Raw genomic sequence first — 288,358 nt, 5'->3', positions numbered from 1 at the left:
CGCAATTATGTGACTCTGCAGTCCACAGATGTCGCTATTTAGACAAGCTCTAGCCTTTTTTCTTCTTGCAACTGGTCCTTATGTGTGGGGTTATGTAAATCCATTATTCTAGGGCAGGTGAAATATTTAATTAACCGTCCTATCACAATGTGATTAAAAGGGTGGATGTTCGTTTTTTGAATTTCTACTAGCCCTTATCAGCATGAAAAATTATTGTGAAAAAACCTGTTATTTGGCTTTCAAGCATAAATAATGCTGGTGGTTGAAAAGAAAACACTGAACTGTTGCACATAATTTGGAGAAAATGAATTAATTGTGAGGATATGTAGATGCCAGCATGAAGAACTGAACCAACCCAAAAAAATAACAAAAGCTTTTTAAAGTAATAATAGTAGGTGGGGCGAGCTGAAAACTTTTCAGAAAGATTTGGTCAACGCACAAAGAACCAGTGGCAACGATGTTTTTTACGATCCAAATACGGTCCTAACTGAACTGAGGGCAAAAGCAATCGGCATCAAGATGGAAATAGATGTTTTAGATGAAGAATGAAAATGTAGTCTGTCAATTGGGGTGTGTCAGCTGCTCCATCCAAGTACGAAGAATACTCGCTTCATTCTACACATTCACAATATGGATGAAGTACCTCTCACATTTGACCTAATTACTTAAAGTGTTAGCCAGGAAGCAAAGAGTAGAAGGTGTGGATGACGAGTGATGAAGCTTTTTACCAAAACAGGCCATATGCGAATAGCCGCTTCAAATACAGGTTGCCAGAAAACTCTAAAGTCACAACATGCCGAAGCGTCAACCATCAATGATGGATTTAGAATAGCTGGGAGGACGCATGATGAGAAAAACAGTGTCCACACAAGTGACACAAAAAATAAGAGTTACGCAATGACTCGTATTTAGAAACTGTTAAATTTGAACTGAATAGGTAGTCTGCAACCAATAGATGACCTGGCAAGGGTCTAAAAAGAAGATCCATAGATAAGGTAAGCACAGGACAGTGTGGGACAACCAAATGAAATAATTTTGATTGATGTGAATCAAGAAATTTCAACTAATTAGTTGAGGACCGAAAGTATTACACAAATTTGACAATGGCTAGTGGATCCCTTTTATTTACTCACTTTTCTCCACCTTCTGCTGAAATAGGACAACACAATTCCCCATATTACTGACATTTGTGTCCAGTGCAAGTAAAAGGACATATTTAGAGTAGGCAAATATTAGGGCAGTCATTGGACCGGTTTTTTATATTAGTAACTTGGCTTTGTTCAAGTCCAGATAAACTGTTTTCTTGCAAGTTGACCGAGTCGCTTAGAAAACCTCAGTAGCTTGTGGAAAACCCACAAAATTATCGACTAAAAAGGAATGCCACATATTACTTTTGTGACGAGGTATGGGCCAGTCCTGACTGCTTAGATTTTTTGACCTATGCGTTTCAACCTACTTGTGTCCTGAGTAGTCATCTTGCTTTTACTGAGTCGCAACTACAGCCCATTATTATCCAGCCCATTATAAATAGTCAGGTAACATGTTGGTCATGTTGATCGCTGGTTAGCTCAAAAAATGTCTTCTCAACTACCTTCATCACTTTTTTTTGTGATGATAAATGGTAACTCTTAGTTTGAGCTTTGTATATTTAACAAGGTAGTGCTTCTGCCTTGAGCCAATCTTGTGCCCTTGGTGTCGCTCAGACCTTTTTAATCAGTATCAATTAGAGTTGCCCCGATTTCAATATCGGAATCGGTATCGGTGCCGATATAGGTATTAAGTATCTGAATCGGTATCGGCCGATCTTTTCTTAAAAAATCGGACACTTCAGATACTTTTTACATATCAACTATTTAGCAGAAACCTGTATTTAAGCCTGCTACTTTAATAACAAATCATCAGCTGCAAGTTCCTTGCTTTTATCTAATGATTTCCGAGCCTGTCACACAATATATTTAATGTCTATTATTAGCCTAATAAACATCCACACAGCTGCGTAATATTTTGGCTTTAGTCAGGACGTAATCACCAAGTGCGGTATTTCCCAATTACAGCGATATGATTTGTTGCAGCCAATCACAAACAAGAGAACCATAACGAGCAACAAGAATGCGGTGTAATGTTTCTATTTACTAGCATTGCGAAAGTAATTTGAGCAGTTGATGCATAAAGTTATCCATCTCTCTCTTGATCCTGACGATATGATGTATCGTTTGTATTGCATAAAATAACCTCAGTGGCTTATCGGTGTTTAGCCTGCCCTCCAACATCAGTAGCGTGCGAGTCCTTCAGTACGACTGGCTACATCGATAGCGATAGAAGATAAAGACGTCTCACTGAGATAATTGAATCACTAACGGTAATTAAAAGACGCATTTATTTGCTTTAGACTTGTACAGGCGCAGCAGTTCGTTCAGCAGTAGAGACTTCATTATCACAGAGAAAACTGTACCACTAACTGTAATTACCATTAATAATAACATATTTCAAGAAACATGGACTGTTTTGTTATTAGATGCATGGTATGTCAGTATGTGAATATATATACATGTATATCTTTTTTCATAAATACAAACAAATAAATACATTAATATTTATATTTTCTTTGCAATATATTTATACTTGCATAAAAAAATGAACTATCTATGCAACACAAAAGAATCTGAATCGGTATCTGAATCGGATTATTTTTCATTAAGAATCGGTATATCGAATCGGTATCTGAATCGGCTGGTGAAATTAGAATCGGGGCATCTCTAGTATCAATGCCTATACCTTTGATGGCCAGTCCTTTCAATATTAAGTTAATTATAACTTGCTTTCCTTTTTACCCTACTGGTTGTGTGTAAACACTTTATTAAAATTGTAAAGATTTTTCAACAGTACCTGCTCCCTCAAACACGAGAAATAAAGTCAGTTTAGCTAGCTATCAGTGCAGGCACTAACTTTGTGGCTAATATTTAAATTACTGTATAGGAACTAACTATATCATTTTATTTTTGCATCCCAATCTGCACTCCTAGAAGAAATCACTTTACAGAGCCCAAACAACAGTGGAAATGTAATTTGCTCGCACAAACAAGAAGTCGCCCAATTCTTTGCAAAAGTAAGTTTTTATCGGAATCTGCTGCTTGTTGTTCGAGTCACTAATGTACTATTACACGAGATGCTAAAATAGAATTATTCCCTATACTATATTCATGACACAAACATCCTCAGTGAATATACAAGGGCCTATCACCAAATAAGATGAACTGGCATTTAAAATAAGTTCTATAAGTAGAAGCTTACAATTGTTTTTTCTTATTTTGCAACATATCTCCATGCAATCATTGCAATGACACATACTTTGCGGTCGAGGTACCAGCATTTGAATACCTTCATTTTAAAAATCTTCAAATTGATTTTTTAATCATGTCATCACTATCAAAGTGAGTTGCTTTACGAAACCCTAAAAGGGTTGCTTGCAACAAAATTCACATTATTATTTGGTATCAAAAGGTTGACTATGTTTTACTCTGCTGTGTTTTAGGTACAAAATATGTGGAAGTACGTGTTGTGACTCTAGAGTCATCACTGCCAAAACAAATAAAAAACAAGTGACGTAGTAACTGGCCTATATCAGTGTCCAATCATCGGCAGCATTTTTTACCTCCAAAAGTTATGAAGTTTAGGTCAGCTTGGGCTCTTAGTTCTAGTAGCACCAGTAGTACAGCAGTCAAGAAGCTATTGTTATGTCAATGCTTTCAGCTCTTGACAAATTTTACCTATTATACTCTTCACATTTATACTGAGATTACACGAATAATACTACTACACAATGGTCTTCCTTATAAAGCAATTATAGTGACATAATAGAAATAAGGCGCAAAAGGTTAGTTATTATTCAATATTATCTGTATTTTCTTTTTACTTTATACTACTAGTACTTCTTACATTGCTTGGTCATCTCATTTTAGTGACAATATTAATAGCCATCATGTTTGATCTACATGTACTTGTATGTACCAATAGGCATGCATGCACTCTATGACATATTATGTTATCATGCCTTTTTTATACAGCTTTCGCTATTATCATATTTTAGCAGTTTTATCATTTGTATACAGGTTTCACAATCGGTCAACTAGACCTTGCAGTCTCAGATAAAGTTAATAAAGTACCCATGACCACTGACCAGTGCACCTTGCCTTGTGTTTGACTTAACGGTGAAAACATCATAAGCCTTACACTACAGTGAAACCTTGCTGATCAACAGTGCAAAGAAACAGAAAGCAGAGCTGACAGTACAGTACCAGGTATCAGTCTCGCCACATCATACAACAGTAGCAGGTAGCAGTCCTCTTCAACCAAAGCATCATTAGTGTATTAAATTACGCTCAGTTACATTTATATAGTATAGAAGCAACATTGGTGTATTAACTCATCATTACACCCAGTCATCACACTAACATAGAAGCACTTGTACAACCACTTGCAAGCAACAAGCAAGCAACGATTAGCATTATAGATAGCAAATAGAGCTCTGTGGTATATAGCATACACGCGCAACTATATGACAGGAAGAATTTAACTAACCACATAACAACAACTACTGTGCATTGCATCACATAACTTTTGTGTTTTTGTCTTAGCTTATTTGTTATCCATAGGTTTTATTGTATAGATACATACTTGCTAGACAAATCTTTAGTACAGTACAACTAAGAATTTTATGGTTTTCATACATTATAGTAACTTAGCTTCTTGGAATGCAGAACCAGTACTAATTTTTCTGTAAAACTGAGAGCTGAAGTTGACCAAATTAATTCCTCACATTTTTGCTGCCGCATTTTATATCATGAAAAGTGATGGGACATTGATTTACAAGGCTTAAATATGTCGGGTACGGGTGGTCATTCAGACACCGATATCCAGTCAGACAGTCGTGATTCACATGAGTCACAGTCGCATGATCAATCAGATATATCAAACACACATAGCGCAGGTGGCGACATGCCGGCTGCAGAGTTAAATGCTGACTCAGGCGCAATTACAGAGCGCAGTGCTGATGTTAGCGCGAGTGCAAATTCTAATGCTGAAATGACTGATTCGAGCATTCGCAAGTCCAAACGAGAAAAAGCTCTCTCTCTAAAAGCAAGAAAAAACAGATGTTTGAGTTTACAAACAGAACTTTTTCATCAAGTTAATATACAGCTTGAGAGCAATGAAAATTTTTTGAGTAGCTTTGACGCTGATGCTAATGATGTGCATGATGGTTTTCTTGCCAATCTAAACGATACTGTTGATAAAATCACTGACATGTATAATGAGTTAAATTCTTTGTTAGACAATAAAGTTAGTAGCCATATTAAAACCTTGTTTGAACAATTCATGTCAGATGTCAGTCTCACAAAGGAGCGCATTGCCCAGCACAAGACAGAGGAAGAAGAAGAGAAAAGACTGTTACTTGAAGCTGAGCAAACTATAGAGGAATCAAAGAGAAAGCTAGAGGCAGAGATGAAACGATATGAAGAAAGGATGGCACAGAGACGTAACCGTCTTACGGGAAGTCAGCTGTCTACAACTACGCCTGTCGTGCCAGCAACATATCCAGTAATGTCACAGACTGTCGAAACATCGACTAGTCAACCTAGACACACTGAAAGACTAGTCTTGAACCTTACCTGTTCCTTTGGCAATACCCAATGATAACAACGCTACTAGCATAGAATTCAAGTCAATCATTGACAAATCACATGCTCCTACTAAAGGTATAGATGTAGTTCAGAAGTTAGCTGACTGCTTTGCTAATTCTATCAGCAGTCCAAAATTGCCACCTCCAGAAATAACAACATTTTCTGGAAATTCTCTTGAGTTCCATGATTGGGAGTTGTCCTTCAATTCAATGTTCGAAGAAAAGGGACTCGCAGAAACAGAGAAATTGCAGTACTTGAAGCGCTATGTTTCAGGGGCTGCAAAGGAATGCATTAGTGGATACTTCTTGTTGAGGTCTGACAACGCTTATCTTGACGCCAAAGCTCAGTTGAAGGAAAGGTATGGCAATGACTACGAAGTTGCTAGAGCCTTTAGAAGGAAACTTGAACAGTGGCCAAAGATTCGTTCAAAAGACAATCTTGCATTGCGTTGTTTTACAGACTTTTTAGGTCAGTGTGCAAGTGCTGGTGAGTCTATTCCAGAGTTACTGATACTCAATGACAGCCAAGAGAATGAAAAGATGAGTCAAAAGTTACCGGATTGGATGAGGCGTAGCTGGGGAAGAACCGTAGTAGAACACAAAAGGAAGGAAAAAGAGTACCCCAAGTTTCAGCACTTCGTTAAGTTCGTCAGAAACGAGGCTAAAATAATGTCAGAGCCAATTCTTCAGTATAATGCACCACCAGTTAAATCGGTGGCTAAGGAGCCAAAGAAGGCAGTTCATCATAGCTATCAGGCTACTGTCAAAGAAACTAGGTTCAACTGCATTCACTGTAATATGCATAATCACAAAACGTCAGAGTGTGGTCGCCTTCTTGCTATCCGCCATGAAGAGAGGGTGCAGTTTGTGAAAGACAGACGCCTATGCTTTTCATGTCTTCATCCTGATCATCAAAGTAAAGACTGTAAGAACAAAAGTCAATGCCAGTCTTGCAAGAAACCTCATCCAATAATTCTCCATCGAGAAAAGACACTTCCCAAAGTAGACAAACTAAGAAACAAGCTCAAGATTCTAGCTCTTCTCAAGAGGCCATTGACAAAACTGGCAACAAGGAGGTAAAAGGAGTTAATAGTCATGCTGTCACCAAAGGAATAAATGGTATGCTTAGCATGGTGGTACTGGTGTTTGTATCGGCACCACACTCACAAAAAGAGGAGCTTGTTTATGCATTGTTGGACACACAGTCCGATGCATGTTTTGTATCAAAGGAAATAGCTGAAGCTCTTAATCTGGTAGGAAAAAAAGAGACTATAACTATGGGAACATTGCATGGTAAGACAGTTAGGCATGTGCCAAAGCACCAAGGCTTGCGCCTCCGGGCCTATAGCTCTGATTCTCAGATAAGAATTGATGCCTACCAACAAGAAGAGATACCATATAACAAGCTTCAGATTCCTACTCAAAACCATGCTAATAAGCTTCAGCACTTATCAGAAGTAACCAACCAGTTCTCCCCAGCTCTCAATATTCCAGTAAGCTTGCTCTTGGGTCTCAATTGCTCTGAGGCACTAGCTCCTTTGAAGTACATAATAGGAGAGCCTGGCGAGCCTTTTGCTGTGCGTACGTTGTTTGGATGGACATTGTGCGGAGGGAAAGAAAATAGTATGTTACCTGTTCAAAATGTCCACAACGTCAAGGTAAATCCAAGTCCTATGTCAGGGCATTCAGTATTTAGTGATACTCAGGGTGGTCAAGCGGTGTCACAAGACGATTTAAAATTCATTGATATCATGAAGACTGGAACTGTCCAAAGAGAGGATGGGTATCTTCAATGCCTCTTCCATTTAAAGAACGGCCAGTGTTACCTAATAACAAAGGTATGGCTCTGAAACGCTTAGAATTTCTGAAGAGAAAGTTTAGAGGAGATCAAGCTTACAAAAACAAATATTCAACAATGGTTGATGACCTAATCAGAACCGGTCAAGCAGAACCGGTTGATATGGCACATGTTACTACTCTTGGTGAAGTGTGGTATATGCCGCATTTTGGAGTAGTTCACCCACAAAAAGGCAAGCTTAGATTAGTGTTCGATGCAAGTGCCAAATATCAGAACACATCGATCAATGATCATTTGTTATCTGGCCCTGACCAGATAAATAGTCTACTGGGTGTTCTCTGCAGATTTAGGAGAGAATCAGTGGCAGTAAGTTGTGACATAGCAAATATGTTTTACAACTTTTATGTAGATAAAATTGACAGATTTTTTACGATTCTTGTGGGTTGACAATGAGATGAACATAGTCGAGTATCGTATGGCGGTACATCTATTTGGGGCTACATCTTCCCCGGGAGTGGCTTCCTTTGGGTTGAGGACTATTACTCAGAAACACATGAATGATATGCCAGCTGCAGCCAAATTTGAGCTACAAGACTTTTATGTCAATGATGACATTACTAGCATGGCTTCAGAACAAGAAGCCCTTGAGCTTATACAGAACACTACCAAAATTTGTGCAAACGCAAACACGGTTGCACAAATTTACCAGCAACAGCAGAGCAGTCTTGGCACAACTTCCAGAGACTGAAATAAACAAAGACCTACAAGGCATAGCCTTGTTCTGTGATCTGCTGCCAACAGAACGCACACTCGGAATGGAGTGGTGCACAGAAACGGATTCAATCCAATTTATTAACAACTTGAAAGAAAGGCCAGCCACTCGAGGAGGAATCCTATCTATGACCTCTCAAATATAGGACCCACTTGGACTACTTGCTCCATTTGTTTTGCAAGGAAAAATCCTAATGCAGAAAGCTTGCCAAGAGCTAGGAGCTTGGGATGACAAGGTAAGCATAGAGCTAGAGTCGAATTGGAATCGCTGGATCAGCCAACTACAATATCTGAGTGGCATACAGATACCAAGATGCATAAAGCCTACAGGGTTTGGAGCAATAAACAGAACTGAAATTCACCACTTCAGTGATGCTAGTTTAGAAGGATTTGGAGCTTGCTCCTACCTTCGTATTGTTAATGACAACAACCAGGTTCACGTTTCCCTGTTGCTAGGAAAAGCACGGGTAGCACCTTTGAAAGCTATGACAATTCCCTGCCTTGAGTTACACGGTGCTGTGGAAGCAGCAAGACTTGGTCACACTCTTAAAAAAGAGCTCCACCTCACAGTTGATGCACATTTCTATTGGACAGACTCCAAGATCGTCTTAGGATATTTATCCAATAGTAAGACGAGATTCCACATGTTTGTGGCAAATAGAATACAAGAAATACTGAACCAAACCGAAGTATCTCAATGGTATCATATACCAGGTAAGCTTAACCCAGCTGACCTGGCGTCTAGAGGGCTGCCAATCAAAGAACTGCCACATTCAGTATGGCTAACAGGTCCCCTCTTCTTGAAAGAGGTAAACATCAGCAGCTACTTAACCAGGAGTAATCCTTCTGTAGCAATAAATGACCCAGAAGTGAAAAAGGAAAAGACAGTTATGAAAGTAAGCACTGATAGAGATTTCCTAACTACACTCACCAACAAGTCAAGTAGCTGGTATCGCTTAGTGCGATCTATTGCTAATGCAAAGAAGATGTTGCGTGAGAGGTCTTGGAAAAGGCCGGTTCTCACTTGTGAGGATCTAGAGACAGCAGAAAAGCTGCTTATTAGAGCTGACCAAAATCAGCACTACAATTCTGAAGTCAAACTGCTAACAGAAGACAGACCAGTTCATAAGCAAAGCAAGATTCGAAAGTTGACTCCATGTCTGGATGATCATGGAATGATGAGAATGAAAGGATGCGCTCAGGGGTCACCACTGTTGACCTTTGATGAGAGGAATCCAATAATTCTAGATAGAAGCTGTCACTTAGCAAAGCTAATTGTAAGACACTTCCATGAGAAAACTCACCATCAGGGTAGAAGCTACACCCTAGGAGCAGTCAGACAAGCAGGCTTCTGGGTGACGGGAGCTTCAAATCTTGTGAAAAGCATGTTGAATAGCTGTGTAAAGTGCAGAAAGATAAGAAGACAAGTAGAAGAACAACAGATGGGTCTCTTGCCTCATCAGAGGACTGAGCCATCTCCTCCCTTTACCAATGTAGGAATGGACGCTTTTGGGCCATTCATTGTACGAGAGAGACGTTCCGACATATAACGTTGGGGAATAGTTTTCACATGCATGTACACTAGGGCCATACACACAGAAGTATTAGCTGACCTTAGTACTGATAGCTTCTTACAGGCTCTGAGATGCTTTCAAGCAGTCAGAGGACCTGTAAAAACACTCTTTAGTGATGCGGGCACAAATTTTATAGGAGGAAAGAACCAGCTGGAAAATGAACTCCTTCCCATGAGAGACTCCGAACTGAAGCAGTATCTGACAGCTAAAAAATAGAGTTTCACACTAACACTCCTGGCACTAGCCACCAAGGAGGTGTATGGGAGAGGCAGATACGGTCCATAAGAGCCATACTAAATGGCATGGCTGGTAAATATGCCCAAAGACTGGACACCAACACTCTGAGAACTTCTCTATATGAGGTAATGGCGACGGTAAAGAGCAGACCGTTGTCTACTGACAATCTATCAAAGCCTGATGAAGTGGTTCTTACCCCAAACCACTTGCTTACTGCTAAGTCCTTTCAACTACCTCCTCCTCCTGGAGATTTCGATCAAGAGGAAATATACGGCAGGCAAATGTACAGGAAATCACAACAAGTTGCTGAAGAGTTCTGGGAACTTTGGAAAACCCAGTACTTAACCAAAATCATTCAGCGCTCAAGGTGGGAGCGCAAACGAACAAGTGTCAAGGTGGAAGACGTAGTAATCGTGGTGGAGGAAAATGTCCCCAGAAATTCATGGCGAGTAGGTAGAGTTATAGAAGTCAAGCTAGGGGCTGACGACCTAGTTAGGAAAGTTGGCATCAAACTAGCTAACTCCAACCTCGACAATCTAGGTAAACCTTTGGCTTCGAGTGTTGTTTTGTATCGACCTGTGCAAAAGGTCGTCGTAATAATGAAAGATTAGGTGGACGAACATTTTATACTTATGTTATAGAAATATTATTACTCTGCAGTTTTCCTTTATGCTTCTTAACCTAGTAGCATACTGTTAGTGCATTTTTAGTAGCATATTGCATATTACATAACCAACATGTTTTTTGTGACACGACACAATATACATTTTGCCACGCCTTTACCTTTTATATTTTATCTCAAATAAATCATATACTCTTCTAACCACACATATTTCTTAGTAGTAGCTCTGCATGTCTTGCCGAGTGCGATGTGCTGCCACCTGCGAGTGTAAATTAAAATTTAGGTGGGAGTGTTGTGACTCTAGAGTCATCACTGCCAAAACAAATAAAAAACAAGTGACGTAGTAACTGGCCTATATCAGTGTCCAATCACCGGCAGCATTTCTTACCTCCAAGAGTTATGAAATTTATGTCAGCTTGGGCTCTTAGTTCTAGTAGCACCAGTAGTACAGCAGTCAAGAAGCTATTGTTATGTCAATGCTTTCAGCTCTTGACAAATTTTACCTATTATACTCTTCACATTTATATTGAGATTACACGAATAATACTACTACACAATGGTCTTCCTTATAAAGCAATTATAGTGACACAATAGAAATAAGGCGCAAAAGGTTAGTTATTATTCAATATTATCTGTATTTTCTTTTTACTTTATACTACTAGTATTTCTTACACTGCTTGGTCATCTCATTTTAGTGACAATATTAATAGCCATCATGTTTGATCTACATGTACTTGTATGTACCAAAAGGTATGCATGCACTCTATGACAGATTATGTTATCATGCCTTTTTTATACAGCTTTCGCTATTATCATATTTTAGCAGTTTTATCATTTGTATACAGGCTTCACAATCGGTCAACTAGACCTTGCAGTCTCAGATAAAGTTAATAAAGTACCCATGACCACTGACCAGTGCACCTTGCCTTGTGTTTGATTTGATGGTGAAAACATCATAAGCCTTACACTACAGTACGATTCCAAGCTCTTAAAAGCTAAAAAACAAGAGTAAATCGCGGCCATCACGAAAATGCCGCAGCTTGAGGAGAGAGATATATAGAGCAAACAGCAAGTGAACATAGCAATTTCTGTAGCAACAACAGAATGACCTACAAAAGAAGTTTAGCCTCATGCTTGCAGCTAGCAGAGGTGTTGCATCTGCTGCACCGTTTGCCGCAAAGTTTGAAGAGTTTGTTAGACACAAAGAGAAATGAAGTCATTATCTACAACAATGCACTCAACTTTTTAATATGTATAGGGTGACTGATGATGGACAAAAGTGTGCCTGTCTGTTGCCATGGAAAAGGAAAGAGACATAAGACTCGCTTGTCAACCTCTTCGGATCTGAGGAGATTGCATCAAAATCGTTTCGTGAGTCAACTGGTAAGTAGAATGCCGTTTTGTTGATACAACAAATGAGCTGAAAGGCATGAGTTTTATCAGAACAAGATGAAGTCTGGTTAGTCCCATATCGACTGGGCTGCTAAACTCTGGATTGGCAATGCACAGTGGCTTTAAATGCAAGAATAATCGTTGCGGCATAAGTCATGCTGATGAAGAAATCAAAAACAATTGATTATCAAGGACACGATGCATGCTGATTCATGTCGACAGTGTTCATCAAATCCTGAACACTCACTTGATAATGTCATTGAAAAATTCATCAGCATTTATCAGAGCCATAGAAACTGACAACATACCAAAGTAAGAGACAAGCTAATTTTCCTCCAGATTCAGTGAATAAAATATCAGAGGCAATATCAACAAAAGTGGCATGGAAATTAACTGCCTGCACATGATGGGCATCAGTTGGTGAACCTGTCTATGTCATGTCAAACACAAGAGAAGAAATTGCCCTTGCAAAGCTATTGATCTGCAGAAAATGCAATAAGATAGGGCAGAATCAAGGTGTTTGCCTAAAGCAAAATGCTCCACAATTAATTAGGGTCATGGACGATTTTGTATTGAGCCTATTTGGTGATGATGAAGACACAACAGTTGAATAATCATGCTGTGCATCGTGTTTAAGACAGTTACTTCGAAAGAGCATAAGAAAAAGTTGGGATAAAACCAATCGTGAATGGACATGAATCGACGTTTCGATGCGACACAGGGACAACTTGCTCTATGATAGGTTTGTCGGAGTACGAGAGTTCAGGTGCACCACCACTAACACTAGTCAACATGAATTTTAGAGCATATGGCGAGGGCAGGCTACAGGTCAGAGATCAGTGTACTATCCGTGTTTGAGTCAATGATATGAGAAGACAAAATCTTAAGCTTTTCATTGTTGGCACTCTTCAGCACACAAACCTATATGAGCTAGATTGGAGTGACAAATTTGGACTGTCACAAAAGGGCTCGACAACATTTGGCCAATACCCAGATCACATGCATATCATTGCTACCAGTAAGATGCCTGACAGGGTCACCAGCTGCCTCATCAATACGTGTCATGTTTGTCGGGTTAATTTCTATGCCTCACTCTAATATGTCATTAGCTGAATGGGACTGTTTTAAATGACTTATTTGGTGATTGATACTGTTAATCTATGTCGTAGTGTTGAGACCAGCATAGCCACCAGCTCTATCTTCTAGTGGGCTACGCACTTAGCATTTGGTGGCTTCACATAGACAAGATTTCTCAGTTTATAAGAATTAAGTTGTGTTTTGCCTTTACTTAGTTTTGCCTGAGACAACAGATAGACACTCAATTTCAACATAAAATGATTCAATTTATGACAGATCATTAAGTCTATTATCTGTCAGCAGTAGATGTGATGTGTTTTCATAAAATACCTGTTCCATTTTTACTACATTCTATTTAGTTTCATTAGCTAATCTCCTCCACAGCAATTTATGATGGTCACAGATGGCATTCTATTAACGTGAGTAAATGTGAATTACGTAAGGACTTGGTCAAATCTCATTTTTCCTAACTTTGTTTTCTCCGATCTCCAGTTCCAGACTGTACCAACTGACAAGCTCAGAGACCATACCGGAGCCTGTGATGAATAAGTATTTAACCCAATCCCGACACTGTAGAACGATAACTGTTTCCAAAGATAGATTTGACCCAACCATGAACAGTTGTTGAATTTGTATGAACAAAAATATAATTCAAATCTCATTCCAAGCCCCAACTAATACCTGGAATTACAGCATACATCTATGCTACATTGATGATTACTATCACTCTTCCTTAACCAGTAATCATTGTCAACTTGCTGGGTACCAATAATTTCCGATATACCAACTGTCAAGTTACTAATCACACTATCTTTCCAGGATCATCGCAACAAATCATTCCAATATCTCGAAGTTGTTTGAATGAATGCCATAATAACCTCATCCTAGTCACAAATGCTTGTTGCTGATTTGACAAAAGCTACGTCTAAGGCAGTGACCCATTAGCTTCCAGCAAAAAGAAAGTAACTGTCTCTTAGTCACATTATCGTTAACAACGTTATCTCTTGACCACAGCAGCTTACCACAAGCATCCTGCATCACTCTGAAACGTAAGACCCAAGTGCCACCGTCTTTCGGGCTTGTTTGTCATTAGCTGTATCAAGCCCAACGATCAACAACAGGCTTCACAGTCACATTTACCTAGCCAGTAGCAATATTTTCAATATAAATGTCAGTTCTTGGTTCGACTATGCCATCTCATGAAAACACCTTGCCAATAATAAGGTCGAGATGATCCTGAGAGCTACATTGAAACCAAAACCCATTCTTGTCATCACATAGGTCCTACCCTTGCTGCATGGCCTGAAACGTCTGGAGCTCTCGGTCAATACATAACTGCAAATAGGCTGCCTCCAAATTCACCATGGCACACAAATCACTCCACGCTATTTCCGTTGTGTTCCGGCAAATTGCGACATTTGCTCAAGAGTTTCAATTGATACACTTATTCAATCCTTTGCCATAATCCATCAGATGTCTGATTTTCTTTGCTTATTCTGCTGAATGCATCCTTGCTTATTCTGCCATCGAGGGTATCACTCATTCACGTGACCATGCAACCTGATTTGAATACTTTCCAAGCCACCCTTTTTGGATTGTCATAGCCTGTTTTGAGCACATCATAGATGCTAAACTGAACGCAATAAGGAGTCAAGTGATCAATATTGCTCTTTATTTCTCCATTTTCATTTTATTATCCACTTTGTGTCATCAAATGACACCAGAAAATCTACGTCATCTACCTCAACAGGCGTTTGTTGCATATTTTCTACAGCAACCACTGCAGGGTAATAATATTTTCACAAAGCTTGGGAATTCCTTTGACATTCAGCAAATAAACACAAACCTGTTATTTTATGACAGTAAAACTGCCAAGCGGTTCATTTGAAACTCAACAGCACAACCTCACTTTCTTCCTGCAACAGCGATATCCGAATTAACCCTTAATATTAATGACTTAGTAGACAAATGATTATCAGCTACACATATGTAGCACTTCCTCATTGTGATTCTCTAATGGGCAGTCACGAACGTTATACCTTGTTCCCTGATAGTTGAAGCATTGCTTCACAGCTTTGCTAGCACGCTTGACGCCTGCACAAACAAATCTAACAAATAAACTATCATCACATGAAGCTTGAATTGCTTGAGCCTTACTCACAAGTTCTACTAGCGCAAGTTCCAGAATGTTCACTTTTGACTAGCTGCATTTACACATCCCTGGACAGACCGGAAAAACCGCACATTTCATAAGCAGATCAGCAGTGGTCCATCTCAGTAAAACGATGTATTAGAACTGCACTGCATCATCGCAGTAATTTTGCAGTGCATTACGACTTTTTAATGTGCATTAGGCATTTACTGTTATTGCACTCATACTGCAACTTGCTCACTCCATTATACTGCACATTTACTTCCGATATGCATTACCTGAAACAGTGATTAATGCACACTGTGAATGTGCATTCCTCAAAACTTGAAAGCTGCATGTGCACTGCAACTACGCATTATTATGGAATTGAAACTGTGGATCAACTGACACTCTGGCTTTCCAAGTGTCATTGTACAAAATTGTCAGATGCTATGTTTAGCAAGCCAATGAACTTGTGCACTACTACATTATTTTGAAATAGAAACTCAGGCATTATCCCCATTTCAATGAAATTGGGATTTTTATATTGTATTCTCAACAACATATATTCAAACCATAGCAGATTCTTATTTCAACCATATACAAAAATGTTGATTGTTATTAGTTTGTTCGCCCACTTTCAGTCCAAGTTTGAGCAGCTTGTGTGGTGGTTGCGTGAAAGTCAACTCGATACTTGATTCTGTGATGAGTTTTCATAAAAACGTGCTGCGGACGTATGTGCAGTAAAATGCAAAAGTTCCTAGTCCATCTAGCATTGCAAAATATGTACGGGCAACACTCCTGCCAACTGCACTCACTGCCAACTGCAATGCATTGCACATCTGGGCATATGTTCGTACTTATCAATACACATTTATGATCTTTTCGCAATGGTCATAATGTTGTTTTTAACACTCTTGAGATAAGTCACAAACTCTAGCTTTTCGATCCCAGTGAAATAATTATAACTTCTAATAATGTCCAAGAGCCTGATATTAGTTTTATTGATATTTTTGACAAAATATACTGGGACACAGAAAGCACTAACGAGTTATAGTGGTCACTTCGATAATTTCCTATTTAAATAAAATGTACTTTTATACAGCAATGAATTATGATTAATCATAGCATATCTATTCAGATTCTGACAAACACAAAACATCAATAGAATTTAACAGCATGCAACAGAAAAGGGATTGTCTCGCTTAAACTCAAAAAAACTAACATTTTACTGGTTTAAAAGTACTTGAAGATATATAAAAATCCGATTTAAATATTGGACCTTTTAAAGATTACCATAATATTCACTAAGTTCGTTCGGGGAGGTATCTGTCCTAGAATGCCGTTTTATTACTGAAGGATTACTTGACAGTATTTGTAAGAGCCTTAAATAAGTAAGAACAAAACCTAAAAGAAAATTACGTATTCAACTACATGTAGGAGACCCATAATGATCAGGTTAAAAAATTATAACACTTTACATACGTATTCCTCCAAAACTAAGTAAAAATCGTGCAGATCAGCCATAAGGGCGAACGAATACACATTTATAAAACAAAGCACAAGCAACTTACTGTCGTCACAAGCAACAACGAATAATTTTAGATGGTGACAAACAGAACCCAATTTAATATAGTTGAGTCCAACGTCTTATACGACTAGTTAGGGTTAGCTGCTACTCTTTTATATTCGTGAAAATAATGAGTGCATTTAACACGACTTAATTTTTTGCGCTATCGAAGAACACGTGAACGCCTATGTTCCTGCAAAGTGCGTGGTGATGAACGTCACAGTTGAACAAAGACTTATGATAATAGAGGAGCTCAGGCTGTACATTTTGTTTAGCGCTCGCGTTTCAGCTCCGATCACCGTTTCACCCAATACCCTAAAATTACATAACAATCTTTATAACATAACACCCCAACATACCTGCCAACTCTCACGCATTAGGCATAAGACCCAGGCAATCACCCCAAAGAAAAGATGAAAACGCGTGAGATTTTGCCCCAATTTCCACAATTTTATGTATATGTACTATCATTGATACATCAATTGCCCCAAAACCAAATCTCACGCATTGCCCCACTCTTGGGTTGGCAGGCCTGCACCCCAATCAATACGTATTTTACGAATCTACTGCACGTAAGCGCAAGTCACATACAGATTCCAACACATTGCTCAAAATACTTAATATAATTGAGTATGAGTTACCACTGATGTTACTAAAACTGCTTACCAGTGAAAAAGGGTTTGTGCCACTGCTATAAGCCCAGCTATACTACATTGTAGTAAAGCTGGGTCATAGCACTGGATAGAAGGGAATGGTTTGTGCATCTAGAGCCAGCTGAGCTTGACCAGAGCACGCTTTCAACAAACAAGATATTTAAACATTCGGATCATTGTTATGCTATCCACAATCAAGGATGAGTTATAGTCTCATCCGACCTTTATGATGATTAAATGCTAATTCAGAGCAACTATTAACTAAAGAACAATCTACACAATGATTCAACAATCACTATCACATTGAAATAGCACACTATCACCCAAGAATTATCAGCAACTATTATGTTTTGGTACGCATTTGAAGTGTACACGATGTGCAGATGGTTACGATTGCATTTATTGACAGAAGAAGCAGATAATAGTAATGGCGTTTAAGCCTCGCACATACATTGATATCTATCACGTGACTTCCGTTAAAAGATAGCATAGTCGTTAAACATTAAGAGCAGCATAACTCTATGGACACAACATCCCTCCAAGACTTTAGATAGTAAAATACATTACAAAACCAAAAGTAATCAGTTAGTTGAGTACACATAATAAAACAAGACAACTACTTACTAGCATAGTCAAAAGTTAATGTTAAGAAAATACATAAAAGCACCAAGTAAAAGAAAATATAAAAACAACACAAGTACCCCAGCAGTTTGTGTCTAATACATTTGAAAATCATCAAACTTTGAAGGTAGCTTATGAGCCCGAAAACTACACCTACGACTGGAAAGGCCATCCTCTATAACAACACTAGACTTAGATTGCTCATTTGGCACCTGTGTTACACTCTCATCTACTTGTAGGCTATTGTCAAAAGAACTCGGAGATGCAGACTGCTTTGCAAAAGATACGTTTCTCCGAACCAAAGAACCATCCGACCTCGCACAAACCATATCAGAGCCCTGAAGTCCAACAACTGTATGCTCTTCTCATCTATAATTAGTGTCTAGCTTGCCCTTGCTCTTTTGTCTCATAACCACCTTATCTCCTCCTCTAAACTCAGTCACTCTAGTGCTCCTATCGACATAGATTTTCATTTTCTTCTTGTATTGACCATCACAATCCCTAGCCTCACTTTCTATACTACAAACAACATCGCTGTACATAGGTAACTGTGTTTTCATTTCTTTTCCAAACATCAAAGAAAAAGGTGTTATTCCTGTTGCTGAATGAGGCGTCGACTTGTAAGCCATAGCAAATTCCTGCACAGCTCTTTCAAGATCTCTGCCCTCTTCCTTCGCAACTTTGAGAATCTTAAAAAAAACCAGTTCATACCTTCAACTTCTCTATTGGCTTGGGGCCACATAGGTGTGGTGGATACCCATCGCACCCCACAATGCTTCAAGTACCCTTGAAATTCGCCTGAAACAAACTGAGGACCATTATCTGAGCGAAGCAACTCCGGATACCCATACAGTGGAAACACGTTCTCTAAAAAAAAGGGCAATTTTCTCCGCCTTGGTATTCTTTAAAAAGAACATTCAAAGATTCTACTAAAATAATCGACCAGAACAGAACGACTATCCGGCAAAGGACCCAGTAAATCAATGGCACAAAACTTTCAGGGACCATTGGGCATTTGGGTGGAAGTGATTGGTACAGGAGGACCATCATTACTAACTAACTGACATGAAACGCACTGTCTACAGAACAAGTCGGCCTCCTTATCAACACCGGGCCACCAGCCTTTCGGATGCAATCGCCGTTTTGTCTTCAAAATCCCTTGGTGCCCTTCATGAGCCAAAGAAATAACTCTGTGTCACAATGACACTGGAACAAAAATACAGTCGCCACGGAAAATTACGCCTTCACAACTACTCAGCTCATTGCGAACAGCCTTTATTGCAGAAGAAAACTGCTGCCAATTACCAGTTTGAAGTGCTGAATTAATTGTCTTAGATTCCTCACAAGTCAAAGCCGCCTCACACATCTCCTTCCAAGACAGAGCACAAGGCATAGCAATCTCTACAACTGCCCTGATGTATGAATCATCAGTGACAGCCCAGAGACATCCCTTGATACACTCAAACGAGACATGGCATCAGCAATAATCTCAGAGCCTCGCCGGTAGACAAGATTGAAATCACATGCCTGAAGCCTAAGACTCCATCTTTGTAACTGGGAGGTTGGCCTGGAACTTGGGTTATTAAAAATTGTTACTAAAGGTTTATGACCAGTAACCAACTGGAAACCGTTCCCTAACAAGTACATTTTAAAATGCTCACAAGCCCAAATTAAGGCAAGCGCCTCACGCTCAATCTGAGAATAACGTGATTCAACATCTGTCAAACGTCGATGACCGTATGCCACAACGCGAGAAACTCCCTGTTGAAATTGGCATAACACCCCACCAAGACCAGTAGGACTTGCATCTGCGACCACAGTGGTGGGGGTATTTCTTTCATAGTATGCCAAAGTTTCACACGAAGTCATCAAATATTTTATAACTACAAAGGCATCCTGGTGTACCTGCAACCCTTCAAAACGAAACCAGTTCTTGGTCAGTGACCACAAAGGTGAAGCAACAACAGGAAGATTGGGAACATATCGACCAATGAATTGCACAAGTCCTAAAAAACCTTTGAATTCAGCTACATTTTGAGGAGGTTTAGCTGACAAAATTGAATTAATCTTACCTGGGTCAGGTGAGACACCATCACTCAAAATAACATGACCTAAAAACTTGATCTGAGAAACACCAAATGCACATTTAGCAGGGTTCAAATTAAGACCAAACTCGGATAAGCGACTCATTACTTTCAACAATCTGACTTTGTGCTCAGCACTATTTTGACCAAAAACGACAATGTTGTCGGCTAAATTTAAAACTCCCTCAAGCCCATTCAAAACTGTCTGAATGGTGTACTGAAAGATCTCAGGAGCAGCAAATACTCCTATTCCTAACCGCTTCATTCTAAACAGACCGACATGTGTGACAAAAGTAGTAATGTTCCAAGATGTACGATGCAATTCACACTGGAAAAAACCTTGTTTCAAATCCAACTTTGAAAACACTTTGGACCCATTGAGCTCAACTAGCATTTCCTGCATTGTTGGCACAGGATAGCGTTCCCTAACAATTGCTGTGTTGGCTTGTCTAATATCAACACACAGACGAACCTTGTCCCTTTTTTAGGCACAACAACCAAAGGACTTACCCAAGTAGAACCTATACCCTGAACCTGCTCAATGACATCCTCTTCAAGTAATTTTTGTAAAGCCTTTTCAACTTTGGCCCGATAACCGAAAGGTAGACGTCTGATTGGCTGAGAAACTGGTTCACACTCTGGATTAATGTGTAATTTAACCTATACATTTTTTAATTTACCCACCCCAGAAAAACACCTAGGGTACTTGTCTTTCACAACACTTTCCAAACTGCCTTCAGTACTCAAGCTACTAATATTGGTCACACAAAATAGCCCTAGTCTACTTGCAGTGGCAGCACTCAACAAATTGCATGGAATACCATCAAAGACATAAAATGTAGCATTAACAGTCTTACTATCTACTGAGATATTTAAATTGAATTGTCCTAAGATACGCAAGAGTTCACATTGTCCATAAGCAAATAATTTCTTAGTAGTCGATTGTAATACAACACTATTGCGCAAAGTGTCATAGGTCTGTCTATCAAGTACATTATCTACAGCACCCGAATCTACAAGAAATGTTGCTGAAATACCAGCCATTGATGCAGTACACGTAGGTGTACCCTTACTAAGTATAAACTCATGCCCTATCGTAAACTCATGACTAAAATTGTCTACAGCTAAAGGCGAATCAGTCATAGTCGTAGTGCCATCAGGTGTAGCAGCGTTATTGTCAGCAATAACGTTCACCATCGTAGATTTCTTGTTCTTCGCTTTACGACAGAACCTCGAGCCTGCAAAATGTCCCTCCTTCTTGCATTGGTTACAAATTTTACCCCGTGCAGGACAGGAAGTGTCACTAGCTACATGGCCAGGCTTTGAACAACGAAAGCATGTAACGGTCTTTGAAGTCTTTTGTCCTTTTCTAGTGTTACTAGTCGAAAAAGTGTTATAGTTAGATGTTGCACCTCCTTTATGAGCAACACGAGCGACGACATTAGGAACAGTGGCAGCTATAGCTTGAGAATCGCCATTTAGTAACTGAACTGTACCAGCAACTTCCATAGCTCCAGCTAATGCCGTGATTCTAGTATCCTCAATGTGTTTTTTCAATAAACTTAAATGATTAACTCCAGAGATAAATTGCTTCAGCAAATTTTCATCAAGTCTATCTCCAAAGTTACAGTATCTAGCTCCCTTTCTGACTCAAATCTGGAAACCTGTAAATAACTCACCACTCTGACGTGTAATTGAACGAAACCGCATACACTCCAGCCTCATGTTTCTAGGCTCACCAAAGTGTGATTGTAAGCTAATCTTTAAATCATCATAATCAACAAATTGTGGCACTGCAGGCAAAACCAAGTCTCTCAAAGTCTGATACTGACCAGCACTAAGTCACATTAATAAGATAGGTACCTTCTTTGCATTTTTGGTGCTAGACAGCAAAGTAGCATTCCAATCTTTCCAAAAATGAGCCAACCTCGGTGCCATCATTAAACGTGGGAATAGGTAATTCAGCCATCACAGTCAATAAAAACGAGTTAAATAACCAGAAAATGAATCAAAGGTAAGCTAAATCATTCTTGTCGCCAATATTATGTTTTGGTACACATTTGAAGTGTACACGATGTGCAGATGGTTACGATTGCATTTATTGACAGAAGAAACAAATAATAGTAATGGCGTTTAAGCCTCCCACATATATTGATATCGACCACGTGACTTCCGTTAAAAGATAGCATAGTCATTAAACATTAAGAGCGGCATAACTCTATGGACACAACAGCAACTATTCAGCCAGATGATTGCACAACTGCATCAAAATTCAAGCAAACACTTTCAACAGAGAAAAAAGTGAGCACAGCGTCATACAAAAAAATATGTGCACTCTTTAAAATATAACTGTTATTTATGATTTTAATATCCAGTGTTGTAAAATGAATTTATGAATCATTGGTTTTTATTTTAATGATTCTATAGGCCTAATTATATCTAATGAAGTAGCGTTGTTTACCAAATTTTGAAAATGCAGTTTGGTACCCTCTCCTGCACGGGTGTAAAAAATGACTTTATCCACTCACAGTAAAAGAGGTTTTGCTTTCTTTCAATCATAGTAAAAAGACTAACCTGACTTGATTGAGGTCAAATAACTCTCTAGCCATTATGATCTGTTAACTTTTGCTTACAGTTGGCTAACCAAGAGACTTAACTATCATGCTGAAGACCATGCTCACACTGAAGACTTTATTTAGTGTCAGAACTGAGATAACAAGAGGGAACTGGCTTGTTGGGACTGGTGGTTGAACACATAGGATTATTAGAATATGGTTATTTGACAAAAAAAGAACTGGGAGAAGAAAGAGTACAAGAAAGCAAAGGGAGAAAGCAGATGAAGAATGTTGAAAACAATAGAGACTTGGAGTAGGTACTCCAGAGTGGACTTGAAATGAATACTCAAGAGTAGGCACATTTACTGTTTGGCAGAACCCTTTGCACAAAATTGATATTTTCAAAGAGTTTTTGAGAGGAAAAGATTGCAGGTGTTAGGGGTTCTACCATCTGGGGGGTTCTATATCTGCAACAACTTCTCAGCTATTACACATTGAAATGGTCAAGTACATCTACCAGTTGTGTATTTCAGAATTCCATATATCATACAATGTTTAGGATATGCCTGACAGTGAAAGATAGAAACGTTCCTCTGATGAATTTTCTATTGCTGCAGAAAACAGAAGCTTTAGCTTAAAGGATCGCTTCTAGATTAAAATTTCTAGCTCTTTTAAAAGCTATAGGGTAAGATGTCCTGTATAATGCAGGAGATATTTGAGAGTAGCCATATCGGTAGGTGCTGTCATCTTCTTTAAAGCTTCTACTCCAGCTCCCTTGGCTATTCCCTGGTTAGAAAGTTGATGTTCCAGGTATTCCACCGTTTCTTGTGCAATTGTGTATTTCTCCAGTCTACATCGTAGTCCTCTGTCTTGAAGTCTGTAGAATTCTACAAAGGTTCCTCAGGTGATCTTCAGCTATGTCTCTGCTTACTAGAATGTCATCAAGATAAACAGCAACTCTTGGAAGATCCTGAGTTAGTTGTTCCATGATTTGTTGAAAGTATCCTGGGGCAGAGCTAATCTCGAATAGTAATCTCTTCTGTAGTAGAACTCCTCTGTGCGTGTTGAGAGCTAATCTCCTTTGACTTTCAGATGTCAGAGTAATCTGATTATACGCATCAGCCAAGTCAAGTTTAGTAAAACCATGTCCTCCTCCCAGTTTTCTCATCAGATTTTCTGGTAGTAAAATAGGTTGTCTGTGTGTCTCCAACTGACGATTCACTGTTACAGAATAGTCTCCACATACTCAAAGTTTTCCTTTGGTTTGTCCAGGCAGTAGTGCTTTTCTAATTGGTACCACTGGTGTCCCATAAAAGTTGAATTGAACTGGTTCCCATATTCCTCTTGCAAATTGAACTGGTTCCCATATTCCTCTTGCAAATCCAGCATCATAGGCGTGAGCTAGATCCTCTTGAATGGCAAAAGGTACTGGTCTGGTTTTGCAGAATATGGGTTGTGCATCTTCTTTGAAGCGTATATCCAATTAAAAATCCTTCAGGCATCCCAATTTTTCTTTAAAAAATCAGGAAACTCCGAAGTAAGTCTTTCACATGTTGCTCGTAGATTTCCATCGGATTTGATTTGCTTAATATCCTGCGATTGACATTGGTTGATTAATCCATCAACTTAGGCTCCAAGTTATCGAACACCATTTCTTTCTATAAGGTTGAGATTTGGTATTTTGCATACGACAAAATGTAATTGCTTCTCATGTTGATGTGAATCTAGCTTTGTTTTGACGAGACAGACTCCTAGTATGTTGATCTTGTTTTTTGTTGCGAACTCATGATGAACTTCTGAAGTTTTGAGTGTAGGGTTCCCCATTTTCCTCCATTTGTCTAGGGATATAAAGTTGTCTCTCGCTTCAGTATCCACTTCCAAGGTCATTGTATAACCTTATAAATCAAGGTTGACATGTAGCTGTGGATTAGTGTTGACGCTTTTGACAGCCTTCACTAAGTTCAGAGGCTTAGCACTGTTCTACTTTTTACGGAAGACGACTCCTAGATGTCTTGTAAGTTTACAGTAATTGCAGGTAGATTTCTTATATCTGTATTCGGTAGATTTGTGGTTGGATTTTCCACACCAGTAGCATTTTTGTTGATCTGCAGATGTTGACGGTTTTGAAGTTGTCGTCTTCCTGTTTACTACCTTGACAAGATTTGCTGCACCATAGAGTGTTTCCTTCGCCATTTTTGCTGCTTCCTCCATTTCCATAGCAATTTTGATAGCTCTGGCAAAAGTAAGGTCTTTATCTTTCAATTTGAATAGTGCTTTAAAGGTTGACTTGCAACAAAATTCACATTACAGTTATTTGGTATCAAAAGATTCCGAATGTCTTACTCTGCTGTGTTGTAGGTGCAAAATATGTGGAAATGTGATTACAAGCTCTTAAAAATTCAAAAACGAACAGCCAATCACCGCCATCACAAAACCGCCGTAGATTAGAATCTCTTTCCAAAATGGCTCAAACGGGGCGTAGTTGTACAAAATGGCTTCTGCTTACACTTTCACACAACCTCATTCGTCAAAATATTTTCACAAATATACTTCACGCATTCAATAAAACCATGTTTATTGTTCTTACGCATCTATTTTATCGTCATTGTATTGCTGTCACTTTTAGCACTGATATCTTACAACTTACCACAACAATTTTTTCAATTTTTTAACCTTAGCTTGAAGGAGTACATATCATTGTCTAATAATTATGACGAACCTGTTGGCCACCTGTGATAATTGAAAAATGCTGCAGAAATTATTTGCGAAGTATTAGGTCACATGATCAGATTACGACTAGATGATTAAACCAAGTTGAAACAAAACTGTAAAGTAGCGAGCATCTATATTTGATATGGGGTCTTCGGTAAAGCCCGAAGTGTTTGTCATAAACTAGTGCTACGAGAAGTTTTATATTGAGCCTTTTATTGGCCTTTAAATTCACGTGAGAACATCACGTGACAAAACAATAACCAAATGTAATGACAATGTCATAAAAATAAACTGATTCTAATCTACGGGGGCTTTTCGTTTTTGAGCTTTTAAAAGCTTGTAATCACATTTCCACATATTTTGCATCTACAAGACAGCAAAGTAAGACATGGTGTATCTTTTGATACCAAATAACTGTGATGTGAATTTTGTTGCAAGTCAACCTTTAAGTATTGCTTCATTCCCGACTGAGCAGACGAATCTTGTATGTAAAGCTTCATCTTGTGCATCGGTAATACTTACAAAGTCACAAGTTGTAGCACCATGTTTTATTCTTGCTGCTAACTCTTGAATTGTCTCTCCTGGATTTCTTTTCATATTGCTCCAGTAACAATATCTTTCTCTATCGATGAAAGTTCTAGGGTTATATTGAGTCATCATGTAGTCCTCAATATTTTCCATTGTCAGTTTGTTGACTTCTTTTTTGGGAGTTTATTGATCGGACCAATCAGTTATTTGCTTGTAAATAACTTTTGATTGATTGGTTAGAAATATCTGTGGAACTTGTCTTCGGTAATAGAATTGGCTCCTATAACTGTCCTAAAGCGTAGTAAATAGTCTGTCCACTGCTTTGTATTTGGGTCAAAAGCAGTAAAATTAGGAGTAGTTCCTCCTGCTTTTATTTCGGTTTTGTGCGTTAAAAGATCGATCAGCCATCTATTTTCTTCTTTCTGCCGCTCTAGCTGCTCTTCCTGCTCTCCCTGCTGCGGTCTCTGCTGTTCCATCTGCTCATTCTGCTGTTCCAATTGTTCTCTTTGAAGAGCCATATGTTGAATCAGCAGTTGAATCAATTGATCAGTTTGAGTGAACATTGTAGGGAAAATCTAGAGTAGAGTTTAAGTGTAGAATGTCCAGCTGAAGAGTTTCCTTGTCACCAATTATATGTTGTGTTCTCACTGTAATGTTCTTTATTCCAGTACTGAGGTTACAATGAATTGGTAAAAGACATCCCAAGTATATATGTATACAGAGCTGTTGTCGCAAAAGTATTACCCTTGACTTATACATTAAGCAAGTAAATTTAATATGTAATTATTCCATAAATCACCAGCTATGTATTAATAATACTATAATGACATAGTAAATTTCATTTGCAATGTAATGCATTGATTGTCCATTGTAATCTCCTAACAGCAGGCTTTGATGTGAGTTGAGTATTATACTAGGACAGAAAATGCTTTAGCCAAAAAGCAAAAGGTTGTTTGTTTCAGACAATGAAGAAGAGGTACTGCTTTTGGAGAGGCAGATAATGTCCAGTCGGTTTGCAGGTTCTTACTTTCCATGGACTGTGGAATGCAATCTTGGAAAGAGAATTGATGGCCAAGGTTAATCGGAGTTGGAAGTATCTCATAGTAGTGCTTTGAGCAAAATCTAAGACTAGTAGCTCCTAAAACTCTTGAAAGTAGTACCAACTTTGAGGTTGGTGAATTGCACAACAACCTCAAAAGCATAGATTACATTACGCCAAGACTTGTGATTTTTGTGATAAGATATGGCTATAAAAGCTACAGCAAATCCTTTAGAGGGAAAAAATCTCTGACTATAATAGCAGTGAGTCTCCTTTATGACAAGGCAGAGAAAATTTTAACGAGCATAAAGCTATGAGAAAGAAAATCTCTGTTACAAACTTCCTTATTAATCTACATTGTAAAAGCAAACCAAATAGTAGGAGACATTTGGTTTGTCACGTGTGTGATCAATTTGGGCATTATAAGGTTTTATGTTCTCAAATGGAAGGGGGTGTGTGACACCAGAATGACCATGACATTTATATCTTTTAGGAAAATCTCGAAAAACTGATAGTACATGAATGACTGTGGACAGCAGAAAAATTCACTCACAGCAGAATAAAAAGGTTTTGCGTAGTATTGTGACAAACGTCAGTTAAAATCGTATTTGGAATAAAAGAGCTTTGGTAAAATATTCAACGTGAATTATAGCTGCGCGATTTGTCGATGTTAATACCATGTCGACTTGGCCATGTAATGCTAAGCTTATATCGATATAAAGCATAATGTTTTTGGCCAATTTGTTTATGTCGTTAATAAACCATCACATGTAATTAGATAATAAATATTGACTACAGTTTATGCACGATTTATTGCTTGTGGTGTCAATTAGATGCACAGCCAGAAGTGCTATTGCCACTACCCATTAATCTTCGCAGCAAAAAACCATCGGACGTGTGGAAGTTTTTCATTGAGGTTGAAGAGAGCGATGGAACTGGGGCAATGTGTAAAGACTGTGGCGCTTTAGTGAAGAGCAAGAACAATACGGCCAGCCTCATAAATCATTTTCAGAAAAAACATCTTAAGCTCTAAAGCTAAAACAACAAAAAGCATCATCTCACAGAGCTACTATTAGTTTTGCTAAACCTAGTGCTCCTAGTACTAGTGATGGCAATACTATTAGCTCTAGCAAAGGTGGCCAGGAAACCACTCTCTATTTTTCTCACTATTCATATCTAAGAGACAAGATGAAATTAACGATGCAGTAGTTGAGTGGCTAGCTAGAGATGGTGCACCTGTGTATACAGCAAGGAGAATTTTAAAGGTTGACTTGCAACAAAATTCACATTACAGTTATTTGGTATCAAAAGATTCACCATGTCTTACTCTGTTGTGTTGTAGGTGCCAAATATGTGGAAAGGTGATTACAAGCTCTTAAAAGCTCAAAAACAAACAGTTAATCGCCGCCATCACGAAAACGCCATAGGCTGGAATCAATTTATTTCTCTGATGTACTCAAGCAATTTGGTTATTGTTTTGACAAGTGACTTTATCACGTGAATTGAAAGGCTAATAAAAGGCTCAATATAAAACTTTTCGTAGCACTAGTTTACTACAAACACTTCGGGTTTCACCGAAAACCCCGTATCAAATTTAGATGCTCGCTACTATACAGTTTTGTTTCGGCTTGGTTTAATCGCGTAGTCGTAATCTGATTATGTGACCCATACTTCTTGCCAAATGGGGCAAACAATTTCTGCAGCATTTTTCGACTATCCAAGGTGACCAAAAGACTTGTCATGTTTATCAGAGGATGATATGCACTTCTTCAAGCTAAGGTTGAAAAATTAAACAAATTTTTACGGTAGGTTTTGAGATATCAGTTCTTAAAATGACAGGATTACAATGATGATGTAATAAATGTGTAAGGATAATAGACATGATTTTATTGAATGAGAGAAGTAAATTTGTGAAAATATTTCGACGAATTAGGTTGCATGAAAGTGTAAACAGACATTTACACTTTCATGCAACCTCATCAACCTTGTTCAGCTATGTCCCATTTGAGCCGTTTTGGAAAGGGATTCTAATCTACGGTGTTTTTGTGATGGCTGCGTTTAACTGTTCGTTTTTGAGCTTTTAAGAGCTTGTAATCACACTTCCACATATTTTGCACCTACAACATAGGAGAGTAAGACATGGTGAATCTTTTGATACCAAATAACTGTAATGTGAATTTCGTTGCAAGTCAACTTTTAAAAGATTTATGGCAGTGATAAAAAAGCGTTACGCTATTCCTCACAGGCAAACCCTGTAATAAAAAATGTTGACACTATATAACCCAGGTGCCCAAATGGAGGCCCACAGGCCTGATCAGGCCCTCCAGCTGTTTTGATCAAGCCCCCGCAGCTGTTGTAATTTTTTTTAATGTTTTGCAAGTTTTAAAGAGTTTGTTTGGCAATGCATTATTGTTAATGTATCAGTAGTAATTATTACCGTACTTTTCAGACTATTAACCGAACCTCTACATAGGCCGCATCTGCTTTATTTTTAAAAAAGGGTAATAAAACAATACATAGGCCGCACCTTTTTTATATGCCGCAGAACTCATGACGGTGCTTTTAACACGGCAGCAAATGTGCAGGAACAGTGCTGTTAGGCACTGTTTCATATTAACCGACGCTTTTTAATCCAGTGCCTAACGGAACAGTTCCGCAGTAGGCATTGTTTCGTTTTTATTTCACCGCTAGAGGCGCACTAACCGCAAATTCCGGTTTAATGCGCCTTAGCGGTGAAAGAAAAAACTGCAGAACAGCCGCAGCCTCTAAATCAGCCGCTTGGCTCAAAACATCGAGAAAAAGTAGCGGCTAACAGTCCAAAAGGTATGGTTATCTGAAATCACCCGACCAGCATTATCAACAATACTAGAGTTTAGTTTTGCGTTAGCGTGGGGAATTTCTCTGCATAAGTTGTTTGATTGTATGACTAATGACTTAAAATAATAATTTGTAAGCAATCATGGCTCAGAGATTGGTAGACAGAGAAAAGATTGGTAGACAGAAAAAACTGACGTTTTATTCTAAAATGGACTACACAATTCTTTTTCATGAAGTAAAAGGGAAACCTATGTGTTTGATATGCAATAATTCAGTTGCTATAAACAAGGTAGCAAATGTAAAAAAGGCATTACACTAAAAACCATCTTGACTATGACGGAAGATTTCCTCCAGGTACAGCTAGGAGGCAGGAACAGCTTGATAGATTAACAAGGCAGGCTAATGGACCGCCTAATGGCTATGATGAGGAGAGCTACAAGCTTGCAACAAAAAGCAGCTACTGCTGGTTATGAGGTTTGTTATAAAATTTCCAAAGCAATGGTTCCATATAGTCACGGCGAACTGTTCAAAGAATGCATGGTTTCAGCCGTTTAGCGCTCTACCCTGAAAAGCTAGATATTCAGCAAGCTGTTCAGTCAGTACCACTATCAAGGAATACGTGTGCCTGGCGGATAGAAGCTATTGCCAATCACTCGACTGAAGGTGTCATATATAAAATGAACAGGTGTAAATCATTTGCAGTTGCAGTAGATGAAAATACTGACATAAACGATGTTGCTCAGCTGAGTGTGTTTATTCGGTATTATCTCAACAACAAGTTTAGTGAGGACCTTGCAGCAGTTTTCCACTGACAGAACGTACGACTGGAGAAAATATATATCTGGCATTCAAGGCTTACATGGACTCCCATAAAGTGTCAATGCATAAGAAAAGTTCTGTAGCAACAGATGGCGCCCCAGCTATGGTGGGTGTATATTCTGGTTTTGTTAATCGACTGAAAAATAACAATCCTCAGATGATTGCATTTCATTGTATTATACACGAAAGCATTTTCTGTGCGCAACTGAAAGATGAATATGGAAATATTATGCTGGACATAATGAAACTACATGTAATAAACTTTCTCAGATCAAAATCATCTCTACGACACCGCCAGCTTAGAAAATTTCTACAGGAGTCTGATTCTCAGTATGATGAATTGTTAGTACACAACAATGTCAGGTTAGTACCATACTGCTATTTTCGAATTATACTTGACATACTTATTTTCATTACATTAGGATGAGGTAAAAAAGCACAGCAAAGTTGTAAATATTGTCAATTATTTTTAATATACAATGTACTTTAATGTGCTTTTGCAGATGGCTGAGTAAGGGTAGAGCTTTGCAAAGAGTATGGACTGTAAGACAGCATATTGAGCAGTTTCTTAGTGAGATTGGCGGAGATGCAGCAGAACGGTTTGTAGAGATTCTCAGATCGGAGCATTCACTGAGAGACATGGCTTTTCTGACAGACATTCTGGCTCATCTGGATGACCTAAATTTGAAATTGCAGGGTGAAGGTCGTAATGTGGTAGAATTCTGGCAGGCAGTAACATCTTTCAAAGACAAACTCCACTGCTTTTATGAGGATATAAACAGTGATATGAACCAATCATCAGAGAATTTGTGAATGGTCGTGATGATCTCGTGGACCTTACAGCAGCACGCGCTTTTCTCATTGATGTTTCTTCAGAGATGGAGCGTCGCTTTGCTGCTTTCGATAGTATCAATGGCATTATTGAGCTGGTTGCGTGCCCATTTTAGGCACATCAGCTTTGGAAAGCCCAAGTTAATAACTTTCCTTATGTTCAGACAGGTGAGGCAGAATTAGAGCTGTGTGTTGTAAAGGCAGATATACAGGCTAAAGCTCAATTTGCTGAGCAAACTATTGTAGGGTTCTGAACGCAACCTGCTGTACAGAAAAGGTATCCTTTCATTGGTGTTTCATTAACATTACAGATACTTCTTCTGCACAGTAGATTTTGTTGAGAATAAACCTACATGTGTTATTATGTTACACCTTGTTACTTTCATGTTTATGTTCATGTATATATGTTTACTTACCCATTACTTAAAATACACATACATTTACGTATATACAGCTGTATTCATGCCTGGCCCTCCTGATAAGGCCTGGTTACCTGTTTGGACCTCCAGCAAAAGTATTTGGGCACCCCTGCTATATAACAAAACTATGCAATCTGTGAAAGCTGAAGTTTTTCGTGATGTGGTTTCAAACAAAGCTCCGTATAGACTGACAATGATTGTTGGACATCTGCTGCTGGCGCGCCTGATTCCTACATTGGGGTAACTTTTGACTACTGACTTTTGTTGACTGGAAACTGTAAGCTAAGACATTGCAGTGCATGTACCTACCAGGCAGGAGGGCTCAAAAGAGGGCTCTTAAAGAGGGCTCAAATTCAATTGGAGCTGCTGCAGAAGTGTCTGAAGAGTGATTGCGAAACAAGGTAATTTTATAGCAGGTGTGTTGCCAGTCAACTCTCATAGCAAAAAATCTGTCGCGTGTTGGGTATGAACATAAACAAAGATATATTGTTCTATTCTAAATTAGTCTACTAACATGTATCTCACATATGACCACTTATTTATTCCTTTTGGCTGGTAGTAAGCATCATTTTTAGTTTTTAGATGCAATTCAACATTTTCAATGATAGACCGTGCTATTGAGCAAAAGGAGGCTATTAACATAGTTTTGCAGGATGATGGTGAAACAGAGTCATTAGCCAACAACTGGCAAGTTGAGGATGTCTTAGCAGCATTACTAAAAGCCTTGAAACCAGTTGCACCACTAACTGATGCTCTGTCAGGTAATTTACTAGTAGTAATGAGAGACGGTCACATGTAACATAGTAAAAAGGTTGTGTAGTTTTAGTAGATCTATGCATAAATTTAATTTCTTAACACTGCTATCAAAGTCTTATAATAATCAATCTATATATATACATTTCTCAAAGTATGTTTGTATGTATGCATTCCAGCTATAGCTATTAAAACTTTGGAATAAAGAATCCATACCAACGCAGATTTGATCTCCAACCCTGCCGATGATCAGTCTGACACCCTACCCAATAGGCCACAGAGAATGAGTTGATAGTGTGCTGATATAAGGAGCTATATTGGAGCACATACTCAACGGCTTTGCATACCACACAGGGTGGTTGCGTAAGTAAGTATTGTCATTAGTTAGTTTACTTAAAGTTTCCATTGGCAATCTGCCAGGCTAATAGCAAGTGGCAGAAAACTCTTATTACTTCTCATTGTTTACAAGCTGATTTTTATTACCAGGGCAACGCCGGGTACAACAGTTGGTGATGTTAAACCTGGTTCCAATATACGTCGCAAAGTGTCGGTGAAATGGAAACTTATGCGCAAGGTACCGCCGAGGACAGCCGGTAGTTACTGGCGGCAACACAAGAGTTTAGCGCTGTTCAAATTTTGTGAAGAGCAGCAGGCAAAACCTTTCCAAAATGCACTGTATAGGTGAAGGTCAGCATTATCAAAACGGCATGGCCAGCGAACATTTTTACGCCATTATAAGCGATGCAGCTCTATGTGAACATAAGCTGCCAAGCCTAGCGTTGCAGGCGTTTTGTTGCACAATATTACCGCCGAAGTCTCGCAATCGATATGGAACCAGGCTTTATATTTGCAACACAATTAACATTCTATTGACAGGAAATACCTGCGTGACAGTGTCAAACATATTGCCCACACATGACTCGATGTCGTAGTGCTTGAAAAAAGATTATGCTGATTCGGCCTTGATCAACGAGATGAGAGACAGTATCCTAACTTACACGGGTCTAAATTTGACCCTTACAGTCAGATTCACGAGTCCGTAGATTATTGTCAAGAAAGAAATTTTACATTTTATTATTTTGTAGTTATATGAAATAATATATTTGACTATTTAATCTTTGTAATGATAATATTATTAGTATAAAATGTATTGTTTTTGCGTCTTCTTTGAGTTAAATGCTACAATGGTTCTATGTCTAATGGTTAGCCTCTGGACTTTGAGTTGAATTTCTCCTAAGCCAAATTTTGACTGCAGACAAAGTGGCATTTCTGCCTCACAAAAATCAGACATTTAATATAAAGAAAAAACTGAGCCAACAATCAATCACTGGAAATGGGCACGACTATTATTTTCTTGGAAATTTATTTTGACAGTAGCGGCTGTTGCCAATAACGAGCCCAAGTATTAATGTTCACAACAAGTAGGCGAGGCCTACTATGGCTGTCTGTATGTAATTATCATATAATCAACAATAACACTGCAGTGGTTTGTTTATACGTATCTGTGAACTCTATTTTCTTCCAAAACTCAAAAATGACGATTATTCTGTCAATACTCACTAGCCCAAGCAAAAATAACCATACGCTTGTATACTTAGCCCTATCAGTTATGGTCTTTCTAGGTTCAATGAGACCGTGTCTACTAGGCGTGTAGTGATGGCTCCTTCTGTGGCAGGAAGGGAGACTTAATAAACTCTCTTCTCTCAGGGCTTTATAGTTTTTTGGCTTTCCACCTCTTTGGGTAAATTGTGTCTGCTGTGTATTTCTATCTAGATGAGTGATCTTCTGCAGGCTGTTTGCTGCAAGCTTCTTTGGATTATATTAGTCGCTCTCTCTGTCTTGGCTCCCCTTTCTCTGCTTCTATCTTTGCTCTCTGACTCGCTGCCAGTTGCTGTCTCTGACTCACTGACAGTTTCCGTCGGCTTCGCTGGCTGCCAGCTTCTCGCTGCTTGGCTCGCTGCGAGCTTCTTGCTTCCTTGCTTGCTGCCAGCTTCTTCTTATATTATACTCATTCTCGGATCATTGCCAAGTGTCATTGAATTTCCACAACATTTTTGTAATGTCTATTTCTAGTGTTGTTGATGTCAGCCAGCATTCCTTTCTGACATCTTACCATCTGATATATGACGTCTTGACATTTGACACATTGTGGGATTCCATGATGATGCGATGCGCTCGTGAATTAAATAAAAAATGTGATTGCGTCAAATTTTGGTTGATTTTAACAGAAATTATTGATTTTTTCTATAAGTTAATATGTTGCTTTAGGCGATCTCATTGTCAAGATGTTTGAAGATTAAAATCTACCAAAATTGACCGGAAAAAAACGCTCAGATAAAAAATATCTGCCCAGACTTTCCCAAATGATGTAGGCCTATATAGTGAAACAATCTGTCTCTATCGCTTGTATTCACATCGGCTATTGCGATAAAAGTCTAGTCCTACGCGGCTCTATTGCCATATATTTTATGTTGTATTTGCTCATGATTGCTAGGATAAGATTTTAAATCCAGCTACAGATAAATTATTATAAATGTCTCAAACGCCTCAAATAAAGGAAATTAAAAATTTGTCATATTAGTTTCTTCTAAATGCTGTGTAAACATTTGAGTACCGACTACGATTCTACCAGTCTATGGTGATTAGGTCGTCGAGTTAACTTATTTCATCGCAGCCTTTGTATCAGCGAAGTTCTCAGTTGCTACCCACACCAGAAACTAGTTACTAGATAAAATAAGCAAGCCACAACTTTGAAAAGAATATGTTCGAATATGATTTATGGCGAAACCAACTGCATTCCTAAAAAAGTCATGTATAGTCAACGTTATGTAGTCATTATTAGTATCAATTTGTAGATTAAAGTTTACTGGTAACATTTAATGTTTATTCAAGCACTAAACAATGAATGCAAGACATCAATTTCTTTGAAATCAACCAACCCACCAATTCTGGCAAAGGGTTAATAAAGCCATTCTTGCACCTGGTTTGCAGTTTGCGGATGTAGACTCACGTGTTTTCACTTAGTAGTGTGGAGCATAAAATCTTATGACCTCTTATTATTTGGCTCGTTAGAATTGAGTCCCGAGCCATGCAAAAGTACATGTCAATACAGCTATGATTACGCTTCATAAATCTATCTATCAGACAAGATTTTAACACAGGTGGCAACGGGGCTATGATGTATTCAATATGTTCTGCAAATTATTTTTTGCATTATCTTCATCAATATAATTTATTATATAATTTTTACAAGCCAAAAAATTTTTATCTCGGCATAAAGTTTTCATTAAATGCATCCATCCAAGTCATGGCCATTCACATACATGTAGTTTCAGCTCATATAATAATACAAATTAATCTACTGCAGTAAACTCAAACAAAACATATCATGGTTTGTGCAGCACACATTCATGTCTCTCCCATTTATGGATTTTCTAGACTAATACAGTTGCTCCTCTGGTGGACCACATAAACATCCTGCAATAAATAAAACAAATGTAATAAATCTATGTCATTCATAGATATGTCATTCTAACGCTTATCTACTAGAAGCTTTCAATTTGGGGTTAGATAGATTGTGAGTGTAATTTTAAAAATGAATAAATGTTTAGCAATAGCATCAGTACACCAATTTGAAGCCAGCAATTCGAAGCTTTGTTTCTGGGAGCTAAAGATGAGCCTTGATCAATCCATTTTCCTCACTTTCTACAAGTGAGAAGTGAACATAAATTCTAATCATGAATCTAATTTACTAGCTAAAACTACCTAAGAAAATTGGAAGCAAATGTTATAGCTAGGTGAAACGATAAAAAAGTTATGAAATGATGATTGGTGATAGCAAAAAGTTATAATTTAATAATTAGTAAATGTATTCATGAGTACTAAAATTATTACTTTTGGTATATTTAACACTTGCTCATCAGTCTAAGCTATTATATTGCTAGATGCTATAGATTAATTAAGAAGCTGTCAATTTAACAATCAACATCATTTATTTTGTAACAAGAACTCACTGTGCATCAGTATCACACATGCGTGCACATTAAGGTACATTCTAGTCTCAAACAGGGAAATATAATATAAATGTAAACACAACAGTATATATATAGGAGACTCAAAGTTAAAGATTAATTGACCTCTATTCTCCTATGTTCCTTTGCTGCATAACGCTTTTTACGCCTGTCAACTCTAACCATGAGCTGTCTGCCCCAAACTTTAACCACCTGATGCTCAGAAAACTCTGAGTCCCCTTCCCAGGAGCTGGAAGCATTGTCACAGTTCTGTTGTTTGTCAATAAAATGTGTTGGTCCTGTTATTCAGTGAATTAACAATGTCAATTAGTTCAGTAAATAGCTATGCGGCGATTAAGTAATTGAGTAAAACCCTAATTGAGTAAAACTCTGAGATCACAGACAACGCGTTTTACTAGCAATAACATTTATTACGACCTATATAAGAATTTCATGCTGATGATTGGCTAAAGAAGACATCTTATAATTACCGTTCATGGCTCTTTTTACATGTATCACTATACACGTCATGAATGAAACACCCGCTCGAATCTGAGCGCTTTAAAAGATGACCTTATTCAAACACCTATATCTCTGGACAGGGTTAGTCTACGAAAAAAAAGACAAAAAAAACATCAAACTTTAGCTGATGTTTTAGTTGACCTTTTATTGGCCTTATTTTCATTTGATCGACTTTTTTGACGCAATCGCATCAATTTTTGATGCTATCGCATCAATATCCATAATTTGTACAAAATTGGCCATAACTTAAGAACCATCAATAGCTAATAAATTGGCCATAACTTAAGAACCATCAATAGCTAATAAATTGGCCATAACTTAAGAACCATCAATAGCTAATTTGTAATGATGAATCTTGCAATAATCCTCATCGCGCAGTTCTGATTATCTATCTTACAAAAGGCAAGAGAGATATTCATATTTTATGCTATGCATTCTACAGTCATCACACTAATTCTTCTTATTTCTCAAAACATCTAAATTTATGCATAATTATATTGCGACTTCACAAACTCATATTATCTATAATAAATTATGTTATAAAATATATTTATAGTATATATATATAAGGTCCTGTAAACACTCGATTTGTTTAGGCCTATGACTGGTTGATGGTTCGATATATATATATATATATATATATATTTATATATATATATATAAATATATATATATATAATATATATATATATATATATATATTTATATATATATACCGGTATATATGACCGTATGATAATCAATTATGATTATCTTTGATATACTTGTGATATACTTGAATTCATTTGGCTGAGTGGATTTGTTTGTGCATAACCCTTGCTGTTTTCTGGATGCCTCTTCTATCTTTGCGAGGTCAATGTTTCACATTTTCAACTGCTCTGTGCTGAAGTTTAAATGATCTCTAAACTGTCCGCTTTGTAAGAGTACGCAGAGTGCCGGTAAACCATTCCCTAGAGGTGTTGTTATAAGCCCTTTGAGCATATTGCACAGTGTCTGCCCACTCTGCTTTGCTTTCACTAGGCATGATTTTATGATTTGTATTGTACGCTCAGCTAGCCCATTTGATCGACTGGTGTATGGGCTCACTGTGATCTGTTTTACATCTATCGACTCTAAGTATGACCTAAACTAAAAACTGCCGAAATACGATGCATTGTCACTTATGCATGATTCTGGTCGACCAAAGTCCAAAAATTGCTTTTCTAGTATGCCAATGACTTCCTTGGCAGAACGTTGTTTTAGTTCAAAACAGCTGGGCCATTTTGAATATCGATCGATAATCAACAGGTAATCCCCCCCATCCAGGTGGAATATGTCCATACTCGGTGTTTGCATTGGGTATTGTGGTACATCATAAGGCTCGCGTATTTTTTTGTCCTTTGCTCTCATGTTCTCTTGACAGGCGATACAACCTTCCACCATATCTGAAATCTGTCCCTGAAACCCAGGCCAATAAACTGCATGTTTTGCTCTTTCCTGGCACTTTGAAATTCTTAGACGGCTATTATGTATATCCCCTAGAATTTCCTTTCTCATCGATAATGGAACTACAATTTGACTATTTCTCAAAATCAGCTCCTCATGCGTTGAGAGCTCATTCTTTGCATTCCAGTAGGCCCTTTACAGTGGCTCTATGCATCCTCATTTGCTCTTTGGCCATCCCCCTACTATATAGGATTTTAGCACATTCATGCTGTGATCATCACTTGTGGCCTGTTTGAATTTTTCTCTGAATGACGGCTTTGCCAGGATGCCAGTTACTACCGCAAACACCTGGTCATGATCAATTGCGACAAATTCATCATGTGACTCACATAAATCAATTAGGTAAGCTCTTGACAGTGTATCAGCAATATCTAGCTGTGCTCCATGTTGGTGAACCAAATTAAAGTCATATAACTGCATCCTTAACCTCAAGCGCAGTAGTCTAGGGGTAAGCTCTCCCAAATTCTTTTTTACTATTGTTAACAGTGGCAAGTGGTCGGTCTCTACAGTCATTGATTGACCATAGATGTACTAGTGGAATCTAGTGAGATCGTACTGTACAGCCGGAAACTCTTTCTCAATTTGCGTGTATGCCTTCTGTGTATCTGTCAGAGTGCAACTAGAATACTCTATGGGTCGGCCCTTTTGCATAATAACTGCACTTTCTTACTACTATCCACACTTATTGTCACTTGGAGGGAGGGGTCATAAGGTCACTTGGAGGGAGGGGTCATAAGGTCACTTGGAGGGAGGGGTCATAAGGTCACTTGGAGGGAGGGGTCATTAGGTCACTTGGAGGGAGGGGTCATAAGGTCACTTGGAGGGAGGGGTCATAAGGTCACTTGGAGGGAGGGGTCATAAGGTCACTTGGAGGGAGGGGTCATAAGGTCACTTGGAGGGAGGGGTCATAAGGTCACTTGGAGGGAGGGGTCATAAGCTTTAAGCGCTGATTTTGAAACAAGTGTGCGTTTTAGTGTGGCTAGCGCGTAGCGTTGCAACTCTGCCCAGACCCAAGGGTTGCCTTTCCTTGTCAAATCTCGTAATTGTGTGGCTACCCCTGATATTTTCGGACAAATTTAGCAAGATATGTAGCCATGCCTAGCAATCGTCTTACATCGTCAGCACACTGTGGTTCAGGCATTTCATTTATTGCCTTAATTTTTGCTGGGTCCGGTTTGATTTGCTCGTTACCAATAATATGCCCTAAGTACTTGATCTCTTTTTGCTCCAACTTGCATTTGTTGAAGTTCAACGTTAGACCGGCTGTTCTGCATCGCTCCAAAACCTCCCTAAGCCTTTTGTCATGGGTTTGCTTATCTGGTGCATGAACTAGAATGTCATCAACATAGGTCTTGACATGCCTCCATACCGCTATATAGCTCTGCAATGGTTCTATGAAATACTTCAGCAGCACTACTTATCCCATTTGGGAGTCTCAAAAACCTGTAGCGGCCAAATGGTGTAGCAAATGTGGTCAGGTAACTACTCTTTTCCTCTAACTCAAGTTGAAGGAACCCTGACCTAGCATCTAACGTGGAAAATACTGTCGCATTGGAAATATCTGCAAATATTTCTGTGGCAGTCGGAAGAGGATAATGCTCCCTTTTTATACACCTGTTCAATTCTGTTGGATTTAGACAAACCCTCAGAGACCCATCCGGTTTGAGCACGTTGACAACAGGGTGAACCCAATCAGTCGAGGTCGTCGCCTTTGCTATGGTACCCGAGGTTTCCATTTCTTTTAGAGTAGCTTGTAGTTTATCTCTGAGTCTAAATGGCACACGTCTAATGCTTTGTTTCACTGGATTAGCATTATCTTTTAGCCTGAGAACATGCTTAGTACATATCTTGCCCAGACCTTTGAAAACATCTGAATATTGTGAAGCCACAGTAACAGATCCTACTAGATTGACCAACCCATAGACACACAACTAGGAAGCCCAAGTAAAACTGTACTGCCAGTATCAGTGACAGAAAAATCATGTACAGAAAACCTATTGCTTTTCTCAAGTAAAAAAGATGCATTGCTTAACACATACAGATTATGTCCACTATACGACATCAGTTTGAAGGCATGCTTCCTTAGAGTCGGTTTATCAGTAAGATTCTCATAGACTGAGGAAGGCACCATGTTACAGGTAGCACCGGTATCTACTTTGATAGTGAGCAGCTTATCATTGCGCTTTGCTTTGATAAACCACTCTTTTCTAGAACTAGCGTTTCCAACAGGGTAGCATACCGCTTCATCAGTGTCATCATCAGAAATGATTACAGCATCAGCAGTCTCATCAGTGAGCTCATGAGTTACATTAAAACTTAATTGTTTCCGCCTACCTTTAGTCTGCAAGACTAAAGGTAATTTAATGCTTAATTTCAAATTTAATGCTTAGTTCAATTTAATGATTACTTAATTTAATATTTTCATTATTAATGCAGTTATTTTACAAATTAATTTGTTAATTGAATGCATAGTTTAGTGTAAGTTGGCTGTGTCCTAGCTCTCACATTGTTTTACATTTACTTAGCTGCCACGCTCCATGTAGCTCTCAATAATGTATGTCTAGGGGTGTAAATTTAGACAGGACATAGTGCAGATCTTTTCAATGTCTTCCATGTCAAAGCAAGATTCTGTATCACCGGACTTCTGGTTCGAGAGATGGTTTTTTGCGTATGACAGCGCATTGGTTGCTCATTCTGCGTCTGATATGCAGATACTTTTAGACAACTTTGCCAAGGCTGCATCTCTGTTTAGCTTGAAAATTAATTTCACTAAGACGGAGTTTATGTACAGACCAACTTCCTTCTTTGCCCTCCTGAAGCCAAAGACATTTTCATCAACCAAGAACCACTGATTAAAGCCACACATCTCTCTTAACATGAAAGCACTGTATCTTATACATCTGGGATCAATAAAGAAGCTCCAAGCAGCAAGTTTCAGCACAGACTGAAAGAACCTGTCTGGAAGAATCCCTGACTGAGATGTGCCAGTCAGTGTGAAGAGTATCAAGCCATAGTTCAGTCAACTCTCGTATATGACACAGAGACCAGGACAGTTTATCAATCTGAAGTAAAGAAACTACATGCTGTGATGATGAGACACTTGTAGGACATCATGATCATCAAGTGGCATGACAAGATCACAAACGTAGGAATTTTACAACAGGCAGGCCTATTATCAATGGCTGACATTCTTATTGAAATATGTCTGAGATGGTTGGACCGTGCACAGAATGGAACAAGACCGACTTCCACATCAACTATTATACTCACAACTATGTGATGGTAAGCATAATCAAGGAAGTCTCTGATATATAAAGATGTAGCTAAGAAGATTTTAGAACGATAGTAAATCAATACCAACTCAAGGTGGATGACTGCTTGTAATTGAGATGATTGGAGATCTGCTATAATATGTAAGCCACAACCATAGACAGTATTAGTCTATAAGACCGCAAGGGAGAGAATTTAATTGGATCAATGGACATTGGTTAGGGATTATTAGATAAAAGAATGGAGTTGTTAGTGTGAGGATAAAAATTAAAGGACCTGTGCACCACTTTTAGGCTTGGCAATGGTGTTGACGAAGAGAGTCCTATAGATGGGTAATTTGGGAATTATATTGGTTACATGCCTGTTGCACTTTAAGAAGATTACAACTTCATGATTAGTTAAATGGTCCCATTATTCTTTTAATAAAATTTCAGACGACAATCTTTTGAGTTAGATTTGAATAAAAATATTTCTTGTGTCAATTTATTTTAAATATTAAAAAGTCTCTGAATCAACGGTAACTAATCAAATAGTAGTTTGAATTTTACATCAATAAAATTCCATTTATAAGTTTTCATTGCTCGAACCTATCCATGTCATATGAACTTATCCATGTCATATGAACTTATCCATGTCATACGAACCTATCCATGTCATACGAACCTATCCATGTCATACGAACCTATCCATGTCATACGAACCTATCCATGTCATACGAACCTATCCATGTCATACGAACCTATCCATGTCATACGAACCTATCCATGTCATACGAACCTATCCATGTCATACGAACCTATCCATGTCATACGAACCTATCCATGTCATACGAACCTATCCATGTCATACGAACCTATCCATGTCATACGAACCTATCCATGTCATACGAACCTATCCATGTCATACGAACCTATCCATGTCATACGAACCTATCCATGTCATACGAACCTATCCATGTCATACGAACCTATCCATGTCATACGAACCTATCCATGTCATACGAACCTATCCATGTCATACGAACCTATCCATGTCATACGAACCTATCCATGTCATACGAACCTATCCATGTCATACGAACCTATCCATGTCATACGAACCTATCCATGTCATACGAACCTATCCATGTCATACGAACCTATCCATGTCATACGAACCTATCCATGTCATACGAACCTATCCATGTCATACGAACCTATCCATGTCATACGAACCTATCCATGTCATACGAACCTATCCATGTCATACGAACCTATCCATGTCATACGAACCTATCCATGTCATACGAACTTATCCATGTCATACGAACTTATCCATGTCATACGAACCTATCCATGTCATATGAACTTTTAAACCATGTTTTTGCAAACCAAAAGATGATCCAAAACAGTGTGCAGTTCGAATTTTTATTAAATGTTTTAGTCAAAAGCCTTTATCTAAATTTATTAAAAAGTAGCAAATACTATTTTTAAGTGTATATTCTAACAACTAATCAATTCAAAACGGCTTATCATGTAGATCTGCTAAAATGTTGTGTTAAAACTCCTACACCATCATGAGAAATATTCTCATGATGGTTTAGGAGGATCACACATCAACTCTGTAAAGTTATACATCTCATGGTGGTATACAGACAGACCACTGAGATTTTGGAACATAGCTGACAGCATCCAGCAAATTGTTATTCTTACTAGTGCCCTAAAAGTCTATTGTACCATGAGAGATCCTCAGGTGTAATAAGTACTCGTAAAGTTATTCCAACGTGTTGCAAGGTGATTGAGTGGCGCAGATGTTAGTGTGACTGGCTGATAATCAAATGTCCGAGCTTGAATCTGTGTTGCAATCTTTTTTCTCAACATCCAACTGTGGACACGACTCCTATTATAGTAAAAATTGTGATGGTGGGCTATGGCACGTCTAATTCACAGTTGCTAGCTGTTTCAGTTTCAGAATACAGAAGTTAGTTGCGTCTATTCAAATGGTTATTATGGGTGAGGTATTCACGATAAACATTATTTTCTAGTTTTTCTCTGAATAATGCCAGGAGGAACCATAGTTACAGAGTCAAAAGCAGATCAGTGCATGTTATGGCCTGAGATGACTACTAACAAGAAAAATTTGTATCAAATGGCTACATTTGCGCATCAGCAGTAGACGGAATCCATGGTACTTCATGTAATAACTGAGCATCTTAATTATAAGGTTGGAATGCATGGTACTTCATGTAATAACTGAGCATCTTAATTATAAGGTTGGCGTAGCCTTCAGGATTTTCTAAACTCATACCATCTAGTTACTGATCTTTACACTACTACCCAGCAATGTTGATGGCTAATTAGAGGAGAGATATGGTAATGACTTTTACAGCAATCTTCACAGATTTCCACCGGAAAAAAATAGCAGACTGCGTGCTGTATAATTGCAATGGGATGACACAAGGAATCCCACAAATGGGTTTTCCGATCACCACTATTATTCCAAGGCTGTCTCCGGGCTCAGAATTATGTGCTAATTATTAAACTATCCAAGAGAAAACTAGCAGATCATGGATGGGTTAATAGGTTAATTGTTATGGCTACACAGGTTAGCTTACAGATTACTACGTTTGACTGGTTTTCTGCTCAGCTGAGCTGATGCATGTTTTGGATTGAATATGGGAGGGCTACTAGCATTGAGCTACTAGCTACTGGCCAGCGCTTTAGTATAATTCCAGAAGAATAACACGCTGGTTTAGGACAAACAAAGGCATCTTGAAGCCAGCATCTTTTAAATCAGGGATAGTAAACTTTGTAACAAAGAACCAATTCATCTTAAACAGTCCATAGTTGTGCAAGGTGATTTAGCAGAAGTTCCACCTTCCGATTCATCCACTCTAATAAAAGCTGTTGATGATAGCTTAACCCCTCCACCCTACCCAAACAACACATTTCAAAGGACTGCACGGAACTAAGGCATTCTGCCAGCAAGATGTGGTTGGTTCCAATTGATCTACCAGCTCTCACATACAATCTAATATAAATGTCTATTTTTGACAGTTTTATACCTTTGTAATGACAGTGTAGCTTTTCTACTCCAGTGCACCCTTGGGGTACGATGACCCTGTTTTACGACTTTTTTGTCTGACGATATAGAACATGATATTTTTCCGGTCTAGCCATATGAAATAGTTTCGCCATGCGATATCGACAAAAACCTTTCTCAAACTTCAAATTTGTCAGTCGGTGTGCTGAGTATGTCAGAATAACGAAGATTCCTTGTCCACAATTTGCCGAAATCTCTTCCACAACGTGTGAAAGAGATACGATGCATGCTCTCTCTCAGTTCAGCATTATTCGCTATTAGTGATAGTAAAAATGAAACCAAAAATAAAAAAAGTTATAAATTTTAGCTGTTGACAAAATTGAAGTTTAGTAATTTACATACTAAAATGTAGCTTCAAGTGTATGTTTATTAAACTAACTTCATTTAAGTTAAAGCCAAACTTTATGTTATACATGTACACCTGCGTCGAAGGTAAGAGGGCCTACAGTATGTACTGCACACAGTACATTGTAATGTTACATTGTAATGTTACATTTTATTGTTGATCTTGCCACTAAATAATTTACATGCACTAAAGTTATTGCAGCTAACTATAATTAGGGCTAACATATTATTTTGTTACTAATTTTTAATATATACTATACATATCTAAAATTTTGATGAGTTTACCAGGGGTTGTTTGCATTAGATAATTACTATAGATTTTTATATCCTCTCTTTGACATTTTCGCATCACGATGCCAAACACTAAAATGAGTTAAAATTGTATGGTGAGGGTCCTCTGTGTAGTGATATCTTATAGATGAGTGAAAATAAAAGATGTAGCATTGATGTTGCTGTACCACAAGAACACTTTGAAGCCATTCTCGTTACTTGGAGGTAATAATCGATTACGCAAAATATTTTGTTTGGTAGGTTCTTGCTTGCCATTGGTATATGTATCAATTGACAGTACAATGATTACAGTGCGCTTCTAAAAATGTCCAAGGCTGAGCTTTTGATCAACAATCCGGAAATCTTTAGTGAAATGCATTGAAACGTTTATCGTGAGCTATGTCTATTGGTCATTTACAGACGCGGTGTGACCCAGATTGCAGCATGCCATAGAAGCCTGAGTTTTTATCTTGAAGGCTCGGCAAGCGAGCCATCAGATAGATTACACCCTACGTGGTTTGTCCCATGTGAAAGAACAATAGTGTGCATCACAGGTCATTAGTTTATAGAGCAGATTTTTGTGGTTGACATACAGCTAAAAATTCTTTTTTAATGGGAAATTTTATTCATCTACAAAAGCAACATGTTTCAAGTTATTTGGGCAATACTATATTTGTACCTCTAACTGGCGTTCAAAATCTACTTTGGCCAAAAAAATACTTTCACCAATATAATTTTGGAATAGTAATTCAGCAACTCAGCGGAGCATACTCAAGCAACATGCAACTTTTCATTTCCTTCAAGATTGATAGGCAGCGTTAACTATTTCTAAGTTCAAGTCAGTCTGTGACCCGAGTAAAAGATTCGCGCATGGCACTAAAACAATTGAATAGCTTATCGAAGGTTCACTCGTCACTATAACTTCATTATTCCTTTTTTAAAATACTTAGTTACCACTTGAAATATTTTTCACTGTCAAACTAGGCACAAGATGTTCAAAATTTTAATCGCTTTAAAAGTCCAATAATCAACACGAAATGTTAATATAGGTCATAATAAATGTTATCGCTTAAAACACGTTGTCTGTGATTTAGAAGATTCTCGTCATTAGGACATATACTGATTTAATGCGCTTTATTTGCGAACTACAGAATTCAAGTTCGAGCGAAAGTGACTCAGAGTTTTCTGAGCATCAGCTGGTAAAAGATTGGAGCAGACAGCCTATGGTTAAAGCTGACAGGTGTCAGCAGTGTTATGCTGCAGAGGAAGATAGAAAAATGGAAACAAATCTATCTTCAACATTGAGTCTCCTATATATATATAACTAACTGCATTACCCGCCTACGGAAACAGATTCACACGCAGCATAAGGTTTATTGAGAGTTGTCTTTCATACTGTAAAACAACTCCAAGTATGCAGTCTACTGAAATTGTTGCCTTGATCAGAGTATGCATACACATATACATGTCAATAATGTTGGGGAGAACAATGGAAATGTGCAATGTGTTTTACAGCTAGATGCATGTAAAATCTAGTGAATATTCTAGATTCATGCGTTTAGATTCATGCATCCGTTCATACTTGCTTGTTCATACTTCTATATTTGCAGTTGACGATCGCGCACTTTTGCCGCTGAGCCCCTGACTCGGCCGACCAGTCTTTACCCGCCGAGCAGTTGGCCATCGCGCTCTTGCACTCGCTTCGCTATCAATCGCCTCGCACTCGCAATCAATCGCTTTGCAATCAATCGGCTCGCACTTGCCTTGCAATCAATCGCCTCACAATCAATTGCCTCACAATCAATCGCCTCGCAACCAATCGCCTCGCACTGACAATCAATCACCTTGCAATCAATCACCTATCTCTCGATGACTTTGTAATCAATTGCCTCGCACTCGCCAACTCGTTCATCTAGAGCGCCGCGCCTGGAGACTTCCTCTGCATCCTCAGGTGAGGCCACGGCACCAAACCCGAACCGCTAGCTGCATTACCCGTCCACGGGAACAGATTCACGTTCAGCAAGAGGTTTATTGATAGTTGTCTTTCATACTGTAAAACAACTCCAAATATGCAGTCTACTGAAATTTTTTGCCCTTATCAAACTATGCATACACATATGCAGTCATACATGCCAATAATGTTGGGGAGAACAATAGAAATATGCAATATGTTTTACAGCTAGTTTACAATGCATCAGTCTCAAACCACTCAAATCGGAGTTGCCCTATTTGTGTACAGAAAACTGATAATGAAATTGACATTGCTAGGCAAACTGAAGTTCTTCAAACTGGCAGTATTGAAAAATTTTGCATCTTTTAAGAAATTCTACAAAATATTTTGCTATCGCCAAAATTTATTGAATGGAGACTTCTACATGTTTAAAACACTAATCATGGCTCACCAGTTCTTCGTCTATAGCCTGTGTTTTGACATGGTATATACAAACAGTAATGCGGTTGTGTCGATAGAATTTATATGTATAACAACACAGACAGTAGCATTAGCACCTTACAATAATAAAACGTAACGCTTACATGATAGCCTTTTTAAGAGATACAATAATAATAAGAGAAAACGAATGCATGAAAATATATATATATATACATGTACATGTACATGTATATGTATATTAATACTAAAAAATATGTTAGAAAATGCTGCATGTGGATAATATGTAGGTATAGCAGAACATAGCATGACATAACAATAACATAATGTTAATTCAATGCAAGCATGGCATAACAATAACATAATTTTAGTTCAACGCAACACTTGCGGGTAGACAACATTTTTGTTTTTCTGTCGGGTGTATGAACAAACAGTTTTTGGCTTGTGCCTACTTTTGAGCAGGCGACGTACAGCTGTTCATTGCTAAAGCAGGATGACAGTAAATTGATACCAGCTGCTCTTTTTCTTCTCACCATCGCCTATCGCAACCCTCGGAGTACCCGTGCAAGTTCTGTAGTAGTAAGTTACAGTAGGCCTACAGTAACTCGTAGCTGGAAAAAAATTAATAACTTAGCTGCTGAAGGAAATGAATGTGCTTACTATCACTAACAGTGGCAAATCCAACGTTTATAAGCTTTTCACTGAAGTAGGCTCATTTATGCGTTTTCTATGGTCGACCGCCGTAGACGCATTTTTGCGTAACTTTTTTAGTAACTGAACTTTGTTATTCGTTGATAACATAACCAATGATCTTTAAACTTTCATGGTAGTGACAGCGTTGTCCTAAGATTTCTCTATAAAATTAGCCTAAAGTTTAATTTTTTAATCTTTGTTTGGGAATTTCCAACTTAAAAACAAAGATTTTTTGTGTGAGTTCTGTGAACGTCTCTGAGTTAGAAAACAAATAACTACTCATGTTGATGATATTATAGCCGATTCAGGTTTTTTGTGATTACACAGATAATTAAAATAGCAATAGCAGTACTTAATAAGATGCACTTACCTTTTTAATGTAGAAATTTAATAGGTGAGAACAGCATTTTTTCCAGTAGCCACAAGAAACAAACGTTCAGGTGACCTTCTCGGTACACGTTGGCAGTAAATATTAATTACATGTAAGTTACTACTCATTAATTTATTTTATTTAATGATTAGTACATATGTATAGCTGTATAGGCACCTTTGTATAAGCACTGTATAGGCACTCAGGGCGGTGCTTTTTAACACGGCAAAAACTTTGCTGTTGAAAATGAAACAGTGCCCTTGGGCACTCTATAGAGGCGCACTAACCGGAGATGCGCCCTAATGGTGAAAAAAAGCCACAGAATAGCCGCACCCCTGTATAAGCCGCTTGGCTCAAATCATCAGAAAAAAGTAGCAGCTAATAGTCCGAAAGTATGATATTTACTACTCATATTAATTCAGTTGGCTCCGTGCGACCGAAATCTGTACGATGAAAAAAAAAAGACCGCTCTACAAGGTGAACCAGCACACACACACACACGCGGGCGCACGCACACACGCGCACGCACACACGCATGCGCGCACGCGCTTGCGCGCGCACACACACACGCACCATGCCACGCCACACAGATTGCCATTCATATAGCAGATAAACTAGAGGTAATAATTTTACTACACATGAATACATTTACTAATTAATAGAGTTATAACTTTTTATTCTCACGAATCGTCGTTTCATAACTTTTTTATCTTTTCACCTAGCTATAATATTTGCTTCAATTTTTCTTTGGCAGTTTTAGCTAATAAATTAGATTTATGATTAGGATTTATGTTCACTTCTCACTCGTAGAAAGTGAAGAAAACCGATTGATCAAGGCTCATCTTAACTTTCAGAAACAAAGCTTCGATTTGTTGGCTTGGCGAGCTTATGCTTTGTTAAACATTATTTTATTCATTTTGTAATTTTGCACTCTCAATCTATCTCACAATTTGAAAGCTTTCAGTAGATACATGTACATGTTAGAATGACATATCAATTAATGGTATATATTTATTACATTTGTTTTATTGATTACAGGATGTTTATGTGGTGCCACCAGCGGAGCAGTTGTGTCAGTGTGTAAACTGCCATACACAGGAAGGAGAGACATGAATGTGTGCTGTATAAACCATGGTACGTTTTGTTGGAGTATACTGCAGTAGAGTAATTTGTCCTATTATATGAGCCGAAAATACATGTATGTGAGTGGCCACGACTTGGTTGGATGTTTTTTATACCCTTTTGCTAATATGAACACTTTTTGACTTATAAAAATGATATAATAAAATAATAATAATGTTGAAGATAATGCAAAACATGATTTGCAGAGCTTATTGAATACATTACAGCCCCGTTGCCGCCTGTGCTGAGATCATGCCTGGTAGATGGATTTATGAAGTGTAATCAGAGCTGTGTTGACAGGTAGTTTTGCATAGCTCGACACAATTCCCACCGACCAAATATTATGAGCTACTCAAAAAAATTTGTGCTCCACTCTTTTAAGTGAAAACAGTCGATTTCAAGACACAAACCACAAATCAGGTGCAAGAATGGCTTTATCAAACTTTGCCAGAATCAGTGAGTTAACTGACTTCAAAGAAATTGATGTTTTTTCCGTTCACTATTTTGGTCAACTCAAAAAACCAATTGTTTTGTACTCGAATCAACTACTCAAATGCGACCAGTAAAAATTCTTTCTACAAATTGGTACTAATAATGACTAGACAACGTTGACTATACATGACATTTTTAGGGATGCAGTTGGTTTCGCCATATATTGGAACATATTCTTTTCAAATATGCGGCTTGCTTATTTATCTAGTAACTAGTTTCCGGTGTGGGTAGAAATTGAGAACTTTGCTGATACAAAAGCCGCAATGAAATAAGTTAACTCGACGACCTAACTACCATAGACTGGCAGAATCGTAGTCGGTACTCAAATGTTTACACAACATTTAGAGGAAACCAATATGGCAAATTTTAATTATTCTTATTTGAGGCATTTGAGACATTTATAATAATGTATCTGTAGCTAGATTAAAAATTTTATTCTAGCAATCATGAGCAAATACAAATAGAATATATGCCAAAACAGCCGCGTAGGACTACACTTTTATCGCAATAGCCGATGTGATTACGAGAGATAGAGACAGACTGTCTCACTATATACATCATTTGTGCAAGTCTGGGCATGTTTTTTTGGCCTGAGCGTTTTTACCGCCGTCAAACTTTTTCAATTTTAATTTTCAAATATCTTGACAAAGAGATCACCTAAAACGACACCACATATGATAAAAAAAATCGATACTTTCTGTTAAAATCAACTAAAATTTGATGCAATTACATCTTTAAGTAACACTCAGGCATGAATTTTAATCAGACTTGACACAGAACAGTGGCAATATCAATCAATCAATCGGAGACACGTTTATGGTTATGCATTGTGCACTAAACTGAAAATGGCAACGTTACCCAGCTTATAATCTATGGGCAGAAATCGGTCCAAGTGTACCAACCAGCAACCTGTCATGCTTGTGGTATAACTAACTGCATGCTCAACTGTGATCAATCACTTGGGACTATATCATGTGAGATGTTACTAATATTGTGGTTAGCACCAGGTTTGATGTTTGGGCTTCTCCGAGAAGTCTGTGTAACAGTTATTGACATGAAATTATGTAATAAAACAGTGATAGTGATTTTTAGTGTAAATCTATTGTGAGCAACTCAGCCAAGCAGCCATATGGACAGAGAGCAAGACTGCTGACGTAATACAAACATACAATGAACTCTCCGGAGAGCACAGACAGACAACTCCTGACATATTTCAATATATACTTCATCTTAACGAAACAGCAGGATTCAGCAGTTAGAGAAATAATTTATTAAGTTATTAATATTCTTAAAATAAAATTGTAACGTAATATTTTGTAGGGTCAAATGAGTGCAACAGTAAAAGCAATGTTCATCTTTCTCTCTCATCTTCTGCTGATGCAGATCTTGCTTTTTTTAACATTCCCTAAAAAGAAATAAATGTTCATGAAGAATTTACACTGCATAGTTTTCAGGAAGTTTCAAGGAGTTATGCTCCCTATGTGTTGACAGTGGCAAAATCTTTACAATGGCCAGTTCCTTAGATTGGGCTTGGCAACATTGCATTGCATCAATAGCAACTACAGTTGACAGTAAACACTGACTGCCTTCCTGCCACTTGTACATTTAATAAAAACCTACACTACCTCAACAACTAATAGATGTTATAGGAACGAGCATAGTGAAAGTACCAGGAACAACCATCTCACCCTAAATTTAGCAAGTAACATTGAAATCATTTCATGCCAACTCAGTTCGCTAGTAATCCTTAAATATATTTGGTGACTGGTAGCCCCAGTGAAAAAAGCAAGCGTGCTGTAATTAAATTAAACCTTAGTATTAAAAACCTAAGGCTGTTGTTACTTGATGACATGGGAAGTAGTTTAAACTAAACAGCAAGCTTTTCCCATTTACCACAACGCAAAAGAATCTACCTGCTATGAGTGCAGATTGTCTGTTGTTGAATGTCCTTGATTTATTTATTGCCCTTCTTCCCTGCTGCCCCTCCTTGAGCGCGCGGGGGAGTTACAGGCCGCCCGGAGTTGATTCCTCCGTACTGGTATTTTGCTTTCTTTTCTGAAGGTTTCAATATCTGCACAGAAATCATTCAAACCATATAAATATCAAATGAATTCAACTCGACCTAAATTCTGCACACAAGTTTAAAATAAATAGAACTAAAGGCAGCTACCAGAGTCAAGCTATGGCTTCCTCAACCCTTGTCCTTCTCACAATAAAAAGCTTATGTACAGTTCTTCATGTCACAGTAATGGGCATCCTTAGTGAAACACCAGTACACGTACCACACAGGTTTGTCACAGTAATGGGCATCCTTAGTGAAACACCAGTACACGTACCACACAGGTTTGTCACAGTAATGGGCATCCTCAGTGAAACACCAGTACACGTACCAAACAGGTTTGATGTATGATCGTATTCTACCTCACCTTATGATCAAAAATTGAGAATCAATGAAGCCAACTTCCATACTGTCTGAGTGAGTGACATGTCTTAGACTACAAGCTCTTTTGTACCCACAAAAGACTGTGAACTAAGGCTAAGCTCAACCGCAGTCATCGCCAAAAGTTAACCCTCCCTTGTCCCATAGACATCATCACCCCAAGTTTTAGCAATAAAATAAACTCTACTGGTCCTGTTTATTGCAATATTAGTGATCAATTTAGAGTATTGCAACTGCTATATATAACAATAAAATTCCACTAATCAGTATTATAGAACTTCAAGTGACTCTAGATGCTGATGATATTGTTTTTGTGCCAGAAAACTATTTTAAAAGATTATAGAATTTTCCACGGAACAACTTGATATCCAGATATCACATAGCAGACAGTAGAGATGAATGAGCCAAAACATAAATGATGTAACAAAACGATCGAAGTGTTAATAATTTTGGCAATGACTGTTTGAGCTGCCCGTGGTAATATATATACACATACACGTGCAGTGCGCCCTCAGGTTACGATTACCCTGTTATACCATTTTTCGCCTTACGAAGTGGAACATGATAATTCTATTTTGCCATATGAATTCAACAAAAATTTCATTCCATATTCAAATTTGGCTGTTGGTATGCTTATTACGTTGAAATAACAAAGATGCTGATATGCTGTTCGCCAAAAACCTTCTCACAACGCCTGAAAGAGATTCGATGACCAATTTTTCTCAGTTGGCATTCCGTGGGCGAAAAGTGATATGTAATAATTTCCCTTCAAAACCAATAGCAAAGTCGAGTTGCGATCCCTTCAAACAGAGGGTCAGGGATCAGACAACTTCTCTTAATCTGCTAATAAAAATCCATTTCATTACGAGAACGGCATCAATAAGGCTTTTTTGTCGAATGAGGTTGAAAAGGTTTTAATGAGGTTTGCTACAAGTTATAGTGAAAGGTAGCAGAAAACCGTGTGATAAAATTTTAGCGATGAAAAAGTTGGAAGTTCAGTAAAATAGTTAAACATAAATATGTGTATTGGAACTTAGCTTGAAGTGTGTGTTTAGTAAGCTAAATTCAAAGTTTATGTCATACGTCTGTCTCGAAGGCACTCCCTACGGTATGTACTGCACATAGTACATTGTAACGTTACACTTTATTGTCGCATCATAACCACTAAATACAATACAATTACTGTAGGTAACTATAGTTACTAGGGTTAACATTCTATTTTGTTACTAATTTTTAATATGTGTACAGTACTTATACAAAACTTTGGTGATTTTTACAAGAGGATGTTTGCATTATAAAGTTACCATGGGTTTCTATGCCCTCTGTGCGATATTTTCGCTACTTGATGCCACCCCTGGAACGGATTAAAATCATAAGGCGAGGCGTAGTGTATATGTATATTTACTAGGTGAATGCCTGGCGTTGCTCAGGTAATAAAAGTGTAGTCTTTGCACAGTAAATTTATGTTTTATAGAAAATATAACAACAGTTACCATTCTCACTTTCAAACTCCATATCATGAGAAAAATGTTTTTTGAAGGTCAAATAAATTAAGCGAAAAAATAAAACAAATGTAAAGGTGTTTAAAAGTAAATGTATTACTGTAGTGACCTACAGTAACTTTAATGTATTTAGTGGTTATGATCTGCAGGAAAATGTAGCATTATAATGTACTATGTGCAGTACATACCGTGAGGAGTTCTCACCTTCAAGACACACATATAACATAACCATTGAATTTAACTTAAAAATTAATTCAGCTTACTGAACACGAAATTAAAGCTAGGTTTTAGTATGTATTTTACTAAACTAAATTCAATTTTGTCATAGACTAAAACTTTATGACTTATCTGCCTCCAAATTCATTTCTATTATAACATACAACGAATAACGCTGAGATAGCTAAAATAACTGAGATGGCGAGCGATGCTTTTTCAGGCGTCGTGGGAAGGATTTCAGCGAATAGCATATAAACATTTTTTTCCTAAGCAGACTGTAAATTTTAATTTTGAGAGAACCTTTTGCTGATAACGCATGGCGAAAAACAAATTTATCCTAATATGGCGATGCGAAGCATTGCGTTTCATAAAGTAAAGCAAAATAATTTTATAACAGGGGCATCGTAACCCGTGGACGCACTTTATTAATTATTAATTTAGCGTGTGCATTTGTAAAAAGCTTATACAGCATATGGTTAGAGTGATGGGAATGGTAAGAACGGAGTAGCCTTGTGGTTAGGTGCGCTTGTCTACAAACCTGCAGGTACAAGGTTTGCGAGTTGAAATCCAGTAGGAAGTGTATTTTTCATTCTTAGATTCTAATCTATTCAGCTGGGAAGACAAATGATGACAGACTTTGAGATTTATAGATATAAAATATATATAACGCAAGGGAAGACAAACCTGAAATGAGCACATGAGTGTTTCATCTACGCTCATCATTCCACCAGCATTATCAAATTCTCCACAATAGTTGGGGGCTGAGAACAGGGTCACTAATTGCCTTTTTGCAAAAAATTCGTATCCGTCCTCAACAACCTAGAAAAACAACAACACTTCAAGTATTTTTATTCCCCAACTTTGTACCTACTCCATAATTGCTTTCTGATTCTATAAAAAGACTGAGTTATTAATACACGTATAGGAGTGATGTGAGATCACTTGAGGGCCTGCCAAAAGTGTTACGCAAAGCTGATAGGCCATGACCAATTAGACATTCTTCTATACTAAATAGCAAAAAAGGGAACTTTTAGAATACTGTAAAACCTCTAATTGAACGCCATGGCGCTCTATTTCTTAACCCTCCTTCTATAATAGTGGTGGTCAAATAGTAGCAGCGTTAGAATAGAGATGGCATCCAATTACAGGTTTTATGTTAAGCTATGCGAAGGTAACAGGACACTGGAGAGTATATTTAGAACAATCATATCCAATCCTAGTAATAAACATGTACGCACTATATGGTCAATGAAAGTGATATTTTTATGCCTTTTTTAAGTAAAGTCGAGTCTGCAGAATTCAAACCCGAAGGGACCAAGTCAAATAGCTTGAATTAACCAGAGCTTGAATTAGAAGAGCCGTGCTATACCTTGTAGTCTACATTACCTTAATCAATCATGCAATGTTGATCGTCTGTTACGCCCTGTGAGTTCTCAATGCATCCTGTACTTGTACATGTAGAACTGAATACTGTATTTTTTAATCCAAGTGTTAATGATTTACTCGATAGAAAAATTACCCGGGTACCACAGATAAAGTATGTATGTATTTTATTGATCATATATGTTTAATCCAATGTACGTACATGTACAAAATATTTACAGACACAGACTTATTAAACAGGAAAGTTGGTGAATTGTGTTATCAGAGTATGTTTCTGAACTTTACAATGTACACTATTTTCAATGTAGAATTTCTGCTGATATTGCTCATCAAGTCTAGCAGGGTCTTGGCTGGCAGAATCTTTTACTATCTTTTAGTTTAAATTAGCCAGACTATTTACAATGGTAAGTGATATAAAGAGTCAGAGACCAGACTATTTACAATGGTAAGTGATATTAAGAGTCAGAGACCAGACTATTTACAACGGTAAGAGATATAAAGAGTCAGAGACCAGACTATTTACAACGGTAAGTGATATAGAGAGTCAGAGAAGAGACTATTTACAATGGTAAGTGATATAGAGTCAGAGACCAGACTATTTACAATGGTAAGTGATATACAGAGTTAGAGACCAGACTATTTACAACGGTAAGTGATATAGAGAGTCAGAGAAGAGACTATTTACAATGGTAAGTGATATAAACTCAGAAACCAGACTATTTACAATAGTAAGTGATATAGAGAGTCAGAAACCAGACTATTTACAATGGTAAGTGATATACAGAGTTAGAAACCAGACTATTTACAATGGTAAGTGATATACAGAGTTAGAAACCAGACTATTTACAATGGTAAGTGATATACAGAGTTAGAGACCAGACTATTTACAACGGTAAGTGATATAGAGAGTCAGAGAAGAGACTATTTACAATGGTAAGTGATATACAGAGTTAGAAACCAGACTATTTACAATAGTAAGTGATATAGAGAGTCAGAAACCAGACTATTTACAATGGTAAGTGATATACAGAGTTAGAAACCAGACTATTTACAATGGTAAGTGATATACAGAGTTAGAAACCAGATTATTTACAATGGTAAGTGATATACAGAGTTAGAGACCAGACTATTTACAATGGTAAGCGATATACAGAGTTAGAGACCAGACTATTTACAATGGTAAGTGATATAAAGAGTCAGAGACCAGACTATTTACAACGGTAAGTGATATAGAGAGTCAGAGAAGAGACTATTTACAATGGTAAGTGATATAAACTCAGAAACCAGACTATTTACAATGGTAAGTGATAGAGAGTCAGAAACCAGACTATTTACAATGGTAAGTGATATACAGAGTTAGAAACCAGACTATTTACAATGGTAAGCGATATACAGAGTTAGAGACCAGACTATTTACAATGGTAAGTGATATAAAGAGTCAGAAACCAGACTATTTACAATGGTAAGTGATAGAGAGTCAGAAACCAGACTATTTACAATGGTAAGTGATATACAGAGTTAGAAACCAGACTATTTACAATGGTAAGTGATATACAGAGTTAGAGACCAGACTATTTACAATGGTAAATGATATAAAGAGTCAGAGACCAAACAATTGTTTGAATTGAGCAGAAATTCGAATTATTCAGACTCCACAGTACTTGCGTTACTTGGAGGTGGGTCTAAATGATATTATGTGGCGCCACTAAATGATTATTATTATAGATTGCATGTGATAGCTCCTTTCTATGAGGCACCAAATACAACATTGTTTTAAAGACTGCAATCGATTGCTACACTTTTATGTTTATAATGCTTATGATAGACATCAGTGTTGAAAATAGGCACCCTTTTAAATCTGTGACCTTTAACAAATTGTAGGGATGAGGGTAGAGATGATTAGCATACAATTACCATACTTTTCAGACTATTAACCACACTCTTATATAAGCCGCATCCGCTTTATTTAAAGGTTGACTCGCAACAAAATTCACATTACAGTAATTTGGTATGAAAAGATTCACCATGTCTTACTCTGCTGTGTTGTAGGTGCAAAATATGTGGGAATCTGATTACAAGCTCTTAATAGCTCAAAATCTACTAAAGCTTTGTGGAAGTTTATCTTTAAGCATAGACTAAGAACCAAACTCACAAAGAGGAAGAGTCGCTTTACTGACTCCCATAATGCTTAGATGTGTTATTGTAACTCCTGGTTAACAGCGATTGTAGGAGATATCACAAACCCTAATTTGTTTAAAAGTGCACATGAAAATCTTAACAAAGGAACATCGATTCAGGAGTGAAAAAACATAATTTGCCAGCCCCAAGCTTTCAATGGCTCCTCTAAACGAAGACCTTGATAGTCAAGATAAGCACCTAGCGATAGAGTCACACGATCAACTATCTGGGTTGATTTTCTTTGTTGCCATGACAATTCAAGTAAGAATGTTTTCTCCTAATGATTCTAAGGACTGCTGTTACTCAAGTTGATAGTGAGAGCACGACTCTCTACAGACACGACAGAGCAGTCTGATCAAAAGTTAAAGTTTATCTCCACTTTGATCTTTACGAGCTATAGAATGGAGTTTACGAAAATGTCAAATAGATAAGATTATGTAATAATGCGTAAGCTCACACTGACTGATTAATAGATTTTTATATAAATAATTGTTGGAAATTGAAATAATTGTTGCAAATTTTGAGCTGATTGCAACCTTGAATAAATTGGCCTAAGAGAGCTGTAGCTCTAAAACCTTTGTCAACCATCAACTCTATGTAATCCCAGCCAATATCACAGCAGATAAAATAAGTTTTGAGCACAAATTATACCTGATGAGCTCGGCAGATGAGGTCAAGGTCATGCCTATTCAAAAACTTGCTGACCACATCTGCACCAAAGGTGAACGACACGCCTCGGTCATTCTCTCCCCAGCCTTGAGTATCTTTGTCAGGGTCAGACCACAACAGGTCACATAACAAACCTGCGAAGCATTCAGCGGAGACTAAATAGTGAAAAGTGATAAGAAGTTATCATCTCATGAGCCCCTTGCTCCCATTGGCATATACCATACCAGTGGGCTAAAGGTAAAAAAGTTCTGTAATTGTGTGAAATTTCATGACTCCACCAGATGGAGCTATGTGTAAAAGTCAAACTTACCGGTATCAGGTACATCTGTTGGCCTCATTATTCGTCTGATTTGCTCCATTGATTGGAGATCTGGAGATAGACCTGACAAGATACAAATATATGATTATTGACTAAAAGATGGAGAAGTATTTAGTAATAATAACTAAGGGTCAGAGGGTCACCAAGGGCTCTCCCTCATACAGATTTCCGTCCATAGCAGCCTTCTCCACTAGATAAACTAAACCCGTACTTCTTGTCTGCAGAACTTCATATACACATATTCCATCAAATTCCCTTAATGAACTGTCTAGTTTCCCAACGTTTTACCTTCTATCGCAATTATCTAAAGAGCCAAAAATTTTGAAGTCGCAATGTAGGTCTCACAATCTCACAAATGTAAAATAAGTTGGTACAAAACGCTCTAAGTAGGTACAAAACCCTGTCAGCACATCGCACTCAATGATTGAACATTGTTATAATTCTGTAGAATGAAATTATTTAGATTCAAAGTTGAATGAAAAAAAAATTAATTCATCAGGGCTACCGGAGAAAATGGGACTAACTTCACAAAATGAATATTTAGCAAGAGATGACTTAACACCTGGATTTACTAGAGAATGACTCATAAGGGATTCGCTACTCACCTCCGTGGCAGCAAAAAATTTTCTCATCAACAATCGCTGCAATTGGAAGACAGTTGAAGCAGTCTGTGAAGGTTTTCCAAAGCTTTATATTGAAGCGCCGTTTACCTATAACAGAATGTACATGACTGTTGAGTGGACACAGATGTACATAACTGTTGAGTGGACACAGATGTACATGACTGTGGAGTGGACACAGATTTACATGACTGTTGAGTGGACACAGATGTACATGACTGTTGAGTGGACACAGATGTACATGACTGTTGAGTGGACACAGATGTACATGACTGTTGAGTGGACACAGATGTACATGACTGTTGAGTGGACACAGATGTACATGACTGTTGAGTGGACACAGATGTACATGACTGTTGAGTGGACACAGATGTACATGACTGTTGAGTGGACACAGATGTACATGACTGTTGAGTGGACACAGATGTACATGACTGTTGAGTGGACACAGATGTACATGACTGTTGAGTGGACACAGATGCATATAACGATGAGATTAGACAAAAAGAAATTGCTACAACAACCTAACTGACAGTAGATATATAATCATCATTGTTGGAATGAGTACTAGGGCCTGCCGATCCAGACCTAACTAACAAAGCTCCGACAGAGCCACTAATGAGGATGTCTTACAAGGGAAACAGTTATAAATTTTAAGCAGAGCCTGTGAAGGACACAGGGCTATTTATAGCAAATGTTAAGATGTGTGGGTGGATACATACGCCTTGGCTTGTTTTCTTTAGTAACAACATGGCTTCATTATTTTAATAATTCATTTGGCTATAGGAAATTCCACCCTTTGAGTGTGATTACGAATGTAAGTAGCATTTGGTAGTCAACAAAACAGCCTTGCCAACTAGACAGCACTAAACTACTCATACGAGGTGGCTTGCCAATAATTCATTTGTCTGGCATGAGCCAAGTGGTTGTTTGCTACAAGAAAAATTTCTTATCACATGGCAGTTTCAGTGGTTTGTACTATTTTGCACGTAGCTTAGCCCCCAAATGAGCCATATAATAAAAAGAAGGGCTCTCCATTTGATATCATAGAAAGAGCAGGTCATATACAGAGCTGACGGATAAAAGCGCTACACTGACAGAACAAAAGATGGCGTAAAGGGTAGTCAATTCAACAATATAAAAGATAGCGCAGAGCCACACCGCAAACATTAGGGTTGGATTAAAAAGCCTTTATTAAAACTTCTACTTGAACAACCTGCATAATATTTTGAAAATATGAAAAAATACTGGCCATGACAACATGAGATTGGAGAAAATAACCACAAATGTCAGCGATAATAACCACAAATCTATTGTCAACAGGCTGTCAACAGCCTGGAATCATTCGTATTTAAAGCATAAATATATATCAGAACCATAAAAATGGTGAAGTTAACTCATTGCAGTTCACAACTTCATATATCACAGTCAATCATATACTTACATTTGCCCTGACATAGGACTCAAAAAATTGAAAAAAATACTTGACTGAACATCTCAAGAAATTCCAACTAATTGCTTTCAGTGTTTTTGAAGCATCAGTTTGTAGGTAAAAGTGAGACAGCTAAAGGGTAAAACTAAAGAGAACATGGAAAATAAGCTGAGTTAATTTAGATTTGAGCAGGTCTATGTTGATGTGTATTTTCGGAGTATCTCTATTACCTATACCCAACCTACATCACACCTACACACCACCTACACCACACTTACACATCAGCAAAGCTACACTTTTTCTAAGGTAAAGTGACGATAAAATCTTTTTTATGGATCCCCTCAAAAATAGTTTATTTTTCTTTCCATATCTCTTTACATCTTTCTATAATTTATTTTTCATATTGCCAAGTGAAATTATCTGAAGTATTTGTGACCGAGTTATATGTTTTTGGACAGTGGTATAAATTAAAAGAATTTCAGTATATTCTTATGAAAGAATTTGATCTACCATTTTCAAATCAAATCATTTTGGACATCTGCAGCAGACCAAGGAATAAATTAAAATCGTAAGTAGAATTTGACTGCATATGCTAAACATTTGTATGCCGTGAGTTGGTCGGATGTAAAGGCTCAAGTAATTAATTAATAGTACATAATCTGACCGCATATGGAGAGATGCAGCTATGATAGTAATTCGTTCAATCAGACGTAAATTATGTTCATGCAATGCTGCCTGTTAATTTCCATCTAAAACTTTCTATTATATAGCAGAAAATGATGAGTAAAACAGAAACAAGTTGGTGGCTAGTAAGACAAGGACAAACCAGCCACCATCTAACCAGAGGAGTCCACACAGAAAAACCCGGCAGCTTACATAACCTAACAAACACAAAGACCCCAAACACACACAAACATTGCTGACTGTTGATACAGCAGTATCTTGTATTAACCGTGTACCGCTAAAGTGCAATATGATAGTGATTCATGACCAGTAGCTAATTGCTTGAGCCAATAATAGACGCCTTACAGTTCATTGGCCAATCACACAACAGCAATAAACCGTGCTTATCAAGCTCAAATATTTACTTGCACTCACAACTTAGAATAAGCAGTCTAGCACTACACACAGCATGGTGTAGAGGTCTCTGTTAAATACTAACTACGCACGCCTGACAACACGCAGATGTGACTACCTGCTGTTGTTACGCACACAGACACTACACAAAGGCCACAATATCCTCGCTAGATTTTCCATTTCGTAACTGAAGCATCGTATCGACGATCTGTTACAGATTAACAATTTGTGATGGAATAGTGCAGCTATTTGCGATCTCTCATGTCACTAAAGGAAAGCTACTACAAGCTAATGAGAAAATAATTTTATTACATGGAATAAATCAAACAAAATTAACTTCAGATTTCAATAGATGTAAGTTGAACATGAATTATTTAAAATACTTCATTCGCAGTTCCAATTGACACCTTTGTAATTACCACATCTAGGTAAGCGGACTCTTGAGCACACCTAAGAAACCATTTTTTAAAACGCTGTTGTTTTTGGAAAGCAAAGTTTAAATAATCATCTGGCATTGAAAATGAATAAAATGGAATCGGGCTATGCTTGTTGGGTATTACCTTTTTTGGGCAAATATAAATGAGTCACCATGACATTGTTAGCGCATGTCAACAATAGCGCAATCTAAGCAGTTGCATCGTATGTACTATGTTGAATTGCTCTGGTACTTTTACCTTTTTTGGTCTTGGACTATACCAATTGCAAAAGCTGCTAAAATCGCGCTCGCTAATACTTTGTTTAGCCAATTAAAAGCGTTTCGTCGACAATTCGATGTGCACGCATAGCTCTTGACAATTCTGTAAATTTCGGCTGAATAATTCTGTGTTTTTCGTTCATTTCGTGATGTCGGTCAGAGCCGACAAAAATATTGGCATGTGTGGCCGTACCTTTAGCCTTAGCCTTGCTGAAGATGGTGACACAAATGTGAAATCATGACTAATATTTTGTGAATGAAGTCGATGCAGGTTGTCCTTGTCTACTACCACGACAACCATGATAATCTATGTGTTAGTGAACATGCATTGACTGATAAAACTTGACATTTAAGCAGGTTTTGTAGCTACATTCTCTATAAGTAGTGTCTAGACAGCTTGTATTTGGTAAACTTGTTCATATGGTTAAATGTTTAAATTTTGAACATTTCATTGAATTGCTATACCAAAATACAATTTATTTCAGTCTAATATTTTTGTAAAATAAGTTATTTTTGTTTTTAAGAAGATACATAGGTATGGCTAATTCCCCGGTCTTTACTTTTAATCAAATCGCATCTTAAACCTGGGCTGATAGGTAATAAAACAGCTCCCTCAATCTTTCCAAATACATAAAGGAAACACACGCAACTTTACTTACATTCATCATAGAAGCCATAGATTCTGTTTATACTAGCACACTCGTGGTTGCCTCTGAGCAGGAAGAAGTTCTCTGGGTATTTGATTTTGTAGGCTAATAGAAGGCAAATGGTTTCTAGTGATTGCTTGCCTCTGTCGACGTAGTCCCCGAGGAAGAGATAGTTTGCCTCGGGAGGAAAACCTCCGTACTCGAAAAGACGTAGGAGGTCAGTGTATTGACCATGGATATCACCTGGAGTGAGAAAAACCCTTTTAATTGCAGAAAATCTCATAGTAAGTATTAAAAAAGTTAAAAAACCTAAAATAATGATATAATATGAAGCACCAATAGCATGCTCAATGATACTGGTTCATACCCAACTTTATGCAATTTAAACTGATAAATCTTTTGTACCCTAGGACACTTATATTTCGCTAGTATTTAGTTTCGTGAGTAGCATGCAGAGTAAAATTTCGCTGCAACTTAATGTCGCATCTCTGATGAGTGCGAAAATATAGTGATGTTAAAATAAATGCAGTGGAACAAACATAATTAGATTCCTCAGGTTCGGTTCACTGGTAAGAAAAATTGTTTGAATTTGGAGCTAGTTTGTAATTGTGAACCGCAAGTAGAATTGTGTGGCCGAGATCGATAATGCAATTTGATAGCTTGCTGCCATTTGTTTCTTGGACTATCAATGAACAAAGCTATTTAATTCCGCATTTTTGCTCGTTCGTTATGATAGTTTAGCTCATGCAATTTTCGCGAGAGGATGACTCCGCAAAAAACGCGAAAGTTAGATGAGGCGAATACATAAATGTCCTAGGGTAACAAACTTCAAAAGCTGAAAAAATAATACCAACTCAATACCAATATGTTACCTGAACGGAAATGACAAACACCAATGATGATAAATACTATGACACCACTGTAAAGAGAGCTACGTGTAAATCCATTCAACTTATGGATCTTTTCAACTTATGGATCCATCCAACTTATGGATGACTTATGGATCCATCCAACTTATGGATCTATCCAACTTATGAATAACACGAGAGTAGATGAACGGCAAAAATCACGAAAAATATTGCAACTCTCATCAAGTTTTCTGCTACGACAAAATTAGTGCAGAAGTTAAACTTTTATGCCAAAACCTGGATTACTAAAAAGGATGAGATGACTTCATCTATATGCAAAACAGAGTGTAATAACATTCTGGCATCGATCTATTTATTGGCAGCGAAGGAGCAGTTACTAATTGATAAACAATATAGGCTATAAATACTAACAAAAAGCGAACAAATAAAAAAATGCCATTCTCAAAAAGTGGAAGTCAAGTAAGCAATACTCAAAAACTTGAGTATTAAGCAAAATTAAAAATACCATTTATGATTTGAAATTAAAAATGAGCATAGTAATAATTTCTTTGATTTGCAAATGTTGAAAGTTGTCTGATCTAACTGATCAGCTAAAAACTTTCAGATTGAACAATAGTTAATAAGCTATAAAATCAATTAATTTGGAATGTACATAAGACATTGTATAAACAAGTGAGAGTGTATACAAATATACACAGAAATATAATGACTTCATGTAAGCGTGTCCATATATGGCATATGATTGGCATATAATAGCACTGATTAAAATTTAACAGTACAAAACTACTTCTTACAACATTATAAATTTGAACTACGTTTTTAAGCTTCTGTTCAACTATACGTACCGCATATTTTTAAAGGAGCTTCTAGTTCTAGCAAAATTGGCTGACTTAAGAATATTTCACGTGACTTCATGCACAATCCCCTCACTTCCTGTTCTGTCATCTGTACGGTTTTTCCTGGACGACATCCTCGAACTAAAATTACACATACAGCAAAAATATATTTTAGCAATAGTAGTGAGAAAAGTCTTCGAATGATAGCATGAAAAGATCACGTTAGATTTTAGCATGTTCATATAAACAACCTATACAAATAACTGATATTGCAATATATTTTTTAAGTACGACTACATCCAATTAATCTGAAACATTTATTACAATCGCACATTTTCCAATAAGACATTAGAATATGGAAACGGGTATAGTTCTTGCTCTAGACTAAACAATACCCAAATGAGTATGCTAGAACGTATCATAAAACAGTTATATTCCAAAAGCTTCTAAAACTATTGCAACAATTAATCTTAATAGATCATTAAAGACTTATTCTCGAAAACAAACAAAATCTATTTGTGCATAGCCATTCATGCCATATAACATTGATAAAAATTAGAGAACTGATAAATAATGGAAAGTGGCTTGTTATCCTCATATTTCAAAACTACGCTGTTATGATAAATACTTATAAAATCTCTTGTACTACTAAGCGTTCTGGCTAACCACCAACATGTTAAGGCATTAGGTACCTTCTAATAGACGAGCTATTAAACTATCAACATTTAGTTCCGAGTCAGCCATCTTGTTCGCCAAACTGACGTAATGAACGATCTTGACCTTATCCCTAGCAACAACGCTACGCGACTCAACGATATCGGACTAAACTTGCGATCGAGAATCTACAACTCTCAGTGCAGACCTGCGATGAATGCATGCGCGAACCACCACTATGCGGCTTCGTACAAATCCCGTACAAATGTCCAATAATGCGACAGTTTGCAATGCTCAACAATTCGCACAAAACACCATTTCGTGCATGGCGACGATGTTTAAAAAGCAAGTAACAGTGCTGACTATGTCATGGCAAAAAGCTGTGATAGCTAACTAATAGAAGACAGCATAAGCTAATAAGGCTAAGGTGGGCTGTGGCTATTTTTTTCAAAAGGTCTAACTGCACATATATAGACTTTGCCAGCAGCTACATTGTAGGTTGACTGAAAGTTTGATAGTAAAATGAGTAAACAGTGTAGAGAGAACATGCCTCAATGACTAGCGAACCTCTAATGATCAAAGACCTTAGGCTACAAATTGTTGTCCAAAGATAATAATAGGCAGACAAATGGCTTTTGTCAAAAACAAAGTTGATGAAGAAATCTTTAGATAACTTGAGTTTTGCTATACATAGCTTATGCTTACCAAAGGTATCATTCCAAAACTGAAATTAAAATGAAGCTCTGTAAGACAAGGCTCTGTAAGGTGGACCATAATTCAAGCAATTCTATAGTCTGATATAAAGCAGTAGGTCTGTATGAAAGACCCAATAATTCCCAGTTAGTATAGTAAAGAGGACACAGCTGAAATTACCCACTTGTCCAACTGCCTATCAAAAAAAGGCTTCACAATACTAACCCTAACAGATGGTTAATATTGTGAATACTCTTATGTACCAGAGTGAATATTGGTATACCGTTATGCACCAGGGTGGATATTTATATACCCTTATGTACCAGGGTGGATATTTATATACCCTTATGTACCAGGGTGGATATTTATATACCCTTATGTACCAGGGTGGATATTTATATACCCTTATGTACCAGGGTGGATATTTATATACCCTTATGTACCAGAGTGAATATTTATATACCCTTATGTACCAGGGTGAATATCATGTAAAATAGTGAATATTTATATACCCTTATGTACCAGGGTGAATACATGTATTTATATACCCTTATGTACCAAGGTGAATATTTATATACCCTTATGTACCAGAGTGAATATTTATATACCCTTATGTACCAGGGTGAATATCATGTAAAAGAGTGAATATTTATATACCCTTATGTACCAGGGTGAATACATGTATTTATATACCCTTATGTACCAGAGTGAATATTGTATTAGAATATGTCATACTTTTTAATTTTGTCTTGTCCATTGTCCCATTTTATAGCTACTGTATTAATGCGCAGGAGATATTTAATCTTTTAATTATATGTGTGCACGAATATAGCTCTGTAGCCTTCGGATTAGTCATACAATTAGAGATAAAGCTGAAGCTTTGGTGTTTGTTGTACAGCACCCAGTTAGTCTTGACCAAGGTGTTGACTGAACAAGTTTTGCCGAATTTATATCTGTATTAATACGTTTAGGCCGGAAGGATTCCGCTTCCCTCACTATTTGTAAGTTTTTATGTTCTCTTATCTATCATGTATTAGTTCATGTCTTGTGTATTATATGTAGTTAATTTATTGTTGATCATTGTTTTACATGGGTACATTTTTTATGTTTCACATTTCTTATAAGTTCATTTACTGTTTAGGTCACGAACTTCTTCTGTTCAATAATAAATGTACGTAATCAAAGAACGGAAGTAACTGTTGACATACCCACAGGATCATATTCCGGCACAGTGACAAATAGTTGAAGCTGAAAGTGAAGGTTGAGGAGTTACGTCGATGCGGGTGCTTGCCGCTAAGTATTATATGTCTGCTTACCACCGCTAAACTCAGGTATGGAAGCTACACTTAAAAAGCTCAAGGAATCACGGAAATCTCTCAAGTCTAAGATCACTCGACAAATAAATTCTCTCAAACAAGCTATCTCTGATCACTCTAGCTCTGAAGCAGATCATCTTCACAAGTCGTTAGTAGATCTCTACCATAATCAGTTCACTAATGTACACTACGATTACGTAGAGGCCCTCGAGGATGCTTCTGACTGTAATTTTGAGCTTGAAGCATATCAGAAAGTAAATGGTATGACTTGTGTAGAGTATTTTCAGTCTGTAAATGTAGAGGTTACCACTGTGTGTAAACTGTATCGTGATTTTTGTGCCGCCAAAGAACACGCTGAGTTACAGTCTTTAATTAGTCTTCCGTTACGTTTGGCTGACCAGGCTACAGATGAACTGAAACAATTTTTAAGTGATGATAGCAGTTCTCTATCTAGTGGAGATGTCATAGCCAAAGGTCAAAAGTGCGTCAGTAAACTTACTTCTAAGCATGAGCAGTGTAGAGTTAAATTAGGATCTAATTATGATAAAACTGATATATTAGATATTCTAACCAATTCTATATTAGAGTTGTCTCATCAAGTGTCTAAAGTAACTGGGTTTACAAAAGGTAAGCAAGCACAAGATGGTGATGGTGCCTCTCGATCAGTTTTTGTAGGAACTAACGCTCATAATCAAACACCCATTGCTCATCCATCGCATACTTCCTCTACTCCTGATCTCACTGAACAGCATGGCAGCACTACTGTCTCAGGGCAGATAAACAATTTTCAGACACAGGGTACTCTGACTAGTTCTGATTTACATCCTAACACGCATTCTGAACATGTTAGTAATTCATCTATGGCTAGCTCACGCTATAAAGGACCTGACCCCCCAAAGTTTTCAGGTGCTAGGCGTGAGTGGCCAGAGTTTGAAGTTGTATGGTTAAATTATGCATCCATGTATTATGATAACGATTTAGAACGTTCACATGCTTTGAAGGACGCCTTGTCTGGTGCCCCTGTGTATCATGTCCGACCCATCTACTCGTGTGACCCCGGCGCTTACGATGACATCTGGTCTCGTCTTGTTGAAATTTATGATGATGTTAGTCTGAGTGTTCAGTCGGTGTTTAATGACCTCCGTCGGTTGAAGCCAGTAAAGACTGGCGATTCAAATGGGCTAGTTCGTTTGGTCAACGATGTCGAGATGGGATTTAGTCAGTTGAAACAGATTGGTAATCTGGAGTGTGTCACGATGATTCAGGTTGATGAGGTTTGCGAGTGTTTACCCCCTAACATTCGTGAGTCGTGGGAGGAAAGATTTCATTCTTTGTCCAATTCTGAAAAACTGCATCCATTTCAGGCATTTATGGACTTTCTAAAGGTAAAGCGGAGTATTAGTTTTCGTAGGGCTGAAAACCTTCAAGTATACCTGACATGTCATATGATAGTGGCCAGCAGTTTTCCAAACCGAAAACTGCTGCTAGGACGTTCAATACTACTACTAAACCTGTACCAAACCGTGTGAATGTTGATTGTGTTATTCACTTCTCTGAGGGTAATTTATGTGAGCATAGCACACAAAACTGTTCAGAATTTATCACGCTTTCCATTCAGGATAAGCTTGAAGCATTGAAAAAGTGTAAAGCATGCTTCAGATGTTTCAGTACGCTTCACCATAGGAAATTTTGTTCTGAAAAGACCGCTTGTAAACACTGTAAAGCTAACAATCATCATCACTTGTTATGTAATCAGCGCCAGTCTAACACTACTACTATCAATGCTGTGTCAAACAGCAGTACTGGCTCAAATTGTGTGCTTCCCATAGCAAAAATTAAAACTGTAAATAATACATATGTTAACGTATTCTTTGATGGTGGCTCTGATGCTACCTACATAACACATGAAGCAGCTCATTGCCTTGGGGCTAAGAAAAGCCGCAGTGTAATTCTTGATATTGTAAGTATCGGCAACAAAGACAGTCAATGTGAATCTTTTATCTACGAGTTCCCTCTTTACTCCTCTGCTGGTGATGCCAAGCCAATATTAGCTTATAGCATGGATCAGACAACTGGTCCAGTCTCACCATTAGATCTCAACGTTGTGCAGCAGTTGTTCCCTAGTGATGAGATTCAGTCGTTGCAGCGAGGCAGTGTAGTTGATGTGTTGATTGGGACAGACTATCATGGTTATTTCCCTAAGATCGAAGTTTCCAAGTGTGGAGAGCACTTGAGCATCATAGAAGGTGTTTTTGGGCGGTGCTTGGTTGGGAGCCATCCCAGTTTGTCAGACAGTGACCTTCCTGATAATAATACCTCGGCTCTAGCAACCCTGAAGAGTACTGAGAAAACTCTGAAGAATGACGTAATCCAAGAGGCGGCTCTTGATAACATCAATTGCCTGCGTACCACCAAAATGGCTATGTCCTCCAATGAAGTTGAACCAGAGCCTGCGCCACAAAGTCCAGTTACTCAGGAAAAAAAAGTAACAGCATGCAAGGTGATGGGTGTCGTGAAGTGGTTTAATGTTCGGAACGGGTATGGGTTCATCAATCGAGGTGATACAAAAGAAGATGTGTTTGTTCATCAGACGGCCATAGTTAAGAACAATCCTAAGAAATACCTTCGTTCAGTTGGAGATGGAGAAACTGTAGAGTTTGATGTAATGGAAGGTGAAAAAGGCAGTGAAGCTGCCAATGTGACCGGTCCTGATGGAGAGCCAGTCCAGGGTAGCAAATATGCTGCAGATAGAAGGAAAGGATATCGTGGTTACTATCGTGGAAGAGGCCGGGGACGACGAGCCTATAGAAGATCTGAGCATGAGGGCACGGAGACCGGAGAAGGAGATGTTGAGCAAGATGGGGAACCAGTAGACGGGGAAGCCAAAAGACCACTCAGGCGCAGGAGATTTTACAGAAGATACAGAAATCGTCCCGTATACAATGAGGGAGAAAGCACAGAGTATGATGCATCACAAGAGCACTCGGGTGGATGGGAAGGTCCACGTGTACAGGGGTTCTCCAGACATTGTAGTGACCCACAGTGTTGAAAATCTAGGACTTTTGGTAGATGTAAATGATGTGTAGTTTTAGGTATGTTTGTATTCTAGACTGTATATTTCCTTTATATGTTGTAATAGTCCTTTCTTTTATATTGTAAACTAGGAGGATATCTCTGTGGTTGATCCCCTGAGCAAGGTGTCGCCACTGTTCAGTTTCAATCTTATCATCTTCCCCCAGCCATCATTATCTCATCTCATGTCACTTCACTAACAACAATAGTTCAACCAAATCTTTTAAGGGGACTATGTACAGTCTTGATCTTGTTTGTTTTAAATCTCCTTCGCATCAAGTCCACCCTATCGGTGTATTAGAATATGTCATACTTTTTAATTTTGTCTTGTCCATTGTCCTATTTTATAGCTACTGTATTAATGCGCAGGAGATATTTAATCTTTTAATTATATGTGTGCACGAATATAGCTCTGTAGCCTTCAGATTAGTCATACAATTAGAGATAAAACTGAAGCTTTGGTGTTTGTTGTACAGCACCCAGTAAGTCTTGACCAAGGTGTCGACTGAACAAGTTTTGCCGAATTTATATCTGTATTAATACGTTTATGCCGGAAGGATTCCGCTTCCCTCACTATTTGTAAGTTTTTATGTTCTCTTATCTATCATGTATTAGTTCATGTCTTGTGTATTATATGTAGTTAATTTATTGTTGATCATTGAAAACCTGGCTACCTCCATGCTGCACAAGCAAAGAGCAAACGAATCCTTATGTCACATCATTTATCAAAAATATTTAACGCAATACATTTTTATTTGCGCAAACTATTCTATAATCAATAAACATTTCAGAACTAACTGATGCTATTGTTTTACACATTGATCTTGGTCTAAAGCTTACAGAGCTACACACCTTTTCACGAGTAAGGAAAGTAGGAATTATCTACACATGTCGATGCCTCCTCGGAAACGCTGTTCTACCTACCAACCGTGTAGCAGCCAGTTATATTACGAGCCACAATAGAGTGTGAGTTTACAAGTAATATGCAAAGTTTCAGTAACACAACCAACTTTTATCTACTTACATATAGTTGATCTTGAGGAGCTCATACTTTTCAATGATACAAATATTTTAGAATAATTTAACATCAAATGTTTAACATCTCCACATAAATGGGGGTTTTATATCATTGGTGCTATTAACTCTCTTTAATATATCGTATGCTGCATACATTTTATCAGATCTGCTGCCGACAGCCTTTATATTAGAGGCGTATGGTGAATCCTAAGAGTGAATGTTGAACGCAGCTCTAAAAACTGACGCTGATGTCTAAAAAACATCTTTGTTATTTTTGTCTCATGGTCTAATCTGCTTTTAATGACCTTGTGTAAATAGGTTAATATCTATTTATATATCTTTGCCCTAACTCCGATTTTGAATTTCTGGGAATTAGCTTTAAAATGTGAGCATTTTACTAGCCCAGTTTTATGTGAGAAAACTCTAGTGAACCTGGTAAAACTAAAAAAATTCACATTCATTCCCTTCCTGTTTGTAGACTGCACACAGTTACATCAACTATGTATATGTCGCTTACAGCTCACCACTAACAATGTTCTTGTTTGAAAAAAACATTGAATGCTTTTAAAGTTGTGTTTAGTTCAGTAAAATCAGAATAATATATACCTAATAATAATATATTTAATATTGAGCTATAAGAAAGCTTTAACAAAATAGCCATTTTATTAAATTATGTTGGCTTTTTAGTTCTTTAAATGTAATACAGCAATACCAATGCCATGAATCTATATTTGACATAATGAGGTCTTGTAACTGTACCAAAACCCTGTAGGAATTGTGAATTCAATACCCACCTATGAAAATGTTTTACCAACCATTCCGTAATAAGATAATACCAGATAAAATATCTGAAAAATGATTCCGGAACAGAATCGTTAGGTTTACAAAAGTCCTGCTTTAGTAACCGTGTGGCTAGTCCACTGTGACTAGTTCACAATGGACTGCAAGTAATTTCAACAAACATGCAGAGCGATACATCTTTGCATATGTAAGTTTTGGTGCATACTAGCTTACCGCTCTATAAATATAGAATATCATCAACTCTGAAGTCATTGATAGTCATCCGCTATGTCATACTTCCAGACTCATACCGATGATATAATCAATAAAACATAAAAATAGACTTTGTTAAAATAACTAAATAAATGAATCTATGCTTAAAAACTTAGAAGAAAAAAGACAGAATGTGGCTATGCATGATCTACATGTACTAGAGTGATGACGATTAGCTAATATAAGGCTACGTCGCTGAAGAAGTTAGTATTTGCTCGTCCATGTGGACACATTCGTGTTGACTGTCGCTGTCTGTCGTAGACTCATCCATGCTGTCCGTATTCGCTGACTCACCAGATATGTCCTGGCACGCCTGCTCTGACTCATCGAGGCTATTGTCTATCAGATTGTGAGTATTATCTGATGAGTCACTGACTGTCTCTTTCTCACACGTTCTGCAGTCTTCCAGAATATTCTTCATGAGGGCTATGAGATTGTCTAAACCAGTTAGATATCCATCCTCATGGTTGCCCCTTTCCCATGGCTGGTCATGTGTAATTGTTACACCAGCTGGCAATGGAGTCGTCTTACCGAAATCGATCATCCAAACACCTGCTTTATCACCTCCATGAACAAAGAGCAGCGAACTTCCGATAACCTACCAACAGCAAATTATAACTTAAAACCATTTATGCAAGCGATACCATTCGATGCTGCTACAAATTACACAAAGATGTAAAACTAGAATAATACTCACTAAAAACAAAGATGAAGAATTACCTGCCCTTCCATTTCAGGCACTTTTAAAAAAACCACGTGTATGTTTACAGATGAACTTGATAAAATATTTTCACTGAAGTTCAGTTTTTATATCGACTAAATGCTATATATATTATACTACTTTATATCTAAATTATATCACTACAAGCCATGGTTCACTTTGATAAAAATTTTAAAAATGAAATCATAAAACTAGTAATTAAAAAAGGAAAAATACATGACTTCGAAAGAAGTGTCATACTTAAATTTTAAAAGCAATGTTTCACTGTTTTTAGTCTATAAATTCATTTTTTCAGTGATGAATGTTCATTCATAATTGAAGCTAAGAGAGTGATAGTTCTTTTGTGAGCTAAAATACTAATTTGAACAGGTCAGTATTATACCGCATATGCACTAATAACTTCAGCCGCTTACCTCATGAGATCGAAAAAACTTGGATTCACACAAGGTGTTCCTGAACTCCTCGAGCCTGGTTAGATACTGCTCGAGAATGACGGGGTCATTGTTGAGGAAACCAGACATGATGGTCTTTATCGTGAGTTTATCTTTACTCGTCTTGAAGTTTATGCATGACTGGCCATCAGTGCACTGGAATCACAGCGAATGCATAGAGAACATGGTTACAGACATCTAAAGGGTTAATAGAAATGTTCAACTGGAATACCTTACATTTCAGTCGCTAATTATTTTCGTGCTAAGCCCCCGTTTTGCTTTTGTGGAAAACTACCAGAAATACTAAGGCAGCCATCGCAATAATTATTTTTATGTAGAGGTTCAAAGTTTCCTAAAACACCCAAATTCCTCTGACAATATCTATCTATGCCTATTATTATTAAATAAAATAATTGCCATATGTTTTTTGTTTAAATTATGTTTTAATGGAACATTATAAAAAGCACTTACTTTTGGAGATGATATTGATGCCAAGCAAAGTTATTAAAATAGACATCGGTGTGGGTAAGCAATGGCAATAACAATGTTATGATTTCAACGATTGTTTGTTATAGCAAAAACCAACATGTTTGTTTTCCTTTCTTTAAGCAGGTATGCTCACTTTTACATAATTTGAAGTTATCTGCACACTGCAGTCTTTAAAATGATTAATCTTTGTTTGTTTAGCTGACTCTTTCGAGTTTGGCAATAAAATATGTAACAACGGCTTAAGTCTTTTGATATAATCTCTTTAGTGATGTACAAAGCCAGGTTGTTTTTATATTGAGCAATAAACAGCAAGCCCTATGACATGGGTAGACAATCAGTATATATTATTGACATGGGTAGACAATCAGTAGGTATTATTGACATGGGTAGACAATCAGTAGGTATTATTGACATGGGTAGACAATCAGTAGGTATTATTGACATGGGTAGACAATCAGTAGATATTATTGACATGGGTAAACAATCAGTATATATTATTGACATGGGTAAACAATCAGTAGATATTATTGACATGGGTAGACAATTAGTAGATATTATTGACATGGGTAGACAATCAGTATATATTTTTGACATGGGTAGACAATCAGTATATATTATTGACATGGGTAGACAATCAGTAGGTATTATTGACATGGGTAGACAATCAGTAGATATTATTGACATGGGTAGACAATCAGTAGATATTATTGACATGGGTAGACAATCAGTAGATATTATTGACATGGGTAAACAATCAGTAGATATTATTGACATGGGTAGACAATTAGTAGATATTATTGACATGGGTAAACAATCAGTAGATATTATTGACATGGGTAGACAATCAGTATATATTATTGACATGGGTAAACAATCAGTAGATATTATTGACATGGGTAGACAATTAGTAGATATTATTGACATGGGTAGACAATTAGTAGATATTATTGACATGGGTAGACAATCAGTATATATTGTTGACATGGGTAGACAATCAGTATATATTATTGACATGGGTAGACAATCAGTATATATTATTGACATGGGTAGACAATCAGTAGGTATTATTGACATGGGTAGACAATCAGTAGATATTATTGACATGGGTAGACAATCAGTATATATTATTGACATGGGTAAACAATCAGTAGATATTATTGACATGGGTAGACAATTAGTAGATATTATTGACATGGGTAGACAATCAGTATATATTTTTGACATGGGTAGACAATCAGTAGATATTATTGACATGGGTAAACAATCAGTAGATATTATTGACATGGGTAAACAATCAGTAGATATTATTGACATGGGTAAACAATCAGTAGATATTATTGACATGGGTAAACAATCAGTATATATTATTGACATGGGTAGACAATCAGTATATATTATTGACATGGGTAAACAATCAGTAGATATTATTGACATGGGTTGACAATCAGTATATATTATTGACATGGGTAAACAATCAGTAGATATTATTGACATGGGTTGACAATCAGTAGATATTATTGACATGGGTAGACAATCAGTATATATTATTGACATGGGTAGACAATCAGTATATATTATTGACATGGGTAGACAATCAGTAGATATTGTTGACATGGGTAGACAATCAGTAGATATTATTGACAAGGGTAGACAATCAGTAGATATTTATACATGAACATAATCATGTTGATGACTCTAGCTAGTAGCTCTCTATGGTTCCCTATGTTTCTGCGTCGAAGAAATATGTTTGTGTCATCCGCAAGATGAAAAAAATGGAAAAATAGAACAAGACGGAAAAATGGCAAAAAAATCCGCAAGTCATGCTAGTATTGTTATTCGAGAATTTTAACCAAATGATTAATGGTTGCGGAAAATGGAAACGGCACTAGTGGATGATGCGCAAGAAAATGCCATGCAAGCTATTCAGTTTTAAACATTTTTCATACCAGTCGTTCTAATTTCGATTTGAGCAGTTCCAAATGCCCCGCTATGACCTCTGGTGTAAAAATAATACATTTTTTAACAAAGCACCAGTGTTAATCCGCATCATCTAAATGTCCATTGAAACACTTATTGCACGGTAACTCAACGTGCGCACAACTCCAAATCTGTGTCAAGGAATCATGGTGATTGTTTAATTATTCTATATAATCTAATGTCGTACCTTGATGCCTTCAATACGAAAGCCAAGGGTCGAGCTTGAACTAATCTTTTCCCTCCACTGCATATAACGAGGCTTACTGACAGCTTGCAGCAGGTGTTCTTCTTTAGTAGGTTCCGCCGGGTCGATCTTCATCATCTTTTCATACATATCCTACAATTATTTCATGACGTTTGTATTAGACAGCTTTAACAATACAAAATGGTTGTTTATTAGCACAGTCTAAAACTTCTGACCAAATTTGTCAAATTATAGCTCAATGGTACTATTCAAAAACCTTTGAAAGAACCTATGATAACCTATTTTCAATTTGGTCTTTCAATCCGGCCATGCTAACCGTGGCATACCGCTACATGTTACCAGACAAGATGTTCTCACAGGTTGAGTAGGCTATATGGAAATAAAAAAATTAAAAATGTCAACAAATCTTTTCTTAGCTATATGACTAGGCTATAAAAGTTTTAAGGAACCAACTCAATAGATGCGCTCTAAATATTATACATTACAATGGTTGGCAAACATCTATTGCAAGTCGTCTTCTCTCTAAAATATGGGAACTACACGAGAGAAGGCAATAGATGCCAGGTGAATCGAATATAAGTTGGCTACTTAGCAAGTGGAGTTTGGTGATGCACAGTAGTCTCCTGGTGTAAGGAAACTTGCTTTGTAACAACAAATCAATACAACGTACAGTAGACCCTCATTAAAACAGACTAATAGGGTGGTGGGTGGTCTGGTTTAGCCGATTTCTTGGTGTGCCTATATATAGGTTTATGTGTAAAAGAAAAATCACATTAATAAGGTCTATTTACATTGCACTATATACTGTATACTATACTGTAGAAAAATGCTTAGCCTATTAAAAAAGATTTCTATGCAGAAGAAATTTCAAACAAATAGCAACAAAGGTTAGACAACTCCCGTCACTACAAATTATTTGTGAAAATTTCTGTTCATGCAAAGTATTACAACCATTTCATTTTACTGAATCTTAAATAAGTTACTTTGGCAAACTTACGTTGTGACTTTTTACCATATTTACAAATCATATAAAATTATATTTTACCATCATGAAAATTAAATAGCCCACCAATAATATGATTGAAAAATGTATTTAACTTTTGCAAGTGATTTACATAAATGGCTCCAATAGGCAAGTCTTACTTATACTTGATAATTTTCTAAATTTTTACTAAAAACATTATAAACCAATTATTAATCGTCTGAATGTACATGTAACCGCACTTTAATAGCAGCTGCTATGCTCCAAATCGTCATCTTTTCTGATATCCATCTAAAGGGGTTCAAACTAATTAGAGTCGACTGTACTTGCTATTACATGTACCTTGCCTATGTATGAGTGAAGTGAGTAGGGGAATGAGCATGACAACTACATACTACAACTACACAGGACAAGTGATCAATGTGGAAGATATAATCACATCTCACTTACGCAGTGTAACTTTTATGTAAGCGTGAGTTTACATGGAATAGACATAGGCTATGTCATGTAAATGTTATAATGGCGTCAGTAACTTCATAACTAGTGTCAAATAGTAAGTCAAGGCTTGTAAACAGCCATAGCGGGAGCCTTCTTGGAAGCGAGACAAAACTTACAAGGCTAAAAAAGTTTACCCTTATCAAAAGCCTATTTTTAGAAGCATGATATTTCGTTATGTACTGAGACTTTCAAATATTCATGTAGCATTAACTCAAGACTTGCTGTCTGGTAACCTTTAAGCTTTTCTGGAAAAAAAAAGATTGCTCGAGGATAATAAGATGAAGAATATAGCTGGAAAAAAAGTGGGTGAATGCGATGGACAAAGACCGCTAGAAAGGAATGAAAAAAAACTGATAAGATGGTGCGAGCACCTGCTATACTTGTCACTTTTACCTAAATGTCAGCAAGCTGGAAGCTGATAATGGCCGAGATTCCTTGTCTAATACTACTACAAACCAGATGTCACATTGGCCAAGTCATTGGCAAAACCCTTGATTTAGATAACAATGTGAAGTTCCTTCAAACAAGCAAGCTGATGATATAGGGCATCGTTGTTTGGCTGTACATCTCGACGATGAGTTAATACCGACAGTATTCGTTCTATTCAGTATTCATGCTGACAATTTCTCTCTCGACGTTTTATAAGAAATAGTTGATGTTCAATATTATCTGTCGTCAGTATCACGAGACAGTCGAGTTACTCTTTCAGTTTTATTAGTCAAAAAAAACCTTTCACAATAACAGGCTAATCGTTTTCAGCGACTACTTTTGTGCTCAAAAGTTTGGTTGTCACCAGCAAATCAAAAATTAGCCAATCCAAAGCAAACGAACACCCCACATAGGGTGTGCTAACCCCATTAGTAACTGCATTGAGACAAGCAGACAAAGATAGAAACAATGATTTATAGATATAACTGTCACATGATGTAGAGAGGGGGTTTGATGACATGCCTGTAATAGGCTTGTCATCTATTATTATCCATCATGTCCTACTATTCAGCAACGCTTGTCAACAGCCAATGATCATAGAGTAACTTAATTGTTTTAGCAAAAGTAACTTTGACCCCACAGGAGTGAGTGTCAGCGTTTTTTTCATCTCAAAGGTTGTTAACTAGCCGGTCACTCAATCTGGATGAATTTCATCTTCGCACTACCTCTGAACGACATTCTTCTTGAACATCGAAAAGTAAGTTGATACCAACTCACATCAATACTTGTGTCGACTTTTGTTACGTCACTTTCTTTTTTCCCACAAAAGCATTGTCAGTTACTAGCAGTCTTTTTCGTAATCATTTTACGATCTTTACTGAATGCGTTTTATTTCTAAGTAGTTTTCTATCCTCACTCCTGTTAATTTTACCTTCCCAACATTCCAACTGACAACTATATACAACGTGGTCGGACAACTTCCTACTTGGGATGGAATGAGTCAATTTAACAGCTCCCATGATAGCGCCGTACTCCCATTGGTTGGCTGAGGTGAAGAATACAATGATTAGTGTAATTCTAACATCTCAATCAATATTATTGAAGCGAGCTTGTTGTACCGGTCATGGTCGATACAATCATTAGACTCGGTGGCATAACCTTGCACCGCGCTGATGCATTGGCTTCACAATCTCACTGCTACTACCTAGTAGTTGAGCATTGCTTGGCACAGAGTAGAGTAAGCTGCATCCTTTTGGTGAGTAGCAAGAGAAGTGTCTGTGATGCAAGTGTTTAGATCTTCTAGTTGGCCTCTTTATGAAACAACTACATGATTTCTGTTTGGGTTACCACCAGTGATAACTCATTTATTGAACTACTGAAGGCTATTTTGATGGAGTAGCTCTCTAGACAGAGTAGCTCACTGGGTGCATAAGCTCTCTGGGTAGAGTAGCTCTCTTTCGAGAAAGAGTATCTCTCTAGGTACAGTAGCTCTATCGAGGTAAAGTAGCTCTCTGGATAGAGTAGCTCACTGGGTGCATTAGCTCTTTAGGTAGAGTAGCTCTATGGGTAGAGTAGCTCTATCGAGGCAGAGTAGCTCTCTGAGTAAAGTAGCTCTCTGGGTAGAGTAGCTCTCTGGGTAAAATAGCTTTCTAGGTACAGTAGCTCTAGGTAAAAAAGCTTTCTGGGAAAGTAGTTCTTTGGGTGGAGTAGCTCTCTCAAGCTGGAGTAGCTCTTTAGGTAGAGTCGCTCTCTGTGTAAAGTAGCTCTCTGGGTAGAGTAGCTCTCTAGGTACAGTGGCTCTCTGAGTAAAGTAGTCCTTTAGGCGAAACTTAAGAAAATTCATCGCAATGCTTAACAAAGACATAGCAGAAATTTTAATAAAATCTTTATGTTTTGTACTTGTCTAGTAGAAGCAAGTGAGTGTCACTTCTTGCTCCTGGTGAGGAAGAAGCCAAGTGCTCAAGAGAGCCATACAGAACTTTCAAAACTGAATGGCTTGAGTATATGGAGAAAAAACGAACCAAAGCTGGCTGCCATTGCTATGGCAACGGAAATTATAACAGATCTCCTAAATATAGTGACATCTCTCTCGATCTCTCATGGAAAGAGACGAGCTTTTGCGGCTCGAACAACTCACAAATCGCCAACACCCCAGAGACAGATGAACAGCGTCTGCTCAGCAGTAACTTTTCTTCAATAGAAACGCAAGCAGATGACAGAGACAGCGGCTACGTTAACAGCAACCAAAACTCTGGGGGCTCACCAATAAATGTCAAGGATGCCGATGACTTGCTACCTCAGCAAACCAGGTCAGAGTTGAAAAATCAAGTCAGCAATTAGTTCAGAAACGCTGATGGTTAGTTTGGTTGTAACAACTACTAGTTTAACTAGCAGTTGTTACACTCTTACTAACTTACTAGTTCTACTACTAACAACAAATTTAGTTGTAACAACTACTAGAGCCAATTATTGTGCTTGATAAGACCCTCTAACAAAATTAGTAACTATAGGAAATTCGATTCTTAAACTTCGGCTGTACAAATCTTATTGCTGCAGTGATTTAATGTTTGGTAGACTATATGTCAAAACACCTAAGAAACAATCGATCGGTAGATCATTACATTATTCAGGACAAAACTGCCAGATGAACCGAAGACAGTTACTATTCGGCAATCTCACACTTATGTCGATTGTGCGGGGAGAAGACAGTATTACATCGGAGAGAAGTGTTTCGCTGTCCTTGTACTGTTTTTAACCTTTGGTATACTCCTAGGAGGTCTTGGCAGCACGTGTCTACTTCCAGTAAGTACATTATTCTAATTTTAAAGACAAACTTTAAACTTTATTGCTAACATCGAAAGCAGGTGTTATAAAAATAAAATCAATTTAAATCTCTTGATAACATATAAACTGTTTAGTACGTAATTTAATTAAATTGCTAGCTTATGATGTTAGAAGCAATGGCCTGCCAATATATCTGAATCATAACATTTCTAATAATCTGCACGTGACATCTGCTAGTGATCTTTCTTGTGGTCTTCAGTTTGTCTGATGGAACTCAAGCGAGTTTATTGAAATGCTTCAGTTGTTGAAGATGAACTTGGACAACATTTTGGTAGATTTTATCAGAAAGTATCAGTATTTTTCTATCATTCGCAATTTTTGAGCTGATCATTTGATCAATCATTTGATGTTTGAGCTGATCTGACTGCCACGATGTTTTAATATTAAAATCGACAAAATCTGATCAGGGTTCAAATGCACATGTGGCACACAGATGGTGCATTGCACGAGTATTTTAATTCCAAACAGCGACACTAAATCATGACAGAATGAGAGCGACACAACTGTTTCCATGATGGCATTGCAGTTTTATATGGGGTGTGTGACACCCCTTATAAAACTGACCCATATGACGCACCACCATATAGAATGTGTCTATATGGTGGTGTGTCTATATGAGGGTGTGTCTATATGAGGGTGTGTCTATATGGGGGTGTGTCTATTTGGAGGTGTGTCTATATAAGGGTGTGTCTATATGGGGATGTGTCTATATGGCGGTGTGTCTATATGGGGGGGGGGTGTCTATATGGGAGTGTGTCTATATGGGGATGTGTCTATATGGAGGTGTGTCTATATGGGGGGGGGTGTCTATATGGAGATGTGTCTATATGAGGGTGTGTATATATGGGGGGGTGTCTATATGGGGGTGCGCCGCTACGCTATCGAAACATGGAAACAATAAATATCATGGACAGCAACTGTTTTAATAAGAACCATCAGCGGCTCAGAAAGATTTTCAATTTCCAAATCTCAGAACTATAGTTGTTTGGAATGGATGAGTAATAACAATTCAAATGTTTGGTACCCTCGCCTCACTAGATCAATCAGTTGCTTTTAGAAAACAGTAGCAGTACCTCAAACATTGTTGTTTTTTAAAAGATGCATAAATTATTGAATTAAATTATCAAAGGATTCATAGAAGACTTTTATTGAAGGGAGATGGTACAACTCCCGGTAACAGTTTTCGTCAAACATACACTATGTTTCCATTGTGCGGAAGATGCTGATTTGGAGTTGTGCACACTTCGAGATACCCTGGGATAAGTGTGTCAATGGGCATTGGCATGTTGTGGGTTAATGCAATCGCTTTGTTAAAAAAGATAGGGATTTCTATGCTACAGGTCATCGCGTCACACCCCTGTCTCGCTTAGCAGCAAATTTTCTTTCTGAAGAGTAGAAAATGTCTCAAACGGAATAGCTTGAGAGACATTTTCTTAGATATTCAAAAGCGATGTTTTTAACTTTCACAAACATGAAACATTAATAAGAATGTGCGAGTAATAAAACTCGCCTGCGTTGCTTGGTTGGCAGTTTCCATCTTGCAAATGATGTGAACTTGCGGTTTGATCGCGTCATGGAAACATAGTGATAGTGTTTGCTAGCCCGCAGTTTGTATCTGATCTTCACAAAAGTGTGGCATATTTACTAAATCTTTGTATAAACATTTCAGACTTTGTTTTTGCGTCACTTTATAATGTTTAATTATGATTTCATATAAAAACTAGGGTAAACCAGAAAATCTAAGCAAGAAAGTGATTGAATGTGAAATAGTGCCTGTAACATAATATAAACCAATATATATATATATAAATCAATATATATAAATCAATATATATAAATCAATATATATAAATCAATATATATATATATATATATTAATTTTCTACTTGGTAATCAGTGTGGTAATATAAGCTCATAAAATTAAACCACTATAATAAACCAAAAACTCAACTCCAGTTTTAATAAACGTGTTTCTGCGAATTACTTTTGATATAGAGAATAGAACACAACTCTCACGGGAATGCATTGAGGGCTGCTAACAACTCGCTACTTTAACATTTTAATTTGTTGTAAAATGAAATTCAGCACAATAGAATTACTGTCATAATATAACATTTAACCTGATTACGAAATCCTTAATGTTTTTTTTCTGTTAAAATTATTTTCCTGTGTTGTTCATAGCGATTCCGAGACAATTCGGAGTAGAAACTTTGTGTTCGATACTCAAAGACTGTCAAGAGGAATACTTGGAGCTGTTTAACCGGTTTAATTTATTTTTTAGCTGAGTAATGCCAAGACAATGCAATTTTGCGAAAATGTCGGGGGTATGACGATAGCCCTGATCGTCGTGAGCACTGGAGGACTACTCGTTCTAATAGTGATCATCTCCTGCATACTAATACGAGAGTGCAGCAACAGAGAGCTGCATGGGGGAAAGTGCCATATCAATTGTCATATATTTGAAGATCTCGTTGTATAGACTGGGCTACACCGTTCTTGCTAATTTGATATTTATAGAACTTTAGAAAAGTAGTACTGCACAGATTTATGGTAACACTGGTGCTAACATAAAGCAGTGATAAATCTCATCAGAGGGTACATACAAGTATCCAAGAATCAATATTTTCAAGCTGAGCTGTGCGAGCGAGCCAACATTATCCACGTGTCGATCAATACTTGTGCTAACAGAAAAGACAAATAAACTATGCAGAGTTGACAAAGATCCATTGATGGAACAGTTTGTCAAGATGAGTTATTATCGAAATGCTTTTTATTATTGCCCCATCTATGTATGCGTACAACACCTTTTGTTATCCACTGCAATAGCGTATCAATGCAAGCACTTGAAACGTTGATGTTTTCGTGATCAAGTTGTACAAAGATGCCCACAAATGATTATTTAATAAAGAACATAGATAATACACCTGTTACTAGCTTTCATCAGTGACGTACTTATAGTCAGACCTGTTCATTTCAAATAAAAAACAGCCGAGCCAGAAAAGTGCATTAATTAATGGAAAGTAATTTGTGCTTGATTATTTACTGACCTTTAGTGTTTTACAAATGACACGACTATCTTCTCGGCTAATTATTTCGCATCGAAATAAAACAAAAGCCTCATCAAGTTTTTAACTTTTCATTTATTTTTCTGATATAAGTATATATATACCTGTCAAAAATTGAGAGACGGATTTTACAAATTGCTTAGGAACAAATGGTCACTCAATTTGTGAATATATGAATTCTGAAAGTTTCTCGTGAAAACATCTTGATTTTTAAGTTTGAAATTCGTTTTAGTTATAGTTTTAGATATCACATAACGTGATCGTGACAAAACATCTACAAATATTTAGAGTTTTCATTGATTACTGAGGCCAAAAGGAGGCAACTACGAATACAAAATTAAAGGGTGCTCATGCATATCTGTGTAATGAATCTTTACTATAAGTCACGAATATAAGGCCCGAAGTCATGATTGGAAGTTGAGAAAAGATTTCATCATTTAGGATTTGAACTGATTCATATATATTTTTAAAGCAACCGACTAGTTAAACCCAGTTTACACTGACCCAGATTAAACCCAGTTTACACTGACCCAGATGTAAACCCAGTTTACACTGACCCAGATGTAAACCCAGTCTACACTGACCCAGATGTAAACACAGCCAGCCAATGTCATGTTACAGAGTGGCTTAAATGAATGGTAAGAATAAAGACGAAGTGGTAAGTTTTTTGGCATACGATTGGTTGCTTCATCAGCACGCCACTTCCAAGGTAGGCAACTTCAATTGTGCGACAATCTTTAATTTTCGTAAATCACGTAAGTGCATAAATATTAAAATCTATTGCTGCCTTTACTATAGTTTGTATAAGTCTATAAAGCTATGTGAATTAAACTGTATTCATAATTTTAGAGCAGCTAAAGGAAGAAATTGCATATCATATGCAATTGTATCAAACATTGATGAAATTGCATATCATATGCAATTGTATCAAACATTGATGAGGTCAATATACGAAACTACTAGAGACGCTGCGTAAGGCCCTATATTTTGCTGATCTGATTGCGGTAACTAGCGTACGAAACATGATAGCAAATTGAAGTGCTGAAATTTTTTTTGACCTGTTGTAAATTCTTTAAAGGATTCCCTTGCTTACTAACTCAGTCATTTTAATATTAAAATCTAATTTATAAATCATACAAAAAATGACAAGTCCGGAGTGGACAGCCACTTCAACAATATTATCTTGTTAGAAATGAATTGCAAAACAGATGTTGAGGTAAACACTTTTTCATATATCTGTAAATTATGAGAAAATATTTCACAGCTTTTGATTGTAACTGATGCCTACGCTGAACATATTTTTGGAGTTGTGCCATCGGCCAAGAGTAGAAAATAAATCTGTGGGCTCTCATTGAAACAACGAATTAGCCAGGCACAATATTACAGTAAGCTACTCACAAGGCATAAACATTATTTAATGAAGTTTAGCATCAGTTTGCAGTTTTAATTAACAAGGTTTTACAAAAACAACTTTTTTAAAAACATGACGGCTTACTCAAAATAGGAAAAATCTGAATATGCAATCACTTGCAACCTTGAAAAAACTAAGCTTATTTATTGGTTGAAACTGAAAAAATCTCATTCATCGCACAAAGAACGAGGAAGAACTGTGATTATTTCAAGAACTCACAATACTGCAAGAGTTGTCTTACCTTACGTGGCGTGGGACACCGTTCCGCCTTTATCAATTCCTCCTCTAGGTAGGTTCTCACACCAATCTTGCAATCCATTACTGAGGGTGAGGTGAAACCATGCAGCAAGTTTTCCAATTCGACAAATTCTAAACACTCACGTCAAGGAAAGATAACTCAATTTGTCATTTGTAGCAACAAAAGATAACTCCCAAACAGCTGTGTCAGTCTTTGCTGCAACCTCTCAAGGTGCTTGTGGACCCAACACCTTGACTAGCTGCCATGTTCCTGCGCATGTGAACATCATATCATCATAACTTACTTATGTACAATTAAGCTTTCATTTTATTTCATTTAATCAATAAAGTAGCGATATTTATTTTTTGCTCAATGTTATATTTTTAATAATTGCTGAAATAAAACACACACAAACTGACGGTTTTTTTTCTTAATTTGAAGATAAACTTTCACAAAGTTATAGTAAATTTTATCAGAAAGTATCGGTGTTTTTCTATTATTTGTGATTGTTTTTGATGTTTGAGGTGATCTGATTGCCAGGATGTTTCAAGATTGAAATCGATAAAATTTGATTGGGAGTTAAAACGCTCAGACCAAACGAAAATGCGATTATTCATCTATAGCTGCAAAGAGACCGGCGGAATAGAGACGCGTAACGTAGCAACTTCCACTCGATAGCCGATATCAACTATAGCAGCGATAACGACTAGTGATGTCATTTCGTACGCATTTTTCTTCCTAGCATTTCAACCGCGATGAAGTTGAGTTGATTTTTGTCTTGATACATCCTAGCAGTCAAATTACCTCAAACATAAAAAACAATCGCAAATAATAAGAAAATACCCATGCTCTCTGATAAAATCTACTCAAGTTTTGTGTAGGTGCATCTGTTTCCCAGATGAAGAGATTTATCGAATTATGACAGGTGTTGTCAACCGCGCGTAAAGTGAACTTTTGGCACCAATAGAGATGACGTAGGAGTCAATGCATGAGTCGTGCTTCCTATTATAAAGAATAGTTACTAGTAACTATTAGTTGCTAGTAACTATTAGTTGCCAGTAACTATTGTCACACAAACAAATCTACTCCTGTTCTTACCAGCTAACGCAAAGAATAATCACACCAACACCTGCTAGCCGTTCACTGACACTGTGATGAGAGTACTTGCTGGTATGTATGAGAAATTAGGGAGGGTAATGCCCTTGCAGCGGTAGTAATGGCCATTTCAGTCTGACCAAATTGACTGGCGTTATCAGATCTCAGATGACTAACTGACAATGATTGTAAACTCTAACCAAAGGAAACCAAACCGAGTTGAAAAATATGTGATGATTAACAGGCATGACATAGACTATTTTTACAGAAGTGATTAAAATTTCCTTAAAGTTATATAAGATGTTGGTACATTTTTAAATTATACAATTTTCTCTTCCTTCAACTCAAAAATAAACATGATGTAGGATGATATTTTTACAAAAGCGATTAAACATCCTTTAAAATTATGTTGGTTGTTGGCAAATTTTCAAACACTTGAATTCTCTCTTCATCAAACTAAAATATACATATGATATAGGTTATTTTTACAGAAGTGATTAAACATTCTTCAAAATTATGTTGGTTGTTGGCAAATTTCAAAATAGTAGAATATCTCCCACTCTATACTCTGGCAACCTGCGAGATGTACATGTAACTTGTGTTTATATAAAGGAATAGTAACCATCAGATTATGAAGTGCCATAACTGTCAAACGAAACAGCATTTCTATATAAAAAATAATTCTTCCTCTATTTGAAGAGCTTACACTTTCCTCGGAATATTTGTTGTTTTCATGACGCGCAAGATCTGGATTTGGAGTTGTGTGCACGTCGCGTTACCAGGTAATAAGTGTTCCAATGGACATTCACATGATGCGGATCAATGCCGGCGCTTTGTTAAAAAAGGTAAGAAATTCTACGTCATAAGTTAATGATTAATGATGCAGTTTTGTCATGCTTGGCAGCATTCGGAACTGTTCAAATTGGAACAAAAATGATTAAAATGTGAAAATGTTTAAAATGGAATAGCTTGCTCGGCATTCTCTTGCACATCATCCGCAAATGCCATTTCCAACATTTGCAAGCATAAACCATTTGATATAGATTTGGGAATAGCAAAACTCACTTGACTTGGAATTTTTCACTGTTTCCCTTTTGCAGATTAGGACAATCTCGCAACATCATCGACATCGTGGAAACAGTGATTGTTGTTTTGATGACGAGCCTGTTATTAGTGAAAATGAAATCTGGTGATAAGACCATCAATCACGTACTTGATTGCATTACGTTGAAAAGGAAACTAGTACTAGTTTATTAATAGGCTACTTAGGAAAAGGCTTACCACATTTTTTCCAGTTCTATAAATACCAAACTGCTAAGTCATAGATTTCAACCTGCAAGATTAAAAGCTTTAACAAGTGAGTCGAGAATGCTATTAGCGACAAGGATGGTGTATAAACAAACGCATTAGTGGACAAGGATACTGCGGCTGTTTTTTGTCGTGATGTTGTAACGCTTTGGCACAAATCTGTTCAACGGGTCGTGTAGGATCTTATCAAATGCTGTATACTCCAATGGAGAGAACTTTTTGAGCACCAGAGAGTCTTCTGAGCTCTGCTCGAAGCTGTCTAAAACATAAAATTAAAGTATAAAAGTATTTTCATGGTAGCAGCCATGGTATAGAAGTTATATAGATATAACAATAGGTCAATATAACTACTACGCATACTACATATATATACATATATATATACATACTGTAATGTATATAACCACTATACATACTACATATATACATTATATATAACCAATTTACATACTAAATGTATACATATATACATTTATGTATATATGTATACATTATACGTATACATATATATATAATATACAGTATATATATACGGTATATACACGGTATATATACAGTATATACATACACACATATCATATGCCATAGTATTAGTTATTGCTGTATTGATTATAATCGATGAATTGTGCTATGAAATAAAAGGTCAGTAGTTCAACCCTCACTATGGAATGTCAGGAAGATAATAATGCCTGGTAAAATATTTATATATTAGTTTATTTTTTATTCGAGATTCTGTTAACCTGGAAGGCGAGGTAGTTCTTTATCAACAATCCAGTATGTACATCATTGCTTCGATCCTCACTATGGGATGCCATTAAGGGAATCCCATCTCAAATCGCCCCTGCGCCCCAGGATACACTGATAATGTTGCCAGCATGGTCGGGGGCCAACACCTCACCCCGAAAATTTTTTTTGTAAGTCAGGTTATTCAGGCCTTCAGATACAAAGAACCTCAGAGGCATGGGGTGTATAAACTTTGTGAAGAAAATAGAGTTTAAATAAAGATGTTTCAATAACTCTTTCATAGGCTGACTAAAGTTTTATAAGAAACTAGTAAACAGCAAACCAACAAGGTTAAACCAATGCAATCTAGTTTCAAGGACATATTCGCTATATATGTACTGCATAATGTATTTATATGTTTAATGATGTTGATGTAATATGGAAGGAACACATACATGTAGTGTACCAAATCTGGCAGCTCACAATAGATAAACACAAGTGATAACATTAGAAGACGCGTGTTGACTATGTAAAAAATGTGGAACTAAATTTAGTATAGACTGAGTCGCTACGCAGGTTCATGTGCTAAAGTATCAATGTTTAGAAAAATTATATCCTGTAAATGTATTGCAAAAACATGCACTTTTATGATTTCTTGACAATTCTTTCTCGTGAATACTTTAGACAAAATCACTGTTTCTCAGAAATAGCTGAGCTGTATAAGCCCCGATTAAGTTATGAAATTGAAGCTAAGTTTAAAGATCCATGTCAAAGTCAACGAGAAATATAAAAGAACTATGCGCTAACACCATCGCACAGGTCATAGGTTCATGTGCCACAACTTGTGTCAAATACATAGGCGTGAAGAGTGTGTATATATATAAGCAGTAAGCACGAGTTAAACCTGTACACTCGACTGTATACAATTTCAAATACAAGAAATCTACCTCATTGTTCAGACGCATGAACCTTGCCAACAACGACTCACGGTTGATTAATTTACAAAGAAGGTCCGGCAAATCCAGTGTAAATTTTGCAACAAACTGCTGGTGTGTCGGTACCGGGACAAAGGTGAGGAAAGTTGTGAAGAAGAACGTGCATCAATTGCATTGCATCAATATTTAAATAATAATGATGAAATTTATTTTTTACTAAAGATGCGAGTAAAGCTTTGAAAGCATTGAGCCAACCAGTTTGCCAAATATTGAGAAAAATCGTGGCGAAATTGGTAGCTGAGAAAGCTCTCTTAATAGTTTCAAAACAGTTTAACAGACTAAATTGACTAGCATATAGAACGAGTCATTCATTAGGATCTTGCCAATTATCTTTTTTACTTAGTTAATGTTGTACCTCAGTGTTTTTTTAATTTATTAATACATTATGAAATTTACAAAAAAATGCATTTCAAAAGTCTTCTCAAACTTTAAAAAAAACAGTTAATGGTAATTTTATTTCTTTACAATTCATAACAATCAGTATTATTGTTCCTCCTAGTGCACATTTAAATAGAGAATATTATTTTATCATCGTTAAACCAAAACGCTGACCTAGATACCTCAGCTGCCTAATAATAATAATGTGTACAGTGATACGGGAGATTTATCAAGTACTACAGGCACCGTTATAGCTCTGCTTTTTACCTTTATCACTCATATGTGAATTTCACAATACTTACTATAATGAGAGCCGTATATGCCGGTTTGTGCCATGCTTAAAGCGTCAGAAAAAAATGCATCACGCAAAAATTGAACTTGGGTATCTGAGTTTTGCAGCCAAGCGCATTACTGACTGCATCACTATACCACCATTGCCGTATCATGGAACACTTGTACACATAATGATTACACATGATGATCTCTCACAGTGCGCGGGACTGACAGCATACTAGCAGGAGACATAAAAAAAATTGTACTGAAACAAGAGAAGACAACTGTTCATGATCGATAAGTTTGTAGGTGTTTCAATGTACTTCCCTACATGGGCACGCTGACACACCAGTTATGTAATTTGTACTTTTGTGATATTTTCCTAAGTATACAACTAGCAGAATTGGCATACATATGTAAAACATATTTCTGCATCATTGTGACTATCTACATTATGTTTCAATATTTTAAGAAAACGTTATAGCCAAAAATGCAGTTTTTGTTGCAATAAGCCCCCACCCTCTCCTAAATGAAAACTTCCTTTTACTGACGACTGCAGGAAGTTCTTGTATAAGATCGTTTCAGGCCGATGCATGATGGTAGATCACGTGTTACGCGCATCTACTAGTCTACCACTAAACAATCATGAATATGCAAGCCTGTGTCACTCTTGTATAATTAATTACCCTCTAGACCTGGAGCTGGTATTTTACAATTTGGCCATGTTTAAAATCGACTCCGGCCTAACAAAACGTACTATTAACATGGCTCCTGCGAAATTGCAAGCTAAAGCAGGCATCTATCGGTCCGTCAAGGAGTTCTCTCGTCATTTCTGCGATAATCTTTCGGCGAATACGGCGTAAGCATCAAAAACTTAACACTTTCGCTGCCGTGAGCCGATGTATTGACAAGCGCGTAATAGAAGTACAGATCGCAAGCCAATGAATCGGCTAATCAATACAGTTTCACTTTCCTTTTCATTACGAAGCCTACACATTAGCTCAAACAATTTTCATTACGAAGGCTACACATTAGCTAGACCAATCAAATTTTGTCTCCAACAAAACAACCTTGTTGCCAATCATGTGCAACCAATCAGAAATCTTTTTCGTAGGCAATTCCATTTCTACTTATTTTTCAAAACGGGAAATCCAGATCGCTATCGTCATGGCAATAAGAAATTCACTGCATTCGTTCAATGCAAAGGAAGCGTCAGAGATTTTGCGAGAATGGGATTCAATAAAGACTTAGTACTTATCTTGTAGAGATTTTTGTTCTAAATAAAATGAAATTTACAGTAAAACAATATCTGCATTGATTCTTGAGATATTGCATAAATACTAGCGGTATATCGAATTTCCGAAAATCCGTGTGAATTAATTTTGTCAGAATAGCGATTATAGTGCAGTAGCAAAAAAGTTGAAGGGATAAAAAAGTTGCGATTGACTTCGAGACAAAATCGAAAATATCCCCAGACACTATGTGAATCAATAGAGTGATGTATGACCACTGCTTTCTGTTTTCCGAATGTTTTGTGGATGTATTTAAAAAAGTCATTTCAAATGGTAAAAATGCTCAACTACATGTAGTTACTTGTCCATTATTATTATCGTTATTATTATTTATACAATTTATTTTAAGTTTCACACAATAATTCAATGAATGAACTGTGCGATAGATGGGATGTGAAGAGATAGTTGGGGTGCAACCAATGAGGACCAACCATACATACCAACTCATTCTACTGACTAGGCAAAATCAGTGAGTAACAGAGAATCAGATATGATACTAGACATGTGTAATAGCTAATCAACTGATGGAGTACTCATCTCACGGGTATTAGCCTGCTTTAGCCACCTTCTCTCATATCCTAGCCTCAGCACCAACCATATTTGACTTAGATATGAGTTTTATTGATCATATGCCTCAGCTTTTTCAAGAGGCAACAAAAGTGACTATTTCGTCGATTAAATTTTTACTACTCCAAAATCATACCGTTGTCATAGTAATCACTGACATACATAGAAAACCTTTATCCAATGTGTAACCTTAACTGAAAACGCTTCCCCTAACATCGTTTCACATAACAGAGGAAGAAATTTTAGACGCTATATGTGTTGTCAATTATTTTTCTTTGACTAACTGTTGCCCTTTTTTATGATATATTTTGGAAAACATTTCTGCTTAAAATGAATTTATTGCCGACATAGTATTCAAGAAATACCTGAGTGGGGGCTAGTAGGAAGTAACTAGATTGAGGGTGAGTACACACAGCTACCAAAGTACCATACGATTTATTTTCTTGTAGTGTTGTAGACTGGGTGAGAATGCCACCAGAATGCGTTGCAGATTTTACACCATGAATTTGATTCATTTTCAGATACAATTTTGTATAAGAAAGTATTGCATTTGGGACAATGCCTGAGTGCTTTAGCATGTGACAAAAATATAAGGAGATATTTTGTACATAACTAAGTGATGAGTGATGAATTATAACAGGTGATGAGCAAAACTCTAACATATTCATAACCTGAAAACTACCGAAAAGTTACCTAAAGCTGTTTTCAAGCTACCTACAAGGTACCTACAAGCTATCTACTGTTTACTGACAAGGTACCTACATTTTATCTATCAATTACCCACGCTGTACTTACAAACTCCCCACAAACTACATACACACTGTGACAGTACAGACTATAATGATACGGTACGCTTGCTAATGTACGACATTCCCAAGTTTTCAAGCTATTTGCCGGTTCTATAAAGTTATTGTTTTCATCAAGGGTAGTTGGGATTTATGCTTGAAGGTTCAAGAATGAAAACGTCTGGCAAGATATTTAATGATGAAAAACAGATTAACGCCATCAACGGCAATGGAAATCTTGGAATAAATAGGATATGCATACCTTGATGACCTGCCAATTGCACCCATTTTTTCTTTCTGTAGCTTTCCATGAACGGCATAATTCCCTTGAGCGCCTGCCATCTTTTCTAAAACAGCAAAAACTACAGCGTGAAAGCTGTATCGGCGTCTCACAAGCAGTGAGAACAGAGGCAGAGTCAGGGTAGATGGGACTATCACACTAGTATGCAAATGAGATGAAAAAAGCCAAAATCAGGAATCACAGCATCTCAGCCTTTTAATGATGAACTTAAAAAAATTTTAGTAGATTTTATCTGAAAGTATCGGTAGTCTTCTATCGTTTGCGTTTGTTTTTGATGTTTGAAGTGATCTGACTACCAAAATGCTTCAAGATTAAAATAAAGAAACTTGACGCTAAAATCAAGTGAAAGTGCGATTATGGCGTCTATAGCCGCAAAGAGACAGACAAAATGGAGACGCTCGACAACGCAATGCTATAGATATTTACTATAGCAACTAGTAATAAGTAGTCGCTGTGCTAAGAAATATGTCCTTCCTCATGTATTTGTGTTCTGAGCATTTTAACTGCAATCAAGTTTTGATGATTTTAATCTTGAAAAAGCCTGGTAATTATATTACCTCAAACAAAAAAACAATCGCAAGTACCGATACTTTTTGATAAAATCTACTAAAACTTTGTTCCAGTTCATCTTTAAAGCTATTCTCATAGAAGTCATTATCCCTCTGAAGATGTAGATGTAGTCCCTGGCCTGCTTTGTATAAACATTAATTTATTGCGCTAAAACTGAAGTTAGTTACAAGTAATCTGCCATAGGCAAGTCTCTCCTGTCAAGGACCTTCATCAAATTGCTAGGATTAGACAATTCATGAATTTTCTTGGTAGTGTTCTGATGTTTATCTGTCATGGCTGCCTGTTGAAAACCGGATGTCGGTTCTGACAATCTGTGGTGAGCTAGCTCCACAGATCAGCCACTAGGAGGTCTTGAGTGTAAACTACCTGCTTCGATGGCTTCTTGAGCCTGCTTTTATGAAACTGACGTACTCTCAAAAATAACTAAAGTGTGGAACACAATTTTACCTAATTGTTAGTCTACATGTATTCTTGTTGTTTCCAGATATCGATTTACAATTTCATCAACTCTTCACCATTACCATTTATATTTTTAAAGTTTGAGCAGTAATTATTCATCTGAGTGTTTTTATTACTAAATTAAATATTTAATGTAGAAACCTAATATGCATGGCCGAGCGAGCAATAAAGCCTGGTTCCCATATCGATTGCGATACTCCGGCGGTACCTTGCGCAGCAAAACGCTTGCGATGCTAGGCTCGGCGGCATCTGTTCACATAAAAGCTGCATCATTAAACTTAATTGCGTAATCAAATAAAATGTTCGCTGGCCATGCCGTTTCCATAATGGTGACCTCCACATGTACAGTGCATTTCGGGAAGGTTTTGCCTGCGACCTTTGCGAAATTTGAACAGCGCTAAACTATTGTGTTGCCGTCGGTGACTACCGGCGGTTCTCGACGTGTAGGTTCCCATTTCACCGCTAATAGCTTGCGGTGCTGTCGCCGGTGCTTTGCGACATATTTGGGAACCAGGCTTAAGTACATATGTTATGATAACAATAAAGCGAATAGCTGGCTAACTGCATCTGCAAGTTATATATAATCATAAAGGTATCCATAAAGGTATCCATGAAGGTATGGCACCCTTCCAAGTGTGTCGATTAATGGATCTGTTTTTTAAGCTCACTACTGCAACTAAAGGCTGCGCATATTTGTTGATCAAAGTTTCAAGGATGGTTGACAAGCTTGGCTGATCAGTGAAAGAACGGTAGAGTCTCTTTCTTTGCCATAACAATGCACTTTTAATGCTAGCCTGTTGCAAATCTTTTTGACCCTTAAGGTTAATCAGCAAGACCCCCATCCTAGCAGAGATTAAAGTTAAACAAATATTAATTGGAACCTAAAGCTAAAAGTAGTGACAACTCAAAATGTGATTCTTTTAAGCGAGCAGGTGATGTACTTGATTTACTGTCCTAGATTAACATAGATGTGGTCTCGTCTGCGAGTGGCCAATAGGAACACTCGATATTCATTTAGCTCGCTGATAGAAATATGTCCCTGAAAACAAACACTAGTAGGGATAATCTAAGAAGTCAACATAACATGTCACTGATAAGTTAGGTAAATCTATATGCATCACAAAGCTGTTTGGTAGAAGAAAATGTTTAAATGACAAAACAACTTGATAGTGAGTGCTTGCTCTTGACTTGACCTCGACTGATATAACATATTTTTAGTTGTTCAGCAGCTTGTGTGATGTGGGGAAGCAACCAATTTCCAAGAAACTACAGAACCCCTCATGTGCCAGTTATATGTAGATTGTAACAGCAACAATGCTGCAGGCCAGAAAATGTACTGTTTGAGTATACAAACTACTGAGATGAGTAGAGATACAAATAGTTATTGGTCGGAGAAAGGGTTGCAATTGGGGCTGCTACAAGCGTTGCAATTGGATATGTTACAAGCGTTGCAGTTGGAGCTATTACAAGCGTTGCAATTGGAGATGTTACAAGCGTTGCAATCGGGGCTGCTACGAGCGTTGCGATTGGAGCTGTTACAAGCGTTGCAACTGGAGATGTTATAAGCGTTACAAGATTGTATACAGTCGAGTGTGTAGGTTCAACTCGTGCTCACTGCTTATACATGCGCACGATTCACGCCTATGTATTTGACACAAGTTGTGGCACATTTACCTATGACCTGTGCGATAGTGTTAACGCAAAGTTCTTTTATATTTCTCATTGACTTAAACGTGGATATTTAAACTTAGCTTAAATTTCATAACTTAATCGGGGCTTATACAGCTCAGCTATTTCTGAGAAACAGTGATTTTGTCTAAAGTATTTAAGAGAAATAATTTTCAAGAAATCATAAAAGTGCATGTTTTTGCAATACATTTATGTGATATAATTTTTCTAAACATTGATACTTTAGTACATGAACCTGCGTAGCGACTCACTCAGTCTATACTAAATTTAGTTCCACATTTTTTACATAGTCAACACGTGTCTTCTAATGTTATCACTTGTGTTTATCTATTGTGAACTGCCAGATTTGGTACACTATGTGTTCCTTCCATATTACATCAACATCATTAAACATATAAATACATTATGAAGTACATATATAGCGAATATGTCCTTGAAACTCGATTGCATTGGTTTAACTTCGTTGGTTGGCTGTTTACTAGTCTCTTATAAAGTTTTATTCAGCTTATGAAAGAGTTATTGAAACATTGTTATTAAATTTCTATTTTTTCACTAAGTTTATACACCCCACGCCTCTGAGTTTTTTTGTATTTGTATATTGTGGCTGCTACAAGCGTTGCAATTGGAGCTGCTACAAGTGTTGCAATTGGGGCTGCTACAAGTGTTGCAATTGGGGCTGCTACAAGTGTTGCAATTGGGGCTGCTACAAGCGTTGCAATTGGGCTGCTACAAGCATTGCAATTGGGGATGCTACATGCATTCCAAAGACTGTAAATCTATATTGAAGATGAGAAATGGAATAAGTGTGGAGGTTAGAAATAGGTAACAATTCCCATTGACCATGTTTTCATGACGCGGTTACTCCACAAGTCTGAGCCATTCAAGAGATGGAAACGCCACAAATCTTTAAGTCAAGTGAGTTTTATTAGGCCTACTCACAAATGTTTCATGCTTGCGAAAGATGGAAGGGCACTTGCGAATGATGCGCAAGAGAATAGCGTTCAAGCTAGTCCATTTGAAACACTTTACACACTTCAGGCATTCTTATTTCCATGTGTGAAGTTGATCCTTGAATTGTAATAAAATTGATCCTTATCTATTGTAACAAAGCGTCCAGACTGATCCGCAATATGCGAATGTCTCTTGAATTGCTTATCGCGGCGGCCACAAACGAGCCGACAACTCCAAATCCGCATCAGCAGAATGGAAATGTAGTGATCGAGTCTACATACGACTATCTCATGCTCCATAGCTCAGTGTATGTTTAAGAACAGAAAAACTACCTTTTCTGCATATAATTATTTTTAAGGCGTAAGCTAAATTCTATGATACACGAATAAACAATTAAAGCTAGCATTTTAATGAGATCACATGACCAATAAAAAGTCATCATTCATTTCTAGTCATAAAATAAAAATAAGAATAATTTTACATAATATTAGTTTGCGGAGGCTTTGGAGAGGAGGTAGGATGGGACATGACTTGCATGATCAGATAATTCAACCCTGCGTTAGCTTACACCCACCATATTTCCAATTGAACTATCAGTCAAGTAGGCACTTTGCAAGCTGTTTATGCCAGCACCTGTCAGTGCATGTCAGTACATGTCAGCGTACCAATTAGATAAATGAGCAATTGTCTTTTAAATCTATATGTTTCAGTGTTATTTGCTGATTTGGGATCAGGGTATTTGAACAAAAAAGTCCGGTGAGAATCAGATAATAGTCATATGTATTCAACCGTTGACCTTAACTACCTGTTCTAGCGAGTATGGTAACCACAATGTCCAAATGATTGTTACGTTCAAAATCTAAAGATCGATATTTTAAATAATTTTGTTTCGAAGAGTAGGAAGTAAAAATTAGGGCTTCACACCTCACCGCAATTGATTAGCGGTAATCTAGCTTGGCATCGATGCCTATTACCTGGCCCTAAGGCTACTCAGAAGCTACTCAAGCTATGAAACTAGAAGCTAATCGTTCTGTGATTGAGTTTTAATGGTGATGGGAAATCGATGAAGATATTGGCCCCAGAGCCGTAACCAAACAAGTACGCTATCAGCTTTTGAATAGCACATGCTATGCATGTTCGTATCTTTGTATAACAGATACTATGGTATAACTTATGCCAAAGAACTGCTCACCAACAATGACCACATCAATCAGAACGACTATGGAATTAGGCAAAGCTCAGATGGTCACCGAGACTAGTTGCTACCAACTGAACGATGTGTCAAGCATGAAGAACTATGTATGGTGCAATTTGGACAATGTTTATGAGGCTTTTATGATACGATTTGGCTAATAACCCAGCAAGAGATAAGGTCACTCAGAATTATCCAAAACCTTTGCTATAGTAATGGTCTTGGACCGTTTACCAAACAAACTAATACTTTTACATGAAATAAAATTTAATTTTCTAAAAGATACTCGGTTATGCAACTTCTCTGATGGTACTATCCTTCCCATGAGATTTATCTTGGTGGCGAAAAACAGCGGCGACCAAGTGATCTAGCACACCTTAACTGGAAACAACAGGATGGGGTTCAATTCTTAAAAAAACCCAAAGGTGGTGACAGGAACGACATCCAACCTTAAATCGCACTCTACAACTGGGCATGTCTCCAGCTCCAGTCACGGAGGTTCCCTCGCCACTGGACTCAGACATGTCCAGCCAAGATCACAGAACTATCGTTTGTTCAACAATGCTCTAAAAAGTCCACACAACGTCTGCTTGCAGCAAGATAAGCAGACATCGTAGTCGATATTCGAGGGATTGCTTATACCCAGTAGCACCTCACTAGCTGAACGTAGTCAGTCGACCCCTTCAATTTTTGAACACTCGAGCGTGTTTCTCCTCCATTGCAGACTTCTAATTTACAGAATCCTGTACCACCCTATAACTCTATTATAAAGAGTTGTGTGCACCTGAAATTCTTTGCACGACACGACGTACATTTTTCCTATAAAAAACATAAATTACAAAAAAATTACGCCAAGAAAGACGGTTTAGCCGTAATACGAAGCTAATCAGTTTTACTCAGAGTGATATCGTAATCAGACTTTTTGTTGGCAACCTATTCCAAGAGCCAGGCAGTATGCGTGTCATAGTTAGAGTGGGAGAAAATGGTGTTAAAGTGGAACAAAAAGCTGGTCTTTAGACTTACATGTACTATCTAGTTCCTTGCGTTATGTTATTTGTAAAAAGGTTGCATGAAAACTATTTTAATTGTCTCAGTGCTTCAACGCCAATAGCTGAACCAACCAGATACTGCTGACAGCTTCGATATGGCAAGCGCTAGTCTTGATGAATGACGGTTGTTACCAATCATGATTTTTGCAACATTCTTCTCAAGCAATGACGGGTGTGTGCCAATTTTCCTCACAAACGTATTAAACACGATATTTTGCAATAGAACTGTTTTCATCGCCTAACGCAAAGGTAGACAATGAAAATTTCAACAATTCTTAGAGTTTTATGATGTTCGTGTTTTATCAAATTTAAAATAAATTTAAAAAACAGTTACCTTGTGTTGTTTTACAAGCAAAATATTTAAATAACAGAGTAATTGTACTAAAAAACCCAGTTGAAATTCGGAAAATTATGACAGATGTAACAAAAACTTGGAACTGTTTTTAAAGAAGCTTAATAGTGTTACATTAATTGCGATCGATAACAAATATGGGTCAAATAGGCTTGACTTTTGGCTTACGGATAGAAAACTAGAACAAGCCTTGTCCACGTGATGACTTGAAGGACACCATCAATGAGTCATCAAATGATGGCAGTGTGAATAAATAGCTGCCATAATCTAGCCTTATCAGACACCTTGATAACATACGTGTCGACTCTACCAGAATCACTCACCTTGCCACGAGCACATGATTTGTGTTCGCTCTCGTAGTTGTTGTTATTGCACTGCTCATCAACGTGTACAGTTCCATCCATTCGGAGAAGTTTCTTAAAATAGTCACTCTCAGAAGACAATCCATCGATTATGAGTCCGGGATGACTCAGTTGCTGGCTCAACTGTCGGTTTGATGAAACCTTCCGCTTTTTGCTGGATGTACAGTCCACCGTAGGCGACATCGGATTCAAAGCCGAACTGAGCATGTTCAATCGGATTCGTTAAAGTTGCTGTCGACGGTGACAAAAACGCTAGTTTGGTCAGTAGTAAAACACGATGATAGATCAGTCCAGTCACTCGCTAGTTGCATAACTTTAGACCCTTCCCTCTACTTGGGTGATTCGCAATGCAATGTGAAACTACTTGTGGCCACTAAATATATGAGTATCGGTATGTTGCGCAATAGGGATGACAACTATACGCATTGGTTGCCTTCTAAGCTGAAGCGTCGTGATTGGTTGGTCACGGCCAAGCGCTCAGGAACGAAAGCCTTTGCCATCTTCCACATATTCCACCTCGGCTCGCGTATAACCACCAACTTAATGGATGTTTACTGCAAGTTTAAATGGCTTTTTGTAACGAGAAATTTTCCGTCTGACATCATTGCATATTTCTTTATTTACATATGAACTTTTAAGATGACCAACATCATAACTTGCGTGAATTAAACCACTTGGCTGCGATAAACACATTCTCTTCACCCTACTTTTGCACGCAGCCACTGATAGCTCTTTATTCCCGATAATGGTTAAAAAATAAATATGAATCAGTGTACACATTTCGCGATAAATTCCACAGCTGAATCCTTTTAACGTTGAGGCTAATCTCTCAAGACGGCTTTGCAATATTATTCTAAGAGCATTACAATGACAGAATGCAACCAGAACATAGTTTTTCGTAGCGGCCCAAAAATAGTCAAGAAAGTGCACTTTCGCTGATGAACGTTCTTTTTGTTGGATGTTCAAACAATAGTAGTACTAAATGTAGTTGTAAATACAAAACATTATTGTTTCTTATAAACAAATAGGTACCTAAATGTAAAATACATTCTTTAAAAAATCAGTTTTATGAAAATATTAAGTGCTGGTAAAAAGAAATTTAATGCTTTGGGTCATCATCACTGTTTGACCTTGAGTCAACCTTGATGCCCCTAAACAAATGTTAACATTTCTCCTGACTCCATAATGTTCATGCAGCAAAATGAGTAAAGAGAAAGAGGAATAAAGCTCTGAATGTATGTAACTGTTTTTAAATTAAAGTTAGTCTTTGCATTACCAGCAAGTCATCACCAATGTAAATGTTATGCTGATGGCTTCATTTTAGTTTTCGTTAAGTAACTTTTTTACTATGAATTTTTTTAATAAAGTAAAGATAACCTACATATGTGGAAATATGCAAGGCCTTACATAACACATGTAATTTAAATTACACAGCTGTTCTGATGAATGCAAGCGAAGGTGAAACAACTCCAGAATACACTACCAAAGCAACGCGCTATAATAAGCTATTAAAAGTCAGGTTTTGCTAGTTAGGATAATCTTTTTAGTTTTAATGATCAGACACGATGGTGTACTCCCCTGAATGCAGTAGAATATTTACTAAATTCTCATTTGCGAAAAAAACTTTTCATAGAAATATTGCTCCACATAACTAAAGACGCTTCTGGAAACCGTTGAGATCCGAAACATTTAAAAACACGCTGCTGGTCGTCAAATCTGATGGGCAGCTTGGTTTGAAAATGGGCCATTGGCTGACAACCAGCAACTTCCTTCTTCCTTAGTCAGTCAATACCAAGGGTCAACAAACATAACATTAATAGTTTTTACCATACTTTTCAGACTATAAACTGCACCCCTATATAAGCCGCATCTGCTTTATTTAAAAAAAAAGATAATAAAACAATACATAGGCTGCAGAACTCAGGACGGTGCTTTTTAACACGGCAGCAACTTTGCTGTTTAAAACGGAACAGTGCCTAACAGCACTGTTTTGTATTAACCGATGCTTTTTAACCTAGTGTCTAACGAAACAGTACCGTTAGGCATTGTTTCGTATTTTCTTTCACCGCTAGAGGCGCACTAACCGGAGATTCTGGTTAATGCGCCCTAGCGGTGAAAGAAAAAGCCACAGAATAGCCGCACCCTTATATAAGCCGCATGGCGCAAACCATCAGAAAAAAGTAGTGGCTAATAGTCCGAAAAGTACGGTATTCATTATTTCACTGTCATTTCTATTTATTAGGCAGCAATGTAATTCTAACATGTATCTTTTACAGGTTCAACCGTTATAATTTACAATTTATATAAATATTTTGACCGTGTTATGCAGGAGCTTGGAACGAATTACGGCTGTTAAGGATAGAATATGTTCCTACTTACCAAATTTTCTGCATACGAAACGGCATATAAACAAATTAATTTCATGAATAATATGTAAGTTTTTTGAATGGTAAAAAGAAATATAATATAGACCAGACTGGAACAGCAGAAAGGGATGTATACACAAACATCGAGTAAGTGTTTCCTCAGAATTATTTTACATATCTGTTTGAGTAGGCAGAGCGATATGAAAAAACTAAGTTCTATTTTCGATGATTTTTCAGCAAAATTTTTGCCAAACCGAAGAAACCAAGCTGTTTTTTTGGAGAATCTATAAATCAGATGTGATACTAATTCATACGCTCTACACGAAGTCACCAAGTTGCTGATTCTTAACTATGAATAGGACTATATTACCAGGACCAAAACTACTGCATTTCTGTTAAAATTGTGTTGCGTTTTGGAATTCACTCGCCTCACTTCTACCCTAATGAACACCTCAATAGGAATTCGAAACCACCCTTAGCTTATTAGATGCCCAGGATACCCAGGAGATCTCGGAGAACCCCTCGACATGTAAGATAACTTAGCCTGTCAACCACTTAAATAGGCTGCCATAAGAGCTAGCAATATCTTAGCCAATGAAACCCTCAGGTAGCGCCCCATAGACTTGTAGAATACCTTAGTCTATGAACCTCCTACATAAGTTACTCCCTAGACTGAGTTATCTCAGTCTTAGACTTCAAATCATTTATATAGTCTGCCTGTGTACTTGTGCCATACCTTAGCTTAGGAATGTCAATGCCTTTAAACCACTGGTGATTTAACTTTCGTGAATGTACTGAACATGACCAGTTTCAGACGGCGCTTTCGCTGAACCTGTTTTTATTGAAAACGGGTTCCGTTTTCAATATGTGAAAATATTTTTTGTCACATAGGTATATGTTATACTGGTACACAAAATGGACTGTCTATTAACATTACTGTGTTCAAAAAGAAAGCCAACACAATACATGAACTCACAACAAATTATATATCTTTTCATAAAGACATGACCTTAAAAATCCTTTGCAAGCCTTTGAGGGACCTCTACCACACCTATGAGACTGTCTCACCGTACCCCAGGGTTCGACCAAACTCAGGTTAATAACCTCTACTCTAAAACAAGTTAACCTTGGCTTGTTTTAGACATTCCCCCTTGGATATCTCACAAAGTGTACACTCATCAAGTGTACACTCACAAAGTCTACACTCACAAAGTCTACACTCACAAAGTCTACACTCACAAAGTGTACTCTCACAAAGTGCGATCTCATTGAGTATACTCTCACAAAGTGTACTTTTACAAAATGAACTTTCACAATGTGTACTTTCACAAAGTGTACTCTCACGAAAATCTACCATGAGTTGTTGTCACTCAAGACAAGGAAAATGTTTTTACCACAAATGTTACACAACCTGTGCCTATATTTTCACTTTTCCCCATTTTTTCACTAAGTAATCTCAAGAACTTAAATTAGGACATCTGATGGCTACCGCAGGTTTTGTTATATTACAGTCCCCCTTTCTTGCCTCTGATTAGATGTCTAAAATAGCACAAGTCTAAAAATATGGCCACCAACGCCGCTATCAACAAACACTAATCCGAGTAACGCATCAGTTGAGTTCAGTCAGGGAAAATGTAGAACTAGAGTAATATGAGGAATTACCGTAAAACCTCTATTTAAATGCCACATTTGTTTGAAATCCAGGTCTGTTTGACCACCACCATAGGAGAAGAGTTGAAAAATAGAGCGCCACCTTTAATTGAACACCACCTCTATTTGATCACTACTTTGACATTCTTTGATCTTTATGAACCCATAATAGAAAGTAGCCAGTAGAAAAGTGTCTACAAAATTGTACTAATGACTTGGTTATATCAGTAGCAGTTAACTCTTTTGTGGTTGCCGTTCGTATCAAACACTTTTTTTTAACTCCAAAGCTTGCGGTTTTTTTAAACCAACACCATAGAAATAATTAGAAACTGTATCAGGCTAATAGTAGTTCCTTGTTTAACGCGGGCTTGCAAGATATTTCAACGTATGCGAATAAGGTTTATAATTACAATAGAATCTGTACTACTATTTTTTGACTATAACTAGCCTGCATGAGGCTAAAAATTAATCATTATTTTCGCGAAAAGTTTCTCAAATAGCAACGCCTAAAAATTGTGCCTTGCTAAAAAACTGTTTGGATACTAATATTGACTACTTCAGTGCAAAAAAAGAGTTTAGGTCAGCAAACACGGTGGAAAGTATTAAACAGCTAGAAGATGATGAAATGGTTCCATCCAAAAGCAATAATCAGAACGCAACCTGATAAGCAAATATTGCAAATATTTTTATTTCAAAAATGTTAATTTTTGTTTCTGCATGTATCATAATTATGGTTTGTTTATGTCACTTGTTCTCGAATATATATATATTTGTATCATTTGATAGATTATTATTATTATATAACTTATAAACTTGCAGGTTGATAGCATATTTGATAGCATCACTGCAGTTATATAAACTCGGCTCACAATGGATCGACGCTCATAACTCCTCTTTATTGCACACAAGAAGGCAATTTTGGCTGCAACTGTAGCAAACATATTAATAAATGCAATGAGTTTTATGCAACATAGTTTAATATAACTACAAAATAAAAATTCCCTCAAATTTAGAACGAAATAAATAAAAAATTGAAAGCTGCCAAAAATTGCAACGTAGGCTATAAGCTAATCGTAGGTTAATTGCAAGCAATAACTATCAACTGGTAGAGATATTTTTCAGCTTCCCAATGCATATTTATTTAGAGATCTACAACAAGTTGGAAGCAAGTTAAAGCATATTTATTGCACCCAAAAGGGGTAATGTCGATCCGCTTGAGGGAGAGTGCAAAATATAGGCAACATTAGCTTCGCCCGCCCGCACAAGAGTTAAATTTAGCTTCCCAAAATTCTGACGAGCTATTTGGAAAATACAACACCACCCTCTATTTGAACGTCACCTCTAATAAAGTGCTACTATGGGAGAAAGATTGAGAAATAGAGCACAATGGCGTTTAAATAGAGGTTTTACGGTTTATGTCATGTCATCTTCATACCTCACAGACATAACAAACACTCCATGGAAGATAATCGAATGGAAGATAATGATAATATATTACTATTTGATATAATGATGTATGCATGTCCTTGATAGTGGCGCAAGCGTGTGTCGCCTTAAATACTATTTTAAATTTTAACTGTGTTGACATTAGTCCACGATTTCTAATGTCCCAATAGCTCATCGACATATGCAATCTACTTCATTCTTTAAAAATACGTCGCTTTTATCGAAATTGTGTAAAACAGGTGATTTAGACACATTATCCCATTAAGTGCGATGGCATCCGAAAAACTGCCCCTTGTTAAATTGCCCTTGACAATTGCTCCTGTAGAATAACTGCCCTGCTAAACCGGCCCTTCTTAAATAATAAATACTTCTTTTTCTGTTCAAAGTGTAATATTAATTAAGAACAAAAGGAAAAGTTATAATCTTATTTCTTAACAGACCCTACATCGGTATATGTCACAGGAAGATCCCCCATCATGGAGTTCAAAGAAAATGAACACGGTAAAATGAAGCTCTTCGTGAAGGTTATGTTTGAGAAACAAAAAAAAACTGGTTAATAATGTTACATTGTACGAATTTAAAAATTTATGAATGGCAAATGTAAAACCTCCGCCTGATATAATTCGAAGAAATGTTTTTCTGCCTGCTCCTATGCACGAGTAAACCCAGAGTCATAGTTTTCCTTTGCTTTTCCATACTTTCGGTTGATGTAGGATTATGAAATTTTAAGTGCTCAGTGTGATACACATTTTCTGTATATTTTGCAAACTTTATGTTGATTGGACTATGAGTTCTCGAGATATTATCAAAATACCGCCGACACTTTTAAGCGACCAACAGAACATTAGTTCTTTTCGTATTTTGGTACTTCTGCTTTATGTAGGACTACAAAATCTCTGTCCACTTTGTGCGGTTTTACTTTTTTAGCAGAATTCTGGAGTTTCGAGTTGATTGAACTACTAGCTCTTGAAATATTGCTGAAACACTGAGGGCACTTCTAACCAACCAAGAAATAAAAAATGGCTTCCGCCAGAACATACGTTCTCAAGGACATACTAGTAGGAATTCTTAGTAGTGAAAACCAGAACAGACAAAACTAAAAGCTTATCAGCAACAAGAGCTTCACACTAAAATTATTTGATTTTCTATTCACAAAATTAGAGACTCTACCAGGCTCGGTCCACATCGACTTTTATTTTTCTTTAGTTACATCTAAAACATCCCTTCTTTGAATGAGTATGAAAAAGGGTCTATTTACTGTATTTGATTTCTATTTTTTCATTATATTCAACAAACTTGGAGCTTCAATATGATACTCAGTGTAAAAGGAATTGTACTTTCCTAAGTGATTTCAAAGTCAACTGAAAGTTGTCATCATGGTCTAGGATGAGGGTACCTGCTTGTTTGTATGTACATGACTAGACTTAAAAGTGTTAGTTTGTGAAGATGAAGTTGTTGGCCATGCAAATGGTCACAACCATTCAACGGATTGTGCTTGCGAATTCTATTATTTCAGAGTGGGGGTAGTGGCAAGTTCTTTGTTACACAAACCTATAATCTTTATAAATTAACTCCCTTTTACCACATTCAATGGCGAATAACTCCATGATGGGTAACCTTGGCTTCTCCGAATACCAACGTAGTGACGATTGGTAAATAAAATCTTATAACTTTTCTTTTTGTTCTAAATTATTATTGCACATTGAGCAGAAAAAGGAAAAAATTTAATCTTATTATTTAAGAGAAGGGCAACTTTACTGAGGGCAGATGTCCGCACGGTACAATTGTCTGTGTACAATTTTATTGGAGCAGTTGTCTGGATACCACAATACTGAATTGGGTAATATGGTCCAAATAAATCGACATCTGTTTTTACATGAATTAAATAAAAAGCTATTTTTGACAACAAAGTAGATTGCAGCAGTAGATGAGCTATTGAGACATAAAACATCGTGAACTCATATCAACGCAATTCAAATGTTTGATGCTTTATGTAGTAGTTGGCTTGTCCTTGCTACGGAAATTAGCTCAATGGTATTTAAGGGGACACAGTTGTATCACTTCATGATTGTTCATGATGCCCACATGCCCATATACCGATGTAGTGACGACTATTGGTGAATACAAGGCTTTATAACTTTTTTGTTCTAAATTACTATTGTGCTTCGAACATAAAAAAATTTTTTTAATTTATTATTTAGGAGAGGGAGGGTTTTATCGGAGCGATTGTCATACAAGTGCATTTGTCCTACAGAAGCAATTGTCCAGGGAACAATTTTCCAGGGAGCGATTGTCCGGGTGCAGTTGTCCAGGGAAGTTGTCGTAAAACGCTTACTATATGTCATCCCGCTTGTTGCCCCCAATTTAATATCTACAACTGCCGGATGCTAAGAAAATAATTGACAAATGCCCATTAACTAGACACTAACTGGGGTAAATGCCCTATAGAAAAAATAGAACTTACATCTCCCATGCGCTATAGACACTAAATGATTAACTTATCTGTCACAAGGACACAGTAAATTATGGATAACATTTTATGATAATTAATTTGTTTTGCCCTATCATAACATCTTGTTGAAAACATTTTGGGTAAGCTTATTTGAAAATATTATTGTGAAGGCACAAAAATGTTTACCTTGCACGCAATCAGTGCGCTTACTACTTGTGTATGACTGTAACAGGCCGGTGCTAATCAATTGTCTACTGTAGTGTCTGCTTCTACAGACAAAATAGAGCTATGAGTACACTAGCCGATGAACTGTTGTTAACTTTAGCCACTGACAATTTGATTTGTAAATAAACTTGACCAATCAATATTGCCGATTGAAATGACACACACAAATACATTTGTCATTCTTATTAGCTATCACCGCACATTAGATCGTTGCTGTGTGAAAAACTGTAACTACCACTCACAACTAAACGATCGCTTGCCAATTAAACAAGTTCAAAAAGCAGTTCGGCAAAATTTTAAAACATTTTTAGTTGCTCAAGAACTAAATGTTTTTGGTGAAATCTGTCTAGCTGTTGGCAAACATACACAGTACATCTGCTTATTTTTACTCTGCCTTTGCTAAATTTTTATTTTATGTCAATTATAGGATTCAAGAACTTTTATGGTTTGCATCTGTGACAATTACAGGTTTTCAACTCGTTTCAACTTACGGGATATGAACAAATTGCATAGAACCTGTGACAATTATTTTGAAAATACGCTAGTCCCTTTAACAATTTTCGCTCTAAAATCCGTCTTCTTAACAGAGAAAGTTTTTTTTTTAACCCTATTGTGATCTGATTGACTGTTAGCCTTTTTAATGATTGTTGTATGGCATAGTTAGAAAAACACAGCCAGTCACCTGCATTCTTCAGGTGACTGGCTGTATATACACCGCCAGTGACCTGAAGATTGCAGAAGCGCTAACAGACCTGCCAAGTGACCCCAAAGATAAACATCAACTTGGAAAAAGATAAGTAACTTTAATTTATTCCAACGCTCTAGTTATTTTAAACATTCCCCATTTTTTACAGCGTAAAGTAGCCTACTTATTCATTATACATGTATACAAATAGATATAAATATATATAAATAGACATCAATATATATATAAATAAATATAAATATATATATATAAATAGATATAAATAAATATAAGTATGCATATAAATAAATATTTATATGCATAAATATATATATATATATATATACTCCTATATATTACTATACATAGGACACTCTCGCGACCTTTAAAAACCATAAAGATAACAAATTGAACACTTTTAGTAATGCAAACAATTTCTTATTCAAAAATATGAAACTCTTGTTGCTATCAAGAACAATGGGTTATGAATAACACAGTCCCAAGAAAAGAGGTAATACAGTGAAGGGTTATCTCCACTCTCTGACACACGGCTCAATTCTACGCAATACTAATACTCGGCGTTTGCCTAAAGACTTTACTTTCTGACAATATTGCAATGTTACACATCTCCCTTCCGGCATAAACATCAGGCCTTATGCATCAGGCCTTTCCTAATTGATGACACACGCTGGCAAGTGTGACAGTCACTAGATTCTCACAAATAAGGAAATATAAAAATATTGCTTAACAGCTGAGCGATTTGGTTGTTATTACAAGGCAGCAGGCATGTAGTCATCCTATTTGATATCAACACCGAACTGCTAGTAAAACCATAATAAAATTTTTAGTCAACTAGGGTCTCTCTTCCTCTGCTTTGAATAGTTTGGATAACAAATACTGTTATGATAGAATCACCATGTATTGGACACTGGTTGTTTTGTTTTATAAAAACGCATACGTGTATATCTACAATTTCCCCATTCATTTTCATCATCGCAACCCCATGACTGACAAAGGTAATATCACACCACTTGTTTAAAATGAAATAAAAAAGGCTCGAAGCAATAAAACAGACTTATTCAAAATATATGAAAACAGTATGTTATTCGAGGGTCATTCTACGAAACGCTTTCAGCTGAAAAAAAACCCTTTATGATCCTTAAATGAGCTTTAAAGAGTGATTGACTGATTATTTATAATAATCATTGATTATTGGTCAGTCTAAATCTTCGGTTCGCCTGTGTTCATTTTTCAGATGATTATTGTGAAACTAAAATCAACCGTAAAAATGTGTCGTTTCACTTTGTCTTTAAAGTTCCACTTTAAAGACAAAGTGAAACTTTGTCTTTATCATTATCATTTAAAATTATCATTGCTTTAAAGGTTGACTTGCAACAAAATTCACATTACCGTTATTTGGTATCATAAGATTCACCATGTCTTACTCTGTTGTGTTGTAGGTGCAAAATATGTGATTACAAGCTCTTAAAAGCTAAAAAATGAACAGTTAATCGCAGCCACACGAGACCGCCGTAGTTTGGATTCGCGTTCCAAAATGTCTCAAATGGGACGTAGTTGTTACAGGATGGTTTCTGTTTACACTTTCATGCAACCTTATTCGTCAAAATATTTTCACAAATATACTTCACGCATTCAATAAAACCATGTCTATTGTTCTTACGCGTCTGTTTTATCGTCACTGTAATGCTGTCACTTTTAGCACTGATATCTTATAACTTACCGTAAAAAATCGTTAAACTTTTTAACCTTAGCTCGAAGGAGTACATATCATTGTCTGATAATCATGACGAGCCTGTTGGTTACCTGTGATAATCAAAAAGTGCTGCAAAAATTATTTGCGAAGTTTTGGGTCACGTGATCAAATAACGACTTGACGATTGAATAATGCCGAAACAAAACTGTAAAGTAGCGAGCATCTATATTTGATACGGGGTCTTCGGTAAAACCCGAAGTGTTTGTCATAAACTAGTGCTACGATAAGTTTTATATTGAGCTTTTATTGACCTTTCAATTCACGTGAGAACATGACAAGACGATAACCAAACTGTAATGACTACGTCAGATAAATAAACAGTTTCCAATCTACGGCGGCTTTTCGTTTTTGAGCTTTTAGGAGCTTGTAATCACATTTCCACGTATTTGGCACCTACAACACAACAGAGTAAGACATGGTGAATCTTTTGCTACCAAATAACTGTAATGTGAATTTTGTTGCAAGTCAACCTTTAACCTTTTTCCAGCCTATTATCTGTCATCTGAAGAAAACAGGGTTTCTTATGGTTGAGTGAAATGCACAGATCGTTTTAAAATTGATGCCGTTACGATTTTTATTTTTGATATATAGAAGAGATGAAAATGGGATTCACCTAGGAAAGTTGTGTAACAAGAATTTTCACTCCTCTTTCCGAAAGACTTGGATAACCAGTCTTCATAATTGATTCTTGCGAGCTGAGCACCCTTAATCAGGAGATCGTGATGCAGATATTGACATAACGCGCAAGACATTTTCTTGCTAAAAATGAACTTGGGCAACATTTTTAGTAAGTTTTATCATATGCATCAGTATTTTTTCATCATTTGCGATTGCTTTTGATGATTTAAGTGATCTGATTGTCAGGATGTTTCTAGAATAAAATCCATAAAACTTGACCACGTTTACAAAACTCGGATCAAGTGAAAATACGATTATGATGTCTATAGTAGTAAAGAGACCAATAGAATAGAGACGCATAACACTGCAACTTGAACAAAATAGTTGATATCAACTATTGCAACACTAACAACTAGTCACATGATTTTGCTTGCACTTTTTTCCGAGAATATTAATAGTAATCAGGCTTTATCGATTTTAATCGTAAAACAACTTGATAATCAGATCACATTAAAAACAATCGCAAATGATAGCAAAATAACCGCTATTTTCTGTTGAAACCTACAAAATATTTCTGTAAGTTCATCTTCAAAAACAAACGCCCATATTTGATAGCCATAGACCTATTAACTATACTTAAGTATAGCTTAAGTATAGTTAATATGTCTATGTTGCTAGCACATTAATTTTTCCAAAGTTTTCACACCTATCATTGGTAAACTAAAAGGTTATGGATCTAGTTGAATGGCATGTCTATAGGTATTATGATATACTATTCCATATATTTGTCTCGTTTCTCTATGTATATTTATTTAACTTTGGATGTGATTTTTGTAATTTGTTGAACAATATCCTATTATGTAGATCCTCACACACTGTCTAGCCTAAGAGAGATAACTCTCTAGTCTTAAGCAATTCTGTAAAAACAGATTTAGATTGCATTCGTATCACAGACAATACTTGAAATTTATTGAACAACCAGAAAAAAATAAAATGGTTCCATACGCAAACGACACCCAGAATGCAACCTGATGAGAAAATGTTGCGAATATTTCTGTTGAGAAAATGTTGCGAATATTTCTGTTTCAAAAATATCAATTTTTGTTTCTGTATGTATGTATTATAATTATGATTTGTTAATGTCACTTGATTTCGAATATATATTTATACCATTTTATAGATTATTATATAATTTATAAACTTGCAAGTTTATAACATATTATTTGATAGCACCATTGTGGTTATACAAACCTGGCTTACAATGGATCGACGGTCATAACTTCTCTTCTATTGCATACACGAAGGCAGTTTTGGATGCAAACTGTAGCTAAAACTTCCTTTTTTACATTAATTTGCATTTACCTTTACCCTTGCATACACCTGCTCGTTCACGGACTAGCTGTAGGTATCCCGGACCCAACTAAAGAAATATTTAAGGTTACAGAATATATAAGGTGTTGGGTAGTAGAGCGCTGCCATATAAAACAGCTTTGACCAACGGGGTTCATAGTCCTGACCCCTACTGAATACTTCCTAATCAGTTCTTAATATTTGTTATTTTGTCGCAAAAGGTCTTCGCGAGCATGAATAGGGTGTTATATGTCTATCTAATAGCCTAGTTTGATGCTCTTCATCACATTTCTTAGTGTTCTTCAGATAAAACTGTCAAACCCTTTTTTTGTTAAACCATGTCTACGTAACACACATACAAGCAGCCATAGCAAGCATGATGTGCAAGTATGCAGAAAATTACTTCTTTTTACAATTTCAGATTAAATCAAACAGGAAATAGCTTGACACTTCATCAACCTTGATACAAATACACTCATCTGTGACAAACTTACGCTTTTCTGGAAATATTTGGACCGACAGTGCCAAGGACCCGACGGATCATGACCAGGCTTACATATGTGAAAACCTAATATAAAGATTTCCAACAAAAACATGTCAAAGATTCCGGCTTTTCTAAATATGATAAATTGCGATTAAATCCGATTAAATCTAGTTCTCTTGTGTCCCACATTATTACCTGCCGACCATCAAGAGCTAATATATATATCTCTTTCTTCTCTACAGACGAGTAACTATTACTACCTGCCGACCATCAGGAGCTAATATATATATCTCTTTCTTCTCTACAGACGAGTAACTATTACTACCTGCCGACCATCAGGAGCTATCTCTTTCTTCTCTACAGACGAGTAACTATTACTACCTGCCGACCATCAAGAGCTAATATATATATCTCTTTCTTCTCTACAGACGAGTAACTATTATTACCTGCCGACCATCAGGAGCTATCTCTTTCTTCTCTACAGACGAGTAACTATTATTACCTGCCGACCATCAGGAGCTATCTCTTTCTTCTCTACAGACGAGTAACTATTTAAAGATATTCCAATATTTCAACTGAAAACTTGGAAACTAAGAAATAGTTTACAATTCAATATTTATAACAAACAGTATATGGTCGATTGAATAATGAAGAAAGGCCCTGCAATAAGTGTATAAATAACATCACCAGTACAATAAACAGCAGCTGCTCTCGAATGCTAAAGATGGCTGAGTGTAATACCTGTGGATTCTTGAACTGCAACAAGTAAGTCGGGCTGTTGGGGGTGTGCAGAGCCGAGTCTAGGCTTATGGAATCAGCCTGATGGGAATAGGAAGCGAAGAGTGAACTGACAGCGTTCTCTCCGATAGGGGCAGAGTTGGACTGTATACTCTCCTTCAGCCTGAAACATTTGAATCTCAACACTAAATTGCAAGGGAGACTTCTTTCATGCCTATGCTGACGAAAAAACCACCATTACATCATCCAAAATGATGGAGAGCTTTTCGTCATGATGGTGGATTGCCGGTCTGATGGTGTATTGCGTTTTGCTCTAAAGTGATGTAAGAAACAGTGAAGGATTTCAACAGTATCCTATAATATGTGTAAATAACACTGTGATGACGTTACTAAGCAGTCTCTCTACAAACATTCCTTCAAAAAGAAAGCTACGCTATACAAAAAACAAAGATTCCTTGCTCTGCAAGAAGTCTCGCACTTTTTTGTTGATGTAAACTTTTCAATCAACTCAGATGCAGACTTGGTAATGATTGGTTGACCTACAACCCAGGTTACAACCAACTTAGCTCATGAGCGTTCAGTGGTGGCTAGAATTAACAACTTGCAATAATTTCGGGAAAACCTTTTCTTATATTAAAAATTATGTACATTATTTTTGTGTTTCTATGAGACGATAATAGAAGATTTCTGGATACCAGCAAAAGGAAAAGAGCGAAAAAGGAAATGATAGATCACTAGAAATATTATGGGTGTGAAGAAGGGTTCTTTGACCAAGGAGGCTTTTGTATTGCATAATGATCGAAATTGGTACATGTGAAACATTTGAATTTTAATTGCACATACCCTTACTATTTTAAGAAAATTAACAAGGTTTTTTACCTTAATTGGTGTAAACTACAACTGATGGGCACGTTGGATAGAGTGAATTTACAGCAGTAGGGCGATGCATCAGCAAGAGCCATGGTCCAAGATCGTTATAAATATTTTAATGTTTTAGGACTACAATAACGGAACACATGCCTTATAAGGAATGCGTTTGACGTCTGCTAAAAGTTTTCTATTAGATATGTCTGCGAGTCATTGACAGAGTAATGACCTTGTTAAAAGGTCGCTCACATCGAATTTTAACTGGTTTTATCAAAAAATCTAGATATTTTTTATCATTTGAGATTTGGCTTGTTGCTTCATGTGATCTGACTGCCAGGATGCTTTAGGATTAAAATCGGAAAAACTTGATTAGGTTAAAGTGCTAAGAAGAAAAAGGTGTCTCCGAATTGACAACTGTAGTCGTGTTTCCAGTTTGTCTTTCTTGTTTTGACATAGGCTGTTGCCTTCAAGTTGCACTGTTACCCGTCTCCATTGATATATATTTTATTTTGTATTTGCTCATGATTGTTAGAATAAACTTCAAATATAGCTTCAGATACATTTCCATAGATGTTTCAAATAATTTAAAGAAAGGTTGCTTAGAAATTTTCTGATTTTTCCCTATAAATTCATTGTACATTTATCACTTATAAATGTTATAAAAGACTATAATTGAGGTCATTTTTGGCGAAGTCTGGGCCGGTTTTTGCTGAGGATGAAGAAACATGCCGAATATAACTCCAAATTGATGGATATGCAAAGAATTAAATAGTATTTTTTAAACACAGTTGCTCGTACCCTCTTAAAGTATGAATAAAAAACCAAAAGGCTCTGTAAGATGCATTGAAGAATTATTTTCATGTAAGCAGAATCACCCATCTTTGATAAAACCAAAGTGATCCAAGGTACAACAATATTAATGTGATGAAGCATGACACAAATATTAAAAATGTTTATATCATTAATGTAAGATTCTCTACCACGAAGCAGGCAGAGTCCTAAAGCAAGTTCTAGGAACTCAACGTCAATAGTTACAACATAGTGCAATGCTTTGACAGTGTACCATTGCAAAATTACATTCCGGTCTGTATGTCCACTTTGGCTACCAGGCCTATAATTGTCAGTTTCCACAAAAGTTCCGTTTACCAAAACATTTCCATAAACATGAGATACATAAATTTGCCGAGTGCCTTTTAGAGGTGTTACTATTTGAGGTACCTATTGCCTCTGATGAGCTAGTGAAATAACATACTTACGTACGTACTTACATATGTAGGCTACATGCATACCGTATATGTACATATGTATGTACATATGTACATGCATAACGTATATGCATCCGATGCAAAGTGGTCGGTGAGCAATCTCAAGATAAAACAGATGTGGCGGTGATACCACTAACTTCCAACTATACTGTGTGGAAGATGCGGAGTTGGAATTGTGTGCCCATGTTGAGTTACGGCGTGATAAGTGTTTCAATGGACAATCACCTGGTGCGGATTTACGCCGGCACTTCGTTTAAAAAGATTATGAACTCTACTCCACAGGTCTTAGCAACGGACTCCTACCTCGCTTAGCATCGTGCTTTCAAAATAGGAACGACTAAAGTGTAGAAAAAGTTGAAAATGGAATAGCTGTCATGTCTTTTTCTGGTGCATCATTCGCAAGCATGAAACATTTGATAAGAATTTGCGAGTAACAAAACTCACTTGACTTGCGGATTTTTGCAGTTTTCATCTTGCGGATGATGCAAGCTTGTGGATTAACTGCGTCATGGAAACAGTGTTCAAGGTGCGAGTGAGTTCATCGCTTTATGCCCTCTGTGACAGTTGTGAAAATTGACGTGTATGTTTACGCATAAATTTGGAGTTATCATATGCTGCTTTCAATGACAAGCACTAAACATGATAATATGTGTTGAATTATAAGAAGATCCCAAATGCATTTAATGGAAACATTTTAGTATTTAGTGAGCAAGTTTTTATAGAACACGTGGTCAGTTATCGTAGCCAATAAAATCGAAATATCGGCGAAACCTCAGCATCAGTTTTTCAATAATCCATCATTTTTTTACGTCATCAAGTCGTTTGCACATGCGCTCGTTCACGAAAAAGCCGCCATATTTGTAGAAAACAATCGTTTTTCTTTTATTTAACAGTACTTTTCGGTGTTGTTTTGATACTATAACAAAAAAATTGCAAAGCAAAGCATCGTTTTCAAAAATTTATTGCAAAAGTTTTGTGTTTTTAACGATAAAATTGTCTATAAAGATGGCCGACAACGATAAAACGACGTCATGAAAAAATGAAGGATAAGCTGAAGAGGTACAAATGTACCTACTATCAATGAAATTTATTTATAACTCAGTATCATATACTGTCTATATATAGATAGTTGCAAGAACTACTACAAACCTTTTACAATTGTGAGCAGAGGACATAAGACATTCAACTGTCATACACATACTACATATGCAAATATCCTACGAGTAGACAGTTCGATAGCGTTCTTTTTTAAACCGAGAGCATTTTTGTGATATGAAATCTTTTTGAAGTAGCCTTCCTTCCAACTGGTGAAGATGGCTCAGATTTACATCTAAACCTCTTCTTATGAGAGTCCAAAACACAGTAGAAAACTCCAGATAAAGAACTACTTCATTCCAAGGTCTGCCGTCTATGTTAAAATGACTGCCGATTAACTATTCCTATAAGAATGAATTAGCTAAATTCTTCCACCGCCCAATTTCCTTTTCTGTCACTTTTTAAATTAAAACGACAATTTTACTCAAAACAAACCACACTGCCCACCTGACCCTAAAATTATCTTACTTTTCCAAAGTCATAAAGCTTATGGATACTGTTATGGAACCAAGTAACTCCGCCACTGACATGGTAAATCCTTCAATCGCAGTTTACCACTACTGGCGGTTGACATGTTGTAATCATCTCAGCGATACAACTATGATTGCATCGCTTTGGGTCAGAGTTACTTCATCGGTTTCTAAACCAATTAACAAAATGCAGAGAAATTTGATTCTGTTTCAATTCACTTTTTTACCAAGTTCATGGTTGCTATTTAATCAGCAAGGAGATTGAAATCTGACCAAAAATGTTGTCTTTTTGAGCTACTTCCGCTAGTAATACAAACACCCTTTGTGCCAAAATACCACAAAACCTCAAAAAAATATTACAAAATAAATTGAAAATCGTACTTTCAAGTTGGATATATATACAGTCAGAGAGACCTGTTGAAACCATAAAGGAACAAACGCAGATTTAAACTGTAATAAAAACAGTCTGTAGATAAACTTGCTTCGTACCAAACGCTTTCACAGTAGAATCTTTACCTGTACATAGTAAGTGAAGAAATGTTAAAAAAATATTTTTCTGTCCTAAATAACTTTCTCCAACTTACCCGATGTCAATTTTCAATCCAGCAAGCTGCTTTTCACTCAACCTTTCTCTTAGAGACCTTCTCTTGGTTGGCTTAGGTGAACTAGTTGTACTAGTACCCGCCTCACTCTGTGACCTACTAGGATTCGGTGATGGGCTTCGTCGAGACGCCGAACCAACAGGTGCATTCGGCACGCTGAAACAGCACAAGCAACGCATTCTCTGTAAACCCTGTTTCTCTTCTTTATAACAGATGCAGTAATTACCTTAGCACCTATTTATGCACATGCAACAAGTGTCGTCGAGTGTCGCGTGTATGCTAGTCAGTCATGTATTTTCTCACAAGCTACTAATGCAAGGTTACTCGCAAACAGGGAATAAATCCATCAGTCTTGGATGATTTATGGGATGAGCTTTGGTTGATCTCTACAGGCCAATAAATAACAGAAAACCAGACTGACAAATTTGGTCTTTGAAGCGTTCCTTGTATAGATTTAACTCTTCTAAATTCTTATAAACTTAATTCTCTACTAATAAATAGTCAGTTAAGGCGTGCTTGTAGTTGAAATCTGGGCTCGTTTATTTTTTGGTCAAGAAAGGGTAACTCCAGTAAAATAGATGAATAATAGATGCGCCACTTCTTATAACACAAATTCTCAACTAATCACCGCAGTTGGTTAATTCACGCCTTTAGTTGAAATCTGGACTCGTTTATTTTTTGATCAAGAAAGGATAACTCCAGTAAGATAGATGCTTAAGAGACTACCATATTATGAACAATATTTCTTGCTAGTTGATAAGTTACAGCTACAATGATAATTGAGAATGCTTCACACAAAAAATTTCTAGTTTGTTTGACAAAGTCACTAGGAAGAGCACGATGTTTGATTTTTAATAAACAAACTTGTTTGAGGACAATTTGGAAATGTTGTGGCTAAGCAAAGACGCCGTTAGGACATAAGGTTAACAAATGACCAATATAAATGCTAGCGCATCCATCAATAACTTGGGAGAGTGAAAGTTCATTACAAAAAAATAGCTCAACCATTTAACAAAACGGAACTAGAATAAACATTATGTATCCTTGTATGTAGGAAAAACTAGAAATACAAGATATCAAAAACAATATTGCTGTGCAAGCAATGACAACTCCAAAGATCTGTCAACGCATGGTGCTTTTACTTTATTATTGCCTCGTTGCAACTGTAATTTTTACTATAATAAGAGCCGTGTTGGTTTGTCTGTCTGAAGCCACGCTTAGAGGTGAGCAAAAAGAATGCATCACACAGGAACCAAACTCAGATATTCACCATACCCGCCACACTTGCTACCAAATGCACTACTCAACCTTCTTGGTGCATTGAGGAACAATTGTGCAGATAACTATTATACATGATGATCTACTAGTTAGTAGTAACTACTGTAGTTACTAGCAACTACTGTAGTTGCTAGTAACTACTGTAGTTAGTAGTAACTACAGTAGTTAGTAGTAACTACTGTAGATAGTAGTAACTACTGTAGTTACTAGCAACTACAGAAGTTACTAGCAACTACAGTAGTTAGTAGTAACTACAGCAGTTACTAGTAACTACTGTAGTTACTAGCAACTACTGTAGTTACTAGCAACTACTGTAGTTACTAGCAACTACAGTAGTTAGTAGTAACTACAGCAGTTACTAGTAACTACTGTAGTTACTAGTAACAACTGTAGTTACTAGTAACTATAGCGTACTAGTTATCATAAAAGTATTGACCTGTTAACAAAAATATTCAGCATGTTTAACCCTTTGAACCCTGGCCGTACATGTCAATGTGTGTCGGCAACTCTTGGCAATGTGTCCAACGATCCTATGTTTTTAAACTTTTATTAAATATATCTAAATTTGCTCATAATACAGTAATATTTGGTAAAACACTAGTAAAAAACCGGCAACTCAAAGCAAATGTCATCAAACAGAAAAAAACAGTATCCCACCATTATTTGGGGTAAAACCATAAAAATTCCTACATATTTAAAAACTCGTAAAAATATTTACAGTAGCATCATACCCATCGAGCACATGTTCATCATCATTTCACGACTCAAAATAAACTGGATAATAATAGTTAGTATCATAAAATTCTTCGTTTGCATCACAATCATCCATGACCTACCAACGAATGAGCCATATCGATTTTTTTGCGATATTATTACAATAAAACTTATTATTATAACGATGGAAGTAGATAAAGATATTTGAAAACTGTTACAAATGGAAGTGAAATTTTTAGTCTAATGCCCTATGCAAGAATTAATTTGATTGGTTTACGCTGTTACTTAGAAATAGCTTTTGCAAACAGAGTCATGTGAATGCCGGTATTCTGGCAGCTAGGGTTTCCGACACACTTATACAATGCCGAAATACCGGCCATTAGGGTTCAAAGGGTTAATACAAGCGACTGTCTGTATCTAGCTATAGTATCTACAGTTATTTGTTATATTATGATACGTTATAGCTTCTATCGGTCTGCTTGGTTGACTTTAAATTGTTTGGTTGACTTTAAATGGGTTTAATTTGTATTTGCTTGCTTGTTATTATTAACAATTTTTGTTGTAAAGAGCACTTTATGCAAATTTTATAGTGGCTGTTGAAAAACGAAATGTTCAATTATTCTTAAACGTATTTAGGAGCATCTTACATCATCAATTATCGGGGACGCAAAAACAAACACAAAAAAAGCAAATCGCACAAGTCCAGCATTTTACAGGTTGATTGAGCTAAAAGCGTAATGACAATAGAAATGTCTAGAAACTGTTTGAGGAAAGGCGACCCCAAAAGTGCAAGTAAAAGCCTTATATAGATCGGCCCATATGTCTTCTTAAATATGCATTATCTTTTAAGTAAAAACAACGATACATGTCCGCGAACATGGCAAATCATTAGATTTTAAAGTTTCGTTATAAATTGTACATTGTACTGTACATTGTAATGCAAATTGGACATAATAAATTGCACTCTAGCTTTGAAGAAAATTCTGTGTTTTGCTTGGTTTTCAAATTAGCATAAACTGGAACCCTGTATAAGTTGCGCCGCAGAGAATTTACCTCTCATAGGAAAAACCAGTTTCAAACAAAGACCGTTACGTTCACAATTTCAAATTGTTTGCTTTTACAAAAAATATTTTTGGGCTATAAAAAAAGAGATACAAAACTGGTTTTAAACCTTCTCATGAATGAAAAAATATCCTGTAAATTATTTGGAAGTTATTGCAGGTAGGTTTGACAAGTCCTCATAAGTCTGATAAACGAGTAGTTTGATGGGACTATCATAGCAAATCCTCTAAAATTAATAAATTCACCTTTTCCATTACAAAAGCATCCACTCAACACTCGCTCATGCAAAATGGATGGTAATTTATAGACATACAAATCATTCTGTGTGCAGTATAAAAACTCATCTACTGCACCATATTAGAGAGTGTGTGAACAAAGAAACAAATAGGTCATTTTCTTTAAAAAGAAATCAGAGCTAAAGCTTCACGCTCACAGCAGGCTGACAGAAGACAATGAAACTAAGAACTTTGAATATTTAAATGTAATTCATATAAAACCGCAGTAGAGGTCATGCTACCAAAAGTAGACAACTCTAGCCCGCAATAAAAATATAGTTTAATTTCATTTTTTTACCATCGGTTACTTCAGGTTAGTTTGTCTGCTCCAAAGAAGCCACGGCAAAAGATTGAAAAAACTTCTGGCAGAATATTTAAGTCTATAAGGTTTCAGTTTGAGGACTGATAGAGAGTTTAAATAAATGATAAGGTAATCACTCATTTGCTGCAGTTAATCGTAACCCAACTAGTGAAAATTGAAAAAATGAAAACTGAAGACTCATAGGCAATAAATGATACGGTAATCACTCATTTGCTGCAGTTAATCATAACCCAACTAGTGAAAATTGAAAAAATGAAAACTGAAGACTCATAGGCAATAAATGATACGGTAATCACTCATTTGCTGCAGTTAATCATAACCCAACTAGTGAAAATTGAAAAAATGAAAACTGAAGACTCATAGGCAATAAATGATAAGGTAATCACTCATTTGCTGCAGTTAATCATAACCCAACTAGTGAAAATTGAAAAAATGAAAACTGAAGACTCATAGGCAATAAATGATAAGGTAATCACTCATTTGCTGCAGTTAATCATAACCCGACTAGTGAAAACTGAAAAAAATGAAAACTGAAGACTCATAGGCAATAAATGATACGGTAATCACTCATTTGCTGCAGTTAATCGTAACCCGACTAGTGAAAATTGAAAAAATAAAAACTGAAGACTCATAGGCAATAAATGATACGGTAATCACTCATTTGCTGCAGTTAATCGTAACCCAACTAGTGAAAATTGAAAAAATAAAAACTGAAGACTCATAGGCAATAAATGATACGGTAATCACTCATTTGCTGCAGTTAATCATAACCTGACTAGTGAAAATTGAAAAAATAAAAACTGAAGACTCATAGGCAATAAATGATACGGTAATCACTCATTTGCTGCAGTTAATCGTAACCCAACTTGTGAAAATTGAAAAAATAAAAACTGACGGACTCATAGGCAATACAATCACTTTTGATTAATCTAAAGCATTTTCCTTTTTTCTTAGGTTGATAAGACATTTTTCCAGTCAGTGAATTTAAGAGATTTGATCCAAGCACATTTACTTTACAAAACGTAACGGGAATCCAGCGAACCACTACAACTGATATCATAAAGATGCTTGCAGAGGTAGCTTGCTGGTCTAGAGTGCTACAACTGGTATATGTGTATAGCGTAAATACAAGGTAAATACAAGGTAAATACAAGGTAAATATAAGGTATATATATATATATGATATATATGATATATATATATATCATATATATATATATATATATATATGATATATATATATAAATATATGATACATATAAACAATATTTCCGTTTTTTCTTATTTTTATTTATGCTTTTTTTACTTTTAAATGGACTTTTTTCCCCGCAATGTACTGAAGCCGGGAAAAATGAACCAGGAAGTAATGAGAGATTACTGTACATGTAGATAAACTTTAGTTTTATAGTCATTCCACATTTCTTTTCAGCGAGCCATTTGGCCAGTAATAACTGATTTGATGAAAATTATATCCAATAGAATCTACTACCGCAAACTGCCTTACCATCCTTTTGAATAATTGCTAACATTTAACCATGCAAACAACAAAGAGTTTTAGTAATAATAGGTGTAAATGTATGCTATAGGCTTACTTTGCCTTAGCTTTTGGTGCTTGAGAGAGAGGACAGGCGGCAGCAAAGGGGCTGTCAGGTAAGTTGTCATGGTAGTCATAATGAGCAAAATGGATCTGGGAAAAGTAGCCATCGAGACTGGAAAGAGATTCTAAAGAAGGACGACTCCTCATCAATTCTCTATCTTGAATTGAACTAACTGCATCACTGAGCCGTCTTGTTTCGCATACAAACGGCGGTCGAGTGACGAAAGGATGATCATTTGTCTGACAGCGTACTAATCCTGGCGGCAAAAAGTTATTCGAGACACAACTTTCCATCTCATTCAATATCACATCCGTACTCTGAGGCATTTCATTACCAGCACCTTCCACTGTCTCAGTGAAGTCGTTAGCTATTCCCGCTGCCGTGTCATTTAACCAGTCCTCGCGCTCCGCGTCGTCTCGCCAATTTAAATTTGACCTATTTAGAAAATCGGCTGAATGGAAGGAGGCTTGAGAGTTGTCTGGATTGTTTTCATATTTTCCATTTTCAAAGCTGACTCGTGCCTCATTTATTTGGTATACTGGCCAGAGTTTCACTGTTGGAGTTGTGCTCTCAATTGTTTTTAATACGCTCGACTCATCCCCATACATAGAGTGAGATATAAGTTGTTGGTCTTCAGGTATGATGGGAGTGGTGGCTTCATCCCCGAAATAAGATGTTGGGTTGGTGGTGCATTTTCGAGGCGTTTTTCTAAGGCTTTCGTTCTGTTCATCCGCGTCGATCCTTCCTCCTCCATAGTCACTGTAGGCGGGACTGACATTACCCGATGATTGCATGTTATCAGAGCCGTTACCACTATCACACCTGACAAATAATCAAAGTATTTTACCAACAAAGTAACCTTAAGCCAAGTTCTCGATAACCACATAAATGACATGTCAATTAATGGTCTCACGCATGCTTCCAGGTTTATCCTTTTCTAGTCAAGTATGTCAAACAGGGCGGACACAAACCACCTGCCAGCGATGGTAATAAATCATACTACATTGTTCACCAAACTATGATAGAATATTATGTTGCTCACCAAACAATGATAGAATAAGTAAGATAGAGTTGTCTGCCCTTGTACCTCAAGTATGAACAAAAGGTAAAAAAGTTCATAAATTTGTATTTATTAACAGGTGATGACAATGGTTTGTGATTTATTTTTAACTCCTCCATTAATTTTTCTTGAATGCACTAAAAAGTGTAATGTGAAACAGCCAAACATTTCGCTCCACCACTACTAGGCATCACTGAGACAAATCATGACCCAGTGGATCAGCCTTTATATTTAAATTACTGATACGAAACTGAACCCAAAGAATTAAAATAAGACTTTTTTGTATTTTCAAATTGATGACAAGTCTTTACTATAATAACAGCCGTGACTTTCCGAAGCAACGGTGAGAGCGTTAGGAAAAAAGACTGCCCCGCACAAGAATCGAACACTCATATTCAGATTCCCAACCAAACACACTACTGAATGTGTAACTCAACTACCTTGCCACATCTATGAATAATTGTGCACATAGTTATTACACATGATGATATCTCACGGCGCACATGACTGCTAGTGTACTAGTCATACATACTTATAAGTACGTGATACAATCTGCTAACACCATATCGTGAAGCAGCGTACTTTATAGAGAGTTGCTAAATTTCAGGTCATTTGAAGGTGATGTTGCGGTTTCTTGTAACTAGTGCTTATAGGGTTGAAATGGAGCCTTACCAACTGTCTCTAATTGCTTTATAATCATCTAAACCCTACAAAAAGTATAATGAGAAACTGAATTGCTTGGAATCTGGTTGTATCTATTAACTTTAGATAATTTACTGTCATGTTAGCCTTTTACGTCATCTAACAGAAACAATCCAGCTAATGGCGATAAAATAGATCTCACTAAATCTTACATAAAAACATGGCTAACTGTAAAAAGTGCTCAAATTCTTTAAGAGAACTCCCTCATAGCATGTGTAGTTTTGAGTGAAAGAATTATTGTTATGAAATCAAAAAGTGTCAAAATATATTTTCGCAAAACTCAATAATATAATTACCTAAAAACTCAATTGATTTAATCCTAACGTAACAATTAGACAAAGTTGATAGCTACCAATAATACTCGTTGCCAAGTTTAGCTAGCTAATACAAGCAAATGATTGATTGCTTTGCCATTATATGACAAGCTATGGTTGACAGTTTACCTCTGCCCGACAGAAGTACATTCCTAAAAAGCACTACCTACACAAACCAGCAACTTATAAACTGTCAATATGCACCTAACTCACAACAAGATGAACACTTAAATATGTTATGTGTTATTCTTTTATTTATGGTTGTTATTATTATAGCAATACACACACTCAATTACGGAATAAACAATATTTTAAGACTCGTCTTCTCATGTAAATCACAAAAAGCCACACCGTACCAGCGTTATTAAAAGGAAATCTATGCAAATGATAGCTGATCAGGTGTCAATTGATGTCATAGTATTAGCTATAGCAAACCTTGCCTACAACATTGTCATTCTCTCAGCTCAGAGACTAAATTAGCTGACAATTGCATGCGGATTAGATTTCAGTGTCAACTGAAAGGTGGGTATGACATGACAGAAGATGTAATCAGAGGGAGGAGTGGGATAGCATGACGTCATGAGTAATTGACAAGGAGGAAGGAGCCAGCTATGTATTTCATGATGAGATTACAGGAGGAAGCAAAAACTGGGCAAGATTCACCTGATGTTCGAAAAACTTTTCGATATTTGGTATTCACCTTTTATTATGTCTGAAGAACGAATCACTTAACGACGGGCTTATTTTATGACTGGGAGTCACGACGACACGTTAAAAATTGTGAAAATTGGCAATAGTCGCTTAATGAACCTAAATAGAATTAGAAAGAAAACATATTTCTTAAAACTATTAAAGTAACCACGAATGTATAAATATTACATAAGTAGGCTAGCCATTCCATCGATTCTATGTATGTACGGTACCAGGTATTAGGGTAATATCTGCTGCAGTTGAAGTATTATAAAAATGACTCATGGTACATAGAAATGTTAAATAAATAAAAAAATACCCAAAAAGTAAACATTAAAAAAAATACCAAAAATGTAAACATAAAAAATATGTGAAAATACGCGGTATCTATTTCAATATACTCTACGGTAGCCTAACATTTGTTGACACGATCATACACACGCGAAAGCTAAATCAAAAAGAAAAAGTTAAAATATAATTTATTTGTTAAAATTTAGTACCTATTATTAAAAAAGGAATAAAAATAGAGAAAGGTGAATTAGTACAGTACGGATTAGCCTATCTGTATGGAATAGAGGCTCAAAAGGGGAGGTACATTTAACGACACAATTGCTTGACAACGGCATCTTCAGAACGTAACCGCCGTTAAGTGAAGACTACCTGTATTTCTGACTAAACAATCAATGTTATTATCTTGTGTCTAACACAATACTGAAAACCTTGGTGTTTCATTTTACTCCGAACCATCTAGCCCAGGACACCACGCTATTGGACAAGAATTTTCTATGAAGATTGCAGTACAACAAAAAGTAGATTTTCAAAAGTTGAACTATAGTACATTTTGAGATCGGCGTAAGTGTTTAGAACCATCACAATGTGGCGCACATGCCACCTTCCAGTACCAGAGAATAAAAATTTTTAGATCCAATGTCCTGATAGACTAGTGCCTAAAGCATTAGCACAAAACATCGACCTCCGTCGCCAGTTTTAGACGTGTCCAAGCGGTCGCTGTGACTCAAAAGCCATGCTATTGTAAGCAAGCAGTTCAGAATTCAACTCTTTGTCGGTAGTAGACTACATATTTGTTTTAAGGATACTAACTAAATCTGCTTGCCAATATCGTACGTGCACATGCTGAAGAGCAGGGTAAGCAAATCATGAGGGCAGCAATGGCAGCGATGAGTTTAAAACTATAAATAGTTTTAAACTCTTCAAGCAGTCAGGCTTGGAGCTAACAATAATACATTTCGGTAAACTAAAACAGATAAGACCAGCCTAGCTAAATTTGGCATTATCAATTACTGTTGTGATTAACTGGTCAATTTTTTTCCCAACCAGATGAGTCATCTCCAAGAGACCCGATCTGAGGCATCAAAGTCGACAGCGCTCTTATACTTTGGAGTATACTCTTATATTTGGAGTTGCGCACACATTGAGTTACCGTAAGATAAGTGTTTCAACATGTCGCGGATTGACTCAAACGCCTTAATAAAAATGATAAGGAGTTCTATATAAAAACAATGCACTCCTGTAAAAAGAAACGACTTAAGTACGGAAAATGTTTAAAATGGAACAGCTCGCGCAGCAATTTATTGCGCATCATTCGCAAGTGTCGTTTTTATCTTGTGCAAACATGAAACATTCAGTAAAAATTATCGACCAACGAAACTCGCTAAACTCACAGGTTTTGGCCACTTCCATCTTGCGATCGACGCAGACTTGCAGATTAATAGTGTCATAGAAACATAGCGTATGCTAACAACACCATGCAGAACGGAGGTAAAATCAAACAATATAAAGTTAGGAGCTTCCAGTATATTCTAAAAGTCAGCTAGTACAGGAAAGCAACCAATTTTCACTCACCGTGATTCAGGAGAGTTAGGCTGACCTATGGTCAGTCATACTCTACAGAACATGAGAATATGTCTTATCTCAAGATGCATGTTTGTTGGAGTTCTGCCAAGAACTTTAAGACCGTCATGTCGCAAAAAGTTTAGCAAATATTGTCAAACGTTAAAAGAAGCAGCAGACCCTAGCTAGCTTTTGTGCCAGCATCGCATACCGATTAGGTTAATCCTCTACTGCCAGCGTGCGTAGTTTCGACGAATAGCTACTACGGATTCAGATCGTAGTTCCTATGAATGGCGAGCATTTAGTTCTGCTACTCGACTTAACAAAGCTTTTGCACTTTCGCTATGTTTGAGCCAACAATAGCAATTAGAGATGAAGAAAAGGGAAACGAGAATCTTTTCAGTTAGCGAAACAAGTAGACATGACTAGGGAGCAGCCAGTCGACTTTCTTGAAGAATAGCTTGGTGATAATGAACTAGAGGTATCATGCAATAGCCTTCACCATGTGTTAAATAATTGATAGCTACGGCTATTATATTATATAAATACTGGCTATGGTTAAGGAAATTTCACCTCAACTTGAGCAACTCCCTGGAAATGGTCTACTCATCTGATGGGAGCAGCTACTTAGCCCAGGAATACTAATCTGTTTTCATGGCTGTCGTAAAGAATTATTTTTCAATTTGACTTACAGGAGTTTGAGTTACAGCAAATAATAAATAAGTATTTTAACTAAAAATATACAATATTGCTGTTTATGGCCCGATACATAATCGATAATCTGATGTTACCAATTCTCTGGAGATAAGCATAGGAGTTCCGCGATTCAGTCTGGACCGATGTACAGCAATCAAGGTGAACCAGTTGTACTTAACCATTTTTTATTTTCCATGTTTTCCAGAACATTCTTTTTTTATAAATAGTGGCTTATGAGTGAGGAAGGTGAAGAGCAGTGCAGTCATGGTGCCTGTCATACTTGGCAAATCTCCCGTATCTCTGTACACATTATCATTATTATTAGGCAGCAGTAGTCTAGGTCAGCAGTTTGGTTTGATGATGATGATAGGTTCTCGACTCCAATGCCAATGAAGTAGTCACACAGGGTGAATATTAAAAATAAAACGATAATCCAACCATAATCCACTCCGCTACAAGCTTACTAGGAAAGGTAGTTTTTTGTATGATGTTCAATTTGAATTATCAATTAAAATACTAAATTAAAATAAAAAATGACAAAATGAATTTAGAAATTAGAGTGGTTCATTCTTGTTCCATCATCAATTGCTACTAACTAGTCTTAGATCATTTAGCAAAGCTTAAAACGAGTAAATCAATTTGAGGTTACAAGATTGAAATGGATTTTTCAGCGTTAATATGGATTAAAATTTCAAATTATGTATCCAGATAAATACATGGCACCAAGAAACTTGGAATTTTGCTGCAAAGAATTAATTGAAGCCGGTATGTAGTCCGGTGATGATGCAATAACAAAGCGATTGTCTCCTGGAAAAATCCAATTTCCTGAAATCCATTATCAAAAACTCCCCTTATGAGGAAACATAACAGTAAAATTCCTGATGATCAGGCTAAAATGAGACCAGGGAAGTTTCCAATATCTGAGACTCGAGGAAAGATAGAACAGATTATATGATTCAACAGTCTGTAACAGAATCACAAACAGCAATAACACCCAGAGCTGCTATCAATTCTTGACTAATGGTTGATGAGAGCTCTACAGTGGACCTTGACAAATGATATTAATTCATTCTGGTTTTGGGATCGTAAGACAGGGACGCCGTAACCCGAGGGGGGGTCCACTGTATGACTAATTTTTAATAGCTTTTTAGCTAGGGGCAGAGTATTTCAATTGTACTATGACTACTTTATAATTTCAAATTTTTATGACAAATATTAGCATAGTGCGAAAGCTAGAGCTGTGAGGGCTAAATGAGTACTTGCTAAAAACATGTTTGTTATTCTACAGATTATCTCAGCCAATTAAACAATCAATAAAAAAATCAGAGAACTCACTCCACTCCTTCTTACACTCAGACTAGTCATAGATGTATCTGTAGAATAGATGTACTTATATTCAGACTAGTCATAGATGTATATATAGAATAGATGCACTTATACTCAGACTAGTCATAGATGTATATGTAGAATAGATGTATTTACACCCAGACTAGTCATAGATGTATATGTAGAATAGATGTATTTTTACTGTAGCCTTTTGTGGTAGACTAAAGTTCTGTTAAACTTGGTTTGTCCCGTCCCCTGCTAAGGAATTATACCAGAAAGTTATTTTCTACTTAACCTCCTTTCAATCAAAATAGAATAACTAAACTTTTTGGCTTAAAGAAATCTCTTTCTCCTTGAGAAGTCCCAAAGCGCACCACCCGAGCTGAGAAGGATGGAGAAGAGATGGCTATATGTATATACATAGTAGAGCAGAGATAAGCAGACAACTCCTAATCCTACAGTTACACCATTCTTGGGTTACTTAGAGAGAACTACAACACCGGAGTACAGTGCGTGTGAAAATTGATGAAAGATGTAGGTCTTCGGAGTTTCAATCAGGTAAGTCTACAAGTTTAGGTCTACGATGTGATTGTGAACTTTTTGAGATCTGCTAAAAGACTAGAGAAGGACAAAGCATCAAAAGAGAGTACATCACTGAGAACAATTCTCAACAACAAGTCTGATTAAAGCTGTCTTCATGTAGCTCTTACTATTATGGGTGCTGATTTTAGGTTAACAATCGATGATTTCATTTTCAGACTGCGGCATCATGAGTACATCAAAGCATCCCAAGAATTTTGTTTTAAAATAGCCTTTAAATAGCCTTGTAGCAACAGCTGCGATGCTATAGTTGGCACTCAAAACTGCCAAGCGACTGGTCAGGGATCAAATCCTGCCGGAGGATGTTCGAAAAAGCATCCGGTTGCAAATTGCTTCTGTGATACGAGAGACAACCTTCTCAAAACACTGGTTTAATCCAGGCAGCTAGAGAAGACCATGACACAAGGAAGCTGCCTAAAACAGAATACCAACTTAGAGGATGCTTTCAAAGATAGTAAAGAGAGTGCGACTCACCTGTTACGACTTGTAGGAAGCTGGAGGGTGCTGCCGGACTCCAGGACTTGTTTTTGAGAGCATTGAATATCCTGAACAGCGAATGAGGGTGAAGAAATGGAATTGTGACATGTAGAACAGGTTATTGGCAGTTCACATACCAGCGTTGAATTCTTTTCTACGCTTACATCGGGCTTGTCAGCTACAAACCAGCAGACTTCCAGGGGTAATTGTTTTGAATATTGGCATAATTTCAAAACAGGGCCAGTCAAAAGTATCATCGCAAATCAATAAGCCACAGAATACGAATAGGTCAGTAGGTATTGTAGTGACTGTTGTGAAAATGAAGCTTTGACACGAGCGAGCGATAATATCTAAGCAATAGATTATTTGATTTTATCTTAAATTCATTTCACTAGCCAATGCTGTTAAACGCAAATCAAGTCATGAGGAAGAACAATGTCACACGTAATAATAGTGTTCAAAAGACATTCTTATGGCATAAGAATATTCTAGATCTGCACCAGAGTTTGACCAGACAAACATCCAGCCCGTCCTATATCTACATTTTGTATGTAGGATGGGCTGGATGTTTGTCTGGTGCACTCAGTGGTTTTTGTTTGTAGGATGTAGCTATGAAGTGGGTGGCTGGGTATACTGAATAGTCTGTTGGAGTCCTTTACCGAAGAATACAGGATACGCAACATTGGAATTCTAGAAATTTTGCGAAGATTATTAGAGGGCAGATGACTTTAGTTTAATCCAAAGTTGATTTCTGATAGAACAAATTAATGGTCTTCCAGCTTGCTTGGGAACAACACAGATGGAGTTTAATGAAAAATTTGGAATATTATTGTTGTCAATGCAGTCCATTTGGCTTACTAAAACCATTGTTTTGGGGAATGGATCGTCACTACTGCTTGTTTTATTATATAAAAAGCTTTTGTGATTTGATTTGTGATTTATTTTCATCAACAAAATTAGTTGAGCAAAAGAAAAACGCTGGAGGAGTGGTGAAGCCCATAATACGCAATAGCATAGCTAGTCGTGGCGTTGGGCTTGCTTTTACAGATAGCCCGAAGGGGTAGCCAGATGGCAACCGAGGCAATGATTTCAATGTCAAAAGCTTGGGCTGAAAACAGTGGCCGACGTAGCCGAAACGTAAAGATTTGCCATCGAACAGTTTTGGTCATGCTCAATGTGGTTCGACTACGCATAACCAGAGCGCATGTTTTGTTGGACAACATCGTATTAGAAAAAGCTATATTCGGTTTATTTCCTCATCATTGTAATAAGCATACCTACATATGGTTTGCTTAAAAGCTGGGTGACCGTAGAAGTCATAGAAATGAAACTGCACGACGATAGAACAAGAATTAAGTACTGCAAAAGTTTTAATTGTTTAGAGTTACGAACTTTAGTTGCCTTGACTGAGATTTCTGGCCGAGATTTGTAGATCACAGACTAACATTCACCAGGATAACCAAGCTTACAGTCAATATAATTACTGTAAAACCTCTTTAAACCCATCTCTATTTGACTGCCACTATGGAAGGGTTGAAAAATAGAGCGCCTATACAATATATAATAATATAGTCTTTAATATAGTATTTAACTTGATATGCATGGCTTCTCAGGTAATCTGGAAAACTGCAAGTGTCTCAAGATATAGCATGCTTATCATTCTTTACATGAAAAGACAACTCTCACAAGATACTAACTAGGGCTTCACCTTTGATAATAGGCACGGTGTTCATACCCCTGTCATAGTCAAGTTGACAAGCAATGTTAGCAGAAACACTGCTCTCATCCTTTGAGCCAACTTCACAGTGAGACATAACTAATGAAGGCACGTCGAGAGCGTAACTCCTCCTTAACAGTCGTCTCCTCTCCGAATGCTCATCGGTTCTTACTCTGTTTAACTGGGCGAGTCTACAATTATGTTTTACGTTAGTTAATTTGGCCAACAAGCGAACAGTCAAAAAGTATTCAATCATCATAACTGCTCAGATGAACTGCTGGAAAAGGTCAAAAGGTCAATGCAGAAATATGAATTCAACCTATTTAGTTTAAACTAATGGTAGATATTATTTTTAACACTTATTCACATGCTGGTCTGTCACTAAAGGAGATGACATCATATCTATATTTAATCGTTACATCTCTTGACAAAATATGCCTGAGGGCTTAGACAGAATAGAACGAACAAAGCTAAGGTCCGACTCAGATTTGTTGTTAGCTTTGGTTTTTGACCAGCTTAACCTATATGCTGTAATTGTTATTTGTCGTGGTTGTACGCATGAAGCAATCCTCAGAGCAAGAGCAGTTTGTGAAACTGCCTCAGTGCTATGACCTAGCAAACCAAATGAGATAATAAAACTGGTAGAATTAGCCAAGTTAGTCAGAGAAATGATACAATCTATATAAATACATCTCAAAGTTTGTATGTCTGTCTGTCCTTCAGTATGTCCGGCTATAGCTATTAAAATTTTGGAAATAATATCTTGCAGGATTTGAACCCACGAAGATTGCAACTGCAATCCAATTGACTAACCACGATTCTATGAAGGCTCTTATGATACATTGCTCTTACTATATAACGTATGTACACTCTTTTCCCAATTTCACACCCTAAATGACGTATAAATTATAACTCTATGAACTCTATGAAACACAATGCTTTTTTGTGAACTTCAAATGCTAGTTTTCCGTCAGGTTCAATCGCTAAATCAGTAAAGGTCAAAACCTTTCATTGTATCATCTCGAGTAAGAATGGCCTCCAAACTCTCTCTCCGTTAGGTCAGACAAAGACAGCCCGGTATCTCATTTTTACATTTGGACCAGTATTAAGAGGTACCAGTATTGTCGTATTTAAAGTTTTGATGGATCGCTTCTGCTCGAACAGTAACCTTTTTTACGTGTGCACACACACACACACACTTCTATGCAAAAATTGTTATTTTTAATTCAACATATTCAAGATTTTTATTTTGTTTTCTCAGTTCGTATTAATTGTATCATTACCAAATCATATTTTATTGTAATCGCCGCAAAACAAATTTAATTTAGCTATAACTTGCTAATTATTTCACATTTACATTTAAACACTTTTATAGCTGTTTTATTTTGTTTCTTAATTTGTTTGACCTGCACAAAAACTTTTCCTCATGATATGAAGTTTGAAAGTTACAGTTGTTTGACAAAGTTTGAAAACCTTTACAGCTGTTTTATTTTTTCTCTTAATTCATTGAAACTGCAGAAAACACTTTTTTAAAGACATGAAGTTTGAAAGTTAGAACGATAAATGTTGTTATATGTTAAATGAAAATAAATTTTCTGTGCAAAGACTTTTATTTTTGAGCAACGCTGGGCATTCACCTTGTCTCGAATAATATTGAAAATTGCCAGCTTGTTTTACAAAAAAAGGTAAAAAGCAAAAGATCATTTTATAAAAAATGGATGCAGCTTAACACAAATTCCTCACTACATTTTCTAGTCGTTGAGCGATTGTAAGCCAATAGAACAAAATTCCAAACTCCATTATTTGATCAGATATATGACCAATGATTGTTTGCATATATGCCTAGCTAAATGCACTGAGAAGACATACACTATGTTTCCATGATGCGCAGTGCTTCGGAGTTGCGCTATCTCCGAATCATGGAAACGGCGTCTTCGCACTGAAATCACTGCGCACTGATCAGTGCGAAGCCAGTGCAAATTCGAAGCAAAGAAACAGCGACTGCGCAGTGGCTGCGCATAGCTCTCATGCCGTGGATACGGATTCTTCGAAGGCCATAAACTAGTACAAAGGTTGTCCCGCTAATCTTGTTTTTTTTTATTCTTCCGATCTTCTTTCACTTAAATTTAATTATGGTCTGCATTCACGAGGATGATGAGGTGATTACTTTCCTGGACTTTGTTATCGATGCCAACACATTTCGAAAAATAGGTGGCAAGTCCTAAATTAACGTATAAATAATATATTACTTAAAAATACTTATTAAAAATATATTACTTTGTAAAAAGTGTGTTAAGGTTTGTAAAACCTTGTGAATGTGTATTGTAAATAAAAGTATAATGACGACAGAATCATAAAAAGACCGTTTATGACGTTCGGTATCCGTGATCGATTCTATTTCTCCATCAGGCGATTCGATTTATACAATTTCTCTTCTCTGGCTAATTTGCGGTATTTGCTGAAAACCACTGCGCAGCATGGAAACGTACAATCCCCTCGACTTCGGAGGGGGGCTGCTTCGCAGTACTGCGCACCATGGAAACATAGTGATAGTGTGGATATCTGTTGCAGTTGGCAAATGCATCGACCAATGAGGATCATTGTCAGTTGTCTGAAGGTCATGACCTCCTGGCTAAATTTTCCATTATGGATATTAAATCATTTCTCACAACATTTATTCTTTTTTCAAGAATTTGTACTGCTATATTTTTGTTTAATGAAAAAGAACACTGCACATGGATGATAAAGATTTGTCAAGTAAAAAAAATTTAGGATTGCAAAAAAAATCGAACTCTCGAAGAAAGCTTCGGGTTTCAAAAAATCTAATCGACTATAGAATTGTATGAAAGAATGTCAATGGAGCTCCGATAAACTCCAGTCCCCCTTACCTATATTTTGCAAGTGAGAATATCTTTTTTATGCATAAATAGTTATTTTTGTAAAACCTTGTCAACCAGCTTAACCCATTCACTGCAAACTTAGCTATCGGTCTACTGCCAGCCATTTTACTGAAAATTGTTGATTTTGCTTCATGATATGTACATGCATACAATTTTTTTCAACTTCAACCTCTATCTAGAACATTTTTGATATATATTTAAATTTGCCAACATGTTAACAAATCGTGCTATGCAAAACATCCAATGTATCTATACTTTGTGCATTTCTAAAGCAATGTGAAGCTACAATCGCTACAAAGCGAAAGCGATCCACTACACTGTTCCTTACTCTTACAAAACTATTACTTTCACCACCATCAGAGTCAGTGCTACTACTTTAATTATCTGTGTAATCACGAAGACCTGAATCTGAATCGGCTATAATGTCATCAACACAAGGAATTACAGTCAAACATGGATAACTCGAACTTCACGGGACTGAGCAAAAGTGTTCGAATTATCAGAGCGTTCAAGTTATCAGAGCACTGTCACAAGTCCATGTATTTACTTATTTATTAGTAGATACATGTACATATGCAAACTATAATATAAATCAAAAGCACAAATGGCTTGTTTCAAATTAAATGCTTCTAATGTAAAGTTTAAAACGTTTTTATCAAAAAGTATAGAGATTTTTCTATCACTTGAGATTGGTTTGTTGTTTGAGGTGATGTTATTGCCAGGACGTTTTTTTAGATTGACATTGGCAAAACTTGGTCGTTGTTGAAATGCTCAAAAGAAAAGACATCTTTTTTTTTGAGCGTTTTACCCACGATAAATTTTGCTGATTTTTCTTGAAGCTTATGCAACTTGAAGAAAAAGTTACCAAAGAAAAATCCCTTACTTTACCTGGGATTCGTTAAGAGCAACACTCCGAGGCAGTTCAATTAAAAGTTTTACGAGGTTTAACGGTACATTGTATATCACTCACGCTTTTTGAATGGATACTTATTGAATGTACACACGTATTCTGTGTTTAGGTCAAACGATGAATAGTTTTTTTAGCTAAGACAACGTATACGTTTAATAAAAACAATTTCTAAGACGTTTTAAACATTCAACATTCCGACGTTGATTCAACACGGAATCAACGTCGGAAAACTATTCGTCACGGGCTAGCCGGGTCACGCACTCAAGGATTTTCGCCACGCACATATAAAACAGAAACAACATGCTGTTTTTGTTTTGTATGTGCGTGGCGAAAATCCTTGCGCGCGTGACCCGGCAAGCCCGTACTATTAATCGTATAGCAGTATAAATCAAATTTGACCAAACCTTTAGAAAAGTCGTTGACAAAATTATTTTGCCGATGGTGGTAATAACAACGCTTATGAATTACGAAAAGATGAGGTTTACCTCTATGGCTTTGAATAAAGTGATTTTCTAAAGCGATAACAACCGTTTCGGTAGCCGTTGGGCAAAAAAAAACAGTTCGAATTAACAGTGTTGAGTTCGAGTTATCTATAGCAATTTATCATTACGTGGGAACGGACCAAAGAAACCGTTCGAATTAACCATGTGTTCGAGCTATCCGTGGACGAGTTATCCATGTTTGACTGTATATGTTTTCTAACTCGGGAAGTACTTACCAAAGCCATAATAACACTAAATAGTTCAAATGTCAGAAAGAAAAAATGTTCTTTTTTAAGTTGGAAATTCCCAAACCAAAATTTAAAATTGCTTCGTGATTTTAGACTAATTTTATAGAAAAATCTTCAGACAACACTGTCAATACCATAAAAGTTCTAAGGATTGTTGGCTATGTTGTAAACAAATAATAGAATTAAGTTACTACGCTATTGCTGGAAAACCCGCAAAAATGTGCCTGCGGCAGGCGACCATAGATTACGCATAAATGCGCATACGGCAGTGAAAGGGTTAAATTTGAATTCAGTATGAATAAAATGGAACAGGGATTATATTAGTTGGAATCTATTCTTTTAACCAATCACAGATGCATCAGTTCCTGCTCTACCAAACGTGAACCGGAATGCTTACTTAAACACGATAAGCTGGCAGTGCATTGATTAGCGCATGATACATTCCATCGGTGTGTTTAGCCAACCCTTAAAGAGTCACATAGTCTTTTTACTCAAAAGAAAACAATTACAGTTATGACACAAATATCTTTAATATTTCTTGGAAGCCAGTTGTTTGCCTCAGGTCAATAAAAAGACATTTAAATATAAGGGTGGCATGACCTCATCTTAGCCCAAAAACCTGGATTGCAATGGCAAAAAATTACAAAAGATAAAGATATCTTTAGTATAAAAACAGTTTTTAAAAACTTTTTATTGCGCTTCTAAAAGACTGCAGAATCAATAAATGAAATTCAGCTACACATCCAAAGAGTTGCTGGTCATTACAGTCTAGATTTTTGGCTAATAAAAAATCACGCCACCACCAGCAGTCAGCACAATGGAACGCTCTGCCTGATGAACTGCGTAGGGTTGTGAGTATGCCCACTTTTAGACGTGCCCTCAAGCTGTACCTGTTGAGCGGTGAATAAATAGTTTCTGGCTGCTTGCTGTTAACTTGTGGCCCAGCGCCTTGACTAGCAATGCTACTGCGCAGTTTGGGCCTCATCATTATTTATTTTTCTTTTTTTTCTGTTTTCATACTTTTTGATGAAATAAAACAAACAAACAAACAAACCATACTTCTTTTTACACCTACAGTAAAATATATATATTTTTCATGTCTATGTAGAAACAGATTTATTCATAGCTGCCATGTTGTGAATAGAAAAAACGTTCGTCAAATCGTTCGTCAAACCGGTGTTACCCTTGAGACACCTAAACTCATCAGTATATGAACTTGAGCTTATTGTCCGACCAAACCAATCCACTTAGCAACTAATCACAAAAATAGGGTTCACCGTTCAACTGCGGAATTTGAACTATTGTTTACAATCCTATCCTAGCTGGTAGCTCACAAACGATACGTAACCAGTGCTGTGGTCATTCAGAGTCAATACAACACATAAATATTTGCGAACAACTCTAGAATACCCACACATACTAGTAAAACTATACATTCCTTGTTTGCAAAGAGAACCTGAAACTCAGTGTCAAGTACGGCTTGGCTATCGACATGCAAAGGTGGATTTTGAGATGTCTCGTGCAAATATTCCTAAAAATAAAGAGCAGGATTCACGTGTTGGAGATTCACGTGTTTTTGGCTCACGTCTTAGCAGCTCTCGTGCTTTCTGAAGTGCTTATTAATGTATGATTTGTTGACTTTGTGAGCACGCATTGATTAGCATAATTCCACGAGGACAACAAAACGTTAATGATTAGCACGGACTTAACTTGAATATTAAACAAGCAAAGATACTCCTCAGCAGACACACTCATACAATATCACTAATAGACATCTACTTGCTGCGGGAAACTACTTGTGTAGGTAGCCAGGTATGAACAAGAGAAGACTACTCCATTGAGAGCCCCAAAAGTTGAGATAATTTTCTATGGACTGCTTCGCAACTTTGTTACCAGCTGGCTATAATGAGCGGGTGTCCCAGGTATACTAGCCTATTTTGCAAGACTAACATAATGGGTGAACTGTGCACCTGTTCAGGTTCATGACAACGGCAAACAATTGAGTCGCCCGTATTAAATACCAATTTACATGAGCCACACAAAAAACTCCTCAAAGACGAACTTGCACAGAATTTTAGCAAATTTTATCAGAAAGTATCGGTATTTTTCTATCATTTGCAATTGTTTTTGATGTTTGAGGTGGTCTGACTGCCAGGATGTTTCAAGATTGAACTCCAAAAAACTTGATCGCAGTTCAAAGGTTCTGATCAAGCTAAAGTGCAATTATGACGTTTATCGTTGCAAAGGGATCGTCAGAATAGAGACCTGTAACACTACAACTTGAACGCAACAGCCGATATCAACTATAGCAACGATAACTAGTGACGTCTTTTGGCACGAATTTCTTTTTGAGCGTTTTAACTGTGATCAATTTTTGAAAAAACTGGCAGTCAGATCACCTCAAACATCAAAAGCAATCACAAATGATAGAAAAATACCTACGCTTTTTGATAAAATATACTAAAATTTTGTGTGAGTTCATTTTTAATGTTTGGTGATTCAACATGAAAGACTCAGCTTAACAAAATGGTGTAAACAGATTGTTTCATCCGCACATGTCCCAATATGACCTTAACCATAACTGTCACGTACAACCTTTATCGTATTTACTAGGTAAATCAGACACGCTGAATCCGATTTTGTACTCAAAATAAAGATTAGTTCACTAACTTTCAGAGTAATGAAGGCTTTTTTACAGCGTTTTAATATCGGTCTCGAAAACAACACAATCGGCACAACAAGCTCCGCCCATAAATACGTGACGTAACCTAGCTTTTTAGGAACAGAAGTTACGTAGGGATGTTTAGACCGATTTAGAATAATAGAGATGGGTGTTTTAAAATCCATGAATATCTAAATTCAGCCTTAAAAATAACCTCAGTCTTTTCTGAAAGGTAGATGAGCTATTTAACATTGTATATTTAAAAAAGCGCGATAACAACGCTAGCTTGTGATAAAACCGTGCTTTTTGAGCTCATTTTTCTCAGCATTCAGCCTATTTAAACATCATGTAACAGGCTACGAGCAATTTTAAATAGTTTATATCTTTCATAAAAGACAGATTATTTTACAGGCTGGATTTAAATAATAATGGGTTTTAAGACACCCGTCTCTATTATTCTAAATCGGACTAAACATTCCTAACTTCCGTTTCTGAAAAAGCTAGGTTTCGTCACATATTTATGGGCGGAGCTTGTAATGCCGATTGTGCTGTTTTCGAAACGGATATTGACGCTTTAAAAAGCCTACATGACTTTGAAGCTAGGTGGAACAATCTTTATTTTGAGTACAAAATCGGAATCAGCGTGGCTGATTTACCTAAAAAATACGATAAAAATTGTACGTGACAGTTATGGTTTGAGGATGTCACTGCGTGCAAAAAGGGGAAGAAAAGTCTAAAGATATTTATATCAAATATTTTCGTAGAGTGTGGGCTACATGATTACCTTAGTAACGAGGTTTTCAAAGAGTGATTATTAAAAGCTGGATACTCCTGGCACCAACCCCTTTTATTTCAGTATGGTTGAAGAATCCTGGTCTATTGTGTTTACTAGAAATGCTGATAAACGTGTAAAGCGGCTATTATGGCTTTCAATTACTGTCAATACATTGAAATGAGTTATCCGAGTTTGACTGTATATGTTTTATAATAATTTTATATTTTTATTTAATATTTTTAATATAAAATGTTTTTAATAATGTGGCCATTGCCACTTTTAGTTAACTAAAAACATGGAAACAGTCAGAATTTAAATTTTGGTTGTGCTTATATGAGGTATTGCATAAGTAGCTGCAAAATGTAAAAAAGTACAATTGTCCATCTGGAAGGCGGCAGAGGATAAATCCAAATGTAGTTTCGACCAATTTTATTGAATGAAGATATCACAAATTACTGAAAATTATACAATGCGGTTCTCATAGTAGAGTTGATATTTGCTACTGTACTATACTATAGACTGTATGGCTGTACAACCCGCCTTAGACAATTCTGAGATTACAATAGCAAACGTGACACTTGTTCCCTTGGGTGAAATGCGATACTTTATTAATATGCTACCTAGCCTGCAAAAAGACTGAGATTCAAACACCGACACGCGTTTATTATGACAGCCTGAACATTCCGCCCGTGCATTATTACGACGATAATTAGGTGAGATATCACAGCAGTATTAGAGTAGTAGCGAACTACCTACATATGATATAAAACAGATCTACATTTACACAAGGATGTAATTAAGCTATTATAAACTATGTAATGCAAATCAATAGTACGGATTTAATTGAGCCAGAAAAGATGCAGAAAATCTGACTATGCGAAAATTGCTAAACAATCTCAAAGACTTTCCTCGGTTCTAATCTAAACAGTTTATATGAAGGCCTAATGGACGAGCATGCAATGGAAGGTTCCAGAAGGCATGGCTAAACACAGATTGAGCCTTTTACTCTCGGCTAAAAGCTTTCTAGCGTAAGCAGATTGTTTGGTAGGCGATTGATCGGAAGGAACAACCATTGCCTACGCTGGAATCGGTTTATTCACATCGTTTTTATACTTTGAAGAATATTTTGTGGAGAGTTGCATTTTTTCTTCGAAATAATAACTGCAGCTGCGCTTCGCACGGCTAGAAATGGTGCAGCCATTGAAGATTGTACCTAGTTGCAAGAATATTCGAGTTGTTGCCACTTATTTTCCATTTCAGCAACCGATTTTTGAAGTATTTTTATCTTAAGATTCGCCTGACATAATCGTTTTGCAGTTTTGTCTTAAATAGAAATTTTGAGCGACTCTATTAAATTTTGAAAGCTTACGAGTGGTCATGGTAAATGTTGTGCCTTTAATACAAACATGATATTGCAAATGACAGACATATCAAATCTGTTAAGTTTACCAGTTCAAATCTTTGAAGGTTACTACTTTCTGATCGGATGCATTATTGGATGAAAGAGTTGTCATCGAATGCATTCTTTCAAGAATAAATATCGTAGAAGCGGCTCTAGGAGGAAGTCAATGGCCTATCGACGCCAGTAAGACACCAGTTAATTTAGATTTAAAAATAAATTTGCACCCATTTCCTCAATCTTGAATCCAAACAAATTGAATTCAGACATGAATTATTAGCTCAAGTGGAGTTGGCATAAATCTGTAATAAATTTAATTATAATAAGTATTGCATAATTGCAGTTTAGTAGCTATAAATGAAGTCAGAATTGAATTCAGAAAACTTTAAAAAGAATATGATAAATAAATCTCTTAAAGTGATTTCTCACAACAGTTGAATATTTGGTTTATTATCTGTTCTTTAAACTTGCGGATTTGACATATTCATGAATTTATAAATTTAAAGAATTTATAAACTTATTATTAAATTAAATTTATAATTTAATGAATAAATTTATTAAATTTAAATAAATTATTAATTAATTTTTTTCTGATCGATAAGCACCATTAGCAGATCATTATTGAAGACTTTAAATGTAGAAAAATGCTATAAAAAGGGATAATTTTGAAGACAATACATATCCAAGTGTATTTTCATCTTATCTAGAAATCCGTAGATAAGATTTCGTTTCCAAACACTTCAGAATAAAACAGATTTATGCTTTATCAACCCTCAGCGAACACTATGATTCCATTGTGTGGATGATGCTGATTTGGAATTGTGCGCACTTTGAGTTATCACGCTACAAGTGTTTTTCTGTGAACAATGGCGTGTTGCAGATTAACTCTGGCACGTTGCTAAGAAAGATAAGGAATTATACGCCAGAGGTCATAGCCAGAGGTCATAGCCAGAGGTCATAGCCAGAGGTCATAGCGGCATACCCTGTCTCACTTAGCAGCACGCTTTCAATGTAGAAACAACCAAAGTATAAAAAATGTTTAAAATAGAATAGGTTGAGTGGCACTTTTTGCGCGTCACTTGCAAGTGCCATTTTCATCCTTCGCAAATATAAAATATACGATAAAAATTTGCGAGTAAATCGCATGATTTGTGGGTTTTTGCAGTTTCTATCTTGCAAATGACGCCAACTCGTGAATTAATCACCTATGGAAACATGATATAGGCTATAGTATAGTTACTTTTGCTTTTCTTTGGTGCGTTTACTAAGCAGACTCTGATAGGCTGTATGCATCATGTTAGATATGAATTAAACCTTTATATAATATATAGCATTATCTTGGAAGCATTCATAGACTTTGCAAGGAAAGTGTAGGCCATAATAGACGAGTAGACAGACCAAATGACCATTAGTTATACTTAGGAAGGAGGGCTTAGTCACAACTTATTCATGGTAAAACCTAATCCTAGCTGATCTCCTTTAGCTGTAAGTTTATTGGCCAGACAAATGCAGGTAATCACTCATAACATGCTATCAAACTATGTGCAGTAATCATTTGGTCAGGTTTTTAATCATCGTGTCTGTCTCTGTTTACAGACCAACCAACCTCATGGAGACTCCTAAATAAACATTTACTGTAACCGTGATTCCATGATTTGAATGAGTTCGGAGTTGCTTCCACTCTGAATCATAGAAACGGTAAAACCTGAACATTTCACGACGCTAAATTTTTCACTTCGGTAAATTTGTGAAAAGTCCTTCACTGTGAGAAAGGGAGTTTACTTCAACACGTTTTGTTTTGCGGGATAAATCGCAAGTCTTGCAAAGATCAAATGTAAATAGGGCGACTTCAAATAGTTGAAATGATAGGGTACGAATTCGACGGCAGTGAACAACCACGAACCCATTTGAAACATTTAAACACAGTGATTAAAGATGCACCCAATTCCGTTTACCAGTAGTTCATGACCGGGGTTCGACCGAACCCTAGGGGTATGGTGAGCCAGTCTGAGGGGTTCGGTAGAGGCCTCTCAAAGGCGACAGCAGAAGTCACGCTTATTTGCGGGGTCATGTCTTTATGAAAATATGCATAATTTGTTGTAAGTTCACGCACTGTATTGGTTTTGTTTTTTGAAAAGTGATGCTATAATGTAGTTCATTTTGTGCACCAGTAAAACATATCCGTCTTGAATGTGACTAACATCTAATTCTATGTTTCAATAAGGAAGGGTTCAGTGAAAGCACATACGACACTGGTAGGGTTCAGCATGTTTAACAAGGTTAAGAACCACTGCCCTACACTAATATAAAAAATATCTACATGTATCATCTAATTATCTAATGCATAGGCCTATCCATAAATTTGGGGTTATATTCTACATGCATATTTTCAACTGCGCGCGACTGATATGCTAATTAGTAGATTGGCGACTCGTGAACGAGGCCAATTAAAAAATTTTTAAAGATTTGTTCTAAGATGTGTTCAGTAATCATACATAGCCTAAAAACATTGAAATATTTATAAAAAATCTCAGACTTGAAATATTGATAATAATCGTCGATTCATTGTTTAAAAAACAATGAATTGAAGCGTGTATCAGCGAGAAACCTTTCGACTCATTTACCGTCATATACCTTGATCAAGACAACAACTACTGTGATTCCTCTAAAAGTGAGAGGGGCACATCCCCCATTCTCCATACAAGAAGGGAATCCAAAGCGTCGTCACACAACTCTGTAGCCCGACTCTCTGTTTGTTAGAAGTGGCTGGCCTCTTGCTAGCTTACATAAACTAGCAAGCACCTGCTGTCACTTTTCATTATCTTCTTTCCTTAACACTGAAATTTTATCTCAACCTTATGGACTAAGTTTTCAAAACAATCAGTTGTTTTTGACAGAGTTCAATTTTAACATTCATTGGGCGCCGAAGAAGTTCAGGAAATCTTGAGAGAATCAGTTAAAATGTAGGAAAAGAAGAGGAAATCATTGTAAAGTGAATAATTTCCTCAGAATTGTAAAAAAGCAACAGGTAGTTATTAGGACATTACAATGTACTACACAAACAATTAAGCATGTATTTTAATTGTAAACTTGCTATATTTTGCTATAGAGCTTTTTGACATGCTTTTTTGAAATTAATGCTTTTTTGCTATTAAAGCCAAATTGCTATTAAGTCTCTGATTATATAATTGGGATATATTTTTATCATTCCAGAGTGCACTCAGCTCAGCATACTACATGTTATAACTAGAAGTATCTAAGAGAACACAACAGTAGTTGATTACCATGAACTATGATAGCAGTGAGAGGTGGTTCCTAACCTTATTATAAACCTTATTATAACCTTAAATTTTTTGAAGTAAACTCACTTTCGCATCACGGTTTCAACGTTTATGTTATACGCCTGCCTCAGCGGTAAAAAACTGTAATTACGGTAAAAACGGTAATTACTAAGGTAATTATAGGTACTAAGGTTAACACATTATTTTGTTACCAATTTGTAATATGTATAGTACATATATAAAATTTTGATTTTTACTAGGGGGTGTTTGTATTAGATATCTACTATGGTTGTCTATAGACAACCATAGTAGATATCTAATACAAACACCCCCTAGTAAAAATGGGGTAAAGTATGGTTGTCTATAGACAACCTATAGACATATAGGTTGACCTATTATAGACCTATAGTCTATAGATACACCTCTATACGAAATTTTTGCCTTACGATGCCAACACTGGAACGAACTGAAATCGTATAGCGAAGGTCCACACTGAATGCCTTTTTTCCTTGTGACATAACGTAGCATCGTCTCTACTCATCCTTTATTTACAATCAAAATGAAGTAATCGGGTTTTGGTCATGAGAGATAAAAAAATAACATCGCTGCTTTAAAGATAAACTTGCACAAAATTTTAATATATTTATTCAGAAAGCATAAGTACTTTTCTATCATTCTTTTCATATCATTGTTCTTGGTGCCAGGATGTTTGAAGATTAAAATCAACAATCCATCGTTTTTTGACGTCATCACGCCGTTTGCACATGCGCTCATTCACGAAAAAAGCCGCCATATTTGTAGAAAACGATCATTTTCTTTTATTTAACAATAATTTTTGGTGTTGTTTTGATACTTTAATAAAAAGTTGCAAACAAAAGCATCGTTTTCAAACATTCATTGCAAAAGCTTCGTGTTTTTAACGATAAAATTGTCTATAAAGATGGCCGACAACGATAAAATGACGCCACAAAAAAGCGAAGGATACTTGTCATGGTTAAAACGCTTAGAAGAACAATCTGAGACCCGACGGTTAGAATAGTAATACCGTTGTATTACAACGAATAACTTGCATGAATCATCCATGATTTCTTATCCTACCTGTCTATCGGTTTTTTTATTATCAGCCTTAAAGATTGGTATCCTGAGCGCTACAGCATTTTTCCTGATCTATTATCATGTATTTTGCATAATTGAGGCATGTTGGCAATGAGTTGTAAGGCACTTTAGCCTTCGTTAAACTAGGAATTCTGGGTATATTGTTGAAATGAACATTAGCTTGAAACCGTTGCTCAAAGGGGACTTTGATTAACTACCAATTAAATTAACCTGCAGAATGTGATACAGTGATAGACTCAGTATAAAAAGCGCTTGAAGAACTGTGCTATGTCCACTGGGACTATCGTCAAACAAATGACTAGTAGCTAGTACAGTCGTTCTTAGGCTGAGTTCCATGAACACTAGGGGTTCAGTAGGTCAGTTTGAGGAGTCCAGTAGAGGTTGTCCAAAGACAACAGCGCGTTCATGTCCTTATAGAAAAGATATAACAAATTACATGTAATTTGTTGGAGGTTCATGCATGGTATCGCATTGGTATGTTTTTGAACAAATCATTAATGTATTGGTTTTGTTTTTGGGAACAATCGATGTGATGTCAATGTACAGTTCATTTTATATACCAGCAAAACATACCGGAATTGAATGTGAAAAAAATCCTATTTTATTATTAAATACTATTTATTTTATTGTTATGAACTACTGATTTAGTAGCTCCATCAGATAAAAACAAGAAAAGAAAACATGTGAAACGTGTAGACCGATGCTTTTGGATAAATCGTGCGTTATCGCAGAACCACGCAAGACAAAGCTCTTGTGGAGTGTGTGCAGGATTTACTTGCATCATCTTGTGATTTTATAGCTTTTTGGTTCACATCGATCACACCCACACAAGCGCGCATAGCAAGGCGCAGCACCTCGGCACCATACATACAACATTGGTCTGAACTAGGTATACATCCTTTTAGAAGAGTTGTGCTCTCATTATTGTAGCGAACAAAATAAATTCATATCTGTGCACCAGACATTCAGAGAATGGGATACTTCCTTCTCTCATCCTAGTTAGCATAATTGCATAAACAGACTTACACATCTGAATAACTCCCACAGACAACTATTCCCTCGTAATAGCAAGATGTTAACACAGTTCACATACTATGTCTATGCATAGCATCTACCTAAAACTTCTAAGGAGAGAGTATTGAAACTACTAGCAACTAGCTGGTCAATAGAAAGATACGCCACAGCCTTTTAGTCATTGAATCATATGATAAATTATCAACCTAGTTTAGTACAAGCTCAAAAATACATGATACAATTTGATAACATATAATTAGTATGACTGACCTTATTGCGATGAGATTAATATACACAATACTAACACTTTTGACCTGGATGCAGAGAAGTTGGTACATTACACGCCCCTAGAACGTAAATAATTCGTTCAAGGATTGTTTACGTTATAGGGAATTTATGTTATACGAACAGTATAATATAAGTAAATTGCCTAATCCGTTCCAAGATCTTTCCAAACTCACCTCTTTGGGCCTACGAAAAGGAAAAACTTGACTAAACCGTTTTAATTTGTGGGCTGTGCTGCAGCATTACTAGCTTGCATCAACAACTTTTTTCCTTTTTATGATCAATCTCACTGGTTGCCATAGACCATAAATGCGGTAAATCTATAATAAGTTGATGGGGAATGCACCTCTTCGACGTTCATTTACAATGATTTGTTTATCTATCTAAACAGCAATGTGTACTCTTTAAAGTAAAACTAATAATAAATATTTTATACGCCTACAAGCAAAACAACAAAATATTTTACAAAAGAGTGGTACTACCTGTTCGTCGTCTATCTGTGTTCAGGGGTCATGGTTAAGACAGAAGAGAACTTTCGATAATACTATAACTCATGACATTCGGATTGGTGGACCAATCGATCGCCGTTGTATTTATGAACATCGAGCAGCGACCTATTCTAATATGTTTTGTCGATACATCTGACAATCTTGGGCGTCGAACTAGATTGTTGCGGAAATTGTATTCGTATATAATATGTAGGTATAATGCTATACGCACGCCGTTTTTTCTTTCGTTTCGCAAGTGCCGCGAGACAAATTAATGATCAAATTGAATTTGAAAACTTGCCCGACTTGGCACTTTACATTATATGAAATTTTTATGTAGTAGGAAGCAAAGACTTCACATATATATATATTTTACGTAATCTGGAATTTACCTTATAGCAGTTATACGTTATAGGAGAGTGTACTGTATTGTAACGCTAGCACCACTGACATAGATGCAACGAAGGTGATATAGTAATAATAACTCACTGAGCTGAATGCAATCATGCTGTTCGAAATATAAGTCACAAGAAGAACAATTCCTATTGTTTGACAAGGGTGCGCTTACTAAAGAACTAATGACAAAACAGTAACATGATAGGCATCAGTTCACAGGTGGGCCGGGCCAACAGCCTCTTTGAACAGAAAGTATCGACTCTTCACTAAAATGAACCTTGAATTGAGGTTACTGTAGAACTTATTAGATATGTGTCAGGCATATGTTACGTTGTGTGACTATGGAGTATGAGATGGTTCCAGCTAATTACATGCCTGAGTGACATTAGCCTTCAGGTCATTCAAGCAGAATGCAGGTTATCCTTCTTAAAGATCAACTTCAACACTACTTGAATAGTTTTCTTTCGAAACTGAGGCAAGGGCTTCTCCGTCTTGCCTCTTAAACGAGACAGGATTCAGTTTTCGTATGGTCCAACATGCGGAAGCGCCAGTTCTGTAAGTGCTGGCTTACAAGTTACAACCTTGCGCAGTTAACCGTACAACACTTTATCGTAAAATAAAGGTCTTTCAAGTTAGTAGAAGGTAGTAAACGCATACGCTAAGCAGGGTAAACAGAGGACCATTTCTAACTCCATCCTCATCTGTCATGATACGCATGTTTTGCAATGAAAAAACTTTCTTGTCTATACGACATGTCTTTTTACCCTAATGTTCACAAGCACCTCCAGCAGTTTCAGATTGGCGTAAAGAATGAACGGCAATCCGTTTCAAACAAAGATCAAACGAGAATGAGAAGGGAGAAGTTAAAAGCTATCCAAAGGCTTTTCGCTAGAGTTTACATACTTTTTAAACAGTCGTATCCTGCCAGCAAATACTTTGCATTTGCTCCAACGAGGTTTCTCTAAGATTTCAGCAGTCAGTGAAAAGTAGTGTAACCTAAATTCAAAATCTATATTAAGCATAATAAATCTCACTTTGTTATTCTATGTAGGGTTGAATATCTGTTAATGTGCGTAAAAGCTATACATTTCCACATTTTCTATCCAAACTTGACACGCATGTGCTCCGTGCCTTCTACAAGGTCGCCAAAAATATTTGGTTTCAAAGGCTGGTTCCTGAGAGCCAGTCTCTAAACGACCACCTGCGAGCTATCTGATTGAAAATGAAAGAGTGGGTGATACTGGTCTAAATACTAGTATAAACTGACCCTTCAGCTGGAGTACCATGCAGCATCAGCCATTCTTACTAACCTCTAAAAGGCCACAGATTTGCTTTCACTTTTATCCTAAACGTAGCGCAAGGAGAACATTTCAATGCAGACAACTACAGTTAATGAGAAAAGCCAAGGCTACTCGAAGTAGCTAGTGGCGCTAGTTTTATTGCAGGAAGTCTATTTGACACCATATTTTATCATGTACCTGCCCGGCACGCATTGTTTACACTGTGATTAATGTAACATAATGTAGTAAAGCTGCCATAAAGCTCTACAATTGATAGAGAACAATGAAGTCTAACTCTATTACAACTGCAGCTCTGTATGATACTGTTAGGCTCCACACAATGAACGCAAACACAATCATCCTTTATTGCCAAATGATAAAGCAGGTCATCTTTTCAAAGCAGCAGTTGATCACTGACATTCTACCGATAAAGGATCCAAACAACAGTAAAAAGGTATGGCATTGTCATGATAAGAATTTTGGATATAAATGAACAGACACCATACTTGGAGACCGGAAGCTTTAGCTAGGTTTCTAAGTAACTTCATTGGTTTAACAAAAACTGAGCAAAACAATTTTATAATAGAAATGTCCCTATTATTTTGCTCAGCTTATAGGCTATTTTAATACACAAAGTCAGAAGTTCAAATCCCGTTGAAGGCAATCTTTTTTCCTAACATCAAGCGTGGCTTATGACAGATAAACACGGCTCTTATAGTAATGATTAGCATAAAAGACTGGCTACACATGACATTCAAACCGATATGTTTGACGCCGGAAGCTTTGGTTTGGAAAAGACTCTGAAATAAGCGAACTGTAAAATTTGGCAACCGAGCAGTTATGCTCAACTGTGAGCTTGCATTTGATTAGTCATCATATTATTTGAAATATTTTATTCATTTCCCCACAATTGGTCAGTTCAATCAAAATTCAGACAGCAACAAATGGAATGGCACAACTATAAGACAGGTAACATTTTAAATAATGTCAATTTTTAGCTTGGTTGAGATAGTTACAATTCTGAAGATTCAATTTGTTTGCTGCGTGGTAAAGCCCTTAAAGCGACAGAACCGCAGGCTACTACGATGAAATGTGAACCTCCACGCCAGATACCGCCGAGTACCACTGGTAGTTGCCGGCGTTCAACGCAAGAGTTTAGCGCTGTTCAAATTTCGCAAAAAAGCCACATGCAAAACCTTCCCGAAATGCACTGTACAGGTGAAGGTCACCATTATTGAAACGGCATGGCGAGCGAACATTTTATGCGATTATTAGCGATTCAGCTTTATATGTTACACAAGCGTTTTTCTGCGTGAGTTACCGCCAGGATCTCGCAATCGATTTGGGAACCAGGCTTTAGCGGGCAAGTTTCCTACTTGAGTAATTGTGTACTCTTTTATGCTGGGCTAGTCTGAGACGGTCAGGAATAGGACAGTTTGGGAAACGATAACTCAGCAAATAGCTAAAAATTAAAACTATCAAAGAAGGCCAGAAGCAAAATCATAAACTAAATGCATTCAGAGAACAAAATGAAGTCCAAACGTTCACCAAACGCTTTCCTTTGTTCCTTTTTGTAGCAAAGGAAAGCAATTGGCAATCAGTACGTTTCGATGACATAGTAATCGAAATGTTAGTTAATCTAAATGTTTGGTCATCAGCAAGATATAAATGGTGAAAATCTGTAAGACAAGCGAGTTTTATTACTCACAAATTTCTATCGAGCGTTTCATACTTGCAAAAGACAGAAACCGCTCTTGTGAATATTGTGGAAGAAAATGCTGTGCAAGCTATTTCATTTCAAACATTTTCCACGCTTCAGTCATTCCTATTCAAAAGAGTGCTGCTAAGTGAGACAGGAGTGACTATGACCTCTTACGTAGACTTTCTGAACTTTTTTAACAAAGAGCCCGCGTTAATCCGCAACATCCGAATGTCCATTGAAACACTTCTCGCACGGTAACTCAATGTGTACACAACTCCAAATCTGCATCTTCCACACAGTTGAAACACAGTGAACAAGAGGCCCTACCAGTTTAGCTAAGACTAAAACTTGAGAATGGCTCAACAAGTGTGCATACTTTGCTAGAGATAATCGCTAAGTAGTTTTCATAACATGGATTGAGCCGTTTGTGCAGCAAGCTAAACCTAAGAAATTGAGGCTGGTTGCTCTCGCTCCATGATTGCAAACTCTAGTTGAGGCAGCTCTATAGCTGACACAGTCTGATGACGTAAGCCTAATCCTAAGTCACATTAGGAATCAAACTATAGTCAGATATCTTAGGGCTTTCTCTTTATCACATAATACCGATCTTTGGCAGGAGAGGTATCCAAGAGCTCATCTCTTCCTTAATGCAGAGGATTATTTGTGAGCAGCAGCTATAAATCAATTCAAGCGCTAGATCTAGGGAAATCGTTCAACTCGAGCACACAGATGATGCAATAACTTCCTAACGCCGACTTGATTGAATGATAATCTCTGAATTTAGTGTATCAAGCTCTAAATCAACTGTGATAGTATAATGAAACATAAAAAAGAGGAAAGTCGGAAAGACGACATCTAAACGGTACTTACTATATGGCTGCTGCCTGTTGAATAACCAACGGCAGTCGCTGGCTGTCTCGACGCTGGCTGTCTCGACGACGGTATAATACTTGAAGCAATGACCCTACTACGACTGAAAAGCAGTGCGCTCATAACAAAGGAATTCCCAGCACTCACTAGTAGTAGCTTGCTCGTCTACTAATCGTAATACAAAGCAAGCTCCGCCCCTATCATGTTCTAAGTGCTGCACCCCTAGGATAGTCGTTCGCTGCGCTGACAGACGGCTGTGGTGCGTAACGTTGCACCTAAAGAGCCCGTGATGCTGCGGAACCAGCAGAGTGCACATGTGGTCATGTAATGGTCTATGTTATGTGCCATTGTAATCGCTGTAATTAGTCATGGCTTAACAATTCGCTATTTACTCAGTATGAAATCACAAGAGATACTGGCAAGCAGATAGGTGTCCAACCACAAAGATATTTAACTCTAGGGCTAGGTAATGACAAGAGTGAAATCAGTTCTTCCTGTTTAGCGTATCTAGTTAAATGGTATCACTACCTAATTAAATGGTATCACGTGCCACATTGAAGTAATGACCATGATATGCTATTAGTAGAGAATGCTAGTTGAGGGACTCTGCATGTTGTCAGGGAAAGCTGAAAATGGGAGAACGATCGAAAATCTATCTTAATTTATTAAAAATATATTTGAGTTTTTAAAACTGAAATGACCCACAAATTATTTATTTTGCCAAAGCAGGTCCAGACAAGACAGGCACAAACATGTATTATTTGTCTCAATGCTTGATTTTCTAACAGCCATTCCCACACCAACAAAAGTCTTCATGAGTCTTGACTCATGAAGACTATTAATTCAATTTGACTCATAAATTGACTATTTATTCAATTTTAATGGCTAACTGTTGCTTTTTTCCCTTTTTTTTGTTTTACTATTGTTGTATGGCCTAATTTGAAAAACATTTCTATTTGTGAAATGAAATTATTGCCAATAAAGTACTATATATATATATGAGTCAATTGAACCTTTTCAGAGAAGGAGCTACATTTCACTGCATGAGGAGCTAAAGCATCCAAGTAGCGATCAATCGATGGCTGAGATATGAGCTGCAATTATTAAAATGAAATTAGTTTAAATACTTATTTCACAACAAATATAGCACTTTATTAATTGAAATAGAAGCAAAGTTTTATTAACTATAAATGACTAAATTAGACCAACTATAATTGAAGCCACAATTAATTGCAACTGCTCAGTGATTGGCTGAAGCTCACAGTTATCGTTTGCTATCCTGTGATCACCTGACGACTACGGTAGAATGGCGACACACATGCGAAACAATCCGTCTTTTAGGTTTTGATATTCATCATTATATGAAAATGTGTCACCCAGTCATTTAAAAAAAACAAAATATTTTATGAACGCTTTAAATCACGTTCACAAAATATAGTCAAACCTCTACGAATAAATATAATTTGTTCTTAGACCCACTTTAAATAATAAAACTATCTAATGTTGGGGCAAATATTCTCATAATAATACAACGTAATGTGTTAATTTGTTTTAGAACCTGAACAGTACACTTCCTCACGAATAACTACTACAGATGATCACTCATAGCGGTAAAACAAATTACTGCAAGTTTCGACCAAAACATATAAATATATGCCCTAGTTTTCTATCAGATGTTGAAAAACTTGTGAGCGAAGATGCTTGCAAGTCGAGGTTCGATTGCATAAAAACTTGGAATTTTTCTTAAGGGACGCGAATTTAAAGATATTCTGACATTTGAACTGAGAATGTGGGAATGAAAACAGAGTTTATCAGTCAACGTTCAATTATTATGCGCTAGTTAAATACTGTACTCGTTTCTCTTAAAACTAGTTCCTATGTATACTATATCTAGTTCAGACTTGTTGTATACTGGCACTCTATACCAGCTCTATTTTATATATGTCTAGTTCACTTCATGGTAACTTTATTTTATGTAATATATTTTGTATTTTGAGAGGTCAAGAATGCTTACAAGTCTGGGCAGAAACATTATCTGTAGAACAATGGACGAAAACCCCATAGCCAGGGAAATCTCACATGAGGTTGACAGTGTAGGAACTTCCTCATGGTGCCATTGAACAAAATATTGTTGTTTTCCAAATGATTTCATCTTATTTGTAACCAACCATTCGTGTCATTATTGGCCAATTGACAGCAAATCGTAGATATACTTCCTCGGTAACTACTACATGTACTTGGTAATTGAATAGGAATTCATATGTTTAAGCTTTCAAATTAGATTTGATGTGAAACACACAATTATGCAATTCGAAAATCAACATATCTTGCGCAAGGATAGGAATCAGCTTTTCATCATTCATCATTCTAGTTTTCTTGGAATAACGTGACTGAGACAAGGGTAAACCTTCGCAAGCTCAGATTTAAACCGTTTGTCTACCATTTGCCTTGGCCATATGTAAGTGCCCAGTCCTTGGATGCAAGGAATCGACTGGTTGTTCCTAGCTCGCAAGGAATCAGGGTTAAGAGATGATGCATGAAAAAGTCTAAGGTGTTATACTTGAAGTCAGTGTTCCACCTTGAGAAACCAGGTGGTAGGTCTCACCAACACATTCTTGTTATCAAGCTTACAGCTGTCTCATAACACACTACTCCCTCATTTAACCAAGAACATTTAGTTTCTGACTTAACCCCTTACTACAATTATATCTATTAACAAACAATCATGAATAAAAATGGTTCTATTTGGTTATTATTATTACTGTTACCTCCCACATGGTTGAAATCCTACAAAGAACAAAAAGGCCCGACTGCGGACGATTTTCAAAGAATTGTACAAATGAACACGAAAGGCCTAAAATGTTAGACGGTTCTAAAATGTTAGACCCGTGAAAAATTACAGAATTACAGACAATAAGCACTGTTCTATTACGTAAATATTAATAAATATGCTGGTTTCATCATTATTATTGTTAGATAGTGCCTGGGGTTAGACAGAGTGCATGGTAGCGCTAGTAGTGAGGCGCCCCAACTGTGGCACCTATGTAACAATCACTAGTGTTAAATGCTACGAATTTTTAAGCTTCGAAGTTGTGGTTTTGATCGTAAGAATGAGGAGGACAAGTTTACATGATAGGCAGGAGTGGTCGCACCACTCTCAATTATTCGTAGCTGATGAGATTACGGCTACGAAGTAATTGTCGTACAACTCTGCGCTTTCTATATTAGTCTGTTGCGCTTTTATCTACAACGGGGTGCATAATTTACATTGCAGCTGGCATTCCTAAAATGCGTCTAAGGTCAAACGCCAATGTCAAAGCGTGTAAGAATTTTTTCTTTAAATGTCGGAGTTAATATTTTTTATTTTGAAGACAATATTTTTAAAACACGTGCATTAAAACAGAGATGCTGTAAGGACATCACTAATGAAAACTATGAAAATCCAACCTTCGGTTGCAAAGATTTGTGTAATAATACGAATAGCCATGTCTACATGATACGCAGTACTTCGTTGTTGCTACGATGTTTTCAAAAATACCCACCCCCCTTGAAACGGAGGTTTGAATCACTTCAAAGATTTAAATATGCGACCTTTTGAACCATTTACATGCTACGAAGATGAAAAATACGACACAACTTTGTAGCGTGTAACACTAGTGCATGATACATCACTAAAGATACTACTAGGTCCATGTGACAATGCCAAAGTTAATACGAGTGGAAAAAACCCTGCAAGATTCAGGTCGCCTAATTGAACAACACTGTGACGTTGAAGGGAAGAGCGCTCGAACAACTATATACCATTGTGAAATATACATCATGAGGAAATTATGCTGTAAATCACGCAACATCCATTGTGAGAAACTAACAGCATAAAGATCGCACAGATCAAATCTAGACTGACTGCTAGGCGACTTTAGGAAGGCCTACGTGAAGGCTGAAATACGCTAGAGACATATTCAGCGAACCAACGGACGTTAGCATTGCAGTTGATAGTCGCGTTCAATGCGAGAGTATTTACACTTATTAGGCGAGCGTGATAATGATTCCTTCTCCTTTTGTTGCGAATGTCTAGTATGATCGCCTGTGAGTGCGTTTTAGAATAAAACCAAAACATACCAAAAGAAAGTCGCCTGCGTCACGGAAGGTGGTGATGATACCTTTCACAACTCCCGTAGTGGTCGTATAGCTTGAATTGTAATAAAGCTTTAAACGCTAGCAAATAATAAATTATATTCCGAATAGGCCTATAAATTGCTTGAGAAATATATCACTATTAAAAAAGAATAGTAACAGAATCTGCAATTTATATTGGTGTCATAACAAAAACCGATTTGTGTGTCAAGGACAAAAGGATACTCTTTCGTCTGTCTACTATCTCCTAGTGTGCTTGGCAGAGCATTCATTGCTAGTACTAGTATTTCTCAATGCCTTTCGTTTTACCTCCAGCCTACTCGAAACTTAACAACCTTAGCCTTATGTAGCGGTGCCAGCCAAAACATTGCCGAACACAAACTGAAATTCTTGTTTTGTTCACACAGTTTAAGCACTTTTCCTTCACCAAGGCTATGTTATTCCTTACATCAAGTACAAGTTCCACAAAGTTTGGTCTGGCTCTCCTCAAAGGCATTTTATTTGGCCTTTCAAGCATTAAAACGATAAACTTTAGGCTCACTCACTTTTGAGCATCTCGGTTTGGTGCTTCTCATTTGGGAAAGAAAAGGTAATTTTACATCTTATTTTCAGAATTATTCAGTTTATTGATAATCTGTCAAAGCAATGATATACAGCCCCACAGGGGTGCTGTATATCATTGGTCAAAGAGACCAGCTGCTAGGTGGTATTAGACCAAATATAGTACCAGTCGTTGTTTCAGCCATGATAATCGATCCAGTATAACACCGGCACACCTGCCAACTTTCACGCATTGGGCGTGAGACTCACGCAATCACCCCAAAGAAAAAATGAAAATGCGTGAGAAATGCGTGAGATTTTTGCCCCAATTTCCACAGTTTTATATATACTATCATTGATGCATCAATTGCCCCAAAACCAAATCTCAAGCATTACCCCACTCTTTGGTTGGCAGGCCTAAACACCGGTGTAACTTCCAACGACATAGAACACCAAATAAAAAACATATAGTAGTTGTACTTTCTTCCACATATTGATTCACATTTCCACTAAGGTATGTATGAGAGATAAGTCGTAATTGACTTACATGCGACTCCTAATGACTCCTCCTCTCATAAACTACTAGCGACAAGTAGCTATTTTATCCCGGTAACTAGGAGAGATTAGCGATATAATCCCATTGAAGTGCGTGGTGAGGAGCGAATGCACGTTCTAGTCGTACAGCTAATGGCCTGGAATACTTGTCGCGCTAGTTGTTTCACAGCTGGTCAATTGGACAACCGTAAAAAAAAGCCATCGGCATAATTATCACTGCACAAAAACAGTTTAAATAGTGCATGATACAAGCATACGAACATAACTTTGTAGTGTTTTCCTTTTAATATTAAAAGGCTGGTGTTATTTATCTAATGGGATATATATTTAATATTTATTTTATTTATTTAATCAATAACTAAAATATCAGCGTTGTTGACTGCAAAGATAGTTTTCCTTCAGTAGCTTACATAGATAACTTGATGCTTTATTATTTACATTTGATATCTAACATATATTTACTCTTAACTTCATCTAATGTTAACTTTGGCATATCAAGTGTGTAACAGACTTCTAACAGCTAAATTCTTAAAAATATGACAAGCGAGTCCAGACGCTGATTGCAAGTTCCCTGCCTGAGTGAATATGTTTAACATTTGATGGGAAGGGAGTTGTCTTATCTCAACAGCCAATGAGAATTTCATTGAAACTGTATAGGTTTAGGGAAAGCAACTCTAGTTTGTCTAATAAAAGAGGAGGGCCGAGTAGTAGTGTCACAGAACATTAGGCTGTCAGGCTGACTTTGACCTACCTGCTTGCATCATTAAGTTGGTACATAGGCTAAGCTTGCCTACTAGCTACTAGACCTGGCCTCAATTTATAGTCGCTTATAAAATTCCATCAGGATAGCCCTTGTATCATGTAGTAGCTTTGGCAGCGGTGGTGGAAAACAGTGTCAATGTCAAAAGTATTTTCCCGGAGACAAAAACAAAATCAGCGTTTGGCAGTTGTTTATATGCGATTAATTATTGTTGTTAACAAGGAAGCAAATAATGGGATTTTTTATGTCAGCAATTTAAAATATGATAGTTTTATAAAAAATTATTGCCTCTTGATATTTGAAGTTTGCGCATTTAAACTTGTCCACGTAATTGCCCATCTCCTTAAAGCGGGACATCCTGACTATGGGTACTCATACCCAGTAGAGGTACTTTAGGATTTGGGGTACATTTACGAGTTACGAGCTGTTGTTCGCGGGCTGGCAAGAATCAATTGTGACTACAAAAAAGTACATTTGTCTTCGCAAAACATCTGGGTTAAGATTTTTTTCTTAAACCATAACTGTCACGAACAACTTTTATTGAGTTTACTAGGTAAATCAGACACGCTGATTCCGATTTTGTACTCAAAATAAAGATTGGTCCACTAACCTTCAAAGTCATTTAGGCTTTTTTAAAGCGTTTCAATATCCGTTTCGAAAACAACACAATCGGCATTACAAGCTCTGCCCATAAATATGTGACGAAACCTAGCTTTTTCAGAAACGGAAGTTAGGAATGTTTAGTCCGATCTAGAATAATAGAAATGGGTGTCTTAAAACCCATTTTTATCTAAATCCAGCCTGTAAAATAATTCCAGTTTTTTTATGAAAGGTATATAAACTATTTAAAATTGCTCTTAGCTTGTTACATGACGTTTAAATGGGCTGAACGCCAAGAAAAATGAGCTCAAAAAGTGCGGTTTTATCACAAGCTAGCTTTGCTATCGCGCTTTTTTAAACATGCAATGCTAAATAGCTTATCTACCTTTCAGAAAAGACATATTATTTTTAAGGCTGAATTTAGATATTAATGGATTTTAAAACACCCATCTCTATTATTCTAAATCAGTCTAAACATCCCTACGTGACTTCTGTTCCTAAAAAGCTAGGTTACGTCACGTATTTATGGGCGGAGCTTGTTATGCCGATCGTGTTGTTTTCGAGACCGATATTAAAACGCTTTAAAAAAGCCTTCATTACTCTGAAAGTTAGTAGACTAATCTTTATTTTGAGTACAAAATCGGAATCAGCGTGTCTGATTTACCCAGTAAAAACGATTAAAGTTGTTCGTGACAGTTATGGTTTAACTAGTCGCAACTTATCACTAAGTGAAAATAACTAAAACGCTGACACACTGGTCTAAATTTTTTGACCGTACATTGCCCGTAATGCAAATTATAAATTAATAACAGCTTTGTGCTGTAGTACTATTTGACACATCTTTTATCGCTTTCCGATGATTGCAAGAATGACCTTTTAATAACATATTTTCATATATTCTGTATGTCTCTTTTTCGTTATGTTTTGCTTTTTGTTTTATTCATATCAAGGTGGTACAAGATTGCTCTTGTCATCATAGCGAGTTAAGCAATAAAAAGGGATGGGGAAATACTGTTTTAAGGTTAAATTTTGTCTGCTGCATATTGCATCTTATTGTATTCTCTTTGACCATTATACATATATTTCATGTCTTTGATTTTAACTTTCTGCTACTCTTTCTTCTCATTAGTTTTTTAGGCTTAGTTTACTTTTATTTCAATTTTCAAGGTCAAAATGTAAAAAAACTATGTTTGAGGTTTTTGCGCATACAGACTCGTTTTAGCTAATTTATAACAGTTCGCGTATGTATAACTTTCTATTAATGTTAGTAGTTATCAACAAAACTATGATTTCATGTGTCAAAAGATTAACAAGAAGACAGAAATCAGGAATTCTTGAGTGAGTTGAGCAAAAGTATAATAACAGGTGGTAATCTAATATCTATACATTATAATATCTAATATATAATAAAATCTAATAGTATTGTGGAGAAGTTGGATAGTGATTAACATACTGTAAAACCTCTAACTGATCGCCACTATAGGTAAAAGTTCGAAAAATTGAATGTGACCGCCACTTCAAAATTCTTTGATCCTCACAAAACTATAATAGCAAGTGATCGGTAGAAAAGTGTCTACAAAATTGTATTGATAATAACTTGACATCAATAGCATTTAATTCTTTCGTTGTTCCTGTTTGTTCGTATCGAATTCCTTTTTCCGACTCCAAGGTTTTTTGTTTTGTTCAAAGAAAGTTTGAAAGCATCACCATAAAAATAATTAATAACTGTATCAGGATGATAGTAGTTTTCTGTTTAATGAGGTCTCGCTACTTCGACAAATCTGAAACATCTGAAACGGTTTACATTTAAGACGGTATACTAATGACTAGCTTTAGGATAAAAGTTGTGCTTAGTCTCACGTGGCTAGAAGTTTATCACGATTTGTGCAAAATCCAACGCGTAAAAGTTTTGCTCAGCATAAAAAAAATTGTTTGAACACTAATATCGACTAGTTCATCAGTGCACAGAAAAAGTTGAGGTCAGAAGACATAGTAGAAGGTATTTAATAGCCAAAAGAAGATAACCAAACAAAAGCATCAATCAGAACGCAAATAGATGCAAATATTTTTGTGTCAAAAAGTCAATTCTTGTTTTTGTAATTATTATAAGCATATGTCAATTGTTTATGAATATTTACTTGTAGAATTAAATAGATTGTTTATTATAAAACTGATAAATTTGCAAATTTATAACATATTATTTGATAGTATTGAAGCAGTTATTTTTATTTGGCTTACAATGGATTGACCCTCATAACTCTTCTTCTATTGCACATAAAGAGCCACTTATGGCTGCAAACTGTAGCACACATATCAGCGAGTTTAATTATAACAGTGTTTATGTAACATTGTTGAATATAGTTATAACAAAATATGCCTTCAAGTTTAGAATGAAATAAAAATTTGAAAGCTTCTACAAATTGCAAAGCAAGGTGCAGGTTATTATATCATGTTAAACTTAGATCTTTGGTTAATTGCAAGCAATAAATATTAACTGGTAGAGATATTTATTGGCTTCTCAATGCATATTTATTTAGAAATATACGACAAGTTGAAGGGAAGTTGGCAGATTGCTTGTATTTAAAAGAACTAACGTTACTCTGCCCAAAAGAGAGTGCATTCGCTACGTTCGCAAAAGGGTTAAACTTATTTTCTTAAAATTCTGACGAGATATTTAACAAATATAGTATTACACCAATCTCTACTTGAATTTCACCTTTATTTGTCTGCCAATATACAAGAAAGGTTAAAAAATAAAGCGTCATGACGCTCAATTGGACGCTTTATGGTGTATATACATAAATGATGCATTAGGAGTTGTCTGCCCTATTCAGTTCTATTGTTGCTATTGCATTTTAGTAATCTTTTAAAAAGCAGTATATATTGACTTTAATTAATAAATTATTTATTTGATATTTTAGTTAGATATTAGAATCAAGAAAATTTTATCTCCACAAGCTATATCAGCAATTAATAGCAGACCTGTGTATATGTGAATGGATATTTGGGATGTCCGATCAAGAAGTTGTTTTCTTCATTAATCAGGATAAATAGAAAGGAAAACTCTGATTCTCCGTTAACGTAAAAATTGACTAGATCTCGTTTAGTTGATCAGTAAACTAGCAAATTCGGTTTACTCAACAATTCTATTAAAAATCGATTGATACTAAATAATTCTTTTGTTAAAAATAACTACAGTCAAACATGGATAAATCGTCCACGGATAGCTCGAACACATGGTTAATTCGAACATTTCCTTTGGTCCGTTCCCACGTAATGATAAATTGCTATAGATAAATCGAACTCAACACTGTTAATTCAAACTGTTTTTTTGCCCAACGGCTACCGAAACGGTTGTTATCGCTTTAGAAAATCACTTTATTCAAAGCCATAGAGGTAAACTTCATCTTTTCGTAATTCATAAGCGTCATTATTACCACCATCGGCAAAATATTTTTGTCAACGACTTTTCTAAAAGTTTGGTGAAATTTGATTTATACTGCGATACGATGAATAGCACGGGCTAGCCGGGTCACGGGCGCAAGGATTTTCGCCACGCACATACAAAACAAAAATCGCATGTTGTTTTGTATGTGCGTGGCGGAAATCCTTGAGTGCGTGACCCGGCTAGCCCGTGATGAATAGTTTTCCGACGTTGATTCCGTGTTGAATCAACGTCGGAATGTTGAATGTTTAAAACGTCTTAAAAAATGTTGTAATTAAACGTATACGTTGTCTGAGCTACAAAAAACTATTCATCGTTTGACCTAAACACAGAATACGTGTGTACATTCAATAAGTATCTATTAAAAAAGCGTGAGTGATATAGAATGTACCGTAAAACCTCGTAAAACTTTTAATTGAACTGCCTCGGAGTGTTGCTCTTAACGAATCCCAGGTAAAGTAAGGTAATCTGCATAAACTTCAAGAAAAAATGGCAAAATTGATCGTGGGTAAAACCCCAAAAGAAAAAAATGTCTTTTCTTTTGAGCATTTCAACAACGATCAAGTTTTGCCAATGTCAATCTGAAAAACGTCCTGGCAATAACATCACCTCAAACAACAAACCAATCTCAAGGGATAGAAAAATCTCTATACTTTTTCATGAAAACGTTTTAAACTTTACATTAGAAGCATTTAATTTGAAACAAGCCATTTGTGCTTTTGATTTATATTATAGTTTGTATATGTACATGTATCTACTAATAAATAAGTAAATATATGGACTTGTGACAGTGCTCTGATAACTTGAACGCTCTGATAATTCGAACACTTTTGCTCGGTCCCTTAAAGTTCGAGTTATCCATGTTTGACTGTACATGTACATCTAATCAATTTTTATCGCATGAAAAAATATTTGTGTTTTTGTAAATAACAATTATTAAAAACGGCTGAATAAATTTTTTTTCCTAGTACCCAAAAGTTGTTTACACTGTTTTAACAACTGGCAACTAACTGTGAGCTGTTCAATATTGTACAGATACAAGAGCTGAAACAAACTATTAAATCACAAACAGTTACTGTTATTTCAAGTTCCATGAATGCAATATTGAGTTCCATGAATTACTGCGTTGAATTTTATTGTTAGCAATATCTCATATTGTAACTTTATCCACTTCACACGCTTATTTCACAAACATAGTACGACAGCAGGCTGCACAGATTAAAAATTATGCGCTGTAGATTACTAGCTGTAAATTTACTAAATATATCTAACCGCAGTAGATCGTTTTCAATTTAAGGAAAAACAATCTATTTGGCGCAAATGTTTAAGTAATACAATTGTCATATTTTGCTGGCAGCATGCTGGAAACTCATCATCATTAGTGTGTCAGTAAGCGTAAGGTTACATAAAAAGCTTTAAGTACTAATAAAAAAAAACGACTAACACGCCTCTATTGCTAGGCTGCTAAACCTGCGCACTGTACACCAGCTCTGGTTCGTTTCAATTTTTCCTGTGGCCCACCCGCTCACATCAAAAATGCTTTGTTGTTAGAACAAGTTATTACTACCCTTTTGGCTTATATTGTATGCTTGCCAACCTTTTCTATAATAGGAGCTATGTCCGTCTGTCTGTCCAGAGACAGGGTTGGAGGTTGTTATAAAAAATTGTTTCAATGAGACTGACACTAGCGCTGGGCACGAGTAATAAAACTCGTTGACCTCACAGGTTATCTTCTCTTGAGTCTCAGGTAATAGAAATTTTGAGTATTTCGATTTTGTGGATTGGGTTTTGACTTGCGAGTTCGGATTTTGGTACACAAATCCCTCGAGTAGAGTGGACAACAACTCGGTCTATTGCCCCCTGCGCTATGAGCACTGTTTAATAAACCGCCAATTAACACTGTGGTCACGAATATCGGTCAATAGTAAATAGTCAAAAATAAGAAATCGAATAGAATTAGAATTGCATTGTAATTTTTAAGATATGTTTGATGTTTGAAGATTTTAGACATGAAACTCGTATCAACAAACTCGATACCCAAAAAACCCGTTGGTCAAGAAGTACTCATGCCTAGCATTACCTTACACTCATAACATTTCACTTTGTATTCCAACACTTTAACACCAATTGACTGCCTTCCAACATGTTGGCATAATTTTACAGACGCTTAATCTGTGCTTTATCGACACACCTGATGATCCCTCATAGCACATTAGACTGCCAGAGCGCTACTCTTCTCTATAGTACTTATAATACTACAATATCATAATACTTGTTCATTCTTCTGTTCGAAGCCATGCTGAGAATGTTAGAAAAAAAAATTGCCTCACATGGCAATTGAACTCTGCCAGGTACGCTACCAGCTACACCGCTCGACCACCTTACCACAACTGAGAATAATTGTGTACATAGCTACTAGACATGATGATCCTTCAAGTCACATGTAACTGCCGACATACTAGTAGGTGTAAAATAGGAGCTTGCTAGCTATACTAGCTATTGCTAGCTATTCTAGCTATTGCTAGCTATTCTACATGTAGTTATTGCTAGCTGTTCTAGCTATTGCTAGCTATTGCTAGCTGTTCTAGCTATTGCTAGCTGTTCTAGCTATTGCTAGCTGTTCTAGCTATTGCTAGCTGTTCTAGCTATTGCTAGCTATTGCTTGCTGTTCTAGCTATTGCTAGCTATTACTAGCTATTCTAGCTATTGCTAGCTATTCTAGCTATGCTAGCTGATTTATTCTTTGTGTACCTACTTAGACAGATTGACTCAAAATGAGAAATCATTCATTCGCGTGTCATTAGTATTATTTGTTCTTGTCACAGAATCTTCGCTAACATTAATTCATTAAGTACTGATTTTTGGTTTACTTTGTCCAACTTCGTCTTGTCCTATCATAGCATGTCATCCCTTCAAAGAGCTTCTTCCAAAAATATACTGACTGATAGAATCCATACAATTATTGGCGAATTTCACTGTACTTTAGCTTCTGAGCTGCACAAAAACTCCAATACTGGTTCATTCTATTTTCAATACCAAGTAAATGTATGTTAGGAGGATGGGTGAGCGAGAGTTGGATGATTAAAACAGAATTTTCAATGAAGCATGGAAGCCAAAGCATTTTGAAGAGCTTTACCAAAGCAGTGCTGAGTTCTGTTTGTTAGGCAGAAAGGTCACCAAATGTAAAAAAATAGAGTATCAGAAGGCATTATGGTAGCAAACACAGGTTTGATCCTGTTCCAGGTAATAAATAATACAATTATTTATTATCTTAGCAAATTAGCTTTGGCATAATTAATTGGTTTTACAGTTTGTTTTGTTTTTAGTTAAATGTTGTTTTGATTTTTGAATATATTTATAAAATCAACAAATGCACATTAAAATTTAGAATTTCGAAAACATTTCATAATTCCAACAAGTTGCAACTTGGGCTATAGAATTTTCATGTGCTAATTGTAAACAAAAATATCACCTTGTAGAGTTGTTTCCCAGTTTTCCAATGCATATTTATTTAGAGACCTATGATAATTTGGAAGTAATTTGTAATAGCGTTCTTGCTGCTATGTCTGAGGTCAAAAAGTGCTACTAATTGGCTCTGTACACTGGGCACTTTGGAGGCGCATGCGCTCATTAGAGAAAGGTTAATATTGAAGTTTATGCACCTTTATTTTAGTTGCAGTTCACTGCATGAGTTCAAATAATTTTATTTAATCTTGTGAGAATTATATTATGATAACACGCGCATTCAGATTTTGCAATTTTTCAAGCTAGAAGAGGCTTACACACATAGTAACTATGATGATAACGGTCTCTAAATATTACTAATTCTTTTATTAAAATAAGAAGTAACAATTTTTTTAACTGGAAATGTTAGAGTTGAGAAATTTGAAATACTGCAACACGACATTTATCACCAACAAAAAGGTATGTGACAGATTTACATTACTTCAGAAGTAGCAACAACCACGCTTCTATAGAGGTGGGTCAAGCGGATTTGGAATTGTGCGCAAATGGAGTAACCATGCAATAAGTGTTTCAATAGACATGTATGTCTGTTTGGATTAATGTGGGTACGTTGTTAAGAAAAATACGGAAGTCTATGGCAGAGGTCATAGCTGTGCGCTTCTGTCTCCTTTAGCAGCACGCTTTCGAAATACGGATGACCAGTGCGGGTAAAAATGTTTAAAATGAATTAGCTAGTGTGGCATATTCTTGTGCAACATTCACAAGTGTTGTTTCCATCTTTCACAAGCACGAAACAATTGATAAAAATTTGCGAGTGACAGAACTCTCTTGTCTTGCAAGTTTTGCAGTTCCCATTTTGTGGATTACACAAATTTGCAGATCAACCGTGTCGTCGAAATGCAGTAAAAATGAGTCTGCAGATATCAAATACCATTGCAAAACATCAGAAGCCTTTCTCTAATAGTACATATATTATGGAAGAGCTAAAAGCATTTTGAGAGAATGTTTGCCCAGGTAGGAAGAATATCTTTGGGTCCAGACAGTCACATCAGACAGTCGCAAAGGATAAAAAGCTCAAATGCCAACATTGAGAAGAATTTGGTAGAAAGAAAAATTTGGTGCAACACAGCTTTAGCTTAGGATGAAAGTACAGATACTGCAGATACAACTCTATCTGTTTGCGCGTGGTGTAGATATGATTCTAACAATACTGAGGAGTCGCTTGCTCTTGTTAACATGAAGAGGATGGCTAATGGAAGAAACAGTTTACAATGCCAAGTAGCTGAAATTTACTCTATCCTACAGGTAGGTACTGTAGGTCTCTAACTGTACAGCTAGTGTCCCTGCCATCAAAGGAAATAGACTGGCCTTGCAAGAGTGATTAAAATCTAAGACACTGAAAGCGCAGAGGATAAAGAAACTGCCGGAAGCTAAGATTACATTATTCACCAAGAAACCTGGTTTACGGCTATTAGTGTCAAACCACTAAACTATTTGACACAAAATTAGCATTGAGTGTCAACTTTATTTGCTCTCGTGGTGACTAATTCTGGTTTGAAACAGTTCTACAAGACCTGCAGAGTCAGTTTGGGGATGGACTCTATTACAGTAAATGGCAGCCATGACAATTGTAGCAATTTGGTAATTGTTAGACAACAACATAATGACTAGATTGGTTACAATCAGGAAGAAAGTAGGTTTGTTACTTTACTGATGTATGTGTGGTTGTACTTTATCTCACTACTTCAACACTAACACCACTTCACCAACGCCATGAAGTATGTAATTGCATAGCCTACATGTAGTACGGTATTATAAATCAGTCTAATTAACGTATGTAAAACTTAAAGCTGGTTCACAATATATCGCTTTATCTTGTAGTTGATGCCAAAATACTTTGATGATCACCGAAGATAACGATGTTCATACTATTACAAACTCCTCCATGTTTGCATCAGCAAATACTCCGTGACGTAGTGTTCTCATTTTTTTTTCGATTTTTTGTGAAGATACCTCTTTGTTTTCACGTGTTTGAATCATAATGTAGTCACGCAAAAGTTATCATAAACGGAAATAAATAAATCACACTATGCGCGACTGTGAATTACTGTTGCCAAAATGGTTTGCATTGTACAGACTGTCGTCAGGTGAAATATTGGGAATGTTTGACAGCTGCAAACTTTGTCGACGTATCCGCATTGCTTCATCGATGCTACCGGCTTCTAGTCGACAATGAACCAGCGTCTAATACAAGAATAAATATACCACATATTTATCTATAGATATGTACATGTACACATGTACCCATGTATCTATATATAAGTCTCAGTGTTTGTCTTTTTGTCAAACCCTTTGTGCAGTTATAGCAACTAAATTCTAACATTGAAAAACTCGCACAGCACTGGATTAGATCTCCGGACCTCCAGATCTAGAGGCGTCAAACTTCACCATCAACCGACATGGAATATCATGGATTCTTTGGGCAAATAGTCACCACATTAGTTAAGATACACTTAAATGTTGACTTGCAACAAAATTCACATTACAGTTATTTGGTATCAAAAGATTCGCCATGTCTTACTCTGTTGTGTTGTAGGTGCCAAATATGTGGAAATGTGATTACAAGCTCTTAAAAGCTCAAAAACGAAAAGCCGCCGTAGATTGGAATCTCTTGATTTCGATGACGTATCCGCGGATTTTGGTTATTGTCTTGTCACGTGATGTTCTCGCGTGAATTGAAAGGCCAATAAAAAGCTCAATAAAAAACTTATCGTAGCACTAGTTTATGAGAAACACTTCGGGTTTTACTGAAGACCCCGTATCAAATATAGATGCTCGCTACTTTACAATTTTTTTTCGGCTTGGACTAATTGTCAAGTCTTAATCTGATCATGTGACCCAATACTTCGAAAATAATTTTTGCAGCACTTTTAGATTATCACAGGTGATCAACAGGCTCGTCACGATTATCAGACAATGATATGTACTTGCTTAGGGTTAATAACTAGTACTATTAACTGACCGTAGTGATTGGTAATCTGGCCCAAAATGCAGGTGTTGTATTAGTAACGATTTTAGTGAAGATCTAGCTTTCCAGGTAAGTTACTCAAATTCAATAGGTAAACTATTCTATTACTCGTACAACGCCGGGCATTCAGCTAGGTTAAAAATATAATGTAATGTTTAGAGACAATATTGACTACTAACCTTTTGCTTCCTTTACTATAAAGTTGTTTTGACTATTGAAATGAACTGTAATGAACTGATGAACAGAGAACTGACTGCTGGTTGTCTACCTGAACTGAATAGCAAACATTGGCTGAGCACGCTAAGTGAATAGTTCAAGGCAGCAAGAACTTGAAATGTGTCAGCACACCAGAATGCCATATTGGCAAACCAAGAGTGTTTCATCAATCAAAGCCAATCCCATTCAAACCTTTACCCCAGCAATGACAGCAACCACAGAAGCAATAAGCTAGCCGGGCAGTCCATGAACAAATCAGCAAGGAACAATTGCATAACCCAGACAGCCAGTTACATAATCTCTTTGTTCCTTTGTTCCAGGTAAGAAACAGAGCACTAGTACAAATGCCTGCAAATCACAAGCCTTTACAACAATTTTAAGATATACTGGAGGAAATGAAAAAATTTTGTTAACTAAAAATATTTTTTGTGCAAAGAATTGAAAGATATGAAGTGACTCAACAATCTCACCTTATTGTAGACACAACAAAGTATCTCTCAAAGTTGAATATTTAACTACAAGGGCACCTTGACCTTGATTCATAAAGAGTGAACTCAAACAGACTCTTGTTAGATTTTATCAAAAAGTATCGGTATTTTTTATCCTTTGCGATTGTGTTTGATGTTTGAAGTGAGCTGATTGGCAGGATGTTTTGAGAATAAAATTAATAAAACTTGATCGAGATAAAAACATTCAAAAGACAAATATGGGCGATATGACATCACTAGTTGGTATCATTGCTATAGTTGGTATCGGCTATTGCGGTCAAGTTGATGTGTTATGCGTCTCTATTTTGTAGTTTTTTCCAATTATAGATGTCATAATCACACTTTTGATTGATCTGAGTGTTTTAACCACAATCAAGTTTTAGTAATTATAATCTTGAAACATCCTGGCAGTCAGATCACCTCAAACATCAAAAACAATCTCAAATGATAGAAAAATACCATCTGATAAAATCTACTAAAATTTTGTATAAGTTCATCATTTAATGTATGAGCCTGTTCAGGCTTTTAAGGCCGAGTTGGGGCTCTAGGAACACAAAATACAGAATGGAGAGTTGTCTCATCTCGCATTGTTCAAAGCCGAGCTGTCCAACTCCCCTCAAACAATACCAACATACTCTGATATACTGAAGGGGAATGATACATCAAATGCAATCAATCGTATGTTCAAAATTTTGAGTCTAGGTTGAATTTGTTTGCTATAATTGTTGCGAGGGATGCCACGTCATTGAACAGTGCCTGGCAATAAGATCTCTTTGAATTGCAGAGCAGCGGGGTGCTGAAAGTTGCATTTGATAGCTGCAGAATCACTAAGTTTTACTGACAAAATCTACCCAAGCAACAGTTTACACCTATTTGCAGTTATGAACAGCGATCAGCAGCATTTTTTTGCTCAGCCTACTTATATAAACATCTGTTCAGCAAACTTAAGTTCACAAAGTCAGAATTTTGGTTGACCCTGACAAATGAAAATATTCAGAGCTGCCTGCGTACTGCGTCATCATCAACACTGTCTGAATACTTAGAGAGTAACAATCACTAGTGTTACACGCTACGAATTTTTGAGCTTCAAAAGTGTGGTCTTGATCGTAGGAATGAGGAGGACGTATTTACATGATATTCTGGAGTGGTTGCACAACTCCCAATTGTTTGTAGCTAATGAGCTTACAAGCTGAAAAGAAATTGTTGCACAACTCAGCATTTTTCATATTAGCCTGTTGCCCTTTTAGCTGCAGCGGGCACATATTTTATATCGTGGCTGCCACTAGTAAAATGCGTCTAAGTACTCGTCAGCTACGAACAATTTGGAGTTGTGCGCTCACTCCTGCGTATCATTTAAATACATCCTCCTCATTCCTACGATCAAAACCACAACTTTGAAGCTCAAAAGTTTGTAGCATAACACTAATGAATGTCATGCATCACATTACCTCATTATCTTCTGCATATACACTTACAATTTGTACATGCAGACTTTCCATTACGTGTTTTGGTTCCTGTTACTATAATTACTTATGTTTCATACACACAAAAATATAAGCGATGTAAGTAAATAATATATGTATATATATATAGTATATGCATATATATAATATATATATAATAATATATATATATAATATATATATATAAAATAATAATATATAATGTGTATATAGTATATGCACGTAAATTGGTATATTATACCTATGTGTATAAGTATATTATACCTATGTGAGGGAAATAAATAAATTCCATATATAATGTGAAAATATGCAGTAATTAGTTTAAATATTCAAACGGATGCTACTGCAGACAACTGAAGAGTATTCTGTGTGGTTACAAAAATGGTCAACTCAAAATAAATTGGTACGCTCAGCTGACCCAACTCCAGAATATGTTGGACACACCTGCTTCAATGTGTTCAATTCACTCAAGTACATGTTAGTCTACTGGAATATACAACCTTGAGGTTACTCTCGATGCCAATTGAATAAGAACTTTAGACAACCACTCATGTAAACGCGTAGTAACATCTGTTGATTCCTGAAAGATTTCCATACCTTACAAGTACAGAAGCCAAAATCTACATAGTGTGTTTGGACTGTTTAAAATAAGACATGGACAGTTCTTAGGATTATGAGGTATTTTGGATTCCATTTGCATGAGATATATCTCTAGTGTTCGGATTCCCGTTGTTCAGCGTTATAATGCAGACAATAGAGGTTCTCTTGCCACTGAACTTGGACACAGCAAGACAAGATCGCAGCGCCTTTGTTTGTGCAACTATCACTATGTTTCCATGATTCGCAAATTTGAGCGAATTCGCAAGTTAATCACACCATGGAAACGGCATAAATCTGCAAACTAAGTGAGTTTTGTAATTCGCAAAACTCTATCGAATCCATCATGCTTGCGAATAATTGAAACAGCCCTTGCGAATGATGCGCATTAAAATACCGGGCCAACTATTCAATTTTAAACATTTTCAATACTTCCGTTGGCCTTTCTCGATTGAGCTTCACGCGTTTGTATCGCTAATTATTAACTTATAGCGTACATATCCTTACCTTTTTTTCATAGGGCGTCGGAGTCAATCCGCATCATGCAAATGTCCATAAGGATACTTAATTCACATGGTAACACAACTCCACATGGTAACGCAACTTACGCACAACTCTAAATCCGCATGATGCGTGTCATGCAAACATAGTAAATGGCTCTTAAAACATACACACCTCTTCTTGCAGTAAACTCGGCAGATATCATTGTCGATCTTCAAAGGATTGCTCAAACACAGTATCAAGTTTCAGCAAATGTAATATGTTTATTACCTGCTTAATGTTTACATATTTTATAGTGTCAAGTAGTATGCAAATAATTAAAAAAACATTTTCTAGTTTTGAAATATTAAATTATAATTTAATATTTCAAAATTTGTAATATTTGTAATATAAGAAAAGCCTTCTTAGAATTCAAACAGACCAATTTTCGAACAGCCTCCCGGAGCAGATTGATTAAACACTAACATTTGGCTGTACGGGTAAATACGTTGCACTACTATTTGATCATAAATAAAACTTTGATTTCTCTCTCTGCCCATCATTTGAGGTTTCCCATTTTGAGTGAAACCTGTGCCTTCATTCTCGAGTATTAATAGAACAATAGCTGGCAAAAAACAACAAAAACACACTCATACTTCAAGCCCTTGATCAAAGTTGGTGTGTGGTTCTAGTACAGTATATTGATGAGTACATCCTGAAAGGACAGAGGTTGTAGGTCAAAGTAATATTATATACATTTTCTTATTTACTCTGGCAATCAACATCTACTATCATCTCTTTCTCCTCGGATATCTCACCTTCCCGCTACCCCTCCATGCCATACCATCTTTTAACACACCGTAAAACCTCTACCACAACAACAAAAATTAATTGTTACTGATGTAACCGAGTCATTATTAGTACCTTTTTGTAGACACTTTTCCAATGATCACTTTCTATTATGGGTTCATAAAGATCAAAGAATGTCAAACTAGTGGACAAATAGAGGTGGCATTCAATTAAAGGGTAGCTTTGTAATTTCTAACTTTTTTTCTATAGTGGCGTTCTATTAGAGGTGGCGTTCAAATAGAGATTTTACGGTAGGCCTAAATGAGTGCTACTTTTTAGGGCAGCTGGCAATTAAAAACCACTCACACCTCATGATTGGTCAATTAAGGGTGGTGTGTTTACGTTAACCAATTGCAGGTCGAGTAAACAACCCTGCAACCTTTTTATATCCCTGAATGGCTGGACTGTCAACATGGCCATTATGGTTTGTCCTATGACTCATTTCATTGCACCAAATCTTGTCTCCTTGTATACATTCATGCGTGTAGTTGTACCATACCAAAAATCACAGGCAATTTTGAAGCCAAAAAGCTGAATTTTACTGTAATACTTTCACAGCTGTTTAATTTTTAAACTAGAAATTCCCCTGTCATACAGCCCACGACCAAAGTGATATCGGAAAAAAGAAAGGGTACTGATGGTTGAGAAATGCAATATTAGCAGTCAAATGGCACTGCAGTACAATAAAATAACTGTAATGGTAGCTGTAATGTACTGGGTGTTATTATGTACAACAAACAGTTAAGGGAAGGAAAGATTGAAAGGAAAAGATGATATGTTTATATCTCTCCCCGCAATAGTAGAGATGCAATATTGAAAGTAAAATGCACTGATATTATTAGAATAACCAATATTATTAATATAGTAATACAGTAATAACAAAAAAACAATGCACAATTTTGTTTACATTTCAAAACGTCGTAGCTAACAATATCAAGAAGTTGTGATATTTATATAGATTTTTAGAAATACTATATAACAAAACTATTTAAAAAAAATAATAGCAGTAACATATTGCCCAACATCGGTCACTATATACTTTGATATTGTAAATTCGAATGCTCATTCTTATAATTAAATCTTATAAAATCGAATAACTATTCTTATAATTAAATATTGTAATAATCTCATAAGAATCGTTAGAAAAAATTTATGCAGTCTTCCAATGTCTTACCACTTCTGAATCTGTATATTTACTTCTGGAGTTCAAAGAAAATGATCACGAACGATAAAATTTCAAGTCGGCATGATGATTTCAGCTTTTGGTAGATATTGAGATGGGTGTACTAATTTGGTTATAACTTTTGCCAGAGACATCATGGAGGCATATTTTAAAGTTTGTCTGATTGGCCAGAAATTTTTCTTTCTAACTAATTAAAAATATTATTTTAAAAATAACGATGCAAGGAGTTGGTAAATTTCAGACACGAGTTAACTCGCTCCTGGGTGCAAATTAATTAAGAAGCTGGTTCTCAGGAATCAGACAGAGTTTTGAAACTAAATATTTTTTGCAGCCTGACGGACCGGACAAAGCATATTTATGATAAGTTTGTGTAGAAGTGGCCAAAAATGTGGAAATGCATAACATTTACACGAACTAACAGACAGACACACTGACTAACAGACAGACACACGGACTAACAGACAGACACACGGACTAACAGACAGACACAACGACTAAAATACAGACACACAGACTAACAGGCAGACAAACGGACTAACATACAAATACACAGACTAACAGACAGACACACGGACTAACAGACTGACACACTGACTAACAGACAGACACATAGACTAATAGACAGACACATGAACTAACAGACCGACACACGGACTAACAGACAGATACACGAACTTACAGACAGACACACGGACTAACATGCAGACACACGCACTAACAGACAGGCACACGGACTAACAGACAGACAAACTGACTAACATATAGACCCAAGGTCTAACAGACAGACACACGGACTAACAGACAGACACACAGACTAACAGACAGACACACAGACTAACAGCCTGACACACTGACTAACAGACAGACACACAGACTAACAGACTGACACACGGACTAACAGACAGACACACTGACTAACAGACAGACACACGGACTAACAGACAGACACACAGACTAGCAGACAGACACACAGACTAACATACAGACATATGGACTAACAGACAGACACACAGACTAACAGGCAGACACACAGACTAACATACAGACACACGGACTAACAGACAGATACACGGACTAACAGACAGACACACGGACTAACAGACAGACACACTGACTAACAGACAGACACACAGACTAACAGACAGACACACGGACTAGCAGACAGACACACAGACTAACATACAGACATATGGACTAACAGACAGACACACAGACTAATAGGCAGACACACAGACTAACAGGCAGACACACAGACTAACATCCAGACACATGAACTAACAGACCGACACACGGACTAACAGACAGATACACGAACTTACAGACAGACACACGGACTAACATGCAGACACACGGACTAACAGACAGGCACACGGACTAACAGACAGACAAACTGACTAACATATAGACCCAAGGTCTAACAGACAGACACACGGACTAACAGACAGACACACAGACTAACAGACAGACACACAGGCTAACAGACAGACACAAAGACTAAAATACAGACACACAGACTAACAGGCAGACAAACGGACTAACATACAAATACACAGACTAACAGACAGACACACGGACTAACAGACTGACACACTGACTAACAGACAGACACATAGACTAATAGACAGACACATGAACTAACAGACCGACACACGGACTAACAGACAGATACACGAACTTACAGACAGACACACGGACTAATAGGCAGACACACAGACTAACAGACAGACACACAGACTAACATACAGACACACGGACTAACAGACTGACACACGGACTAACAGACAGACACACTGACTAACAGACAGACACACTGACTAACAGACAGACACACGGACTAACAGACAGACACACAGACTAGCAGACAGACACACAGACTAACATACAGACATATGGACTAACAGACAGACACACAGACTAACAGGCAGACACACAGACTAACATACAGACACACGGACTAACAGACAGATACACGGACTAACAGACAGACACACGGACTAACAGACAGACACACTGACTAACAGACAGACACACAGACTAGCAGACAGACACACAGACTAACATACAGACATATGGACTAACAGACAGACACACAGACTAACAGGCAGACACACAGACTAACATACAGACACACGGACTAACAGACAGATACACTGACTAACAGACAGACACACGGACTAACAGACAGACATATGGACTAACAGACAGACACACAGACTAATAGGCAGACACACAGACTAACAGGCAGACACACAGACTAACATACAGACATATGGACTAACAGACAGACACACAGACTAATAGGCAGACACACAGACTAACAGACAGACACACAGACTAACATACAGACACACGGACTAACAGACAGATACACGGACTAACAGACAGACACACGGACTAACAGACAGACACACTGACTAACATACAGACACATGGACTAACAGACAGACACACGGACTAACAGCCTGACACACTGACTAACAGACAGACACACAGACTAACAGACTGACACACGGACTAACAGACAGACACATGGACTAACAGACAGACACACAGAATAACAAACAGACAGACACACAATGACAACGTGGTATTTTTTATTATAGATTCGTAATGAAACATGTTCAACCCTTTTATTGTCAAAAGATAGGCTGCAATTTTTGTGGCAGTTTGACTAAAATGTTGGTGTTATTTGAACTGTCATTTTGCTAAATTGAATAGCAAATAAATGGATTAAAACCTATGAACTTTTCCAGCACTATGTCAGTTCATGGCTGTTTTAGTAAGCTTCTTATGTAAGCCTCTTGACCTTTTATCAGTAAAATCGTATTATTATCAGTGACTCATAGCAACAATTTGTTTTGAATATTGCTGTTACACGAAGGTGACAACACACCTCTTATAATAGTTATGTAAGTGATAAAGTTGGTTTATGTAATGAATACTAAGTTGCGTTATCCAAAAGTGTCAGACAAAAGAGCATAACATGAATTATAACGCTGTAATAATTCGTTGCTGACAACAGATAGTAAATAGCAGAGATGGACACTTGAATTAATATGCTTGCTCGAGTAAGTCTTAAAGGCTGGTTCAATCTATATCGCGCATCTCGTCGTTGATGCTACAATACTTCGGTGATAGTCGATGTTCACACTAACACAGACCCATCCTCTTTTGCATAAGTAAATACTCAGTGACGCAGTGTTCTCATTTCTCTTTTTAAATTTTCGCGAAAAAACCTTTTTGTTTTTGCGTGGTGGAATCAAATACTAGTCTAGCAGCAACTATCATAAATTAAAATAATAAATCAAGCCATCCGCGACTGCGAATTAATATTGCTGAAATGTTTAACATTTGAAAGGCGATCGTCGGTGCTCGACAAAATATCGGGAAAGTTTGACAGCTGCAAACTTTCCTGACGTGTACGCATTGCTTCGTCAATGCCATCGATTCGCGTTTCACATAATCGACGATGAACGCTAAAAGGAAAACGCTGACTAATGGCAATATAGTGTGAGCCAGTATTAAGGCTCATCTATCTCACAGATGAATTGAATTGCTCCGATTTTCTGGTATCTTTTACTTACTGTAGAATCCGATTGACTCCAGTAAGAATTGAAATGTATCGGCTCTTCGCTGTCACCTTAGACTAATTGACAAAATTTTCTTTGAATATTTTTCTCTATTTTTTAATAAGTAAAATTACTTGGGTCAAAATGCACTATCGCTTCCTATTATTATTTCTGCTTCTATAATTATTACTGCGTTGATGGAAATTCTATCATGGACCGTGATATCCTCAGTAACGCAATCTCTTATTTAATGTGCGCAGAGGCAAAGATGTCACTGCAGTTTATTGTTGCCAGCCGCCCACATTACTAACAGACCTTGATATCACGGCAAATATTTTATTGGTCGATAATATGTGCTACCGCTAATATATTATAGCTCTATGGTTTGCCTGCACACTGACAATAAGCTTATTTATACCATTTTTATTGCGGTGTGGTAATTTTGTTACGCACCCCAATAAATGCTACCTTTCTAGACACATGCTAGTCATCCAGAAAGGTATGTTTATTTTTATGCTTACATTGTAATGCTTGTATCTATCATTGTTTTTATGAGCATTGAATTGTTGCCTTCACTTTTTCCCTACGAAAAGCCTTTATAATGGTTAGCCTTAGCACCTATGAAAAACTTTGATCACGAATCACAAAGTTAACATGTCTGCCCGAATATTTTGCCCCTGTAAATTCAGGACATTGGGTTATCATTTTGCCAAACAAAGACGAACCAGTTAGTTTTTTCTTTACTGAAAAATCGCTGCATAAAATAGGGTTTCTAGTTTTATTTTATTTTTGGTTTAGGATGGAAAAAAAACATTGTAGACAGCGATCTAAACGTACTTTTGCTAGTAAAGTTCTTCGAAACTCGACCTAAGATGTTTCTGACCGCATTTGTATATTAAAGGGTGCCTGTTTGCGTCTTGATCAAACTTGAAAGATGAAAGCGTATTTCTTTTGCAATTGGTTTCAATAAACTACAAAAAATACCAAATTTTTGTTGTTGGTCAAATGCATTAATTCTTATGCGGAATCTTGTGCTGATTCTAAACAGTTTAATATTAAAGTTTTATAACATAAACTTTAGCTTTTACAACAAAAATATCAAGTTTATGTCAGCAAAAAATTGTTGGCCTGACTTAACTCCATCCGAACAAGCAATGAAATCAGCGAGAAAAGGGTTAGTATTTGCTACACAAACAGTCAAGGGACTGAGCTAATGAGTGTGGATAGGTTAGTGATTGTGGTTTATTGTTTTTTAATATATTGCCATAATTCAATTTTAGATAAGAATTGATAGAGAAAGTGAAAATTGAATTTAATCAATTTATCAAAATTAGAATAGGTAAAAAACTGATAATTGAATTTTGAAGTTTTGCATTGAATTGTGAATTGAATCAATTCTTACACAACCTATGATACAAAAGAATTGGGAATTGAATTGCTGATTTTTTGATCAAAATTGAATTGAATCAAGTCATTTTTAAAGCCTTAGAAACATCGCTGGTAAGCAGTCAGCTGTATAACTATGATGACAAGACTTCACATTTGTAATGACCTGCAGTACTCAACATACTCAAGCCTTAGAAATTTCTTTAATTAAACTAAAGTTGATTTTAAACTAAAGTTGAAACTAAAGACTTTAATTAAATTAAAGCCCTTTAATCACTTCATTGCAGTCGCATCTTTTTATCCACACTGGCGCTCTGACAGTTCCAAGTGCCATGAGAAAACATCCTTTGTAATAAGTATTTGCACAGTTAATCTGCACTACAGCATGATGGTTGAGTGGGGCAGATATTAGTGTACTTGGCTGCTAAGCTGAATGTTTGAGTTCGAGCCCGGCGTGATGCAATGTTTTCTTTTTCAACATCCAACCACGTCTTCGGGCAGATGGATAGACAGACACGAATCTTATTATAGTAAAAACTAGCTGGATGCTCGGCGATGCAAAAGTAATAAAAAAAGTTTCGTATAGAAAATTTACTTTTAATCAACATCAAAGTTTACCATTTTAACTTTTAAGTCAAGATGTTTGTTTATTTCTGTCAACTATGCAATTTATGTTTACTCTGTTTATTTCTGTGTAATTCTTGCTGTAATGGCTGCAGTACCTACTACAGAGTTATACTGATTGCAATAGTCTTGTTGCTATGTGAGTTTATGCAATTTTTCTTCACGTATGGGCGTGCATTTTTCTTCTGGTACAGATTTAAACATAAATCTAGCTGCAGTCTAGAAGCCATAAAAGATTGGCATATATTCCAAGCATGTGCCAAATGTATTCCATAGTGAAGCGTGTTGGACAGTGTAGTGTATTGGCTAAATGGATGTTAGCAGAACTGGAGGTTGTGAGTTCAAATCCAGTTCCCAGGAGATTTTTCAGTGTTAAAACTCTATTGTAATAGCTGGACAGACAGACGCACAGACAGATGGACGAGTATTGAGATTTAAATATATATAGAAGAAGACTAACTGAATGCCCAGCACTGCCCGATTAATAACAAAATCTTTGGACGAAACATTTATTTTTATTAACATCTACAATCGTTACCGTCCTAACTGTCATATCACGAGAAAAGTGTTTTGTTGACATAAACTAAAAGGAAAAATAAAAATGCAAATGTGTTTAATTGTAAATGTGAAATCATTAGCAAGTAATGGCTAAATATACTAGTCTGTTTTGCTTCGATTACAATGAAAAATGATTTGGTATACAATTATATGATTTCAGTTTATTTCAGTGTTGGCATGCGAAAATATTGTAGACTGTAGACGTACATAGAGTGGTATAAAAACCTATAGTAATTATCTACTGCAATTACCTCCTGGTAAAAATCGTCATCATTAAAAAATAGTAACAAAACAATATGTTACCCTTAGTAACCATAGGTACCTACAATGACTTTAGTGCATTTTGTAGTTATGGTCTACAAGATAATATAACATTACATTGTACTACATGGAGAGATCTTACCTTTGAGACAGATGTGTAAAAAAACACTGAATCTGACTTGAATGAATTTAGCTTACTAAACACATACTTGAAGGAAGTTTTAGTATGTATTCTAGTAAACTGAACTTTTAACTACAATTTTATCACTTATTTGTTTGTGAATCCGTTTTTACCATACTGGATAGTGCTGAACTAATCAACAAAATAGCAAATCGCCATTTTTGTTATTTCATCGTAATCAGTACAACCATCGCCAAATTTTAATTTCTAGAGAAATTATTGTTGATATTGTATGACGGAAAACAAATTCGCCCTAGTATGGCGAGTACGACAAAGCATTGTGTTTCATATAGTTAGGCAAACAATATTTTATTCCAAGGGCATCGTAACCCGTGGGCGCAATGTATCAATGAATATGTCATTTAGGTTGTGCAATCGAAAAAAGGGTATATGGTATAAAAGAACGATAGAATTCTAAGGACTATGTAGCTCAGTGGTTAACCACTGAGCTACATAGTCCTTAGCTAGAAGGTCGTGGTTAGACGTGGTTAGAAACTTGCAGTCATAATCTCCGTGAGTTTAAAGGTAGGGCCACAAGAGACAAAGTTCTCACGAAATCGGCAAAATTTGGACAAAACGATTCGTACGAATTGACATTTGGACGAATTCGTCCATAGTTGGTTGCGCACGATGAACGAATCCTGACTTGGACGAAACGTCAGAAATTCCTACGAATCGTTGTTTGATTGGTCGGTTGAAAAGGTTAGTTGAATGTTGAAGGTCGTTTTCTTTGGCGCATATCCAGAAAGATTGAAACGGAATCGGCTTCAATTTATCACCGCGTTCTGATTGGCTAGTTGAAAGTTAGTTTCGTACGAATCCGTGGTGGGGAAACTCCGCGTGGCAGGTCAGAAATTTCGCACGAATGGAATTTCCCAGATTAGTTGAAATTACACGATACGTGTGGCCTTACCTTAAATCCAGCCCGATGCATGCGATCTTTTCATTACAAGATTTTAATAGCTATAACGGGACAGGCAGACATCTGAACAGACAGACCAACAAAAATTGAGATTTTTATTTTTACATGTAGATTAGTACCCTGACAGCCCGGTATGCTCTAGGAGCTCACTGGGTGTTTCAAAGAGACACAGAGAACAAATATATGTGCATAAATACTCTAAAACCTGTAAGACAAATGATTGGCACAGGTGATAGTGTGCCTGGTAGTGAAATCTATGTTCACGAGTTTGAATCATAGATGGTGCAATACATTTTCTAATCTTCAACCACGGCTTGTGACAGCCGAAGGGACAGACACAGCTTTTATTATAGTAAATATAATTGGCTGATTGATTGGCTGAATTTAATTCGAAAATTAGTAAAGTTTTAGCGTGGAAAAGTTGGTCCCTTTCTAAAGATTAAAAAACACAGTAAGCAGACGATAAAACCTCTGTCTGCAGACGATTGTAAACAAGTTACGAAATTTTAATCTCTTATTTCCTATCTCTGAAGGTGGTCCTCTGATGACTATCAATCCAGCAGAGTATGCATAGCTAGTAAGAATTGGTCTACTAAATACGCTTTTCCAATGACGATGATTCTTTCAATGAAAACTGTATCGGCAAAATTCAATGAGCCATATCTTGTTTGTCCTTATATCCTGTTGTGAGTTCTACTGAGGCCATACATATAAAATTTTTATAATGATGTTAAATTAAAAATAACTCATAAAAAGTTTATTCCTTATAAACTTTTAAATATAAATGACCTTAAAGAAGAAGTAATATCATTGCATGTTGATAGTGAACTAGACTAGAACACGGATCTCAAAATGTATGGGTGGTCATGAAAATGGCTGAGAAGGGGTAGGGCTGCTACCGGTCCCATTCCTGCTTCTCATTGGAAAATGAAGGTCAGAGGAAAGTGATATCACGGAGGGAGCAGACGCTTACGCCTGATGCTGAAAAAATTAGCTGAAGCAGAGAACGCTGATAGAGGGCCGGCAGGAAAATATAAGACAGGAGTTTTAGGGCTTTGCATTCTGCTCCTGGTCAGACGTTACTTGGTTGGCAGCAGAAGAGTGGACATCTGAATCAGTTCTGAAGGTGGCTCGGTGTTTGCACCAGTAGAGGTGATGTAGCTGAGAATGATGTCTCAAACTTCAGCGACGTGTAAAAACGGTATGCAAGTATTGCAGGAATAAGTCATGATAGCAGAGAAAGGCGCAGAGGCAATGTGAAGACGATGGGAGAAAAAAACAAGTGAGTCATTGTTTAAGTGCGAGCCTCATCAGCACCCTGTTCAAACAAACATGGCAGCAAGGAGAGTGTTCTGCTGACAAACCGCACTTAGAACAAGCTATATTTTTTAGATGGAATTTTCTCTTGTTATACTTAAACCTGCCTGAATGTATTTTCAACAAAAGTAACAACTCCTTTGAAATGTGTTTTCAAATTTTGTTTCATATAGTCTTATATGGCATTACGTGAAGCCGGCTACAATTACTTCTTTGTAGCAATAATAGCTTCCACTTCTATTAAAGATGAACTTAACACAAAATTTTAGTAGATTTTATCCGAAAGCATCCATATTTTTCTCTCCTTCGTGAGTATCTTTGATGTTTGCGATCATCCGTCCGCCTAGTAGTTTTATGATTAACATTGATAAAACTTGATCGGGATTAAAACGCTCGGATCAAGTGAAAACACGATTATTATGTTTATAATTACAAAGAAACCCGAGAGAATAGACATCTGTAATGCTGCCACTTGAACACAATAGCCGATATCAACTATAGCAATGATAACTAGTGACATCATTTGGCGCATGGTTTCTTCTAAGCATTCTAACGGCGATTAAGTTTGGTCAAATTCAATCTTGAAACATTCTGGCAGTCAGATCACATCAAACCATAAAAACAATCGCAAATAATAGAAAAATATCGATAATTTCCAATAAAATCTACTAAAGATATCTTTGAAGCAATGAAAAGGAGATCTTGTCTTTTGAATGCTTGTAGCAAGCGTGATTCACATACAATACGCAAGACAGCGAGATGGAAGCACCTACATGAAGATTGTTATAAGGTAATTAATAGCTCTGATGAGAGGTGAATTAGGGCAAGACATCTGTTGACTTGGCTAGTTAAGGACAATAGACATGAGAAACTGCAAAGTTCAGGTGAATGGGATAAACATATTCAGATGTCATTAGTATTGGTCTTCTGAAGTTCACTTAATACGCTTCTATAAATTAGTACCTGAGAATACAACAGAAATGTGTATTGAAACTTTAAAAGTCCAAATCATGTAAAAGGGGAGGAGTGGTTCAGCAATGTATAGAGGCATAGTGACCGGAGAGATAGCAGAAAATCTTAGATATTGCTAGACAGTCAAAAGAAAGATTCTGTGAGAAAATGGTGATGAAATAATAATAGTGATGAAATAATATTGTAGATAATAAAATCATGGCTTCCCATTCCATCCTTATTTAAATTTAGCTAGTTTAGGAGGAATTGAAAATTTGTTAGTGAGAAATTTTTAGGGTTGGTGTCGAACCATGTAGAAATATTCAGAAAAGCAGAGAAAAAAAACGTAATCATAACCATAAAGAAAAGATAACTGGAAATTTTTGGGCACACAATGTAGAACGAGGTTCCAAAGAACTTGATGGTAACTGGAAGAACTGATGGAAAACAGAGCAGGGCCAGACAACGGCTGACCTACTTGGGAAGCCTAAGCAAATGGATGGCTGCTTAACTACCAGAAAAAGAGCAGAGGTATTGGAGTGAGCATTATTGAAAAGAACAAGGGATTGGAAGAGTAAGAGAACCATGATTTTGCAGATTCTCACAGAACATGGTACTTAGGGAGAGAGAGAGACCTAACCAACCATCTAATTCTTTCTCATGGTTAGTAAGCTATGCAAACACAAACCTACACAAACCTCAAACCAACCGTCTTTGGGAATCACAAAGCATCACCACTTAACGCCTTCAAACACCTGGAATAAAATCAAGTTACCCTATACCTATTACTAAATTCATTAACCTGATAACAGCCATTTTTGAGAACATTAACCTCTAAGCTTATTAGCTAGCAAGAGTGACTGACTCCGGCTACATTTAACAGCTGTCTCGAGGTATAAATATATTTAACAAGCGGTGTAGGCTATATAATACAATAAAAAGTTTGAAAGTGTTGCCATGGCCTGACGTCATTTAGGAAAGATCGATATAAATAAGAGGAGACAACTATACTGTTAGAATTTAAGCAAATATTGCATGTGTGAGTACTCCCTCGGAGATTACATACGATGTCTGCTTAGCTTACTGCATGCAGAGCCTGTGCATGTTTTAAAAAGCATAAATGCTGACCATACAATGTCTGTGATCTCATTTGGACATGTCTGATTCCAGTGCCAAGGAAAACACACCAGCTTTAAACATGCCAAGTTATAAAGAGCAATTTAGGGTTGCTCATGGAAGGTTCTCCATGGAAGAAAGTCATTGCTGAATTTTTTATCTAAAACGTTGTCGAAACGTAGCTACAGTATTTTAATTTATATGCCGATTAGAAGTTGAAAATAAATTACTTCTATAAGTCATATGGCTAAAGATCAGAATGCAACAGAAATACTTTTAACATTCTGGATGCCTTTTTGCTGACCTTGACATGGCTCCAGTTTGACCTCTACAGTTACTACTTTGATGCTCACCAACTCTTACATGAGATGTGACAGAGCCAACTAAATAAGACAGGATGTACGATGTGCCTCTGATCAATAGACAAATGTTACAGCTCTATATTCTTGGTCAAATCATTCTACTAGAGGAATGCTCTATGTTGTTTATGTTCAGAAGATAACTGATCTCTAAACGTGTTAACATAACGAGAGTAATCCTGGAGCACATTGATCTCTCCGATGATTAACAGGGCAAGAGTAACTGTGAAGCACATTCATCTCTCAGATTGTTAAGAAGGCGAAAGTAACTCAAGGGAAAATTGATCTCTCTGATTGCTAACAGAGAAAAAGTAACTCACGGAAACACTAATTTCTATGCTAACTAGTAAAATAAACTGCATTGACCTCTAGACACACCGACATGACAACATAACATCAGATTATATTTTCGGCAAAAGAGTAATTCCTACCGTAGTTCCTGTGTGTCTGACATAGTGCTTGTTGAACTCGCCGTGAGTTGGCAGCAGAAAGACAACAGGACTCTGAATTCTGTAATATATCTGATCCGACTGCCTTTACGGCGACTTGCAGCTCCTTCTTTACTACAGCAAGTTCTCCCAAGTCGTGTGCAGCTATGAGTGGGCTACTTGTATACTAAGGCTGCAGTGAGATGCCGCACCATCAAGAGTAGTCAGCGTAACACTCGACGAATGATGAGAATGAGACCCCTATAGCTGCACAAAGTAAACGCACCGCTAATTGTGGTCAGTGACAATAGAGCTGCTCACATAGCGGCTAACTATGCCTGACAGGCGGCGGCTGTCATCTCTCTATTCCCCAAGCAGCACGCTGCCACTATCACTCATAGCAAAGACAATAAGAACTTTCACAGACAACGCAATAACAAAAGACAGCTCGTCAGCATTTGATTTGCAAATGATTTAGCTAAAGCTATAACATTAGGACTGTAGGCTAAGATTCATGAAAGATATTGCGTAACATTGCTCTAGTGGATGGCTCATTACTGGATATTACATGCTATGACCTTTCATTGTACGTTAATGAAGAGGACAGTTTTCAATCTCTCACAGAGATTTTCCATGAAGGACTTCCGGACCTTGATCATATCCAACCTTAGTACTATATGAACTAAACTAAGCCTTTTGCTGCCGACAAATATGGGCACAATTTCTGTGAACTGGATCTATCTTGGTATGACAAGTGGAACTAAAAAGCTGTTGCTGTGAACATCTATTCAGAGATATTTCAACAGTAGAAACAACCTGTTTATCAATGACATAATATGTCACTAGAGGTACTTTGCTGCAAGGCAGTCACCTTATTCCCTTATACTGGCCTTGAACTTGGTCCAAAGTAGAAATTACTCAGTGTGATATCAAAGGAACCCTGACAGTGAAGAAACTTCATGAGAATGAGCACACAAGTTAACATTTGCTACTATAAACCTACACTTGATGGTTTATATTATGATCACTGAGTGGTGCTAAAGTAACAATCTCATAAACAGATTAATTTCTAGCATTATTTTGTATCTAGCAAACATTGCTTATCATTCTAAAAGGTAACGTTCCTCCATCTATAAGTTGAAAACTCTAACTGCTATGTTTATAGCTACTTTATTTAAACTACATGACTCAAAATTTACAGTTGATATGTGAAGTCATATAGCGGCTCTGACTGATGATGGGTATATATTAGTTAATAGTACATTTGAAAATTAGGTCAATCTTCATTGAACGGTTTACCCAAACTTCAAGACTGCTTTTAAAGTGTCGATTTTCCTTCCCTGACATGATAGGTGTTACAACTCCTTATATGTGCGACAGAAGTAAGCAATACATGAATCATTGTAAAACATTTGCGATATTTTTTAAGACATACTTGCTTTTTAAAAAATAACTTCTTGTTTTTCTCGATAGAGTTCTTTCAACACTATAAGCTGACATTTGGCAGAGTGCTGCTGAGAAAATTCCAAAACAAATCACTTACAGAGGTCACTAAAGGTCAGCTTAGTATTCTCTGCAGGTAGTGATAAAAAGCTTAAAGGTTGACTTGCAACAAAATTCACATTACAGTTATTTGGTATCAAAAAATTCACCATGTCTTACTCTGTTGTGTTGTAGGTGCAAAAAACGTGGAAATGTGATTACAAGCTCTTAAAAGCAAAAGAACGAACAGCTAATCGCAGCCCTCGCGAATACTCTGTAGATTGGAATCTCTTTCCAAAACAGCTCAAATGGGACATAGTTTAACATGATGGCTTCTGTTTACAAGTTCATACGACCTCATTCGTCGCAATATTTTCGCAAATATACTTCATGCATTCAATAAAATCATGCCTATTGTCCTTATTTGTCCTATTGTCTATTTCATCACCATTGTAATGCTGTCACTTTGAGCACTGATATCTCCAAACCTACCGTACAAATTTGTTTAACTTTTTAACATTAGTTCGAAGAAGCGCATATCATTCTCTGATAAACATGAAAAGCCTGTTGGTCACCTGTGATAGTCGAACAAATTTTGCAGAAATTGTTCGCGCCATTTGAGAGGAAGTATGAGTCACATGGTCAGATTAAGACTAGATGATTAGATCAGGCTGAAACGAAACTGTAAAGTAGCAAGCGTCTATATTTGATACGGGGTTTTTCGGTAAAACTCGAAGTGTTTGTCATCAACTAGTGCTACAGCCGTTTTATATTGAGCTTTTTATTGACCTTCGATAACATCACGTGTCAAAACAATAACCAAAATGTTTGAGCATGTCATAGAAATAAAGAGATTCCAAACTATAGCGTATTTGTGATGACTGAGATTAACTGTTCGTTTTTGAGCTTTTAAAAGCTTGTAATCACATTTCCACATATTTTGCACCTACAACACAGCAGAGAAAGACATGGTGAATTTTATGATACCAAATAACTTTAATGTGAATTTTGTTGCACGTCAACCGTGAAAGTGACGGTAGTTTGTGGAAACAACATGACCTGACAATCCTTACAATGCATATTACATAAATCTAAACCCTAGGAAAATTATCACAAAGGAAAAGTTTCACAATGTCTTTAAAGTAAAACTTCAAAGACAGAGTGAGCAAGTGACAAGTGAATGATAAGTTTTAGCCTGACCAATAATCAAAGACTATTATAAATAATCAGCCAATCACTCTTTAAAGAGAATCTGATCAATAGAAATGCAGGTGAGTTAAACTTGTCAATGTGTTAGCCATAAGGTTTAAAAATATTTCAGGTCAGTTTACATCATAGACTTGGACCCAAAATTAAACATAATAAATGCAAAGCTGATGTGATAATTCTTTTCTAATATAACAGAGTTGATGTGGGTCTGGAATGTTGATATATTTTATGCAATAATATCTATTTTACCACATAAAACATTTTCAAATCAGTGACGTTGATGTACTGTTTTTTTTATGAGAACATTTACTCCATGAAATACTTGTGAGACACAGCAATGCATTATATCAAAGGTTTATTGTTTGTTTACTGAGGTCCTAGATTATTCTAAAACCCGAGTGCTAAACTTTTTATACAGCAGGGATGCACCATTGTTTGGTTTATTATTTGATAATTTTATTTTCACAACACACAAGATCTTCTGAGTAATAAAAACATCTTCTTCACATGAATTAGAGAGAGGAAAATAAAGTTGCAGAGTCCAGAAAAAATACAAAAGTAAAAAGTACTGCTAGCTCTGATAGTATAGCGTTGAGTGAATATATAAAGTTAAGTGAGTGTTCAGGTATTCACACAGTCTGTTTGTCACTTAGTAGAAATAGCAATGTAGGTAGTCCTGGTAGCAGATGTATTGTATTCCATCAATAGTACAGAAGTATAAGACTCTATCGATATGGCAGTCGGCTTCTCTCTTCTGTCTGCTCAGTTCAGCGCTTCTCTTAGCAACGCTATCCTCATCCTCTGTTAAATGTATAAAAGAAACTTCAGTTGAGAGTATAGAGACATCAATGATGAAACAGTAAGTAACAAGTCTCAAGCTTGCATCTGTGAGCTGTGTTAGGGCACTGAACCATGCAAGAGTTGGTATATTAAAGGTTCTTGTAACATAAAACAACGTTTCTTCCACATTTTCGCCTAACGATGTCAATACTAGAACGAAATAAAAACATATTTTGAGGGTCCACTGTAATCAATAGTAATATTACTTCTAACTTAACTAAACTCAATGGAATTTAATAGATAATCTGTTGAACAGCTTTCGCTGTGGCAGCACTTGCTATGAACATCAAAGGCTCTCACCTGCTCCAATTACAGCCATCCATTTGAATCCATTAGTACACTCATCATGAACTTTCTGTGTGAGGAAACTGGTATCAGTGAGTTTGCCTTCTAACACCTGCATCTGAACTTGTTCTCCTCTCACAGCTATTTCCTTTTGGTCCCACTTGTCGAAGAAACCCTCCATTTGGTCAGCCTTGGCTTGGTTGGCTCCAACAGGAATGAGGTAACAGATACCATCTCTGCTGTTTCTTGTCAGATGGATTCCCTATAATTAGACCACTTATTAGTTGCTATATAAACAATGTTATGATATTGTTTAGCTTGTCACCAGTGTATTGCGACACTCATAAGCAGGTTAAAATGTGGTCGATACTGATATGGATGAGACAACTCCCACCTTTGCCTATCACAGCATTTGCTAAAATATTTTTCACCTTGCGCAAGTCATCCATGTCGAAAGATCCATTAGTTCCATACAGATACGCGATGTGACTCTCCTTGCTGTATTCAGCTTTCTCTTTACTCTGTGAAGTGGCAATAAATTTTAAGGCAATAGTTACAAACAGCTTTTTGGGAAATATTTTTGTGTCTGATACCATTTTGAGCTTACAATATAAAATGTTCTTTTAAACTCTCTCTTCGTAAATCTAGAAAGACTAATTCTGTTATAACTACTAAAGCTCTGCTGATTAAACTAGAGAAATTTGAGTGCTTTCAATGAGTCTTATTAGTAACTGTCACTAGTATATCAAAGTAGCATCACTTTACCTCCTTGTCATCAGTCTTGACAGTAATTGTAGCCTTTACGTCTATAGAATCAGACTTAGATTCATTAGGGGTGCAAGGCTGAGCTCCCTGACCAATAGAGAGGATGATTATAGCTGTGACAGATCCAATCAGTAGAATAGACAAAAGTAGCATGGAAATTCCAATCAGCTTTGATCCGCGCATTTCACTTTCACCCATCTAAAAATAGGATAGCTAATAAATACAATTTGACAAACATAATCTTCAAAGATATTAAACACTTCTTATAAAAATGGATATCTAAAACATGATAATATCTTACTATGTGACCACCAGAATAAACAATTTTTTCCTATTAAAGTTAAGATGATACTTTCTTATCATTGTTGATATTATTGTAAATATTTCGTTAATAAATAAAGTTGGCATTCATAAAACCTTTTAAATATAAAGTGATGATTAATTGATGGAGATTTTGAGAAAACATTTCACAAAATGCAGAAATATTTATAATTTGGAAATTTAATATAATTATAATCACTATAATATTTCTATTATATTATGTACTAACATGTGTGCATGAAATATAATCCATAAATATTTATGGCTGCACCAATCTCATATAGCTATATAATGCTTTGTATTATATTAACGTAGCTTACCATAAATTATATCACAATTTATCATAATATGCAAAAGATAATGAACAATAGTATTATTAAACAATAACATACATGTTAGACAGAGTAAAATATTACGTGTTTCCTTATAGTATGGTGAAATATAATATAATCTGCTTTATTTTAACAATAAAAAGCTTTACTATTATAAAAATCTTTTTACTAAATTTACTAGAAACTAATATGGCAGTAATATGCTACAACTAAAAACATTAAAATACCATGTATTACTAAAATATGTTAATAACTGCAATCAACTTTACTATTATATATAAAATATGTCAGTACTTTCAAACAGAATAATTTATCTATCAATATTAAATATTGACATACAAAATTTAATTAGAATTATGATGAAAGAATTACACCAATTATTATTTATCAGTAAAGCTCATATTGTATACATGTATAACATACAACCTTAATTATGTCGGATTTCTCTGCCATTTTATCGAGTTCTCGAGCTTGTGAATGATCATTGTTCTCATCACCGCCCTTTTATAGTCTCCAAGTTGTTATTCTTTTGCACGATATGAAAACTCTCCCTCCTTTCCTTGGCAACCTCTCAAGAGGAAATAAACATGTTGACATCTTTATAATACTATAACAGTGTGAGTTGAGCCTTTGTATAAAAATAGCTCTTTTCATTCTCAAATATTTTATCAGTTTATCACAAGTCTTCATTCAGACAGTTTCATGTTAAACTCCTGACCGAGTATCAAGGTCTTGTCTTTGTATTCATGTGAGACGAAACCTTTTGCACTGAATAGGTGTTTACCTTGTTATCGTTGAGGAACTGGCAGACCGAATTACAATGGATTGACAATGACATGTAACAAGTATAAAGAGAACGATATTGTCTATTGATGTCTGAAAGTTCATTCACCCCGGACCATTTTTGATTTCAAATCAATTTTATAGATGACTGTGTTTGTTGCCATTTTAGTCTCACAAGTAATGCATATACTTATAAGCATTGCATAACAAATATATTAAAAAGTCGAATAATATTTTGTCTGATTTTATCCGTTGATAGCAGCTGTACCAAAAAATTTAATTATAGTATGTTTGCAGAGAGAGGTTTTGTTGAGCTTACTGCATCTGACTGTATAAGTTGTCTTTATTTATGTATCTGATACATATATAAAATATATGGTTATATATCTTCTATTCTATAGTAAATGTTAAATAAAGTTGTTTTTTTTTGACCCTGTTAACCCAGGTTTGCGATAGTATCTACTCCAACTCGAGTCTTCAGCCAGTTGCCTTTGAGTTTGATCTTAGACCTCAAGATCTTAGCTGTTCTCAATAGCGTGTTTTTTAAAACCGACTTGCGTTGTTGTTGCCAGTATTTAGATAGACCACATTTGACGTGTAGATCTTATTTCACCTAATGGTCCCATGGCTATGCGTATGTTTATGTCAGGTACTGTCTCCTAATTGTGTATATATTGCAAGATCTACTGGCAATATATTTAATTTTACCTGAGAGTTGTCTGACTTATGCTAAAGTAGAAAAGAGCTACTTTTGGAACAGCTGACTTTCAAAAGCACGTGGCACAGGCTAGTTTTCTTTGTGAACGCAGAGATCCAAAATACAGTGTTTATAAATATGATAGTGTTTACCTTTTCTCAGTGTCTATGTTTATGTTTAATGTCTATATACAATAGACATACACAACTTGGTGACAGTAAAATATTAGGATATTATGAAGATATGATTGTTGTTTTTGTTGGCTATCTCTATAAATGGTTCAGGCTTTTACAATGTATTTATGTATTAAACTATCTACATATTTTAAACTTTTTAATTGTGATTATGGGCTGGTTTGATTGTTCAGACCAAATGAAATAACGTGTTTAGTCGCAGACATTATGGGTGGCCTTTACAGGAGTTACCATTGAGCGTGGACAGCGTTTTAACAGAGTTATCAAGTATACTATGAGTTTTTATTATCCAGAGTCCAGCTTAGTAACTACAAACTCAGTCCCACACATTATAATAAGAGTGATTTGATACTCAGGTGATATTCAGCTACAGTTTCTGCTGTGCTGTAGGCCCACCAGTTTAGGTTGGAGGAATTATCATTGGTTACCCATTGTACAAGAGTTGTGTTTCCCTGCTCAAATACATAACCTGGGTAAGCGAAGCATGACATGGGCTATCACATCTCCATTTATAAGTCCATTTCAAGTCTCTGTGTGGCATCTATAAACTTCTATTTGCACCTGTAGCTCCGTGGGAGCTCAGTCAAGTTTTACCATCATTTATTCATCTTATTCTGCGCATATCTGCAGATCTCTCACAAAGGAGAACCATTTCATTCTTGCATAATTATTTGTTTCGTTTAGATTATATACAATGATTCAGAATAAATTGACAGCAGAGAGTAGGTAGCTTTGTGCTGCTCAATTTTACTTTCAAAATGCTTAAAATTTAATTTTTACACTTGACTTAACTATTTCTTTGTTTAGAATAGATGCAAAGCAATAGGTGCTATACTGTGTTGTGAAACAAGTTCTTGATACGGTAGTTTTGTTTTTTTGTTTTGACTTAATTTGAGGGCAGCCAACTACCATAATACCATGTGTGGCCAGTCTTTACCTGCTTTGTATAAGCTGCCACTAGTAATATAAGTTGTATGGATTAAACAAACTACAAATTCATTAAAATCTTTATAGGAAAATACACTCAGTAGAAATAACTAAAATCAACCATCATATAAAATGTTTCATCTCATACCCAGGTATTAAAGTGGTACATCCAAATATTTTATAGTTTGTATAACGTGTTTTTTAAAAGATTATTTGATGAAACATTGTGTGTTGATAGACCTTTGTGAAATATTTAATTTTAACATTTGATTTATCTTGAAAAACTTCAAGCTCTCCTCTCTTACTGTGTTATTTCAAAATATAATTTCTGCCGATCACATATTTATACAGCTGTCAACAGCGCAGCTAATGAAGGTCAGAATAAAATCTCAATGCTTGTTTGTTGCTTTCGTACCACTATTAAAGTATTGCATGGACTTGAATCATTTTAACAATTAATACGATACAACGTTTCTATACAAGACACACCGGCTGATGAGTAACCAATCTTTCAACAATCTTATGGACTTTTCATAAAAACACACTGAATATAAATTATCAGTATTACATGAGATGCCAGCAAATCATCCAATTGGTGACATGAAATGGGAAGAGCTCAAAAGCTCCTTCATAATCTCTGCCATATGGTATAAAATATAAATTTATGATAAAGAAGTTTGATAACAGACAGTTTAATAGTGTATGTCTGCAACACATGGTTACGGAAAACAAGATGTGTGTTTGCTCAGGACAACTGGTATTCGTCATCAGAGGCATCAAAGCCAGTCAGAATAGCAAAAAGTCTTAATCATAAATCTACATAAACATAACAGAATATGCAAGTTTTATTAGGAACAATGATTTTAAGTAAAACCCTTCTCCCTATTATTTATACTTATTGCTTTGTGGTAATAATATCAATAAACTGAACTGTAATTAAGATATGTGATCAGCTGTGCTGATATATATGTCAATGTGTGCTATTCAATTTATTATATTTTGATAATACCCTAGGACACTTATATTTCGCTAATATTTAGTTTCATGAGTAGCATACAGAGTAAAATTTTGCAGCAACTTAATTTCGCAGCTCTGATGAGTGCGAAAATATAGTGATGTGAAAATAAATGCAGTGGAACAAACATTAGATTACTCAGGTCCAGTTCACCGATAAAAAAAATTTCAATTTGGACTAGTTTGTAATTGTGAACTGCAGGTAGAGTGGTGTGGGCAAGGTCGATAATGCAAATTGATCGCTTGCTGCCATTTGTTTCTTGGACTATCATTACAGGCCCGTATTCCCTGAGCCGGCTGAGCCGCCCCAACTTTTTGGGAATTTTTCACGGCTAAGTACAGTCAAACTTGGACAACTCGCCCTCGAATAAAATGTAACATTTCATCTCAAACACAAGGTTAATTTGAACGGATTTGTTTGGTCAGTTCCAACGCAATGATAAATTGCTTCATATAACTCGACCTCAACATCATTTATTCGAAAAGTTATTTGCCCAATGGCCATAGACATGGTTTTTATCGCTGTAGAATATCACTTCATTCTAAGCCATAGAGACAAACATCAACTTCTAATAGTTCTTAGGCATCATTATTATCATCATCAGCGGCAAAATATTCTTGTTAACGACTTTTATAAAGGTTTGCAAAATATCAAGTTTTATCAAACACTCGCTTAGCCATGTTCAATCAAAAGCGTAAAAACCTCCGAATGAACTAATAAAATCCGCAAAATTGATCTTTGTTAAAATGCTCAAAAGAAAAAAGTTGTCTTTTTTCTGAGCGTTTTAACTGCGGTCAAGTTTTGCCTATTTTAATTTAAAAACATCTCGTCAGTCATATCTCCTAAAACAAAACAAATCTCAAAAAATACAAAAATGTTGATACTTTCCGATTAAATTTTTTAAAACTTTACATGAGAGGCCCGGCTGAGGCCCTACATGAGAGAAACCTGTTGGGGGCTTACACCGCCCCTCCACACCCCTGTTCATAACTAGTCACCTAACATTAGCCGCCCCAACTTGCAACCAGTGAATACAGGCCTGACTATCAATAAACAAAGCTATTTAATTTCCCGTTTTCGCTAGTTCGTTATGATAGTTTAGTTTTGCACATGAAATTCTCGTGAAAGGATGACTCCGTGAAAACGCGAAAGTTAGATGAGGCGAATACATAAGTGTCCTAGGGTATATGGAGTCAGCTAGTTAAAACACACAATTCATCAAAATATATTATTTACCTAAATAAAGGCAACTTGCACAGTCAGATGCAGTGAGTTCCAAACTTCTCTGTGTACATACATACTATAAATATATATTTTGGTACAGCTGTTATCACTGGAAACATTAGACAAGGTGTTGTTTGACGTCTTAATATATTTGTTATGCAATGTTCATAGACAAAAGTAATACTTGTGAGACTAAAATAGCAACAACCACATCCCTCTATTGAACTGACTTGAAATGAAATGTGATCAGAGGTGAATGAACTTTTAGACATCAATAGAAGGCATCATTATTTCTTAACATTTATTACACGTAATGATTGATTCCTTTTACTTCAGTCTGCCAGTTCCTCAACGATATCAAAATAAACACCTATTCAGTGCAAAAGGTTTAGTCTCACATGAATACGGAGACAAGACCTTGATACTCGGTCAGGAGTTTAATATGAAACCGTCTGAAAAAAGAATTGTGATAAACTGATAAGGTGTTTGAGAATGAAAAGAGCTATTATTATACAAAGGTTCAACTCACACTGTTACAGTATTATAAAAAATGTCAACATGTTTATTTCCTCTTGAGAGGTTGACAAAGGTTTAAGCCAGTACCATTATGTATTCTTGCGAATGCAATTTTTATTAACCAATGGAGGGCTTGCATGTTTAAGTAAGGAGTGAGGAACCAGTGAATTTACAAATACCTTTTTCATTAATCTGTAATTCTTCACTGATAAAGCTGCTCATCTTTATAGCTAACTGAAAGTAGTCTATAAATGATATTTATTTCAATGCTAAGTGACCATATACATCGATATCGACACCCACATAACAGAGTGAATATTTTTAGGTTGTTAAACATTATCTATTGTGAATACATCTATTAATAAATAAATTTAAAGTTAAATTAAATCAAGACCTGCTTCCGTACGTTGGAATAACAATTTTTTTATTAAGAGACAGTAGTTTGTATGAATTGTTCCTTAGCACAGAAACCTAATAGCTTCTTAAAGAATACTAGAGGAAAACACATGAGACTAACTTTTTATGTAGAACACATACTGTAATCACGATCCGTTATAAGGAAGAGTGGTTTATGACTGATATGAACTTTATTGACGTAGTTCACACCGTAAAAACTACAAAATGGTAAAATGCAGTTTATACAATACTATATATGCATTGAGTTTCACATCAGTTGATTTCTTTAAAACATAAGCGCAAGCAAGTAAAACTACAAGTGAATATAAGTAAAAATACAAGCATGATAAAATAAGCCAGGCAGCAGTTCAACACTACTAATTCTTCAATGTCAGCATATTGTTCATCCTATGTGACATTTCAGATGATTGCTAATACAGCCAAAAAAGGCAGTAATAGGTTGCCAACCTTGTGGAATTCAAAGCCTTGATTAAATACAATACAAAACAATGTAAATACAAAACTAAATGTAGCAATAAAAACACAACATACCTTGTGCTCTCTCCATAACAGATCTGACTGGTTTAATACTGTGATTAGTTTGATCTTCAGAATAATTCCTAATACATGTGATATGACTGTAATACTTCAGAAAAATAATATGTAGGTGAGAGAGAATTCTCAAAGCGCTACTGTCCACTTGTGAAAGTCTGCCTGCTTATATACTATGGCATCTTGTAAACAGGTATAAAATTAGAAATTGTAGCACCTAAATACTTTTGCAATTGGTAAGCAACAGGAAAGTTGATTCATCTTTTGTTACTTAAAATACTTGAAAATCAACAATTTTCGGCTAATGCAATTCGTGACATCATACATTTCTTTGTGCTGACAGCATTTGTGCTGTGACATCAACAAAAAGAACATCCGGATAGGACGGTCACCCACCAGTTCATCAAAACACAAAACCGGATCAGAGCAGCCCGCCCACCCAGTGCAATGAGCTACAACAGCACAGTCATCAGTAAAACAAACAAACAACCGTGCCAAGTTCTACTTCTAACTAAGCGCAGCTACACATACAGAGGTGAATTATATAAAAAGACTAGCTGTGCTACCCGGCACTGTCCGAGTAATAAAAATTCTTTGGACAGACAATTGATTTGTATTTAACATACAACAACATTTGCCATTATAACTTTCAAACTACATATAAGGAGATAAGTGTTTTTGTGTAATTAAAATAAATTAAGAGGGAAAATAAAAACGGCTGTAATTGTCTGTAAAGGTTCTCAAACTTTGTCAAACAACTGTAACTTTTAAACTTTATATCATGAAGAAAAGGTTTTGTGCAGAACAACTAAATTAAAAATGAATAAAACAACTGTAAAGGTTTTTAAACAACTGTAAGTTTAGATTTTCATAACTTGAAAGAAGTGTTTCGTTGAAATAAATTGGAAGGAAAATATGAATGTAAAGGTGTTTAATTGTAAATATGAAATCCTTAGAAAGTAATGGCTAAATATAGTCTACTCCGCTATGATTACAATCAAAAATTATTTGTTATACAATTATATGATTTCGGTTCATTTCAGTGTTGGCATGTGAAAATATCGTAGGCTATTGACGTATATAGAATGGTATAGAAACCCATGGTCATTATCTAATGCAATTACCTTCTGGTAAAAATCATCATCATTATAAATAACACCAAAAGACTATGTTAACCTTAATAACTATAGGTACCTACAATGGCTTTAGTGCTAGCTGTATTATCCGGCATTGCGCGGGTAATAAAAAAAGTCTTTGGACAGAAAATTGATTTGTATTTAACATATAACAACATTTGCCATTCTAACTTTTAAACTACATATCATGAGAAAAGTGTTTTGTCATATAAACATTGAGAAGTAGTTAAAGTTGCTTGCTATTAGCCTGGCACATCGCTTTTTTCAATACTCTCCACTATTGAATGAGTGTTGAAAAAAGCGAGTAGTTACAATAAGACCAGTAAACGCTGTAATTTGTGTATTTGGGAGAAATACTTCATTTTATACAAACCTGAGCTTGCAAGCTTAAACTCAAGAAACGAGCTTGTGTCAAAGTGCAGACATTCAAATAAGCACTTAATTTGCAATGCTGTGACATGAACCAATTAAATTGTTGTATTACCATATATGTAGCTGGCCTTTATCGTTAAGCTACTCGATGTGTTTTTACGTACAGTCATATGAGCTTCAAATCATTTTAATTTTACCTGATGAATGGTAGCAACCATGAAACTTTAAGTTGTAAAATGTTTTAAAAGTTTTCAGTTCTTAATATAGTTTATATAAATGCTCTATTTTAATATTGAGCACTCTCTTCTAGTGAACTGCAACCTTCTTCTTCATCAGTATATATATAAGCTAACTGAATCATAATCAATGAGTTTTTACTACTACTTTACCTTGAAGAGAAATGTAGCCTTAGTGTTGCATAGGCACAGATGTAGAGTAAGGATAGTTAATTACCGTTTATTTACGCTAGAGAGAATTGTAGCCTTGTTGATGTATAGGTACAGATGTATAGTAAGAGGAGATAATTACTGTTACATTACCTTAGATAAAAATATAGCATTGGTGATGCATAGACACAGATGTACAGCGAGAGTGAAATAATTACTGTTACTTTGCCTTTTAGAGAAATGTGAGCTTGGTGATGCAGAGGCACAGATGTAGAGTGAGGAGAGTTAATTACTGTTTATTTACGCTAGAGAGAATTGTAGGCTTGGTGATGCATAGGTACAGATGTATAGTGAGGGGAGAGTTAATTACTGTTACTTTACGTAGAGAGAAATGTGAGCTTGATGGTGCAGAGGCACAGATGTAGAGAGATTAGATGTTTAGAGGTTTCATGGTAGTTATGATTTGTTTATGTCACTTGTTCTTGAATATATATTTGTGGATTTGATGGATTATTATCTCTATAAAACTTATAAATTTTGTGGATTTATAGCATACTATTTGATAGTTGATTGCTATACTCTGAATTCAGCTTACAATAGATCGACACTCGTAACTCCTGTTTTATTACACATACACATAAAAACCCAGTTTTATCTGCAAACTGTAGCAAACATATCAATGAGTGCAAGTTTACAAACTATAATAATAAAACAAAATGTCTTCAAATTTAAAATGAAATAAGACACTTAAAAGCTACAACAAATTGCAATGCAGGCCATAATATCTTTGCAGGTTAAGTGCATGTAATAGGTATAAACTGGTAGAGATATTTTCCAAATTACCAAATGCAGTGACCAATCCAATGAAGTCACTAAAGGTCAGTTTCGTATTCTCTGCGAGTTGTGATAACAAGCTTAAAGTGATGATAGTTTGTGGAAATAATCAATCCTGACAATGCCCTTTACATAAATCTAAACCCTAGGATAGTTATCATTGCTTTAAAGGTGACTTTAAAGGTTGACTTGCAACAAAATTCACATTACAGTTATTTGGTATCAAAAGATTCACCATGTCTTACTCTGTTGTGTTGTAGGTGCCAAATATGTGGAAATGTGATTACAAGCTCTTAAAAGCTCAAAAACGAGAAGCCGTCGTAGATTGGAATCTCTTTATTTCTCTGACGTAGTCATGAAATTTATTTATGGTCTTGTCACGTTATTTTCTCCTGTGAATTGAAAGACGAATAAAAAGCTCAATATAAAACTTATCGTAGCACTAGTTTATGACAAACACTTCGGGTTTTACTGAAGACCCCGTATCAAATATAGATGCTCGCAACTTTACAGTTTTGTTTCGGTTTGGTCTAATCGGCAAGTCGTAATCTGATCATGCGACCCAATACTTCGCAGATAATTTTTGCAGCACTTTTCAATTATCGCAAATGACCAACAGGCTCGTCATGATTATCAGACAATGATATGTACTCCCTCAAGCTAAGGCTGAAAAATTAAACGAATTTTTACTGTAAGTTATAAGATATCACTGCTAAAAGTGACAGCATTACAATGATGATAAAACAGATGCGTAAGAACAATAGACATGGTTTTATTGAATGTGTGAAGTATATTTGTGAAAAATATTTTGACAAATGAGGTTGCATGAAAGTGTAAACAGAAACCATCTACCACAGCTACGTCGCATTTGAGCCGTTTTGGAAAGAGAATCCAAACTACAGCGGTCTCGTGTGGCTGCGATTAACTGTTCGTTTTTTAGCTTTTAAGAGCTTGTAATCAAATTTCCACATATTTTGCACCTACAACACAACAGAGTAAGACATGGTAAACCTTTTCATATAAAATAACTGTAATGTGAATTTTGTTGCAAGTAACTTTAAAGCAATGATAATTTTAAATGATAATGATAAAGACAAAGTTTCCCTTTGTCTTTAAGGTAAAACTTTAAAGACAAAGTGAAACGACACACTTTTCCGATTGATTTAGTTTCACAATAATCATCTGAAAAATAAACACAGACAAACCGAAGTCTGATCAATAGAAATGCAGGGGATTGAACTTGTCAATGTGTTAGCCATAAGGTTTAAAAATGTTTCAGTTCAGTTTACATCATATATACACTTAGAGACAAATTTAAACATGTAGTAAATGCAAAGCTTATGTGGTAACACTTTTTAATATAACAGAGTTAATGTGGGTCTGGAATGTTGATATATTTTATGCGAGAATATCTATTTTACTGCATAAAACATTTTCAAATCAATGATGTTGATGTGCTGTTTTTTATGAGAACATTTACTCCATGAAATACCGGTGAGACACAGCAATGCATTATATCAAATGTTTATTGTTTGTTTACTGAGGTCCTAGATTATTCTAGGACCCGAGTGCTGAACTTTTTATACAGTATTGATGTATTATAGTTGGGTTTATTACTTGATAATTTTATTTCACAACACAAAAAATGTACTGGGTAATAAAACATATTCTTTCACAGAGATTAGAGAGAGGAAAATAAAGTTGCAGAGTCCAAAAAAAAAGCAAAAGTAAAAAATACAGGTTACCCTGATAGCATAGCGTTTCGTGAATATATAAATTCAAGGGAGTGTTCAGGTATTCACACAGTCTGCTTAGGTGAAATAGCAATGTAGGTAGTCCTGGTAGCAGATGTATTGTATTCCACCAATAGTACAGAAGGAGTAGACTCTATCGATATGGCAGTCGGCTTCTCTCTTCTGTCTGCTCAGTTCAGCGCTTCTCTTAGCAAATCTCTCTTCATCCTCTATTAAATGTATAAAAGAAACTTCAGTTGAGAGTATAGAGACATCAATGACAGAATAGTAAGTAAGAAGTCTCAAACTTGTACCTGTGAGTTGTAGTAGGGCACTGAACCAAGTAAGAGTTGGTATATTAGAGATTTTTATAACATAAAACAACATTTTTACCACATTTTCGCCTTACGGTGTCAATACTAGAACGAAATAAAAACATATGGCGAGGGTCCACTGTAATCAGTAGTAATATTACTTCTAACTAAAATTTGATTTGCTAGACTCAATGGAATTTAACAGATAATCTGTTGAACAGCTTTCGCTGTGGCAGCACTTGCTATGAACATCAAAGGCTCTCACCTGCTCCAATCACAGCCATCCATTTGAATCCATTAGTACACTCATCATGAACTTTCTGTGTGAGGAAACTGGTGTCAGTGAGTTTGCCTTCTAACACCTGCATTTGAACTTGTTCTCCTCTCACAGCTATTTCCTTTTGGTTCCACTTGTTGAAGAAACCCTCCATTTGGTCAGCCTTGGCTCGGTTGGCTCCAACAGGAATGAGGTAACAGATACCATCTCTGCTGTTTTTTGTCAGATGGATTCCCTATAGTTAGACCCCTTATTAGTTGCTATACACACAATACCTTAATATAGTTTTGCTTGTCATCAGTACATTGCATCACTCATGGACAGGTTAGAATGTGGTCAATACTGATATGGATGATACAACTCCCACCTTTCCCTATGACAGCATTTGCAAATACTATTTACCTTGCGCAAGTCATCCATGTCGAAAGATCCATTAGTTCCATACAGATACGCGATGTGACTATCCTTGCTGTATTCAACTTTATCTTCACTCTGTGAAGTGACAATAAATTTTAAGGCAACAGTTAAAACAGTGTTTTGAAGAATAGTTTTGTTTTTGATACCATTATGAGCTTACAATAATAGAATGCTTTTAGAACTTTCTTTTCATAAATAAAAAAGACTAATTTTATAATAAACTACTAAAGCTCTGCTGTTTAACTAGAGAAACTCTACTGTTTCAAGGAGTCTTATTAGTAACTGTCATTAGTATATCAACGTAGCATCAATTTACCTCCGTGTCATCAGTCTTGACAGTGATTGTAGCCTCTAGGTCTACAGAATCAGGCTTGGATTCATTAGGGGTGCAAGGCTGAGCTCCCTGACCAATAGAGAGGATGATTATAGCTGCGACAGATCCAACCAGTAGGATAGACAAAAGTAACATGGAAATTCCAATCAGCTTTGATCCATGCATTTCACTTTCACCCATCTAAAAATGAAATAGCTACTAAATACAATTTGACAAACATGTTCTTCAAGGATATCATCTCTTTCTTATTGAAATGGATGTATAAAACGTGATAATATCTTACTATGTGACCACCAGAATAAACAATACTTTTTCTATTAAAGTTAGAATGATAATTTCTGATCATTGTTGCTATTGTTGCTAGATGTTTCGTTAATAAATAAAGTTGGCATTCATAAAACCTTTTAAATATAATGTGATGATTAATTGATGATGAGATACTGAGAAAACAATTCCTAAAGTGTGGAAATATTTATAACCTGTAAATTTAATATTATTATAGGCACTATAATATTTCTATTATATTATGAATTAACATGTACACAAGAAATATAATCTATAAATCTTTATAACTGCACAAATTTTATATAGCGATATAATGCATTGTAGTATATTAGCGTAGTTTATTATAAAATATATCACAACTTACCATAATATACAAAAGATAATGCACAATAGTATTATTAAACAATAACATAAGATAGAGTGAAATATCATGTGGTTCATTATAATATGGTGAAATATAACATTATTTGCTTTATTTTAACAATAACATGCTTACTATTATAAAAAAGCTATTTCACTAACTTTACTAGAAATGGTAGTAATATGCTACAACTAAAAACTTTAAAATACTGCGCATCAATAAAATATGTTAATAACTGCAAACATAATAATGCATCTATCACTAAGTATATTGACATACAAATTCTAACTAGAATTATGATGAAAGAATAACCCAAATTATTATTTATCAGTAAATCTAATACCATATATAACACACAACCTTCATTATGTCGGATTTCTCTGCCATTTTATCGAGTTCTCAAGTTTGTGAATGATTGTATTTCTCATCGCCTCCCTTTTATAGTCTTTGCACCAAGTTGTTGTTTCCTTATATGGTATAAAAACTCTCCCTCCTTTCCTTGACAACCTCTCAAGAGGAAATAAACATGTTGACATTTTTTATAATACTGTAATAGTGCAAGTTGAGCCTTTGTATAGAAATAGCTCTTTTCATTCTCAAATATTTTATCATCAGTTTATCACAAGTCTTCTTTCAGACAGTTTCATGTTTAACTCCTGACCGAGTATCAAGGTCTTGTCTCTGTATTCATGTGAGACTAAACCTTTTGCACTGAATAGGTGTTTACTTTGTTATCGTTGAGGAACTAACAGACCGAATTACAAGGAATCGACATGTAACAAATAGAAAAAAATAATGATGCCTTTTATTGATGTCTGAAAGTTCATTCACCTCGGATCGGTTTTCAATTCAAGTCAATTCAATAGAGGGGTATGCTTGTTGCTATTTTAGTCTCACAAATAATACTTTTGTCTATGAGCATTGCATAACAAATATATTGAGAAGCAGAATAACATCTTGTCTGATTTTCCCATTGATAAAAGAAGTGCCAAAATATATATTTAGAGTGTATATGTACACAGACAAGTTGTTAAAATCACCGCAACTGGCTGCATAGGTTGCCTTTATTTATGTATATGCTACATATATAAAAATACTTGTAAATACATATCTTGTTTTCTACAGTAAACTTTATATAAAAATTGATTTCTCACCTTCGTTAATTCAAGTGTGTGGTAATATCTACTCAAATTCGGTTTCTAACCAGATACCTGGGAATTTGATAATAGACCTCAAGATCTTAGCTCTTCTCAATAGTGTGTTTTTTAAAAACTGACTTGTGCTGTTGTTGCCAGTATTTAGAATTTTAGATAAACCCCATTTGATGTATAGATGTTATTGCACTCGGTGGTCCAATGGCTACTGGAATTATAATTGTTCTTGTATGCCAAGCCTTTTTAATGTTGACTCTGAATGGGAGATATTTCTTCCCTTTTTGTCCACCACCATATCTAGCTGGTTTGCCAAGATTTGCTTCTCTGTCCAGATGTTGAAGACCAAGAGGAGCTTAGCACAGTTATTTTTTGAGCTTATCAGGAGTTTTCCACCAGTGCTGTTGGTTACTGAGGCCATACTCATTGCACAGCCTTCTGTACATTAAACATACGAGATGATTATGCCACTCACCATATGCGCCGCCTGCTAGCTGCTTGCATCCACTGACGATGTATAGGATGATCTCTATTGCTTGTATGGATGTAAGTATTGACATATTTTATATATAATAGTAAAGTTGTTTGCAGTTATTAACATATTTTAGTAATACATGGTATTTTAATGTTTTTAGTTGCAGCATATTACTGCCGTATTAATTTCTAGAAAATTTAGTAAAAAGATTTTTTATAATAGTAAAGCTTGTTATTGTTCAAATAAAGTAAATGATATTATATTTCACCATATTATAATGAAACACATGTATTTCACTCTATCTTATGTTATTGTTTAATAATACTATTGTTAAACATAATAAACATATCCTTAAACATAATCTTCAGGATAACATCCATTTCTATAAGAAATGGATGTTATCCTGAAGATTATGTTTGTAAAATTGTATTTATTAGCTATCCTATTTTTAGATGGGTGAAAATGAAATTCATGGATCAAAGCTGATTAGAAATTCTATGCTACTTTTGTCTATTCTACTGATTGGATCTGTCGCAGCTATAATCATCCTCTATTGGTCAGGGAGCTCAGCCTTGCACCCCTAATGAATCCAAGTCTGATGCTATAGACCTAGAGGCTACAATCACTGTCAAGACTGATGACAAGGAAGTAAAGTGATGCTACTTTGATATACTAGTGACAGTTACTAATAAGATTCCTTGAAAACACTCGAATTTCTCTAGTTAGTCAGCAAAGCTTTAGTAGTTTATCATAGAATTAGTCTTTTTTATTTATGAAAAGAATGTTCAAAAAAACATTCTATATTGTAAGCTCATAATAGTATCAGAAACCAAAATTGTTTTCCAAAAAACTTTTCGTAACTATCGCCTAAACATTTATTGTCACTTCGCGGAGTAAAGAGAAAGTTGTTTGCTTAAATTGAAACGGCACATTTAAAGATTACAAACTAAAAATATAGATGTAATGATAAAAAATTTAGCTTAAAAAAAAGTTCAACAAAATGACAAACGCTAAAGGTAATATTAATTAATAAAAAGTGCAAATTTAGCGTATTAAATCTGAAAGGGATATACAGCATATGGTAAGATCAATAGGAATGATAAAAATGGCTTAACCTTGTGGTTATGCATGCCCTTAGTAGACTTGTGATTAAATGTCACAAGTTCAAATCCAGTATGAATGTGATTTTTTGTTGCTATAACTTTATTGTTATATCTGAACCGACGAACGACAGACAAACCCGGTATTGAATAGCCAGAAAAAAATGAAATTCCAAACTAAAGCAACAGTCAGAAGGCAACTAGTCGAGCAAATGATGCAAATATTTTTACATCAAAATAATATTTTTTGTTCTGCATCTATTATACTGTAATACCTCTATTTGAACGCCATAGCGCTTTATTTTTCTCCCCTTTTAGTGGCGGTCAAATAAAGGTGGCGTCTAAATAGAGGCTGGCATTGTATTTTTCCAATAGCTTGTCAGAATTTTGAGAAGATATGTTTAAACCTTTTGCAGGTGAGGCATATTTATTTTGCATGTTTATTTTCACCTATATTTTGCACTCTCCTTCAGGTGGAGCAACATTAACCCTTATGAATGCAATAAAGTTGCTAACTTACTTCCAACCTGTCAAAGTTCTCTAAATAAATATGCATTGGGAATCTGAGAAATATCTTTGCCAGTTGCTATTGCTTGCAATTACCCTGCAAAGATATTATAGCCTGCATTGCAAATTGTTGGAGATTTAAAAAATTTATTTCATTTTAAATTTAAAAGCTTATTTTCATTTTATAACTACATGTATATTTCATATGGTTGCATAAAAGCTCATAGCACTCATTGATATGTTTGCTCCAGTTTGCAGATAAAACTGGCTTTTTATGTGCAATAGAGGAGGAGTTATGAGCATCGATCCATTGTAGGCTGAAATCCAATTATAGCAATCATGCTATCAAATAATATGCTATAAATCTGCAAATTTATAAGTTTTATAATAGTAATAATCTATCAAATGCCACAAATATATAATATTCAAGAACAAGTGACATAAACAAACCATAATTACCATAAAACCTCAAACCATTTACATCTAATCCATCTATATCTGCGCCGATGCACCACCAAGCCCACATTTCTCTCTAACGTAAAGTAACAGTAATTATCTCCCCTCACTCTACATATGTGCCTATACATCACCAAGGCTACATTTCTCTCCAAGGTAAAGTAGCAGTGAAAACTCATTGTTTATGATTAAGTTAGCTTCTATATAATTCAACTCTGTATGTGTTCTATATAAAAATTAAACTATGTGTTTTTCATCTAGTATTCTTCAAGAAGTTATTAGGTTTTAATGCTGAAGAACTATTTATACAAACTTGTCTTTTAGTAATGTAATAGTTATTCTAACAGATGGAATCGCAGATTTCAACATGATTCAAATTCAAATTTATTTATTAACTAGCTGTGCTACCAGGCGTTGCTCGGGTAATAAAAAAAGTCTTTGGTCAGAAAATTGATTTGTATTTAACATATAACAACACTTGCCATTATAACTTTCAAACTGCATAACATGAGAAAACTGTATTTTGTAATTGAAATAAATTAAGAGAGAAAATAAAAACAACTGTAAAGGTTTTCAAACTTTGTCAAATAACTTTTAAACATCATATTATGAAGAAAATGTTTTGTGCAGGTCAAATAAATAAAAAAATAAAATGATTTTAAAAAGGTTTAAATGTAACAGTGAAAAAATTAGCAAGTAATAGCTAAATTAAGTCTGTTTTACTACGGATACAATAAAAGATGATTTGGTAATGATACAATTAATATGAACTGAAAAAACAAAATAAAAATTCTGAACATGTTGAATTAATAATAATTCTTGCATAGAAGTGTGTGTGTGTATAAAAAGGCTACTGTTCCACCAGGAGAGATAATGTCGAGGCTCTTCCCATGAAGAAGATATAGTTGTACCCATGAGAAGAATTGGCCTTGACCTCAAATATAGTCATCGGTCCTTCCGAAAAATATTTCCCAACAGGTGCATCGTAACGCATGGCCACATTGGTCAAATAATCAGCGTGTGCTATAGCTATATCTATAGCTAGACGCAACTACACACAAATACTGAAAAAATATATATACCCTAGGACACTTATGTTTTCGCGTCATCTGACTTTCACGTTTTTGCGGAGTCATCCTCTCCCGAAAATTTCATGAGCGAAACTAAACTATCATAACGAACGAGCGAAAACGGGAAATTAAATAGCTTTGTTCATTAATATCCACAATAAAATCATCATATTAGAAATGCAGGTAATTTTTGTGTGTGGTTGGGCTCATTGGGCAATTTATGCTAAACTCATTATAGCAAATACACCAACTGAGCAGAATGGCAAAGCAAATTAAGATAACAAGTCTTTTTGGAAAAGTCAAAACAAATGAGGAAGATGATGATATTAGTTTAGTCACTGAATTTGTAATTGATGAGGATGAAAGTCTGGTAGGGAAAGTCATAAAATTGAATAATAATTATTGTAGTGATGAATTTTATTACCAACTACAAACAATAATAGCCCTGAGCCATGGCCACCGCGTGCTATAAATACTTGAGATCTAACATTGATTCCACAACAGTCACGGCGGCAGGGACCTAGACGTCATTGATAGTCCAAGAAACAAATGGCAACAAGTGATCAAATTGTCGACTACAAATACAAATACAAACTAGTCCAAAATTGAAAAATTATTTTACCAGCGAACTGGACTTGAGGAATCTAAATATGTTTGTTCCACAGCATTTATTTTCACACCACTATATTTTCGTACTCATCAGAGCCGCGAAATTAAGTTGCAGCGAAATTTTACTCTGTATGCTACGCACGAAACTGAATACTAGCGAAATATAAGTGTCGGGTATATAGATAGATGTATATATAATAGATGATGCTGATCAGGCCAAAAATCATTTGCAGTGTTATGTGGGTGCCGATATCAATGTTTGATTGCTCCGCATTGAAATAAAATTTGCTTGTAGACTGTAATCGTTAGCTATAAAGATGAGCAGCTTTATCAAGGAAGAATTACAGATTTATTAAAAAGCTATTTGTAAATTCACTGGGTCTCACTTATTACTTAGACATGATAGCCCTATATTAATTAATAAAAGTTGCATTCATAAGATTACATAGAGGTACTGGCTAAAGCTCTTGGCAAAGTTTCATGAAAAATTAAATGTGTTGATATCTTTAAAATACTATAATAGTGTGAGCTGAGCCTTTGTATAAAAATAGCTCTTTTCATTCTCAACCATCTTATCAGTTTATCACAAGTCTTTTTGCAGACAGTTTCATATTAAACTCCTGACCGAGTATCAAGGTCTTGTCTTCGTATTCACGTGAGACTAAATCTTTTGCACTGAATAGGTGTTTACCTTGATATTGTTGAGGAACTGGCCGACCGAATTACAATGGATCAATCATTTTTGCGCTGGATAGTTGTTTACCTTGATATTGTTGAGGAACTGGCAGACTGAATTACAAGGGATCAATCATTACAAGTAACAAGTATAAAGAGATAATAAAGTATTCTATTGATGTCTAAAAGTTTATTCACCCCGTACCGTTTTTGATTTCAAATCAATTCTATAGATGACTGTGTTTGTTGCTATTTTAGTCTCACAAGTAATGCATATACTTATAAGCATTGCATAACAAATATATTAAAAAGTTGAATAATAACTTGTCTGATTTTCTCCATTGATAACAGCTGTACCAAAAATTTTTTCCCACAAACAAATGAGCGGAGCAAATGTTTGAGAGTTTTTATGATAAATGCATGTGCACACAACTTCCAAAAATTATTCATCAACCACGTGGAAATCCATGTATCGAAATCTCATCAAAAAATTTAACCATTTTTTTGTAGATTCGTTAAAATATAATAACGATACAAAACACATACAAACCTATTTAAACGTGTTACCAAGTCTTTGAAAGGTTACCACAAAATCTTAAAACTAACCCATTTGATCGGATTATACATAAATAGACAGATTAATTTGGCCGAAAATCGTTATTAAAACTGGCCAAGCTTTACTTTTACTAACATTAAGACCAGCAAACAAAACGCCGAGTGACCGAAAAGAGAACAATTAAGTCGTGTACTTTTCACGAAAAAATAACGTGCACATTTCACCAGTCTATAGCATTGTCGAATTGGCGACGGTTTCTGTAATTAACGTAGAAGTACTAAAATATAATCGTTTCTTTTTTGCCGACTTCAAAGTAACTGACATTTTGGAAACTTTTGAGTACTTTGGTATTCTAACTGATGTCCAAAGCAGTGAAAGTAAAAGAAATGACGATGATATTTTTTTCTAACGATTCTAATGAGATTATAACAATATTTAATTATAAGTTTGGATATCCTTCTTGATATTGTTAGCCATGACATTTTGAAATGTAAACAAAATTGTGCATTGGTTTTCTATTATTACTGTATTAATCCCACGAACAAACGAGCGGAAGCGAAGTATAAGAGTTTTTATGATAAATGCATGTGCACACAACTTACGAAAATTAATCATCAACAATGAGACGAACCCTTGTTTAGAAATTTCATCAACACATTTCACCATCGTTTTGTAGAGTCGTTAAAGTATAATAACGATACAAAACACATTTAAGCCTATTTAAATATGTTACCAAGTCTTTGTAAACCGTCGGCATTATCTTAAAACTTACCCATCTGATCGGATTATACACAAATAGACAAATTAATTTGGACGAAAATCGCCACAAAACTCTTGAAAAGCTTGGTTTAATAAAAGTTAAGACCGGAAATTGAAACGCCGAGTGACAATGAATAGAACGATAAAGTCGTGCGCATTTCACAAAAAAATAACTTGCACATTTCACCAGTCTATAGCATTTTCGAAGGTTTATGTAATTAACGTAGGAGTTCGGAAATCGTTTCATTTTTGCCGATTTCAAAGTAACTGACATTTTAGACTCTTGAGTACTTCGGTATTCTGACTGATGTACAACGCAGTGTAAGTAAAGGAAATGACGATGATATTTCTTTCTAACGATTCTTAAGAGATTTTAAGATTATGAGATTATACTTATGAGATTGTAACAACTATGACGTTTTTAAATGTAAACAAAATTGTGTATTGGTTTTATATTATTACTATATTAATAATATAGGTTATTCTAATAATATCAGTGCATTTTACTTCTAATATTGGCCAATATTGCACTTCTCCTATTGCAAGGAGAAAGATATAAACATATAATCTTTTTCTTTCATTATTGCTATTTGTTGTATATAATAACACCCACACCCAGTACATTACAGCTACCATTGCAGTTATCCTATTGCACTGTAGCGCCATTTGACTGCTAATATTGCATTTCTCAACCATCAGTACCCTTTATTTTTTTCCAATATCACTTTGGTCGTGGGCTGTATGACAGTGGAATTTCTAGTACTATTGGTTATTCTAATAATATCAGTGCATTTTACTTCTAATATTGCATTTCTCCTATTGCAGGGGGAGAGATATAAACAAATAATCTTTCTATTTCATTATTGCTGTTTGTCATGACCAAACACTTTTTAAATAGATTTTCTAAAAATCTATATAAATGTCACAACTTCTTGATATTGTTAGCTATGACGTTTTGAAATGTAAACAAAATTGTGCATTGGTTTTCTATTATTACTGTATTAATAATATTGGTTATTCTAATAATATCAGTACATTTTACTTCTAATATTGCATTTCTCCTATTGCAGGGGGAGAGATATAAACGTATACTCTTTTCATTTCATTATTGCTGTTTGTCACGACCAAACACTTTTTTAAATATATTTTCTAAAAATCTATATAAATGTCACAACCTCTTGATATTGTCAGCTATGACGTTTTGAAATGTAAACAGAATTGTGCATTGGTTTTATATTATTACTATATTAATAATATTGATTATTCTAATAATATCAGTGCATTTTACTTCTAATATTGGCCAATATTGCATTTCTCCTATTGCAGGGGGAGAGATATAAACATATAATCTTTTCCTTTTATTATTGCTGTTTGTTGTATATAATGACACCCACACCCAGTACATTGCAGCTACCATTGCAATTATCCTATTGCACTGCAGTGCCATTTGACTGCTAATATTGCATTTCTCAACCATCAGTACCCTTTCTTTTTTTCAATATCACTTTGGTCGTGGGCTGTATGACAGTGGAATTTCTAGTTTATAGTATGTTTGTAGAAAGAGAAGTTGTTGAACTCACTGTATCTGACTGTATAAGCTGTCTTTATGTATATGATACATATATAAAAATGCATGCATATATATATCTCATTTTTCTATAGCAAATGTTACATGTCGATAAAATTGATTTCTCACTTTGTTAACCCAAGTGTGTAGTAATATCTAATCAAATTCAGTCTCTAACCAGATACCTGGGAATTTGATAATAGACGTCAAGATCTTAGCTCTTCTCAATAGCTTGTTTTTTAAAAACTGACTTGTGTGGTTGTTGCCAGTATTTGGACAGACCACATTTGATGTGTAGATTCTATTGTAAATATTGGTCCCATGGCTACCTAAAATACAATTGTTCTTGTATGCCAGGCCTTTTCAATGTTGACTATGAATGGGAGATATTTCTTCACTTTCCATCCGCCACAATATCTGGCTGATTTGCCAGGACGTGTTTGTCTGTTCAGATGTAGAAGTTCCAGAAAAGCTTAGCACAGTCATTTATGGACCTTGTCAGGAGCTTCCCACCAGTGTTGTTGATTACTGAGACCATACCCTTTGCATAGTTTTCTGTCCATTTAATATACGACAGGATTGATACGACACTCACCGTATGTGTTGCCTACTAGCTGCTTGCATCTACTGGTGATGTATTGAAGGATCTCTGGTGTATCCTTGCACATTCTGCATCTAGGATTATCTCTAGTGTTATAGATACGTGTTTAGAGTTATCTGGTAGAAAGCACATTTTCCAGTGCTTCCATGATTAGGTGTTCTGTATCTACTGTTAGCTAATCTTTGTTCAGCTACACGCATGTCTGGTGGAAGTCACCAACCACAGACACCTGCTAGGGATGGGAACCACAAGCATTCACATTTGGGAGAGCTTGGAAAGTTGGCAGAAAAATTGAACATACTGAAGGTTGTGTGTTATCTACAATATCAATTTTAGTAATAAATAATAACTTGTGTGATTCTTTCATAATAATTCTAGTTGGATTATAAATTCCAGCTTAGTAATTTCAAACTCAGTTCTACACAATATAGTAAGAGTGATTTAATACTCAGGCGATATTCAACTACAAGTTCTGCTGCGCTGTAGGCACACCAGTTTAGTTTGGAAGATTCTCGTTGGTTACCCACTGTACGAGAATTGAGTTTTACTACACAAATATACAACCTGGGTAAGTGACGCTTGACACGAGCTATCATATGTATACCTATGAATCTAATCTAAGTCTGTGTAACATCTATAGACTCCTGTTTGTACATCTGGCTGATTGGGAGCTCAGTCTAGTACCATGATCATTTTTTTGACTATGTTATTTAAACATCTGCAAGTCTCTCACAAAGGAAAACCATTTCCTTCTTGTATATTTGCTTCGTTTAGATTATATATGATGCTATAAAAAAATTTACAGCAGAGAGTAGGTAGCTTTGTGCTGCGCAATTTTTTTTTTTCAACTTTTAAAATTTAATTTTTGCACTCAACCTATATATTTTGTTGTTTAGAATAGAAGCGAAGCGATAGGTGCTATACTGTATTGTGAAACAAGTTCTTGATATGTTCATCTTGTTTCTTTGTTTAGAATTAATTTGAGGGCAGACAACTACCATAATACCCTGTGTGGCCGGTCTTTATCTGCTATGTATAAGCTGCTACTAGTAATATAAGTTATATGGATTAGACAAACTACAAATTTGTTAAACTCTTTATAGAAAAATACACCCAGTAGAAATAACCAAAATCAACCATCATATAAAATGTTTCATCTCATATCCAGCAATTAAGTTGTACATCCAAATATTTTATAGTTTGTAAAAGGTGGTTTTTAAAAGATTATTTGATGAAACAATGTGTGTTGGTAGACTTTTGTCCGCTTATTTAATTTTTACAACATATTCATTTTGAAAAACTTCAGCCTTTCCTCTCTTACTGTGTTATTTCAAAATATAATTTTTGCCAATCACATATTTACACAGCTGTCAACACCGCAGCTAATGAAGGTCAGAATAAAATCTCACTGAGTTGATGTGACATTGCTTGTCCATAACATCTTTGGTAATTGCTTGTTTGTTGCTTTCGTACCATTATTAAAGTATTGCATGGACTTGAATCATTTTAACAATTAATATGATACAACGTTTTTATACAAGACACACCGGCTGATGAGTAATCAATCTTTCAACAATCTTATGGACCTTTCGTAAAAACACGCTGAGTTTAAATTATTAGTATTGCATGAGATACCAGCAAATCATCCAATTGGTGACATGAGATGAGAAGAGCTCAAAAGCTCATTCATAATCTCTGCCATATAGTATAAAATATAAATTTATGATAAAGAGGTTTGATAACAGACAGTTTAATAGTGTAAGTCTGCAACACATGGTTACGGAAAACAAGATGTGTGTTTGCTCAGGACAACTGGTATTCATCATCAGAGGCATCAAAGCCAGTCAGAATAGCAAAAAGTCTTAATCATAAATCTACATAAATATAACAGAATATGCAAGTTTTATTAGGAACAATAAGATTTGAAGTAAAACCCTTCTCTCTATTATTTATACTTATTGATTTGTGGTAATAATATCAATAAACTGAACTGTAATTAAGATATGTGATCAGCTGTGCTGATATATATGTCAATGTGTGCTATTCAATTTATTATATTTTGATAATACCCTAGGACACTTATATTTCGCTAATATTTAGTTTCGTGAGTAGCATACAGAGTAAAGTTTTGCAGCAACTTAATTTCGCAGCTCTGATGAGTGCGAAAATATAGTGATGTGAAAATAAATGCAGTGGAACAAACATAATTAGATTCCTCAGGTTCAGTTCACCAAAAAAAAAAATTCAATTTGGACTAGTTTGTAATTGTGAACCGCAGGTAGAATGGTGTGGGCAAGGTCGATAATGCAATTTGATCGCTTGCTGCCATTTGTTTCTTGGACTATCATTACAGGCCTGTATTCCCCGGGGCGGCTGAGCCGGCTGAGCCGGCTGAGCCGCATCAACTTTTAGGGAATTTTTCACGATTAAGTACAGTCAAACTCGGATAACTCGCCTTCGGATAAAATGTAACATTTCATCTCAAACACAAGGTTAACTCGAACGAATTTGTTTGGTCAGTTCCAACGCAATGATAAATTGCTTCATATAACTCGACCTCAACATCATTTATTCGAAAAGTTATTTGCCCAATGGCCATGGACACGGTTTTTATCGCTGTAGAATATCACTTCATTCCAAGCCATAGAAACAAACATCAACTTTTAGTAGTTCTTAGGCGTCAATATCATCAACGGCAAAATATTCTTGTTAACGACTTTTATAAAGGTTTGCAAAAGATCAAGTTTTACCAAACACCCGCTTGGCCCTGTTCAATCGAAAGCGTAAAAACCTCCGAATGAACTAATAAAATCCGCAAAATTGATCTTTGTTAAAACGTCCAAAAGAAAAAAGTTGTCTTTTTTCCGAGCGTTTTAACTGCGGTCAAGTTTTGCCTATTTTAATTTAAAAACATCTCGTCAGTCACATCACCTAAAACAAAACAAATCTCAAAAAATAGAAAAATGTTGATACTTTCCGATAAAATTTTATAAAACTTTGCATGAGAGGCCCGGCTGAGGCCCTACATGAGAGAAACCTGTTGGGGGCTTACACCGCCCCTCCACACCCCTGTTCATAACTAGTCACCTAACATTAGCCGCCCCAACTTGCAACCAGTGAATACAGGCCTGACTATCAATAAACAAAGCTATTTAATTTCGCGTTTTCGCTCGTTCGTTATGATAGTTTAGTTTCACACATGAAATTCTCGTGAAAGGATGACTCCGCGAAAACGCGAAAGTTAGATGAGGCGAATACATAAGTGTCCTAGGGTATATGGAGTCAGCTAGTTAAAACACACAATTCATCAAAATATATTATTTACCTAAATAAAGGCAACTTGCACAGTCAGATGCAGTGAGTTCTAAACTTCTCTGTGTACATACATGCTATAAATATATATTTTGGTACATCTGTTATCACTGGAAACATTAGACCAGGTGTTGTTTGACGTTTCAATATAATTGTTATGCAATGTTCATAGACAGAAGTATTACTTGTGAAACTAAAATAGCAACAAGCACAGCCTTCTATTGAATTGACATGAAATGAAATGTGATCAGAGGTGAATGAACTTTTAGACATCAATAGAAGGCATCATTATTTCTTAAAATTTATTACACGTAATGATTGATTCCTTTTACTTCAGTCTGCCAGTTCCTCAACAATATCAAAGTAAACACCTATTCAGTGCAAAAGGTTTAGTCTCACGTGAATACGAAGACAAGACCTTGATACTCGGTCAGGAGTTTAATATGAAACTGTCTGCAAAAAGACTTGTGATAAACTGATAAGGTGTTTGAGAATGAAAAGAGCTATTTTTATACAAAGGTTCAACTAACACTATTATAGTATTATAAATATGTCAACATGTTTATTTCCTCTTGAGAGGTTGACAAAGGTTTAAGCCAGTACCATTATGTATTCTTGTGAATGCAATTTATATTAACTAATGGAGAGCTTTCATGTTTAAGTAAGGAGTGAGGAACCAGCGAATTTACAAATACCTTTTTAATTAATCTGTAATTCTTCACTAAAAAAGCTGCTCATCTTTATAGCTAACTGAAAGTAGTCTATAAACGATATTTATTTCAATGCCAAGTGACCAAATACATCGATATTAGCACCCACACAACAGAGTGAATGATTTTTAGGTTGTTAAACATAATCTATTGTTAATACATCTATTAACAAATAAATTTAAAGTTAAATTATATCGAGATCTGCTTCCGTACGTTGGAATAACAATTGTTTTATTAAGAGACTGTAGTTTGTATGAATTGTTCCTTAGCACAGAAACCTAATAGCTTCTTAAAGAATACTAAAGGAAAACACATGAGACTAACTTTTTATGTAGAACGCATACAGAGTTGAATTATATAAAAAGACTAGCTGTGCTACCCGGCACTGTCCGAGTAATAAAAATTCTTTGGACAGACAATTGATTTGTATTTAACATACAACAACATTTGCCATTCTAACTTTCAAACTACATATAAGGAGAGAAGTGCTTTGTGTAATTAAAATAAATTAAGAGGGAAAATAAAAAAATAAAAACGGCTGTAATTGTCTGTAAAGGTTTTCAAACTTTGTCAAACAACTGTAACTTTTAAACTTTGTCAAACAACTGTAACTTTTAAACTTTGTCAAACAACTGTAACTTTTAAACTTTGTCAAACAACTGTAACTTTTAAACTATGTCAAACAACTGTAACTTTTAAACTATGTCAAACAACTGTAACTTTTAAACTATGTCAAACAACTGTAACTTTTAAACTATGTCATGAAGAAATGGCTTTGTGCAGAACCACTAAATTAAAAGTAAATAAAACAACTGTAATGGTTTTTAAACAACTGTAAGTTTACATTTTCATAACTTGAAAGAAGTGTTTCGTTGAAATAAATTGGAAGGAAAATATGAATGTAAAGTTGTTTAATTGTAAATATAAAATCATTAGGAAGTAATGGCTAAATATAGTCTACTTCGCTACGATTACAATAAAAAATTATTTGTGATACAATTATATGATTTCGGTTCGTTTCAGTGTTGGTATGTGAAAATATCGTAGGCTATAGACGTATAGAGTGGTATAGAAACCCATGGTCATTATCTAATGCAATTACCTACTGGTAAAAATCATCATTAAAAATAGCACCAAAAGATTATGTTAACCTTAGTAACTATTATAGGTACCTACAATGGCTTTAGTGCTAGCTGTATTATACGGCCTTGCCTTGGTAATAAGAAAAAGCCTTTGGACAGACAATTGATTTGTATTTAACATATATAACAACATTTGCCATTCTAACTTTCAAACTACATATCATGAGAAAAGTGTTTTGTCATATAAACAATGAGAAGTAGTGAAAGTTACTTGCTATTAGCCTGGCACATTGCCTATGGAGAATTCCAGTAAGCTAGTTAATAATGCCGGTAGGCATGACGTTGTGTCACAGAGTTGTTGTCAAACTACACTATTCTAACAACAGCTATAGCTGGAAGGACAGACATACTTTGACATTTATATATATATACACATGTAAATGTATATATATATAAATGTATATATATAAATGTATATATATATATATAAATATATATATATATATATATATATATATATATATAAATGTATATATATATATATATATATACATTGTACATATATATACAATGTATATATATATATATATATAATATATATATATCGAAGCTAACTTAATCATAATCAATGAGTTTTTACTACTACTTTACCTTGGATAGAAATGTAGCCTTAGTTATGCATAGTCACAGATGTAGAGTGAGGGTGAGTTAATTACTGTTAATTTACGTTAGAGAGAGTTGTAGCCTTAGTGATGTATAGGCACAGATGTAGAGTGAGGGGAGTTAATTACTGTTAATTTACGTTAGAGAGAATTGTAGGCTTGGTGATGTATAGGCACAGATGTAAAGTGAGGGGAGATAATTACTGTTACTTTACGTTATGGTTTATGGTAATTATGATTTGTTTATGTCACTTGCTCTTGAATATATATTTGTAGCATTTGATGGATTATTATCTCTATAAAACTTATAAATTTTGCGAATTTATAGCATACTATTTGATAGCATGATTGCTATAATCTGAATTCAGCCTACAATGGACGCTCGTAACTCCTGTTTTATTACACATAAAAACCCAGTTTTATCTGCAAACTGTAGCAAACATATCAATGAATGCAAGTTTATGAATTATAATAATAATAAAATAAAAATATGTCTTCAAATTCAAAATGAAATAAGACACTTTAAAGCTACAACAAATTGCAATGCAGGCCATAATACCTTTGCAGGTTAATTGCATGTAACAGGTATAAACTGGTGGAGATATTTCTCAAATTACCAAATGCAGTGACCAATCCAATGAAAGCACTAAATTTCAGTTTTGTATTCTCTGCAAGCTGTGATAACAAGCTTAAAGTGATGATAGTTTGTGGAAATAAAATGACAACCCTGACAATGCCCTTTACATAAATCTAAACCCTAGGATAGTTACCATTGCTTTAAAGAATAGGGAAAGCATAATATCATTATGCTTTATTATTTATCTCGAGGTGTTGACTGATGTTCTAAAATAAGAATCAAGGAGATTGACCAACCAGAAGCTGAGATATAGCCAGCCAAACACATGTTTACCAAAAGACATAAGTGTTTTGGTAATCCTCATATTAGCATCAATATATGACATATGAAATCGACTTGTGTGCCATTGGTCAATTAAGCCAACTAATGCGCTCTCCTATAACAATCACGGCGTTTTAATTGGTTTAATCCCTAGAAGTATAAAACAATCAAATTGGGCCTGACAATCATTGCTCTGAGAATTCCGAACCAGTCCCTCTGACGTGTAGATTAGTTTTAGCATGAAATAATTACACACATCTATTATTTCGCAACATTTCGCTATCTTGCCAGTTCAGCTCAGTTTTGTTGATCTCCCACTTAGCTTTCTTATTCAGACTCGTCTTTAGCGCTGTTCAGGTTTTTTTTATCTATAGCTAATAAACGGAATCAATTAAATCAATCATCAATCTCGGTTATCATTTGGAATTTTCTACAAATTATATTAGTTACATCATTTATTCTATACACAGTTATATTATTATTTGTATAATATGCATTTTGACTATTATATTAAACATAAAAAATAATCATAGATAAGATAATACATAAATAGAAGAATCAAACAAAAGTTATTGTTTTCTTTTCTTACAGCAAGAGCAGCACGGTCAAGTTATTCTTTTTAAAATTATGGCTGTAGTGAACTTACAGTCTGTTAATAGTGACGATAATCATGCAAATCAACGAAATGCTGCAGTAGGTACACAGTAGAAAAATGATGAATGAACAAAAATTCACATTCCCATTTCTTATTCTAAACAAGCTGCAAATCGCGGATGTCGCATATAGACTATACACGCGCCGGATCTTCGGAGCATATCCGAGGAGATTGAGTTAAAGTTTGAGGCACAATAGTCAAAATCTGCTTTGAAAAATCATCACAAGGGGTTGTGGACAACTGCCTTTACCACACAATGTTTGCTTGGTTTTCTTGAGAAACCAGAGCTAGTCGGTAAAGTCTTTACTATCGCGAGAAGCGTTTCACATCTCGTACCCTTAAACAATCAATATACGTAATGACGGTAAGGGCGCGCAACTCCGGCACATGTCCAATAAGTCGATTTCATACGTCACAATTCTCGGGATTTTCGAAGGGTTTTCCTCTGATTCGTTATTAGGTAGACCTGTGTTTGGCCGGCTATATCTCAGCTTCTGGTGGGTAATCTCCTTGATTCTTTTTTTAGAACATCAGTCAACACCTCAAGATAAATAATAAAGCATAATAGTATTATGCTTTCTCTATTCTTTAAGTCTGCTTTAAAGGTTGACTTGCAACAAAATTCGCATTACAGTTGGTATCAAAAGATTCACCATGCCTTACTCTGTTGTCTTGTAGGTGCCAAATATATGGGAATGTGATTACAAGCTATTAAAAGCTCAAAAACGAAAAACCGCCGTAGATTGGAATCTCCTTATTTTTCTGACGTAGTCATAAAATTTATTTATTGTCTTGTTATGTTATTTTCTCTTGTGAATTGAAAGGCGAATAAAAAGCTCAATATAAACTTATCGTAGCACTAGTTTATGACAAACACTTCGGGTTTTACCGAAGACCCCGTATCAAATATAGATGCTTGCTACTTTACAGTTTTGTTTCGGTTTGGTCTAATCGGCAAGTCGTAATCTGATCATGTGACCCAATACTTCGCAAATAATTTCTGCAGCACTTTTCGATTATCACAAATGACCAACAGGCTCATCATGTTTATTAGACAATGATATGTACTCCTTCGAGCTAAGGCTAAAAAATTAAACGAATTTTTACTGTAAGTTATAAGATATCAGTGCTCAAAGTGACAGCATTACTATGATGATAAAACAGACGCGTAAGAACAATAGACATGGTTTTATTGACTGCGTGAAGTATATTTGTGAAAATATTTCGACAATTAACGTTGCATGAAAGTGCAAACAGAAACCATCTACCACAGCTATGTCACATTTGAGCCGTTTTGGAAAGAGAATCCAAACTATGGCGGTCTCGTGTGGCTGCAATTAACTGTTCGTTTTGAGCTTTTAAGAACTTGTAATCACATTTCCACATATTTTGCACCTACAACACAACAGAGTAAGACATGGTGAATCTTTTCATATCAAATAACGGTAATGCGAATTTTGTTGCAAGTCAACCTTTAAAGCAATGATAATTTTAAATGATAATGATAACGACAAAGTTTCACTTTGTTTTTAAAGTGAAACTTTAGAGACAAAGTGAAACGACACACTTTTCCGGTTAATTTTAGTTTCACAATAATCATCTGACAAATGAACACAGGCAAACCGAAGATTTAGACTGACCAAGAATCAATGATTATTATAAATATTCAGCCAATCACTCTTTAAAGCGAATCTGATCAATAGAAATGCAGGTGAGTTAAACTTGTCAATGTGTTAGCCATAATTAATAATAATGGCATGCTTCTGTCATGTAGTGATAATGCTTGGTAGTGTTCTCTAGTAGAGAAACACATTGCCAGGACTAGGTTTTTATAAGCTACCTTGAGTGGTCCTAACACTTATCAAGGGCTTCTTCTGGAACTGTCAGATTAACCTGAAGGGATACATTTTTGCAACACGTCCAGTCTGACAGAGCCAGGTAGCCATTTCACTTGTCTAATGTGCGAAGGACAGATGTGGATCTTTAACGTGCCCACGTTGTCAGTGTGGTACACGGGGCCTCCAAGTTAAGGTCTAGATCCGAAAGACCCAGCAATTTAGGGTTGAAAGCTTGCCGAGAGCTTTTTGTCAGATTGGCATTAAGCAGGGCTCGAACCACCAACCCCATGGTTGACAGTCAAAGATGATACCACTAACAAGGACACCCCTGTGTTAGCCATAAGGTTTAAAAATATTTCAGGTCAGTTTACATTATATATACACTTAGAGACAAATTTAAACGTGTAGTAAATGCAAAGCTGATGTGATAATTCTTTTCTAATATAACAGAGTTGATGTGGGTCTGGAATTTTAATATATTTTATGCCATAATATCTATTTTACCGCATAAAACATTTTCAAATCAGTGACGTTGATGTACTGTTTTTTTATGAGAACATTTACTCCATAAAATACTGGTGAGACACAGCAATGCATTATATCAAAGGTTTATTGTTTGTTTACCGAGATCCTAGATTATTCTAGAACCCGAGTGCTGAACTTTTTATACAACGGGGCTGTATTATAGTTTGATTTATTACTTGATAATTTTATTTCACAACACAAAAAATGTTCTCGGTAATAAAACATATTCTTTCACAGAGATTAGAGAAAAGAAAATAAAGTTGCAGAGTCCAGAAAAATACAGAAGTAAAAAATACAGCTTACTCTGATAGCATAGCGTTTAGTGAATATATAAAGTCAAGGGAGTGTTCAGGTATTCACACAGTCTGCTTAGGTAAAATAGCAATGTAGGTAGTCCTGGTAGCAGATGTATTGTATTCCATCAATAGTACAGAAGAAGTAGACTCTATCGATATGGCAGTCGGCTTCTCTCTTCTGTCTGCTCAGTTCAGCGCTTCTCTTAGCAACGCTCTTCTCATCCTCTATTAAATGCATAAAAGAAACTTCAGTTGAGAGTATAGAGACATCAATGACAGAATAGTAAATAAGAAGTCACAAACTTCTACTTGTGAGTTGTGACAGGGCACCGAATCAAGTAAGAGTTGGTACATTGGAGGTTTTTATAACATAAAACAACATTTTCACTACATTTTCGCCTTACGGTGTCAATACTAGAACGAAATGTAAACATATGGCGAGGGTCCACTGTAATCAGTAGCAATATTACTTCTAACTAAAATTTGATTTGCTAGCCTCAATGGAATTTAATAGATAATCTGTTGAGCAGCTTTTGCTGTGGCAGCCCTTGCTATGAACATCAAAGGCTCTCACCTGCTCCAATCACAGCCATCCATTTGAATCCATTAGTACACTCATCATGAACTTTCTGTGTGAGGAAACTGGTATCAGTGAGTTTGCCTTCTAACACCTGCATTTGAACTTGTTCTCCTCTCACAGCTATTTCCTTTTGGTCCCACTTGTTGAAGAAACCCTCCATTTGGTCAGCCTTGGCTTGGTTGGCTCCAACGGGAATGAGGTAACAGATACCATCTCTGCTGTTTCTTGTCAGATGGATTCCCTATAGTTAAACCCCTTATTAGTTGCTATACACACAATGCCCTAATATAGTTTAGCTTGTCATCAGTACATTGCAACACTCATGGGCAGGTTAGAATGTGGTCAATACTGATATGGATGAGACAACTCCCACCTTTCCTTATGATGAAATTTGCAAATATTGTTTACCTTGCGCAAGTCATCCATGTCGAAAGATCCATTAGTTCCATACAGATACGCGATGTGACTCTCCTTGCTGTATTCAACTTTATCTTCACTCTGTGAAGTGACAATAAATTTTAAGACAACAGTTAAAACAGTGTTTTGAAGAATGGTTTTGTTTTTGATACCCTTATGAGCTTACAATAATAGAATGTTTTTAGAACTTTCTTTTCATAAATAAAAAAGACTAATTATATGATAAACTACTAAAGCTCTGCTGTTTAACTAGAGAAACTCTACTGTTTCAAGGAGTCTTATTAGTAAGTGTCACTAGTATATCAAAGTAGCATCACTTTACCTCCTTGTCATCAGTCTTGACAGTGATTGTAGCCTCTAGGTCTATAGAATCAGACTTGGATTCATTAGGGGTGCAAGGCTGAGCTCCCTGACCAATAGAGAGGATGATTATAGCTGCGACAGATCCAACCAGTAGGATAGACAAAAGTAGCATGGAAATTCCAATCAGCTTTGAGCCACGCATTTCACTTTCACCCATCTAAAAATGAAATAGCTAATAAATACGATTTGACAAACATGTTCTTCAAGGATATCATACCTTTCTTATTAAAATGGATGTATAAAACGCGATAATATCTTACTATGTGACCACCAGAATAAACAATACTTTTCTTATTAGTTAAAATGATAATTTCTGATCATTGTTGCTATTACTGTAGATGTTTCGTTAATAAATAAAGTTGGCATTCATAAAACCTTTTAAATATAAAGTGATGATTAATTGATGATGAGATACTGAGAAAACAATTCCTAAAGTGTGGAAATATTTATAACCTGTAAATTTAATATTATTATAGGCACTATAATATTTCTATTATATTATGAATTAACATGTACACAAGAAATATAATCTATAAATCTTTATTACTGCACAAATTTTATATAGCGATACAATGCATTGTAGTATATTAGCGTAGTTTATCATAAAATATATCACAACTTACCATAATATACAAAAGATAATGCACAATAGTATTATTAAACAATAACATAAGATAGAGTGAAATATCATGTGGTTCATTATAATATGGTGAAATATAACATTATTTGCTTTATTTTAATAATAACATGCTTACTATTATAAAAAAGCTATTTCACTAACTTTACTAGAAATGGTAGTAATATGCTACAACTAAAAACTTTAAAATACTGCGCATCAATAAAATATGTTAATAACTGCAAACATAATAATGCATCTATCACTAAGTATATTGACATACAAATTCTAACTAGAATTATGATGAAAGAATAACCCAAATTATTATTTATCAGTAAATCTAATACCATATATAACACACAACCTTCATTATGTCGGATTTCTCTGCCATTTTATCGAGTTCTCAAGTTTGTGAATGATTGTATTTCTCATCGCCTCCCTTTTATAGTCTTTGCACCAAGTTGTTGTTTCCTTATATGGTATAAAAACTCTCCCTCCTTTCCTTGACAACCTCTCAAGAGGAAATAAACATGTTGACATCGTTATAATACTATAATAGTGTTAGTTGAACCTTTGTATAGAAGTAGCTCTTTTCATTCTCAAATATTTTATCAGTTTATTACAAGTTTTCATTCAGACAGTTTCATGTTAAACTCCTGACCGAGTATCAAGATCTTGTCTCCGTATTCATGTGAGACTAAATCTTTTGCGCTGAATAGGTGTTTACTTTGTTATCGTTGAGGAACTAACAGACCGAATTACAAGGAATCGACAATGACATGTAACAAATAGAAAAAAATCATGTCTTCTATTGATGTCTAAAAGTTCATTCACCTCTGATCACATTTCAACTCAAGTCAATTCAATAGAAGGCTGTGCTTGTTGCTATTTTAGTCTCACAAGTAACACTTCTGTCTATGAGCATTGCATAACAATTATATTGAGAAGCAGAATAACATCTTGTCTGATTTTCCCATTGATAACAGAAGTGCCAAAATATATATTTATAGTGTGTATGTACACAGACAAGTTGTTAAAATCACTGCAACTGGCTGTATAGGCTGCCTTTATTTATGTATATGCTACATATATAAAAAATACATGTAAATACATATCTTGTTTTCTACAGTAAATTTTAGATAAAAATTGATTTCTCACCTTGGTTTTAATCAAAGTGTGTGGTAATATCTACTCAAATTCGGTCTCTAACCAGATACCTGGCAATTTGATAATAGACCTCAAGATCTTAGCTCTTCTCCATGTCATGTTTTTTAAAACTGACTCGTGTGGTTGTTGCCAGTATTTAGATAGACCTCATTTGATGTATAGATGTTATTGCACTCGGTGGTCCCATAGCTACTGGAATTACAATTGTTCTTCTATGCCAAGCCTTTACAATGTTGATTCTGGATGGGAGATATTTCTTCCCTTTTCATCCACCACCATATCTAGCTGGCTTGCCAAGATTCGCTTCTCTGTCCAGATGTTGAAGACCAAGAGGAGCTAGCACAGTCTCTTGAGCTTATCAGGAGTTTTCCACCAGTGCTGTTGGTTACTGAGGCCATACTCATTGCACATCCTTCTGTACATTAAACATACTAGATGATTATGTCACTCACCATATGTGCTGCCTGCTAGTTGCTTGCATCCACTGATGATGTATTGGATGATCTCTATTGCTTGTATGTATGTAAGTATTGAACTATTTTATATATAAAAGTAAAGCTGTTTGCAGTTATTAACATATTTCAGTGATACATAGTATTTTAATGCTCTTAGGTGTAGCATATTACTACCATATTAATGTTTAGTAAAAATAGTGAAATATTTTTTTATAGTAGTAAAACATGGTATGATTAAAATAAAGTAAATAATATTATATTTCCCCATATTATAAGGAAACACATAATATTTTACTCTATCTTACATGTATGTTATTGTTTAATAATACTATTGTTCATTCTATTTTGCATATTATGATAAATTGTGATATATTTTTATGATAAAGCAAGCTAATATAATACAATGAATTATATCGCTATATGAGATTAGTGCAGTTATAAATATTTATAGATTATATTTCATGTGTACACATTAGTACACAATATAATAGAAATATTATAGTGATTATAATAATATTAAATTTACATGTTAAAAATACTTCCGCACTTTAGGAATTGTTTTCTCAATATCTCTTCATCAATTATTATCACTTTATATTTAAAAGGTTTTATGACTGCCACCTTTATTTATTAATGAAATATCTGTATTAATACCAACAATGATAAGGAATTATCATTCTAACGCTAATAGGAAAAGTATTGTTTATTCTGGTGGTCACATAATAAGATGTTATCATGTTTTAGACATCTATTTCTATAAGAAATGTCTGTTATCCTAAAGATTATGTTTGTAAAATTTTATTTATTAGCTATCCTATTTTTACATGGGTGAAAGTGAAATGCGTGGATCACAGCTGATTGGAATTTCCATGCTACTTTTGTCTATTCTACTGATCGAATCTGTCGCAGCTATAATCATCCTCTCTATTAGTCACGGAGCTCTGCCTTGTACCCCTAATGAGTCCAAGTCTGATTCTATAGACTTAGAGGCTACAATCACTGTTAAAACTGATGACACGGAGTGATGTTACTTTGATATACTAGTGACAGTTACTAATAAGACTCCTTGAAACAGTCGAGTTTCTCTAGTTAATCAGCCTAGCTTTAGTAGTTTATCATAGAATTAGTCTTTTTTATTTATGAAAAGAAAGTTCAAAAAAACTATCTATATTGTAAGCTTATAATAGTATCAGAAACCAAAATTGTTTTCCAAAAAACTTTTCGTAACTATCGCCTAAAAATTTATTGTCACTTCGCGGAGTAAAAAGAAAGTTGTTTGTTTAAGTTGAAACGGCACATTTAAAAATTACAAAGTAAAAATATCGGATGCAATGATAAAAAACTTAGCTTTGAAAAAAGTTAAAAAAAATGACAAACGCTAAAGGTAATATTAATTAATAAGAAGTGTAAATTTATCGTATTAAATCTGAAATGGATATAGAGTATATGGTAAGATCAATAAGAATGATAGGAATGGCCTTGTGGTTATGCCCGCTCTTAGTAGACTTCTGATTAAATGTCACGAGTCAATTCCTGTACGAATGTGCTCTTTTGTTGCTATAACTTCATTGCTGTATCTGAATTGACAAACGACAGACAAACCCGGTATTAAATAGCCAGAAAAAAATTTGCAGATAAAACTGGCTTTTTATGTGCAATAGAAGAAGAGTTACGAGCATCGATCCATTGTAGGCTGATGACCTTTTGCACTGAATATGTGTTTACCTTGATATTGTTGAAGAACTAACAGACTGAGTTAAAAGGGATCAATCATTACAAGTAACAAGTATAAAGAGATAATAAAGTCTTCTATTGATGTCTTAAAGTTCATTCCCCAGACCGATTTTGATTTCAAATCATTTCAATAGATGACTGCGTTTGTTGCTATTTTAGTCTCACAAGTAATGCATATACTTATAAGCATTGCATAACAAATATATTAAAAAGTTGAATAATAACTTGTCTGATTTTCTCCATTGATAACAGCTGTACAAAAACATTTATTTATAGTATGTTTGTAGAAAGAGAAGTTGTTGAACTTACTGCATCTGACTGTATAAGCTGTCTTTATGTATATGATACATATATAAAATACATGCATATATATATATCTCATTTTTCTCTAGCAAATATTACATGTAGATAAAATTGATTTCTCACTTTGTTAACCTAAGTGTGTGGTAATATCTACTCAAGTTAGGTCTCTAACCAGATACCTGGGAATTTGAGAATAGGCGTCCAGATCTTAGCTCTTCTCAATAGCGTGTTTTAAAAAACTGACTTGTGTGGTTGTTGCCAGTATTTGGACAGACCACATTTGATGTGTAGATTCTATTGTAAATAGTGGTCCCATGGCTACCTGAAATACAATTGTTCTTGTATGCCAGGCCTTTTCAATGTTGACTATGAATGGGAGATATTTCTTCACTTTCCATCCGCCACAATATCTGGCTGATCTGCCAAGACGTGCTTGTCTGTTCAGATGTAGAAGTCCTAGAAAAGCTTAGCACAGTCATTTATGGACCTTGTCAGGAGCTTCCCACCAGTGTTGTTGATTACTGAGGCCATACTCTTCGCATAGTTTTCTGTCCATTTAATATACGACAGGATTGATACGACACTCGCCGTATGTGTTGCCTACTAGCTGCTTGCATCTACTGGTGTTGTATTGAAGGATCTCTGGTGTATCCTTGCACATTCTGCATCTAGGATTATCTCTAGTGTGATAGATATGTGTTTGGAGCTATCTGATAGAGAGCACATTATCCAGTGCTTCCAAGATTAGGTGTTCTGTATATACCGTTAGCTCATCTTTGTTCAGTTACTACCCGCATGTCTGGTGGAAGTCACCAACCACAGACACCCGCTAGGGATGGGAACCACAATCATTCACAATTGGGAGAGGTTAGAAAGTTGGCAGAGAGATGGAACATACTGAAGGTTGTGTATTATCTACAATATCAATTTTAGTAATAAATAATAATTTGTGTGATTCTTTCATCATAATTCTAGTTGGATTATAAATTCCAGCTTAGTAATTTCAAACTCAGTTCCACACATTATAATAAGAGTGATATAATACTCAGGTGATATTCAGCTGCAGTTTCTGATGTGCTGTAGGCCCACGAGTTTAGGCTGGAGGGATTATCATTGGTTACCCGTTGTAAGAGAGTTGTGTTTCACTGCACAAATACATAACCTGGTTAAGTGACGCTTAACACGAGCTATCATTTGTATACCTATAAGTCTAATCTAAGTCTGTGTAACATCTATAGACTCCTGTTTGTACATCTGGCTGACTGGGAGCTCAGTCTAGTACCATCATCATTTTTTGACCATATGTTATTTACACATCTGCAAGTCTCTCACAAAGGAAAACCATTTCCTTTTTGTATATTTGCTCCGTTTAGATTATATATGATGCTTGAGAAGAAATTTACAGCAGAGAGTAGGTAGCTTTGTGCTGCTCAATTTTTGTTTTTTTCAACTTTAAAAATTTAATTTTTGCATTCAACCTATATATTTTGTTGTTTAAAATAGATGCAAAGTGATAGGTGCTATACTGTATTGTGAAACAAGCTTCTGATATGTTCATCTTGTTTTTTGTTTAGACTTAACTCGAGGGCCGACACCATCAAATTACCCTGTGTAGTCTGTCAGAGCCTTCCATTTGGAAATACGTGTGAGGAAGGATAGTGTCAAAGGGTGTTTCCATAGAGACAGACATCTAAATATCCATCTCAGATTATAGAATTTCTACTTACAAGCTGACCTTTATCTGCTGTATATAAACTGATACTAGTAATGTAAATTGTATAGATTAGAGAAACTAAAAGTTTATTAAACTCTTTGTAAAGAAGTACAATCAGTTGATTTAGCTGAAATCAACCATCATATATAAAATGTTTCATCTCATACCCAGCAATTAAAGTTGTACATCCAAATATTTTGTAGCTTGTGAAAAATATTTTTTGAAAAATATTTTTTGAAAAATTATTTGATGAAACAATGTGTGTCGGTAGACTTTTGTGGTTTATTTAATTTTAAACATGTGATTTATTATATATAACAGCTAATATATTGAGTCAGCTAGCTAAAACACAGAATTCATCAAAATATATTATCTACCTAAATAAAGGCAACTTGCACAATAAGATGCAGTGAGTTCCAAACTTCTCTGTGTACATACATACTATAAATATATATTTTGGTACATCTGTTATCACTGGAAACATTAGACAAGGTGTTGTTTGACGTCTCAATATATTTGTTATGCAATGTTCATAGACAGAAGTGTTACTTGTGAGACTAAAATAGCAACAAGCACAGCCTTCTATTGAATTGACTTGAATTGAAATGTGATCAGAAGTGAATGAACTTTTAGACATCAATAGAAGACATCATTATCTTTTTATACTTGTTACATGTCATAGTCGATCCCTTGTAATTCGGTCTGTTAGTTCCTCAACGATAACAAGGTAAACACCTATTCAGTGCAAAAGGTTTAGTCTCACACGAATACGAAGACAAGACCTTGATACTCGGTCAGGAGTTTAACATGAAACTGTCTGAAAAAAGACTTGTGATAAACTGATAAAATATTTGAGAATGAAAAGAGCTATTTCTACACAAAGGTTCAACTGACACTGTTACAGTATTATAAAAAATGTCAACATGTTTATTTCCTCTTGAGAGGTTGACAAAGGTTTAAGCCAGTACCACTATGTATTCTTATGAATGCAACTTTTATTAACCAATGGAGGGCTTGCATGTTTAAGTAAGGAGTGAGGAACCAGTGAATTTACAAATACCTCTTTAATTAATCTGTACTATAAATAAACTGAATGAAATGAAATAAATAAATGAATGAACTGTTAGACATCAAAAGAAGACATCATTATCTCTTTATACTTGTTACACGTCATCGTCGATCCCTTGTTATTCGGTCTGCCAGTTCCTCAACGATAACAAGGTAAACAACTATCCAGTGCAAAAGGTTTAGCTCTAGATGAATACAGAGACAAGACCTTGATACTCGGTCAGGAGTTTAACTTGAAACTGTCTGAAAGAAGACTTGTGATAAACTGATAAGATGTTTGAGAATGGAAAGAGCTATTTCTACACATAGGCTAAACTAACACTATTACGATATTATAAAGATGTCAAAAAATTTATTTCCTCTTGAAAGGTTGTAAAGGGTTTAAGCCAGTACCATTATGTATTCTTTTGAATGCAATTTTTATTAACCAATAGAGGACTTTCACTTTTAAAGGTTTACTTGCAACAAAATTCACATTACAGTTATTTGATATCAAAAGATTCACCATGTCTTACTCTGTTGTGTTGTAGGTGCAAAATATGTGGGAATACGATTACAAGCTTTTAAAAGCTAAAAAACAAACAGTTAATTGCAGCCACACGAGACCGCCGTAGTTTGGATTCTCTTTCCAAAACGGCTCAAATGGGATGTAGTTGTTACAAAATGGTTTCAGTTTACACTTTCATGCAACCTCATTCGTCGAAACATTTTCACAAATATACTTCACAGATTCAATAAAACCATGTCTATTGTTCTTATGAGCCTGTTTTATCGTCATTGTAATGCTGTCACTTTTAGCACTGATATATTATAACCTGCCGTAAAAACTCGTTTAATTTTTTTACTTTAGTTCGAAGGAGTACATATCATTGTCTGATAATTATGACAACCCTGTTGGTCACCTGTGATAATCAAAAAGTGCTGCAGAAATTATTTTCGAAGTATTGGGTCACATGATCAGATTACGACTTGATGATTAGATCAAGCCGAAACAAAACTGTAAAGTAGCGAGCATCTATTTTTGATACGGGGTCTTCGGTAAAACCCGAAGTGTTTGTCATAAACTAGTACTACGATAAGTTTAATATTGCGCTTTTTATTGGCCTTTCTATTCATGTGAGAACATCACGTGAAAAGACAATAACCAAATGTAATGAATACTTCAAAGAAATAAACAGATTCCAATCTACGGCGGCTTTTCGTTTTGGAGCTTGTAAGTGCTGTAATCAAATTTCCACATATTTTGCTCCTACCACACAACAGAGTAAGGCATGGTGAATCTTCTGATACCAAATAACTGTAATGTGAATTTTGTTGCAAGTCAACCTTTAAGTAAGAAGTGAAGAACCAGTGAATTTACAAATACCATTTTAATTAATCTGTAATCCTTCACTGATAAAGCTGGTCATTTTATAGGTAACTGGAAGCAGTCTATAAATGAAATATATTATAATATTAACTCAAAAATTATGTAAACACACTGGGCTTATTAGTTAAGATTTGGCAAAAAAAGTCTTTCTAATCTTCAATCTTACAACCCTTAATCCTTATAGCTGAAAGCAGTTTACGGCCGCGCGGCTTGTGCTCAAAAACAGATGAATCACAGAAGAAAAAGTAATCCTCCCAGTAAGCCGCATCTGTCCACAGACCGCGTTTAATGACAGAGGTTTTGTCATCCTTGACCCCTTCGAGAGCAAAAGTGTTGAGACGGGTTTCGCTATACCACCGTCCTCTTGAATAAAAAACAGGTTACATCAGTACATGTGAAAAGAATTTTCTTTTATTTCTAAGTTCAAAGGAAAATTCCTGAACCCTTGCATCAAGAACTTACTTGCCATGTCTCAGCTAAATTTTTATTACGCTGTTAGAGGGCTTCACGTTTATGGAAAGATGCCAGTCAAGAATGAACAGGTGTTAATAACCTATGACTGCGGTGAGTTAAACATGAGCGATAATTTATCTTTAGTTTTGAATTATTCTATAAACATGACCTTAAAAATAAATGAGGAAGTCGCCAAAACCCCGTACAAAAAAGTGTATCATGACTGCGATTCTATGGTTATAGCGTGGAACTGAGCAGAGACCGCATTTATCAAGAAGCCACCCTGAGCTCCGCGTAAGTTTTAAAAACTTGGCTTTAGCTGTGGCCTATGACCTTGAACCAGAAACCGTGTCCAACGAAATGCCTCGAGGCTTGAGCATAAGGACTTACGGTACAATTGATTTTTATTTTAACGCAGAGCAATGAAATATATCGACATCGGCACCCACATAAAACTGCAAATAGTTTTTAGACTGTTCAGCATCATCTATTACACTACATAATGAAAATATTTGCGGTCAAGTTTTATGCATATTCACAGACTAACTTATTCGCTATTGATACTCATTGCTATGTATCAATAGCTGAAATATTTAATGAAAGCGATCAGTTTTTAAACAAAAGAATGAACTAACGCAGTTAATTATGGAAAAAGGTATCTGCACTGCAAATAAAATACATACCATAATGTCCAGATCAGAATCATTATCGTCATCAACTTTGGTATTAGAAGTTGATGGAATCGATTTTAATGTAAAAAAAGTAAAAGAGATTTTTCCGATGTCGATGCCATGCCAAATAACTCGTTACAACCTTGAATAATTCTGCAAAGAAGTGTGATGCATTGACAATGGGGTTAACTCGAAGCCCCGGCAATGATTGAAAAGAAAATTTGTAACTCAGCTACGTGTACTATTTCTGCCGAGGGGCTAGCTTTTTAATTTGAGGTAGTAGTTATTCTCGCTTGTATTTAAAAATAGAACTAATTATTCGCGGAATTTAATAATTTGCGGAATAGACTGGTCGCGAAAATGTGAATTATTAAGTCCATAGAATATTTTCATCCTGTAGGAGATAATTACATCTATTAATAAATAAATTTGAAGTTAAATTATATCGAGATCTGCTTCTGTACGTTGGAATAACAATTGTTTTATTAAGAGACTGTAGTTGGTATGAATTGTTTTTTAGCGCAGAAATCTTCTTAAATAATACTAGAGGAAAAGCAAATAGTATTAAGTTTTTACAGGAAGCGCATATTGATTTAAATTATATAAAAATAAGCTAACTTAATCATAATCAATGAGTTTTTACTGCTATTTTACCTTGGAAAAAAATCTGAGCTTGATGATGCAGAAAGACAGATGTAGAGTGAGGGGGAGATAATTACTGTTAAATTACCTTAAAGATAAATATACCGTAAAAACTCTAATTGAACACCAAGGTGCTCATTTTTTAACCTTTCTTCTACAGTGGCGGTCAATTGGAGGCGGCATTCAAATAGAGGTTGGCGGTGTATTTTTCAAATGGCTCACCAGAATTTTAAATTTAGCCCTATTATGGTCGAAGCGAATGTTACCTATATTTTGCTCCCATTTTTCGGTGCAGCAATATTAAACTTTTAGAATAATATAGATCTGCTAACCTACCTCCAACTTGTCAAAGATCTCTTAATAAATGTGCATTGAGAAACGCTCTATAATCAAAACATATTTTTACCAGTTGATATCTATTGCTTGCAATTGACCTGCGATGAAATTATAGCCTGTGTCCTTTTTTGCAATTGGTTGGCGTTTTCAATTTTTATTTCATTTTGAATTTGAAGAAATATCTTTGTTTTATAGCTATATTTAAAACTGTTGAATAAAAGCTCATTGCACTCACTGATATGTTTGCTACAGTTGGCAGCCAAAACTAACTTTTTATATGCAACAGAAGTGGAGTTATGAGCATCGATCCATTGTAAGCCGTGTTAAGATAGCTGCAAGAATGCTATTAAATAAAACTCTATAAATCGGCATATTTAAAAGTTATACAATAATAATCTTCCAAATGATACAAATATATATTCGTGAACAAAAGACATAAATGAACCATTCTTATATTACATGTACATACAGAAACAAAAATTAATGTTTTTTAAACACAAATATTTCCATCATTCTCTCAGATAGCTGCGTTCTGTTTGTTGCTTTCGATGGAACAAACATCTTCTAGTTGTCCAATACCCTCCATTTTATCTTTTGCCCTCAACTTTTCTTCGGCACTGCTGAACTAGTTGATATTAGCGTCCAAACATTTTTTTGGCATAGCAAAACTTTCACACGGTGCATGTACACCAATGCAACGCGTAAAAGTTTGCTCGCTGAACGTAACCTTTGGTCCAAAACTTGCAAACCAATTTTTATATGCATGTCCTTCGAAGTATTAGGACCGTGTTAAACAAAGAACTACTATTAGCCTGAGTCACTAGTAGTTCCTGCTATGGAGTTGCTTTCAAAGTCTCATCTACCATAGTAAATTTAAACTGTTTTTTATATATGTGCATGTACTTTGAAGTATCAGGACTGCATTAAGCAAGGAACCTCTACTAGCCTGAGACAGTAATTATTTCTTTAGCGTTGCTTTGAAAGTACATCTACCATCGTAAATTTAAGCTGTCTTTTTTATATATGTAGGCTACTTCGAAGTAGAAAGACCGTGTTAAACGGAGAACTGCTACTAGCCTGAGACCGTTATTGATCATTTCTATGGTGTTGCTTTCAAAATTTTAACGAAAAAAACGCAAAGCTTTGGAATAGGACAGTGAGAGAGTTAGTTGTTATTGATATACACAATTTATTATTAAAACGATTTTGTAGACACTTTTTTTCTGATCAGTTGATATTATGGGCTTGTAAAAATCAAATAATGTCAAAGTGGTGGTCAAATGGAGGTGGTGTTCAATTGGAGAGTGGCGGTCTATTGTTTAACTCTTCTTTCAGGGTGGCATTCAAATAGAGGTGGCGTTTAATTAGAGGTTTTATGGTAGTCTTGTTCATGCGTAGGCACAGATGCCAAAGGAAGGTGAAATAATTACAGTTACTTTGTGAGATAATGAAAATTCTAGCTAATCTGGTTTTTTGCGATAAACCGAGCCTTTAGAAAACAAGCTTTACTATTTGCTCATAGAAAAAAGACATTTTCTAAAAATTATAGCATTCAGAAAAATATAAACAAAGAGGAAAATATGTACTTCAGAATTTTTCTCGACCACAGAAGTTAACAACATAAAGATAAAAGACTTCTAAAAATTCTACAATGAATAACATGGATAACTGTTTTAGACATAATTGGCTGCCAAAATTAGATATGATGCGAGAAACTTTAACAATTGCCTTATGTTGTGTCTACTCAGTATTTGCAAAAAGCTTACAAAACAAGCTGTATAACAAAATTGTATACAAAACTGCTTGTATACGATGAGCATCGGGAAGAGAAAAAGCTATGCAAGCCAACCAGGTAGAGTGTTACCACCCTTTTAATCCAAACTATTATAGAACAGACTAGAGAGTAAACAGCTAAAGTGTTGTCAACCCTTTAATGCAATTTGCCATAAGGCCAGAGGAGCCAAGTGGATGAAGTGTTGCCATATCTGCTATGATTTGTTTTACACAGGTTTCAAAGACAAATTTGATTACTAACAATTGTTACGAGTTACACATTTATATGATACAACTTGTTTTAACGATATTTTTCATTTTGTGCCCGAGTGAGGCATATTATCATTGCAAAGTAAACGCTGTATCAAAGCCTGTTTTAGACCAGTTTATTGTGGATCAGACAACTCCTCTAACATTTGAGATGGCATGCCAAACCCTAATTGCCACTCGAGAGAGGCTATACAGTCACAATTGCAAAGAGACTGTATTCAAAAAACTGAGGAGACAACTTCAGTACCCGAAAGAAGCAAAATAACTACTGAGCTGACAGTTAGGTTTGCTCATAGTCAGGAGAGGAAAACTCTTGTCATAGGAATTTAGCAGAATTTTAACAAATCCACTGAATTATATTGACAGCAAAATATTATAGAGTGCGATTTTGCTTGGTTGAGGGAGCCACTTTGCAAGTTCAAAAAATTTCTGTTACATGAGGACCTTAGGCTACTTTACGCAGAAATGTATAGAAACAAAAAAGACTATTCTATAATTTTTGTGTTTCTGTTAAACTTAAATTCATTTATATTTTAAATGATTTTATATCGATCATCAGTTTTTGCTTGGCAAAACTATTTGTCCTAATTTTAACAAACTTATAAGAATGTTGGGAAAGAAGGTGAATACAACTTGCTCTGCTGATGTTCGCTTTTCTCATGTTTGCTCTATTGATATTTTCTCTACTGAAGATCGCACTAATGGTGCTTGCTTTATGAATGTTTGCCCTTCTGGTGTTTACTCTGTTGACATTTGCTCTACTGATTTTTACTCTACTAATGTTAGCTTTATTAATTTTAGTTGTGCTAATGCTAGCTTTAATGATTTAGGAGAGGATAAATTGTGTCACAGATCATAAAAAAGTGCTAAATTGAATTTATAAGTAATTATTGTAAAAAGCTTTTTGGCTTGGCAGAGAAAGCACCAGTTCAAAACATTTATTTATTTTTAAAAATCCAATGACATTCAAGAAACATCTAGATCTGCAAACAACACTGTTTTATATAATCATTCACAGCCAATAAATTTTAATTTATCCCACGACCAAACACGAGCGAAGCGATTGGTTGGGAAATTTATAATAAATGCATATGTGCACCACAACTCACGAAAATTATTCATAAACGGCCGTCGCAAACCCTTGTACGGAAATCTTATCAACAAATTTAACCATTTTTCAATGGAGTCGTTTAAGTATAAAAACGATGTAAAACACATATAAACCTATTTAAATATGTTACGAGGGCTTTATTATTTATAGAAAATTTCCTAAACTTTACCCATCTGATCGGATTATACAAAAATAGACAGATTAATTCGACCTAAAATCCTTATTAAAACTTGCCAAGCCTTATTTTTATTAAAATTAAGACCGGCAAACAAAACGCTGAGCGACAGAGAATAGAACCGTTAAGTCGTGCGCATTTCACAAAAAAACGTGCCCAATTCACCAGTCTATAGCATTGTCGAATTGCCAAAGGTTTCTGTAATTAACGTAAAAGTACTGAAATATAATCGTTTCTTTTTTGCCGATTTCAAAGTAACTGACATTTTGTACACTTTTGAGTACTTTGGTATTCTAATTGATGTCTAAAGCAGTGAAAGTAAAGGAAATGACGATGATACTTTTTTAACGATTCTTATGAGATTATTACAATATATTATATCACATTATATTATATTACAACAATTACTCGATTTTATAAGAATTAATTATAAGAATACGCATTTGAATTTACAAGATCAAAGTATATAGTGACCGATGTGGGCAATATGTTACTGTTATTATTTTTTCTAAATAGTTTTGCTAAATAGATTTTCTAAAAATCTATATAAATATCCCAACTTCTTGACATTGTTAGCTATGACGTTGCGAAATGTAAACAAAATTGTGCATTGGTTTACTATTATTACTGTATTACTATATTAATAATATTGGTTATTCTAATGATATCAGTGCATTTTACTTCTAACTAGCTGCATTACCCGTGTTCGGGAACAGATTTACGTGAAGCAATAGTTTTATTGAGAGTTGTCTTTCATACCGTAAAACAACTCCAAATATGCAATCTACTGAAATTTTTGTGCTGATCTGACTGCATACACATATGCAGTTGTACATGTCAATAATGTTGGAGAGCCCATTGGAGATATGCAATGTGTTTTACAGCTAGTCTACAATGCATCAGTCTCGAACTACTCAAATCGGCATTGTCCTAATTTTGTACACAGAACTGATAATGAAATTGACATTGCTAGGCAAACTGACGCTCTTCAAACTGGCAGTATGGAAAAGTTTTACATATTTTAAGAAATTCTAGAAAATATTTTGCTGTTGCACCGCTTAGCTATCGCCAGCTTTTATTGAATTGAGACTTCTGCATGCTTGAAACACTAATCATGACTCACCAGTTCTTCGTCTATAGCCTGTGTTTTGACATGGTATATACAAACTGTGCAGCAGTAATGCGGTTGTTGATAAAATTTATTATCAATAAAATCTACTATATCAACTACATATATAGCCTCTCGCCTTTTCTACGTAAGGCGTTACATCTGGAGCATTTTTGGACATTCGTCCCATAAAAAAAATTCAACCCTATACTGTGTTGCATGACAGTAGTCAAGCGCGAAGTTTTCTGTCCATACACGCCGCCTGGTAGCAGCTGCTGTAGTTAGTGCATCTCGCTGTTGTCGCCGTTTCATCCGCTCCGAAAATTCAGCTCGGTGAGCAGCTGTTGTAGCTAGTGCATCATGTTCTTGTCGCCGCTGCATCTGCTCGGAGGTTTCTGCACGTCTGGCCGATGTAGCGGCTGCTCTGAGCCGTTTGAATTACTGCTGGGGTCGGTTTAGTAGTCTCTGCACTTCTAGCGGCTGCAGCATCTTTTTCTGGCTTGCTCTCGATGTACCCGTGTTTGTTCGACGGTTTCTGCTCTTCTAGCAGCTGCAGCAGCAGTTCCGTTTCGTTGTGGGCGTAGCTGCGTTTGCTCTGCAGTTTCTGCTCGTCTTGCTGCTGCTTCGCAAATTCGATCTCTCTCTATGGGAATCAATCTGTTTTTGCGTTTAGGCAGTAGGCTTTTTGGAAGGCATTGTACTGCTTCAAGCATTTCTAACATTGAATGAGATGGTGTGCTTTTTGCAATATATGCTGCTCGCTTTCTTCTCAACGCTGCCTATCGCCAGGCTCGGAGTGCCCGTGCAAGTTCTGTAGTTCTCGTAGCTGGAAAAAGAAGTAAAAGTAATTCAGCTGCGGAAGGAAATGAACATGTTTATTATCACAAACAGTGGCAAATCCAGCGTTTTCAACCCTTTCACTGAAGTAGACTCCCTCATGCGTTTTTTATGGTCGACCGCCATAGACACATTTTTGCGACTTTCCCAGCAATTGCTAGTAACTGAATTTTATTATTCGTTGATAACATAACCAACGGTCTTCAAGACTTTTATAGTAGTGACAGTGTTGTCCAAAGATTTCTCTATAAAATTAGCCTAAAATTTAATTTTAAATCTTCGTTCGAGAATTTCTAACTTAAAAACGAAGATTATTTGTGCGAGTTCATTAAATGCGTCCGAGTTAAAAAAAACAAATAACTACTTATGTTGATGACACATGACAGATAATAAAAATGCACAAAATATAGATACAACGATTTTTTGTATAGCAGTGCTTGTTAATATGTTGGCAAAATGAAATATATAACCAAAACAAACAGTATAGATGGAGTTTGAAATTGAAAAAATATCGTATACATATTAAGCAATATCGGCAAAATGGCTGGCAGTAAGCCGATAGCTAAATTTGTACACGGACGCAAGTGAACGGTTTATGTAGTGGAAGTGTGGCAATTCATAGACAATACAACATTGATTAAGTACCTACCTTTTTTATGTAGAAATGTAGTAGGTGAGAACTGCGTTTTCCCGTGACCGCAAGAAATCAACGTTCGTGTGACCTTCTCGGTACACGTTGGCAGTAAATATTAATCGCATGTAAATTACTATTCATTAATTTATTTTATTTAATGATTAGTACATTTGTATAGCTGTATATGCTGCCGAACTCAGAACGGTGCTTTTTCACACGGCCGCAATTTCACTGTTCCGAACGCACCAATGTCGTTGGGCGCCGTAAAGAGGCGCGCTAACCAGATATGACGTGCTCTGTGTAAAACTATGAATAGGTTATGTATAGAGGCGTGTAGTAACCGAAGACTCCCAGTAATGCGCCCTAGATACCTAATAGCGGCTAATAGTCCGAAAAGTACGGTACTCTATAAAGCGGACAGACAGATAGATAGATAGACAGACAGACAACGATTGCCGTTTATATAGTAGATATTGGCCAATATTGCATTTCTCCTATTGCAGGGGGAAGAGATATAAACATATAATCTTTTCCTTTCATTATTGCTGTTTGTGGTACATAATAACACTCACACCCAGTACATTACAGCTACCATTGCAGCTCTCCTATTGCACTGCAGTGCCATTTGACTGCTAATATTGAATTTCTCAACCATCAGTACCCTTTCTTTTTTCCAATATCACTTTGGTTGTGGGCTGTATGACAGGGGAATTTCTAGTTCATATTTTAAATATTTTTGATGTATGCTATCATTAGTTTTTTATGTGACATGGTATTCATACACATTTATATGATACAACTTGTTTCAACGATACTTTTCATTTTGTGCCCGAGTGAGGCATATTATCATTGCAAGGTAAACGCTGTATCAAAGCCTGTTTTAGACCAGTTTATTGTTGATCAGACAACTCCTCTAACATTTGAGATGACATGCAAAATCCTAATTGCCACTCGAGCGAGGGTATACAGTCACGATTGCAAAGAGACTGGTATTCAAAAAACTGAGGAGACAACTTCAGTACCCGAAAGAAGCAAAATAACTACTGAGCTGACAATTAGGTTTGCGCATAGTCAGGAGAGGAAAACTCTTGTCACAGGAATTTAGCAGAATTTTAACAAATCCACTGAATTATATTGACAGCAAAATATTATAGAGTGCGATTTTGCCTGGTTGAGGGAGCCACTTTGCAAGTTCAAAAAATTTCTATGTTACATGAGGACCTTAGGCTACTTTACGCAGAAATGTATAGAAACAAAAAAAACTATTCTATAATTTTTGTGTTTCTGTTAAACTTAAATTCATTTATATTTTAAATGATTTTATATCGATCATCAGTTTTTGCTTAGCAAAACTATTTGTCCTAATTTTAACAAACTTATAAGAATGTTGGGAAAGAAGGTGAATACAACTTGCTCTGTTGATGTTCGCTTTTCTCATGTTTGCTCTATTGATATTTTCTCTACTGAAGATCGCACTAATGATGCTTGCTTTATGAATGTTTGCTCTTCTGGTGTTTACTCTGTTGACATTTGCTCTACTGATGTTTACTCTACTAATGTTAGCTTTATTAATTTTAGTTGTGCTAATGCTAGCTTTAATGATTTAGGAGAGGATAAATTGTGTCACAGATATGTAGCAGATCATAAATAATTGCTAAATTGATTTGATAGGGAATTATTGTAAAAAGCTTTTTGGCTTGGCAGAGAAAGCACCAGTTCAAAACATTTATTTGTTTTTAGAAATCTAATAACATTTAAGAAATATCTAGATCTACAAACAAAACTGTTTTATATAATCATCCGCAGCCAATACATTTTAATTTATCCCACGACCAAACACAAGCGAAGCGATTGGTTGGGAAATTTATGATAAATGCATATATGCAAACAACTCACCAAAATTATTCATAAACGACCGTTGCAAACCCTTGTACCGAAATCTCATCAACAAATTTAACCATTTTTTAATGGAGTCGTTTAAGTATAATAATGATACAAAACACATATAAACCTATGTTACCAAGGCTTTATTATTTGTAAAAAAATTCCTAAAATCTTACTCATCTGATCGGATAATACATAAATAGACAGATTAATTTGGCCTAAAATCGTTATTAAAACTTGCCAAGCCTTATTTTTATCAAAATTAAGAACGGCAAATAAAACGCCGAGCGACAGAGAATAGAACCGTTAAGTCGTGCGCATTTCACGAAAAAAGAACGTGCCCATTTCACCAGTCTATAGCATTGCCGATTTGCCAAAGGTTTCTGTAATTAACACAAAAGTACTGAAAAATAATAATTTCTTTTTTGCTGATTTCAAAGTAACTGACATTTTGTACACTTTTGAGTACTTTGGTATTCTAACTAATGTCAAAAGCAGTAAAAGTAAAGGAAATGACGATGATATTTTTTTAACAATTCTTATGAGATTATTACAATATTTTTTTATAAGAATGTGTATTCGATTTTATAAGATTTAGTTATAAGAATAATTATTCGATTTTATAAGATTTAATTATAAGAATAATCATTCGAATTTACAAGATTGAAGTATATAGTGATCCATGTTGGGCAATATGTTACTGTTATTATTTTTTCTAAATAGTTTTGTTGAATAGATTTTCTAAAACCTATATAAATATCACAACTTCTTGATATTGTTAGCTATGACGTTTTAAAATGTAAACAAAATTGCGCATTGGTTTTCTATTGTTACTGTATTACTATATTAATAATATTGGTTACTCTAATAATATCAGTACATTTTACTTCTAATATTGCATTTCTCCTATTGCAGGGGAGAGATATAAACATATAATCTTTTCCTTTCATTGTTGCTATTTGTTGTACATAATAACACCCACACCCGATACATTACAGCTACCATTGCAGTTATTTTATTGCACTGCAGTGCCATTTGACTGCTAATATTGCATTTCTCAACCATCAGTACCCTTTCTTTTTTCCGATATCACTTTGGTCGTGGGCTGTATGACAGGGGAATTTCTAGTTCATATTTTAAATATTTTTAATGTATCAGTTTTTCATGTGACAAATTGTGACATAGTTATTTGTCACAACTTTAGTGAACTTGTAATATAGTTTGTAAAAAATGTCAACAAAATTTTCAGAGTGGCCACATCAGTTTATCTGAACACAAGAACGAAACATGAGAAAAGTTTTAAAATTTTCATGTGAATATCACATCAATTATCAGAAGACACTTCCCTACTATTGCTAAAGATGCATTAGATCAGATTATTTTATCATTATCAGGCCTACCAATAACCAATAAAAAAGATAATTGAATAACTGAGCATAAAAACAGATACACAAGCACTCACGCCGCATAACGGCTGGTAAAAACAAACTAGATCTTCCTGAAGGACTGCATTCAAGCTAAGTTGAATACAGCTGCCAAGGATATTGGAATCAGCTGCCAATATTTGGAGGAGCTTGAGAATTTTGAGCATATATTACAAGTTAAGGATTCACTGTGTTCCAACCTTGAACATTATTAGTAATGAGCTCCAAATATGTCCAGTTTGCAAATTATTCTTGTAAACAACTTTTTCAAGGATTGAAAACATATTTGTTTATTATAATAAGAGAAAACAATCCAGATTTATAGTTTAAGTTTATTGTACTGTTTAAAGCCAAAAGTTACAAAGTTAAAACGTTAATTTAGCATTGTGGATAAGTTTAATTTTTTATGTTTTTATTACGTCATTTAATAAAAAATTGTTCAAAATTTTCTGCTTGTTTTATTCTATTAACCATAATGATTAAACTTAATATCATGGCAATGGGACTCTATAAAAGGTGTCTATTGTTCTCGAGTCTTAGCAAATACCTTTATCATTTGCATTACCATATGGACAATTTAGTACTGTATCTAGTTACTACCAATGTAGTACATAGTATGAAATAGTATTGGTATATTGCAGAGCTTTTCTGAAACAAAATGCATTATTAGTTTTTTTCTGGTACATATAGGTAACATATCTTTAAGTGCTAAATATACTAGCTTTAGTAACGGCTGAGTATATATTCACAGTTTGTACTGTAAGTTACTCAATACTAAAGGTTATTGTATAGATGAACTTACCTGGCTCAGTCAAGTCGTATAATGTTTTGTTGTTCTTTATGGTTGTAGGAAACAGAGTTGAATTATCGGTAGATTCCACAGGGTATCCATCATTCTACAGAGATGAGTTGATAACTCTAACATGTACTGTTAGTGGAGATGCAGATGCTACTGGTGTCTACCTAGTCAATGGCCTCAATCCAACAGATGATAGGACTGCTTGTAGATTAGATGAGTTTGTTAATGTATGGGGACATACTATTTTTCGGAAGACACCAGGATTTTCTACAATAGATAATACTTACTGTGACACTGCTGCGGCTGATTCTCCTCCATTCATCCTTTCCGTAACAGGATCCATATCAGATGTTTTGCTTCGTGCTAACTTTGTGTGTTTTGCTGACTTTAGAGCTATTGCACTTTGCGTGAACTCTACATCATTTTCAATCTCAGCGATTCGTGGTAAGTTCATGGTACTGGTATGCCGTGAAATTCATTTTCAGCTCATTTTTAACGTGATAGCAGAGCAAGCCAGTTTCACCTGGCTTTTTATGTTTAGACTGTCGCATATTAGGTAAAATATTTTTTATTGGAAACTATTGTAAACCATTTACCTCCTTCCACAGCCAAAAATATCAAACAAGTGGAATGTTTTATACTGTACATTTAAAAAGCTTTTCATAATCTTTTATGTAACATTTAATCATTTTGTATTTCTATGATACAAGGTCAGGCTTGCCGCTGTGCATTAAGTTAAACAAAATGTACAGCAGTTAGCAATTATTTTGAGTACATTGAGTCGAGCTGGTTGTTCTCTCCTCTTGTTCTTTTGCCACACAAACGACATTTTATAACTCATTTTGATCTTGTTTCATTCTGCAAAACTTTTCTTTATAAATAAGATAGGCTTGAGGATGCGCAGGGTCCGATGTTGGGTATTCATGGCAACACAAAGTATTATTTTTTATCAATAAAAGTAGATAAACTTTGAACTAAGTTAACATATACACTGTATATATATATACTAGAATTCCCCTGTCATACAGCCCGTGACCAAAGTGATATTGGAAAAGAATAAATGGTACTGCTAGTTGAGAAATGCAATATTATCAATTAAATGGCACTGCGGTGCAATAGGATAACTGCAATGGTAGCTGCAATGGTAGCTGCAATGTACTTAGTGCTATTTTGTACAACAAACGGCAATAATGAAAAGAAAATATTATATGTTTATACCTCTCTCCTGCAATAAGAGAAATGCAATATTAGAAGTAAAATGGCAAGCTGCTGTGTAATATACACAGTTTGAAAGTTGGTTGCGTTGAATGTAGGATGGTTTTGATAGCGATCTGTAACAGAAAGCGAGCATCAGCATTCACGTGTCTGGAAGTTTTCTGCAAACTCGAGCAAAATAAAAAAATGTTCTTGTCATTAAGGAGCATTATAGCTCGGCTCTATCTTGTACATAAGATGTAAAGAATTTTGGCTAACATTCTAAATAATTTAATGATTCGTTCGGCAATTGGTCAAAAACAAACATAGGCTGATAAACTGTGTACTACAGGTTCGTACCTGTAAATCGGTCTACACCTAAAACGATCTATGTTTATTACAGAAACCTTCATACAAATAAAATTGAATAATTATTCTTATAATTAAATATTTTTGCATGATATTAAAAATGATAAGATATTAAAAACCTTTGGCAATTAGACAACGCCATAGACTGGTGAAATGTGCATGTTTTTCTTATGAAATGTGCACGACTTAATGGTTCTACAGTCGGTCACACGGCTTAATCAGAGTTTCGTTGGCTGGTCTTAATTTTGATCAAAAACGCCTTTTCAGGTTTTAATAGCGATTTTAGGTCGAATTAATTTGTCTATTTAGGTATAATCCGATCAGATGGGTAAGGTTTAGAATATTGTCTACACTTTTCAAAGACTTGGTAACATATTTAAATAGGTTTATAGGTGTTTTGCATCGTTATTATGCTTAAACGACTTCATTGAAAAATGGTTAAATTTGTTGATGAGATTTTGGTACAAAGGTTTGCGACGGTGTTGATGAATAATTTTAGTGAGTTTTGAGCACATTTGCATTTATCATAAAGCTCCCAAACAATCACTTCACTTGTGTTTAGTCGTGGGATGATATTGCCCTTTAACAATTTACAAATACATATTTTGGCTTTTAAGTTTTTTTGTTAACTCGTTTTTCTAAAAAACTTTGAATGATAAGTGTTTGAAATTGTTTTAGGTGTAATTGTAAGTGAAAGCTTGGTAGTATATATACAGATGTATTATTATACTCTATTATACTATACATATATTTATCTCGGTGTTGGGTTTATGCGTGTATGTCAAGTGGTATGTTCAACTATAGCTATTAAAACTTTGGCAGTTGAAACTCGTTTTCACTGCCAACACTGACTACAGTCTTTTCGCAATTTCTCACGCTAAATGGGGTATTAACTACAACTCTGTGAATTCTATTAACTCTATGAAACACAATAGGTTTTTATGTTTTCGTGAACTAATAATTCCAGTTTTTTGTGAGGTTCGATTGCTATGCCATTAAAAGCTGATACTTCTCAAGGTCTGTATTCAAAGTGTTGATGAATATCATCTGGTGCAACAGTAACCTTTTTATATATACACACACACGCATGCGCACACACACTTCTATGCACAAGCTTTTAGTATTACTTTAAAGTATTCATAAACATTTCATCAGTTCATATTGTTGTAGCATTACCAAATCATCTTTTACTGTAATCATAACAAACAAACCTAATCAAGCTGTTACTTGCTAATTATTTTTCATTTGTATTTAAATGCTTTCATAGTTGTTTTATTTTGTCTCTCAACTCGTTTGACCTGCAAAGTCAGTGATATGAAGTTTGAAAGTTAAAGTTGTTGAAGAAAGTTTAAAAACATTTATAATTATTTAATTGTTACTTTTAATTTAATTAAAATGCACAAAGCACTTTTCTCATGGTACCAAGTTTGAAAGCTGGAATGATACCTGTTGCTATATTTTAAAAGCAAACAAAATTTCTATGGAAATACTTTTATTATTTGAACAGAGCCCACAATTCAGCAAGTAGTATTAATATTATTAAATAATGAATGTTCAGTCCGCTCACACTCCTGTGACCCATATTATAATTATATGCAAATAAGGGAATTTTAGTGAGTTTATTGGTTTTATATTTCTACGTGCAAAAAACCTTCTTGAGTTGTTGATAGAACTCATTTAATCGTTCCAATTGGCAGTCTGAGTTTTTTTGTGTTCCCTCTCACCAATGTAAATATACTGTTTTTCTGAATAAAGTTTGTTTCGCGATGTTTGCTGAATTTAAAAGGATTTACATTGTGCCCCAATTGGTAGGAATAGCTACACTACCTGACCGTTTAGTTAATCAACAAATCAGAGATTTGTTTGAAACATGCCAAACTGCATTCTATGCACTGTTTTTTGACATGGTTAAGTGATTGTACACATACATGTATTACATGTGTTATATATAAATATCTATATTTATATACATATAAATTGGAAAGTCAAATAGTTTACTTATCTTTCAGCTACTGTCAGTTTCCTGCTGGCGCATTCTTCAGGCTGTAAGCTTACAGCCTGAAGAATGCGCCAGCAGGAAACTGACAGTAGCTGAAAGATAAGTAAACTATTTGACTTTCCAATTTATACTGCTCCATCCTATGTTGAGCACTCTGATTTTAGTTTCAAGTAGGATACATTTCAATATATATATATATATATATATATATATATATATATATATATATATATATATATATATATATATATATATATATATATATATATATATATATATATATATATATATATATATATATATATATATATATATATAGTATATATATATACAGTATATATATACAGTATATATATATACAGTATATATATATACAGTATATATATATACAGTATATATATATACAGTATATATATACAGTATATATACAGTATATACATATATATATATACTGTATATATATATATATATATATATATATATATATATATTGGAGTGCATCACATGAAACTATTTTGTAGCATAATCACTAAATATTTACTTCCTTCTTAATATTTTTTCAAATATATATACGCACACTAAGATACTGTTAAGTATTATTCCCAAAAAATACATTTACTGTAATAATATTTACTGCTATATATAACTAAATTTTTAAGTTATGTATATGCATTCTCTGGTGTGAAAGTATTTGCCGAATATGTGTGTGTTTAGTATGAAAGTTTTGTAACTACATTTATTATTGCAGACAGATTCTGCAAGAAGACAAACACGAAGGCAAATGCCTGGAAAGAAACTGCGGGCCAGTTTATGCTGAGCTCACAAGAGTGTGAACCAAAGTTTAAAAACTTCCGGATAATTTTTATTTTTCATTTCAAGACAATCTAAATATTTGAAAGATGTGGGACATTCAACATCATGTGAACTATGATTTTTTAACATGAAACATTTACAATGTTGATTTTAAGGCTTAATTTTAACTAGATGAACTTTGAATTTCTTTAGATGCTTCTTGGTGTAGAGCGGTGTAAGGCGGTGAGATTTCTGAAAAGTCATTTCAATCAGTGTGAGCCAAAGTCAAATGCGGCTGATAGAGGTACGGGCAGTTGTATGGTCATTGCTGACAGAGTTCGATGATCCTTTTAAACCTGGCCCAAAACCGGCATACCCTAAACCGGAAGACCCTGAACCGGCAGACCATGAACCAGCAGACCCGGAACGGGCAGACTCGGAACCGGCAGACCCTGAACCAGTAGAGACAAAACCCCATCCAGGGACATCATAATCGAGAATCAACATCAACAAACTATTTTCAACTATAAATAGAAATAACTATAAATATATAACAACTATAAATATTTCTATTTATTTGAGTTTAGTTTACTTTGACATTGCCATTAACATTTACTATCTGAATAGTAATTTTAATAAGAATAATAAAGATGAATTTTTGTTATCGTTAGTAGTTGTATCATTATGAATTATTTCAAACAATACAATATCCAATAAAAATATTGCCTACGCTAAGGTTACAACTGCTTTTTAGTAAACATTTATTGTTCATATTTAAAAAAAATCTTTATTATTAGCATTTCAAATGCTAGTTATCAATGATAGGATCAGTCACAAGAAAGTTTGAATTTTTAGTTAAAACAATTGGTACAAAAAATTTAACATATGGCATTTCAAATAGGCTTTACAAAGAATGCCACCTAAATTGAAAGCAGGCAAAGGTTACCCAAAGCTTCACCAAAAACTGGAAGAATAAACTAAAAATGATAGTCTTTGGTTAATTCTTGTTTTGGTGTTGTAACTATTATTACAATATGAGTGATGAGAAAAGACAAGCTGATAGATGAAGTATACAAAACAACAAAACAAGGTACTATATTCCTGCGAGCCAGTAAAAATAGGGTACCACATCAACATGCTGTGTTACCGAGTTCATTAGTGTCTTATGACGATCATGTTTTCCTTTGGTTGCATGCATTTACATTTTGATGAGGCGTCACCAAATTGTCAATGAGTCATGAACCAATAGAATGATTTTAAATTTCTTTAAAGTTTTAGATAAACAAAATGTTGTATCATGATGTAATACTGTTTGAGAATGTCAAAAATTATTTTGGAAAAATCACTAAACATTTTTTCAAGATTCCCGTAAGAATAATTTTTACCGATAGAGACGCTTTCAAAAATTATACACTCAGTTAATACAAGAGAAAACATCTAACGCCAGAATTGTAAATATCTAACACAACAAACCAACTAAGATAAAATGGCAATGGATTACCTCGAAAAGAATTTGCTTTGCCTGGCAGAAGGAGCCACCTTACCAGTTAGAAATATTTATTTCTTATTTGAGAAAGCTCAGTCAAGAATGCTATCTTACACCAAAAATATAATTTATAGGCTTCTTTTTCATCAAATTTTAATTAGTTTTATATGTTGTTTCAATTTCCAATGAGCCAAAACTTATGGTCACAACTTTAGCAAAGAATTATATTTCACAGGTAGTTCTAACTGCATAAATGAAGTATGAGAGAGAAAGGGAGAAAGAGAGGGAGAGAGAGAGGGAGAAAGAGAGGGAGAGAGAGAAGGAGAGAGAGAGGGAGAGAGAGAGGGAGAGAGAGAGGGAAAGAGAGAGGGAGAGAGAGGGAGTGAGAGAGGGAGAGAGAGAGGGAGAGAGAGAGAGGGAGAGAGAGAGGGAGAGAAAGGGAGAGAGAGAGAGAGAGAGGGAGAGAGAGAGAGAAAGAGAGGGAGAGAGAAAGAGAGAGAGAGAAAGAGAAAGAGAGAGAGAGAAAGAGAGAGAGAGAAAGAGAGAGAGAGAGAGAGAAAGAGAGAAAGAGTTGTGTTCACAACAAGAAAATGTTGTGAACACCAGTTCACAACATTTACTTGTTACAAATATATAATCAAAAGTGCTACTTTACGCGTAAATAACTAGATCTACAAACAGAACTACTCTATAACAATTCGTTTCTGATGAAATTTAATTTATTCATATTTTAAACATTTTCAATGTATCATTAGTTTTCTAAGGGAAAAATTGTGACATACATGTAGCTATTTGTCACAGTTTTAGCAACATGGTAAGAATTTTGGTAAACGGAGTCAACACAATTCACGGAGTCACCACAACAGTTGACTTGAGCGCAAGAGCTAAACAAGAGCTGGTAAATTTGTAAAATCTTATGCAAGCCTAACATCCATGGTAAGAAAAAACATATCAATGATATTTTATTTTTTATGCATGAAGATGCATTAGATCATATTATTTTATGACTTTTAGGCCTACCCAAAATCAATACAAAAGACAGTAAAATATTTACTAAAATAGAACAAATGGAACAAGATGTACATGACTGCTTTAAATTTTTTATAGACTTTAAAAGCTAACAAAAAATATCTTAATATAATTTTCCATTCTGAGAATCCCCACATTTCCAAATCTTCTATAAAGATTTGACTAAAATGTACTGTAATGTGTAATTTTACAACAAGGTTTATAAATTCTATATTCACTGCATTTTATTTTATCATAAACTGTACAATAAAAGTAATATATGTATATTAAAATGAAATTAAAATATATATTTTGTTGATCGTTGAGGTCACCATGGTAATGCATGTAGAGGTATCATTTAGATCTATGGTGGTTATTCTCTGTATAAAGACAAACTATAAATTTCAAAATTTTCTCAAAGTAAAATGAAACAACTTTTGTTACAGTTTAAATATAGTTGGCTAGCATTTTCATCTTCGAGCGTCAATTTTACGGTTATTAACAAATGCAAAACACAGTCATACTGGTTATTAAAGTTTGTCGCAATAGTAATAAGCTTGCTTGTGAAGATTATTGTAACTATTTCATTTAGACGAATTTTCAAAGTAGAAAACTTGATGCATTTAGCAATTTTTTACAATAAAAATTGGTCTATAAACTTTTGCCCTGCAAAGGCTTGACATCGAAATATGACACTCTAATTTAACTAAGATTATCATTTAAACTAAAACCAGTGTTACTGTAAAATGATTCCGGTCTCCATCTTCAACATTGAAAAAAAGATTTATATATTTCATTTGCAAAATAGAATGTACAGAAACTTGTAAAATAGATCTTAAGTTGAACCATGTTGGTTTCAGAAACATAGACCGCTTACAGACATTCTAAATATAGTTATAGTGATGAGGGTATAATTATATGAGCAGAGATGATCATCACAGTCGTTTCTTTATATTGTACAGAAATCTATATTTCCATTAACAGCTTGCGCCATAAACATAAACCTAAGCTAGTAGGATATTTGAATATAAAATACAGGTTTTACACAAACTATTGTAAATTATGTGCTTCTAATAAACTAATGATTAAGTTAATATTCTTTTAAAATATTCTTGTCGCTGGTTATTTTCTTAATAAATATAGAGTGAGCAAAAATAAAAAAATCTAAAACAGCAGAATTTAAAACAGAGACTTTGAATTTCAAAAGACAATCAGAAAGTGCAACACCAACCAGTCCAACAGGGGTGGATAAAAAAGCCTTAGAGCTGCACCACTACTATATTTTCGTTAGCAATTTGGGCCATAAACCTAAACCTAAGCTGATAGCGAGGTCAAATTTAAGTTATACTTGATACTTTTTACTGTTAAGTATGTGCTTGTCTTACACTAATGATTAAGTTAATATTCCTTTAAGTTACTCTGTTCACTTGTTATTTTCTTACTAAATAACGAGTAGGCAGTAAATAGCAAAAACAACCATAAAAAATAATTAATTTTGTTTTTAAATTGTAATTATTATGTTATTTTAAAATTACAATGTTTATGATTAGTATTAAAATTAGAACAAATTTTTTTAATTATAATGTTTAACAATACTTCAAAACTTAATATACAATGTTTTGCATTATAAATTATTATATATATAATATTAAGACTGTTTTAATATTATTATTGTATAGTATGTGCTTGTCTTACACAAACGATTAGGTTAATATTCCTTTAAATTAATCTTGTCACTTGTTATTTTTTTACTAATTAACAAGTAGGCAGTAAATAGATAAAACAACCATAAAAATAATTAATTTTGTTTCTAAATTATAATTATTATGTTATTTTAAATTGTGATGTTCAATATTAGTATTAAAATTAAAACAAATTTTTTTATAATTATATTGTTTAACAAGACTTCAAAACTTCATATATAATGTATCACATTATATATTATTATATATATATTATTGTTATTGTTTTAATATTATCATTGGTTTGAAGAAATGAATGCATTAATGGTTTTCCTTTCCATAGCTGGGGATGTGTTGGACCAACTTATTTCACCATGGTCAGGCCTAACAAATAACCTATAGAAAAGGCTGTTGAATAACAGAGTATCAAAACAGATACACAAACACTTACTGCAACTAAATAGGTTGAAAAATTAATTACAGATCTTTGGAGAAGATTCGATTATTCAAGATACATTAAATACAGCTGCCAAGGGTAAACAAGATACATTAAATACAGCTGCCAAGGGTAAACAAGATACATTAAATACAGCTACCAAATGTAAACAAGATACATTAAATAGAGCTGCCAAGGGTAAACAAGATACATTAAATACAGCTGCCAAGGGTAAACAAGATACATTAAATACAGCTGCCAAGGGTAAACAAGAATAATTGGATGCAATTAAGATGTGCCTAATTAATTTAAAAATGAAGCAAGTTGACTTGCTCAACATTAAGACTATTAGTATTACGAGGGGGGGGGGTGCACGCAGACCCCCTCTACCAACTGTACTATATAGTATATCAATAAATTCATGTTTAGCGGAACAATACTTTCACAATGTACTTCAGATTATTACATTCATTGCTAACACTAAAATCAATGTGGAAGGCAAATTTGTTATCTATTTGTTGGAACTTTCTAACATTTAAATAAATAACACTATTGCTTCTGTATCTGTGGAAATGCAATGTAGGTACTAGTTAGTAGTGCCAGCAATGCTGGAGCTCCCTATACTTGATGCAAGCTATAGGTATGTGTTGGCACATTCCGTACAACATTCCGTCAATCGTGAAGTTATCAGTTGATTTGACTAGTGTAAAAGGATTGTAATTTTGGTTGCATCTCATGATACTGCATAGAAATCAGGATCTGATTTTTAAATTAGCAAACAAGACTGTTATATCTTAATTATTAGGAATTTGAAACTTGCGTTTAAAATAGCAAACGAAGAAGGTGCATCTGGAATAACACGGTGTAGCTTAATTTTAGCTGCCGAGCAGCCATTTGTTGCTGTCATGGAAGGATTGAAATGGTTTAACTACAGCTTCTTCATCCTGCTCACATCTGTTATAATAACAGACATCGTTTCTGGTGAGTTTATACTTAATATGCATTGCTATAAATTTAAAGTGCAGAATATGTTCAGTACCAAAACTTAGGTAAAGCTTTAGTTAGATTAATATCTCTAGTGTGGTAGACGTCGGGTGATGACTTTTTAATTTTTGTAAATATTTAAACGTGTCTATACCTTGTATGTTGTGTTTGATTTGGTTTTTTATATTGTGTAGAACTTGTTTGTTTTACTTATCGCTATTATGTTTTGCTTTCATTGTATCACTGTTGTAATCTATTAAGGCTTCATTTTATTTATTGTTATATGACTTTCCTTACTCGGATCCATTGGCCGGAATCGGTGAGTTTGTTGTAAATAAGGAAGCGCGCTCGCTCAGTTGGTTAGATCAATACTTGTAAGCTCCTCGACTAATTGGTTTCCCTTCCTTAATCAAACGAATGATAAAAATCATAATCATTCTCTCTTCTTCATATAACAGTCTATATGGTGCCAAATTACAGTCCGGCAAATTCCTTTAAACTAGTTCTATGAAATCTTAATTCTTACAAGAATCACTGCCAAAGTAGCAACTAGTGAACGTATGCTATAGTTCGATGAAAGTCGTTATAAAAAGTAAAATTACAGATTTTTTTGCAGGCCTAATTATTTTTTCATCTTTATAAAATAGATTTATTATTCAGAAGCCTTATTGGTAATATTTACATCTTTAAGGCATTGTAGCTACCTTTCGACAAACGTTTGTTCAAGATTAATCCTTGTAGAAGATTAATACTTAAAATCCTATGTCAACCATTGTTAGAACTCAATGTTCTTTGATTTTACTCGCATGAAGTCAGTCAATAGTTTCACTTATTATCAGGTTAATCTGTGTCATGGCAGTTCTGATATTAAACATATTCAGATTTGCCTTTTCTGTTTACGTAATTCACTCAATTAACCACTTGAAACTCTTTCTTTTAGACTGTACAATACTACAAGTTATACAGTGTAGAATTTGTTTGTTATATAATGGTATTTGTATATAATGTTACAGTTAAAGGTGTGATTATCTTGAGCATATGTTACAAGTTAAGGGTTCACTGTGTGCTCACTTCAAAAAACATCGATAATAAGCTGCAAATCTTTCTATTTTACAAAATATTCTAGAAAATAATTCTTTCAAAGATATGTGAAACATATGAGTTCATTTTACTAGTGTGAAACAATTTATGGTTGTTTTCTAATTTTAGAATACTGAATAAAACTAAAGATTTTTGCATTAAAAAGGTTTAGTCAAAAATGTGAAAGTTTTTTAAATTTTTAATCATAATTCATTATGCAATATTATGGAAAAGCATTAAAATATTTAAGCAACATTCATTTTGTAAGAGTTTCATACTATAAACTGTGTTGATTAAACTTAACATCATGGCATCGAGACACTATAAATTTTTTTTGGTTGTTTCAAGTTACAGAAAACTGTGTTAACATTTGCATCATCATATTGACAATGTATTATTCATGTAGTATCATACTAGTATTTAGTATGAAATAGTGGTGGTATATTGTGAAGTTTCGCTGGAGCAAAAATGCATTAATTTGTTTTTTATGATACATCAATGTAAAATTTATTCTTGTGCTGGATAAACTAGCATTAGCAGCAGCTGAGTATAAAGTTACTTTGTTTACTGAAAGTTGGTTATAAAACTCAGCACTAATGGTTATTATACAGATGAAGCTACCTTGTTAAGTCGTTTCATATAATGCTTTGTTGTTCTTTTATGATTGTAGGATATGAAGTTAAACTGTCTGTAGATTCCACAGGGTATCCTTCATTCTATAGAGATGAGTCGATAACTCTAACATGTACTGCTAGTGGAGATACAGATGCGACTGGTTTCTACCTGGTTAATGGTGTCAGAGTAACAGACGATGGCACTGGTTGTTTATTTGATGAAAGGGATAATAGATGGGCACGAAGTAGTTTTTTGAACACACCAGGATTTTCTCCAATAGATAGAGCTTACTGTGAAGCTGCTGCCGCTGCCGCTCCTCCATTGATCTTTTCTGCAACAGGAACTGTATCAAATGCCTTGCTTAGCGCTAGCTTTGTTTGTATTGCTGACTTCCCAGGGCCGCGTGTGAACTCTACATCATTTTCTATCTCAGCAATTCGTGGTGAGTTCATGGTACTGGTATGCACTGATATTTCTTTTAAGCTCACTTTTAACATGATAGCAGAGCAAGTCACTTCACACCTGACTGTTTATGTCTATACTGTTGCGTGTTAGGTAAAATACCTACATAAGAAACTATCGTAACTCATTTACCTTCTTTGACTCTCGATGACTGTACCTATGAAGATTGTTCATAGTTGCGTATGTGACATTTATTGCTTTTGTATTTTTATCATACAGTGTGATCAGGCTTGCCGCTGTGCAATAGGTTAAACAAAATGTGAAGTAGTTGGTGTTTACGTTGATTATGTAGAGTCGAGCTAGTTGTTCTGCGCTATTATTCTTTTGCCTTAAAAACTGTGTGTTATTACTTAATAAGAAAGCTTTGCAGGCTTTTCATCCTGCAAAGCATTGTTTAAAGATGTGGTTGCGTCAAACTTGAGTTGATGTTAAAAGAAAGCATTTTTTTTCTCTATCAGTTGATATGTTGTTTGTTGTGTTAAGCAGTCTCATTGCCAAAAAATTTGAAGATTAAAATCGAAACAATCTGGTCGCGGTAAAAACGCTCACCGCAAAAAAACATGCCCAGACTTGCCCGACTTGATCGGCTATTTGCGATAAAAGTCTAGTTTTACGCGGCTCTAATGGCTTATATTTTACTAGCTGCATTACCCGCCTACAGTAACAGATTCACGGGCAGCATAAGGTTTATTGAGAGTTGGCTTTCATACTGTAAAACAACTCCAAATATGCAGTTACATCTCCCTCTCTCCATCTCTCCTTCTCTCCCTCTTTCCCCTCTCTCCGTCTCTCCCCTCTCTCTCTCCCCTCTCCCTCTCTCCCCTCTCTCTCTCCCCCTCCCTCTTCCCCCTCTCCCTCTCTCTCTCCCTCTCCCCCTCTCTCTCCCTCTTTCTCTCCCTCTTTCTCTCCCTCTTTCTCTCCCTCTCTCTCTCCCCCCTCTCCTCCTCGCTCTCCCTCTCTCTCCCCTTCTCTCCCTCCCACTCTCTCTCTCCCTCTCCCCCTCTCTCTCTCCCTCTCTCCCCCTCTCCCTCTCTCTCCCTTTCTCTCCCTCTCTCTTTTTCTCCCCCTCTCCTCCTGGCTCTCTCCCTCTCTCTCCCCTTCTCTCCCTCCCTCTCCCTCCCTCTCCCCCCTCTCCCTCTCTCCCTCTCTCCCCCTCTCCCTCTCTCTCCCTTTCTCCCCCCTCTCTCTCCCTTTCTCTCCCTCTCTCTCCCTCTCTCTCTCTCCCTTAGTTCAATGCACCACTTGCGGATAGACAACATTTTTGGTTTTTCTGTCGGGCGTATGAAGAAACAGTTTTCGGCGTGTGCCTACTTTTGAGCAGGCGACGTATAGCTGGTCATGGCTGATGCAGGGTGACAGTAAGTCGATAGCAGCTGCTCTCTTTCTTTTCACAATAACGTATCGCAACCCTCGGAGTACTCGTGAAAGTTCTGTAATAGTAAGTTACAGTAGGCCTACTCGTAGCTGGAAAAAAAATTAGTAACTCGGCTGCTGAAGGAAATGAACATGACCCATTATTACGAACAGCGGCAAATCCAATGTTATTAAGTAGTGGAGATGTGGCAATTCATATACAATACAACATCGTATAAGAAACACTTACCTTTTTGATGTGGAAATTTAGTAGGTGAGAAATGCGTTTTTCCAGTGGCTCCAAGAAACAAACGTTTACGTGACCTTCTCGGCACACGTTGGCAGTAAATATTAATTGCATGTAAATAACTACTTGTTAATTTATTTTATTTAATAAATAGTACATTTGTATAGCTGTATAGACACCTTTGTATAGGCCGCAGAACTCAGGAAGGCGCTTTTTAACACGGCAGAAAATTTGCTGTTTAAAAAGCGTGCTAACCGGGGATTTCGGTTAATGCGCCCGAGCGGTGAAAGAAAAACAACAGAATCGCCACACCTTTATATAAGCCGCTTGGCTCAAATCGTCAGAGAAAAGTAGCGGCTAATAGTCCATATTACGAAATTACGTTATTTAGTATTCATATTAGTTCGGTTGGCTTCGTACGACCGAATGGAAAAAGAAAGACCGCTCTATAATTTATTTACTGTTACTACACATATTAATTCAGTTCGCTTCGTACGACCGAAATTCGTACGACGATAAAAGGAAAGACCGCTCTATAAGGCGGACACTCAATCAAACAGACAGACAACGATTGCCGTTTATATAGTAGATAGAGAACAGCGTTTTTCTAGTGGTTGCAAGAAACAAATGCTCACATGACCTTCCCGGTACACGTTGGCAGTAAATATTAATTAGATTTAATTTACTACTCATTAATTTATTTAAAGAGTAGTAAATTTTATTTAATTCACTACTAATATTTACTACTAATTTAATTTTACTACTTATTCATATTAATTAAGTTTGCTTTGTACGATCGAATCGAAAAAAAAGACCGCCATATAATTTATTTATACTGCTCATATTTGGGAGCTATCGGTGACTCAATATATCGAGAAGACAACTCATACTATTAGCATATCAGTATTTATCGTCCATCCCTACGATGAATAGCAGGTTACGTATTATAATAGAGGCGTGTACTAACCGGAGATTCCCGTTAATGCGCCCTAGCGGTGAAAAAAACCACAGAATAGACACGCCCTTATATAAAAGTAGCGGCTAATAGTTCGAAAAGTATGGTACTCTATAAAGCAGACAGACAGATACACAGATAGATAGATAGACAGACAGACAACGATTGCCGTTTATATAGTAGATTTTGTATTTGCTCATGTCGGTTTGAATAAAATTTTAAACTCCGCTACAGATACATTTTTATAAATTTTTCAAAGACTTCAAACAACGAAAATTGAAAATTTGTCTTACTCACTTTTTCAGAGTGTAAACAATTGAGTACCGACTACCAATTCTAACGGTCTATGGTACTTCTATCAAGCAAACTATGTAGAATAAGGTCTTTGTATCAGTTCGGCTGCTACCCACGCTAGCGATATACAGCCTCCCAAAAGCCCCGCCCACATTAGGTCCGTCGCCTATCCTTGGGGCGAGGCTGTATATGATTGCCCATACTGAAAACTAGTTTCTTACTACCGTAAGTAAAATAAGCAAGTTGCGTCTTTGAAAAGAATATACATAGGGATTGAGTTTTAAGGATGAGAAGTCTGCTGCAAACTGGATTTGAACTCACATTCTCCAGTTCTGCGGACATCCATACACCGTATCCAATTCACTACAATATTCTGCAAATCATGTTTTGCTTTATCTTCAACAATATAATTTTATTATATAATTTTTACAAGCAAAAAGATTTTCATCTCGGCATAAAGCTTTTATTAAAAATATTCATCAAGTCATGGCCAATCACATAGTTTTAGGTGATACAACAAGACAAATTCATCTACTGCAACCAACTTAAACAAAACATCATGGTTTATGCAGCACACATCCAAGTCTCTCTTTCCCCTTTATGGCAGTTTCTACACAGACAAAGCTGCTTCGGCTGATGGGACGAATGAAACATCCTGTAATCAGTAAAACAAATGCAATAAATATATGTCATTCATAGATATGTCATTCTAAAGCGTATCTATTCAAAGCTTTCAAATTTGGAGTTTGATAGACTGTGAGTGTAATTTTAAAAACGAATAAATGTTTAACAAAGGCACAATACGCCGAGCCAATGATTTGAAGCTTTGGTTCTGGAAGTTAAAGATTTGCATTGATCAATCGATTTTATTCACTTTCTACAAGTGAAAAGTGAACATCTAAAGTCAAATCATGAATCTAATTTACTAGATAAAACTGTCACAGAATATTTGAGGCAAATGTGGCTAGGTGAACCAATAAAAAAACATAAAACGATGGTTAGTGATAGCAAAATGTAATAATTTTATTAATTAGTACATGTATTAATGAGTACTAAAATATTACCTTTGGTATATTAATCAATTTAAGCCATTGTATTGCTAGATGCTAAAGATAAAAAATAAGCCGTCAAGAACTCACTGTACACACGTATCTCGCATGCGCAGGAAATTACATTTTAGCTTCAAACAGGGAAATATAATGTGAATGTAAACTTAACAGGAAACTCTATAGGAGACTCGAAGTAAAAGATAAATTTACCTCCATTCTCCGATCTTCCTCCGTAGAACTTTAACTACCTGATGCCAAGAAAACTCGGAGTCACCTTTGCAGTAACTATACAGCAATTTTTACAATTATGTTTTTTGCCAATAAAACGTGTCGATCGAGTAATTCATTAAAGTAACGATGTTAATTAATTTAGTAAATATCGATGTCCATGCAATTTAATAATCGAGTAAAATCCGTAGATTTGAGAGCACAGACAACACGTTTTACGAGAAATTACATTTATTACGGCCCATATAAAAACTTCCCGCTGATGATTGGCTAAGGAAGCGACCTCATATTTATTGCTCGTGGTTTCTTTTCAGATATATTGCTTGTGACGTCACGAAAGAAGCACCCGCTGGAATGTGAGCTTTTTAAAAGAGGGCCTCATTCAAAGGCATATATCTCTAGACAGGGTTGGTCTACAAAGAAAAAAATGGCATCAAATTGTAGCTGATGTTTTAGCCTTTTATGGGTCTTAAATTCATTGAATCAAATTGTTTGACGCGACCACATCTTTAATAAATATAGTGGGCTTGATGATGCACAGGGTCCAATGCTAAGTAATTATGAAAACAGAGAAGTTTTTTTTCTGACCAAAACTAGATAAACTTTGAACTAAGCTTATATGCATATGGTACAGTCTTTTTAATAGTTTTCCAATAACTTGAAGTTTTCCAAAAGTTTGGAAATTATTTTAGGTGCAAAATCAAACATTGGTTTTGAATATCCTTTTAAAGTAATAATTGTAGGTAGATGTTTGGCAGTATAATTATTCAGATAGATTATTATAAACGGAATGGTCAGTGCACTCACATTCAAGTGACTTCATGCTCTGATAAATTTCAAATTTCGCTGAACTTCATATATTTATACCCCAAGTACTTTCAAATATTCAAATCTCACATTGTTTACTGATATTTTCTATGTTTCATGGATATTCTGATAGTTGTGTACAGTGTTGATGAGCTGATATAAAGTCGAGGTTATAGTTAAGTGCAATTAAAAGAATATTTAATGTGTTGTTTAGTTTTCTATTATTATATGTACAAAACATCTAAGAAGCTTTAATATACATAAGATAATATATATATATATATATATAAATATATATATATATATTATCTTATATATATATACAGTATATATATACAGTATATATATACAGTATATATATATATATATATATATATATATATATATATATATATATATATATATATACAGTATATACATATACAGTATATATATATAAAAATTGTTTCCTCACCCCGGATACCCCGTATGGGTGGTAAATTCTGCTCTAACTCGGGTCTCCTACCAGAGACCTGGGAGTTTGAGCACTCGCCTCAAAATCTTAGCTGTTCCCAATAGCGCACTTTTCTGCAACTCACCTGAGTTGATTGTTATTGGTATTTGGGCAAGCCACATTTTATGCGACGGTGTTATTGCGCCCAGTGCCCCAATGACTACTGGGATTACAGTTGTTCTTACATTCCAGCATTTTTTAATTTCTTCTCCAAGAGGGAGATATTTCTTTACCTTTTCTTTATCTTTGCTAGCTATATTGTAGTCATTGGGTACTGCTATATCTATTATAGTAGCCCTCCTGTTCTCCTTGTCTACCACCACTATATCTGGTTGGTTTGCTACCTCGACTTTGTGGTTGATGTTACTTTGCATAATTCCCAAGTACTTGTACCCTTCTTCTATATCTTTGATGGTACCATTTGGCATTCTTAGGCCATCTGTGAGCATAGAATGGCCTTTCTTAAGAATTAGCCTTCCACATTTCTCAATACCGAAGGTCATTCCGATGTCCTTGCTGTATACCTGAGTGAGGTGTATTAGCGAATCAATGTCCCTTTCTTTGTTAGCGTACAGCTTGATGTCATTCATGTAGAAGAGGTGGTTTATTTTGGTGCCACTCTTAAACTGGTACCCATATTGAGTCTCCTCCAGCATATTGCTTAGAGGGTTTAGGCATATGCAGAAGAGCAGCGGTGATAAGGAGTCACCTTGATAGATGCCTCGCTTAATTTGTACACTCGCCAGCTTTTTGCCATAAGCCTCCAGTTCCGTCTTCCATTTGGTCATTGACATCTTGATGAATGCCACAAGAGCATGGTGAACATTGTACATACTGAGGCACTCAAGTATCCAACTATGGAGAATTGAGTCATAGGCCTTTTTGTAGTCAATCCAAGCCATGGCAAGATTGGTTTGCTTTCTCCTGCTGTCTTGACAGACCGTCCGATCCACCAGTAATTGATGTTTAGCTCCTCGGGTGTTGCGCTCAATTCCTTTCTGAGCACTGGTCATATAGTGACTCATGTGCTCTTCCAGTTTGTCTAAAACTATTCCTGAGAGCAGTTTCCAAGTGGTGGGCAAGCACGTTATTGGTCGATAGTTTTTGGGAATCGGCCCCTACTTTGGATCTTTTATCAGAAGTACAGTTCGTCCTTTGGTCAGCCATTCTGGATGGTCACCTTGTTCTATTAGGCATTCCATCTGCTTAGCCATTCTAGTGTGAAGTGATGTCAATTTCTTTAACCAGAAGGCTTGAATCATGTCATGGCCAGGTGCTGCCCAGTTCTTCATACGCTGCACTCTGCACTTGATGTCCTCTTTGCTGATGGTGAGTCCTTGCTGAGCCACAGTGTGTTGATGGTTCTATATACGGATATATATATATATATATATATATATATATATATATAAATTGTTTCCTCACCCCGGATACCCCGTATGGGTGGTAAATTCTGCTCTAACTCGGATCTTCTACCAGAGACCTGGGAGTTTGAGCACTCGCCTCAAGATCTTAGCTGTTCTCAATAGCGCACTTTTCTGCAACTCAATATATATATATATATATATAAAAAAATTGTTTCCTCACCCCGGATACCCCGTATGGGTGGTAAATTCTGCTCTAACTCGGGTCTCCTACCAGAGACCTGGGAGTTTGAGCACTCGTCTCAAGATCTTAGCTGTTCCCAATAGCGCACTTTTCTGCAACTCACCTGAGTTGATTGTTGTTGGTATTTGGGCAAGCCACATTTTATGCGCCGGTGTTATTGCGCCCAGTGCCCCAATCACTACTGGGATTACGGTTGTTCTTACATTCCAGCATTTTTCAATTTCTTCTCCAAGAGGGAGATATTTTTCTACCTTTTCTTTTTCTTTGCTGGCTATATTGTAGTCATTGGGTACTGCTATATCTATTATAGTAGCCCTCTTGTTCTCCTTGTCTACCACCACTATATCTGGTTGGTTTGCTAGGACATGCTTGTCAGTTTGGATGTAGAAGTCCCAGAGGATCTTAGCGCGGTCATTTTCATTGACCTTACCAGGAGCTTCCCACCAGTGTTGTGGTTTATTAAGTCCATACTCATCACATAGACTTCTATACACAATACCTGCGACATGATTATGCCGCTCAGTGTATGCGTTCCCTGCTAGCTGTCTGCATCCACTGATGATGTGTTGGATGGTCTCAGGTGCATCTTTGCACAGTCTGCATCTAGGATCGTCTCTAGTGTGATAGATTTTCGTTTGGAGTTGCCTTGTTGGGAGCACTTGCTCCTGGGCTGCCATGATTAGCGACTCTGTATTGGCCGTTAGGTTTCCTTTGTTCAGCCACATATATGTCTGGTGAAGATCGCCAACCTTAGATATTTGTTGGTGGTAAGCACCATGAAGAGGTTTCGTATGCCAGTCAATTTCCTCATCATCAGGGCATAGGTCCGTTGTGAGAGCAGCCGATTGAAATTCAGCTAGCAAATTATCTGAGATGGCCATGGAGGCTGCATATGCTTTGATGCTTCGCTCCTCCTCTTTCACTGTCTGCTGTACACTTTTGAGTCCCCTACCGCCATCTTTCCTATCAAGATACAATCTAATAGTATCAGATTTTGGGTGGAGTGCTCCATGCATGGTCAGCAGTTTACGAGTTGCTATATCTGTTTCTTTGATGGCTTCCTCAGTCCACTTTATTATGCCTGCTGGATATCTTATTACTGGCAGTGCGTAGGTATTTATTGCCATGATTTGGTTCTTGGCATTGAGCTGGCTCCGTAAGACCTGCCGAAGGCGTTTCTTGTATTCGGAAATGGCTTTGTGACGTACCTCGGCTTCGTGGTTGATGTTGCTTTGCATAATCCCCAAGTACTTGTATCCTTCTTCTATATCTTTGATGGTACCATTTGGCATTCTTAGGCCATCTGTGAGCATAGAATGGCCTTTCTTAAGAATTAGCCTTCCACATTTCTCAATACCGAAGGTCATTCCGATGTCCTTGCTGTATACCTGAGTGAGGTGTATGAGCGAATCAATGTCCCTTTCTTTGTTAGCATACAGCTTGATGTCATCCATGTAGAAGAGGTGGTTTATCTTGGTGCCACTCTTAAACTGGTACCCATATTGAGTCTCCTCCAGCATATTGCTTAGAGGGTTTAGGCATATGCAGAAGAGCAGCGGTGATAAGGAGTCACCTTGATAGATGCCTCGCTTAATTTGTACACTCGCCAGCTTTTTGCCATTAGCCTCCAGTTCCGTCTTCCATTTGGTCATTGACATCTTGATGAATGCCACAAGAGCAGGGTGAACATTGTACATACTGAGGCACTCAAGTATCCAACTATGGGGAATTGAGTCATAGGCCTTTCTGTAGTCAATCCAAGCCATGGCAAGATTGGTTTGCCTTCTCCTGCTGTCTTGACAGACCGTCCGATCCACCAGTAACTGATGTTTAGCTCCTCGGGTGTTGCGCCCAATTCCTTTCTGAGCACTGGTCATATAGTGACTCATGTGCTCTTCCAGTTTGTCTGCAACTATTCCTGAGAGCAGTTTCCAAGTGGTGGGCAAGCACGTTATTGGTCGATAGTTTTTGGGAATCGGCCCCTGCTTTGGATCTTTTATCAGAAGCACAGTTCGTCCTTTGGTCAGCCATTCTGGATGGTCACCTTGTTCTATTAGGTATTCCATCTGCTTAGCCATTCTAGTGTGAAGTGATGTCAATTTCTTTAACCAGAAGGCTTGAATCATGTCATGGCCAGGTGCTGCCCAGTTTTTCATACGCTGCACTCTGCACTTAATGTCGTCTTTGCTGATGGTGAGTCCTTGCTGAGCCACAGTGTGTTGTTGGTTCTCTTTAAGCCTCTTCAGCCAATTTGCAGTGGTGTTATGAGTGGTCTCTTTCTCCCAGATGTCCTTCCAGAACTTTGAAGTGCTAGATCGGGGAGGCTCAGACATTGGCCTCTGCAGTTCACCTTTGAACTGGGAATACACTCTAGATGGATTATTGATGAACAGTTTGTTCATTCTCTTGTTATCTCGCTCTTTGGTGTACCGCTTCAGTCGTGCCGAGAGTGCTACTAGCCGCTGTTTGGCAGATTCTAGAGCTTCTATTGTGGCTTCCCTTTTTGGACGCTCCAAACTGTGGTTAGATCTCTCACTGAGCCTACTAACTTTCTTGCGCAAGTCCTTGATCTTATTTTGTAGCCTCAGCTGCCAGGATGGAAAGGCTTGATGCCTTGTTGGCATTGGCTTAATATCCATCTCCTCCAAGATGACGGTTGCTGTACTGTAGATTAAGGCATTAGTCTCACTGATTGACATATCGATCATATTGATATATATATATATATATATATCAATATGATATATATATATATATATATATCATAATAATATATATATATATATATATATATATATATATATATATATATATATATATATATATATATATATATATATATATATACATATATATATGTATAAATGGAAATCTCAGTTTGTTGTTGTCAGTCATCGTGTGCTCAGATTTATGCTTTTCTAGACATATCTAGTAAAACCTTAAAATGAAAAACGCGCTTTGTGCTGGATTTGAACCCACAGAGATGGCAACCAAAAGCTTCCAACCACACCACTAACTACTGTGCTATAAATCTACTAGAATCTGTATTTATTTGTATTATGTACTGCGGTTGATACGGCAGGAATTGTATAAAAATAAAAACAGTAAACATAAACAGCACAGCACACAAAAAATAAACAAACATCTTGATTAGAAAGATAAATGTGACGTTGAATATGTTAATTAAAAGTTACTTTTTGTACAAAAAATATTTTATATTGCTATTGGAACGGCGAGCACTCAGCTAATATATATATAACATATATACAGTATATATTAACTATATATTATAGTTATTATACATATATTACCTATACTATTAATATTAGCTAGTATATACTGTATATATATATATATATATATATATATACATATTACATATATACTAGATGTACAACCCGGCCCGAGTAATGTTAAAGTCTTTGGAAAGAAATTTATTATTATTTAACATATAACAATATTTTCCATTACAACTTCAAACTACATATCATGAGATAAATATTTTGAGTAATTGAAATAATTTAAGAAAGCAAATGGAAGCGACTGTAAAGGTTTTCAAACTTTGCTAAACAAATTTAAATTTTAAACTTCATGGCTTGAAAAAAAATTCCTGATTCGTTAAAAAAAATTGCGTAAAAAATAGAAAAGTAAATTTTTTAAATGAAAATTGAATATCGTAGGCTATAGACGTGCATAGAGTGGTGTAGAAACCAATAGCAATTATGTAATGCATTCACCTTCTAGTAAAAATCATCATCATGAAAATAGTAACAAAGCGATACGTTAACTTTAGTAACCATATGTACCTACAATTACTTTATGGCATTTTGTAGTAGAGATTGGCAAAAAAATATGAAATTACAAAATACTATACGTGAAGCATTCTTATCTTTGAGACAGACGGGTAACATAAACCCTGAAACTAACTTAAATGAATTTAGCTTACTAAACACATACTCAAAAGAAGTATGTATTTTAGTAAACATCTAAATTTCATTAAAATTATATCTTTTATTCATACGCGATCGTTTTTCCTCATACTGGATAACGCTGAGTTCGCCATGGCGAGCAACGCATATCTCGTGATAAGGTATATAATCTGTACATTAATCGCCAAACTTTGAGTTCGAGATAAATAGTTGTTGATATTGTGAGGCAGAACAAGTGAACCCTAATAAGAAAAAGACAAAGAAGCATCCTGTTGTATATAGTTGAGTCCTAAAATATTTTTAACATGGGCATCGTAACGCGTGGACGCAGTACTAAAATAATAAACGTGCCAGTACGGTATATGATAATAACTTTGATCATTACGCCTCGTATGGCTCAGTGGTAGAGCGTCTTGGTTTTAAACTTGCCGTAACAATCTCAGTGAGTTCAAACTCATAAAAACATGGAATTTCAAATTCAAGAATTTAATAGCTTCAGCTGAACCCGCACACATACACCTATACACACAACCAAGTTTGAGAAATATAGATGTAGTAGATATAATGTAGTATAGATAATTGATTTGTATTGAACGTAAAACAGCATTTGCCTTCCTAAATATAAAACTACATATCATGAGAAAACTGTTTTATATTGTTGAAATAATTTAGGAATAAACAAAAACAACTGTGGAGGTTTTCAAACTTTGTTAAACAACTTTAACTTTCAAATTTCATATCGAAAGAAAAATGTTTTGTGCGCGTCAAATAAATTACAAAATATGAAACAACTATAAAATGGTTTAGATGTAAATATGAAATAATCAGCAAGTAATAGCTAAATTAATTCTGTTTTGCTATGATTACAATGAAATATGATTTGGTAATGATACAATTAACATGAACTGAAAAAAACAAAATAAAAGTTTGAATATGTCAAACTAATAATTAAAATCTGTGCATAGAAGTGCGTGTGTATAAAATATGTGATGGTTCAAGCAGAATCTACTCATCACAACTTCGAATACAACAATATTAGTACCTCTCGATACTGGCAGAAATGTAAAAATGAGATATCGCAGTGCCTTTGTCCGACAAAACGGAGAGAAAATGGCGAGGGTGTCCCCACAAAGATAATATAATTGTTTGCCTAAAAAAAATTGTTTGCCATAAAAAGAAATTGCCTTGACCCCAGACATGGGCGCAATACTAAAATAATTAGCGTGTGTATACACTATACGGTATATAACAACATGTTACATCAGTACACATCATATGGCTCAGCGGTGGAGCGCCTTGATGTTAGAATTGCGGTAGCAATCTCTTTGAGTTCAAGTCCATCAGAACGCAAATATTTAATTTCAAGGTTTTAAGAGCTGAAGTTGGACACGCTCACACTGGCACTAGAATGCACAAAACTAACTTCGAGAAATATATGTATAGCTACATGTATATATATCCATATGTATATTGATGTATATATGTGTATAGGTATATAAATAAATGTAGGCCTATATATATATATATATATATATATATCCCTTAATCTTTGGTTAGCTGTTTAGTTTTGTTGTTGCGACATGTAAACAAACATTTTTGATGTCGTGGTAAAACTCTTCAATCTCTATACCTCTATCACTCTATCTTATTTTTCCTTCCAATATAATTTTGCTCCTTTGGCTTCTGATTAAAATTATCTCTTCCCACTTTACTCAACCAAAGCAAATTTATAGATGCATAGCCAGTAACATGCAAATAAAAAGAATACACTATCTCACCTTCTTGTGCGCATAAATCTTTTCAAAAAGTGCCAATACGTAACCTACGGAATTCATAGTTTGAGTATTTGATTTTAAATTTTATAAACTACTCCTGTTACTAATGTCCCCCCATGTAAAGCTGTGCTAATTTTATTAGTTGCCAACGTCTGGTATTTCCAGCGATCCTGAGTGATCAATCTAAAATTACGGTGTTTATTGCATTACATGTACAATTTCAGAAATCCTAACAGCAGTTTTCTCTTCATCCTTCATGATGTTTCGATTAACGCAGGTTCTTTTTTTGAGAATTTTCATCTTTGCCTCATCTTATGTAAATACGTTCTCTTTCTTGTAGTTAAACCTGAGAGTCTTAAAATGAGTGGACCAGATCAGATAGTCGAGGAGAATGAGTTTACATTTACCTGTATAAGTACTGGAGGAAGTCCTGACTCCGCGCTGCAATACGGTTTGTTTTTAAATAAAATAAGTATACATATATAAGGTAGTTAATAAGTGGTGTGATACGACAGATTAATTAAGTTTGTACATTTTCATATCAAACTTTAATTTGTTTCCTTAATTCGTTTTGTGTGAAGCTTCCTTGGTTTCTGATAGTCCAATGATATTACAACTTGCGTTAACAACAGGAAATCATGTTATTGATGGCCCTGAATAAATTCCTGTGTGCGTAGTATTTTGTCGTTGTTATTGTATGTTACCATGATATGAGATTAAATAACATATTTTGTAAAAAAAAAACATTTCATGTACATTGGAACCTCTACTTACACAATTTGTTTCCTCAATTACATAATTTTGTTACACAATTCCTCAATTTGTTTTGAAAGCCGTTTCACAAGTATAACCTTTTGTAAGTAGAAAACTAATTGTGTATATAAATGTTTTGATTCAGTTCAAGCCTTCATAGAAGTTGTTAATAAAATTTGTCTACAATGTTTTCAGTGCTGTATATAAACAACTATATATGTATATTTATATACATATACATATATATATGCGTATACCTACACTTTTGTCCAGCACTGTATGTATACATGTAGCTATACATAATCATAGCATATATATATGGATATATACATATATGTATATACATATGTAATATATAATGTATATATAAATATAATACAGGACAGATAGCGCAGTTGGTAAGGTATCAGGACCATGATCATTAGGTCCTCGGTTCAAACTCCAACAACTGGACTTTTCGGGTGGTCCTTAGACAAGACCCTTGCTTGTATAACGTCTACAACCTCTATGATGAGTGCAATAACCATGCGGCTCGGACGTCGCCCGGTCAAACAAGGTCCGCGCTGCCTGTAGCTGAACCAGGACAAGGCAGTGAAAAATGGGCTATTGGTTCAAAACGGATGAAATGGACTCGAACTGATAACACGGACCTTATGCAGTGCTACTTTATGAGTGAACCTCAAAAGTGGGGCTACATGGGAAGGATGCGTCCACTGTGGATAAACATGTGCCCTGAATTGCCACTAACCGCTAAGCAACTTGTAGCTCAGAGGAGTAACATAATCAAGCGGCACCTCATATCGGAACTTGAGGTAGATGAAATTAGGGAACAGCTCACCCAAGTAACCTCAACCAACGAGGAGTGCATGTCAACACACACTGTCACGCATACACGATCATGTGTTGATTCACAGGTTGAAGAAGACATGCACTTGGACCTTGACCCAAGGGTGAGAGAGCTTGCGGAAAATATCATCAACAAGTTGTCAGCTGCTAATGATTATGGAAGCAGGGTACCACTACGAAAAGTTAGCAAGGCCATACCTAAGAAGCTGTTAGAAGAAATTAACTTGGCACTGGAGTCGATCTCAACTGAATCAATCAGTGAGACTAATGCCTTAATCTACAGTACAGCAACCGTCATCTTGGAGGAGATGGATATTAAGCCACTGCCAACAAGGCTTCAAGCCATTCCATCCTGGCAGCTGAGGCTACAAAATAAGATCAAGGACTTGCGCAAGAAAGTTAGTAGGCTCAGTGAGAGATCTAACCACAGTTTGGAGCATCCAAAAAGGGAAGCCACAATAGAAGCTCTAGAATCTGCCAAACAACAGCTAGTAGCACTCTCGGCACGACTGAAGCGGTACACCAAAGAGCGGGATAACAAGAGAATGAACAAACTGCTCATCAATAATCCATCTAGAGTGTATTCCCAGTTCAAAGGTGAACTGCAGAGGCCAATGTCTGAGCCTCCCCAATCTAGCACTTCAAAGTTCTGGAAGGACATCTGGGAGAAAGAGACTACTCATAACACCACTGCAAATTGGCTGAAGAGGCTGAAAGAGAACCATCAACACACTGTGGCTCAGCAACGACTCACCATCAGCAAAGAGGACCTCAAGTGCAGAGTGCAGCGTATGAAGAACTGGGCAGCACCTGGCCATGACATGATTCAAGCCTTCTGGTTGAAAAAATCATCACTTCACACTAGAATGGCTAAACAGATGGAATGCCTAATAGAACAAGGTGACCATCCAGAATGGCTGACCAAAGAACGAACTGTACTTCTGATAAAAGATCCAAAGCAGGGGCCGATTCCCAAAAACTATCGACCAATAACGTGCTTGCCCACCACTTGGAAACTGCTCTCAGAAATAGTTGCAGACAAACTGGAAGAGTACATGAGTCACTATATGACCAGTGCTCAGAAAGGAATTGGGCGCAACACCCGAGGAGCCAAACATCAGCTACTGGTGGATTAGACGGTCTGTCAAGACAGCAGGAGGAGGCAAACCAATCTCGCCATGGCTTGGATCGACTACAAAAAGGCCTATGACTCAATTCCCCATAGTTGGATACTTGAGTGCCTCAGTATTTACAATGTTCACCCTGCTTTTGTGGCATTCATCAAGATGTCAATGACCAAATGGAAGACAGAACTGGAGGCTTATGGCAAAAAGCTGGCGAGTGTAAAAATTAAGCGAGGCAGCTATCAAGGTGACTCCTTATCACCGCTGCTTTTCAACATATGCCTAAACCCTCTAAGCAATATGCTGGAGGAGACTCAATATGGGTACCAGTTTAAGAGTGGCACCAAGATAAACCACCTCTTCTACATGGATGACGTCAAGCTGTACGCTAACAAAGAAAGGGACATTGATTCGCTAATACACCTCACTCAGGTATACAGCAAGGACATCGGAATGACCTTCGGTATTGAGAAATGTAGAAGGCTAATTCTTAAGAAAGGCCATTCTATGCTCACAGATGGCCTAAGAATGCCAAATGGTACTATCAAAGATACAGAAGAAGGGTACAAGTACTTGGGAATTATGCAAAGTAACATCAACCATAAAGTCGAGGTATGTCACAAAGCCATTACCGAAAACAAGAAACGCCTTCGGCAGGTCCTACGGAGCCAGCTCAATGCCAAGAACCACATCATGGCAATAAATACCTACGCACTGCCAGTAATAAGATATCCAGCAGGCATAATAAAGTGGACTGAGGAAGCCATTAAAGAAACAGATATAGCAACTCGTAAACTGCTGACCATGCATGGAGCACTCCATCCAAAATCTGATACTACTACATTGTATCTTTATAGGAAAGATGGTGGTAGAGGACTCAAAAGTGTACAGCAGACAGTGGAAGAGGAGGAGCAAAGCATCAAAGCATATGCAGCCTCCATGGCCATTTCACATAAGTTGCTAGCTGAATTTCAATCGGCTGCTCTTACAACGGACCAACGCCCTGATGATGGGGAAATTGACTGGCACACGAAACCTCTTCATGGTGCTTACCACCAACAAATATCTAAGGTTGGCGATCTTCACCAGACATATATGTGGCTGAACAAAGGAAACCTATCGGCCAATACAGAGTCGCTAATCATGGCAGCCCAGGAGCAAGTGCTCCCAACAAGGCAACTCCAAATGAAAATCTATCACAATAGAGACGATCCTCGATGCAGACTGTGCAAAGATGCACCTGAGACCATCCAACACATCATCAGTGGATGCAAGCAGCTAGCAGGAAACGCATACACTGAGCGGCATAATCATGTCGCAGGTGTTGTGTATAGAAGTCTATGTGATGAGTATGGCCTTAATAAACCACCACACTGGTGGGAAGCTCCTGGTAAGGTGAATGAAAATGACCGCGCTAAGATCCTCTGGGACTTCTACTTCCGAACTGACAAGCATGTCCTAGCAAACCAACCAGATATAGTGGTGGTAGACAAGGAGAACAGGAGGGCTACTATAATAGATATAGCAGTACCCAATGACTACAATATAGCCAGCAAAGAAAAATAAAAGGTAGAGAAATATCTCCCTCTTGGAGAAGAGATTGAAAAATGCTGGAATGTAAGAACAATTGTAATCCCAGTAGTCATTGGGGCACTAGGCGCAATAAAACTGGCGCATAAAATGTGGCTTGCCCAAATACCAACAGCAATCAACTCAGGTGAGTTGCAGAAAAGTGCACTATTGAGAACAGCTAAGATCTTGAGGCGAGTGCTCAAACTCCCAGGTCTCTGGTAGGAGACCCGAGTTAGAGCAGAATTTACCACCCATACGGGGTATCCGGGGTAAGGAATCAATTTTATATATATATATATATATATATATATAGATAGCACCATATACATGTATATACACTAGCAACTGCTGTGCTACCCGGCGTTGCCCGTGTAATAAAAAATCTTTGGAACGAAAATTTATTTGTATTTAACATATAATCTATAACAACATTTGTCATTCTAACTATCAAATTACATATTATGAGACAAGTGTTTTGTGTAGTTAAAATAAATTGAGAGAAATTAAAAACAACAATCAAGGTCTTCAAACTTTGTCAAACAGCTGTAACCTTCAAACTTCTTATCACAAGGAAACCTTTTCGGTGCTGAACGGGTTTTTTCTTTAGAAGCATTAGAAAATGCGTAACTCCCAAGCATACAGGTACATGTATTTAACAGATTAATGAAAAGTTTTTGACAGAATATGATATTATTTTGCAGCCGAATTTTTATTAAAACTGTCTACCAAAGACGGGTGAATGAAAAATTAGTATTGATAATAAATATTGGAAACTAAGTAATAATAACGGTGATAGGAAAATGAACAAAGTTTAAACTTCAAACACAATACCCAAAATATGTTTAAAAATGCAAGGTAAAATAAAAACAATAAAGCAAAAAACTTTAAATACTATTAAAAATTATAAACTTAAAAATTTAAATGAAGTTTAGAAATATAATACGAGAATGTAAGTCTGTATATTTATATTTTTTTTGTAGGTAAATGCATGTGAATAAAAGTAAGTTAGGAATGACTGATATTTGTAAGTCTTACACGCTAAGTCTTACAGCAAATCTTACATATAATCTAACAGATAATCTAACAATAATCTTACAACTGTTTGTTATAAAATCTGAAATTAATTACAAATTACTAATTGGTTAGGTCTAGACGAAAATATGTGAAAGCTAATACACAAAGCGAGCATGACAAAAGACTTTTTGAGTTTTGAAGTGTGTTATATTCGTTCGTTGACGAGATAAGTTTGCGCTTGTTAATATACTATATTGCTATTAAAATAAACGTTTGTAAATAAATTGAAAAATAATCATACAAACGAAGATGTTTTAATTTGAAGTAAAAGAAAAGATGTAAAAATATTTTTAAACAAAGATTTATTTTTGGTTAAATGAGGACGAGGCAAGGTGCCAAATCGAGCGCAAGGTACTAAATCAGAATCAAGAAAAAGTATATTGTACCAGAGAAAAAGGCTTCCGAGCAGCTGGAATAAATCAATAGCAAAATAAATGTGAATTTGAAATACATAGGGAGTATGTAAACCACAAAATTTTGATGCAAGATACATATTTTGGTAACAAATATAATCAGTACAGAAAACACCAAATTTTAAGTTTGAGTTATATTATTAGCATAGGCAACAAAAGATAAAGAAGCATTGCATTGCATATACTTACAGTCCAAAATGTTTTAATATAATTGTCCGTGTGAGAAGAACTGGCCTTGAATTCAAATATGGTATTTGAACCTTACAAAAAATATTTTTTAACAGGTTCATCGTAATTCGTGGCCCCATTGATAAAATACTCCGCGAGGGCTATAGTTATAGCCAGAATGACAGACACACATACTTTGAGAAACACACATGCACGCACGCACACGTGCACGCACGCACACGTGCATGCACACACACGTACATATATATAAAATTTTTTTCATATATTTATATATATATTTATATATAGGATCGTCTCATTTATTTGGTATAAGGACATATTATGTACTTGGTATATGAGCATTTCAAACAGTATTTCATACACTTGGTATAAGAGCGTATCATATATTTGGTATAGGTGCATTTCATATACATGTATTTGGTTTATCAGGGTGTGGTATAAGAGGTATAAAAGCCTAGTGATTCAAAGTATAAGTGATGAAGTTTAAATTTAATTTAATTTAAAATGGTCTAACTGCTACTTCAATGATGAGTTAACTGGATTATGACTAACTCTTATATAGACTCAGCAAGCTCTTTGATAAGAAAACTACATATTTACATACCAATTATCGCATTGTTTTAAATTAAGTTAAATATTAAATTATGAGTTAGTATGTTGCGCTGCATTGATCAATTTGTGTTTTCTGGTTTACAGTGGTACTCCGAGGGAACACGGTGATAGCGAATACCCATACTTACACTCCAACAAAAGATGATAGAGAAGGACTCACTTTGATATGCAGGAATACAGCTCATTTAAGCCTTGAATATGTCTACCCTGATATTGTCAAGCAAGAAATTACTCTGGATCCACGCTGTAGGTGTACGAATATTTCCATACATAACGAGAATACAGGATGTTCATAAAATGACAAGATAATGGAATTAGAGCCAGGTGCTTTTAGCATTAAGTAAACCATATTTTATGTTTTAATCATGGTATATAGTTTTTTTTTAAAACTTTTTTGTTTAATTAACAAAAACTAATTTGCAGCCATAGTTTCAATAAACATGATTGGTATGAAGAACACCAAAAAAGTTTGGAAAGTTAATTGATTAGATTATTATGTTGCTTTGTTGTTAGCTATATCATGAATTTAAGTAGTTTTTGCTATAATAAATCTTTACCAAAGACTCAGCAAAGTGACAGTTATTCAATATTATTGGTAATTAGATTGTTTATGTAACACGCTCAGGGTTTATTTTAAAGATATCGACTTTGAAGAAGGACATTCTGGAGAACGAACTGTGACTCTCAACCCCGACTTTGATCAGACACTGAAATGCGGTATCATTGGAGCTGGCGTTACTATCACATGGGACTGTAATGATGTCTGTACGTCAAGGACTGGCAAACAAACTGTTATCCCTGCTGATTCAGCCAGTGATGGAGATGAACAAGTCATGTCTTGCACTGGAACTGTTGAAGGAACAGGTATGTTATGTGTTATTTCATGAGATACTCACTGGGTGGATGAACATATACCACGGAGTTACCGTAATGGTTATCTTGAAAGCATTGCCTTATCAATGGTTTTCACTAGCACTTTTTATAGGAATTAGTATTCTTGGTTTGGTAAACAAACGCTGAAATAAATTACAGTAAAACCTCTCATTGACCACCACCTCTATTTGGCCGTTCTTATAAGAGAATAATTAAAAAATAGAGCGCTACCTTCTATTTGAATGCCACCTCAAGCTGATATTAACTTTGAATATTTTTGAGCTTTACAAACCCATAATATTTAATGATCAGTAGAAAAGTGTAAGCAAAATTGTATTAATAGTGAATCGTTCACAGCAATAGAAATCAACTTTCTTGTTATCCAACTCTAAATCCTTTTGATTTTATGTTAAAACTGAAGGCAACACCATATAAATAGCTAATAATTATCTCAGGCTAACCGTTTTTTTTGCTTAACGTGGTGTTGACACTATGATGTAAATGAAGAACGGCTTATATTTACAATGGTAGATGTAAACGACTAGTTTCCATCGACGACGAGTAGGTGTAACCTACCCGCTTAATTTTAGGTCAAAGGTTAGGTTTAGCGAGCAAAAATTTTACGCTTAGCATTTGTGCAATATGCAATGCCGAGATTTTGCCCTGCCAAAAAGATTTTTGAATGCCACTATCTACTAATTCAGCAACGAAGAAGGAGAGTTAAGGTCAGGAGACATTGTGGAAGGTATTGGACAACGCGAAGACCTTTGTTCCATTGAAAGCAACATTACGAAAGCAGCTCTCTAAGCAAACGATGGAAATATTTTTGTTTTAAAAGCGTAAACTTTTGTTTCTGCATGTAATATAAAAATGGTTTGTTTATATTACTTGTCTATAAATACAACTTTGTAGCATTTGCTAGATTATCATAATATCACTTTTAAAATTGCAAGTTTATAGCACATTATTAGGTAGCATCTCTGCGGAAATCTGATCTTACAATTGATCGACGCTTGTAACTCCTCTTCTGTTGCACATACAAAACTTGTTTTGGCTGCAAACTATTGCAAATATTCTTTTAAAATTTTGAAATAAATAAAAAATGTTTTGATTCAACAAATTGCAAAACAGGACACTAGCTATAATATCCTTGAAGATTAATTGCAATCAATAGATATCAAATGGTAGAGATATTTCCAATATTTGTTAAAAGATATTTGACAAGTGAAGGTAAGTTAGTAAATTTATTGCATAAAAAAGTTAAATGTTGCTTACTCGAAAAACAGGGCAAAATATGGACCGAAATTGCATTGCCCGTAAAAGGGCTAAATTTATTTTTCCCAAATTCCAACGAGCCACTTGAAGCATATAATGTCAGCCTCTATTTGAACACCACCTCTAATTGACTGTCACTGAAAAGGAAAGGTTAACAAATAGAGCGCTATGATGTTCCATTAAAGGTTGACATCCATTAAAATTGATTCACTTAATTTGATTAGCCTATTTTCATACAGTCATATGTTTTGACTATTTAAAAAAGTATGGGTAATTTTTGTTGTTTTTTAATTTTGATTTGTATCAAAATGAGCTCAGAAATGTATGTTGAACAAAAACAAACATCCTCAGAATGTCTCATGATAGTATGACAGAGAGAAAACACCTATTTAGAAAAATTACTTCATCTATGAAGACACACTGTACATGTAACTTCTGAACTTTTTGATAAAATAATGCAATTAGTAAAGTCAAAAACATCTAAAAATAACCTGGGTTTGCTCATTTTACCTTCTATGAAGACGTTACTAATAGATAATTTAATGTGTTAAACAAATTTTGTTAACATAAATCTCAGCAATTAAATTATTTATAAAGATCATTTAAGAAGTCAATACTGAATGTTTGGCATCCTCCAGCAAATAGGTGTGACACAGTTGTTGGCCATTGCATTTATACAATTTTGATCTTCGCTATTCAACATTACAGGTCTGTATTCCCTGGTTGCAAGTTGGGGCTGCAAATTTTAGGTGACTAGTTATACACACCTGGAGGTTGGGGGCGGTGTAAACCCCCAACAGGGTTTGGGGCAGCACTCCGAAGCTCTGGACCATTTAAGCATCAACAACCAATGCAATCAACTGCTAGCATCCAAATCTACATAAATATATTGTTTATAGTTTATGGTAGGCAAAAATTTTTCTTTATTCAACGAACAATATATAACTCATAAAACTGACAGCTCTTATTCTGTCAATGTGTCCATGGCAGAAATCTTTCGCAACTGATTCTGTATCTATTTCAAGATAGTTACATATGTATAATATTTGAAGATTATTTAGACGTGCCTGTCCCATAGTGCTCCTCATCAATGTTTTAATTTGCTTCAATGCAGAAAAGATTCGCTAACTCACGGCAGTGACAGGCAAAACCATTACTAGATTAGGGAACCTGAAAATTAGTAAAAACGCAAGTTTAGGGGTTTTTTCACACCCCCACTATAAGCAATAAAGTTCAGATTCTAAGTTTTAACAAAGTCTCACAAGATCACTCATTTGACGAGATCACCACGGAGACAATAAAGAACGCTAGTTGCTAGAAAATAAATTGTTGGAATTTTTTACAGTTGTTGAAAATTCCAAGTGAACGTGCTTAGACTGCAATTCTTAGTACTTAGCCGCGAGAAATCACTAAAAAGTTGGGCGGCTTAGCTGTCCAGCCGCTCCAGGGAAAAACGGGCCTGCAACATTATGCAATTTCAGTTTTGGGCCTAGTTGCCTAAAAAGTGACCTTAAATCATCTACTTGGCAGTTTGCTTGAGTGTAGTTGCATAATACAAACTCTAGTTTGCTTGCAATCACATCGATACTGTATAGAATAAACAAGAGGACTTTTTTGTAAAAAATTTGGTAAAGAAAGTAGAAAAAAAAATGTTTATCTTGTGATTCATTTCCCAATTCAAGTTTAGTTCAATTAAAGGCTGTAACTTTGCCTAACTGTAGGCTCTCAGCCACTGCAACCGTGTAAATTATTTTTATGTAAGATTCCTTTTACTTGAGCTATTGATTCTACCATTTATTCAGTTCAAGTGCAGCTATTCTGTTTGTTTCCTCAAAGTCTTGCAACTCACTCATTTGTATTAATGATAATAACAAGATGATAAAATTCTAGAAAGCGAGGTCTTATGATGCATTTACATTACCATATTTCATTTTATAAAATGATGTGTTATTGTCTGCTAACTTAAAGATAACGAGTGAGAAAGAGACAGAAATAAAATAAGAGAAAGAGTGATAAAAGAAGGGAGGAGGGAAAAATAGAGAGGAGAAAAAGGGAAAAAGAAGGAGAGAGAGAGCGAGAGAAATACTACAGTAGTTCAGCATTTTTTTGTACTAAAAAAGATTCAAATGAAGCACTGCAACATAGTCCTAACTTTAAAATAATTTCGACAGTTAATATTTAAATCATACATGATTGGAAACTTTTGCACTATGCTGATGTAATTTTCAAAAAAAATTGCATAATGATATAAAGTTAATACAGTGTTTCACAGAATAGCTAATCATTGGGCAGCACACTCAGAAAATTTCCCATTAACATTTGTCTGCTAAAAGTAAAGCGAGTTCCGTTGTTTTAGACTCACTCACCCCTCGCTAGACAATTATTACTCTCCAAAAAGTTTAACTCCATGTTTTTTTTACTAACCTTGATTTTTTACATACAGACCATGCCACCAACTCTATTCAATGATTAAGTTTGCCTTTAAAAGTTCTGATTTTAACGCTTCTACTTTCATGATCTCTATCATGAGGAAGTCTTTACATCTCTAGTGTTTATTTTAGGGTTGGAATCTAAGAAGGACAAAATCAATATCAAATGGCGAGCGGATGGTGCTACCCCTACTAATCCAGCAGGAGCAGAAAAAAAAGATTCAAGTCTCGGAGCTACCATCGGAGGTTCAGTCGGTGCGGGTGTACTGATTATCGGAATGGTTGCTTTGTCAGGATTTGCGATAAGAAAACGAACAGGTAGGACCAACAGATTTATTAATAGCTCTGATATATATTTTTTAATTTTGTATATAAAGTGCACAATACTATAATTGTAGGAAGTTAAACTTAGACCGAAAGCCAGATGGTCTAGTGACAATGTGGATTTTATTAAAGTACCCATTTCTAAACTTGTGGGAAAGGTTTACTTTTTTAACCAAAGTAAATTAGCTTACACTAATAGTTATAATATGTGCTTTTAAAGAATGAAAGTATATTTAAGGTTCTTCTATAAGAGAAGTATTACAATCTTTTTACATTCAGGACTAAAGTGTGACTACTATCCAACTACTACGATTTCACAGGAGTTACTGAATCATGTTTCTGAGAAATAGTTTGTGATATTATTACAAAATATGATATGATCAATTATATTATATTAAACAATATTCAAATATGAGCCTTTCAACTCAAACAAAAATAATTAGGTCACTTAAATCTCTGTTCTTTTCTAACGAGCCAAAATTTATATAGCCATTGCCAAATATGTACGTTCATTTTTAACAGTTACATTCACAATAACATTTCAAAAAACCATAAATTGTTCATTTTCATATAACATACCTTACTCAGCAACAAGGTGTTAGCATACGATGTTCCTTGAGCATATACCAACAGTACATGCTATTTACAGTTATTTAGTACTGATAAATTATTTAGCATAAGTACTTGCGCATATCTATCTATGTATTTACCTTTTTATTGCAAAGAAACTTGTCTAGTAAGGAGATAGTAAGAAATAAATTTAGTGAGCTGATTTTTTAATATAAGATTGTATATGTAACACATAACACTATTATTGTTACTAAACTGCACTTTATGAAAAATCTATGACTAAGTTTTTTCTGATGGACTTTAATTATAATCAATCAATAATTTAAACTCACTGTAAATGCAACTGTGAAAAATCTCTCATTTTTCATCAGAAACTAAAACAATTTTATTAAAACATAAATCTGTGGGTCTCAAGGAATTCAGGTTTAGAAGCTTTTTACAGTTCTGTATACAGAAAAAACATTAACAAAAGAGTTATCCCACAATATCAAATCATGAAATGTACTTTTGGAGACGCGATATTTATGTTATAAGTTTGTTTCTCATTTTGCATGGTGACTATTATTTTATTCAGTAGCTCTATAATCTATTCATGATGATGATATGAATTATGTACATAATAGGTAGAATGGAAGATCAAAGTGCTGGTGCTGGAGTTGCTGGAAAGAATGCACAAGGGTTTGTATCCAGTCTATCTATTTTATATCAGATATTGTTACTTCTCTTGTCTACTATATATATAAGGTGGAAAGTACATGTACTAAGTGTAAAATGCTAACTTACCAGTTAATAAATTGATAGACTTTGATTAAAATAATTGTATCATGAAGTATGTCACTAGGAGGTATCATACACAGTTGTTACTACAATAGTAATTCTGCCCACTTGTCTGTGTAATACACCAGTAAGAGGTAACGCAAAAAGATTGCATTTCATGCGATTCAAACTCCCAATATTCAGTTGAGTAAATCAATGCTCCACCAGCTCCACCAGTCAGCTGCATTTTGGTGATTTGATAGAATTGTGCAAATAAATATTATTTGTGCTTTACTGGCATACCTGATGATTTCTTTACTGCAAGGCTACTATGGTTTAATAATTAGTCAACAATACAATTTACAGAATGTTTTAAATAATCATTTTAAATCTTCATTTTTATGAGTTTGTTGTTTAGTCTCTAGTTGTCAGACTTTAAAAAATCAGCAGCTTTACTTCATTCAAGACGTGGGGAATGTCCGGCAAAGCCTGGGTAATAAAGACGACTTTAGACAGAAAATTTATTTTTAATAAACGTATACAAAATTAACCATTCTTACTTTCAAATATCCTACTATGAGAACAACGTTTTTGTGCAGTACAAATGAATACAGAGAAAAAAAAATGCCGTAAAGGTTTTAAAACTTTCAAACGCCGATAACTATTAAATTTTGTATCATGGAAGAAGTGCTTGTCGAAATTGTTGTAAAAATCATGAGCAAAAATAATACTTTAAAGATGCTAAAATGTAGATTTAAAAATATTAGCACGTAATTGTTAAATTTAGTCTGTTTTGCTATGATAACGATAAAAATATATTTGGTATACGATAATATGATTTTAGTTTGTTTCAGCGATTGCATCAAGGCAAAAATACTTATAGACGTATAGATTGGTACATGTATAAAAACCAATAGTAATTATTTTAATGCAATCATTGCCTTTTTAAAATCATTATAGAAAAAAATAGCAACAAAATGATATTGTAACCTTAGTAAGTATAGTTACCTAAAAAAAATGTTAGCATTTTTTGCGGTTATGATCTGCAAAAAACTTTAACATTACAATGTACTATAATTTGCAGAGCTTTTACTTTTAAGACAGACATAAACACTGATTACAAATTAAATGAAATTAGTAGCTGACTAAAAACAGACTTGAAAAAAGTCTTAAATATGCATTTTGTTAAATTTTTACCAAACTTTTGTAACTTGCCTGTTAGCAAACTCGTTTTTAATATTACAAATGTCGCTTAAGTAAGACTTGATTGCAAAATTTTAACCTCGACAAGAGTTAAGACAAGAGTTATCGCTGATATCAATTTGCAAAAAAAGATAAGCTCCAGTTTAGCGAGAATGAAAAAAGAGTGAATAGAGTTTGAAATAACCATAGATATATATACCTAGATTGGCCAATAATAGCTATTCCCATCGGTTGCCTTGTCAGACTAAATAGCACGACGTAACGTCATTGTATTGTACCTCATGCTTGACTGCACTGTTACTAATAATGGAGCTCATCAAGATAAGTTGACAAAATCACATTTATTTTCACATAAAAACCTTTTTGGATACATAATCCATTAAACTAAAGCAATTCTGCGATAATATCTGATAAACACCATAGATTAAAACTAAAAAAGCTATGAATTGTTGCACACAAATCGTGAGCCATCAGGGCTTTATTTGCAACCCTCTCCTATCCCCATTCTCTCTTTTCCCCTTCTCCAAAGAAAAAGTGAGAAGGGGAAAAGAGAGAAGAGGGAATGGAGAGGCGGGGCAAATAGCCCACCCACTCAAAGAGCCAGACCCTGGCTAGGTAAATAGACTAAAATCTTGCTGAACTAAACATGACTAAATATGATGAGTATGCAAGTATGTCTTAAGTCAAAAATAAGACAGAATGATTATTTTACAGCTGGCTATGTAGCTGGCTAGGTCACCACAGCTGAAGTGTAATGATTGTTTCACTAGCATCATGGATGTTACTAACTATGATGGAAACCAAGCAACAAATTCCCTAATCACAGTTAAGAATCGTGGTGGCTTGACTTTGTCTTCGCCTGCGCTGAATGAGGTTTGCAACCAGTGAGAAAGCGACGAGAGTGTTGCTTAGTAGTGCTGGATTGGTGAAAAACTTTCCCAGGCTAGCACTAAATGCCACCATGGAAAAGTTGCTGAGTTTCAACATCATGCTATTGTTTAAGTGTAATCATCAAGCTAGTAGCCTAGCTCGTGAGATAGCAAAGAGATATATTTCGATTAGGGCGCATTATGAAGCTAAGAATAGAGCTGGCACGGGTAGCTCGTCTGGTCTTGATCCACCGGGTCAAAGGGGCCCGGGTCAGGCCACCTGACCCTTGGGTCTTCCTATACAATTACACAGGTAGGTTTATGGCTAAACAACAGTGGTTGTATATCGCTTTTTAAGTGCGATTGAAATTGAGTCGCATATAGTCCTAGAGCGGAAGGACCAGGCGAAATAAAACAAGGTGAGTCAAGACTATATTTTTACGTCTGCAACAATAGTCTTTGAACTATAGGTTTCACAACGTTTTTGGCAAGAAATAATCAACATGTCGGTGGTCTGGGAGTTCATGAAGAAGCTAGTCACGAAAGGAAAATACCAAGTTATTTGTACAATATGCAAAAGCAAGTTAAAGGTTGACTTGCAACAAAATTCATATTACAGTTATTTGGTATCATAAGATTCACCATGTCTTACTATGTTGTGTTGTAGGTGTGAAATATAATTATGGGAATGTGATTGCAAGCTCTTAAAAGCTCAAAAACGAACAGTTAATCGCAGCCACACGAGACCGCCGTAGTTTGGGTTCGCTTTCCCAAACGGCTCAAATGGGCTGTAGTTGTTACAGGATGGTTTCTGTTTACTCCTTCATGCAACCTCATTCGTCGAAATACTTTCACAAATATAATTGACACATTCAATAAAACCATGTCTATTGTTCTTACGCGTCTGTTTTATTGTCATTGTAATGCTGTCACTTTTAGCACTGATATCTTATAACTTACCGTAAAAAATCATTAAACTTCTTAACCTTAGCTCGAAGGAGTACATATCATTGTCTAATGATTATGACGAGCCTGTTGGTCACCTGTGATAATCGAAAAGTGCTGCAAAAATTATTTTCGAAGTATTGGGTCACGTGGATCAGATTACGACTTGACGATTGAATAATGCCAAAACAAAACTGTAAAGTAGCGAGCATCTATTTTTGATACGGAGTATTCGGTAAAACCCAAAGTGTTTGTCATAAACTAGTGCTACGATAAGTTTCATATTGAGCTTTTTATTGGCTTTTCAATTCACGTGAGAACATCACGTGACAAGACGATAACCAAACTGTAATGGCTACGTCAGATAAATAAACAGATTCCAATCTACGGCGGCTTTTCGGTTTTGAGCTTTTAAGAGCTTGTAATCACATTTCCATGTATTTGACACCTACAACACAACAGAGTAAGACATGGTGAATATTTTGATATCAAATAACTGTAATGTGAATTTTGTTGCAAGTCAACCTTTAAGCTACAAAGAAGGGTCCACCTCAATACTATTGAGGCATTTACAACGAGGGCATCCCGAGGAACTTAAAAGCGCGCCTAAGAACCTTCAATCCAGCAAATTTATTTTATTTTTAGTTTCTTTCACTAATACCAGAAGTTTTAGGGAAGTGATGGATTTTTGCTTTCCACTATGCCGGGTTATCCATTTCCATATTTGTAAAGTATTTCTTAACTAATCTCTTGTTGATTATAATAGCAGTTGAAAATGAAATCTGTAAAAAAAAACTAGCCAAATCATGCCATTAATCTATCACCTATTGAATAGCATTGATCCACCAATGTCTAACCGTAAATTGTAGATTGCATCTATAAACCAAGCCACAAAATATAATGATTGGTGTGATAATGGTTTCTTTGATCTTAGTTTATTGATGTAACAACATTAGGCTGTAATAAAACTATCTCTTAACCTTAAATGAATAAAAAATCGCGCGCCGTGCTGTCCCGGTCCGACCCGATCTTGGCCCCCATTGCTGACCCTGAGTCTGGTCCGACCCTGCATTCCTTGATCTCGTTCCAGCTCTAGCTAAGAAAGCCATTGATTCCATTTCTCTGATCAGATCAAAACTTCACAGGCTCATCATATTTAGTCATGTTTAGTTCAGCATGATATTAGTCTATTC

The 288,358-nt window shown here is 35.7% G+C and overlaps 6 protein-coding genes across 11 annotated transcripts; 4 read left to right on the top strand and 2 right to left on the bottom strand.

The window, feature by feature from the left end:
* The first annotated feature begins 5,887 nt into the window (after window positions 1-5,887).
* LOC137397457 (uncharacterized) lies at window positions 5,888-6,757 on the top strand. The gene has a single exon (XM_068083747.1). It carries the CDS (start codon window positions 5,888-5,890, stop codon window positions 6,755-6,757), a length of 870 nt encoding a protein of 289 aa, XP_067939848.1.
* A 1,683-nt stretch (window positions 6,758-8,440) lies between these two features.
* On the top strand, window positions 8,441-9,796 carry LOC137397456 (uncharacterized). The gene has a single exon (XM_068083746.1). It carries the CDS (start codon window positions 8,441-8,443, stop codon window positions 9,794-9,796), a length of 1,356 nt encoding a protein of 451 aa, XP_067939847.1.
* Window positions 9,797-30,918: 21,122 nt separating this feature from the next.
* On the top strand, window positions 30,919-31,490 carry LOC137397455 (protein FAM200B-like). The gene is made up of 2 exons (XM_068083745.1): window positions 30,919-31,040; window positions 31,181-31,490. The coding sequence occupies exons 1-2, from the start codon at window positions 30,919-30,921 to the stop codon at window positions 31,488-31,490; spliced, it is 432 nt and encodes a 143-aa protein (XP_067939846.1).
* A 20,486-nt stretch (window positions 31,491-51,976) lies between these two features.
* On the bottom strand, window positions 51,977-66,404 carry LOC137396660 (serine/threonine-protein phosphatase PP1-beta catalytic subunit). The gene is made up of 9 exons (XM_068082977.1): window positions 66,304-66,404; window positions 65,621-65,752; window positions 63,919-64,149; window positions 60,042-60,146; window positions 59,428-59,499; window positions 59,100-59,251; window positions 55,572-55,706; window positions 52,643-52,800; window positions 51,977-52,134 (listed from the first exon to the last, which is right to left on the bottom strand). Exons 1-8 carry the CDS (start codon window positions 66,353-66,355, stop codon window positions 52,684-52,686), a joined length of 996 nt encoding a protein of 331 aa, XP_067939078.1. The 5' UTR covers window positions 66,356-66,404; the 3' UTR covers window positions 51,977-52,134; window positions 52,643-52,683.
* A 6,560-nt stretch (window positions 66,405-72,964) lies between these two features.
* Window positions 72,965-187,229, bottom strand: LOC137396175 (uncharacterized). Of its 5 annotated transcripts, XM_068082326.1 has the most exons (13): window positions 153,625-153,762; window positions 150,676-150,768; window positions 133,808-134,007; window positions 132,097-132,277; window positions 124,378-125,205; window positions 119,117-119,290; window positions 114,839-114,998; window positions 94,385-94,469; window positions 89,225-89,368; window positions 86,710-86,837; window positions 77,222-77,371; window positions 74,551-74,724; window positions 72,965-74,014 (listed from the first exon to the last, which is right to left on the bottom strand). In XM_068082326.1, exons 3-13 carry the CDS (start codon window positions 133,911-133,913, stop codon window positions 73,604-73,606), a joined length of 2,541 nt encoding a protein of 846 aa, XP_067938427.1. In that variant the 5' UTR covers window positions 133,914-134,007; window positions 150,676-150,768; window positions 153,625-153,762; the 3' UTR covers window positions 72,965-73,603. The 5 variants fall into 5 exon arrangements, with proteins under 5 accessions (XP_067938427.1, XP_067938425.1, XP_067938424.1 ...); XM_068082324.1 differs by lacking the exons at window positions 150,676-150,768; window positions 153,625-153,762 and adding an exon at window positions 187,103-187,229; XM_068082323.1 differs by lacking the exons at window positions 150,676-150,768; window positions 153,625-153,762 and adding an exon at window positions 158,846-158,947.
* LOC137396177 (uncharacterized) lies at window positions 79,816-84,915 on the top strand. 2 transcript variants are annotated; one of them, XM_068082328.1, is made up of 4 exons: window positions 79,816-79,905; window positions 81,056-81,457; window positions 81,779-81,950; window positions 84,274-84,915. In XM_068082328.1, exons 2-4 carry the CDS (start codon window positions 81,153-81,155, stop codon window positions 84,469-84,471), a joined length of 675 nt encoding a protein of 224 aa, XP_067938429.1. In that variant the 5' UTR covers window positions 79,816-79,905; window positions 81,056-81,152; the 3' UTR covers window positions 84,472-84,915. The 2 variants fall into 2 exon arrangements, with proteins under 2 accessions (XP_067938429.1, XP_067938430.1); XM_068082329.1 differs by lacking the exon at window positions 79,816-79,905 and adding an exon at window positions 80,306-80,403.
* Window positions 187,230-288,358: the final 101,129 nt, after the last annotated feature.

Source organism: Watersipora subatra, chromosome 5, assembly GCF_963576615.1.
Source record: "Watersipora subatra chromosome 5, tzWatSuba1.1, whole genome shotgun sequence".
NCBI lineage: Eukaryota > Metazoa > Bryozoa > Gymnolaemata > Cheilostomatida > Watersiporidae > Watersipora > Watersipora subatra.
The sequence above is the reverse complement of the archived record's forward strand: the minus strand, read 5'-3'. Positions and strand labels throughout refer to the sequence as shown.

Coding starts and splice junctions, on each gene's coding strand:
- LOC137397455 (XM_068083745.1), top strand. CDS start 30,919: ATGAAACTACATGTAATAAACTTTCTCAGATCAAAATCATCTCTACGA. Junction 31,041..31,180: donor TTAGTACACAACAATGTCAG/GTTAGTACCATA, acceptor GTGCTTTTGCAG/ATGGCTGAGTAAGGGTAGAG.
- LOC137396177 (XM_068082328.1), top strand. CDS start 81,153: ATGGAGAAAAAACGAACCAAAGCTGGCTGCCATTGCTATGGCAACGGA. Junction 81,458..81,778: donor TTGCTACCTCAGCAAACCAG/GTCAGAGTTGAA, acceptor TACATTATTCAG/GACAAAACTGCCAGATGAAC. Junction 81,951..84,273: donor GCAGCACGTGTCTACTTCCA/GTAAGTACATTA, acceptor TTTATTTTTTAG/CTGAGTAATGCCAAGACAAT.
- LOC137397457 (XM_068083747.1), top strand. CDS start 5,888: ATGTTCGAAGAAAAGGGACTCGCAGAAACAGAGAAATTGCAGTACTTG.
- LOC137396175 (XM_068082323.1), bottom strand. CDS start 158,874: ATGAGAGGAGGAGTCATTAGGAGTCGCAT. Junction 134,008..158,845: donor GGAGTCATTAGGAGTCGCAT/GTAAGTCAATTA, acceptor ACATAATTGTAG/ACTCGCCCAGTTAAACAGAG. Junction 119,291..124,377: donor GCACCAAAAGCTAAGGCAAA/GTAAGCCTATAG, acceptor GTGCTGTTTCAG/CGTGCCGAATGCACCTGTTG.
- LOC137396660 (XM_068082977.1), bottom strand. CDS start 66,355: ATGGCTGACTCGGAACTAAATGTTGATAGTTTAATAGCTCGTCTATTA. Junction 65,753..66,303: donor AATAGCTCGTCTATTAGAAG/GTACCTAATGCC, acceptor GTGTAATTTTAG/TTCGAGGATGTCGTCCAGGA. Junction 59,252..59,427: donor AACAGATGTACCTGATACCG/GTAAGTTTGACT, acceptor AATGCTTCGCAG/GTTTGTTATGTGACCTGTTG.
- LOC137397456 (XM_068083746.1), top strand. CDS start 8,441: ATGCAGAAAGCTTGCCAAGAGCTAGGAGCTTGGGATGACAAGGTAAGC.